Source organism: Molothrus aeneus, chromosome 13 (assembly GCF_037042795.1).
Source record: "Molothrus aeneus isolate 106 chromosome 13, BPBGC_Maene_1.0, whole genome shotgun sequence".
Classification (NCBI taxonomy): domain Eukaryota; kingdom Metazoa; phylum Chordata; class Aves; order Passeriformes; family Icteridae; genus Molothrus; species Molothrus aeneus.
In genome coordinates, this window is record NC_089658.1 from 10,373,688 (window position 1) to 10,587,844 (window position 214,157).

Genomic DNA, 214,157 nt, shown 5'->3' on the forward strand with positions numbered 1-214,157 from the left:
TTAATTTACATTGTAGGCTGTGAAGACCTTACATCAAGACAATCAAGAAACACTGCAGGTCTGACATGATGCCATTTTATGGTTTCTTTTTTTAGTCAGAAGTAAAATAACTTGCAAGCAGAGCAGGATCAACTGGTTTTTATGTAGTCTGGCAGAGTCTTAGCACTGTTTGCTTCCTTGAGAAAAAAAATTTGGGATGGGGAGGTATTTTCAATTCTTGCTCTCTTATCCCTTGATGTTCCTGCTAGGCTTTACTGACTGTTCTGTAATACTGCATACACCTGTGGTCAGTATATAGAAAAGGTATTTGTCTTTTTCACAGCCTAATATGTCTTTTTTATCTCCTGCAGAGCAACTTTATACAATTACAGGGTGTCAATGCTATGCTCCAAGTTGCCTGTGATATGATAACTTGCAACCCACACATGTGGCACTATTCCTTTGTATGCTCTTGCCATATTGGACTACCTGGTGCTGTTATAGCTTCCACTCTGTGTAGACAAAACATGTTGAGAGATTAATAAATACCCTTAATCTTACTATGCCAGTAAGAATAAGCACAATTTAACAGTGTTAAAATCCATGTTCATGAAATTCATTACATGCTACTAAATATAGTATCACTGGAAAAAGAAACTCCAATCTGTCAGTGAAAGATGATTAAATGGCTGCTCCTGACCATGTTTGGATTTACTTTGCCGTCAGCACTGTGACACTGCCTTGAAAAGCCAACAGCTGAAGATAAGAAACAATCTTGTCTGCCTTTCATAATTGCTGTGGAACTACAGAAAGAAAACAGTGCTATTTTACAGTGATGCTAAAATATTCTCTGGTGGATGGGTTCCTGTAAGACTTCCAGATACGTTGTGGTTAATGCTTAAAATTCAAAATTTTAGCTGCTTACCTCTAAAGGTGGAGTCCTGAGTGCCTAAAGAGATGCTGTAAGTGGTTGGTGCCTGGACTTCTACAGATAAACTGTCTTTCCTTCATACACAGTGATTTGTCTAACACAGAAGACACAAGGTACTTAGACCAGTAGTTTTCCTGTTAATATTTATGTGCTTACACTGTATATGTAAAAGGTTTCTCATCCTGTACAAAATAGGTCCTCTCTAACAATTGCTCTGTTGGACAGTTGTTTCCTCAACAGTGCATTAAGCTGTGGAATTAAACCTTTCATCACACACAGCTCTAAGCCAGTTTTTCTTTGCTATGGGAAAGCATAAAATCCCCTTGTTATTGCTTAACTCTTCCTACTGCAGGGAAGGTGTTGAAGAGCTAACAGGCTGATCAGGAATTACAGAAAAAATGAGGTATGGAAGTGAGGGAGATTTAGCCACAGAGAGGCAATGTGGTGCACATTAATGAGGAAGGAGCAGAACATGCTCATGTTGACGTTTCTTATCTGCAATGCACAAGACAGCTTTGATATCAGTTGGAAAATACCCATAATATGTGCATAATTGGTATATGGAGGAAATTAGGCACTTAAATGCATGACTAAGCTGGGACTTTGAGACACAGATTGCCAATATAACTTTAATGAATGGTAGTATCCTCTTCCTGCAGTGGCTTACAAAGCTGTTTTCAGAAAGTACAGAGCCACCCACAAAGGTAACTCTGGTTTCAACAGTTGCAGACTGATGTCCTGTTTATGTTTGAAAGACAAGAGGGATTTTTCTCTTTTTTTTTCTGCTATTTGTGAGGTTGTAGATGCTCTAAATTCCAAGGCTTGCTGCACCCACTGGAACACTAGCCAAATAAAAACTAACATTAATACAAAACAGCAGTAGTAAAACGGTATCTGCCTTTGGTCCACTGCAGTGCCAAAACTTCAGGGAAATGAACTAGATCCAGCTGATACTCAGATTCCAGGTATTGGGAGGATATGGTCAGATTGGAGTGAAAGGTCATGAAGAATTCCTTGTGCCTGAGGAAGTTTGGGTGACAGTTTGATGGACTCTGCAGGCTGAGATGCCTACTAAGACTATACCAGATTTCCATCAATACTTTTTCTCCTGCTGTTGTGTAGAGAATGGGAAGATGAAACAAAATAGTGAAAGCACTTTGAGTAGACAGGGATGTTACTGGTTTGTGTTCTTGTGCCAAAAAAGCTCCCAGCTTGAGGTGCTTGATACTGCAGCACAGCTCCTGTCTGCACCTGGGAGCTCAGAGAGGGACAAGCTCACAACTAAAAGCTGTGTCCCTTCAGGGAGGATGAGGTACAGGGCACCCCTGGCATGGTCTGCTTTGGCCTCTGCACTGCCTGAACCCAGCTTATCATGTGGCTGTCACTGGTTCCTTACATCCTGTTTACGTGCATCCCATTAGCATGACCAACATCCTAAAATGATACCCAAAACCTTAGTTTAAGTGGAAGTTCTCTTAACCCAGTTTTAATGTGAGAGAGTAGTAATGGCTGGACAAGAACCACAGCTTTGAGGTGTCTGTTGAGACCTCTGCAATGAATTACTCATGAAATCAAGGCCATGAAACTGTGTTGAAACTACTTTATTCAGTAAACCTTTTAAGATTTTATTGTTATTAAAACAATATAAAGGGGAAGAATATTCTAACAAATGTTAAGTTTCCTCTAATATTTGCATATGAATCCAAACTGAACAAAACCAAGGTTATTATTACTAAGGGCCCATCCTAATTCAGAGGCAAAAAAAAAGTTGAATCATGTATTTTACTGTTTTAATATATTTGTTTTAATATATATGTATATATTTAGACCATCTTAAGTAATGTGTAAGGAAATAAGCCATTCTTTTAAACTGAAATTAGTATGATTGCTCTGGCTTACTGAAAATTTAAAAAATTGACTTAAAATCTACATTTAAATCACTGGAAAAGAATTAAATGTGCTTTTAAAGCTGACATTGGCCTGTACAAGTGGATGACTAATTAATTTCGTATTTCTTCATCAAAGAGCTAGAAAAAGTGGTTACAGGATTCTTTTTATTTTATATATAATAGTGTATTTACATGCATCTGATCTTGCTGGTGCTTAAAAATAGGTGTACATTTTACATAACTTACATGAGTCTAAATGTGAATGAAGACTGCCCTAATAACCAGTAATTAGTGAGCTGTGTGTTATTAAGGATTCACAGATCTGACAAAACAATGGTATTTATTCTAGTCAGAAATCTGTTTTTAAAAAATTGATCAAATATATGCAAGTTTGAAAGTCTGGACTCAACATGAGCTGAAGCTGCAGATGAATGGTGACAGAAATACCCTTTTAAATGCAGTTACCCACATTTACCCTTGCAGTCTCTACCACCAGGGAATATTAAAACCTGACTCAATGCCTTTGAGGGTGTGACACAAGCTTAACAATGCAATTCAAAAGTAAGGTTCACAGTGCTTCATTAATGCATGCTAATGGTGCCACATAATGGTATATGAGTCAGGCTTTCACTCATTTCTTTCATCTTCTCTCTGCTTCATAATATTCAGTGAACTAGGGTATCTCTTCCTTGCAGAAATTAATATTTACTGGTGTTCAGATAAGGCTGTTGGTACGTGGGGAAAAGTTGCTGAACATGTATTTGTATTAATAAATAGTTCTTAAATGCTGTTATTTGTATGTTTTGGATCAGTCTCTTGCCAGGAGGTGCAGGTCCCATGGGGCTGTTGCACATGTCCCTATTGCTGCCATGTGTGCCTGTCTCACAGAGACAGCAGGCTTCAGCAACAATGTTTCCTGTACCCATTTAATCAAGAGGTTTCACTGTGTTATTTTGCTGTTTTGTTCCAGACTCCAGCCAAAAAGCTGTGAAAATATGAGGCACTGAAAGAATTAATAGGATGGAGTAAAATGTTTTTTGGTTAAGCTATTTCCTTTTCCACATCACATGCTTTTTTCTGTCCTACTATTCTGCTGCCTACTAAATTTCTTAGAAATATGTGCAGCATTTGGATCAGTGTTCTTTCTTAGTTCTTAAAAATTAATACATGTTAAAAATTCCTTCATCCCTTTGAAGCTTGTGTATTGATCAATGAACCCCAAATCCCCTCTGTCCTGATACTTGTGTGACATAACTGATAATCAGAGTCTAGTTGCTTTTGCAATCTTAGTCCTCTAAAAATTATGCAATGTTTCTCTAAAACACCTAATACTGATAGCCACCCTTCCACATCTGCCTACCTAGCAAGGAACTATCTTCTGCTTATGGCATTTTATGCAAAATTAACAGAATTAGACAATAATTCAAAGTTAAGCTATTGGAAGAGCGAATTAAATTGCAGAAGGAAATACAGGGAAAGGAATAGAAAAAAGCAGGTTGGTTGGGAGAAGTTTACTGAAAAGCCAAGAGGCTGATCATTATGAAAAAAACATAAATTAGCACTTAATGTAATGTTAGAATTAGGAGAACAGCCCTGGAAATGATGGTATTTTAGATTTCTTTCCTTGTGAATGAAATTATTGGTGTTTAGAAGTGTGTGTAAGTGGTGGAAAATTGCAGAGGGAAGGAAAGGATAATTTCATTATTCCCATGAAGAAGATTTCAATATATGCATAGTATTGTTTATTTTCTGTGCTAATTGTTATTTAGATTTGGTTTCCACTTTCTAACTAATATCCTCAATGCCTACATTAAGCATCTCCATTTCTTAACACTTTCAGGAATGCCTTAATTGAGTTAAAGATTTTATTCTGTGCTGATGTTTTGGTTGGGAAAGGGATTTTTCTGAGAGTGGTGTTGCTCTTCTCTCTGATGGGAAGAATTACGGTACAGAAAGGATACAATTCTTGGTACAGATCTTTAGTATCTCTTCATGCATAGGGTTATATTGTTCATTGCAAGCAAGGAACTTGAGGTTTAAAACTGGAGAAAAAGAAAGGATCCTTTAGGCTTTGAAGTCATTATTCAAGCTCTGAATGTTTTTACAGCCTAGATTCCTTCTGCCTGGCATTGGAAATCACATATATGAACAAAATCTAGTTTTCTCAGTGTTGAAATTTGAAAATAGATCATGTTTTTAGTTTTGGCTACATATTACAGCTAATGGTAAAGCCTGGAGACTACTGAAGTTGCCTTTCCAGTGCAGGTATTTCTAACCCACGCAGTCCCACTGGACTGCATAATACATGTTTAGTGTAAAAAATGTTTTCACAGTATCTTTAAACAACCATCAAGGCAGGGGACATCAAACCAAACATACATTTTTGAGAGAGCAATTTCCTTTTATTCAGAAGAAATTGTATTCCTTTCTCCTTGGCCCATTTTTATTTCCATCTGTAGACAGAGTAAAAATTGCTGTGTTTTCCTGGGGAACACAAGGAGAAGGATTAGCATGTGGCAGGACAGGACATGCTGCCATGGAATCTGATCCTGGGAGGAGCTACACACTTGTAATTCAAATTAAACACTTCTTCCACACCCAAAATACAGTGTAATGTACATACCCATAGCCCATAGCTCATTACAGATCACAGAATTGGCAGATTTATTGAAGTAAATCAGTATTCATTTGTCATCCAGATCTTGTTAGACTCAGAAGAAGAGATAGTAGTTGGCGTAAAGTGTCACGGTTACTCTGACAACAGCACCAGAATAGAAACACGCAGATGGACAACGTACTAGCCTGTTTTTTTAAATACCAGTTCTGCATAGAATATTAATTATTAGCTGTGTCCTAGTGTGACATTATCTGTTTAACTGTTTAAGCACATGAAATTGTTAGACACACTTTTGCAAGTCAGCAATTCTACAAGATGCACAAGCCTGTTCTGTTGCTGATACAATGATGAATTGCAGATTGCCACTAAGCGAAATAAAAAGCCTGTCTGTTACCATCAAAATATCAGTACTGATCATAACACTACTTATGTACAGCTATGTAAACATTACTCAGTTTTTACAGCAACAGAACGGCTTCTTGACAATTTGCCATAATGCAGTGGGGGAATGTTCTCTGGAGATGTTCCATATGCCTTTGTTCTTAAATGCACAGAGAGGGGAAAAACCATGCGTGCAGGAATCTCCTTCCTCAGTCGTAATAACTAATAAACACTTAGTTTGTGAGCAACTCAAAACTGTTACCCACTCAAGGCTTTGATTTACTGATGCTGAAGTTGAGCTCAACTCTCCTACTCTTGCATCTCCCTTTCCCTCACAACTCCGCCGTTTCAGCCACATTCCCTTCTTCCTACAACAATCTTTCTTATCTTCACCCCTTCCTCTTCCCTGTGCTGGCTCTTCAGCAGGCCCCGGGAAGGGGCAAGGGGCGGACCGCGGAACCAGGACTGGAAAACCTCCAGTGAAAAAAGGGATGTTGAACAACTTCCTCTGCTGGTAAATCACGGAGCTGTTTCAGCCCATCTCCTTCCTGGAAATCCCTGCTGGTTCTTGTATCTGATGCATCACAGCCCTTTTAATACTTTAGAAACCTGGAAGACATCTCTGAAATGCGCTTGTTGAGTTGTTGTTTTTTTTGGTTTTTTTTTTGTTGTTGTTGTTTGTTTGTTTATGTGTTGGGTTTGGTTTTTTAAGAGGAAACAACGCAACTTCCTCAATCTTGTGTTATAGGTCACACTACTCTGTTTCTCTTACTCGTTGCTCTCACGTACGACACCCTGCTATCCTCACCACACCTCTCCCCCACGGCTCTGCGAGGCGAAGCACTCGGATTGCTTTGTGTGGGGAGACGTGAGGCAAACGCGGCCGTTTCCTCTTACTTGTGAGGGTTTTAAGGAGTTTCAGCGAGCCCCTCAGTGCCTACAACACTGGGAGCTGCTGGCTGGATACCGCTGACAGCCACGGAGCCCTGCGAACCGCAGTGAAAGAACGCACTGTGGGCACAGAGGCACACACGGACACCGGGGGCGGGGACGCGCAGCCCCGCGCCCGCCCGGCTCCCGCAGCACCGCCCCGCCGGCAGCGCCGCCCCCGCCCGCCGTGCCCGCGGTGTCCCGGGACCGGCCGCCAGCGGCGGCCGCCGAGGACGGAAGAGGAAGTGGCGCCGCGCCGGGAGCCGGTGAAAGGCTCCGCGGGGGCGTGCGGAGCCCGAGCCCAGGGAGGCCCCTCCCCGAGCAGCCGGCGGTGGACGATGGGGGCCGCCGGGCTGCTGTGGGCCGCGCTGTGGGCCCTGCTGCTCCCGCTGGTAAGGACGGACGCGGGGCCGCGCCGGCCGCGCCCGAGCGGCGCCACTTGGGCCGGCGCTGGCGGATGGCGCTGCTGTCGCTGCTGTTCGCTGCCGGCCCAGGGGCTCCCTCTGCCCGCCTTCTACCCCGGGCCCGTTCCCGGGAGCTCGCCGGCCGCGGCGGGCAGGGCCTGCGCAGCTCCCTTCTCCCGCGGCTGGGCTGGGCTGGGCTGCGCTCCCCCTGCCCCCGAGCGCCTCGGGGTCGGGCCGGAGTGTGGCCCGGGGGGTTTGGGCCTCCTGGGCGCGCCTAGGGCGAGGCCTCTCGGCTCCCCTCACCGGGCCCGGGGAGCTCAGGCCGGGCCAGCTCCGGTCACGCCTTGGGAGTTGAGATAACAAATCTCACGAGGGCCTTCGTGGATAAACATGGTGTTTAAATTCGGGTGCCGGGAAGGGGGAAGCTCCTAGAGTGTGTGTGTGTGTATCCTGACTTTTGTCTCGTTCATCTTCAGTTTTGGTTTTGGTGTGGCGCACATTCTCAGCTTCTCCACAGGTGTACATTGCCGTGGAAATCTGGCAGACCACCTTCTGCCAAATGGGGTAGTGAAATGGGGAGGCCATCTGCTTAGGCAGTATAAAGGACATGTATGCATTAAATGCTGTTCCACAAAATTGTTTTGTTGTTTGGTTTTGGGTTTTTTTACTTAATTTTAACAGAATTTATCTTGTTTTGGTAAGACAGGATGCAGAATACTTCTTTCCTGTGTAGGAAGTCACCATTGGATATGCTCAGCAACAGGTGCACAACACAGTCTCTTAGTACCTTGGGAATGCCTGTGGGGGTAGTAACTTGTCTCCCTGGCTTTTCCTGAGTCCCATGTAGCTGTCACTGGCGTGTTGGGGTTTTCTGAAGAGTGGCTTTGCCCTTTACTCCAATGGTTGGCTGCTGCTGACAAGGGAAGGGGCTTCTGCCCTCTTATAAGACTCCAGGCCTTGTCCTGCCTCCTTCTTTGCTCTACAGATGCAGGTGTAGCGGTGGTGAGCATTGGACCAGGTCATTCTGCCTCAGGAGTAGTGTCTTGACATTTACAGCATGGGGAGCTGGGTTTGGGGAAGGGTCACTGCTGCTCTCTGGGCATGGGCTCCTGTTCTCCTGGGTCACAGTGCCTGCAGAGAGGGAGAAGGGCTGATTTGTGTGTGTCACATGGCCACTGGCAGAACAACAAAATGATGGTTGTTCTGTTCTGTTCATCTTTTCCCCCCTGCCTTTTTATGTTTCTGTGGGTTTTATGTTGTCACTTGCTACATACAGACTGCCTTCTCCCTAGTCTGTACCTTTGCGTTTCTGTATGTCTTATCTAGGTACTAATTGTGATGGATGTTGTAAGCATAGGCTTGGTTTGGTCTCTGTGTCTCCTGGTTCATCTGATTTCCTGTATTCTGTGTGGTGCAGTTACTGGGACACTCAGCAGTCAGCCCAGGCTTATATCCCTGCAGTGGCTGGGACACCTTTGGAAAATTAGGGATTAAGAGACAGAATGAGACTTCTTCTCTATCAAAGATAAGGAATTATACAACAAAAATTTAAAGGGGATAAGGGAAGGAAATATAATGAGAGAACTACCTGTTGGAAGTAGAAAGGAATTTGTTTGGAAGTTATTAGGAATTGTCTGAACCTTAAGGCAAAGGAGATGGTGATGCCCTTAAAGTAAGGACAGCTGTCATGCCTCTTCTCCATGGGAATGCTTTTATGCCAGAACAAATCAGCCTAGGGAAGCAGGTTAATCTTTTCAAGAGATGTTTTTGTGATCACACATTCAGTCTTTTCCTTAAGTAACAAAATTGAAAATGTGTTCGGTGAGAAATGTATGTGTACTGAGAGCAGGATTTGTTCAGTGACACAGCTGACTGCAAGGCCACCTACCCAAACCTAGCCCTTGTCTGTTGTGAAAGGACACTGAAGCCATTAGAAAGTAACAGGACTTTAGCTGGATGCAAGAGGATTTCCCTGGAGATGTTCCAAGTGAGCCATATCATGTAGTGTTTCTTTTAATTTTTAACTTCTCAATGCTGTCTGGAGCTCAGCATGAATAGGTGTGGCTACACGTCATGCTCAGGTCCTGCCTCTCTCCACCTGATGAGGATGAATTGTGTGCCCTGATTAATCCCCAGAGGAGGGAAGCTTGCCAAACAAAACATGCATATCATGTAAGCAAGTAATCACTCCTTCTAGGTGGATTTATCTTGTGTAGTGTTAACACTTGATTTCCTGGAACCCAGAAAACACTATCATTATATTTGGTGAAGCAGAAAGGGCTTTTAATGGATGTAAACCTCTGGGGCTTGCACCTGTTAGAAGTCTTTACTGCTTTTAATTCACCATTAGCTTGTACTTCTAGGTGAATGCATTTAAGAGGGGCAGCTTGATCATTTTTGTGCTGATCATAAATCATGGACCAATTGATTTCAGCTGACAGCTGAAGAGCTGTTCTGTATTCAAGAGTTAATGTGCTCAGGCCCTTTGACACAGTTCTCCCAGCAGATGTTCATGCGCTGGGGCCAGTAGAATGGATTCCTCTGAAGAAGGGGTTTTGCTATTCAAACCAGGCAGACATAAACCTCTGAAACAATATCGTCACATGCCTTTATTTTCTCTCCAGTTCTCCCTTGCTGCAGAATACAGATCTTCTAGCTGGAGGAGAAATGCCTCTCTAGCACTGTTACTGCTTAGCATTGTGTATCTGACTGTTTGGGCTTCTCCCCCATACACATGCCTACTTTTAGCTTTATATGCTAGTGGTTTTTCTGTACACATCTGAAATTTACAGCAGAATTTTAAAAAATGATTTTTTTTTACTCTGATAATGCTTCGTGCTATTGAGGTCAGTTTCAAGACAAACAGTTGAAGTAAGAACATCTTCCAGTTTTTTACGGGGATACTTCTTTGAGATGCAAATAATGTTTATTTCTTTTCACTGCTTTATAGATGTAGCTGCATCTAATCTTTTGTCTGTTCATTTATCCACTTAGATACCTGACCTTTATTTATGCTTGGGGAGAAGAATATATTCCTAACATTATCACAAGTTTTAAAACTCAGCTGTATTTGTAAATAAAAGGAATCATATTATGTGAGGGGCTCTAATCTTAAGAAACACCAGTATTTCCTCGACTACACAAATTCTTCTTAAGGTACACTAGTTGGTCTCTTTGTGTTGACAGTTATTTGTAAGTAACTAAAGTTACTTGACAAAAATATTTGGGGAATTGTCATATGATGCATATACATATATATATATATGTATTACATATAATCCCCACTTTTGCTAGTAGGGAAAATTCTAGAGTCTTTGAGGAAGGAAGACTCTAGAACTCCATCTCTTTTTCCATGTACTCTTCTAATTGCTTTCCATATAAAATTTTACACTTTTTGGAAGGCATAAGATAGAGAATCTGAAGTGATTTGCTTTGGTTTCTTGCTGGTATTCTGCTTGGTGACATGAACTGTATGTGTCATAAACACACTGTATTTGCAAAGAAGATAAGCAGCATTATGCAGTAACTAGGTTCTTACTAGATTTCCACTCTGCTCTCAAGCTCCCCATCTCTCATGGCATCACTTTTTATGTAAAATAATGAGTTTAGTAAATTTCTTTTCTGCTAACAAGTCTTTCTCTTCATACGCTTTTTAGAAGAATGTTTGCATAGCTGATATTCTGAACTTGGTGGAGCTCAGAACTCTGGGATCTCTTGCAGGTGGCTGCTGATGAGGGGATCCTGCACGCCTCTGGAAGTGGAGAGCCTCCAGTAACTAAGGATTACTGCATCATTTACAACTCCAATTGGCTATCTCTTCCAAAAACCTTGGACAATGCTGTAAGTAGCTTGTAGTCATGCTCTCTAAGAAAACTAGAATGCAGTATGAATTTAAGTCAACTATAAATGGTCTTCAAAATTTTGAGTTAAATATGTGCTACACTGAATATTTGCTGTTTTGCTTCATGTTGTCCCCTTCCCCCCAAACCACCCAAAAAAAAAAGGCTGTAGTGAACATTTCTATCCTTGAAAGAGTTGGCTTCTAGAGTTTACAAAGGGAATAATCTCTCTGTGCTTAGAACCAGCTTTTGTATTTATGTGTTTATTTATTTGTGTGTTTATGTATTCATTTTATCCTGTTAATTTTTTTTCTCTTTGGATGTTATCCTTATGTCTGAGGTCTGTATTTGGGAGTTAAATTTCTGTTTATTTGTGTACAAAAATTGGTAAACTTCTGGAGCTTTTTTATATTGGCTTGTCAGTTTCATGTACTGTTTAATTGTCTTGAAACCAGGTGATTTTTCTGTGTAATCAGTTTCTTATATTTAAATTACAGTACCAACTACTGTGAAATTGCACTTAGAAATACCCAGATTATTTCAGCTCTATGCTGCTTCAAGTGTTCCTCACTATTGCAGGCTGCAGAAACTGCTGCTGTGATTTTATATTCCTGAGTTATTCTTTTCTGTTACACCTCTTCCTGGCAAATCTCCAGTTAAAGAGCATAATGTAGTCCTCTGGATTAATTTGTTTGTAATATCAAATTTCCTACTTTAATCACATTCCTTTTCTCCCTCTTTCACTGCAGACTTTCAGGACTCTGGAAAACCTGACTTCTACAGTCCTCTGCAGTTCAGCTGAAGTTCCTTCTGGCTTAATGAAAGACAAAGCAGTTGTAGTGATGAGAGGAAACTGCACTTTCTTGGAGAAAGCAAGAATTGCACAAAGTTTGGGTGCTAAAATGCTTCTGATTGCCAGTAAATCTAGGCTGGTAAGTAACAACAAGCAGTTTTCTTCTATACTGAAGTAGTGTGCTGTCTGTCTGGTGCCATGCAGTGTTGTGCAGGGTCAGCTGAGAGAAGCCCCAAAAGCAGAGGAAGCTGACCATGTGTGGGATTGCAGCATGAGTCATTTACTCTCCTCACAGAGCTGTGCTGCCTGGGCTGTGCAGTGCTGGCTTGAATCAGCTCAGAGGAGCTGCAGAGCTGGATGTTTAAATGTTCCTTGTATCTTCAGACATGTTTCTGAATGCAAATACTTGTCTTTATCATTCCCTAATTTTAGTGCATTCTGAACTCCATGTAAACCTAGGTGATACTGTTTTTTATCAGTAAAATAAGCTAGGGAAGTGTAATCCAAAACTGGAAATCACAAAAGGTCTTGTGAGATCTCATTGTTTTTTGTTCTCCATTGCAGCTGCAAACTGTATGTACAAATATGTACAGTTCATGAATTTGTGTGATTATCACTGAAAGTTCATCTTGTTTTAGAAGTGTAGAAATTGAAACCAGTTTTGATTATCCCTTGTAATACTATAAAAACACAACAGCATTAGGAATCCAGACATGTTGGTATTATCACCTGGTTTGATTTAAGTATATCTATCTTTTTTAATCTTTTGCAAAGGGTGATGAATGAGCTTTTTGATTTTTACCTTCCTACAAATACACTGAAATGGAAAGAATAATCTGCTTTTAGGGATCTAACCTACTTTGTAAATAGGCTCAACATACATACCATTTTCACTTTCTTTTTTAGTCTGCTATTTCAGATAACAAGACTGGTTTTGAAGATGTGACTCTTCCAATTGCTCTTATAAGATATAATGACATAGTAGATATGCAGCTGGTAAGTAACAGAACTTCAGCATGTTATGGTTGTATAAACTTAGGTATTTGAACAAATAGATTAATTTCAGGTCAGGTCTGGATGTCTGCCTGATTTGAATGTGCTTAGATACTGCTTTCATTCCTAAGAGAGGATGGACATTTAGTTGTGGAAGTACTGGCCTTCCTAATTAGGTGAACAAGAGAGATGGATTGATTAGAACACTGAGAATGGGAAACACTATACCTGACTGGAGAGGGGGAACCTGAAAAGTTTCCTGCTGTACAAGATAAGCTGTATCTTCCAGTAGACTTGGATACAGCTGCAGGTGCCTGACACACATGAAGAGCTGTAGCCTGAGAGTGCAGAAGTTCCTGAGTGCAGAAGCTACAGCAGCTGAGCTTGTAGCTGCTGGCACCAGAGCTTTCAGGCAAGCAGCACCTGGGCAGGTTGGATCTTGAGGAAAGACTGAGAGTTTTTTGCCTTTGCCAGATGCTGAGCTCCCTCTGTATAATGTGACAGCATTAGCTGAAGAATGGTTAGGCAGTGTAGTTTGAGTTTCTGCTGGTGAGATGCCAAATGCATGTTATTAAAATACAGCAGTTGTGCTATCTCCTACACTTTATAGGCAGGAGAGTTTGTTTTGGGAGTATTTGGAGTTTGTTTTCCTTGGCATGTAATATTAGGATAACAAAACATTGCACAGTATTTTAAGGAAAACAGTATATTTTCATCAGTGTGGCTTTTTCTGATTTTTTTATTTAGTGTTGAATAGTTTTGCTAAGCATGAGTTGTGTTGCACATGTTTTTCTGGGGATAGCAGAGGCTAGCACTGTGTAGTCTTAGCTTCTTGAGTTGAATTTGCAAGCTCACTTCACCATTTCTGCTCTCAATCTTCAGAGCTGCCATGGGAGGTTGTCTTAGGTAAGTATGCAAGCTGAAACTGCCTGATTGGTAGGACTTTGGCTGTTTGCTGTTGTCACTGCAGATAGGCACTGGCATGACTGAAGGTCTGTGCTGTCTTCAGACTGCCACAGCCTTGATAAGTACTTGATAAGTACTTGATAAGTACTCCAGCTGGGTTCAGGCTGTCCTCTGTCTTCAGATTTGTTTCTTCAGTCAGATGAGTGTTGTTTGCTTGCTTGAGTGGTTTTAGGATGCCCTCCTAACATGAAAGGGAACCAGGGCAGGTTAGGTCTGGATCTTCTCTGCACTTCTTTATTGCCCAGTTATGCTTGGAGTAACTCACCAAAGCACCTCTGCTGCAGATTGGTGTGCCAGGTGATGTCACATACTGCTGCTGAATAAAAGAATTCATTTTTGTCCTAGAATGAGACTGCCTTCATAAAAGTAGTGAGGAACACTGCCTAGACTACAAGTGATCTTTCCTGGTTTTGCTCTGCTTTTTTGCCAAAGCCTTCTGTCCTGTCACTGGCAGCTGTTATTTTGAATTATATGCACTGCTTGGAATCCAGCAGCCATTGTACACTTCCAACTACAGTTGCATTTCTTGTTTAACTGTCTTTAAAGCTTCCAGCTTCCTCCTTTTTTTTAGAAGAGAGAGACAATACCAGTCTGAGGGAAGTAGTTTATATAAGCATTCTTTTTACTTGACAAGTAAATCATCTCTGTTAGCCCTCACCATTAGAGCCAAGTCTGTTAAGAGTTTTGATAGCAGTAGCAGAGTGGTACAAACCTTTTAGTCAGTGGACAGCTCTCTTGCAGGTTTGTTACCTGATGCAGTCTGTTTCATTCCAGTGCTCCCTGTGGTGGAAGTTGAGACTTAGGGAGTTTTTAGTGAAGAGGGGAACGATAGGAGCAAAAGGAAACAGTTGCTCTGGATTCTAATGTGAATTACACTTCGTAAGATTTATGAAACTTCAAGGAAAAACTGGATTAAGATATGTTGAAACTGAATACTAAAAATGTATAAACCTCTTAGGATTTTTTCTTTTTTTTTTTGTTCTTGGTGGTATGTGTTTGGGTTTTTGTGTATATGTGGTTTGTTTTTTTGTTTGGCTTTTCTTACATAGAGGATGCTGTAATTCGAATAGGGTTTTTTTCCCTTTAATGTTATGTTCCACTTCATACAACTACAGTGTTTCACTAGAATTTAATTTTATTCCTTGTTTTCTGAACTTCCATAACTTCAGGCAAAAGGAATGATTCTGACTTCTTTAGCCTGCAGAAAGGTTATTATCTGTAATTAGAAAATTTAGATGTTGAAATGATTCAGCTGTCTTCATCTGTGGCCAATGTATTCCATTCTACCACTGGCCTTCCCATTCAGTCTTTTTAGTGCCAGTTTGATCTTTCTGAAGCCAAACCTGTCTGGCATGTTCTTCTCTCTCTTGCTTTTATCTCACATGCAGACTGTAAACAAATCTGGGTTTTTTTCTGCATCTCTGAAGTCTGTTCTCACTGCACAATTACTTTAGATGTCTGGACTTAGTTTGACTGCAACAGCAAACTTGTCTTCCCTACTATTTTCCATTTCCTACCAAATTATAGTCCTTTCTTTGTTTTTTTAAATCTTACCTTTCAGTCAAATGGAAGCACCTTGGTTTTGCTTTCAGGATTTTTGTACTATTCAGTACCAGTTACATCTCAGTGTTCTCTCCCATTTTCTTTTGTGTACTTCAGCTGATTGTTTTCTTTTCCTTAGGTCTTAAATTTTTAAAATAGTGTGAAATTGTTTTCTTTTCTTTTGAATCCATCTCAGCGCATGTTTGTGTTAAGCTGTTGGGAAATAACTTCCTGCCACCTCGAGCTGTCACTGGTGTTCTGTCTGAAGCCTCTTGTCAGGCTCTGAGCTGAGTTCTGTGGGTTTGAGAGCCAGAGGTAGATCTGCTGGGACCTCAGTGGAGCTGTGAGTTGTGTTTCAAGGTGATTGAGTTAGGTGTGCTTTCCTGCAGAGCAGATGTCTTTGATAGCACTTGGTGTATTTTGGGGAGGTATTTGGGCTGGAGGCACAACCTCTCAGAAGTGTGGGAAGAATGCAAAGAGGTTCCATTTTCTCTTGTGGTATCTCTGTATTTGCACAGGAGCAGTAATAGATTTGTTTCCAAACCTGACCACCCTGAAAGGTAGCATGGGAAGCATTACTTCTTGGTAAACATATTGACATGTCTTGTGCAGTGAGCTGACAACTTCCTCTCAGCATTATGTAGATTAAGAGTAGGAAATCATGATGTACATCTTGTTGGAAAATAAGCAATATAATTTCTTTGTTCCCTTTATGAACCAACATGTGTGTTATATTTCAGGTGCTTGGAAATGAAGTTAATGTGACTCTGTATTCACCACCTTTGCCAGAGTTTGACTACAGTATGGTTGTCATCTTCCTAATTGCTGTGTTTACAGTGGCACTGGGAGGCTACTGGAGTGGAGTAGCAGAGCTGTAAGTTGGTTAAATGGAACTGCTTAAATTACATGGACTGCAAAGCTTGTGAAAGCTGTCACTATGATTAGTGAGAAATTATTTTCTTTTAGGTTGGTAGTTAAAAAATTAGAAGACCTAAGTGCAATTAGCTGCTTTGTCATTAAATGTTTGAGCACTGTAACCTCTGAAAAATCACCAGAGGTCTTTGAGGAACCTCAAGAACAGAGTGTAAAAGTTCTTGAGGGATAATGCAGCTCTTGTGAGGAGGCATGAGTTAACATTTTGACAAATTACCAAACACTCTGTAACTAGCATTATAATTCTCCAATATCCACAATAGAAATTAGATATTTTAGTTACACTTTCAAGTGCAGTGATTCAGGAGGTAAATACATCTTGTATGTAGTGTCTGCATTGGTAGGGATCTGTACAGCTGCTCCATCCCAGCTGGCTGTGCAGCACTCCTGTCACTGGGAGCAATGGGATGCACAGTTTGGTTGTCTGGCTGGCTCCAGATAAAGTCCAGCCTGGCTTATCTGCTTCAGCTTTTTGTTTTATCTGGTGGAGCAGCAGAGCTGGGGCAGCAGCAGCTCTAGGCCTGGGCAAGGACAAGGAGGCAGCAGCAGTCCCTGAGCAGGGAGGAGGGATTGGCAGTGCACAATGTGGAAAAGGCAGAGGAAACTGGAGTGCTGGGGGTTTCTGCTCTGTCCTTGAGGGGTGTGCAGCTCTAAGTGATGCACAGAATTGTTATTAGTCTGGGGTTAAACTGGCTATAGCTGGCCTTTGAGAGCATGCTGTTACTCTGCAGTATTTCTTGGGTGGCTGTGTATGCTAAATGTGTTGCTACCTTCAGGGTCTCAGTGGTGTTCTGGTGCTTTGCTCCCCAGCACAACAAGGAGAGGATTGTATGTGATAACAACAGCTTCCTTTTTCCCACAGTTATGCAAATTAGCTATTTTAAAGAGATTAAAGAAGTAGAAGGAGGGGAGGTGTGTATGTTTCTTTTTTTAAAGGTTGGATCTGATTATGCTTCTTTTTCACCTGCAGTGCTGCAGGGTGTGGCTGTACTGAATGCTAAAATAACAAAATGTGGTGCTGTCTCCCATATTAAAAATACCTAGATGTAATTTATTAAACTAGTTAAAGTGCTCTTTCATAAATCTAGGGCAAGCTTTTTTTTTTAAAAAGCTGCTTATTCAAAGCATGTCTTCTGAGTAGGTGATTCATCTTACAAGGTGCCTTGCTCCTGTGGGTTACTCTCTTTTGAAGGTAGCTGTTTCAGTGCTGAATTCAGCTTTTGGCAGGTGGGTTCTGGGATTCCTCAGGAACATGCTATCTGATGGGCAATTTGCACCAGGTCTGTACTAAAGAGGAGAAGGGCTCTCTGCTCAAAGAACAAACACAGCAATTTAAGCCTCCTTATTTTGCATGGTGAGGTATAAATATGGAGTATGTATGCACAGGAATCTTACTCCCAGGTGAAAAACCCCCAATTATACCACCTCTCTTTCACTTACTCTGTAATTATGAGGTGTAAGAGTAAAGGAACTGGTACTTAGCTAGCTTCATTCTCTAACATGAATGGGTTTTGCAGACACTTAATGTCTAGATGAAGTTTTAAGAGTGTCCAATACCTCTGGTTTTGACTTATTGTAGACATATTTATCAGATTCTCCACATTTAGCCCAATAAATTTTCTAATCAGAGGGGATGCACTAATAGAGCTCAGTGTGTGCATCCTGAAAAGCAGTTTGAGTGTAGTACTACTTTTCTTCACATGGGCCAGGGTTTTGGTTGAGGATGCTCCCTTAAAGTTGGGAATTACCACACCATTTGAAAGGAGTATAGTTAAGAATCTTTTCCTTGTGATCTGTGCTAGGTTGGAAGTGCTTATCTTCATTAAAAAATGGGGAGAAATTCAAACAATAACCATACAGTTTTCTCTGGGTTTAAGTCTAATGATAATATGAAGGACTAAACTGAAACCTTGTCAGTCTAAATGTTTTATAACCATCAATTCTGATCATAGCATAACATTTTCATAATCTGTCATCTGAGGTAAATGTGTTTGTTGTTTTCTTAAAACAGTGAGAATCTGAAAGCAGTAGCAAGTCCAGGGGAGAGAGAAACGCGATGGAAAAAGGAAGAAAATGTTACTTTCACCCCTGTAACAGTTATCTTGTTTGTTGTCATCTGTTGTGTCATGCTGGTCTTACTTTATTTCTTCTACAAATGGTTAGGTAAGAAACAATGAATAATCTCATTTGACTCACTTGTCTATGTGATATTATGAAGTGTTTTAAGTCTAAAAAGCTAGATTTCTAAACTCAAATGAATATAACTTTTAAATTATCCTCTCCATGCATGAGTTGAGGGTTGAAAGGATGCAGTTGCTACTTAAAGGAAAGGTTTCTTCAGCTGTCTTTCAAAATCTGCCGTGACAGTGCTTGTTCTGAATGAAGTCATGTGCAAGAGAGGTGACTAATGATGAGTAAAACAAAATATGATTTATGTCAACATTCTTGGGAGGATGGCAGCGACAACCTAGTAGTGTTTGGAGTTTGCTTGATGGGAGCATTTATTTGTTAGTTGGGGCTTGGTGTTTGGTTTTAGTTTTTTGGTGAGGATCTGGCTAGAAAGCAATTCTGACACCTCTGAGTCAAGTTTTTGCTTGATGAGAACTTTGTCATAGCAGAGACACTCAGAATTCAGCATTTTCTATACTCAGCTTACTATGGTCTCCAGTACTGTTGAACACTGGTATAACTGTCAACAGTTTATATCATGGAATTATAGAATCCTCAAGGTTGAGAGAGACATTCAAGATCATCCAGTCCAACTGTCTACTCAGTACTGGCACTGTAACCCTTAAACCACATCACCCAGTGCCAGTCAGACACCTCCTGAACACAAAATATCACATCTGTGTTATTGTGTTTATTTGCTGTTTTCTGGTTTTTTGGCACTGATTCCTGTCTTCATTGTTTTGATTTAGTTTATGTTATAATATCAGTCTTCTGCCTGGCATCTGCAATGAGCCTGTACAACTGTCTTGCAGCATTAATAGGAGAAATCCCATTTGGGCAGTGCAGGTATTGTGCACCTTTCACTTACTAAAAATGGCAGGTTTCCTCTGGGTATTTTCTGGTTGCTACTCAAGACAGCATGAAAATACAAGAACAGTTTGATGAATTGTTTCCTGTATGGTTTTAGTGTGTGGGATAGTAACAAAAGAAAATTACAAGCTGCTTTAATAAATATTAAAGGCATCTGTAGCATAATCAACAGTTAAAATAGCTGTAGATTTGCTGCATTACCTATATTTGGAAGCATTCTGTAATAAAATTTGAAAAGCTCTGGTTGGCTGTCTGAGCTTGGTTTTACAAAATGCTGGTTGTCTGTCATGTGTGCTTATTGTGTTCATCAAGGAACTCTGTAAGGGGAGGATCCTGCACATTTGATCCTGTTTGGAGCAAGTACTGTGCTACAGGCAGCAGGGAGATGGGTTGAGAACACCTTGTCAGCTTAAGGATGTGTGATAGCACAGGCATGTGTCTTGGCTGTTGCAGGCCTTCTCTTTTAATTTAATTATTTTCTTTTAGGATTACATGTTCCAACAAAACCATTGAAGTGAGGCTTATTTTCCTTGCTATATTCTGCATAGCAGCAGCTGTTGTCTGGGCAGTATTTCGAAATGAAGACAAGTAAGTGGTGCATTCTGATTGAGAGTAAGGTGAATAACTGGTGTTAATGAACTTCCCAGCATACAACTAATCCTGGAGTGGAGCATCCTTCTAAACTCCAGTGCCAATTTCAAAAAGAGTCATGAAAGTATTTTGAAGCTTAACAAGCATGGGAGTAATAGAGAACAAAGCAATGCAAATGAGCTGTGTGGTAATTTGAAGTTACAAAAACTATGAAGATGAGGAAGAACTAGCTCGATTGCTAATGATTGCCACAGAAGAAAAGAGGTGCAGAATAGCACAGGGACTAGCTCTGCTCAGCAGTAGCTACAACATCCCTGTGTTATCAACACTGTTCCCAGCACAAATCCAAAACAAAGCCCTTACCAGCTATTGTGAAGGAAATGAACTCTATCCCAGCCATTACCAGCACAGTTACCTGTTTATGATCAGAGGCTGGTATAAACTGACCATCTTGAAACTAGGACTTTGGTGGTTTTGCTAGCAGTAATTCTGAAAAACAAATTTCTTGCTTTCTGAGAAATTGTCCTTGCTATTTCCAGAAAAATCTAGATTCCAGCAGCAGTTTGAACTACCTGTAAAAATGTTTTGGGTTTTTTTTTCAGGTGGGCTTGGATTTTGCAAGATATTTTGGGAGTTGCTTTCTGCCTAAACTTCATTAAAACACTGAAAATGCCCAACTTTAAGGTACTGTAAGTTGCTTACCTTAAGATAATATTCTACTGCCACAAATCTGCAAGTTTACTGTCAGGAAGTAGATTTTCAATATGCAAGAAATATATATTAAAAACATAATCTTTACCATTTTTAATAATTATTAAAAGAAACTAATCCTGTTCTAAATGTTATGCCAGATTAAAACACATGGTACTGCAGTGGTTCCAGAATTCAGCTGTGTGATACTTCAAAACCCACAGTAATATTTTCTTCTCTTTTTTTTGCCAGTCATGTGTAATACTTCTAGGCCTCCTCCTTCTATATGATGTGTTTTTTGTCTTCATAACACCATTTATCACAAAGGTATGTCTGTGAATTTACAGTAAGAACAAAAATGTCTGGTCATTGGGAGAATATTTTTGTTTAACAGGTCAGTGTGTACAGTGTTCTCAAGGTGGAGAAGCTGATTTCCATTTTTTCCCATGTAACATAACAGTGGCCTAAATTTTTATGGCAATCACACGGTCAAAAGTATAAACCATCCCCACTTAGTGTGAGGGATAGTGTGATCATGAGAAATTACTGCCCTCCAGTTTTTCTCCTTCTTTTGCTTTATACACCCATTTATTGGAATATACTCTAGTGCTTTCTGTAGTGATCACTTGCAGTGTGCTATGAGCTGTGTGCAAGTGTTAACCTGCTTTTATTTTGAAGTAAAAAGCTCTTGGCAGAAAAAGCTGACATGTTTTTATCTAAAATTCTAGCTACATCTAGTGAACTTGTTGTTTGGGGTTTTTTAACATTATTTTAGGCTGGACTGCATGTTTTTATTGTCAAACAATGCAGTATAATACTGTACAATACCAGGGCATTCCCTTTGATATTCAGGATTTTTCCAATCCTGAACTGTAAGTGGAGGTACAAGCAGTTTTTGTCAATGTGGTATGAAAGTTTTGGTTCATCAAACCACTGACTTTTGAAAAATAACTTTAATTTCAGAATGGGGCAAGTATAATGGTTGAAGTTGCAGCTGGTCCCTTTGGAAACAGTGAAAAGGTATGAACAGTCATTGTAATATGTGCAGCATTAAAGTACTGACTCTGTGTAGCTAATTCATAGTGTGCTTTTCAGCATAACTTTCTCACAAAATATAGCCAGCTTCTGCTATTTCCTTATAAGTATTAAATGCCTGTTGACTTGGGTTTGATCCTAGAGTGATGGAAACTTGGTGGAAGTCCCTACTGAACGCTCAGCTCCCCATGAGAAAGTAAGGATTGTATTTCAGATACTGGATTTTTAAATTATTTCCTCTGAAAAGACTGTTCTTTTGGGGAAAACCTTACTGTCCAAATTTCTCTTTAGGGCCTGGATATCATTGATCAGTATTCTATAGTTAGGTTAATAATCAAGATTTGTTACTCCTGTTACATGGTTAAATACTGTTTTAACTTTTTTTTTTGTATGTGTGCATATTATTTGTAAATCTGAAATTCCAGCTTACCAGTTGCCTTAAGCTTTATCTACTTTCTGTGTTGGTTTCTGGTTTTTACTTCAGGTTCTACCTATTTTGAAGTCTGCATTAACGATAAACTAATTATATTTAAACTGTTTATTAATTCAAGCAACCAAAAATATCCAGAACACCAGAACGCTTTAGATGAGATTTATGTGGCTTCTGCACTAATGTTTTCCAGTTACCCGTGGTTATTAGAGTGCCTAGACTTGAACACTCTGCATCAACACTCTGTGATTTGCCCTTTTCATTGTTGGGTTTTGGAGACATCATTGTCCCAGGTGAGCAAATGGTTTTGGTAACTAACTTAGGAATAAATACTTTGGGTTTTATTCTTAGCTGGCTTGCAGAGTTTATTCACAGGGTAATTGCTGAATCAAGTGCAGCAGTTTGCCTTGATCAGTCAGTGCAGAATACAACAAAAGCCATAGTAGAAGAAAGCTCACTATGTTATAGAATAATTAAATAGTGAAAGGGTTGTTTTCTGTTTTACTGGATTGAATAAATGCAAGTCCTGTAGGTAAATCCAGTTGTCAGTATTAACTAAGTATAATTAAAATCTCATAAAGCAAATATTCTATGACTTTGTAGGATTTTCATATCCTAGACTATGTAATTAGGGGTGAAGTAATGTAAAATATTTTGCCAAGTTTTTCCATCTTTCTCAGAAGAACTGAATTTGGCCATAATTGGAGTCTTGAGCAAATTACTTTATTCAAGAATGTGCAGACAAAATTGCTGAATGTTAAGAGTGAGCATTAGAAACCTATTGAAGAAATTAAAAATAGGTTGTTACACTTCTGTATTAGAAAGCTGAAAATAGCACAATGTAATTAGGTTGCTTGAAAACCCCAAACCGCTAATTCCAAGCTTGCTTGGCTCATGTTTCCTTTATGTTTTTTTCTACATTTACTGTAGGATTTCTTAGACTGGTTCTTGCCTTTACAGAAAAAAATATTGGAAGAAGATAAAATACCAGAATGTGAAGTCTTACTATAAATTCTTTTATGCTGCTTTCATTTGGAAAATTGGGGAGAAAAAAAGTCATGACTAAACATTTCGTTAATCCTCTTCCTTTTTAATTTTTTTTTTCTCTTCAAGGGCTTCTGGTTGCCTATTGTCGAAGATTTGATGTTCAAACAAGATCATCTTCTATATACTACATTTCCTGCACAATAGGTAAATTGTGATATTTCAGCATGGTTGATCTTCATGGTAGCTTTTTTTAAATGGCAGATCTAGATGGTTTTCTTCAGGTAAGGTTCAATGTTGTCAAGAATCTCTGTAAAACTCTTTTTAGTGTGCCTAAGGTGACTTCTTTATGGCAGGGAGTTGCTTTGAGAAATCTTGGAAATATAGAGCAATTTATTGTGTCTCTTCAGTTATATTAACAAGGAAGATATTTCCTTGTTATATTAACAAGGAAAATAAAAGGGAATTGTCTTACTAAATGATTGACCTAATCTGAAAATTCTCCTGTTCCTGATTGTGTATGTATGAATGTCTCTTTATAGCTTATGCTGTTGGCATGGTGCTGACTTTCATTGTTTTGGCACTGATGAAGATGGGGCAGCCTGCCCTCCTCTATCTTGTACCATGTACACTCATCACGAGCTCCCTCGTTGCCTGGAGGCGCAAAGAGATGAAGAAGTTTTGGAAAGGAAGCAATTACCAGGTAGGCTCAGGCCTGGACTATTCTATTTATTCTGTTGTTAATTCCTTTGAGTATATGCTTCTCTGAGAACTTGGTGATAGATCACTTGCAACCCAGTTTTTGCAAGTTTTCCTGTGACCCTCTGGAACTAATAAGGAAAAGTAGTCTTTACTCTTAGAAAATCTTAGTCTAGTGGTTGACATGGCAGAACAAAGCTCAAGGGAGATGAAATAGCTGCTTCAGTACTCAGGGAGGAAAAGTAATTTGTTCTATTTACTTTGAAATGTTTTCTTGTATTTTAACATTCCCCATCTATCATCTTGATGTGGTATAACATGAGTCACTGGACTAAGCATGCAGACTCCAAACTGCACTAGTTCTGTGTGAGAGACAGTTCCAAAAAATTGGTGATGGTCTAGAACTTTAGAAACTTTCCATGCATCACAGATGGCCTGCATTATCAGGATTGTATGGAGCATTCAGGAACAAAATAGCTGGGTTCTGTAACTGTTTCCTATCACAGCACACACTGTGGGCACACTGCCTTGGATATTCTGTATTGCTCCCTTGGTTATGTCTAGCACTGCCCAGGAATTGCAGTTCTTAAACTCTCACCTGTTGACATGTGCACGTTTTCCCTGATGTGACTTGCTGTAGTAACTGGGTGTGCCAGGAACCCTTGTGAGCTGGCATTTATCATCAGACAGAGCAGTCTCAAGATTATTCTGTGTTTTCTTGAGACCTAAGTTCAGTATTGTTTGAATTTACCATCACCTATATCTAGGGCATGTTGAACTTGGAGCTTGGATAGTCTGTTCTGGGAAAAGGTGGGTGTCAAGTTCATGGTGGATAGAAGCAGCTCCTGCTTTCTCAAGATTGGAAAGTTTAAGTGGATCAGTGGAAGTCAAGAGTAATTCTTGTAAAACTACAGGCACCAGCTCCTATAGTATTACCAGTAAAATGCTACCTTTTGTTGATCTAATACACTACACCTGCTTCAGCTGGAGGTTGGCCTAGGTGTGAAATTACTCAGTTTTTCAACTTTAACTAAATACCCTGTCTTTTTGTTTACAAAATCAACTCCTCCTTTCATAGGTCCAGTGAATAGAAATGTTCCTCTGTAGGTCAGAATGAATTTGGTTTACTGTGCATTTATATATAAATTGGTGACTGTTTGCTCTTCTAAAATAAAGAAAGTCACATTTATGAAGCCCAGTAACTTTGGATTTGTTGTGGGGAAAACACTTTGCAATTTATTTTCCTCACTTGAGTTCTGAGTAAGATTGGCCTAAGTAAATTTGGCAGGTCTCCTTAGCAACAAAAATTTCTTGTACTTCTTGTAGCAAAACTCATACTTGAAAGAATTATGTTGCCATAGTAGTTATTTCATGTCCTTTCAACTGGTTTCTTGAAGGATTAAAACTACTCTGAACTTCAGCTTGTTTTGAGTTAGATTACTTCATTTCTAGCAGAATTTAAAATGTTGATTTCAATCCCCCATTCCACCATCTCTGAGTTAGACTTTTCTGTAACTGAGCCTGCAGTTGAGCTCTGTGTAACTTTACTAACTTCTATTTTTCTATAACTTTTTGAAGAATATTTTATATTAATTTTTTGTTCCCAGAGAGTGTTATTCAAGTGTCACTCTTGAAAAGCTGAAGGGTTGATCTTTCTCAGATGTTGTCCTTCTTATCTAAAACTGTATTTTGAACTATCCTTACTGAACTTACAAACATGCAAAAAAATCCAAGCAAACAAACAAAACCCCAAACAGCCCCAACCCACACAGCTCCAGGGTTGAAATCTCCAGCTTTCAGTGCTCACTTTGAGGAGGAAAGATACGGAAAGGTGTCAGAAGAGAATTTTTTTGCTCCATCAGTGATTGAGGCTCAGGCAGAGCTGCTCTGTTGACAAGGATGGCCAGACTTGTGTAGAGGTTTGCTTGGCCCTCATGGGAACAGAAAAACCTTGCAGAGTTGTTAGAACAAAGTGTCCTAAGAATAGGGGTAGAAGAGCATGTAGAGTGCATCAGGTGACTAAACTTCATAATAGTAGTCCATTAGTTACCTTTTTGGATTTTGGGGTTTTTCTGATTTTTTTGTTGGTTTTGTTGTATATGATTTTAATAATGGAATGAATTTTATTTAGGTATCGGACTCCTCCAGGACGCCTTTGCTACAAGGTGTGATTATGGCCTTCTTTTAATGCAGCTTTATTAATTGTCTTACAGTTCCTTTTTTCTTCTTTTTCCCCTTCTGCTTCCTCTTTTCAGTCTTTTTTTGCATCTACCTCTTAATTTTGTATAAATTACTTGGTAGAAGAGGGTAGAACTGAAGACAAGATACAAATCTGTATTCACTCTTAGATGTGAATAGAGGTCACACTTAGGTCTTCTGGGGTTTTTCTTTTTTAAAGGAGTGCAGGAAAACATGGTATTGAGTAGCAATGAAGCTGTGATTCCTAAGCCTGAAAACAGGCTTTGTTTGCTTCTCTACTCTCCAGCTTCCCAAACCCTAGGACTGTCTTCAAATATTTGCAGTTGGTGTAGTTCCTCTTCTGTTACCTGTATTGCAGCCCTTCACTTGATTTTTCTGTGTCACGGCATAGATGTGAAAGCCTGCTTAGTGCTAAACAATTTTGTTGTCTTGTGTTACAATGCTGAGCATTATGGATTTGCCTTTAGTAATCATGTCTGCAGCTCTTGTGTCACCCTCCTGGTCCACAGTGTCCTTCTTGCTGTCCTATCTGTCCCTGGGCTGGGGAGCAGGGGCTGGGGCCGGCTCTCTGCCGCAGCACGTCTGGGCTGTGGCGAGCTTTGACCTTTCTTGGCAGCAGCTCCTGACTGCTAACACTGATGGCATTTATTTTTGCTGTCCACACAGCTTGCAGAGAGCAGTGCAAGCTTTCAAATTTCAGCTTCTCTTGGAATTTAAGCATTTAAATATAATTTTGAATTATAGTTGCTGGAGTTACACATCTATTTATAAAGCGTAGGGTGTCTGCTCTGAAGACAATTTGAGATGGTGAATTCTGCCTGACTGTGTCTTAAACTCTCAAATAAAAATGCTTTTCTCATTAGCTCCTTTCTTCTAAGAAAGAGTACTTTAACAATTTAAGTCTCGTTAAAAAGCCTTAATAATAAAGGAATTAGATATAAACCAAAGATGATATTAGGAAGTGGGAGGGGTTGAGTGCAAATTAAAAGCAGATGGCCAGACTATTTTTATAACTTAGAATTCTTCTATCCTGCTGTGCACGCTCCAGTTCTTGGATAGGTTGGTAAAATCACTTTTTTAGTTTCTGCTTTATACCTATGACAAATACTTGACTCCCCAAGATAGCTCTGAGGTCCCATAACTCATAGCTGAGGTAATTTCTGTTTCTGCATAATGATGCAGTCTTAAATTCTAGTTATGCTCAGTGTGGCTCTTTTATGGTCTAGTCTTGAGCTGTAGAGTTGCTGCACAGAAAACATTTTAACTATTCACTGAAGCGCAGGGATTTCTTGGAAGAGTAATGTACTTACTTTCCTGCCATCTAACTGGCAGTATTGCTGCTGTGAAGTGTAAAATAAAGGTTTATCTAGGTTTCTGGATTGCTTATACTCCTCATGGATGCTTTCATGATAAATTAATTTCATACTTATTTTCCAGTTATTGATTTTTAGAATACTCATTTTTGTATCAGTGCAATCGATGAAATAATTTTAGGAAAATCTAGTGTCCTAAGGCCACTTTGAAGTCTTCTACATGGAGTAGTCTTGAAACTTTTTGGAGTTTGTCAGTTTGAAGTGTTTAGCGCTTCTTATCTCTCTTTGAAGTAATAAATCAAGTATTTGTCACTGGCATGTTATAGAGCATGCACCTGTTATTTACTAAGTTTTATAATCACATTTTTAGATTCTTGCAAATTCATCATAACTGGGAGTTGTTAAGAATTCCATGAATGCAACATTATTGCCATGAATCTTGCAAGCAACTGTGTGCATGGGTACTACGTGCTCTTACAGGGAGAGATTTGTACTGCCATTTCTAGTTTGGCTCTGTGGAAGTGGTTTTTTTGGGGGGTGAGTTTGCTGGTTTTAGTTTTTAATGATTCACCATGTTAGTAGATAGGTTAAACAAAAATGGTTTTGTTACAAAGCTGTCTTAACACCTCCCCCTTAAAAACTGTCAGAAATTCAGATGTGAGAGCAAAGCTTCTAAGTCTCCTCCACTTCAGAGATGTTCATGAGCTCTCCACAATGTACAATCAGATTGCTTTGCCTCATTCTTAGCTTAAAACAGCACCTTTGTCCAGGAGTGTAGCCAGGTGCCTCCATCCTGCAGCTGGGTATTGTAAAGATTCCTGAAGCTTCTGCTGAGGCTTTGAGGAAGGGGCTGGCCTGAGAGAATCCACAGTGGAGACACCTGAGTGGACAAAGCTGCTTAAATGTCACCTTGTACTTTTAGAGAGGCACCTGTTGTCCCCAGCTTGAAGCAGTGGGCTGTCCTTCTGTGTGGAGGAAAGATTAAAAGTGGGGTGGGGTGGCTTTTTTAGCCTTGAAACATTTATAGAAAAGACACCCCCTCCCCCCCAACACCTTTAGAGTTTTACAAGGCATTCGGTTTTAAATTTAACTTCAAAATCTGATTATTAAGTGGAGATTTAGATACAGGTGCTATCTCCAGCATTTGTACAAAAAAGAACATTTTTACTGCTTAGTGTTGTAGGATTATCAGAAGAATCTTTGACTTTGGAATACACTGAGTTATTGCAAGTACTTTTAACTCTTATTTCTAGAAGCATCTTGTCAATTGCATAGGAAAAGACTGTACAAAAATGCTTAGCAAAATTACTTTCTCTATGCTGGCCATTAGATGATCCTCCCTAAGCACAAGGGAGATAGATGGCATGACTGGATGTAATATGGTACTGTGGGGAGAGGTTGTTCTTGTTTTATCCTGGAAATGAATACTTTAATCCTCATTCAAAGGGATGGTTTGAGTTCTGTAATTGTAGGGAATGCTTTGATTTTGGTGACTTTTGATGTGGATTTTGGGTCAGTGTAGAGGAGAATTCTGGATATACTGAAATAAATGCAAGATTGTCATTAGCACAAGAGCTGGGCATTCACTGCTGGACTGAGTGTGTGCTGCTGCTCTACTCAGTCCTTAAGCCTATTGGCAAGACTGGTGCCTGCCTTAGTTCTTACTGTCATTATTCTGGAACTTGAAGGGAGGGTTGTGAAAGGCCTTTTCTGGTCTTAGATGAATATTGTGGCCACTGGGCTCTCCTAAACATTCCCCAATCCCACTGACTTCTTTTTTGGAACTGTCATCTTGGTTTACTGCACAGCATGCTGGTGTGGCTGGACTGTGAAACAGCTTATTTAACCAAAAGTGCTTTTGATAAGGTATGTTTGTGTACTTTGAATGAAACAATTCTGGTGGCATAAAAGAAGGAATGGCACAGAGCTGGGTCAGAACTAGAGGAGAAGAGAAATGTTAATGGAACAAGTCTTTTTACCCTGTGCACAGAATTATACCACACTAAGTGTGTACAACACAGCAGTCTCAGAGCCTGGTTTTGTCCTGGCAAGGATTCTGAGCAGGTGCTAGTAAGACAAGAAAATAATTGTGTGGAAATATGTCTACCTTAGATCAGAACCCACACAGTGAGCAGCTGTTGCACAGAAAGACAGGCAGGATATGCCACTATGGAAGAACATAAGTAGGGTTTTCTGCCTTTTGATGCTTAAAGCATTATCTCTTGTCCTAGTAATCCTGCCACTCTGGGTGTGAGCTCCTTGGCACATTTTGTTTTGTCAGCCTTGGTTGTACTATTCTGTGTCTTCTGTCTCTGGCTATCAGCTACCCAAACCGTCCAGTTCTTGGCCCCTTGTAAATTATGCTCAATTCTGAAGCCCTCAAACTGATAGGCTCAATTTGTCACACTAACAAATGTGTGTATTACCTCTGTCATTCATTCAATGCCTTGTCCCAGGAGAAAAACCAGAACCTTCATTGCCTCCAGCAGTACAACAGTGGATAGGGAAACAGGCTGCCTTTTAAGTCAGAACAGCTACAAATTTGTTTTGAGTTCTTCAGGCAATCCAATCAGTTACATCAATGCCAAGTAGAATCAGTCTATTTAATAATCTAGTTTGGATTCTCTCCTGATGCAGGACTTTAGTTCCATTTCCTTTATCCTTTCTGAAATAAAAGGAAAATTTACAAAGAAATGTGACCACTACAGTTAGTTTTGACTAAGTGTAATATAGGTAGCCTTTACAGCCATGACAAGAGAAAGTCTTTTCTGATCAAGCTATTGCTTGAATTAAATTCTGTAAATGTCAGGTAAGATCCTAGAGTCTACTTACGGTTTTGCAAGCCATATCTTTGAAAAATTTGCGTAACCCCAATTGGTTTTTGTTCTCTGTATTTAATAATTGAGATACTTCTGACTCACAAGTTCATTTTCTTGTAGAGGACCCGGGTCCTTGGTTGGAGACTCCTTTTGTAGTGGAAAGCATTAGCTAATACAGCTTTGATTATTTGGCTTAAACACTTTTCTGATCTATAGAGGACCTCCTAAATGTATGCTGCTAAAATGCACTCTAACACGTGTTTAATTATATTTCTCTTAGCTAACAAATACTTTAGATCAATGGGGTAAAGCTGTATTTCTTGATAAAGAGCCATCTCTTTTCCCTTTTTTTTTTCCTTTTTTAGATGATGGAACACCTGGATTACACAGGAAATGAAGAAAGCACAGCATCAGCCACTGAACAGCCTGGAGGACAATAATATGTGGGATATCCTGATTTAAAATAGCATTTGAATTTTTGACAGCTGAATTACAGTAAATTTGGTGAAATTTTACAATAGAGTGTTTCCCACTCTGTGTAAAAGGGTTTTTTATTCCTGCACCTATATTTTTATGGAAAATACTGTTAATAACATAAAAGTAATCAAAATAGAGTTGCATTTTTACAGCCAAACCATAGCTAGTAAAACCGTGCCTTATTTCAATTTAAATAAAAGGATATTTTCTATGCAATTTTCCAACTGTGTTTCTATACAGTATATTTTTATAAAAGTTGCTTGCCCATATCATCATGAGTGAAATGTTCTTTTAAAGTTTTGATTAAAACTAGTTAGGTTTCTTTAAAAAAAATAAAGTACCCTTCATATGTTTTCTTTCCAGATTTTGAATGCAAAGTTGGATAGTAATGTAACTATAGCAACTGAAGAATGAAACTATAGTTCCATTACTACAAGTAATTCAATAAACAGTGTCTAATGTGAGCCATAAAATAAATAACAGAGCAAATTAAGTGTGGGGTTGTGAACTCTTCCTCCCCACTCCCCTCATTGTATCACTGGCTTATGCCTTAATTGTGGAAATTGTTAAGCTTTGATGCAAGACTTTGGATTATATACATGTCCAAGCATTTAAAAATAAATAAAAGAGGGGAGGTACTTACACATAATCCTGAATACTTCTGTGCAGCTCCTGGAATAGTTGACAGACAAGATGGTGTGGAAGGCAAGAGGTTTTTTGCTCAGAAGGTGCTATTTTAAGGGATGGGATAAAATGTTAACACTGGCCTGGTTCTCTCACCTGTTGAGAGTAGGTGTACATTCGTGGTCTTAATTTGGCTGTGGATCAGTTCAGAGGGATAGGGAAAAACAGGACAGGTTTTTTTGTTGGTTTTTTTACCTTTTGCATCTGCACCATACTTTAAAAAAAGTATTTTTGAAAATTCTTTGCAATTGATAGACAAAACAGGTTTGAATAGTGCTAATAGTACTTGTGTTAGCTAAGGCAAATGCATGTGTTTAACTTGTTTAATCTTAATTTGTTTTTGCTTTTGAAGACTTGGAAAAAGGATAAGTAGTTTAAATCATTAGTTTGCATTTAGAAGAGTTTGAGTTTGTTTGACACCTGGTCTTTTTTCAGGAAACTGCAAATTGAGGGGATTAGGCATAGAAAATTTGTATAGCTGTAATGCTAACACTTGACACCAAAGAAAACTGGAGAAGGCAACAAGGGGAGACCACTGAGTTCACTTAGTGCTCATGTCAGGTAGTTGTTAAAACATTTTTCCTATTCTTTAAATGAATGTCATTCCTATAGCAAGTACAAGTTCAAGAACCCTGGAGAAAACAACTGAGTAAGCACATGCTGGGCAGTGGCAATGGAGGCTTTCCTGCAGTGCCTCCTTTGTTTGAAGGTCACCTCTGGACATTTCTAGTCAGTTTGGGGCATGTCAGCTCAGGAAAATGTACCCTGATTAAATCTAGTTTAGCTAGATTTACTTTGGAAGTATGCTAATTAAGCCAATTGAAAATCTGTATTGGCAGTTAACAAAGGCTAACTGCAAATTTACCTAATTTATATCAAGTTTAAAGTTCTGTTTGCAAGAGTCAGGAGCAGACAAAGGACAGCCTGGATGATATCAGTTGTTGCCAGTCACAGAGATTGAGCGTGGTGCCAGTTGATACGGGTAAGATAACTCACCTTGTTTGCAGCTTCCCTAAGAAAATAGAAATTAAAAGCAGTTTTTGTATGTCAGTAGTTCCCCCCCTTGACTCGAGCTTGAACTGACAGCCTCAGAATACAGTGGTCATCTTCTGTTTTATTTAACTGGCATTTCATAATAAATTAAAGCATACCTCAGTGTTTTAATAGCAGACTGAAAATGTGTCTTCTGATGTGTTATGCTTTTTGACAAGCCCAGTATCTGCCAAAGTTCAGTGGTTTTGAAGAAGTTTCTGGAAATTCCTGAAGCAGATAAAGAAGTCATAACTCATTCAAAATCATGTACAATTGAAAGCCCTCAGAAGCTTCACAAACCTATGTAAGATGACTTCTTTGTCTCTTTGAAATCTTCCACATGGAGGATTTATTAAATTTTCAGCTGTAAGTGATAATGGAATTAGTATAAATAAAAAAGACCTTTGGCAACATAAGTGTATTCAGCAGCTGGCTGTGGAAGCTCTGTCTTGTTCTGTGCCTAATAATACTCCCATGCCTGACCATGCCTGAGGTTTCACACATGTGTTGCCATTTAGTGGGATGTAAACTAACTTTTTTTTTTCTTTCAAATGCTTAGGTGCTTTGTTTACAAAAATTATGAATGGAGTTTAAAATTTTATATAAATAGTAGGTTAGTATTGACTACTGAAATGAGGTTTTTATAAGTTCAATAGAACTGATTGCAACACTTCTAGCAATTTTGAATGTTTTTAATATTAAATTTGGTTGAGCTAAACACTGTTAAAAGCCTTGTTAGTCATACTTTAATAGAAAAATCTTACTACCTTTTCATTGTATGTTTACTGACAACTGCCCCCTTCCTTATGACTCTTAAGTTATCACCTTAAAAATGTTATTAATAAATGTTACTTGGAAAAAAATAGTTGAGTAATTGCTTTGTTCTAACTCATCCTTTTCCTACTATGAATGTTCATGGCAAAACAATTAACCCTTCATAATACCAAGTTAAAAATCCATAATGCACCCCATGGATATGTAGTTGCAGTTTTTCCTCGATGTATCAAAGTTATGATTCCACTTGTAAGTACCTGTATGATGGGTTTGGTACATTGCTTTTCTCTGTTTTCTCCCCTGGGATGGAGAGGGAGGAACTGAAGTGAATTGAGCTACATCAGTTTTTCCTGGTGTGACTCAGGAAATGCTTGTTGTACATCTGTTAGTGCTGAGGCTCCCTGAAAGTACACCTGAGAAACAGAGAGCTGGAAACTTCACAGCTGCAAAGTTCTTGATGGAAACAAGTTCCCTGCAGTCATGCAGGAACTGGTTCTGCAGAGGCATTGTTCAGCTGAAGGTGCTTAGCCATGAGGGCAGGAAACAGCCAAACCTCAAATTTTGAAACCCAGGCTGGGTTGGAAGTGTTGGCAAGGAAAAAGAAAAAATCACTGAACCTGAGTGCACTTGATATGTGATCCTTGAGCCATCCCTGGGATACAGTGTTCTGGATGTAACACGTTCTTTGGTATTTGAAGTCGCTTTTGCTTGTACACTGGAGGTAGCTTTGAGTCACAGTAAGGGAGTGCTTAATGGGGAGAGAACCCTCCAAAATGCTCTTTGAATTTACTTATTTTAAAAAGTAGAAGTTAAGAAGAACAGACATAGCTGCAATCAGCAAACTTGTTTTTTCACTGTCTGTTCCCCATGCAGTCCGTTATTAAGGCTGCTCCATCTGACACACTGGCTAAACTGTAAATCTCAAAATTACAAGTAGAATAGACAGTTTCTTCTAAACTTGACGGTTTAGATCAGTCCAATCTTTACAATACAATTCCATTTAGACACAAAAATAAACTTTGCCCTGTGAGTTTGGTTGGCACAGGTTGCACACAGAGGTGGTAGAGTCTCCATTCTTGGAGACAGACAAAATACAAGTGGCCACAGGCCTGGCAGCCTGCTAGAACTAGGCAACCCACAGAGGCACATTCCACCTCTACTGGTCTGGTTATGGAAGTGGGGTTTTTTTGCTTGTTTTCCAGCTCCAATGATCTGCAATTTTTTTTAATTTGTGGGAAAACTCAAATTTTATCACCCCAACATGAGTTTCAGGTTTTTGTTTTTTTTTTTTTTTTCATTTGGAATAATTTATACTAAACTGTCAAATTGAAATATATTTAAAAGTTGTCTTTGGATTTCTAATGCTTTCAGAAGCTAAACCACTGTTTTGTTTTCAAGTAGCCCGTACAGCACATTTTCTGAGTGAATGCTTTATCTCTACAGTTTTTGAGGAAAGAAGAAGGGCAACTCAGACTGTTATCCTTTTTGTCAGTGGTGAGCAATCAAAGTTCAAGGTTTTGTGTTCTTGAGAGAGGTTGATGGTGGAAGCTCAGGTATCTCTGGAATTCCTCTTACTGATAAAGAATGTGCAAGATCCTGTTTCTCTGAATACTGAGGACATCAAATAGCTGAGAATAGGTTTTTGCTTGCAGCTCAAAGACCTTTTAGCCAAGAAGGTGCTTAGATCAAAGAGCTTTCAGCTTTTTTTTAGGGGTGTGCTCATGGGTATTCTGCTGTCTGGTTTCTGTGCTCTCTCCTTGCCCATGAACATAGGACCTCCTTTATTTCCTCTTTTCTATTTGGAGCAGTACCAGCATGATTTGAAGTGACTTTGCACATAATCTTGGACAATAATATGTTCCTCTGTTCCAGTGTGGAGACCATTAATGAGGAGGTTTGATCTTATTGACTCTGTGGAAACAAACACGGCCACCGTGCCCACCAGCTCAAGCCACCAGTAACAGGAACTTAAAACAAGCTCATCTTTTGCATGTGATGGTCCCACTGATTTTCTGGGGTTCCATTAATGGTGGCGTAACTGCCAGGCTTAGATTTGGAAACAAAAAAAGTAAGGGGTTTTGCAGTTTCATCAGGCTGAAATGTGTTCATGCTGGTTCTCCCCATATTTTGTGAAAAGGCTGTCGGAATTTGTGAACTTGGGTAAAGTAAATTTAAGTAAATTTACATTATAGTAACAATGGCACCAAGAGCAAATGCATGCCCACTGGTACTTCTTCCTCTAAGAAATGGAGGAGCAAGCTTCTGCAGGACAAAGTGACATTTTTGTCATGGTCACTATCTCGTAAGAATTTCAAATTGTACAATTAAGACCTGTCCCATATAGAGTCACCTAAAATTTTATGTTTTGACTATGGGTTACCTATCCTTGGATTTTAAAAAAACCCAAAACATCAAGAAGCAGAGCTCTGTAAACCTTCTCTTTTTGCATTGGTAAAATTCAGGTACCTTCAGCTGCTGTTGCTTTCCCTGCTGGTTCAAGCAGCACAGTCCTGAAAGGAGATGCTGCACCTCTGTGTCTTGCACCTAGATCATCTCTGTGCAAAGGCCACCTCACTGCTGACCATCTGCTCAGCTGCCAACAAATGAAAACACCAGAATTTACAGGCTCAAAGATTGCAGCAGAAACAATTTTCACAGGGAAGCTTTTCTAAAAAGCTAAAGGGAGGAGAAGGTTCAGAAGGAATGAAACTGAGATAAAGTCATTTTAGTTATATTTTTAAAGGCAGGCAGTGATAAAATCTTGCAAAGGGTCACCATTATGTTGTAAATGCACCCATACAGTTCCTGGCAGCTACTGATTTTACACATCTAAATAGAGATGTGTGGAGGCACACCCTTGGCAGTTTTGTGCAAGGCTGTGGCCTATGTTGGTTAAGCTCTCACTGTTTTCTGAGCAGGAAGTAACATATCATATTCCCAAATACAGGATATGCTTACATTCTACTTTAGATGATGGGTTGGGTAATGTATCTCTTTTTGTGCACTCATGGAGCATGGAAAAGAACATTCTGAATTGCCTGTGCTCAATAACCTCATTAACTTGATATCCCTTGCTATTACTATGGAATATCTTTAATGCAGATTTTTAAACTGAAAACCCACACTCCCTGTTGCCTAATTTGGATGTGAGGAGTCCTGGCACAAAGTCGAACTGGAGTTACTGGTTTTGCACTCTGAGCTCGATGTGTTTGGTCATCGAGCCCTTTGTGCTGCCATCAGAAAGCAGAAATCAAAAAGTGACCCTGATTTCTGGGGATTTGCCATTTCCAGCAAAGCACCCAACAACTGAGAAGCCTCAGGTGCCATTCCCTGCATCTGTGTTCCCAAGTCAGTGGGTGACTTTGCCTTATGCTCTGGCCCTTAGTTAACACTTAAATGCAGTTGTTAGAGAGGAGCTGAACTGCACTGGTGGCCTTCAGGTGATAGCAGATCAGCTCTCTTATCTCCAAAGTCATGCCCCCCTGTCTGGGGCTGTGTGGTGCAGAGATGCCAATGTTTAAAGATTTTAACACCTGAGTAGTTTTGTTATTTGAATTTAAAGACATCCATTGTCTGTGAGATTGGAGTCTGAATCAGTCACAGGGGAGAATTTGTTTAATGACTGTTAAATATGCGAAATTAACTTTTTGTACATTATTCTCCTGGTGTATCTTGAATTTACCTTGGATTTTATGACCTATTTCTATATGCTTGTTTCTTTTGAGGGAGCACATCTCAGCTGTTGAAGCTAACACATTGCTTAGCCTAACTACTTTTTGCCTTTAAGGAACCTTAATATAATGCAAAAAGATTACTAAAACTTTGGGACCTCTTCAGAAGATGCATGACTCTGAGGTGTACCACAACCAAAGTAACCAAAATTACTAAGCATTTAAAAACTGTGAAGTTACGGATTTTCTAAGTTTTACTTTCCCTAGTTTCAATGGCAAGAAGCCTCCTCCTAGCTGTTTTTACTTCATCCCATTCTGAAACATTATATTTTGAATTGTTGCCAAGTTATGTGATTGTAATGTTATTTGGTATATTGTATACAAGGTATTGGACAAATGTTGTCAAAAAAAATCAGCAATATCAGCACTAGAAAATCTTCCACAAATAATGGAGAGGACTTACAGATCCCATTAATCCGTGTCATTGTATGTTTTTTGCTTTACCTGACAAATTCTAAACTTTGATGTGGGGAAAAAAAAGCTATCTTCAGTTTTTAGGAGTAGCAGTCTGAATGTAAACTGCTGAGTTACCACTACAGCTGTAGCTGGAGAAATTATTTACCTGGGTAAATCAGAAAAGGACAAACCTGTGGCCAAAGAAAAAAATAAGGCATTTGGGAGACTTCATCACTCTTCCAAAAACATGAAAAATGAATAAAAAAACCCTCTTTTCTGTCACAGATTACTTCACTGTGGGACAAAAATGTTTTCTACAGAGAATCTGTTTGGCTTTGAGTGGGACATTAACTAGATCTCCTTATCAGTGAGCATTTGAAACTTATTTAACTGCTTGAACTCTAGCACTTATTTTGAACAACTGCAGAGCACCAGCACATCTGGTAAAACTTTTTATAGTGTCAAACAAACAAAATCAAAACCAGGTCACTTTCATTTAATGGTAATTAATTTAGTTTCCCATCAATTGGAATGCTGTGGTTTTTTTTCCCTAAGCATGAGTCAGTGTTTAATCCATGTGAGGATGAGCAATCAAAGAGCAGCATCCTGGCTACTGGGCATTGCAATATTGAGATAAGAGCTTCCTAAGAAAGGTTTCTTATCCTTTAGCACTTACATTGAAATCGAGTTACAGTTGGTTTGATGGGATGTAAAACCTATTGGGGTTGACATCACAAATTTTACTAGGTCTAGTGATGATTACCCCATAAATGTGTCAAGGACAGACTGATAGCTTGATTTGAGATATAAAAATAAGATATGGGAACCACATAACAAAAGTTTTTTTAAAAACCAGTTATATTCAATCTGAGATAGCAGAAGCTTGCTTCAGGTTAATGGTCCTTAAATGCCATAAGGTATAAAATAATACTTCATTATTTCCTTGTTGTTCACAGCTGACAGGTGTTGATTTGGAAGGAGACAGGAATTTTGAGTTGACTTTTGGTGTGAATGAAAGGTAACACTTAGAATGACAAGTAGCAAATACAAGATTTAACATCTGAATGCACAAGAATTCCCCTTTTGGATGACTGACTGCTAGTTTAGGGTCAAATCATGCCATGTTCTGCACAGGCTGATGGAGGTAGTAAGAGGATATGAGGTGACTGTGCCTCAGTGCCAGGTCACAGGGATGTGTGTCACTGCTGCTGTGTCCTTGCCTCCACAGCACTGAAGGCTCATGCTCCCCCAGACAGCACGAGGCAGAGAGGATGTGGATGACTCATTTTCCTTTCATTTTCATCCCAAGCTGTTCCTGAAACAATGTGCTCTTTCCAGCTAAATTTATCACAGCTGAACTCTGAAACAGTTTGATGTTGATCTCAGTTTTGCAGGATCAACAGGAAAACAAGGCATGGAAATTCCTCACCTTACACACATTCTCCTAAACTAATAGCTTGTACCAGAGAAGACTCATGCCTAGGTTGGCCTTCACCTACTTTTTCCTAATTTCCTTGCTTCTTCTAGCTCTTGGATTTACAAATATGAAACTTAGAGGCCAACATGATAACCATGAGAATCAAGTCAGTGTAGCCCAAGTATTGCTGTGAGATGAGGTGAAGAGTCTAGTCATAAAAGAACTGACTCATTCATCTAATGTGGGATGTGAGCTTCAGATCAATTAATTAGAAGGGGAAAAAGAGGGAGAGAGGAAGAAGGAATGAGGTGATTTCTCATAAATGCTTTATGGTATCAACAGAAAAATTCAAAAATCCCCCATTTTCTCTACTTTGGAAGATTCTTGAACCATTTCCAAAAAAATTCTACTGGGCTTCCACTGCTCCTTCTGTTCCTGCTCTCTAAGCCAAAAACTAGCACATGGGAATCTGGGCAGGAGCAAGTAGCAGCAGGCTTGGGAATTCTACACAGTAAGAGTGAATTGACCCTCTTTGTTGTGTGATCTTGTACTAAGAACAGTTTTTCCTGGAAAAGCCTAATTTTCCATTTCTATGGAAATTGAGAGTCCTAAGAGCCTAATTTTCATATCTATGTAAGATAGCAGGAATTCTTCTGAAGTTAACTTAAAACAAGCATTAGGAGCTCCCCTGCAGCTGAGGAACTCCCTGCAACACCCTAATTATTCGAGCTGGGTGCCTCAGCTGCTGGGTCTTCCCAAATTTGCACCTATTGTCCGCAGGGAAGGTGTTCTGTCACCAGAATTTACAACTGGACTTGCCCTGCTAAATGGCTGTAAAAGCAAGAATGTTTTGTTTCTTGTTAGCTAGAGTTGTGTTAAAAAAAAAAAAGGCAAGGAAAAAAAGGCAAGGGAAAAAAGGCAAAAGTGGCTGCTGCAAATTAATGTTGGGTTGGGTTTGATTTTTGATCGTGCCTGTCTGGTCATTAGAGTGGAGTCTGTTACCCTGTGATGCACAAGCCCAGGGTCCCGGTGTGAGCACACGTCAGCTCAGCCCAACGCTAATGCTGGCATTTTGCAGCAAGGGGAGAGAGATAACTCACAACAGCTGACAAATGATCAAACCTGACTATGAAAAACCAAAGGCTTTAAATTACTTTGAATGCTTGCATTCAGTTTATATACAATTCCTGCTCTTGTATGGTCATGGTATTTCAGAAAGAGATGAGAGATTTTTGTAGGATCTCTTAATTTTTTTAATTTATGGGACACAAATAATTTAAGACAAACCCAATTTCTCACTCTTCCCTTACAAATGCTTTTAGAGGTTGTTGCAAAAGCTGTATAATGACATATATAGTAGAAATTATTGTATGAGGTTTTTCATTTGTGGTACTGATTCTCCAAGTTTGCAGATTGCATACAGGGACAAAGAAGACAAGGTTCCTCCCCTGAGCACTTCCTAATCTAAACTGGAAACTGAATTGACTGAAGTGGAAGAAATGCATCCTCCTTTTTCCTTCCAAAACGGAATTTCCTCCAGTTTGGCTCAAGCCTGTTAGAAGATGCCTCCGACGCGGAGCTAATGGCGGCAGTGCCATGTGCGAGCAGGGCTGGCAAGAAAAGCGTGAACTAACGTGAGCTGAGGCTGCTCGCTGCCCTGCGGCTCTGACAGGAGCAAGGCCGGGTCCCCTCAGGGGGCAGAGCCCACGGGATGGAGCCGGGCCGAGGTGTCCGGTCCTGCCGGCTCCGCGCCCTCAGGGACGCGCATGGCAGCCCCACGCGAGAGGAGCCGCTGCCTCAGCGGAGCTGCGGGGGCCCTCTCCGAGCCGCGCCTCCCCAGCCAGCCGGGTTTCTCTCTCGGAAGCTCCATTTTTAACATCTCCGCCTTCACCTCACCGGCAGCACGGCCGCCTGCCAGCCCGCAGCCGCTGACGCCTTCTCTGGATATCCCGGGACCCCGCTCGGGGCTCAGCGGTGCCGTGGAGAGGCCGAGACACCCCCGAGCGGGCAGCACCGCCCCGCCAGCCCCCTCCTCCTGCCGGGGGCGGTGCGCGCTGACGCGGCAGCGCCGCGGCTCCTCCGCCGGCCGAGTCGCACAATTATGAGAAAGAGGCGCCGGGCCGAGACCGCCGCCAGCCCCGAGTCCCGGTGCGGAGCCGAACCAGCGCTGTCCTCCGCGTCCCGCGCCTCCCTTCGTCCCCGGAGCGTCGTCCTTGCCCGGCCGCTCCCCACCCAGCCCTCCGCTGCCGCCGAGCCCAGCCCCGATAGATGGAGACAGGCCCCGCCACCGCCGACGCCGAACCACGAGCAGGAGCTGCCCGGCGGGAGGAGAACCAGAGTCGGCGCCGAGACCCAGCCCGGCCCTGAGGAGAATGGTGAGAGCCGCGGGGGTGCCGGGGCGGCGGGGCCGGGCGCGCCCGGCGGGGAGGGGGCAGGGACGGGGCCGCCGGATCAGACCTGTCCCTGCCGGCTGCTGCGGGTCCCGGCCGCCCCGAGCCGCCGGGGCCGCCTCCCGCCGCCGCCGCACTGCCCGGGCCGGAGGGGACGCTCGGGCTCCGCGCTGCCGGGCCCCGCTGCTCTCCCGCCCGCGGGCCCGGAGCTGCCGGCCGGGAATGCCCCGCGCCGCCGGGCGAGGCTCCCGCCGCCGCCGCCCTCCTCGCGCGGTGCCCGGGGCAGCCGCGCTCCCGCCGCCGCTCCCGCGCACCCTCCGCGCCCCGAGCGACGCCGGGACCGCGGCGGAGGCACCGCACGGCTTAGAAACGAGAGCTCCCCGTTAGTGCTGCCTCGTTCGCTGCGGTGCTCTGGTCTGAAACCGGAATTCGCCCGGTGTATTCTCGGGGCTGCAGCAGTCCTTCCCTTCTGATCTTTACACCTATTTCATTTTTGCAGTTTCAACATGTTATGCATAAGGGAGCACAGATATACTTAGAGATGTATGAGTGTCTGCAAAGAAAACAATTTCAAATCCAGCTCTGTATTCTGGCTGTTAAACGGTTGTTCATCCCTATAAGTTTATTCCTTAATATTTAAAGAATTTAGGGTGGCTTATCGCATCAAGTGCTTTCAAGTAATTTTGAAAATATAAGCGTAAAGTCAAAATATATAGATTTCTACAGTTGGCTTGAACTTCTAGTAAGATGCTTTGTTTCATTTTAAATAAAGGTATTTTATTTCATAGTGTTTTCTTAGAAACCATGGGAATTCGTGCCCATGAATCTTCCATTTCTGAGTATATCTGTGAACTGTGTGGAAATGTGGGTTGTGTTCTTCTAGAAACTGCAAATCCAGCACTCCTCTAGGAAGAAGCTGCAAATGCAACCCTCCATTCTGACTTAAAAGAGTGCTTGGCATCTGCCACTTGCGTGGTACTTGCTCTTCTCACCTAAAGTGGTTTGGTGTTGGGTTTAGTTTTGAGGAGTGGAGGATTTGCGTTCTTTTATTTCATTTTTTAAATTTAGCTCTGGTGGGTGTTTTTTTTGGTGCTGACATAGCCTAGAAATGTACAGATTGATTTTGACCATCATGGTTCTGTAAATTTGAGGCTCAGCAGCCTTTCTGGCAATGTAGTGTGTTTGCAGGGTTTAATATTTGCTGTGTGTTTACCAAATGTTTTGAAACCTCTGTTAAACAGGTGTTTTGGTTGAGATGAATATAGGACATTTTATGCAAGCTCATTTTGCTAAAAATTTCCCTGCTGCTCCATGACTATTTAGCAACTTTGAATAATTGCTGGATGGCGTCCAACATTAAATCAGGAATTATTATAAGGAATGAGTCGTTCAATGTGGCAATTCCAGCTGTTCAGTCTTTAAAAAATGTGTCTGTGTGGATGAGATAAATGTCTGCTAGATCATCCTTCATACCTTCTGGTAGGAGGCCATTCTTGACTTTGCTATTTCAAGGCAGGAGGGGGGAACCTTTGTGCATGTGGAGCTATTTAGGCTGAGTTTGGACTGTTTGTACCTTAGTTTCCTGATGTTGTACTTTGATACTTTTTTGCTTGCTTGAGCTCAGCGGTGGAAGGGTAATGTTCACTTGTCATACAAAGGCACCTTGAAACATCACCTTGCATTTGACAGTTATCTCACACTATCTGTATCAGATCATCTGTCTCCCCACGTGGATTATCTTGGAGAGAGTTGCTCCATTGTGTTTTAAACTTTCATTTATTTTCTTGTCCCTTGAGGCTCTGCCTAACTAGTCTTGCTGCATTACCATTTTGTCTTACCACATCAGCCCAGCTTTCTCTGCTCTGCTGGTGATAGACAGCAGCATCTAAAGTCCTCTCTTTTTCTCATCCTTATCTTTGCCACTTGCTGTGCTTCCCTTTCCTGGAAACTTTGGACCAACACCCAAATTTTTCATGCCTCTCTTTCATGGCCCATTCATGAGGTGCATTTCTGTTAACCATTCAATCCTTGTGGACAGTCATGACAGATGAACTTTTTCTAAATAGAAAAATATTGTTCTGAACTTCAGTAACTGACTCTGGCACAATAGAGTTTGGCTCTACTGGTTTGCTCTTTGACACCAGAAATGTTGCAAATAAATCTCTAAGAGGACTTGTCAAAAATTGTGTGTGAAGAGAGATGCTTGATAGAATCTTGCAGTCTTGAAAGGCTTCACAGTGGATTTCTATATTGTAAGGCTTTGAAATACCAAGACAATATGAAATGATACTTCTCATGCCAAAATATTTAACCTGAAAAACGTCTTTGTCTTTTTTTTTTTTAGCTGATATTTATTTCTTTTGGAATTTCAAGTCTCATTCGGCAACGTCTCTGTTGGCTGTGATATTTACATGCCCTGTTTATTTCATGAAACTGTGATATTTACATGTCCTGTTTATTTCCTGAAACAAGCAACATTAGTTCTGTTTCTTTTCCTCACTCTTTTTAAGGGCAGACTGACAGTAAAATCAGTGTGTGTGTTTTTCAGAATAGAGATTTTGGTTTTGGGGTGATGTTTCTTGTGTCTGTGAGTAATTCTGTCTTGGTGCATTTTACCTTCAATGGTTGAAATTTCAGCAGCTGACTTTTCATCAGGTAAATTACTGATTAATCTCATTGTTGTATTTGGATAAGATACTTGCATAATTATTAAAGCTATGTCACTTTTTACCTCCAATACTGACAAATAGCTGTGGCCCCTGACAAGTGAGTCTGTGCTTCATTGGTTCTACAAAAGATAGTCTACTTGACCTGTGGTAAACTTGAACTTTTGTTGCACACTTTCTTTGTATTCTCTGGCCTGAAGCCCTCTTTCCTCTATTGTAGTTTCTGCAGTCTTATTATTGTCTTTTTTTTTAAATTTAATCCCTTTGTTTTCCTCACATAATGAGAACATAGAGGTGATGGTGTCATATATCGTGATACAGCCAGTACTGAAAGTGGTCTGTCTAACCTTTGGTTTCTGTTATTTTTATTATGGGAAGCTTGGCTTTTCTTATGCTTAAATTGTAGGTGTTTTTGTGTTTTAAGTAATAGAAAACTAATCTAACAAAAGAACAGAAAAAGTAAACTCCCAAAACCTTAGTGTTGGCCAGCTTTGCTCCCCATCCTGGCTCAGCACAGGATTAGCTGGGCATCCCTGCTGCTGTGCAGGAGGGCAGGGAGGATGTGCAGGTGGTTATTTGTCTTTTGGTAGCAGCCAGTCATTAAGCAGCTGCACCTTAACTGGGTGGGACCACAGCCCTGAGCAGCAGTGGGGGTTGAGGAGCAGTCTCCATCACAGCTGTTCCACTGATGAAGGAGTGCTGGCTTTCTTGAGCGCTGGTGAGTTTCTTTCAGTCTTTACACCTATATTTTGCTTAGCATGTAGAATGTGAGCCTTTCTTTAACTGAGCCACTTTCTTTAACTGCCAGGTGTGCTGGACCCACAGAACAACCTGAGTTTGTTTCTTTCCCCAGCTGTTATAATTTTTGCACAGAAGAAGGGGCCACACAGGTTGTCTAATTGCTGCTAGGTGAGCAGAGGACAGTTTTTACTCCTGTGTTCTTTCCAAGGAGGAGAAGCCAGTGAATTTCTGATGTGATAATGAAATGCAAAAAAAATCCAAGAGGGAAACTGTATATGTCTTCTTTTTCCCTTCCCAAAATTGGGTGAAAAGTGTCCTGAACATATGGGGGGGAATACAGGGAGTAAAATAACTGTATTGCTAATAGTGGTGCTGGTAGTTCTGAAAACTGCTTTATGAAAGGGCAGAATATTTAGCTGTGGCAGGTGGTTTGACAGCATATGGTATAAGGATATTGCAGGATTAGTCTGTAAGATAGATGTGGTTAATTGCCAAGGAGAACTTAAAGTATGGTACCAAACCAACAGCACCTTAAAACTTGGTTTATAAGTTGTGCAGTTTTGCCCTTTAACTAAATCAAAGTTTAAATTCTACTGAAATTGTAGGTTTGGATTGAATCTAATTTATGGGGATTTCTGTGTTTCTTAAAAAAAATCCCAAGAGTTTCATCACAGTTAGTTTATTTAATCTTTATATTATTAAGAGCAGTATACGTTTTTTTTTTTCCTGAAGATTTATACAAACTCATTCTAGCTTGAGCATTTTGTCACATTTTCTGAAATGTTTGAACACTGTGTGTATTGCAAATGTGCAATTGCTGAGTTAATGTATGTCAACCCATCTTTGTTTCATTTGTTCTCAGCTCAAAGAGGATGGAGTAAGATTTCTCTGATGGCATGTCTGTTGATTTTTCTACGGCTGCAAAATCAGAATTGTAGAGGCTGATTCAGTAATCAAGTTAGTACTCTGCTGCATGTAGTTGGACAACTGATGTTTTTAGGTCATCCAACTTCAGAAACAGCTATGGTAAACCCTCTGTGAAGCTTTAATGGGACTTCAGCCTGTCTGTGGAGAGCCCTAATTTACATCAAATACAGTCCAACACCGAGTGCTTATTTTGTTTAAATGGAAATCACGTGTTTTGCAAAGGGCATGCACCAGGCCAGTACACAGTTTCTATGAGTGTAGTTGTGTGCTTATAGTTTTTGAAAGCTATGCACATGTGAGTCTTCCCAGTGTCTACACTTACTGATAGGAATTTACTAGCAATTTACTAGCTCCTCTTTGACTCCCAGTGCTATTGGACTCTGCCTTTAATTGTTTACTGCTAAACTGAGCAGATGTAAAAAAAAAAAAAAAAAAAAAAAAAAAAAAAAAAAGAAAGAAGTTGTAGTTTTGAGAATTGGCATATTGGGATGAAGTTCTGGTTTGCTGATTTTAATTTTTTGGTTTGATTTTTTACTGACAACCTTTTGGGTGATTAATGAAGTATATTTTTGTTGTGTTACACTAAATCATTCTTGCTTGAGAATACTTTCTCAGTTACAACTGTAAATGAGTTTAATCTAGGTGTTCAGCCTTTCACCATAACTCTGTAATCCTCAAAGCCTGGGAAAGTGTCTGTTACAGCTCAGTCAGTGGTAGCACAATGGTTTTTGTAATTGAATCCCAGCTTTTGTTCCCTGCTTTGTTCCCACTTACCTCTACTCATTTTCTTTACCTTATCTACTTGATTCTTGTCACCTCTGCTCAGAATTTTCACTTTGTAGTCCTAGTCCCCTGACTTATGATGTGTTGAATTTTGCAAGGTATCCCTGGCTGATGGTCTTACCCAAATGTCTGCTAATTTTTTCTCTAATGCTGCAATTTTTGTGAGATGTGAACTTGAAAAACTTGGCTCTAAAAGTTTAAGTATAATAAATCTACATTTATGCCTTCTGCAAATGGTTTTCCAGATGCTTTGTTAAGAAAACTTAATTTCACAAGACTTATTGCTTAAAAATTTCTAGAGTTGGGCTCTCCTAGAGCTAGTGTTATTTAGCAGCCCAGTCCTTCCCACTCTTACTCATTTTATTGACAATATATTTTCTGGCTGACCTGGAGTGCTTGAGATGTGTTGGAGGGTAATTACCTCAGGGTAAGGGTTGCTGTTCAAGCCCTTTGCTAGCTGTTCCTATATATGCCAAAGCTCTTCTTAAAGGTGTGTTGTAATCCAGTCAAAACTCCTCTAACACCTGGCTGTGTCCCTTTCACCTGTCCCTTTGTGCTTCCTTGTGCTCAGTCACTGGGGATCTGAATTGAATAAACTTCCCATCACCTCCTTTCCTTTTTTTTTTTTTTTTTTTTTTTTTTTTTTTTTTTTTTTTTTTGTGGATTATTTTGTTGGTCATTTCCCTGAACCAGCTTCCATGTGACTGCATAAATGCTGGTGCTGGTATGAGATAGGTTGGGATCATGTGCAGAGGCTTAGGAAAATGGGATTGTGGCACCCCAGGCTTGACAGGAGCTGTGAAGCTGGATTGAAGCTTGCTCCAAGGTGCCTGAGATTTGGTTTGTGCTACTGCATTAGGGAGTGTTCAGTTACTCTGTGCATCACCCACGGCACATGGATGTTTTCTGGGTCTGTGTCTTGTGCACAGGCATGGATGGAGCTGTACCAACACAAGTCAGGTTCCATGGCCTCTTCAAAGTATGAACCAAATTGCTTTGTAGCCTTGTCTAGTTGTACTGCAAGCACTTGGTGGCTATTCTTGAGTACTCCTGTATCTAAATCATTGTTCACAGAGGATGTTTTTCTTGACCTGCTTTTCTGAATGTGTGCTAACAGATTCAAGATCACTTGTTTTTACCAGATGTGCTGTGTTTCAGTCTGTCTCTGAACTGAGCTGCACCAAGATGAGTTTGATCCCTCCCATCAGGTTTTTTCTGTTGGCGAATGATTTACTGCTGGTAACTTGTCTCGTGTAACAGAATATTGCTGGATTTTTTTTCAATGTTCTTAGCATGCAGCATATTTGCTTTTTAGTGCTATTCCCATTCTTGTTTGACTTTCTTAGGAAGCTGAACCTGTTTCTTTCAGTTAGGAGAAACCAAAGCTGCGTTTTACTGATGTATGTGCCAGAGCTCAGCACAGCAGCCATGTGGACAGGTTCAAAGACAGTCATGGTGCTGTACAACATTATTAAAATTGCATGTAGATTGGCTTTGTGTGTGAGTGTAATGCAGTATTCTAGATTGTGGCTAGAGCCACTCTGAAAAAGCTGTTTCCTTTCAAAGCCTGTCCCTGGTATTGCTGCAGGCCATACAAGTCTTTAGGCATAACTTCAGTCACCTGGATAGGTTAAATTATGCATGTGCTTAAGTGACACATGATTAGAGCCTAAAAATACCAGTTGTGTAATTACAGAACTGTTAATCAACTTTCTCTTCAATTATAAAAATCAGTTAATCTACACGAGTAGGTGCAGTTAATGATGTTTTAAATGTCAAACTCTTACCAGTTTCTCCTGTGTTCCCTGGCTGCATTATTGTCTGTAGTTTGCAGAATCCTGTTAAACAGAAAGTTTTATTAACTTCAGCTGTAGTTTATGAAGAAGATTAGAAGAGTGTATATGGCTGAAGGTGATCTTCTGGATGAAGAGTTTGAGAGATTGATCTTGGAGGAACTCCTGCTTGTGGTAGTAACCTTGCACTAGGGAAAGAGCAATAAATGACTGATACCTTAGCTGACAAATATCCCAGAGAGCTGTCTAGGAACGTGGCAGCATCTGGTGAGGAATGGCTCTGGCTGCAGAGCTGGTTGGAAGAGGCTCAGTCCCCCTGATTTCACAGGCTCCTCTTTGCTGACCCTGTTACTGCTGAAGGTCTTCCTGGTTTGCTGCCCTGGGGACAGCCCTGTGAGCCCTCACCTGGCCTCAGCCAGGGCCATGCACAGATGTGGAGGTTGGGATGGACTTTTACCTCTTAAACTGGCATCAACTGGCTTTGCAGCCAGAGGCACTGAAAAACAGAAATAGCCACTTAAATAACCTTCGCCCTTCTCATTTGTGCAACTTCAGAAATGCTCTTGATGAGGATTTATGCCCATGCCTCATTAAGCAATTGGTCTGTCTTAGTCTTGGTTTCTTTTATAAAAGTCCTATTTAGAAAAATGATTGTTTAATTTTCAGCTGTAGAAAACCCATGGTTTGTGTGCATGCAGTTTTCTGTATAAATTTTACTGCTCCGTGTGCAACTCCATGACTCTTCCCCATTAAATTCCCTGTAATTGTTTCAAATGCTTTAGTGAAACAATGTGGCCTTTTATGTTGCTTATGTAGGGAAAGAGGGCAGAAACCTCTCATCACCCTTGTCCTGGTTTGGGCTGCCAGCTTGAGTTACAGGTGAACCTTCTGTGGTGCTAAAGGCTGCTAACAAACAAATCATTGTGTGGATGTATCCTCTGGTTTGCCCCGTGTTTCCTGGCCCTCCAGAGAAATATTTGGTGCTGGTAACATCACAGCACTCTGCTGGACAGCACAATACAGTCAGCTTCAGGCAACTGTGCTTTCTTTCTGGTGGAGAAAAGGTGCAAGACCAAAGCTTTTCTGCCTTCAGAGAAATCCTGTTCTCAGGCTGTAGAAGGAGGTTTTCTGGTCACAGGCAATCTGCAGAATCCAGGTAGACTGTGCAGAGAGGGGGAGGATTATTCACAAGAGCTAATTAGGCAGTGAGTCCCCAGGCTTGCTCAGTGGAGACCAAGGGGGTTTCAGAGCAGCTCTTTTCTCTCTGCAAAGAGGATGTAGAAAAATTAGCACAACTGAGATAAGGTTAGTCATTTTGACTATCCTCTTGAGTGTCATTACTGGGTTTTTGGGGGTTTTCTGACAAATATAAAGATCTTGCATGTAGGACAGGAAAAATCTTTAGTAATTAATGTATTAGGAGTTGAATGTTAATTATACCATGAATTAGAACAAATCTTCAATGCCAGATGAGAATGGTGTTCTTAAAAACCGGGTATCTGCCCCTCCAAAATGTGACCTTAGGCAATATGTTCTTGCTTCATTGGCACCTCTCTGAGAAATAAAGAAATACAGTCTTAACTTCCTTTCCTTCCTGAATATCAGGATGTGTGTGCATTAAAAAAATAAATCTTTTTGTGTGATAGATCTGTAGTCTTTCCCTGTGTGCCTAGAGCCTGTGTGCTTTTGGGGATTATTTTGATGTACTTTGGCAATATGCTTAGATCAGCTCAGTTCATCTGCCACCCCAGTATCTTTCTGCTACCAAATGGGATGTCCTACTTCCCTTCTTCCCACCCTGATCATGGCTATGTGATTCTTTCTTGTTCTTTAGTTTTCTGTCCAGTTTACATCTAAATCTGTTAATTCTGATATTAAAGCTACCTACTTTTTTTTTTTTTTTCCCTGAGGGTAATTTGCTGGTTTAGGGAGCCCAATCAATTTCCCAGAGGGAGAGTGTACAACTGCAGGTGGGGAGAAGTAGCAGGAGAATGGATGGGAGGGCAGAGTAGGAATTTCCTCAGCTTGTCTTCTCTGACTGCACCCTCGCTTTATAATTTGAAGAATTGCATCTGTGAAAGCCAATATTTCTCCTGTGTTTCTTGGCTTTGCCAGGACCTCCACCTCCCTGCTGGTGTCTTTTGTTTCTCTAGAATGATTGTCTTCACTCTTCTCCCAGCAGGCCAGGGAGGAGCCTGTCCCAGGTATTAGTCCAGTACAGCTTGGACAGGCCTTTGTGCCACATACCACACAGCACTGGTGAGCTTTACTGGCATTTAGTATGCTGGAAGAAATTGCCATAAATAGAAAACATTTTCCATCTTAAATCGTGTTGTGGTCTGTCAATATTATTTAATTAGTTGTTTCCCCTACCCTGGGGAAAAAAAAAGACACAAAATTAAAAAAAAAACCCAACAAACCAACCAAAAAAAAAGAGGGTACTTTATTTCTAAAAATAATATATTTAGTTTCTGAGTAATTATTTAGACTTGTGGTATTTAACATAGAAGAGCCTCTGAAAGCATCAAAAGCTCAAACAACCCTCAAAAACAGGGTGGAATTTTTTAAAAGTGCTTAAATACACATTGTATATTATTTCAAACAGTAATTAGCTGCTTTCACGTTTCTCTAACAAATCCAGTTAAATTTCTTCTTTGCACTTCTCTAGTGTAGAAAACAGAAACTACTTGAATAGTTTCAGTGGGGAACTTTATCTGCTGACAAGTGTTTAGGTACATGGATGTCTCTCGAATGCTGTCAGGGTTCTTGTGCCCCGAGGTGGGGCTGCAGTCAGCACTGAGCAGCTGCAGGCTGAGCTGGCTGAGAGAGGGGAGCTGCTGCTTTGTCTTGACAGGAGTGCAAGTGTAATAACCGAATCCAATGGCTCTTTGTTATGAGCTGCATTTAAAAATGCTTAAGTCTTTGTAACTCAGCAGTAGGTGAGCTATAGCAAATTCTTGTTTTGGCTTGCTTTGATGCCAGCTCATCCTACCTTCTCCAGTCTGTTCTAATTGTTCAAGAAGTCTGATCACTCTAGAGCTGACCAAAACGTTTGCTTCCCCTACTGTGCCGAACAAATTCTGGCACAATGGTGTGCATGTGTGTACAGGCAGGGAGGATCCAAACTTCCAGATCGGTTTCAGCTGGGTCTTCGGTTGTGTGTTTGCAGATGGGTCTCTTTCCTAGTTTCAGTAGTTTTGATTATAACAATAAAGTTTGTTTTCACAGATATTGTGTCTAAACATAGGTTCTGTGAAATTTCATCATCCTTAGCAGTGGTCTGGTGCTGTCTCCTATGTCATGTGCCCTTCTCACTCATGCTGTTCAGAGAAATATTATTGATCTGCCATAATTAGTGTGGGCATAGACTTCCTTTTTTTTTTTTTAAATAGATGTTCGAAGAGTTGTCTGAGGCCAGCTATGTCAAAAATTCCTTAGTGATAACAAGTTTCCATTTCTCTAGTGAGTTAATAATAGCCTACTTAAGTCAGGAGGCACCAGAACCTTTGCTGTGATGATAGAGAAGTGTCTTTCTTTGTACAACATGAAAAATAAGTCAGATCTGTAAATTGAACAGCTAAGAAAGTGGTAGAGCAGGACAAACAGCATCCACCCTTCCAGTTTGCTTTTGTAGTTGTAATGTGCTTCAGCACATACTGAATTAATCAGATGTTCATGCACTTCATGAACTAGAAGGGGAGGACTTTCCTTAAATCTGCAGCTCAGATATGGCTGGAGTACATCCTTTGCACGAGGTGAGGGGTTTGCAGCCTCTAAAGCTGTCTAGGAACAGCGGCTGCCAGAGCTGAGGTTTCTCATCAGGGAACAAAGCAGAAGCAAATTGAGGGCAGGATTAATTATTTGGCTGGTCACAGGAGCCCTTTCCCAATGCTCTATTTCCCGAGGTTGCCACCACTGCCTCCTTTCTTGTACCTGTGACTTGTATTCCCTGTGTGAATGGGGAAGGCACTGGAGGTTGCTTGAGGAGGACAGCAGCTGCATCCAGACTATGTGAGTGGCTTTACTGCTGAAACCATGCCCCAAGCCTCATTCCTTGCCAAAATAAATCCAGAGTTGATAGGATTGTCTGTTCCTACACCCTCTGTGGCACGTGCAAGGTAAGCCCAGCACTTGCCAGAAATGTGAGGTTTGAGCCAAACGAGTACTTTGATGTAGGTGTGGTGAGCCAGGAAGCGCAGGGGTTTCAGCAGCCAGCACAGAGTGTCCATCTGTCCCTGCAGAAAGGACCAGGGACAGGCACCAGCCCTCAAACCCACAGAGATGCTTTGAGCGACTTAAAAAGACTTGGCACCATTCTGTGTGTGTGGTGAGTAGGAATGCTGACTCTGCCTTCCTGCTGCTCCTATTTAAGAGAGTGTGTAGGCTTGCAATCTGCATCTGGTAGGGTCAGAATGATCACAGACTGCAGCAAAATCTCTGGTGCTGCGAGAGGTGAGGAGCATGCAGACTGTCAATTGGATCACTGTGGATAAGGAAGGGAAAGGAGGTTGGATGTTTGAAAATGCAAGAGATTTGAGGTTGGTTTATATGGGTCATTCAAGATTATTAAAAGTGGATTTTAAGTTAGGAACCCTATCAGAAAGAAGCAGGGACTGTATGACAGGCTTGCAGACATTCCTATGTACTTTGCCATTATTTTTTTGTTTGGCTTTTATTTTGTTTTGAACAAAATGAATATTAAGAGTGAAAAAGTTGGCTGAAAAGCTGTAGCTATATTTCTTGTAGTTACAACCACACACTCTATCCTTTTCTTTCATCCATGGAGTTAAATTTTAGGGAGTAAAGAATTATTTTCATCCCCTTTGAAAACTCACTGTTTTGTTGCTTCTAGGTCATAACTTCAGTATATGCTTTGAAATATTTTATGGAATGCATCAAAATGTGATTGGTCTGTGAACTCAGAGGAAGTAATTTATAGTTTCTTTAGCAGGAGTGAAATTTTTTAGCTTGGTATTTCATTAGCTGGGAAGACTGCGAATGTAAACTATTTAGAAATCAATTTACTTCAGCTCACAGCAATGAAACTGGTTTACCTTCTGCTGTATTTTCTTTTTCCTACCAAAATTCCAAATTCTGTCAATGAAAGCTGTTGGAAAATAAAAATTAAAATGCATTTCTCTCCTTGCTTCCCCTCGGCTTTTCTGCAGGCATGTTCGGGAACAGTTTGCCATCTGCTGCGCTGACACAGTCTCAGGGAGTCTCTGGTTTTGGCAAGTTTAATTACTGTATCTGGTATAGTTGGGCACTTATCCTGAAGGTGTTTATTTTTACATCAGCTGAGAAAAAGCCAGTTTGAAATGACACCAGTGCGTGATTGTCTTCTGAAATCAATTGCTGATTCATTCCATAGTGACCTGAGCTATCTCATACTGTAGAATCAGTGGTGAAATATTTTCTAGGTGCATATTAATATTTATTTTATGCCTTGAGTGGATGGTGTATGCATTTTCAAATCTAATACTTTCTGAAAAATAGGAGTAATTTTATGGCTGGTCTAACTGCAGAACAGCACAGACCTTAACCTATTAAGTAAATAAATTTATTTATTTTAAAATATGCTGCATTTACTCTGAGTTTTCCACTGAAAGACCTGTATTGCAGTTAGAAGACAACTTTCCCAACAAGATGGGTAAAGTTGGTTGAGTTTGAATGTAGTAAAAATATACCAAAAATATTAGGTCTGTGGATTCTATTCTGTGCATCAGGGTTAAAAGGCACCAACTCATAATGCTAAATTTTGTTCATGAATTTAGGGTATTCTTAATTAAATGAATCTGCAGAAAAATATTATCCCTAAACAACTGAATTATGTGCTTTGTAATTGTACAGTGAAATAATTCTCTCAAAACCAGCCTGTTCTCCAAATAGCAGATTGGAATAATTTTCCTCAAGTTTGAGAGAGCTGTAAAAATCCCTTTTGACAAATCCTGATTACCCTTTGCATCCAGAATTGCACGTGGACTCAGGGGGTTCTGTGGTGGCTTCATTACATCAGAGAAGAACTTGATGAAACAATAGCTGCTCTGTTACAGACCTGGATTGCTGTGAAATCTGTTCAGAGCAAATCTCCTGAACTGTTTAAGAAAAAATAGGATTGTTGAAGGTTTGTTTTCAGCACTAAGGGAGCCATTGAGAGGAAGATTCTTATCTTTGCTCTCTGGCTCACTTGAGATCTGCTTCCCATGCGCAGAATTGACAGAAGGCTTTCTCTGACTGCCCTCTTTCCTTGCTTGCTTCAACAGTTTTTATTTAACGTAAACCCAGTAATTTTTTTTTGCTGTCCATCTATTTTCAGGACTCTAGCAGTATTTTCACTAGAAAAGTTTTTCAATCCAGAAAATGGGAGCTGTTAGCTTTCTTAGGAGTCCAGTGAAGCCTGGTGAGCTGTTCTGTTCAGAGCAGGACCCCTTTTGTGCATGATGTGTCTGTCTGTCTGTCTGTCTGAGCTGAGCACATTCTGGGACTAGAGATGCCCCAATGCATTTGGGGAAAAAAGAAAAGAACCAACTTCTTTTTGTAAATGAAGCTGGTTTTAGACTAATAAATAGACTAATAAGTAATCCTGATGCAGCAGGTAAAATATCCTTGCAAAAATTTTCATCTGTAGTGGGTTAAACAACAATTAAGATTAAAGCACAGTCCTTGTCATTAGGGTGACATTCTTCACAGGGACACATTAAAGCACTGCAGAAGTATCTTCTGGCATTGGGCTAATATCTGAGCCTCTGTCTTTTGAGTATTGTACATATCCATACTTTCTATGGAAGTTAGTACAAAAAATTGAGGTTGACTGATACTGTAGATACAGATTCAGGAACAAGTTTTGTAGATGCTCTGTTGTGTGTTGTGCCTTGTCTGGAGAGACAGCACTGTTATTCTGTGTCAAAGAGTCTTTTAAATATAGTTCATAATACTAGCTGGCTAAATGCTTTGTTTTCTCCCCCCTCTTTTAAAAAAGAAAACAAGAACCCCCAAACTAAAATTATAGAAATATATAACTTTAAATTGAAGGGAGAGCCAGTAAATTAAATGCCTGGGGTTTGAAGGAGCCAAGAGTTTAAAACAACTGGTCGTAAATATAAGGCATTAAAGTATATAACTTTTTTTTTTCCTTCCATCTGCTTATTTGCTTAGTTAGCTGAAGTTTTGAAGAGTTTACTCAAGTGATAAATATTTCCTTGAGGAACTGAGATGTGCTCTGCTGGCATTTTTAATATAAAATTTAAAGTATTTTCTTTGGTAGATAGATATAACTGTCCTTCAGCTAGCTCTGCACCCCATACACAATGGCTTAGTTACTCAGCTCATCCTGGGGTGCACATTTTCAGTGTAATTCAGATAATTTGTGCTAAAAACAAGTCCAGGTGCTTTACATGGAGTGTGGTCCTTACTGCCTTAAGGATTTGAAGCACTTACTAGAAATCTTTTCAGTGAGCTATTGATGTAGAGGAGGCTCTGTAACATTATTAAAACGTACTTGCAACTTTTCATTTGATGCATTTTATTTATGGCTTCTCTTCCCACAAGAAGCTTTCTGAATTCTAAACGACTTGATACGCATTAACCTAATTGAATGTGGTATTTATCAGGGCTGTTTGGCTTTATTCAATGTATCTAGCATAAAAGCAATAAGATAGAGGTTTGTCTGGAGTTTCTGCCTTTCAGCTATAGCTGCAGGAGCCCAGTGCCTGGCTGGGGCTGGTTGTCTGGGCAGGGATCACAGGTCAGTCCCATGGTGTAGCACGTGCTTGGATAATGGAGTGGGTTTCTCAGATAAGAGATCCTCTGGTAAGTCACGAAGAGTGCTGTGGTATGTATAGTTACATAAGAAGCAGTAACTTCAAGTTGGAACAATGTCAGTGGACAATTCCTTGAATAGACAAGATAAAGGACATTGTTAGTACAGTATGTCTCTTAGAAATGTTTTGACATTTATCTGGTTGGCTCTAAGTGACCTAGGCAGATAGGACTGCTCTGCGGCGGTGCTAGCACGACTGTTCCTGCTGCACATAGTTTCCACTGTGCCTTCTTGTTTTCAGGCTTGAAACTGAAAACTTTCCTGTATTTTCTTCTGTCCAGATGGAAAATAAACGTTTTGGAAAATCTGAGGCAGTGGAGAAACAATATAGAGTCTATATTAGTTTTTAAATAAAGGATAAATAAAATTGGTGGATCTTTTCCTTGAGGAAGTATTGCATGTATTGAACTGCCATATGGTGTAAGCAGAGATTTGAAAGATGAAATATGAGACTGTGTGGAAAGTGATATGATTTCTAAATTTGAAGCTCAGTCTATGCTATCAGTAACTAAAATCCCCTTTACCAGCCCTCCAAAAAGGTCACGATTTAGCAAATTATTTATTAATTCAGGTCACTTTGCTGATTCAGTGGGGAGCTTTATTGAAAAACTGTCAGGAGAACTGCTGGGTTGGTATGCACTGTGGCAGGCTCCAGGGCAATATAGTTGGGAAAAGTGAAATTTTAGTTTTGTAACAAACATCGTTACAACATTGTAACTTATTATCTTACAACAGTATACAGTATCACAAAAGAGTAGGAAAAAATAAACTGGGACCCCTTTGTGTATGAAGTAGTTCAGGATTGCCAGCTACAAATATTATTTATACCTGCCATATTTATGTTATTTCAAAATCATGAAAGTCATTTTGAGATCTCGACAAGCAGGCGGGCTTACTTTCTATAGAGAAAATAATTCAGACCAAACCTGTTGAATAAACTTTGAGAATTTCACAATGGCTTGATAAGGCTTTGCCCTATTGCTGTGCATCAATTCCTAGAACTTAATTGTCCTTTTATTTTAATATATTAAATGAGAGGCTCTTAAAAACACATGAGCTGAAGGGAGGAGAGTGGTTGGGGGTTGTTTTTTATTTCTGAGACCTGATCTCATACTGTACTTCAGGGATGGTTTCTCTTATTTTAAATTTTCTTTTTTCACCTGCTATATACAAAACATGAAATTATAATTTGTGGTAAAAATTCCATTCTCTAAAGAGACTTGCTAAAGTTATCCAGTATGAATTTATCTTTACTGAAAAGATAACATATAAATCTCGAGCAGGTACATTTAAATAATCTCTGTTATTGGAGCTTTGGAGTGCTAATGCTACTGCTATGTCAAATATAGTTAATAATGAAATGGCTATGGTAAAACTTCCACCTGTTACAAAAGGCCATGGGATTATCTTGGCATTTAGACACTTCCAGAAGTTGGAAATAATTGGGCATGTTCTCTTGAGTTTGTAGTTCAGTAATTACTTGTGTAAGTTTTGTTTCAAATAGCAATTAGAATTATTTCAGTATTGGTGAAAGTGTTGGGAGAGGACGCATTTATTTAAAATAGTGTTTTATTTAGCTTAAGAGATTGAGAATGCGCAAGAAAGAATATGGGAAGCTAAGCTTTTTTCTTCCACAATTTTGAAAAGCAAAAAAGTAAATAGTTGAAAAGTAAATCTCTGTGTTGATGTTACTTGTGCCTTTTGCTAAAAGGCTCCTGACCCATGTTACCCATAACCATGGTGTAAAGTGCATCTTCTAAAAATACACTGGGAAAACAGAGCACTTGGAGCAGCAGGAGCTGCCTCTTACTGGAAACAGTTTGGGGGTGGGGTTGTGTATCCTGTTCAGATGATGAAAAAGCTTTAATAAGAGTAGGCAATTTTTCTTAAACAGTCTGATAACTTGCATATTGATTTTTGACTTCAGATTGGATGTCCTATTTTAACTTAATATTTAGCTGATGAGGAGTATTTCTTAGAGGTAACTGCTACAACTAATTTATACTCAACAGTGTCCTCATAGCATCTTCCTTTTTCTGGTCATCACAGGAAGATTATGTAATAATTGTTCTTATTTACATGAAAGGCAATACTTCCTGCATTTTTAATGTGATTTTTATCCATTTATGGGAATTGTCTTTCACTCAGTTCTCTTCTCTTCTTGGTTTGTATTTAATTTTTTTTTCTCCTCTCTCAAAAGAAAGCAAGACTCTGGAATTTGCAAATTCTGTATAAAGTCTTCTGCAATAAATATTAATTAGCATACAGGCATGCTTCTGGAGGGAGTCTAATTTTATGAACAAGTTTCTCGTTTGTTTTAATAACTTTACAGAGCTTCTTCTACATAAATAACTGACTTGGGGTGACTTTGGGGTGGCTGATAAAATAGTAGCGATGTGACAATAGTTGCACTGTTGGAAAATTGAGAGAAATCCTTGATAAAGGCTTAAAACTACGTTCTTTAAGAGAAAAATTGATGAGTGGTTAGTTGTTTTATTTTGGGGGCCTTTATTTTTTTTCTTTTCTGTTTTGGGAAGTGTTTATTATGTTTATTATTATGATGAAAAGTGGTGTTGCACATTGTGAGCCAGAGTTCCTTGTCCCCAGCTTTGATAACCACTCAATAATAAAACAATATTGCGTGGAGCAATTGACGCAATTGCTTGTGGTTTATATTCTTTGGATTTTAACATCTAGCGTGTTATGCCTCTGATCTCTTGCTTCAAGGTGTGGTTTTAGCCAGCTGGCTGAAACATCTAAGTATTAAATTACTCTTCTGTATCTTTTTATATTCTGCAGGATCTGCAGAGTTAAGCTTAAACTACTGCAGTTTTAAAGTAATGCTCTGTTATTATCTTAAACTGATGTTGAAGTTGCAGTGAGTGAAAAATGCATCCATCTTTGCTTAAACTTCTCTTATAATCTAAAAAAAAAAAAATCTTAATTTCTTGATCACTGCTGCAGACCTCTGATTAGATACCTGTGAATAATATCCATCAGTCTTTTTCCCCTTCTTTTAAAATAAAACTGTGAAATTTATAAAATTTTTCTAAAGGTAAATGTAGCACATTGCTGTTAGGCAGTGAAGTAATTTTAATGTTATCTCAGTAAGGATTTAAAGTGATGTTGCATAAGATGCAAATTAGCATTCGAAGATTTTTTTTCATGTTTTTAATTTCTTAAAGTCCTGTCTGAATGTCTTTCCCAATGTATTGCTGAAACATGGCATAGATGTTACACATTATGATGTTGTTTAGCAGCTAACTTAAGATTATTATGTGAGATAATGCTCATGTGGTTGTTTAAAGCAACTGAAAGAAATTATGTCCAGTGATTAGAATAGTAAGCATTTGAAGCAGTGAACATCCTTAATTTCATGTTTCAGAACATGTTTCATGTTTAACCTTAGAACACAGTTCAGAGATCCCAATTAATTTTATTTACTGGAATGAAAAGTGTCTTGATGAAGACCAAAGGTTATGACCTATTTATTGCTAGTTGAAAAGATTGCCTGTGTTGTTAGAAAGCTTCCTCACCCACAATTTCAAGATGAAAATTTTACTTCATTAAAGAGAGATCAAATTAGTATTATCTCAGTTTAGTGCAGGTAATTTTTTAAAATTTTACCTGATTTTTTTTTTCTTAGCAAGATAGGGTAACAGTGTGTCTTAAAATTGTTTATGGGGTGTTTTTTTGGGTACATATTTATTTATGTATTAAAATTTTGCTATTTATGTTAGATTTGAAAAATATTACTTCTAATTTTAAGTGATTTATGTATAAATTACATAATGATTCTGTTTGTCTCAGCTATTGGAGAGGTGGGTGAGATGCTTTCATAAGGTCTTACATGGTTTTGTTAGTTTTTGCGAGAGCAAACCCCTCATATTCTAGCTCCTGTTTCCCTAAAAAGCTTTTTTCATTGCAAAGGTATGTGATTTGTATTTTATAATACTGTTAAATTCTTTGTTTTTCAGTCCCAGAAATCCTGGATAGAAAATACTTTCACCAAGAGGGAGTGTGTGTATATTATACCGAGTTCAAAAGACCCCCACAGGTAAATGAGAAATGGTGCAAGAACTCATTGCTGCTCTTTAATATTAAAAAAGTCAGTATTCTCTTGAGTGCTGGACTGGTTTTTTGTCTGAAATACTGTCTTGGGTTTGTGCTTTTGTGACTGGAGATTGTTGCTCTGTAAGTTGGATTTTCTTTTTTCTTTTTCTGAAAGTACTTTGGCGTTGCAGAAATCTCAAAAAAATGTTCTCCTGTTTCCTTTGCTGCTCCTTACCACTCCTCCTACTGATGTCTGTGATCTGTTTCTAGTGAGGGGGGTGTGAAAAAGACATTTCTGAAGTCAGAGAGTCTCATAGAGATGTCCTCCACTGGAATTTAAAGAACATCATTGTAAGTGTAGGGTGAAGTGTGAAAATCAACCTGACAGTGTAGAAAAAAGGAGTGAAGAATTCAAAGAATAAAGAAAATCAAGAACTGGGGTGGGGAAAAAAATTACACAAAAAAAAATGCTGAAGAAATACTTGCTTCTAGGGAAAACAGATAAATGGGAACTGTTCAGATTTCATGTGATGTGTAATAATATTTCATCCTTAAGTTCTTAAAGGAGAAAAAAACTAGGCTGAAAAATGGGGAAGTATATTTCTAGAGGGGAGGCTGAGGCTAAGAATATTTAGCTTATCTCATATGCTGTTTTTACCTTATCTTAACTTAGAGGTGTGAAATCAAGCAAGTTAGTGATAACTCTAGTGTATATCTAGCTGACTTTCACTAAGTGTTACAGGTATAATTTAAGAGTTCCTACAATGATTGAGTTTGACATGCATAGTCATGACATTTGTGTCACAGATAAAACAAAGACAGAATGGAAATAGATATAAAATTGGTATTTTTAAGGCAGTTTTGTCCCCCTGTAATATTTACTATTGTAATTATGGATTTCAGATCACCATTTTTTTCTTAAGCTTCCTATATGTGACAGCATATAGGAGAACCCTGAGAACCTTTTTCTTCTGAGGTTGAGAAATTCTATTTCACTCTTTTCCTTAAAAAACACTTATAAATCTCCTTTGTTGTGCTAGGTCAGGTTACTATTTTTTATTTAAGTGCTTTGTTTATAAACAGAAAAAGAATGAAATGCTGTAGAATTTTCAAATTATTGTAAATAATTCACCACATTCCTTGAAATCATGTGACATGAGAAGCCTTTAGAATTTATAGCCACAATTGCAGCACATGGAAAATTTGCAAATGCAAACAAAGTAATTAGGAAGCTGTTAAAATTTCCAGAGCATTTAACAAGGAACAGAATGGTCTTCAACACTTGCCCTTTCAGTTTAAGCTATTTGTAGCTTACAATGGACTTTACAACTTTCCCACCACAGTTTGTCCTTCAGTTTGTAAGAATGGCCTATGGTTGTTGGTGAATTGCTCACTGTGTGAATTATGTGAGAAGTTTAGTCATATCTTTAAATATTTCTTACAGATGCCTTCCAGGATGTCAGATTTGTCAGCAACTTGTCAGGTAAAAAGGTCTTTGTAATTACAATATTTATGAATATTTTCTCTTTAAGTGCTTTCCTAATAGGGTTTTCAAAGTTTTGATCAATATTATGAGTGACAAGTTGGTGAAAGGTTAGATGTAAAATAAATATAACTAATGTTTAAAGAACTGTCTGCAATAAGTAGGTCACAGATTTATAAATGTTATATAAATTACTCAGCTTCAAAGAAGTAATTTCTCCTGGCCTCCAGCTTGCTGCCTTAGTGAGCTTCAGTATTTTGCATAATAATATGTATTGTAATTGACTATTGCTGTAAATATTTATGACAACAAGGCTCACTCTGGAAGAGAGGTTTATGTACTGTCTAGAATCTTTGCTTTCCAAATCTGTTCTGTTCCTGTTATCAATAAAGGCAGTTCTTTTCTCCTGCAATGGCAGTACTTACAAAGCATTGTCCCTGGCGCGGGTGCAGGTGCTGCTGTGGCCGCCTGGTCAGACAACACGCTTGTTTCACTGCCAGCCTGGCTATGAAATACTCCGATGTGAAGCTGGGTGAAAACTACAACCAGGACACAGAAGAATGGTCCGTGGAAAAACACACAGAACAGACCTCTACTGATGCTTATGGTGTCATCAACTTTCAAGGTGGCTCTCATTCTTACAGGGCTAAGGCATGTATGATGTTTTGTTGTTTCTTTTTTTCTTACTATCACCATGCTTAATTCAACTTCTGAAATTGAAGGCTGAAAATATTAATACTTCTATTGTAGCCAACCAGTCAACTGCCCTCTTCTACTCTAGCATTTTTGTTGTGATTTGAATTCTTTCTAATTTCTATTTGTAAAAGATTTTTAGTTGTGGTAGGAATTGTTTAAAGCTTATGCAGTTACAGGCTACAGGGAGTGCTTGTACACTGTGACTTCTGTGGTCAAACCAAAGTGCTTGAGTGAGGGAGCTGTGTTCTGCAGCTGGCAGAAACCCCAAGGACAGTCCAGTGCTCCAGGTCAGATCATCTCTTGTGAGAGAAGGGCCCTTGGCACAGTTCTTTCATGTTCTTAATAGCAGTGTATGGGTTCCTTTGTACTTAGTGTAGCTTAGAATTGCTGTGAACCCTTTTCTAGGAGCACAGAAACACCAGGCTGCCCACTCTCATTTCTGCTTCCTTCTGCAGAGTGCAAGTGGGGTTGCTCAAACCAGTTTAATGGAGTAGTGTTGTTTTGTTATTTAGAACTTTATTCAGAAAGGGTTCAATTTCTGCCTGTTGTCCCCATCCCTATTCAGTAGCTCATACTGAAGATGTGGCAGCATTGTAGCTGATCAACCATCTACTTAATCTTATGCTGTTAAACATAGTGTTAAAAAGTTGCCAGTTTTGAAGTTTTCTGTTGAAAAAAATGTAGGTTTCCTTCCCACCAGGAACAGGGAAGGAAAACCAAGCAATTGTAAAACTCTTTGCTCAGGATAATATGCTGAAATGCATCCTGAAATGCATCCTGAAATGCATCCTGGTTCCTCTTTTTACACATTTGAACCTTTTAACTCTGTTCTTGTGCCTGCAGTATGTGCGATTGTCATATGACACTAAGCCTGAAGCTATTCTGCAACTTATGCTCAAAGAATGGCAGATGGAGTTGCCAAAGCTGGTTATATCTGTCCATGGGGGCATGCAGAAATTTGAACTTCACCCACGCATCAAACAGTTGCTTGGCAAAGGTCTTATCAAAGCTGCAGTGACCACAGGGGCCTGGATTATAACTGGAGGAGTGAATACAGGTAAGGAACTAGCAAAGATTGTGCACAATTAACTGGATTGCAGTTTTATAAGAGCCTAAAGATTTAATGGAGGATGCATTGCTACGTCCTAAACCAAAGAAATTTGAATGAGTTTGGTCAAATGAAATTAATATAATACATTTTGAACATATGTATTTGAAAGTGGGCTACTGTTTTGTATTGAAAAGAGAAGTAAGATATAGAGGGGCTGGGTTTTGGGCTTTGGGTTTTTTTTTGTTTGGTTGTTTTCTGGGCTTTGCTTTTGAAACAAGGAAGAGTGTAATGTGATTAAAAAGTACAGTAATGTGCTGGAAACTCTTTTAGTTCCTGCTGGGCTAATATTTGTTTTGTTGAATGACTTGGTTTCCTCCTAGTAGATGTAGCATGGTGCCTTTTCTTTGGTAGTGTGTAAGTTTCCAGGTCCTTAAAGGCCTGATTATCTAAATAAAACAGTTAAACACCTAAATAAATATTTGTATTCTTAGTAAGATGCACTGGAATCTTTTTTATGCACGAACAGGTGTTGCAAAACATGTTGGTGATGCTCTAAGAGAACACGCTTCCAGATCATCTCGAAAGATTTGCACTATTGGGATTGCTCCGTGGGGAGTGATTGAAAACAGAAACGACCTTGTTGGAAGAGATGTAAGGAGGAATTACCTAACTGAAATAATGATTTACCTCATTTACTTCTGACACATCTGCTCGAGCATGTTTTTCCCTTGCTTTGCATCGTTGGAATACTTGCTTTGCTATGAAGATACACTGACATCTGTGACTTGTGCAAGATGGTTACTGTAAACAAGTTGCAAAATGCAAATGTGCTACAGGAGGAGCTTGTTCTTAAGTACAATCCTTTTTCCTCCCCCACTGATACTATTGAATCAAGTAACAAATATGCTAAAGTATTACAGAGAATTCACATTTAGAGAAGATAATAAGTTGAAAAATTTTGGAGTCTTCAGAAGTCACAAATTTTCCCCAAAGACACCTTTTCAAAGGATCTCTGTTACCCTTCAGAACAGCATCCTTTAGTGATACAATTATCTGCTTCCCTGCACAAAGTTCAGAGCTGCAGCTGTTGGTGTATCCTGATCCAAGGCATGCTTATGTGTGTCAGTGCTTCCTTATATGTGTCAGTGCTTCTTGTTGAGCCACCAGTTCTTGTGTCTAGTTAAGTTTCACAGAAACGAGTGTGGATCTTTGCAAGTAAAAGACATTATTGTGTGCTTGCACTTAGGTGGTTGCTCCATATCAGACCTTGTTAAATCCATTAAGTAAACTAAACGTCCTAAATAACCTCCATTCCCATTTCATTCTGGTGGATGATGGAACAGTTGGAAAGTATGGAGCAGAAGTTAAACTGCGAAGAGAACTGGAAAAAACTATTAATTTGCAACGGATCCATGCAAGTAAGTAATTCTGGTGCCTGAGGGCTCTTACTATGGCTTAACGAAAAAGGTGTTTGCACCAAACATCTGAATGACAAAATAAAATAATTTAAAACTTTTGCTTATACTTCAAGTCTAAAATTGCGAATTTCAGCAGCTGCTCTGTACCCTAGTTATTGCTGGTAGATTTCTGATTTCTCTGGGACCACAGAGGAATCCTTTATGAATGAAGTTGTCTATTTACTTTGTAAAAACAAATGTAAGTCGCTTCAGGTCTTGTCACCAAGTGCTGATTGGTCTGATTAATTAATGGTGTTGTCACCAAGTCCTGATTGGTCTGATTAATGAATGGTTTTGACACTGGCAGTTTCACAGTTTGCAGTATGGTGTTTTCCCAGTTGTGGAGCAACACATGTACTTTGACCCTTACAGAAATGCTCTTGCAATATATCCCATTAGTAGAGGGTTCCCATGTACCTATGTTCAAACTGTGTATGTGGTGTCACCTTTGGAAATTAGTGGGGGAAGTTAGAAGAGGAAATTAAAAAAAAAAATTCTCAGTTTTCTGCATTAGTTCATGAATGTTTCTGTGAGGAATCTCTTCTGTTTTGTAGACTGTATCCTGTTGTATTGACCACCTTGGCAGTGCTTGTGTCCCAGCCCAGAACATAAAGTGCTTGAAACTGTGCGTTACCACCAGTTAATGTCTGGCAGACAATATTTTAATGTTGATTCAATAGAAAGGACAAATCTGATTTATTAAATATGTAAAAGTGGCCTTAGTGTTCACTGTACACTTACAGCATTGTCTGGGTTTTATCTTTGCCATTTTCCAGGAATTGGCCAAGGCGTGCCTGTGGTGGCCCTCGTGTTTGAAGGTGGTCCCAATGTCATCCTGACAGTTCTAGACTTCCTTCAGGAGAGCCCTCCAGTGCCTGTGGTGGTGTGTGAAGGAACTGGCAGAGCTGCAGACATCCTGGCCTATGTTCACAAGCAGACAGAGGAGGGGGGGTAAGTGCCAGCAGTGCCAGACTGGACAGAAGCACTGAACGGGTCAGGTTTGAAGGGACTACAGTGGGTCTACCCCAGAACAGGATTGTGTCCAGACAGTTCTTGTTATACACAGATAAATGACAAGATGTACAGATCCATGGCACCTATCTATGTCATCCACAGATAAGTTTTGAGACCATTTCTTCCTGAATGTTTAGTGCATAAAACTGTTTTTTCTCTTTAGTGCATAAAACACTTGCCTGTTTTGAGTGTAGCTTCAAATAATAAAAGGGATGTGCTTGGGCTCACAGTACTTGGTGATTTGGTGATTTCTAGTTAGTTGTCAGGCTTGCATAAATCCTTAAATACACTGGGTCCTTGTTGCAGGGGCTGCCTCTGAGCCTTGGGAGGCAGGGATCTAACTTAGCTGTAAACCAAACAGCTTTGTCCAGGCTAAGATCACAAATGTGTCTTACTCAGATGAGTGACTGCTTATTATTTTGTGTCAAAATCTTCTGGTTGAGAATATCTCAGAACTGAATGTGGGGAAAAAAAGTGAGAGAGAGTTGAGTTACTTTTAGGAGGCAGTAGTATAGAATTGTAAGTTAAGTAACTTGTAGTTCTTTCTAAAGGTTACCCAAGGTTTTGCCACAGCAACAGTAATAAGCTTATAGATAGCAGGACTTTGAATGGACATGTTGAAACTAATTAAATGCATTGTTGTTATTACTGTTCATCTAAAACAATTGTTTTCCTGTTTGTTTGTTTCAATCTCAGGAATGTTCCTGAGGGTGCTGAGCCTGAAATCATTTCAACCATCAAAAAGACATTTAACTTTGGTCAAAGTGAAGCAGTTCATTTGTTTCAGACACTGCTAGAATGCATGAAAAAAAAAGAACTTGTGAGTAGATCTTGCCATAAACTTTTCTAGGCAATGTGCATGCATTTGTGGATATATGATATGATTTTTTTTCTTTTATTGAATCTTTTAGTCAGGACTACTAATAAAGGTGTAGTATCTCTGCATGCTTAAAGCAAAACCAGTTTATAGAGGTAATGTGTAGCCTGAGTTCAGGGACTGGTGTCTCATTTGAACATCACATTGTGCTGTTCTGAGATAAAAAAATGCCTTGTTCAGCTAACCATGTCTGCTGGCAGGTTAATCTCATGATCTGTAATGGACTGGAGAGGTAAACAGGATACTGTGTTACAGGGAGCAGTGAATTGTAATCATAGGAGCAAAAGAAGTTCAAATTAGTTGAAGATTCCCACTTAGGAAAACAAAACAGAATGCACACTAAAAGTTTAAGTTGAACATAGACAGGCTTCAAGTTGCATTGAAGACGAGGCGTCTTTTATGTCAGGAATTGAAAAAGATTTAAAAGACTGAAGCCAATTACCTTTTCCTGAAAATAACTTTTAAATATTTTTTCCCATTTTGCCTTTTTGGACAGATTACAGTATTTCATATTGGGTCAGATGAGCATCAGGACATTGATGTTGCAATACTTACAGCATTGTTAAAAGGTGAGACTTAATTTTTTAAGATCATTTGGAACATCCAGCTATTATTGATTACTGTTTATGTGATGGATGATTTATAAAATACCAATGGGAATTGTAAGTTTTTAAACAAATATGTGTTCTCATTTTGTAATGCTATAACATGACATAAATTATGATATATACAGCATAATTTTGTGGTATATTGCTTGATTTTGGACTTTTTAGGAAGCAAGAACATTTATTATCTTGTATTATAATTAATTTTATATTTTTTTCGTTGTGTTTACTTCTTAAGGCACGAATGCATCTGCGTTTGACCAGCTTGTTCTTACACTTGCGTGGGACAGAGTTGACATAGCCAAAAATCACGTTTTTGTTTATGGGCAACAATGGCTGGTATGTAGTGGTCTGGATTAAGCAGAATGATAATTCCTAATAGAGGGAAGCACACTTTACTGTAAAGGATGAATCTTGACTTTTGTAGACAGAGACTTTGGAATATTGACATGTTTATTTTGAGACAGTAATTTGGGTGTACTGCATAGCCTTAAAGCTGTTTTGTTGTATTTGAAAATGGTCCAAAAATTGTGGAAATGTGCTAGCTGTTCTGAATATCTAGCAGAGAGAACACATTATGAAAGGTGGAAGCTGAATTTATGTTAGTCAGATGCTCCTTCATTACAGTTGCATGGCCCTAGAAAGTTCTTAAGAAGCATCTGGTAATATGCACTATTGGCAGCACTGCAGTGTCTTTTGAGGGAGGGACAAAATGTCTGGGTTTTGTAGTTTGAAAATGAGTTTAAAAACTACCTGGTGGCTCTTGCCTTTTCTCCCTAGTAGTGTAAAAATAAAACATGAGCTTATTGATTGTGCATTCAGAAGTACGTACTGTGTAAGGCTTGTTGGTTGCTGTGATGGTTCTGACATCTTAGAAGAAAATTGTGCTTTAGAAATTTTATGTCTTTTTTTGTTTTATCCAACATCAGCCTTTGAGAACACCTCAATTATATTAAACCAAATGTTTCCTTAGTCCCACTGTCTCAGTAGGCAGTACCTACAGAACAGTTCAAGTCTTCAGGGTATTCTCCCATCCTGTAATTGTGTGAAGTTCGGGGGATACTCTGAACAGAGGGTGACATCTTTACAGACATGTAAGGTTTTTCCAGCCCTCTAAATGAAGAAGGTTGATATAGTATCTTAGTTTGCTTTTTTACTGGCTCTGTCTAGGCTCCACCTTTTTGCTTTGTTGTAGGTTGGTTCCCTGGAACAGGCTATGCTGGATGCCCTTGTGATGGACAGAGTTGCATTTGTGAAGCTTCTGATTGAAAATGGAGTAAGCATGCACAAATTTCTTACAATTCCCAGGCTGGAAGAACTTTATAACACAGTAAGTAAATGATTGCTTTTTAAGCTACTTTTAGAGCAGTATTTTAATTGCTCAGCCTGTTGTGTCCTGGCTCGTGTGTGGCAGTCTGGAGGTGTGGAGTGTTGGTAGGGAAGGCTCCTGGGCACAAGGTTGGAGTTGGGAGGTGGATGCTGTGCACAGGACCAGCAGCCCCAGAATTGTCTGTCAGCAGGGTGTTCATCTGTGTATGATGGTGGGGATAGACACTAAAGGGAAAATTGCAGCTCTGTGGACACACAAAGTGTGCAAAACACAGTGGGGAAGAGAACAAGAGAAAGTGACATGGGTGAAACTTGTTCCCAGAATCTGAGATCTATAGGGCTTCAATGGATGGATTCTGTCTGTAGCCATTAACATCATAATAGTTCTAGGAAGAGTATAATTTGTCAACCTGCATAGTAAAAATTATTACTTAGAAAAATTTTGTTACTGTCGATGTTGATCTAAGAATTCCAAGGTAATTTTGATAACAGTATCCAAAGACAGAACTAAGAACCTTCCACCAAAAACTAGCTGATGTGAATAGTACACAAATATGGCTTAGATTTGTGTTAACAGTCTCAGTATCTGCTTTGACAAAAAAAGAAAAAAATAATGAATTCTTTAGCTAATAATGCTCTGTAGAGAAGCCTCCTTGAGAAGTTTATTTATTTATTTATTTATATTTTATATTCTAAATTAGTTTTTAAAATTAACCTCTTATGGTGCTGCTCTTGCATGCTAATGTCTCATTCCAAATTTTCCCTCTCTTTTGTTATAAAGAAACAAGGCCCAACCAACCCAACACTATTTCATCTTGTTCGGGACGTCAAGCAGGTATGCTCTCCATGTAAAAATCTGTCAAACTAGCAGTTATTTTTTGTTAATTTCTTGTGTTTGACTATCAATTTCAGCTGCAGTTTATTAATTGAATTTTATTTTGAGTATTAACCTACCTCTGCAGACATTTTGGTAGTTTTTAATATTTCTGTTGTATGCTTGGTGCCCTGCTGCCTAAAAGATGTTAAATCCAGAGTGTTGTCTTTCATTTTTCTTTTGATTGTTTTCCTTCTTGGGGGGATTGAAAGCTGATGCTTCCAGCATGGAGAAATTTTGGCTGTTAAAACAATAGACAAAAAACCCCCAGTGCGTCCCCCACCAATGGAATGAGTATCTGTTCTGTTAGGGGAGTTAATGTAGAAAAGGTATAACCTGGTCTTTCTTTAAAAATAATAACTGTTGAGTCGTGTAGATGCTTTTTGGGTTTTATGTTGGAGGGGTTTTTTATCATGAAAGGCTTATTTTTTAAAAAATTATTATTTAGAGCTGTGATAAAACATGTAGAAACACTCTAAGCAAGTTTAATATTATACATTGAAAAAGTAAAAATACCTTTTGTATCCCTAGGGAAATCTTCCTCCAGGATATAAAATCAACCTGATTGATGTGGGACTGGTTATTGAGTATCTGATGGGAGGAACCTACAGATGCACGTACACAAGGAAGCGCTTTAGAGCGATATACAACAGCCTCAGTGGGAACAACCGCGTACGTGCACTTGGGAACAGCCATCTGCTCCCAACTGAAAATCCCAAATCTTTGTGTTTTGTACAATGATTAAATCCATGTTGGTTTGTTCTTCTTGTCAATGGACTGGTAATTTTAAATGCAGTAGTAAGGTCTGTGAGGGCAACTGAGATCTGTCTTGGGATTGAGGGCAAACAACAGGTTTTATTCTCCTCAACCTTGTTCTAGTATATCCTAATTCCTTCTCTGTGATTTCCTCTTTTCCTGCTTGTAGGGGAAGAAAGGACAGTACACATGCAGATTCACAAGGGCTTGAGATGCAGATATTTTAGCTTCTTGTGCAAGCTACACTAACCAACAAGTGTAACTGCCCATTTAGTGACTTCTTAAAAGCAGTGAAAACAAACAACAAACCATGTTAAATATCCAGTGAGAATTCTTGTTGTTCTGTTTATGTTCATCCATGTTTCAATAACCAAACCCCTTCTCCTCGTTGCAGAGATCTGGGCGAAATCCTTCAAGTACCACTCCTCAGATGTGTAAAAGCCATGAGTCTTTTGGTAACAGGGCAGACAAGAAAGAAAAAATGCGCCACAATCATTTCATCAAAACAGCGCAGCCGTACAAACCAAAGGTGAGTGCTGTGAGGGGAGCACAGTGGGGTTTATTTCAAGGAGCTGAGAGTGGGGAGCCTGCTGGAAACCCAAGTGCCACTGGAGTGAGTAGCAGCAATTGCATTGACTTTGGTAAAGCTGGAATTTCAACCTTGCTTTTGTACTTGTTTCTAAACTGCAGCTTTTTTACAGGATTCTGTAAAGGGTGTTTATCTTTCTGTATGGGAGTCTTGTGGATAAGCTTTGATATGTTAGGGACCAGAAAGTTTATCTTTGACAGAGTAGTAATGAAGTAATGGGACTCACATGGCTTGGTAGATAGGGCAAGATTTGGCCATGTGTTACTACTACAAGCAGTTTCCATGAATTTTTTTATTTGTATGTAGGTATATTAGTTACGGCTTTTCTTTGATCTAGAATTCAAATTAATTCAGTCTCACAGTTATTAAAATGAATTTTACTCAACTGAAGTTTTCAAACAAAAGTTCCAGCTGCTTTTCAAGTTCTCAAAAATTTTCTGTTTTCTTTTTATAATTATTTATAATCTGGTATTGGATCACTCAGCATTTTATTTCAATTTACATAATGACCAAATATAGCGATTTAAAATGTGACTTTGTGATTTTATTTTAAAGATTGACACTGGTGCAGAAGAGGGAAAAAAGAAAAGAACCAAAGATGAAATAGTTGACATAGATGATCCTGAAACGAGACGTTTTGCTTATCCTCTGAACGAGCTGTTGCTGTGGGCAGTGCTGATGAAGAGGCAGAAGATGGCTCTTTTCTTCTGGCAGCACGGCGAGGAGTCCATGGCCAAAGCCTTGGTGGCCTGCAAGGTCTATCGGTCCATGGCATACGAGGCAAAACAAAGTGACCTTGTTGATGATACTTCTGAAGAACTGAAGCAGTATTCCAAGTAAGTTACAGTCCTATTGTTCAAAATATTTTCTGGACCTCTGCAATAAAAGTAGTGGGCTACTTATGAACAAAATACAAATTGTTCTGTTAGCACACTTGAAGACAATCATGCTTTGCAAAAAGGTTTAAATGGAACTCTAGTAGAAGCTTTATATCAGATATTGCTCTTTCTTGAAGGCTGTTAAAAGACTTGATTTATAGTCAAGTTAGGAGGAAACTCAGTGTGCCATTTTCTTCTGTGTAGTTTCTGTGCACGTTTTAATAGCTGTTTTAGCTTGCATATGTTTTTAACAGAAGTCATAGATTGATGTATTGTGGTTACAAATTACAGCATATCTGTACAGAAGGGACAAATAATAGTCCCTTCAAGTTATGCAAGTTGGGAATTTGTGCAAGAAAACTCACTCATGGTAATTTCTATAGATACTATCTTTTGTTTTGTTGTTTTTTTCTTCATTTTAGCGAGTTTGGTCAGCTGGCAGTTGAGCTGTTAGAGCAGTCCTTCCGACAAGATGAAACTATGGCCATGAAATTACTGACGTACGAACTTAAGAACTGGAGCAACTCCACTTGCCTGAAGCTGGCCGTGTCCTCGAGGCTCCGTCCGTTTGTAGCACACACTTGCACACAGATGTTGCTGTCGGATATGTGGATGGGGAGGCTGAACATGAGGAAGAATTCGTGGTACAAAGTAAGCACTGTTGCAGTTTATTCATGTAAAAATGGTCAGTGGAGTTTATGTTTAAAGGGAAGAAAAGTGTGTGTTTCAATGCTGTTAGTGTAAAGCTTTCACAACTATAGCTTTTATTAATAAATCCTGTAAACCAGTCTCCTATAACATGATCAAAACTGGAATATTTGTTGTAAACTTGCTTCTTTTGACACTCTATTATCTTTTCAAATAAGGTACAGAAATATAGAAGGCAAAAACCAGGCAAGTAGCCTTTAATCAGAGGCTTAAAGAGATCATGTGAATACTAATCCACTACTAAAAACATAGTAGTAACAATCCTTAACAGATGGAAAACCTGTTGTAAGACTGTAGTTTCATGCATTTTGGCTTTTTACAGGGAGCACATAAGACTTGATCTAAAAAAGCTTTGTGAATATCCTATTTTGGAGGAACTGAGCAAAAGCAGGGCAAAGAACAGCAAATCGGGGACAGGTTTTCCAGTGGTGCCCTTTGTGTGATATAGATCAATTATGATCTAGACAGAGATAATTGATATAGCTCAATTGAACCAAAATGGGAGTTGCATATTTCTTTGAGAAATTAGGTACCAAAACCTAATTGTTGCTAGAAATAAAATGAAAGAAAACTTTCCTACAAAATACCTACAAGCATCATTTAACTTGTGACCTACTAAAATCCTCTTTTATAACTGATTAACTATTTTCTTGCTTGCTTTGTAAGAGGCTAATGACAGTAAATAGCTTTCACTTACTCTCTTCATCTATACCTTAGCTCATTTTTTACCATAAATTGAAAAAAAAACCGAACAAAACATACACCACTCCCCTCTCCCCCACAAACTACAATCTGGTACAGGCTTTTAAAATACACTAACAATACACTGTTCCAAAGCTTCTGGGAATGGATTAAATAACAGAGTGTGAACAGAACATCTCTATCTTCAGGCTTGGAGCACATTCTTTCTAATAGCTTTGAATTTTGGAATTTGTTGGTTTTTCCCATTTCCTATGTCAAGAAACACTCTGTATATGTGATCCTAAGCTCTTAGGTGTATATACAAATAATAACAACTAATTATTTTCTACATTTTTCCCCTCAATAGCAAGCAAGTGAAATTTAGATAATACATTTCCAAAGGCTATTCTGTGTGTTGGTGTGTTCTCATGCTTTAGTGGAGTTGTGAACTATTTACACTTAGTCTTCATCTTTTCCAGGTGATACTGAGTATTCTACTCCCTCCTGCTATACTGCTGTTGGAATATAAGACCAAGGCTGAAATGTCACATATTCCTCAGTCTCAAGATGCACATCAAATGGCAATGGATGACAGTGAGAACAACTTCCAGACTGCAGCAGATGAAATACCTATGGTAATGTGGGGCAGAGGGAGATATTAAAAACAATATTCCTTGCTTAAATAATTAAATTTTTAAGTCAAAGAAGTGAAATTTAGTGCCAGAAAGAATGCATTTTTTGTGTGGGAAGTTAACAGTTTTTTTGTTTTAGGAGGTTTTTAAAGAAGTGAGGATCTTGGACAGCACTTATGAAAAGCATGACATGGAGACTCCAGCAAAACCTAAAAGACTCCCAATTACGCAGAAGTTTTATGCATTTTATCATGCTCCAATTGTGAAGTTTTGGTTTAACACGGTGAGATTTTTTCTGTATAGTGTGTATTTTATTTGGAAATGTAGCACAGATTTTTGGGTTATTTTCCTAACATGTATCTCTGATTGAGTCAATGTTAAGCACTATCCAAAAAGCAGACAGAAAACCCCTTACCTTGCTGAGCTGGAAATGAGAAATACTTCATTTTATGAAACTGCATAAGCACATGCTGTGCCCTGTGGTTTGAGGTTTTTTAATTCTGTTTTGAGTAATTCATCAGTTGCTAGCAGGAGTTCTAGAACCATGTATTAGTCTCAAGTGCATGCACAGCTTCGTTTCAATCACTGTAATAGAAATGTTAGAATTTGTTCTAAAGGAAAATAGCTGTAATAAGAGCAAAGCTTTGCTAACAATAAATAGCTTATTACAGCTATTTTTGCTTTTCTAGGATGAAAATGTTTGTATACCCTTATAAATAATAACTTGTCTGTTAAAAAGGGTAAATATAGTCTTGTAATTGAACTTGAAGCTTTTCTTGTATACCACATCAAAAGATTCCATGTACATCTTTAAAGGATCCTTCAGTAATTATATGTATATGTTTTATTTGGTTTTTTAGTTGGCATACTTAGGATTCCTCATGCTCTACACATTTGTGGTTCTTGTAAAAATGGAAGAATTACCATCTGTTCAGGAGTGGATTGTTATTGCTTACATTTTCACATCAGCAATTGAGAAAATTCGTGAGGTATGCCTGTAACAATCTGGGATTTTAGCCTTTTTTTGTCAGTTAAACAGTATGCTTTAAACTATTATTCTGTGAACAAGAAAACTGAAGAAACTTAAGCATCAGAGTATATGGTTTAATGCCTTTATCTTAAAGCTTGGTATAGGTTGCTAGATGGAGGCTTTGTAAAATGTGTATTAATTTATCAGGCAGGCTCTGCCACTGTGCTATGACCAAGATATCAAAACAAAAAAAAAAATCTTTAGTGACACAGGAGAGCCATCATAACTGCAATGTTCCTGGTCAGCAAGAGACTTTATGGAAGTTCTGTAATGGGAGAACTTCCATAAATGGGAGAGATCAAGTTAGTCCCTTAACCTGGTACCTCAGGCTCAACTGAAGGCAGATAGGGTTCATTTTTGTCAAAGTAACTGCCTCAAAAGTAATAAAAACCCAACTAAATCCAAAATTCCTTAATAAATTGTTTAGACAGAGCAAAACCCTCCTTTCCTTGTTGTAAGCTGACACAGTTAAACACTGGTTTTGATTGCTCAGCATTTAAGAGTTCTCCATTTGAATAGCTATTATATTTTTGCAAGTATAAAAATGCTGGTGATACACATATTTTACTGTTGACCCCTGTGCAATAAATATGAGCTGTCTTGACCTTCATATCTTTTACAGATTTTTATGTCAGAGGCAGGGAAGATTAATCAGAAGATCAAAGTGTGGTTCAGTGATTACTTCAATATCAGTGACACAGTTGCCATTGTCACTTTCTTCATTGGGTTTGCGTTAAGATTTGGAGCCAAGGGGAATTTTGGAGAAAACACTTACAGAGAAAATTACATCTTTGTTGCTGGAAGAATAACATACTGTCTCAATATCATTTTTTGGTATGTGCGATTACTGGATTTTCTAGCTGTAAATCAACAGGCTGGCCCTTATGTTATGATGATTGGGAAAATGGTAAGTACTATGTTTGTTACTGATTTTTTCCCCCCAACTGAATCCATTTACAACTTCTTTCAATGGTTTTATTTAGTTAGAAGTTGCTTTTCCTGCTCTAATAGGATAACAACTTGGTGTGCAGAATTAGCCAGCTGGAATATAACTTAAAGGATTTCAAAAGAAGCACGGATTAGAAGGCTTCCTTTATGAAGCTATCCCTGTTACATAAATGTAAAAAATGGCAAATCTTCCTTCTCTGGCCTGTTTTGTTCTCAGATGTCAGAGACTTAAATGAATATGATGAGGCCTTTGTCTTGATTTAGCTTCCCATTTAGGTCTGAAATTTATAGTCTTTGTGTTCTTTAGGTCAAAACTTTTAACTTGTTTAGTGTCCTGAAGCACCTTTAAGGTTTTGTGCTATGGAAAACTGGGAATATATTGTGCTTCTTGTCATCTCACACAAAAAATACTAAAATTGTTTAAACTTAAAATTAAATAACCTATCTCTACTGTCACTAGCTATTCTAAATGTTAAAAACCATTATAAGGCTTGAGAGCTGTATATATGACTGTGGAAGGAGCTTTTGTGTTTCTTCCCTCTATAAAATGGTTCTTAGAAAATTGAACCCTGTCATTCCTTAAATCAAGGCCATCAAGTTGCTCATTTCTCACTTTGATTTCTTGCAAGAGGCTAGTTCTGTGTTCCTGTCCTTGGAAAACTACCTCTGGTTTTTGTGCAGCTGATGAGTACCTTCAGGAAGGAATATTTCTTTGTCAGCTGCTCCTTGTGTACCTAATAGTATTCAAGTTAAAAGGGAAATATGCTCAGTTGCCTTTGGCCAAGGGTACTAAATACATTATAAAAAAGGACAGGAAAAATTTGGGGTTTTTTAACAGGGCTCATTATTTAACAAAATTTTCTGAGTGAAATATTTGTGTCCTGGACTCTTTTCTTTATATAATACATAGAATTTCTCAAGTGTACCCTGTCACTGTAAAAGTTTTTAGAGTTGTGTGATCATATTTATGACCTTGTGGATTAACTGGGTTTTTTTCTGTTAACAGGTGGCCAACATGTTTTACATTGTGGTGATTATGGCACTTGTACTACTTAGTTTTGGTGTTCCCAGGAAGGCAATACTCTATCCTGATGAGGCACCCTCCTGGACTCTTGCTAGAGATATTGTGTTTCATCCATACTGGATGATTTTTGGTGAAGTCTATGCCTATGAAATTGATGGTAAGATATTGCAATTATGAAGCAAGTAAAGAGAGAACTTACTCTGATTAGGTCTTCTCAGAATCTTATGAAATTCCAATTTTATGGAAGTTCCAGTACTGTTGGTATTGATTCCATTCAATGGAATATCTCCCTTTTGTGGGTTGCAGCTGTATAACTATGTGACCTGATTCTTCATTTTCTTTTCAAAAACTTGTTTGGCTTAGAATAAAAATTACATAATTACAATTTCTCTCAAGGCTGTTCCTAGCAAGATTTTTGGAATTCTGCCCCACAGCTATCATTACAAAATTCTGGCTGTGGTGATGTACTATGCTTTTTAAAAAAGCCAATAATATGATTACAGCATAGTATCAGCCAGAAATGTTGTCTCTGGTATTTTTCTACCATGTTCCTAAATGCCTGGAGACGTTTCAAACTGCAGAACCAGTGCATCATAGTTGATTGTTGCAAACTGTAAGTGACTTTTTTTTTGTTTTTTGGTTTTTTTTTGTGTCTGTACCTGCTGGGAGTTCTAAAAGATGTACATGTTGTCTCTATGTCTTTTTTTCCCAACACAGTGTGTGCAAATAATTCTGATGAAAAAGTTGCTCATCTCTGTGGCCCAGGAACATGGTTGACCCCGTTTCTTCAAGCCGTCTACCTCTTTGTACAGTACATAATCATGGTTAATCTCCTGATTGCATTTTTCAAGTAAGTATGTGGATAATAGTTAATTTTTGCTAATAATTGGACAAGTGTCTATCTCACTGCAATAAGCAATCCCATTTCCTGGAAGTTTTTTCAGGTTCTAAGGCTGGTCTTTGTCTCTTCCTCACTGCAAGCTCATGACTGAGTTAGGGAAGTGTGTGATGTGTCTGGTTCATGTCACATCTGTGAGGTCAGGGGAATCAGAAGTTCAAGGAAATCTGTCAGAAAACAAACAAAACAAAATTGTTTGTTTGTCCTAATTGACTGTTGTTCCTAAATTCATTTAATGTTCTCCAGTTGGTTCAGTTGTCGTAAGTTGTCTTTTATACTTCTCTGCAAGTGTTTGATTTATGGGCATAAGCAGCTCACAAACACTGAAGAAGGCAGACTGCAGAATTAACATGGTGTGATATAAAATTCTGGGTTTAGTTAGAAATAATTAATTTTTTTGTTCGGCAAACTTGAAATTTGATCTCAGTGTAATTTATTTCTAAGTAAAGATACTGAGATGTTACCTGATGGGAGAATTTCTTTAGCCCTCTCCTTGCTCTGAATCATGGTGTTCTCTTGAATGTGTTTTCACTTCCACAAAAATAATTTTGCAGCAAAAAACAAGTTAATGCTTTTGTCTCTTACTTAACTGGAATTAGAATTCAAGATTGTTATCAAAGTGTTAAAAAAACAAACAGTCCAACAACCACTAAACAAACATCAACAACTCCCCACCACCCCAAAAAACACTGATGTGTTAATATTGTTGTGTTTGTTCCCTTTCAGCAACGTGTATTTACAAGTCAAGGCAATTTCAAACATCGTGTGGAAGTATCAGCGCTATCATTTCATTATGGCCTACCATGAAAAACCTGTTCTGCCTCCACCACTGATCATTCTCAGCCACATGGCTTCCCTCTTCTGCTGTATATGTAAAAGAAGAAAGACAGACAAGGCTTCAGATGGGCCAAGTATGAACAGTTATCCAAAAAATTGCAGTAATGTTTTTGACATGGTTAAAGCAAACTGTCAGAAAAGCACCATGTTCTTGACTAGAATGTGTATTGTGAAGAAAGTCAAAGTGGGTCTTAATTTTATGTGTTTTCAATATTGATAATTCTTTTGAAAATCACTGTGCTTTTCTCAGGAGTTTAGAAATCTCCAGTAAAACTAACCTATCACACAAACAAATAGATTAGATTTCTTGTTATTGCTAATTGAGAAATATTTTTTTTTCTGTAAAACTTCTTTGAAACTTTAAAAATAAAATCCAGCTAAGGAATCTAGCTTCTGCCTCAAAGGGATTAAAGGGTAGGAATGTAAGGAATGATAATATTGTGCACATATCCTCTCAGAATTACTATTTTCATTTTATTTTATTGTCAATCTTTTACCTTGAACTTATTTTTTCAATGAGAGAGGAAGGGTCTTAGGTGGCCCTCTGGTAGGATTTTTTTTGTTTTGTTTTGGTTTTTTTGGTTTTTTTTTTTGTTTGTTTGTTTGTTTTTTCTTTTTTTGTTGTTGTTGTTTTTTGTTTTAATTTTAGAGTTTTATTGTTAACATCTTTTGTAGAGTTATGACTATTAGTTTTCAGCACCTGTACAACTTCACTACATATGTCATCTTAAATGTTGATCTCTCTTTAGAACTCTTCCTGACAGAAGAAGATCAGAAGAAACTTCATGATTTTGAGGAGCTGTGTGTTGAGATGTATTTTAATGAAAAGGATGATAAATTTCATTCTGGAAGTGAGGAGAGGATTCGAGTCACATTCGAACGGTAGAATATTTACAATTAAAATTTCTGAATAGAGAATTAGGACTTTTACAGGTTTTTTCAAATATACTTTAAAGGGGGAGAAATGCAGCTCAAGAACATAAAGTGTTTATGCAAATTTTATATGGTAGCTTTCCATTGCTATGCAGAAACTGATAATGTGATTGATTCTTCTTGACCTATAGAAGCACTCAGTAAACAGTTGTATTATTTGGTTTCTCATGATGTTTTAAGAGACTGATAGATTTCCTAAAGTGCTGTGGGCCTCTGTTGATAGCTGTTTCAATTCTGTGATTCAGAAGTATGTACAAATGTTGTATTACAAGACAGTCCAATGCTGTCATTTTATTGTGACATTTCAAAGTTGTTTTCCCCCCTGATTAAATGGACAGAAGGGGTTATAATCATGGGGGGGTTTGCATATTGAGAAAAATACCTTTCATATCTACTTCATAATTTGATTTTTCTTAGGGTGGAACAAATGTGCATTCAGATAAAGGAAGTTGGTGATCGTGTCAACTACATTAAAAGGTCATTGCAGTCTTTAGATTCACAGATTGGCCACCTCCAGGATCTGTCTGCTCTAACTGTGGATACTCTGAAAACACTGACTGCCCAGAAAGCTTCAGAAGCCAGCAAGGTTCATAATGAAATCACCCGGGAATTGAGCATTTCAAAACATTTGGCACAAAATCTCATTGAGGATGGCTCTCTCAGATCATCGGTGTGGAAGAAGCACAGCATTGGAAACGTCTTTGGTTCTTTTCCACAAGGAGGCCTTGAGAGTAACAATGCTTTACTCTGTAACATTTCCATCCGTGATGACAAAGAAGTCCAGCATAAGACAATTGGTCAGGAGTTGGCTCTGGCTCCCCGAAGAGAAGAAAAAAACTTCCAAGAGGCAGGTTCCTCAGGCAGTGCCTTATTTTCAAATGCTGTTTCCCCTCCGGAACTTCGCCAACGAATACAGGCTGCAGAGATCTCAAAATCCACTAGTAAAAGTAAAAAATTAGGCAACTCATCCAACAGCATGCCACATGTAACATCCCCAACTACAAAGTTTTTTGTTAGCACTCCATCTCGACCCAGTTGCAAAAGTCAGCTGGATTCTTCAGCAAAGCATGAAGAGACTGTTTTCTCTAAGGCTACAGAAGGAGATAATAATGTAGAATTTGGTGCATTTGTGGGTAAGTATAACAAAGTAGATTCTGAATGTCCTGAAGTCATTATTAGCTGCTCTTATCCTCTTGCTTCTGGCTCTGCTTGCCTTGCTTTCACCCAACCTTGTGTTGAAAATGGAGGATACGTTAATTGTGGTTTTATTCATGATGAGAGTGACACTAATGATAACTACAGCTGCAGAGTTGACAAAAGTGCTCACCAGTCCCCTGCCAAGTTAGAGAAGAACAAGCCCCAAACGAAGTTCTCTTTGTCAACGGGCGACTTGATGTCAACAGTCAACCGTGGCGGCTCACATGGAAAATTGAATATTAAAGATGAACTTTCCAAAAGTCAGCATGTCCATGCAATGGAACTGCAAACCCGAGATTTATGTTCTAACATCCTTATGGGACTGCTTCATAAACTGTGGACCAAATCTAAGCCACAAGGTTTGACTTATCAAGAATTGTATGGTATTTTGGGTGTATTCCGGTTGCAGGTGACTTTATTCTACCATTTTGCTCTGCTTTTTTTGCATTTAACATCTCTAATTTCCCTATGTTGCTTGAACTTTTTTTTTAACTGAAATTATAATTTCTCCATAATTCTGTCACATAGACAATATTTTTCTGAAAAACATTATCCAGTTGTTGAGTAGAGCAGTTTTGGGCAATTAGCAGCTGTACAACTTGGTACGGGCACTGTAGACAAACCTTTTGTGGCTCATTATAAAGCTCCTACCTTCTGATTGCATAAATCAAAAATATTGTCTATTCCTTGACGTAATTACAGAACACTACTCAGGCTGATGGAGTCCTGGATAAATATCTGTGGTATCTGTGTCAAGCTGAGGGTTTCTCCTATACTTTATTTCTAAACACTGTTACAGCTGGGATCTTCCACTGTTGCCTAGGCTAACCTGGGTTGGGGCTGTCATTTTGGAAGCTTCCAAAGTCCTTTAATTCAATACAAATTTTGCCTCCCCTCAAGTTCTGTTTAACAGTAAAAAAGTGGATGGTTTTGGTTAGTTACTTATCTATTTGAATGGTAAAACAGTGGCAGATTCATTGCAAAACACAGGTGTGGGTTTACTAACTGATTCCTGTAAAGTAGATAATGCTTTAAGTATGCTTAGTGTTTAGCAGAAGATTGTAATCTGGAATTGTCAGGTTGTCTGCAGAGGTGTTGTCTTGCTAAAGTTGTTTAGGGATGTCTCAGTGTTTTCCAGAGATTTGCTGAGGTTGTATAAATTTAAATCTCTAGACAAGAGCTTATTCTACTGCTGTGAAACTTGGATTTCTAAGAAGTTACCTACATTAGCTATTTGTGTATAAATGCCTCATGGTTGAAAAAAGAAAGCAAGGCTAAACAGAAATTATGGACAGTGATTGTACAACTCTTATCTAATCTTTAAATGTACTTCACCACTAATAACTTTGAATACTAACTATACTTATTTACTGGAGCCAGATTTTTTTTGTATATGGTCCTCTGACATCTCTAGCATTTAGAACATACCCTTCATTCTTGCTGTCCACAATTTACACCACTTGTGATACCATGCAGGTTTCAATGGTGAAGCCGGTTAGATTTTCATTCATTATAAAGCCACACGATTTGGAAAATTCTGAAAAGTGTTTCTTGCAGCTGGGAGGATGAAGGGTATATTGTAAAAGCTACCTCCAGGAAACTGTCTACTTTCCCTTCATTTGTCAAGCATACATAAAAGTGCTGTAATCCAGGCCTTGTTCCTTTCCTGCGAGGAGCATACGCTTGAGTAAAGATTTCAAATATTAGCTTTACTTTCTGAATGGTGGTGCTCCACACCTCAGTGCAGGAAAGGCAATAGTTTGATATTGTTACACTGATCTTCACTTGAGCATGTTTGTAATGTCTTTCCTAGTGCAAACAGGCACACAGACCTTAGGTGGTTTGTAACCCTTTGCTATGGTGATGCAGACTATTGGCATGGTCAGAACATTGGAGGTTGCCTTTGATTTTGAATACTCTTTTTGAATTCACTGTGTCAAAGGTCACAGAGACAGCATGGACCTACAGCGGTTCAAAGAGGCAGCCAGCAAAATGAGGGAAAGAAGTGCTGATATTGAGGTGAGCATGAAAAGCTTTGTCAAATATGTTAATGGGGATAATTTCCTTTTAAACTGTCATGTCACAGTATGTTTGGAAAAAGTCTAAGGCCAAATAGAATCAAAAAACTTACACAATCAGTGCAGACTGCACTTTGCATCTGTTTCATGATTAAAAAAAAATCCAGGGAAACCTCATGTAACCTTAACTGCCATCAAGTACTGTTGCTTCATAATAGGATACTAGTGAAATAATAAACTCTGAGGTTATGAAAGCTAAGATGACTACAACTGTGAATTGAGATAAAATTAGGTATCCCATAATTAGTGTCTAGCTAAATATTTTACACGTGGAAATTTCAAGATCAGCCTTTAGGAAGACTAGAGTAATTTATGTTATAATTTATAGAGCAAGGTGACAGTGAATATAATTTTCAAAAGTGACAAAGATTGTTCATTATGCTTCCAAGAAGAAAAAGCTTTTTAACAAACCTGTCATAAACTAAAATGAATAATTTCCATTTCCTTAAAGAAATTTCCTTAGATAATAATAAAAATTACTCAAATGTAAAAGTAATTAATCATAAACCTGCCTTCCAAGTATTCTAGTGTGTGTGTGTATGTATGTATATATATGTGTGTGTGTGTGTGTATATATATGTGTGTATGTATATGTATGTATATATATATGTATATGAATACAGTTTTTGCCATGTAGCTGTACTTGAATTAGTACATACAAATTTGCAGTTATGCATTCAGGAGAGAATACACCTGAGAATTGCATTATGACCATTTGAAATATTTGTCTTCTGCTAAGTTGCTGCTTCTAAACCTTTTGAGGAGTATAATGTGTGACCAAAAAGCTTTTTGTGTGTATTTTTGGCACAGTTTTTTTTGTTGATATTGTTAATTATTTGCTATGTTTCTTTGATAGGAGCAGCAGGAAGACTTCAAAAAAGCTATATTGGAGGGTATAGAGACAACCAGACTTCAAGTAAGTAAAGAAAGTTTCTGTTTATTAGGAATCTTATTTTGAACAGGCACTAAAATTATTCTTTCCAGTAAAGATATGGGTCTCTGTTCTTATCTCATTATCTGTAAACTGGATGTCTCCTTGACAGAGGTCTAAAATGTTCTACTGTTTAGGGATGTAAAGAAATAGTTTTTATGCACACAACCACACATCAGAAAGACATTTTGGACACACACACACAGAGACCTGTGTGTGTTTATGTGTGTGGGGTGTATTCTGTAAGAGGGAAGGGTGAAAAAGGGTGGTAACAACTTCCTAACTGTTATGATTTCAGGAATCATAAGCAGGGCACAATGAATTTTTACAGTTTATTCAGGTAACCAGCGGAGTTAATAGATGAGTAAGCCCTGTGCCACTCTACACACAGTCCTAGTTTGTCATGAAACCACCTTTCTCCTTTTTTTGCAAAAGAAATATTTTGTTGTCAAAAGTTGACCACCTCAGTACATATTCTAGCAATGTGTAATTGCTATGAAGGAATATGTCCATAAGGAAGTTGCATTCATAACCCACAGGTTTTTACATGGCAGGAGTTTACTACATTTTGTTGCTCTTTTAAGTGGGTGCAAATTGAAATTTAGTTTCTGCCAGAGCCATATTCTTATATAAGAATTGATAGCCAACAAAGGCACAAAAGAGATGAGCTGAACATGGTACTTGTAGGGATCCAGTGTAATTGACATTTCTGTAGTTCTATGCTATTGTAACGTTCCCTTGCAAAGAACTCTTTTGGTGTGGGTCAGGGGTCTTAATGTGTGTCTGAAAATGTTACAGCTGGTGGCTACTGTGAGAAGAGCATTTAAACTGAATTAATGCACTCAACTTGTGCATTTCTGTGCAGTGAGGTATTTGAAGTACATCCAGAAATTTTGAAGAATCCTGGCCAGTCCTAAAAAGAGAAACTGGGCAGATTGTGTTCCAAAATGATGACTGATGGTAAATGTAATTTTTTTTTTTTTGTAGGGTCTTCAAACTGACAGTGATCTACAACAATCCAGTTCTTGTGGTGGGTTCACTGACCCTCTGACAGCCCACTCAGAGCAGCGTAAGTCTGGGCTCTGCTCAGGTCCCCTAATGTTGTCTCTAACTTGCCTTGCTAATGGGTACCCTAAGAAGATGCAAAGGGAACACAAATGGTTAAATAATCTTGAAATATTCTCATGTTTGGTAGTACTTGAATCTTCTGCTTCTTGTGGTTCTTCTAGCCATGCCAGCTCGGTTCTTTTACCTTGGGTTTGCCAGAGCTGTAAAACACAAAGTGATCTAGTTAGGACTGCAAACTTCAGCTAGAGCTGTGGGTCTGGCTTGTTTCATGAGAGCTTTGTTAAGCTGTCTGTTTGTTCACTATCAGGAAATGGGTGACAGTGACAGCTGCCATTCTATGTCCAGTTACAAATCTCCTTCATTTGCAGTGTACAGCAAGAGCAGGAGAGCATCCAGTGAAGACACGCAGCAGGTTGACTCCAAAGCAGCCTTACTGACGGTTTGTACCAACCTTTTGTGACATTCTAGAGCAGAACTAGAAGCTGAACAAATAAAGGATAGAGTACAGATAGAGTAATACTGATTTGTGGACTTGTTCTAGGAGGCAACAGGAGACCTGTTTTCACTAAGGGAAGAAGTTGTGTATGTTCTCACGATGAAAATCTGTGCTGTTTTCTGTTTGTAGAAATAAAATTAAAATTCTTTTCTTTTAAGGAAAAGAATTACTTATATAATCCATAAACAGTAGTGAATATAGAGCCTTATTTGTTCTTTTAATTGTAGTTACCATTTCTTGGTTGTATTTGGATCTCTCCATTCAACTGCAGTTCAGTACAGCGTGGTTTATTTCCAATAAACGGGCTGTACTTCAAGAGTTTAAAACACATTCCACTCATTACCACCCCACCTCCAGCTGAATAAACTGTGCTTTCCTTACAAGACTGAAGCCCTCTTTATTTTTCCTCTCCTTTGTTTTAAAGGATTGGCTACAAGGCAGACCTTCAAATAGCAGTCAAATGTAAGTAAGCTTTCTACTAATGGAGCAATTTTATCACTCTGTATGTTGATCTGCTTTTTTTTTTGGTGTGGGGGTTTTTTTTTTTTTTTTTTGGGGGGGTTTTTTTTTTTTTTTTTTTGGTTGTCTTTGGCTGTAGTGGTATTTAGTTGCATTTAATGAGGAAAAAAAACCCCACATAGTTTGGGTTTGTTTTTTTTTCTTTTAATAAATAACCAAATGTATTTACTGGAATCATAGGATAGTCATCGAATTGTTTGGGTTGAAAGGCTCTCCCAGCCTGTGTTTGGAGCAGAGGGGCTCCAGCCCTCCCAGGATCTTTGTGGCCCCCTCTGGGCTCTCTCCAACAGGTCCTTCTTACCCTGGGGCCCCAGGGATGGCCACAGTGCTCCACCTGGGGTCTTTGCAGAATCACCCCCTCAGCCTGCTGGCCACTCTCCTCGGGATGCAGCCCAGGCCTGGGTTGTCTCCCTGGGCTGCAGGTGCTCATGGGGGGGTCAGGCTGAGCTCTCACCATGCTTTAACAGGTTCTGTTTAGATTAATGGTGTCACACATTGGAGGGCAAACATGAAAATGTGTTGACACATAGTGAGCAGCTCGTTTCCTGGTAAAGGTCTTTACCCAGCCTTTCCCACTGTAACCACCTCTGAAATTATGCATTGTTAACAATTACCCCCTGAGTTAACTGTTAAAGGCATTAGCTTATTTATCTGATAACAGAAGGGTAAACTGTTGTGAACAAGTTTTAATTAAAGCACCTCTGTGGGAACGAGCTCTTGTGATGCAAACTTACCATAATGTTATGCATGACTTGGAGGTATTTAAAGTGTAGCTGTAAAAACATGAGATTACTTAACAGCTTTCCATTACTATTTTGTAATTAAGAAACCTGTACTGCCCTTGAAAAATAGGATAACAGGATAAAAGTGGTACTGTGAGGTTAACAAGGTGACCTAGGATGAGGTGTGAAAATCAGGGAGTACAGAGTAAGTTTGAAGGTGACTGTTGTTTTTGGCATTTGACAGGCCATCAGAAGAAGATGCATTGAATGGTAAGTTTTCTTTCTGCTCTAAAGGTGAGAGATTTTTATGTATAAGCAACTGGTTGGGTCTTGTATGGGAATGTATTTAATTGATCAGAATTTGGAATTTATTTGACACACAATACTGTGATTTTTAAATATTTTAAAATTTTTAAATAAAGAGCCAAACATTAAGCACTACATTTTTTTCCCCCTGAGGTACCATAGACTTAAGTGCAATATTTAGTTATCTTCACAGCAGATCCTTTTCAAACTGTAGTGTGGTATTTTAGTACATAAATTAGTAGCCAGAGTTATCTCTCTTTTTTTTTTCTTTTTTCTCCTTAATCTCTTTTCAGGCATTGCTTCTCCTTTCAAGCCTATCATGGATATCAATTACTATTACTCAGGTCAGTCCCTCTTACAAACTAATGCCTGTAATTTTATTGACATTTATAAGATCCTTAAACTTCAACAAATGCTGTAATTTTCCTCTAGCTGTAGAAAGAAATAACCTGATGAGATTATCACAGAGCATTCCATTCACTCCTGTGCCTCCAAGAGGTAAGAACTGTATTTCTTCTTGCTGGTTCACTGTGGTCTTTTGGGGAAGAAAAGCAAACCTTACATGGATTCTAATTTGGTTTGATCCTTCTAATATAGAAGGATCAAGGATATATATTATAAAATCTAATATAGAAGGATCAAGAAGGATCTGATATAGAAGGATCAAGGCAAAGTTCACAGTTTCTCACAGCAAGTGTGAAACTGAAGTCTTAATGAACTAAAAGAAGTCTGTCTTAGAACACTCAGAAATATATGTGAGTATGACACCTTTTCTAGGGCAACTCACTTGATTATGAAATGTAGATTTAATTATAGTTGTCCTCAGAAATGGTGTTACAGTGATGGGAGTATTGTACTAACAGTTTTATAACAAATATTCTGGAAGGATTCCTTTAAGTTGTCTTCACTCATTTGAACTTTAAACATTTATTCAGTGTTCTTAGTGCTGTTTGAACAGTGTCATTAATAGGTCTAAATAGGAGGACAAATTTTGCAGCTCTGTGAAAAAAGCTGCAGAGGGGTCACCCCACTGGGCAGTTTAAATTTTTTGTTAATTCAAGATGTTTGTAATGACTTAACACTGCAGCTTATTGTAAGAAGTGGTGTGTTTTCAGTGCTTTTCATTTCAAACTTGGAAAATTCAGCTCAGCGATGGCTTTTGTGCTGTGCTGCAGGTGAACCAGTCACTGTGTATCGCCTTGAAGAGAGTTCTCCCAGCATCCTGAACAACAGCATGTCCTCCTGGTCACAGCTGGGGCTCTGTGCTAAAATTGAATTTTTAAGTAAAGAGGAGATGGGAGGAGGTTTACGTCGAGCTCTCAAAGTTGTGTGCACGTGGTCAGAATATGATATCCTGAAATCAGGACATCTTTACATCATCAAGTCTTTTCTTCCTGAAGTTGTGAATACTTGGTCAAGCATTTATAAGGAGGACACTGTGTTGCACTTGTGCTTGAGGGTAAGTTCTTTGACAATTATTAAACACAGACAGGCATTATATGTTAAACAGGAATTATTTTGCTACCTGTAAACTAGTATATACTTATTAGAATAAGAAAAAAGTTAGCCTAGGGTTCTGTATGAGCAAAAGGGTTAAAAACTCTGCTCCAGGATGGCTTATTTAATCAAAGAGCTCAAATTCTTAAAATACAGGTATAATTTAAAAAGCAAGTAATCTGTTACCCTGCCTTGGGGGAATAGACACTGTTCCCGCTGCCTGCTTGGCTCTCTGCTGGTCCCTGTTCTGTTAAGCAGCTAATGAGGCGTGGGTTTGACTCACAGGAAATTCAGCAGCAGAGAGCAGCACAGAAGCTCACCTTTGCATTCAACCAGATGAAGCCCAAATCCATCCCATACTCTCCAAGGTGAGTGTATTTAAACTGCCATTATATTGCATGCTTTTGGCTCAGGGCAATGCCTACAGGATGTTAACAGATGCATCACATATGTTAAGATACTCATATGTTGATATGTCTTGGAATATTGCTGTGAATGAGGCAAGCAGAATTGTCCTTGGCAGTATTTTCCCCTCATATTTTCTGCACTGATTCTAATCTAGTGGGCTAATCTAAATGGCTTTGTGTAATAGTTTAAGAGTAATTAAATTGTTAGTAAATAAAATAAAAATCTAACAGTAATGATAGATTCCTATTTTGGAGCTATATTAATTAAGTGTACTTTTTACTAGGTTCTTGGAAGTTTTCCTGTTATATTGCCACTCTGCTGGCCAGTGGTTTGCAGTTGAAGAGTGCATGACTGGAGAGTTTAGAAAATACAATAACAATAATGGGGATGAAATAATCCCAACTAACATGCTGGAGGAGGTTATGCTGGCCTTCAGCCACTGGACATATGAGTATACAAGAGGAGAACTGTTGGTATTAGATCTGCAAGGTAATGCCCTGACTTTGAAACTTGCATTGGGACCAAGGTCTATTTTATTATCTATGTTTTAATATTATCTATTTTTAGGGTTTTTCTTTTGCTAGCATTTTGTTGTATATTTGTAATAAACAACGAGGATTATTTAGTGCTGCTTCTTCTAGTTAGTTAGGATCTATGATTTTCTTATTTAATCATATTATGATAAATATTGGAAAGGACCTCTAAGAGCATTGTGTCCAACTTTACTCAGCACTGCCAAATCCAGCACACTCCATGTGCCCAGGGGCCACCCCTAAACAGCTTTTAAATTCCTGCAGGGATGGTGACTGCACCACTTCCCTGGGCAGCTGTTCCAGTGCTGGGCAACCTTTTCAGTGAATATTATTTTACCTCATTTCCAACCTAAACCTCCCCTATTGCACTTCAGGCCATTTTCTTGTCTTCCTGATGGGGACTGACCCCTACCTGGCTGCAGTGTCCTTTCAGGTAGTTCTAGACAGTGATGAGGTCTCCCCTGAGCCTCTTCCCCAGGATAAACACCCCCAGTTCTGTCAGCTGCTCCTCACAGGACCTGTGCTCCACACCCTTCACCAGCTTTTTAGTTCTAATATAGTATTAAATCTTACAGCAATGCAGAAACTATAAATAGATACATTTTCCTAATGAAATGTGCCATAAAAAATGCTATTTTTTGGCACACTTGTGTAGTGCCAGTGTGGTAAGTGGGTTTTATCCTGAACTCTGTGCCAGATATTCTGGCAGTGAGAACTGTATATGAGATTTTTCTCATGGGTGAAAACTCAAGCTAGGAAATGCAAAAAATAAATGGAAGATATCTGAGAAGTACAAAGTGTTTGCTTAGGAGCAATTTTCTAAGGGTAGAAAAATCATGTGTAGTTTGGGTTGTGTTTGTTGTGGGTTTTTTCTGGTTTTATTCTTGGAAAAGCTGAGAAGTCACAGCTAAGGGTTCCAAGGCTTTTTAATATTAATATATTTATGTAATCAGAAGTGTATCAGATTTAACTTTTTCTTCATGTGCTGTCTGTGAAGGTGTTGGTGAAAATTTGACAGATCCCTCTGTGATAAAAGCTGGGGAAAAAAGGTAAGGGTTAAGAAAGACTTAAAGCATTATATAAAATTTTCCCTGGAAAGAGAACACATGCAAGGGATGTTTATGTGTACTTTGTCTCTAAGGTCATACGATATGGTGTTCGGGCCAGCCAATCTGGGAGAGGATGCAATAAAAAACTTCAGAGCAAAGCACCACTGTAATTCCTGCTGCAGGAAACTGAAACTTCCTGGTAAGAGCTACAGGACCCTCCTTCTGAGACACTGATGTCATGAGATGATGTATGATACATAATGAAATAGTCAAGGCATGCTGTGAAAGTGGAACAACTAATAAACAGCAGTTATGTCATTTGACTTTAGGCTTCTGATTGCACCTATGATAAAAACATCCCTTTTTTGATAGTGCATATCCTGGAATTCATCTTCATAAGTGCATTTGCATATCCAATTCTTTGCTAGACATTTATGCCCCATTGATTCTACTAGCTCAAGAAATAGTAATCATTACGACTTTGTTCTGTTTGTACAGATCTGAAGAGGAATGACTACACACCTGACAAGATGATATTTCCTCAGGACGATGCCCCTGAATTGACAATTCAGCCTGGAAGCTGCACCAAAGATTCTGATCCGGCCAATTCCATTCGTCTGATGCTCTGATGATGTGATCAACTCAGTGGCTTCGCTCAAGCTTTGTGGAACCTCACCAAGTTGTCACTTACCTTTCCCTCACTATAACGAAAAGAAAGACTTGTCAAAACAAGGATTACTGTCTTATAAGTGGAATTTTGGCTGGTCCATAATCTAAGGATTTTACCTTGTGATAACCATCTACAGAGCAGCGTGGCAGCTGATCCTTCTAAAGGTGGAATAATGACAAGTATTTAAGATGTGTTTTTAAAGGGGCTTTTAAAGCAGAAAGTTTTATTTTTTATTTTATTTTGGTTTAGTGGAGGATTTTCTTCCTGTAGTCCTGTGGTGGGAAATATGCCTTCCACCAAAAGGATTTTGGTAGTTGATGTTTTAAGGTAAAGCATTTGTCTTTTTGGCATTTGTCTTACTGTCAATGAGCAAAACCAGGAGAAAGCACCTACCTCTGTAATGCCAGAGTATTCTTAGAGTGTTTTCAGAAGTGTTCCACTAATATTTTCTCACCAGGTGTCTTTTAATCTGGCCTTTGGAAGAGGACAGAGCCAAATGAGGTGTATATAGGATGCCAATAGACTGAAGTTGAAGGTAGGAACTTGATCTGTTCCAAAAGAGAGAGTCTCTTGAATCAGGATTCTTTCAGCTTCATGACTGTAAAACTGAGCTTGGTTGCTTTTGTTTTGTGAAATAGAGCCTGAATTGTGCATAATGAAATTTCTTGTTTTACACATTTCAATTTTATCAAGTCACTGTCAAATAGTAACAAAGCCATGATAGACTGGTATAATCATATTTAATAGAAGAATTAGTTTGTGCTGGTCCAAATAAGTTGCCTTGTAAGAACACAAGTTGGAAGTGCTTTCCCTTGTACCTACGTAGTGACTGCTTCAAAAGTTCTGCCTTCCAAAGATCTCCTAAAACCAGTGTATCGAAACCGAATGTACACATAACTTGTAAATGTATTTAAAATTGTGTAGAAAACATCTTTAATGTTATGTTATTTGTGGTACTTACTTAAGAGAGACTAGGGTTGGATTAGCATTGTGTAAAGTATGGGAGATTGCAATGCACCTTCATGCCAATAAAATGTAATTTAACTGTCCCAAATATTGTTGAGCATTCAGCAAGAAAAGAACCTGTTGTCCAACTGAAGTTTCATGCTGCGATTTTTTTTGTTTTGTTACATAGGTACTAATTTGTAATTTTTAATTAAAAGGGCAGTATATAGCTCTATAAATTTTTTATTCAGTAGTGTATCTTATAGATACAGACCTAAGGCACGAACACAATAGTTGTTTAAATGGTGTTTTATGTTTGATGGGGAAAGGTAAAATGTTATAAGGATATAATACTGTATACATTTTGTATATCATTAAATCTTTAAAGAATCTAAAATAAATTTATTCTTGTTTACAGACTTCTGCTCTCCGTCTCAGTCTGAAGGGTTATTATGGTGAATTTAAGTAACTCTTTATGCAGAAAAGTAGGATTTGCCACGCTGGATCAAAGCAGCTGTTAGCCTTTGAGGTATCACAACTTGGGCCAACACCAAAAACTAGGGAGGTAAAAAAGTGAAAACGGTCATAGCTGCCAAACACATGTGAGGGGATTAATGAGTAAATGAGTCAAAAATAGCTCTTTACAATGTTTAATTATGAGCTGCTTCTTCTGACTGCATCACCTCCTGTTGCTGGGAGGGAATGGGCAGATACTCCAAATGTACTTGCACCTTTCTAATGCCAAGTAACAGCAGCACCGAGTCTGTAAGTGTGAGTGGCTCTGCAAATTGAGAGATTTCCAGAGGAGTCTCTGGTGTTTTGAAAATGTGACCAAATTTCAGTGTATAAAAGAAGAAAAACATTTTGAGAAAATTGCAAGTAAAAGCTGGCAAACTTTGTTTCTTGACAAATACTTAACTACACAGTTATTTTTTAGCTGTGTTACTGCTCTTTGGTAGTTCTGTTTGTGACTCATTTCTTAGCAAAATAAACAGATGTGACCACCTTGTGATGGGTGTGAGTGATCATGGGGAGTACTCCTTCTGCTCAGTCTTGCAGTGACTCAGGCTTGAAGCTTTTTCAAGACCAAAAGGGACAAATATGGTTGGGAAATGCCTGTAAGATTTGGAGTGGTAACCACTGTTCATATTTCTGTACATCTGCCTGGCATGAGCAGTAGCTTTCTCTGTGTGACTTACAGCTTGAATTACATGAGAAGTGTATGTCTAAACTGAGGAGGGAGAAATGTGTAACTTTCAGAAGTGATCTGCCTCATACTTGCAGGGAAAAAAATCAGAAATGTCAAGTACCCTTTAGGGAAGGAATTGGAAAAGTGTGGTGGCAAAGGACAAAAACAAGTTGGTTTGAAAAAAAAAGCCTGACTCTGTTTGGACAGTGCCACCCACATCCTGCTCCTGTTGGGCAGTAGGAACATGAAAACTATTCCATGGAATTCAATTTATTTGAGAACATCAAGTGTGGCTCCTTTGCTGAAACCTCATCAGTCTTGAAATGCTCTATAAATAGGGGGAGTTGTGATCTTTTAGCTTTTAAATTTCCTTTACCAAAAAGGAGAAAAGTGATGGAACTGGAACTTCTGATAACTATTCAAGAACTAAAGTATTGGCATGTCTTCTTAGAACCTAGCTTTTAAATAGAGGGATATAATTCAAACCCTCTCTAATTATTTTTTAGTCAAAATCTGAAATGCTTTAGTGAGTTTCCGACTAGGAGGGTATTTAAAAGGGTATTTATCCTATAGGGAAGCAATTAAGCTACATAATTTAGACTTTGGTGGATTAATTAAAAGTCATTGTTGACTGTTTTCTTGCAGTATTTAGGTGGTGAAACATTTCAGAGAAAGCCAATCCCAAATGCATTGTGGCAAAATATATACAACCAGCTCCTGGGGAACTGGTTTTTTAGCTGCTGCTCAGCAGCCTTGTGGTTTGGAAAAGGAGGAGTTTGGTTTTTATGCCTGACAGTGATTTCCTACATGTTAAATCTTTGTGATTGCATCTCACTTAATGCCATAACTCTTAACACTGCAGGAATTTTGAGAGGGAAAAAGACTACAGCTGGAGACTTAGTAGTAACAGTTCATATTAAATGTTCCTAAAAAACCAGTTGGGAAAAAATAGGACTTTTTAATATGTAACAAGACCTCTGAAAAAGTTCTGATGGTTTAATATTTCTTTTCTCGATTAACACTTTTCCTTGCAATAAGGCACTTTGTGGTGAGAGTAATGGGAAGTTAATTCTCAGCCCCAGAGCTTGCAGTTGGTGGCACCCATGTGGATTTGTGTATCTTGTTACATTAAAATAGTAAGTCAAAGTCTTGATTCAGATTCCACAAAAAGTGGGAATAAACATATCCAGTTCCATTTACAAAACTGAACCAGATTTTTAGGGGTCAATAGCAGTAACAGCTGTCCCAGGAGTGCTGGAGACATCCTTTGCTTGAAGTTTAACAAGATGATTAGGAGGTTTTTTACATCACTTCATGGGCCTCTTCTGTGGGTACTTGTTACATTCCAAGTTGTTAAATAGGGAAAAACTGCTGCTCTTCAGTGGCATATGGAATTTAGAGATGATCTGCATTAACATAGCTAATTAAAAGCCATTTGCCATACCTTTTTTTCTTCCCTCAGGGAAATCCTCATAACACCCAGAAGCTAATTCATTATGATGTTTTGAGGTAGCTCCATCTCTTTATGGTCAACACCCTCGGTCATCACTGCCCTTCCAGCAGAGCATGGCAATAATAAATCCTAATCCAAGCGAGCAAACACGGATAAAGGTGTTGGGCCAAAGCTCCCTGCTCAGTGGAATGGGTGGGTGCCCCTCTCTTCCCAAAGTTTTCTGTTCTGGCTGCTCAGGGAAGGAGATGGAGGCAGGTGTGGCCAGGTGTGTTCCCTGGCCAGTGTTACCAGGTGACATCACAAGGGGCTGGGGCAGGAGAAGCTGGGGTGACAGGATGGAACACGGGACTGAACACACGGGGCACTGCTCGTCTTTGCTCTACGGAGATTGCTGCGGGTTTGGAGTTCTCTGCCCTGCCTCAGAATAGAACATCAGCCTCCAAAAAAGAACAGCAACATTGGTGAGCAGATGGGGGTGGTGTAGAGTCTGTGTTCAGCATCTCAACTGTCTCATTGGGGATGGGGACACTTAGGTCCAGGACAGACTTTTGCAGCCAGAAAACAAACATACTAAAATTTTCCTAACATGAATTAAGTAACATTTTAGAGCAAAACTCTGAAGAACAACCTGCTTCTAGTAGCATCTGGACTGCAACCAATGGTTTTAGAAAATAGGTGAGTACTGTACCTGAGGAAATTGAATATAATGTAATATGCACTATTAAGCATTTTGCCCTAGAGATGGCTATTCACAAGTGGTGGTAGTTTTTGAGTAACTGAATGGAGTAAAAGACTGAATGGAATTTTAGGAATAAGTCTTAAAACCTCATGTATTTAAATAACACCTCATAATGATGTATCTTACCATATTGGAAAGAGCTTAGTGGGGAAGATGAAGAGTCTTCACCACTATAAACCTGGTGAAAATAAATGTGAAGAAGAAGAATAAATGTGAGGAGTAAATGTGAAGAAGAAACAGCAGCATTTTAGATTTCCACTGTTGTGGATTTTTCTCATAGTAGGTGGAAGGATGGCATGGAAATGGAAGTACTCCCCCAAGGAACAGCTGGAGGATATGAGCAGCCTGCACCCAGGGCTCACAGGGCTGCAGAACCTGGAGAACACGTGCTACATGAACGCAGTGCTGCAGTGCCTCTGCAGCCTGACCCCGCTCGTGCAGTATTTCCTCTCAGGGAAGTGGAACACAGCCCTGCACGAGTGAGTTGGTTTGTTCACAGTACTGAGGGCTTTCTGCTTGGCACTATTTTCCTGCCAAAGGATATGTTGCCATGAGAATGTCCAAGGCACCTGCCAGCTTCCCCCAGGCAGTTCCAGTCAGATTGGCCACCAGCTGGTTTCCTTCTCCTTTGAGAGCCCAGCCCTATTCCTTGCTGGTCCTTCAGCCACGATACTTTTCTTCCCATATTGATGGTAATACCTCTTAATGTTGTCTTGATGATGATTCCTACCACTTTCTGGGATCTGCAGAGTCCCTCAAGCCAAGTGACAGCTGCCAAAGTTGTACTCTACCAGCATCTGTTTTCTGAGTTTCTGTCTTGTGCTCCCACTTGAAGGCAGACACTATTTTTTCATCCATCACCTGAAACTCTCCCCTTTTTTCCAAGGGAGATTGGAGAGTCTGCGACTGCCTTTGGCTGTTTGGTGTCTGACATGTGGCTTGGAGAGTTTGACTTTGTTTCCCCTGAGGCTTTTCACTCTGTCTTTGGGAAGCGGTACCCAGCTTTTAGCAGGAGGACTCAGCATGATGCACAGGAGTTCCTCATCTGTGTCCTGGATGACCTCCACGAGGCTTTCAAGCAGGTGAGAGCCCAGCTGTGGTGCTTTGGGAACTACAGCTGTTTCCTCTGCATTTTATGACTTAGCATTTCATGTAATAATTGCCTATCATCCTCTTCTGAACTCTATGATGGGGCCACTAATAACTTCCCTTTTCTACCTTTATTTCAGACCCATGTAAACACAATTATTAATTTGCTTCTTATCTAATACTCCATCAAACTGCAGCCCCATCTAAATGACAATGCTGGTGTAGTTTCACTGTCCTAACCTCTTCATCTCCTTTCTCCTTCCACAGTTAATGTTCTTCCACTTTCTCATCTGCCTGAAAACTTCACGTCTGCCATGCCCCCATGACTTTATCCCCTCCAGAGCCACCGATAAAGAGCTTTTCAAGCAATTAATGCTATCAAATGTCTGAATTGTTGTATTTTTGTTACTTTTCTCTCAGAAAATGAATCAATCTTACTCTACATGTATGAACCCTCAAGTAAAGTAACAGCATTTTAGAGCCATGTTCTGTGGCAAGACTAACAACTGATCAACCCAGGGAGTGGGCAGTACCTATTCAAACCCAGTGAGGGCACTTCTCAAAACAATTGCTTATCTACATTTTGTCAATTTTTTTTTCCTTCTATATAGCCAAGCCAGGAAAGACAGAGCTCTGCTGCAGGAGCAAGCACAAGGAGTAGCAGTGGCACATCTGTTATAACACACTTATTTGAGGGACAGCTCAGTTATGCCATCAGGTGTCTGACATGCAAAGCCCTCAGTGACAAACCCGAGAGCTTCACTGTCCTCTCCCTGCCCATCCCTTCCACCAGAGTGTGCTCTCTGCAGGTACAACAGCCAGCATCTTCCTGCTGGTTTCTGCTTCATCTGGGAGTAGAGGCTTAGACTAATAGGTTTTATTGAAAAAAGGCAGGGCTTTAGTTACTTTGGTCTCCTGGGCACTAATGGAATGTCTTGGATCTGTCCCTAGATGTGGGGTGTCTTTACTGGTCTCAGAACCATGTCAGTTGGTAAGGTTACAGGAGCAGTGCTCACGAGGTGCCAGGGGATGAAGGCTATTGAGATCATTCAATAGAAGCCATGAAGGTTTCTTCCAGTCATCCAAGTATTTCTGCCTTGGTGGGGAAAATGGAAACCAATATTGGCTGCTTTGTCTTACAAGTTTGTAATGTCAGCCTTGCTGCATCACACTTCAGTTAGGGGGAGCAAATTCATCTCTTAGCACCTTCATGGGTGGAGGGAGATGTGTTCAATCAAGTGATGTTTGGCTTTTTTCCTTTGACAGGACTGCCTGGAATGCTTTTTTCAGCCAGACACACTGACTCAGAACAACCAAATCCACTGCTACTGGTGTGGAAGCAACCAAGATGCAACAGTAAAGGCCTCCATAACCAAGGCACCACAGATCATCATCTTTCATCTAAAGAGGTACAGTCTAAGTGAGGTAGGACATAGCCAGCTCCTGGGTAATGTGAGTCATGATGGACAGTCATTTGTGTTTGCCTGAAAGGAAACTGATCTCTGCAAATAAGTGGGTTTAGTACTTTAGATACCTGAAAGCTAAAAGGGCATTTATACAAATACAGCTGTCAAACATGCAAGTTGCATTCCTGAATTTCATGTACAGTCTTCTGCCTGTGTCCTGCAGGCCATCAAATTTCTCCCTATACTTGGGATCTGCTCTCCAGAGGGAAGAGAACTCCAGCAAGCAGTGACTGACTACAGCCCAGTGCAGTGGCTCATCCAGTCCCTGAATGATCCCTGTGAATCAGTTCCTGTGGCAGCTCAGAGAGCCTGTGGCTTGGGTTCCAAAAGCAGGACTGACACAGTGCTTTGCTTGCTGCTACTGCAGTTGAGACACTCTGGTTTTGTTTATCCCTTTACCAAATCAGAGTGGTGCATCAGCAAAGGAGCATCTGGGTTAACAGATTTCACTAGCCACACATAGCCAGATGCTGAATTTATTCTAAAGAATTTTTTTTCTTAACAACTTTCCACCTATAAAGAAAACTACTCTGGGATGATTTGACTTCCCAGAACTATGTTATTTGAAGTTCTTATTTAATTTTCCATTCAGCATCTGCTTTTCTCAACATTCTCAAAGGACATGTGGTCCCCAGCTGCAGCTCTTGGCCACACTGCAAATGATTAAAAAGTGCAGTGATGTACTCAAAGTTACAGAGGGAAGAGGGATGAAGTCTGGCATGAGAGAAGAGCTGACACTGGCACTGCAGTCCCGTCCAAAATGTTTAGGACACAGAGAGTGACGCACAGATATGCCTTCAGGCTTTGGCAGAAGGATCAGGAAGCAAGAGCTTTGCTTTTCTTGCTGGACACCTGCAATACACAACATTACCAGAGATCTTTCTTTCAAATGCTGGGTAGTCAGTTGATGGTTTTCCCTCCTCCTAGGAAAGTCAGTTAAGCAATCACCACAACACAAATAGAAGCTGAGGCTCATTTAAAATAGTCCAAAAATTCATTTCAGGTTTGCCTGGCAGGACAAGCACCGAAGGAAACTCTCGACCACTGTCTGCTATCCATTCAGCGATCTGGATCTCTCTCCCTACATCTCCACATCGTGTCACAACAATACAGAGTACAGCTTGTGTGCTGTAGTGGTAAGCTTTGCCCTTCCTGCTTTTATTGGGAGTGCCCTGCCTCATGGAGCAGATGAAGCCTGTGTTGGTTTGGACTTGATGTATAAAGATTTATAATTTAATATCTGTTTTGTTGTACGCTTTTTTCTACCAGCCATGGACATAATCCAGTAACAGTACGTAACTGAAGGACAGAGACATTATTTCTCCTTCTTCCCCAACATCCCAGTTTTAAAAGAATGCTCTCCTGGCACATAATGCCTCTTCAGAGTAAACTCACAGACTGATCCAGCATGAATCCTGGTTTTAAATAAGGACATGGCTCACAACAATGGGGTCCTCTTATAGTGACTTGTACCAGGGCTAATAGTTGGGTTGCAAATGTAATTGCAAAATAAATAAGCATGATCATCATCCATTTACTCTGTTTGAAAGAATTTATTTGAATTAACATTCCCTGCCCTAGGCCAAAAGGGGCTAAAACCCTCTGTGCCATCTTTTCCAAGTGCATTCATAAAACCATTGCCAGTTCCTAGCTTTGCCTGTAAGGAGACAGAACAGGAGTTTGGTTTTAACAGACTGTGTTGTTTGTTACAGAACCATGCTGGAGATCTGGATTATGGCCACTACACGGCCTTCTGCAAGCACTCAATCACCCAACACTGGTACAGCTTTGATGATGCCCAGGTCACCAAGATCCCAGACTCTGCAGTGCAGGCTGACACAGCTTACCTCCTCTTCTACATCTCCCAAGGCTACTGACACCCTGTTAGTCTTGAAAATGAACACTGGGTAGGGCAGCACCTAGAATTCACCAGCAGCATTAGCCAACTCCAGTTTCATCAATAAACTAGAGCATGTGCACCACTGATCAGCTGTCGTGGTCTTTCAGGAAGTGACTCCTAGAAAGGACAGTGACAGCCCTAAGCCATGAAGGAATGTGCATCTGCTCCATGTGCACAAGGGCCAGGGTTGTTTTCCATGACAACCTTCTTGCACCCCTCAAAGCAACACAGATGTTGAGCACACAGATGCACTTACCTGGAAATTCTTGTTTTTCTGCTGGTTAAGTATAGTAGGTTGTTCTAAGCTGCCTTTCAGGAACTAACAGAAGGATACCAAAGTGAAAGCACACAACCAGACCAGACTGTGCTACAGAAGAGAGGATGGAGTGACCATTAATACAGAAAAAAGAAAAAGGCATTGCTCTACTGATGTCATTTTTGTCTCTCCAGCACTTCAAACTTGTTTGCAGCTTGCAAGCTTCTGGAAAACAATCAATATTGGTCTTAATTCCATCAGCAAGACAAACAGACAGACAGGTAAAAGCTCAGAATTTAAGACTTTTGAATGCCAGCCTTATCAGAAAAGGAAAACTAACCCTAATCCATAGCAGAGAAATATGTAAGATGCAACTAAAAGTTTTTAAACTAATCACCTCTATGCAAAACAGTATTTTTATGTGGAGAACCTTTAAACTGTGTAAGTATGAGTCAGACTGTTATTATGTACAATCTTGATCATTACATAACAGCTGAGAATGAAAAACCAAACCCAAACGTACATTTAACAGGATATATTTTTAAATAATTTCTTCATTAAGGTTTTTAATGCATGTGTACATGAAAATTTATATTAAAAAATTAAAAAGGAAAATCTTGTTTAGAATAACTCTGAAGTGCACAAATATTGACAAAAGCTAACAGAAAAAATAATACAGCTCTGCTTTTTTATTAAGTAGTGTTGCTATTACTTAGAGCTGGCAAATAAATGCAATCCTCTGAGTTTTAGAGATTCTCACAAAAAGGACAACATTTTATTATATACATAATTCTGATGTGCAAGTATGCAATCAATATGTACACTTACATTCCTAACTGTTTACATCGTTCTAGAGTATTCACAGTAGAGTCAAGCTTAAGGTTAGAAATGTGAAAAGGCCATTAACAGTGAAAGAAAAAAATAAACCAAGATATGCCTTGGGATTTTAAGACATTTTAAACTACTTGTTAATAGATTTCAGATGACTAAGCTAGAATTTAATTTTGGAGCAGACTAAAAATATAGTTCTTTTTTAAATAAACAGTAATGCAAGTATGCTCGTAAATGGTTCCACAGATGGCAGTATGACCACAAGCATTGCCCATTGGTCTCTGATTGTGAAGCACTGCTACGGCCCCAGCGAGCCCTGCTGGCAGACACCCTGCTCCTCCCACCCAGTGACTGGGTCTGCTGCACTTCTGCATATTTATATGCATTCCCAGGCCTACTTTGCTCTTGAAGAAAGAGAACCACTTTCCTTAAGCCACATTCCTTTACGTGGCCATGTCTACTGCTCGCTGTTCATAGGAAGTATAAAAGAGAATGTAAGCAGCTGAGGACTTCACCGAGGACGCCGAGATCTCGGACACTTCGTGGTCATCAAACTTAAACCAGCGCTGTTTTGAAGCATTTTTGCAGTAGGCTGTGTAGTGCCCCCCGTCCAGCCCACCGTAATGATTCTGTGAATGTAAGGCAAGGGTTAGTGGTCTTCAAAGCTGCCATTTCTTCCCTGGTTAGGGAAATAATCTAGAACATGAAATTTTTACTAAATCCCAATTGTTCTTTTTCAGGATGCAACTTAATCTGTAACTACAATGCAGCCTGGCTGAATCACACAGGCCACCCTGAGTCCTGGCATAAAGTGCAGCTGGAGTTTGAAATGTGACTGGTTACTCACCGATACTGAGAACAGATTGTATCTCTTCAAGGAAGTCTTTGGACCAATAACATACTGAGAGAGGTCAAGAGTTTCCAGTGGAAAATCAACTGAAGTTTGAAGCTTTTGTTTCCATCTTCCATCGTAGGAAAATCTAGAGAATTAAAAAGCACCATGAAAGGCTGTTCACAAGCTACTCCATTGTATTAAGCATATTCGTTTTCCCTGTTTTTAAGCAGGATGTGATCTCAACTAAAGCCCCCAGTTCTGTTAACTTTTGCTTATGTGTTTCTTAGCAAAAATAACAAGAGATCACTTGTGAAAGTGCCTTGGGAGTTACAGCCTCATAAAAGAAGCATCAGATGAAAATCAATTTCTTGCAACATTACAACTGGTAATGTATCTGTGACCTTCTCTAAGTTAAAATGCTCAGCCACTGCCATGGAACAATCCAGTTCCACCAAAGCCTGGTCATTTCATCCTAATTAATATCCACCAATCACCATTTCCTTACCGTTTCAAGTGCACAAGAAGAACAGGTGGTAATTTCCAAATTTCTATTTTTTTCAAAGAATCCCTTCGAGTTTTGCAATGGCTACAGTAAAATCTATTGTTATCAGTGAGCTTTTCTTCTTTGGAGAACAATCTAAGGCATTCCTAAAACAAAATACAGAGATTGTGAATAGTAGGTGTTTTTGCAAGTATAATCAAAATGCTTGTTTCCCATTTGGTTGTTAACCTGCATTGGTTATCTGCATCCTCCATTTCACTGAGGAAAAGTGACTTAAATCTATGTGTGGAAGCAAATTTTACTGCAGATATTAATTAGTGTCCTTCAAAATGTACAGACAATATTTTGTTTAAAACCACAGAATACTTACATTGTGACCTACCAAGCAAGTAATATACCAAAGCAAGTAATATACAGGCTGCTATTGCAGCTTCAGTATTTCCATCCTGCTGCTAACTTAAAACTTTTAAGGAATGACCTATTTCTTTAAACTTTAGAAGAATTGAAAAAAAAATGCAGATTCAGATCTGTTCATGTTTCAGGTCAATGCAAATTAAGCAGAATGCTGACCAACCCCTTCAAGCAGAGGGTGAGCAGCAGCAGCATCACAACCAAGTGCCAGCTGGCACTGCAGGAGCAGTTTCTCTCCAGTTGCCCATACCTGCAGAGTGCATTTGCTGGAGGATGCAAGTGGTAATGAGAGATACATGAAAGCCTCGAAGGTTCGGGACCTCTTGTGACACGTCAGACACTGCACGGTGGATTTGAACTGCCCTTGGAACAGTGCCACAATGATGGACTCGTTGAGCTGTTTGTGCTTATGCCAGGCTATTTCTGCTGCACTTGAGTCATCCAGGTGATCGTTATTTTCTTCCTTGTATCTTTTCCTGTTGTCAGCCTGGATAGCAGAAGTTTAAATACCACAGCAATATATTAGCATATATGTAAGTAAGAAATCTCATATAGGCAAGCATATGATTGATTATTCACAAGAATATTTAAACATGTCAGTGTAGCCATCCAGTTCTTGTCTAGTGAGGCTTCTTCTGTGACTCCCTCCACCACCTTATACCTACTACTTCAGAATTCCTACTTTAATTCTGAATAATCACATTTCTCTATATATAAGGTTAAAGTAACATAATCTTATGGAATAAGAAAGTTTTTTAAAATTTTCTCTTGCTCTTCTGACAGATATATAATTTCTTTTAAGTGTATTGCTTACTTTATTTAGGTCCTCATGCAAGCCATCCATTAGAAAGAGAAGCAATTCTTGGGAGTCCTGTTGGCTATATCCTGCAAACTGGTCATTAATTTTCCCAATTGTAATTTTGAAGTCTTTTGGACTGATATATTTATACTGTCCTGCCCATAAAGCTTTCATTATTACACCAAACTCTTCAGCCACTTCACCTTTATGTCCCAGAAAATTTGACCTATAAAATAAGAAACAAAAAAAAAAATCTGAGCCATTCAAATAACTAGGTTTTAATATTAATGTTTTAAATTCAAAACATGGTCCCAATTTTAAAATAATTTCTTTAGACTAAGGAAAACTGGCTATTAGACTGAGTTAAATTTTCATCTATGTCAACCCTGTAATTTGGTACCATATTCCAGATGGAAGGTACAGCTGTTTTCAGCATAGTTTTGTGAACTATTTAAATATTCAGTTTGGTTTTAAGAGACTAGCACACATGTATTTTATGAATGTGGTGACCATAATATAATTATCACAGTCCAGTAAAACCTATTTAGTGACACAAATGAATTTTGAAAATGTCAAGGTGGCCAAAAGTTACCATTTGGCTCCTACTTAAAAAAAAAACCAGCCCCACCAAGTGATCTTCTTGAATTGGCCAATATAAAGGCAGATGAGAGATTGTTACCTGTTAATATCAGCTTGATACAAGTTTCTGTTGAAATACTCAGCCAGGTGAGGTGCATTGCACAGACACTGTAATATGGAATTCATGTAGCAAGTGTTCCCTAGATTACGAAGTCCTGTCAGAGCTGGTCCCGATCCCCCAAACACAGGATTGAGATTGCGAATCTGCGATGCAGAGAGCCTGGAAATTTCTGCTTTAGTGTAACAGGCAGGTCTATAAGCAAAAAATTATTTTTTAGGAGTCTCAGACTTGACAAAGTTGTGCACATACACCAACAGACACCACACCTCACCCCACCACCCACAGGGACTGGACCATCCTGGCACCAAATACCATCATTTAGGGTACTCAAAACCAGCCAATGCAACAGTGAGAAATCCATATACACTGGCCTATAATGAGGCTCAGTTTTAGGCACTATCAGTTGTGAGATTTATATATTTTTTTCCCTTTATTTCTTTAATTCACAGATGAAGAATTAGCTGTTTAATACAGTTTAAAATCTGCAAACTTGCATTTCACAAACTGTCAGAAGATAGACTTTTAGTATGTTAACACAAATAACAGAACTTCAAATGCAACTGTCATCCAATTAATAGACTGTGGCCTCTGAAATTCCTGCTAATACATAACTATGATACTGATTTCCCAATGAGAACTGCTCAATACATTGAACTTCTAGCAACAAAATTTCAGTCTATTACTCATGCATCCTTTCAAACCCACTTAGAAAACAGTAAGGAATTTCAGTTGCTTAAACACAAAGAAAGTCCTTTGTGCTGTCATACTGCCTGAGCTGTGATCTAACTTATCAAACAAACATACTTATTGTCACGATTGACTGCAGGAGTGACAGGAATTCTTTTCTTGTCTTCCTCCTGGATGGCTTGGGTGATATCTGGGGACGAGTAGGAGCGCTTGAGCTTGGAGTGTTCCCTCTCCCGCTCAGCTGCCACCTTTGCCTTGGCTTTCCGGGTGGGAGGGGTTGATGGAGGAGTGGCTGCAGGAGCCATTTCTGGTGGGTACATCTGAACAGTGTTGGTTGGTGAGTGATAGTAGCGATAGGTTCCAGTGATGTCATCCAGGAACTTGGGGGAAAAAACCAAAATAGTTTCAAACTCAAGTGAAAATCCATCATTAACTTACCTATTAACAACAGCACGAGTTTTTCAGACATTGGGATATTAAGTTGTGACTGGCCTCAACACTCAATGGATTAAATTTAGTAGAAGGGAAATTTTCATCAAAATGCCTATTAAACAGCAAAAACCAGGAACAGCAGATGAACTGTCCTAGTTTCATTACAAATAATATTAAAATTCAGAAAGTAACTGTGTGGAAGTTAAAGGGGAGTAAAAAAAATGATACAAGGTTTAACTTTAGAAGTAAGACACAACTGAAATACAGGACAAAACGACACAGAACAGTTTGATTTTCATTTCAGAAGAGGAGTTACCTTTACCCAACCTGCAGGCAGCCCTGGGACTATCCTTCCCATCTCCTCACTTCGTGCTCTCATTAATGGCTCCCGCTGGGACTAATAAACAAAGAGAAAAGTAAGGTATGTACAGTTCCTAAGCTGCCTGTGACTTCTCTATGGAGTTACATGATTCAGTGCAAACAGTACAATAAATCCTTGATTATAGATAGAAATAAAATGTATTGTAATGGTAATTTAGTATTTTATATTGCTCAATCTAAACAAAAAACACTGGAATCTAAACAAAACGTTTGCTGACGCATTCCAAAAAAACAAGAAACAAACCAACCATTTAGTCTCATGAAAGTCACAAAACTCAATTTTTCCCCTGAAGAATCAGGAAATAGTAGGAGTATGTGCTTCTGTTAAACACATTAGGCTGAGCTTTTTTCCCTCTTAAAGTAGCACTTGAAGGTGTGTGCATGAGATGATGAATGCATGGAGAATGTTTGTTAGTGCCACTAGAAATACATCAAGACTTATAATGGAGGTTTCAAGTATTTTTCATATGAATATGACCAATGAAAAAAAGCAAACAAACACTGTCAATATGGCATAGTCTTTTCTTAAGATGATGACTTTCAAAATTGAAATGAAATGGAGTTTAACATAATATAATAATCATAAAGCATCTGTGCTTGATTATTTTGACTACATACAATACATTTGTATTTACTTTAAGTCTTTCAGTATCTTGTTCAGAATCCTCTCTAAGGGGTCCTGGCTTTTGAGCTTCACTGTCTGGTTGTCCTTTAACCCCCATTTGCTGCAAAAGATTTTGAAAGAAGGCTTCAATTTTCATCTGGCATGTCAGTAAACAATGCTGATAGAGTTATAATTTCTTTTTTGGTTGTTAAATGCATGTACCACAACAAAGTGGTTAAAGCAGGTATTTTTATTCCATCTACATACTATAGGCAATTCACTGGAATAGTTTTTGAAACTGAATGTTGTATTACAGTTTGTTCTGTAGTTTCAACAGCTCAGAAATAAAGTGCAGAACTTCCACCTACGCTACTTTACACCCTAAAAGTTGTGGGGTTTACAATTTGTTGTTAAACGTCAGGCTTTTTTCCCTTTCACTCTTCACTTGCCTTTTCCATGGAGAGGTCAAACCTCTCCATGGAAAAGGCAAACTGTGAAGCCAACATGAATTTGGTTGATCATAGGCCGTCATTTTGGGATAATGTGACATTTCTCTGTCAGTCAAAAGCTCATGAATGACTGTGCTAAATTTGCACAGGAAGATTTATTTTTGCTTTCTTGTTCATTTGGATTAAACAAACATCAGAATATGATCAAATCACAACTGCAATTACAAAAGCAGAGAAAAATATTTTAATTCAACTTCTTGAGAAGTGGTTGTAAAGACATCTGTTCCATTGTTGGCTTGCAAGTGGTTCCTGTTCTATGATCACATGATTTGCACATTGAGAAATTTTGCAATTTTTTTCAAGAATGAGGAAAGAAAGAACTGTGACACTCCTCCCTTCCCCCCAAGGTTTGGAACTGGACTGTTTTCAGCAAAAATCCTAGATGAGGATGTTGCTTTGCTTCCTGTGCCAGGTAACAAAATCCTGTTCTGTCAGTGTTTCTACAGCTGGGGGCACTAAAGGGTTCCTTATGACACCATTGTGTCCTTAACACCTCATACAGGACCAAGCTGGCACAAGAGATTAAACACCACCAGGCTTGTATTTTTGAAACGGAGGGTTGCAGTCTATGAACCATCATCCCTTCTAGCTCCATGTGAGTGGGAAATTTTGTTATCCCGTGGGGATTACATGCTGTCCACCTACAAGAAAGAAACAAGTTTGCCTTGGGAAAAAAAAAATCTATTTGTGTCTTGGTTTTAACTCTCTCCTCTACTTTTATGTAAAATGTGGTCTAAATACATATCCAATTATGTATTTCAAATTGCTAGATTAAAACTGGACTATTCAGAATGATTTAAGTGCATTACTACCTCACACTTGATGATGATTTTCTTTTTCACTGACCTTGCCTGGAACAGTCACAAAGGTCTGAGATGCATCACCCAGTGCCCGTTTCTGTGTTTCTGGTGTTCGAGTTCCTTTTTCTCTTTCTTCCATGGATATTTTGTCAATCTCAATTCTTTTCGCACCAATGTTTTCTGGTTCATTTTTATTTTGCTTTTTTGCTTCTACTGCTTCTCTGTGTGCTCTTTCTTGTTCCTTTTCCTCCTGTTCTCTTTTTATTTGTTCATCTCTCTCCTTCTGCTCTCTGTCCTCTTTTGATTGCTGTAGCTTTTCTTTGTGTTCCTTTTCCTTCTGTTCCTCTTTTGCCTTTTGTTCTTGTTCTTTTTGCTCTTGTTCTTCTTTTTCTCTCTTGAGCCTCTCTCTCTGTTCCTGCTGTTGCCTCTCCCGCAGTTCCTTTTCCCGTCTGTTTTTCTCTAACAGAGCAGCAGTTTCTGCATGGACCCGACTTTTTTCTTCTTCTGTCAGAGTGTTCCTTCCATCATGCACAGGCTTTGTGGAGCGGTCTGGAACTATTCTTCCACTCTCACCAGACTGGCTGTCACTGATTGTACTTGCAGGTTTTGCTCTGTTATCACCATGGATTTTTAGTGAAGGCTTTTTAGAACGATCCACCTGTAACACAGGTGCAGAACAATTCACTACAGCTACCACTACTCTCTTTGCTAAGCTCTTCCTAAGTGAGATTTGTAAGAGAATAAAGATTATATCAAGTTGACTTCTGCCAGAGAAAGAGATCTTTCAATTTCATTGAATCTTCTCATTCAAACTGCTTGTTAGTAAAATTAGGTATTCATTCCAGGTGTGAACTAATAAACAAGCCCTAAAGAATCATAAGGACAGCATTATGCACTGATTACCACAACCCTCTATTTTTGTGTTTTCAAAGGTGGATATTTTAGGGCAATCAGGCAGCCTAATTTGGGCTTGACCCTCTCAATCATGTGACAAAGCACACGTTCAAGGCAGATCTGCTTGATGGGAAGGGGTATTTAAGAATGGCTTATGCTCAACTGTTGCCAGTAGGTTGTTTTTGAGGCTGGAGTGAGTGTTCTGAAGAAATAAAAGCTCATCTGGTTCAGGGACAAGCAGAAATAAGGTCTCTAAATTTTACAGTATAGGGTCTCTTGAATGAGATCTATATTAAAGGCTGCATATAGAAACTGAAGAGCTTTTAGCCATGTCTACTAAGGTAAGTATTATTTTAGTGTAAGAACTCTACATAGGTGTTTTTATAAAGTCTTATTCACATGAAAGGAAGAAACAAATTCCTATACTTTCACTACTGGGCCCAGAGTGACAAACCACCTAAATGTTTTATTATTTGAATGAAGATACAGTGGCTGGAAATCAGACCTGTGGAACAGCTAAGGTAAACCATGGCTTAATTGTCCTCTCTGTATTTCATCCTATGTTGCTTTAAGTAGAAAGATTATATAAACTTTCTGAATTAGTGATCAATTGCTGACCTTGAATTTCTCACATGCTCACATGAAAACATTTATGAAAACTTCTGCAATTCTGTTGAGTGTATTTAGTTTCATATAGTTCTGTAGATCAGTTACCACAGCTTCACAGACCACCAAGAGTCTCTGTACCAATATACTCATGTACAAGGCTTAAACAAATGTATTGAGTATGTTTACTTGTGGATTTCGAGTTCTGGGTGTGGTGGGTCTCTAACACATTAACCATATACTAACTGAAAGAAAGGAACAGGTCAAAAAGCTTACCTCAGGGATACTTCTTGTAACTGACATGGGATTAACTACAAAGGAGCTGTCAGATTTTGGAACAGCAGCATCTTGTATGTTTGGTCTGTTAAGTGATTTTAGTCTCTCTTCCAAATTATCTCCCATTTCTTCATTTTCAGCAACAACAGGTAGCACAGGAGCTGGCTCTTCCAGAGAAGGATATGTAAAATCCACTGCAGGAGGGGGTACAGGAGGGAACCATAAGAGAATTCTCAAAACAAAACCACAAAAGCAAGATAAACCCCCCATTCCAACCCAAAATTTAGCTTTTAGCCATAATAAAGACTTTCCTAAAAACACCTGAATGGAAGACTCATCCAGTAAGTACAAATGCTTGGTGGGGTGTTATCCTTTATACTTACAAGAAACAGTCACTGCTTCAGTCCTGCCATGCTGGGGTGGAGTTACTCTAGCATTTGTTGTATACTGTGGAAAACAAAGGAGCCAGTTTTCATAACCTCCCTCTAGAATTAAAGGCTCATTCTGCAGGATGGTTTTGCTTTCCCACTGTACGGAAAAAAAAAAAAGTTTAAAGTTAATTGATTTAAAATAGAAAGTAAACTTTTAATAGTGTTGTTTAAATTCCTGTGCCTAGTCGTTAAATTGAGAGATTGTTTTTTGAGATTTTTAAACAAGACTTGGAGGTTGCAAAAATAGGGATCCTCTCTGTGTTTGGAGAATGCCCAGCACAGTTGGTTCCTGGCTCTGCCTCCAACAGGGTGTGAATATTTCTAGCAGAGAAAGAACCACTTACTGCTACTTCACATAACAATCCTCCATGCAGAAAAGTATTTTTATTACAGTATTTGCTTCAGTTTCTTATCTTGTATGTTTGCTGAGGGATTAGTGATTTAGAAAGCATAACACTGACTTTCTGAAACCCCTTGAGAGTTCAGGGTTCAGACTGCCCTCCTCCTGCTGTCCTCAGTACTAGTACATGAACAAGGCAGTCTAGAGAACAGAGTCTCTAAAGCAATTAAGATGGAGAACTGCTGAACTATCTCTGAAGCCCAGCCCTGAATGTCAAGGTAACAAAGATTTGCAGTCTTTCACAAGAGCCACCACTGTACAGAGGAGAGACAACACAGCTACAGAGAATTTGACTCGAAAATGCTGGGCATCTGCTCACTGTGGAGTCTATAAGCTTCCTGCACTATTGAAACTCAAATTTAATTTAATGCTTACCTAAAAGTTATATTCAAAAATGCAGAAAAGTTAACTGTGCTGAAAATATTTCTGGAGCCTCCTTCATTGCAGCCCCTCCACTGTAGGAAGTACCTGGCTGATAGGACTGCAAAGTAGGTGGCCAATCACTTTCCAGGGATTAGGAATTACTGCTGCTAATATAGGAGAGAAGGTGACTGTTCCTGGGAGACAGGACTAAAAGTACTTTCCCAAATAACTCTGTCAGCAGAGAACTGTAAGTTGATGAGCTGCTTATTGAGGAAGTGAGTTGAGTCATTCTGCTGTTCACCTGTTTGATAAATTATACTGTCATCTACTAGAGTACAGTATGAAACTTCAAACTACACTTCTGCTATCAAAACAAGCAGGTTTTGAAAACTCAACCAAGTGTCATTAAGGCCTCCATATACACACAAATATAAGTGCTTCAAGGCCTTATTTACTAAGATGAATTAATTAATGAATGAAAAGACGAAATTTGCCAACCTTAAAAAGTGCATCTTTCAGGCTCTGTAGAGTTGTTCCCAGCTTTAAGTCTTCAGCAGAACTAAACCAGTCTAGCAGTATAACATAATGGAACTGTCCTCTCCTCTTCCATGAATCCCTAGACTCCTCTGGGAGTCTAGCTTCAATCAGGTAAGCAGTATCTCTGAAATGAATTAACATGCATTTAAAGATTCATGTACAAGTACCATTCTGTCCAACAATATATAATCTATAGATGTTTATGTGCTGGGATAAAATAAATATGCATTGTGTTGAAGTCAGTACATGCAAGAACAGAGCTGTGCAGATACATCTCACCCACTGGTATACAGCAGGGATTCTGACACTAGGTGTACAAGCTTTAAAAGCATGTACTTTTTTAGAAAATTAAATATTTCACTCTCATTTAACATCATGTCTTACCCAGGATGGATAGCTTCTTCTGGGACACTGATGGATTTTGGAATACAGGATTCCTGATAGTCCTTTGATTTTCGAGCATCCATTATAAGCAATTCAATATTTTTGTCTGACATCATTGCAAACAGTCTCTCAGGTGTGACTGCTCCTTGAAAGAGAGAAGCAATTACACGTAAGAAGCCACATTATAAATGAAGATAGCTATGAATGGCTATGGTATCTGACTGGTGCAATCAAGACTGCAAACAGATGACAGAACTAAGAAATCCCACAAAGTCATGGAGGTGAGATGTTACAGTGTGGGCCTTTTGCTCCCACTGCTGTAGTGATCAGCCCCTGATCTGTTAGATTAGACAAATACTGAATATTTCAGTGATAAACAAGTTTAATGTATTGTGGTCTCATTTAAATCAAGCTATATAGGCAAGCATTTGTGAACTACATGCTGCAGATATTCCTCTTGAGAACTCTAGAGAACATTTTCACATACTCATTACAAGAACAAAAAGCAGAAGGTTGTAAGGAGAATGGAAAAATTTTGTATTTAACTGAGTAAGATGTCATATTTCATCCTTGCCTATCAGCAGTAGAGCTGTTTTTCTTTCTAACCTGACCACTTCAGGACTAGTTCATCTTCCATTACTGAACAGTTGAAAAACTAACTACAGATCTCTAAGTTTATGAGAAGTAACGAAGGCTTTAATACAGAGTTTAATGAATTACTGATTTGTTATAACTGAAATGCAGGATACTAGAATTTCATCAAAATATTTTAACTGTGAAATAACTGCTGAGAAAGACTGCAGCTGTGAGGTGATTAGTGCACAGTCATACAGAAACATTTTTCACATTTGTGTGAGCACTGCATCTCTTACCACTCAGGCTATCAGACTGATCTTTTCTTTCCAGTGAATGCTTTGTCTCACCATTAATCTGTATAAGGGGAAAAAAAAAGTTTAGCATGTAATACTGAGAACTAAGGTGGCTAACAAACGAAACTTATCAGACAGTTAAGCCACAGGAACAAACATAGCACAAGGGAGCTGCTTCTGAAGATGTGCTGAGAAATGTACTCAAAAGATACTGAGGTTGCTGCCCTGCCTAGACAGAAAACAGTTAGAGAGGTAATATAACCTAGGATACCATCATCTAACAGAAGAAATTCTTTAAGTATTTGTGGAGAATTAAGTGTTAATTGTTTCCACATTACTGCTAAAAAGTCAACCTTCCCCTAAAATGGAGATATGTTATCCTTAATATCAGTTTGTCACCATTACCTTGGGTTTCTTGCACTAATTCTGGCATAAAACAGAATTTGACTTAATCATAAAGCTCAGTCTATCTTACACAAGACTTGGAGGCTACTAGGACTTCACATATTCCAAAGAAATGTCAAAGAAGGGTTATGGAGAGTGTACATTACTTCAAAAAACCCCTGCCTTGATTCTGAACTGGAAATAGCTACTAGTAGAGACTAAATTGAAACTATCCATTCAGATTGAATTAGAGTTTGTAAACATCTTCACTTACCCTTTGGCTTTTTCCTTTGGAATCCACAGCACTTTCTGAGGAGTTTTTGGCTGAGCTCTTTCCATCATCTTTTGGTTCTTGCTTTTTCTGTAGCTCCTGTCTGTCCCTCTCTTCAAGTTTTTTCCGAACTTCGGCTTCCTCATATCTATTGGGGGAAAAAAGTGCCTTTTTTTTCAATACTGTGGTTTTGGGTAACCTTGGATTATTAATATCAAAATCACTAAGTCTTCAGTCAAAAACTTTAAAAGAAGGATTTAGAATTTTAAAAAGTTAAAGTATTGCCAGTTTTTGTATTCCAACAAACTCCATTTTGCTTCCTAACTATGTGGTCTTATTTCTCCCACTTTTGGGTTGGTTTTCTTATTGTTAAATCTTGGTTTGAGTCCTATTACATAGCCACTGATTGTAAAGCTATTTTTTTCTTAAAATCTGGGGTCATGCTTAGCTATGGTATCTCTGAATGTTTTTCACTTTCCATAGACAACTATAGGTACTGGTGACTTACAAGTAAAGTCCAATATATTACAACAGTCATCCCAGGTATTTTATTTCATTTTGCAATCGAGCCAGTGAAGAGTAAGTTAGCTCAGATATCTAAATTTGCTTTTTCTGGGAAGTCGGATCAGAACTGCTTTTACAGTAATCACCTTCAGAATGTAAGTTGACTCCATGATGTGCTCACCTGTGTGCCTGGTGCTTGTTTCAAACACTGGGCCTACAGGGAAGCCAATGCAAGAACTGCAAGGAGTTTTGGGGGGTGAGGTCTTGCATACACCTGTCCTTTTCATAAAGCCTCAGATTTGAAAATTACCCTCCCAGCCTTTCACCACTGGAAGGACAATCATGGTATTGTAAGCCATGATTGATCTCCAAACTACAGTTTTCAGATCACCACTGCAGGTTTGTACAGTCACATCACTGTTCAATAGTATTCACTTACATTTAATACAACTGAGTAGTTTAAGGGTTACTAGTATCATAAAACAAAAATAGAATGTTTGACCTAACAATTTGGATGACTGAAGCAAGAAGTAAAACATGAACTCAGAACTGTGTTAGTAAGGGCTCATTTTAACCAGATGTTGCGTTATGAGGGTTAAAATAACAGTGACAATACAGCTGTATGTTAATAACCTAGATCATTCAAATTCCACCTCCAAGTCTACTGCACTAATTGCCCACTAAGAGGAAGGAGGCAGCAAGTCTGTAATTTTATTTTCAAACAGGCTTCTTGATTTGGCACAGCCATTGTAAGTTAGAACTGAGTATTTTGTTCCCACTTGGAGTTAATGACACTAAAGCATATTTCAGATTTTAGTTTAATTTGGTCAGTATGAAATATTTACCCATCAATTTCCTATTTATACTTCTGAAGCACGTAGTAGGTCATTCATGTAAGCATTCCTGCCCCTATACAAGTTTCATCAGCTCTCCTTTTAGTTAACAATTAACATTCAAACTATTTGCTGGCCTACTGCCTGGGGAAGAAATTATACAAATAATTTCCTTGAAACTACTTCTGTAGTTACACAGGAGTCATGTTTCATTTCTGTTACCTTTAAATATTTACACATTTTGCCAGAGTAGTTAAAAGTTACTGCATCAACTCCAAAACTCCGTTCCTTTCATAAAAAGACATAAGTTACTTAAACAACAAGTCTCTACATTTTGGGTTTCTCTGATTCTATCAATCTTTACTCTTAAGAATGAATTTGTAGCTGTGTTTAATTTTAAGACTCACCTAAACAAAGAAAATCTAAAGATTGTTTCATACACAGTGTCATGAGCTCTTTGTGAAGTCACTTTTCACATACATGTAACTACACTCACAGTTCACCAAAACTAACTTTATAGATTTAGCACTTTGGAGGTATAAAATACACTTTCACAAGAATACTTCGAAGGAGGGGGGTGGGACATGACACTTGTGAAGGGAAATGTGCCCAGCTGCAGAGAGAGAGAGTTGAAAGAGTGAGACAGTTGCTAAGGATGCAAGAAGCAGAGAAGGCTGGAAATAAGAACTACTGTGCTAAATATCACCTAAAGATAGACCCTACCTTGCAACTTACTAACACAATTTCGTGGCTTATGGCACAAAGATTAACTTGTCAGCTGATAATCAGGTACCCAAAAGCCCATTAGCATCTGCTCATCTACATACTGGCAGAACTGTGCATTCCACACACACATCTGCAAGCGGCTAAAGAATCAAAACCTGGCATTTCTTAGTGGAAACTACATCCAGACTAGGGGGATTTTGTAGGCTATCTGATTATTAGGAACATTCATTAATATATTTGGGCTCAGATGACCTTGTGATAAAAAGGCTGAGGAGGAAATTGCTCTTGATCATCTCTCCTGTATATGTACTTCAGACCTTGTGGTGTCTTTTTATGTCAATTAACTAAACTAGGAGACACTGTCAACAAACCAAGGAATTAGCAGAAAGTGTACAAAATGACAAGTTATTGGAGTGTGTGGTAGTGAAAATTATCTCTAGTAAAAGACTTCTGGGAATAAATTTAAGCTCTCAAGAGTTTCAGGTACCTATGGTTTACTCAAGTGCAATTGCTTATGACTAAATAGCATGAAAATCTGCACTTGGCACACATACAGGCTCAAGGTAAAAGGAACAATGTTTTAGCCATCAACTATATTACATACCTGAGTTTAAGGCTGTCTGACAGTATTTCAGCTTCATCAAGAGCTTTTTTTAAATTTGTAGGTCCCAGAATTGAATGAAAATAATCCTAAAATGACAAGCATCACATAATATAAATATGCAGTTTAACAATGCTTACTTCTATGCATGTCACTATGCTTACTTCTATGCATGTCAAGAGTCACTAATTGTATGGAGAATTGATATTATAATGATATTAATGCTAAAAAAAAGAACTAGTTTGAGTCAAAACATTTTTCATTCAAATATGAGTTTGTAAGAAAGACTAAAGTCTAAGTCTAAGACTTACTAAAGACTTACTTGTCTAGTCTAAAGACTAGACAAGGCAACTTCACCAAAGAAGTCTGACTGGTAAAAATTACGGGAATGCTTTTCCATGAAAAAATATTCACAGATCTGACAATTTGTATAGTTCAAACATAAAAAGAAAACAAAAAGAAATTAACACCAGACTTCTCAAAAATCAAGAAAGAAAAAAAATAGCACCATAAGTGAGACAGTTTACTTAATATCAGTGTGATCCTTTGAATGTGCATTAGTGTAATTCTCTGTACTTCTCATACTTTGACCAATGCAGAAGAGATTAGCCAGAAAGCTTTTATACCTGCTGCTGCTTAAAATCAGGTCTCTTTCTAATAAGGTTATAAACAGCCACATATTTCATGTATAGGATGTAAGCTTTTTCTTCATCTCCATCCAGTCTGCTTTCTTCTGCTGCTTTGAAAATCTTAAGGGCACTCTGCACATAACTGAAACCAAAGAAGAGGAGTAAAGTACATAATTGTTGACTTGTCCTCAAACACCTTTTCATTACAAGATGTCATCTTAAGTGTTTACAGACTTCACCCATATATTAAGTATTTGATTTTACCACCTTAATATAAGGCTTTCATTAAATATGAATTGCAATCATGTTCCTCCAAATAATGTTTATCTTTGCTAGTTTGTTTACCAGCCTTATTTAAAATCTTCCATAATTAAATATCATAGTGAGATATGGAAAAAGGTACTCTTCCCTTCTAAGAATAACTTTCTTTCTAGGAAAAATTAAGTTATAGTAAGACAAAATTAAATCATTGATTGTCTAAAAATGCTAGAGGGAGGCAAAGCATTCAGACATTTGCTAAAGGTTTTGTTATTTTTACAGATTTGCATTTATGTAGCCTTTCCTCTAAGTATGTGGATTTTCGTGGGCATTGTGCTCTGTCCAAGTCATGCTTTGTCAGTATGCCAAGTGACTTCTGAAGGGAGTAAGCATATCCAATGTGACAGTTGAGAGCCATACATAAGACTATTGAAGATTTTGTATCTAGCAGAAATAATGAAGGAAATTTAGATCCACAACAAATTTGTTCTGGAACCACTAATATTTTAAGTATTAATTCAAAATCAATTATAACATATATACCTTTTTGTACTGGTCTTTTCAGGTTTTACTTCTGTCTTCTTGTTGAGATCTTTCAATGAAGTAGAGAGGTAGAGCTCCTTAGGTACAGATGCCACAGCAGGCATGTTAATATTGTTACTTATGTCCCTTCTAGGATGTTACAGCTTCTTAGAAGTCTCTACCAATATTTTTCTGGAGGAGGAAAAACGGTAGGAAGAGCCAAATTATATTCCAATTACTTTTAGTACTGTAGTTATAGTTACCTGTGTAGGTTTATTACCTAATTTATCTCACCTTATGTGAGCTAGCAAATAGAGTGTCTGAACAATTAATAGTATAAATTAATCTTTCAAAGTGACAGAATTATTTGAAATCACTTCATGTATTGATCAAGAATGTCTAGCAATATCTGTGCTAACGGAAAAATTAAAAAAAAATGCTGACTCATGAATGTTCAAAATCATCACATCCAGCACATTTATTCTACTGAAATGCCAGCAAGTATACTATCAAAAAATAGCTGACTCCTCTGTACTCTGCAAATACACATTACCCCCTCTGAAAAATGACTTCTAATGTCTTGCTAAGAGATAAGCTGAGAACAGAGAGGCTGCTACCATTAAAGTCTACTGAAACATCTCGGACACCCTGCAGGTCTTCAACTCCTGGGTGCCATTGACTTTGTGCTTTCATTTGGAAGCGCTCTCCAGGCAGCCATGAAATAGTTAAGCAGAATTTGGTCACAAGGGACTGTTACATCATGTTATCTGAGAAAGGGAAGTCCAGGAAGTCTCCTGCAGACAGTCTAACTAAAACTCTCTGCATCTAGTACACAGTGAGCTATTTTATTTTAGCCTTGGGGGTGGCAGGGGAGGAACTGAGCTCCCTCACAAGCAAGAGGGGAGACATTCAGATGTGAGCAATACTGAAGGAATGAAGGGGACTCATTAGAAGACAGACACTCAAATGATATCAGCAAGGAAGTTATTTCCTAGTAGAGAAAAGCCACATGGCTTTTGAGAAGATGAAGGTAGAGCATTTCTCCTTCACTCTCAATGTGATCAGCATCAAGTGTGACCAAAAAAAACCTGTCAGTGACCTCAGAGGGAAGTTTCACCTGACTAAATTGATCAGTAGCCACTCAATGAGGTAGTCCCAATCTCCCTCCCTCTTTCTCATGCTGGTCTGGTACTTCTCCAACCTCTTCTTGAGCCAATTCATCCTGCTGAAGAAGCAGAAAGGCTACACAGCTTGTGCAAGGGCAGCAGTTGGCATGGGCAGTCAAGAATGAGAGGCTAAGGTGGGAATGGGATCCTTCCAAGGCTCAGAGCTGTTGTACTCCCTGAAGTATTACTGCACAGAGCATTGCCAGGCTGACTCTTGTTGGGCAAGGAATTGGTTATCAAACAAAGACACTGAGTTAACACAAACATTTGGTCTAAGGTATGCCAAGGTCAGACTAACCAATATCTAGCAAAATAACTTACTGCTTGAACACAGATGCTGTATTTGCAAATTTCCTTGATAACTAGGTATCAGCTTTTTAAAACTGAAAAATTTGTTTAAAATCCTCTCTTAGTGGACTCATTTCCAGATAATTCTATAAAGTAAGTACTGAAGTCCTCAAATACTATCTTTAATACATAGAATTAAAAACATATCCCATACCTAACTCATCTTAAAACCTTGTCTTTTGTATATGATGTGTCATTCATTCAATTGTAACTTTCAGGGGGATACTTATGAGCTGAAAACAAGGCAGATAATTCATTAGAACTGCATGCAGTAGAAACAAAACACAGACATTCCCTGCCCCAAAGAAGACCTTTCCAGTACAAAAGCCTTTTAGCCTAAAACAAAGACATACTTTTTGCAACCTCATAAAGAGAGGCTTCACTCTTATTAAGATTTTAGTATTGCTTGTCTCAGTCTACCTTCAGAGCATATCTTTACCTGGCTTTTTTTTTTTCACCATGGAACTGTAAATAGACTTTTCCTTTGAAGCTTTTAAGTCCTTTCCAAATATATCTTCAATGTTTGCTCTGTTATGTAACCAGTATTTTCTTAATCTTAAGTGGCAGCATTTGGTTGTGTTCTGACAGAATATTGTAACTAAATACGCAGTCTGAATAAGATATGCACATAGCATTACTGTGCTGTGTGCATATGAGCAAAAAAAGCTCAAGATTATGTGGAAGATGAACCATTTAATGATGTCAGTAAATTCTCAAGTGTTGCTGACATACCTTGAAAAGGACATATCTTCTGGAACATCATCTGTACAAATCTAGAACTAGTAAGTAAAAGCCACCTCTGAGCTTTGGCCTGAAACAAAAATTGTCTTTCCACATTTTCCTATGGTCACTAAGTTATAACTGCAGGTCTTTAAACTGCCATGCAAGTTCACTGCTGAACTTTTATTTTCTGATTAAAAGAAATTTCTATGCCTTTTTTAAAACATGAGCTTCTAACCACAGTAGCTGATGAATGAGATATTAATTACCCTTTGACCTCCCACAGCATCACAATTCATAAAATATGCTGCATGGAGATGAGAAAGAATGGATAAGGAGTAACATTTTCTGAACTTTTTAAAAAATCAAATTCTCAACCACATACTTAATCAAAATACAGCATATGTGTTAAGTTGTTATGAGATTTCAGTGGCAGTTTTTAAGACATTTTTCTATACAGAATCTTAATTTTGGATCTGTAACTAACATTTTCAGGTTTATCCATCACAAATGCCCCAAGTTGATTTTAGTTACTACAGACTGACCATTGTTGACTGCTCAGTCTTAGCTTGTAAGAACCCTTTAAAATTCTTAAGCTTCTACTAAATTTTAAGATGCGCATTACCTTAATTTTCCTCATACTCAAATGAACATGGTTTATTTCCTTAATTTTTGAGCATGCTTTGGGAAGACTATAATTTCAGAGTCCAAATCAGGTCCTTTATTGATAAATATTGCCATCTGATTTTGAAAAAAATTTTTTGCAGATATCAGATTCTTAACTGGCCTAGTGTCAGTGGAGAAATCCAGTAAAATCCAGTTCCACAAATGCAGTTTGGAACTAGTCAGCATCAAAGAAAACTGGATCATAAAACCATGAATAGAAGAGACTGAAGAAGTTGTAATAGCTAAATCTACTATTAGTCGACCCTATGAGGAAGAAGCAACAACCTATTTCAGGTTTGTCAACTTTTATAATAAAAATTAAGATCAAACTCAAAACCTGACACCTTTTCTACTCCCAGCTGAAGTATTATCTCTGAGTCCTTTTTCATACCTATGAGTGCTGAAAACAAGGCCAATATCCCAAAATATAAGTAAAGTCATGCTTGTATGACTATAGGCAATTGACATGCTTAGAATGGATAGTTTTACCCTGACAGAGAAACATACCTGTTGGTGACAGGTTTTTCAACATGTAATTATCATGCCAGTTTTACTAAGGATATGAGTAAGCTTTAAGTGGAATGACTACAGAAAGAACAATGCACTGAAGCAGTTACACTGCAAGCAATGCACACACTAACACATTGTGAAATACTGACACAAGTAATGTGCATCACCAATTCAGGTATATAATCAAGTATTATTCACTTATTTTTCTCTCTAGCACTTGGGCAAATGAGAAATGGATTTCTCGTGAGCATTAAGTTACTCAGTTTTCTCAGAATTAAGTTGTACTGTCTGCACTTAGTACACAAGAGTTGGTTTTCTTTAAGATTATCAATTTGAGTGTAGAGACCAAGAATTTTTCAATGATTGAACTACACAATCAATCAGCATATTTAGTTCTGTTAGTCCTCTAGCTCTCTTCCAGGCTCTGGTATTGTTAATACTACAGACCTTGGTCCTGTAACCTAACGTGCATAGGATGATTATAACTATTGGGGCTTCTTATGGCAAGTTCATTATGCTCACAGAGAGTACCCAAACTTGCACTGTTCTTCTGGTTCCAGAGCAGTAACACATCACGGGTCTCTCTCTGGCCACGTACCCTGCTGAAACCTGCAGCAGCCTGCACTGCCAAGCCTCACAAGGACTCTCTCCACGCAGTGAGAAAACCCTTTGACAGACAACCATCCCACACTATAAAGTTTCTTAAATACACTGGATTTTCTGCAGGAAGTTTGAAAGTTATTCTAGGTAAAACCACAAATAGTTCCACTTGTTATTTAGATAAATGAACATTTGCAAGGCGTAGGCAAACAGCAGAGGTGATAAGAAGCCGGGGAGGTGACAGGGAGGCAGAAAACTCCTTCAAGTTTCTAAGCGGGCGGTCAATAGCGCTGCGGCGGCCCGGCCGGGCTGTGGCAATCTCCATGACACCGCAGCTCGCCGGCCGCAGGAGTGCGGCACTCTGGGAAGCGCTGCTTCCCTGCCATCTTCCTCCGGCCGCTCTTGGGCTCGGCGGCGGCTCCGCCGGCCCCGCTCGCTCCTCACTCGGCCGGGCTAAGGCTGGGAGACTGCGGGCTGCCCAAGGTCACAGCGCCGGCTCCCCGCCGGGCCAGGCCCGATTCTCCTCGCGCGGCCCGGACCGGCTCCCTGCCCTCCGCAGCCCCTCGAGGGCCGCTCCCCCCGCACGGCGGGGCTGGGCCCGGGGTTTCCTCCAAGGGCGCCCGCCCCTCCCGTCACTGCCGGAGCCCCCTCCCCGCAGGCCTCGCTCCCCGCCGGCCCAGAGCCGCCCCGGCCGCGCACTCACCGCCGCGGGGACTCGCTGCCTCCGCCCGCCGGCCCGGGGCAGGCCCATGTCCGAGCGCGGCTGCCGAGGAGACGCTACGCGGCCATGGCTGCTGGGGCGGAACTCGGCGGCGTCCCTCCCTCCCCGCTTCCCTCCCTCCTGCCGGGCCTCCGATCCCCGCGGGGGCGGGGACTGTCACGGCCCTATCCGTGCCGCGGGGCCGGCTCGGGCCGCGCGGGTGCGGTGCGGCCCCGCCGCTGTCCTGCGGGCCCTGCGGGGCGAGGCAGCGCTGGGGCGGCCGGGGGACGCAGACCCACACGCCGTGGAGCTGCCTCGGAGCTGGGGTGGCTCCGGGGGCGGTGTGAGAGGAGAGAGACGCGGTGATCTCGCCCAGCAGCAGCCGGCGGCCCCGGAGAGCGCTCCGGGTTACCTGCCGTTACCTGCCGTGCCCTGCCGGCCTCCACGGGCTGCTGGCCCGCCGGAGCTGGCTCCTCGCCTCGGGAGCGGAGATTTGTTACTGTGGCCAGGGCACTAAGAGCGGGCTCTGGGGGCTGTCACAGTCTGTAGGACATGCCAGGGTTTCTATGGGGTGTTATACTGGCTCACTGCACTGTGCAATCTGGTGTGGGAACCCCAGACACCTCTCTTTATAAAAATATCGTTTTTACTTTAGAGAAAAGTGGATTGCTAGGGGACACTCCAAGTTTTCTGTCGATGACAGTGTTTTCTGTGCACCTTGTGTTACTACAAGCATCGTATCTGAGGGATGGCAGGGATGTGTGGATGTGCTGGTACAGTCATGCTAGGAAAAGGGGAGAGGCTGGTCCTGCCGTGGAGATCTTACACAAATGGAGGAGATGCTCTGTGCTGCCACAATCCTGACCTGTCCCCCAACTGTGTTGGAGGGTGAGGGGATTCAACAACTACATTTCAACCTGGTACTCAGTTTTGCCAATGGAAATGTCTTGTGAGCTGGAGCAGTTTCCATCAGTGACTCTAGAAAACAAGGAGATCTTGGAGCCTAAACAGGGAAGTTTAGAAAACATGGAGATGCCTGTCTCCATGTTCCAAAATACTTCTGATTCCTTGCCCAGGAAGCTGAATTATATCATAGCACCTAGCACGGTAACATTGGTTGGTACTGGCCACATGAAAGGCTCAGACAATTTCTCTATCTTTGCAGGGTGTGTGAGTGATAGGCATGTGAAAGGTTCTGGGAGAAATGAGAACAGTGATATGTTTCCTTTATTGTGCAGAAAGGTGAATACCAAAGTAAATCAATAGATTCCAACAACTCTAAGCTGAACTGAATATTAATAACATCACAGTCTTTTAAGTGCCTTTTTCACACCTGCTCTATGTGTTTTAGCCAGGGTGGGTGATGCCAAAAAGTTATGACAAGATGGAAGGGGTAAGTCCACTGATGTCAGAGCTTGGGATTACAAATTAATGTTGACTCTCACACTCACTGCTGTCCAAACTGGACTCAGAGAACCCCTTTATTGTTTCTCTTATATGAAAAAAATTGTGTGATACAATCTTTGGTTTTACTTGTATGGGCACACCCCAGCCATATATAGAAAAATGTTTGGGGAGGAGTTGCCTATGCAATTAGCTTTACCCCACTCCAGAGCTTGTTAAAACATGCTAATAATGTTGATTAAGTTATCACATGGTGTGGTTGCCTCAGGTTAGAACACATTTCCCTATCAGCATGTATGTTCTTGTGTAGCAGTATTAAATAAATAAAGAAAAGAATTTTAGTAGAAATTGGTGTGCTTTTTAGTAGAATGTATTAGATTATTTAGCTAAAAAAAAATTACATCTACTAAAGCAGGGTAAAGTAGAAACCATACTTGACAGATATGAAAGGTGTTCCGACTTGCCTACATCAGACATCTAATGTCTCTCTCTTACAATACAGTTTTGCTGAATCCCATAAAAAAACTAGACATGATTATTTTGTGATCATAATAATGAACTGATATACAGTGCTAGTGGATTAAATGCAGACTGCATTGTTCACCTCTATGAAAGATTGTCATTAATATGGAAAGCTTGGCTTTTCTGTAGCACTGCTGCTAACACCACAGTCCTCCTGTTTTATTGGCACACGTCTGTGAGGACATTGTAACATTTTCTATGTCTACCATTACTGCGTAAATGAAAAGCCATAACATGACATCCTAAATCCTCGTTAAGAGATACAGACGCTTGTCAACAATGAAAGAGAGGTGTGCTGAAGGTTGGATTTAAGGTTTCCATGCCCTGGGTGACCAGCGGCAGCCCCGAGGTGCTTGGATTTGTTCTCTAGTGCCGCCTTCTGGCTGAGCACGCCCAGAAAAACCAGTCCACAGGTGACGGGAAGAAATGGTTACTGCTTGGAATAATGTCATTTGTATTTTGTACAAAGCTGCATTAGGTAGGTCAAAGGCAAATAATAATGGCTCTGTAATCAGCGTTATAACAGGTATTCCTCTAATTATCTAGTGGGTATTATAATCTCCAAAATAACAGACTGGAATTTTGTCGTTGGTATGTTTTCCTGAAGGATGACGATTATGAGATCCATGCTTCACAGTAGCAGATGTATGACTTGGAACAGCTTTAGGGAGAATGTGAGCACAACCATTTTGCATTGTTGAAGCAAAACTGGGAGAGAAATGTTTCAGGGCCTGGGCTGTCAGGTTCAGTACCAGCCAGTACCTGGGACTGAAGGCCGGAGCCCTCTGAAAGAGCAGCAACAACTGAAGACTATTTTGGAGCTGTCATCCTATCAAGTCCTATTTCTATGATCCCAAAGTGGAGCTTCCTCTGTATTTGCAACTGGTGAGGCCACACCTTGGATACTGAAATCCAGTTCTTAGACCCTTAATTTAAGGACATTTTGGGGCTGGAGCTGGTCCAGAGAAAGGCAATGAAGCTGGTAAGGGACCTGGAACACAAGTCCTGTGAGGAGCAGCTGAAGGAGCTGGGGGTTCAGCCTGGAGGAGGCTCAGGGTGACCTTATCACTCTCTACAACTCCCAGATCCGAGGTTGTGGCCATGTGGAAGGGAGTTGGTCTCTCCCAGGTAACCTCCAAGAACGGGAGGACATAGTTTGGAGTTCCACCAGGGAAGATTTAGGTTGGACATTAAGAATTTCTTCACAGATAGGGTTATTAGACATCGGAACAGGCTGCCCAGGGAGGCAGTGGAGTTACCGTCCCTGGGGGTGTTGAAGGAAAGACTGGACCTGGCACTCAGTGCCGTTGCTCTAAGGTGACATGGCGGCGTTGGGTCACACATTGGACTTATGATCTCTGAGGCCTTCTCCAATCGATTTGATTCCGTGATTATCTCCACAGCTCTGCCTCAGACAGGCAAGGCAGCCAAGTCCATGCTCAGAGATCGTACCCTCGCCTGGGAGCACAAGCAGAGCTCCAGCAGCCACGCTCCACCACCCTGTGCCACAGAGTAACTAGGGACAGCGACCCCTGTCCTTATTCCATAAGCTGCCTCTAGGGAGGCCACCCGGGCCCGCCGAGAGCGCGGGGCCGGCCCTGCCCCCGCCGGGCGGGCAGCGGAACGGAACATGGCGGGGCCCCTCCAGCCCGCGCTTCCCCGCCTTTCCCCGCGGCGGCGCGCATGCGCGCTGTGCGGCGGTGAGGCCGTATCCCTCCGCGCGCCCCTTTTCCCTCGATGTCTGTGTTAATAAGGTAATTCCCGCGCCCATGGTAAGTGCCGGGCGCCCCTCCGGGCCCGCCCGGGGCGCCCCGCGCCGCCTCGCGCCCGCCCGCGCGCCCGCGGCGGGGCAGAGCCGCGCGGAGCCGCGCCACTCCCCTCCGCCCGCCGTGTCCCTCCGCCGGGCGCGGCGCGGACTCTCGTGTGGGGCTCTCGGCCTGCGGAGCCCCGGGTCGGTGCGGCGGCGGCGGCGGCGGCCGGGCCGGCAGCACGGTAAGGGCCCGTCCCCGCGCCCCGTCTCTCCCTCACCCCCCCCGGGCCGGCCAAGCTTTTCCAGGTCAGTCTGCGCCTTTGTATAGGGCCCTGTTACCGGATGTGGAAGTTGATCTCTTCGCTGGTAAAAAATAATTCCACTTCCCCCGGAACCCGGCGCCGCGGCTCCCTCCGCAGCGCCCAGCCCAGCCAGGATTTCCTGTCGGGGAGAGCGGGCGGCCGGCCGGCCTTCCGGGGACCCCGCCGCGCGGGGGGCGCGGGCGGCGCGCTGGGCCCCGGCGGCGGCCTGGGCGGCCCGCGGGGCGCGGGCGAGCGCGACGCGCCCGGCGAGGGACCCGGGAGCTGAGGGGCAGAGCGGGGCTGGGCTCGTCCCGCGGGTTTCTCCGCCGGGCAGCGCGGTGCGGGCCGCGTGGACATGGTCCCGAGCCCCGCGTGGGCCGGGGGGGCCGGCGGGGCCGCGGCCCGGGCTCGTGAGGCGGCGGGGCTGCGTGCGCGAGCTTGGCGCCAAAGGTGCCCTGGGGAGAGGCGGCTCGGGCGGGAAGGGAGCGGTTTCCCCTCACCCGGAGTCTGTAACTCTTGCTTTGGACTCTTAATAAAGCGTACGATGGGAGCATAAAAGTGGGATACGATGTGTTAGTGCGGATTGTCGTTTTTTTGTTCTGATTTCCCCAAATAGTCGAAGTAGTTTCCGTTGGTTGGACACTGGTGGCACGTCGGTGAAATCCCCTGTAGGAAGTCGTCTGTGGTAGTTCTTAAGGCATTTGTGTATTTTCCTTTAACCTGCTTGCTAAGGTGGCTTTGATTTAACGGCGAATGCTTCATAGTAGAGTTAAATGTGCTCAGAGTTGTGAATGCATACTCTGTAGTTTTTCAGCCTATTTTAAGTTATTCGCTGCTTCTGAATTATTAGTAAGACTGTGCAGTTAGCTGAGTTTTCTGTGCATACGAGTATTTGTAAGGGAACATAACTGTGCCGTGTAAGTAAGGTTAAGAGTATATGTAGCAGATCAACATACTCTAAATAGAGACTCTTGTTCATGACCTACTTTCTTTGCTGAAAACACTTTGTTTTCCAATTGAATTTTTTTTTTAGGCCTGTGTGCCAGACAGAAACTGTCGAGGAAGATTCCTCATGATAAAATGGATGTTGTTGGTAGGAGGTGGATGATTTTGATTTGATGGTATTTTCAAGCTTAATCAACCTGATATAGTCTCCTAAGACTGTGGTATGGTTCAAAGGCTACATCACAAGCCCTTGGATGCTTCATATCAATCACAGCTGCTGCAAATTAACCTTTTTGGTATCTAGTGCCAAATTTATTTGTGAAAACTAGATTGTTGGCAGTGCCAGTCGAAATCTTGGTGCCAATGGTTCACCCTTATTGCATAACACTCTTCAGATGTTACAGATTATGGCCAAATCTGTGCTCTCCTTTGTAAAAAAAGATGTAGAAAAGTCTTTTTATTTGAGTTATTTGAGTTCATTGTTGATTGGTGCTTAAGTTAATGTGTGAGGCTAAGAGGAGGACAGACCTGCATTACTAACAGGCCTGGCTGTCTTTGCCACTAAGCTCTTCAACAATGTTTGCTTTTCTCAGATCAGGTATTTTTCATCTGATGCATGTCTGACATGAAGGTCATGTTGCTGTTCAAGCAAACTAGAGAGAATTTAATTACAAATACAACAGTCAGAGGAAAGCGGAAAGCACTGGAATTAAAGCTGACTGCAATTAGCACATTAGTGTAATTTTCACTATCATGATAGAAATGTGGATAGTCTAAGCCTATGATATTTATATTAATATTTGAAGCATTGCTTGTGAAATAATTGTCAAAAGATGTTTGATTCATGTAGGAAACCAGACAGGAACTTTTTGAGTTTATCCATGTAAGTTGCTATAATCACTGGTAATTGATATGTATGTTAAAATTATTCCAAACTGTTCATGAGAGCTAACTACTCTATGCTGAACTTCAAAATATTACTGACCTTGGTATGGACATAAAATTAGATGGAAATGGCTATTCTGAATTTCTAGCAATACTGTGAGATGTTAAAATCAGTAGGGTGGTAGCATTTTTGAAGGTCAGGTCTGAGGAAGCAGGTTAAATTGTTTTTTTAAGTAGTGGAAAGAAAAAGACATTCTCAAAGGGTGTTATTTTTCCAGATACAATGGATGTAAGAGATGATGGGTCTCCAGCCATCTTCTAAGTGCAATTCTGCCATCTGTCATGAGCAGGGAAAAGTGTTTAATGAGCCTTTAATGGAACTTTGTGATTTCAAATCCTTATCAGAGATACAGCATGTATTGATTCAGGTACCTTTGATAAGTTGCACTGCTGCAGTCCATGCTCCTCCAGAGGAAGGATGTCCCTTTTCAGGGACAGCCTTGGGACAAACACTGGGTTGGGAGATCTCCATGCTGCCAGATGTTCTGCAGCAGCTGCTTTGGGCCTGTTGATCTTGACCAGCTGATGCTCAACACTGCAGTGGTAGAAGAGGAGCAGGTGTGGGCTCTTGGGGGCAGGACACCACTCTGAGAGATGCTGCAACATTTTGAGCCAAACTTGATTTTAATTTGGACTGCAGTCTCTGCTGCTCTGTTGTCTGTAGACTGGTGTGGTAGCCAGGCATCCCAAGTTGCCAGGTTTTTAGCTCCACTCGCTTCCCACAGAGCCTATTTCACACATAGTTCCACCTAAACTCCTGTTGAGTGCTATTCTACACCCTTCTGGTAACAGTGTGATCTTCAGAGTTCTATAGAGGGTATAAAAACCTAAATCTAAGATGGATGCATAGAAGTAGCATAATTTTCCTCTGAACATAAGTAAAATAGCAATAATAATTTGATGTTATTTTTAATTACCAGCTAATTGTGGCATCTGGCTAATGAGACTGTGCAGAATACATTGCAGTAATGTGGAAGTTCGGGAGTTGATTAAATCAGAGAAATCTAAACCCAGCAGAAGCTCTTCCCTATTTACTCAGTTGTAGACAAAACCCTCTTCACACATTTGTGTAGGAGCTCATAGAAGTCTGAAAACATTATCACATTGCCATAAGAGTAACTCCCAACAGTCTCAAGTCTTTATTTCAGAGCCAGTGATGTTTTTATTCTCCAAAATGTCCTCATGCAAAGTGTTACACAGCTGTCATGCTAGCAGAGCTTGATGGAAATGACACAGTGAAGAGAACCCTCAAACAGTGTTCAGCAGAGTTGATTTTAGCACTGTGGAGTAGCAGCAGACTGCTCTTTGAAATAGCAATCTCATTTCAATTTTAAATGTATTATTGTATCTTGCTTGTGATAGTATCACTGCACTACTGTGGTGTTGCTGAGTGATCTTGAGAGAGCAGCTGGGAAGGTTTTGTGGGATGGGAGGCTGGGACTCTGCAGACCCTTCTCGCTCTGGCCAGGACTCTGGATGAGTGTAGGGGAGGTTGGGTGTGTTGTCACTGGGGGGTTTCTTGCAGTACCATTCCTTGGAATGGGCTGCCAAGTAGAAATCAGCTTTGGGTTGACTTCAGAAATTTTGTGAGTGCTAGTATTCGTTGGTTAAAAGTGACTAAATGTGCATGAGTTTTGTTGGAAATGCCTCTTTGTTTGCTGCTGTTAGTGCATCAGTGATGTGTAATGGGATTTTTATTATTTTAGTTGAACAGTGGAATTTTGTGAGTTTTTTTCTTTTTTCCACTAGATGGCTCAAGCATGCTTCCAAGTACCCCATGAGAACTGAAACTTGATTCATTTCTCTTGTAACTGAAGTAAAAACTCGACATTGTGAGGCATATACCAACCTGTGTGATGTTTTGTGTTTGTTTAAAATACAACACCTTCTATCAACCAAGAGAGTGTTGGTTAATGTTAGGAATACGCAGTAATGAAAGGTTATTTTTTCCTTGATTAGAACATGTTTTATCAAGTGTAGTATAAAGCTGTTTAGTTTTGCATTGAGAAGAGAACTGGTGTGCTTTGATTGACTGTGCTCCACAGTAATTCAGGGAGTTCAGGGAGGCTCTGAAAAGATCTTGATCTGAAGTTTGTCCCTAACATCTCCTGGGACAGAGACTGATATTTTGCAGGCCACCATAATTGATATTTTTTTTGGGGGGTGGCTTAAGTTTTGCTGCATAGGGTTTTCGTAACAGCTTTGCAGTTGATTTCAGGAGTGTATAGATGTGGGCAGTGGGCTCTGAACAGGCTGTTAAATGTACAGACTAATTTAATTCAGTTTAACAGACATTAAGTGTAACTTGTTATCGTAAGTGTCTTTTTGGTTAGTGGAGGAAGATGGATATATACTGAAGGCAGCTCCTCCATGGGGATGGTTGGACACTGGAATGAGGCTGAAGAAGTGGTAGGATGTTCATCCACAGGGAGACATTCAAGACTCAACAGGACTGAGCCCTGGGCCAGCTCTGACTGGGATATTGAACTACGTGATCTTGAGAGGTCTCCTTCAGCCTTAATTATTCAGCAATTCCAAAATGAGATTTTATTGGTTCCTTTGCTCTACTGCTGTTTAAATCAAAAATAAATGGAAAATGGATAGTTGTCTTTCTGAGCTAGTTGTAACCTCCCTATTTTGAATTAACTTCCAGCTTCCCTTTACTTCTGAGGGCCTTGATGTGGTGGTATTAGACCCCCAGAAAAAGGATGTCTGTCTGTGAGCGTACTTTTCCTCCTTGACTTGCAATCCCCACTGGGGAAAAAAAAAGCCATTTAAAGGGAGTGCTCTATTCCTTCATTTCACTGCTGCACTTGCCAAGTGCCATCTCTTGCCTTATGTTTGGTATTATTACTTCTGGTGTCTCTTTTTAACAGGTATGACCAATTCTTTCTTATTCCATTTCTTAGGATATTTCCTAGGTTTTCTCTTTTTCTTTTTTCCTTTATGGAAAAGAGACAGCTGTTGTCCCTTCCTCTTCATCTGACTGTATTCCTTTTTTCCTTCCTTTCCCCATTGTTAGTATTTGTCCTGTCCTGCCACCTTCCTGCTTCTCTTCCCTTTTCTGACTGGAGACAAATCAGTGTGTTCACATGTACCAGAAGGATGGACATAAATGGAGTATTTTGGTGACAGGAATATTGCTGCCTGCAGTCAGTTCTGCAGTCAGTGGTAATCTGCCCTAGTTCACAGCCCTACTGATCTGTGTTCAGTACTGCTTTTGCAGTATTTTGGTCTCCTTTCTAGTTTCTTCCAAAGTCAACAGCTTTCAGTTCATTGAGCAATGTGCCAGTTGAGCCAGGTACAGGGAAATTTCTAAAGATACTGGTTTTGTGATAGATTTGTATGTTCAATGGGATTTATTTCCTAGACTGATACACTCTTCACTTTGTGTAGGACATTGGCTGCATGGCCTCACAACTGCTGTTATTAGTAATACAGGCTTAACTTTGTGACTGGAAACTAAACTGATGAAAGCAATTCCATTTTTAGCATCCTGGTAGTGGAAAACATAGCTATAGGTATACTAAAATGTTAGGAGTAGTATTTCCTGCTTAGTAGCATAAATTATGGTTTAGTTCTAATTTTTTTTACCAAACAAATTTAAAAGCAAGTATGAAATGGGGCAAGTTTAAAAAGTTGTGTTTCTAGCAAATCTTTGATGCAACAGAAACAGGTGTAATTTGTCTACATATATTATTGCAAGTATTATATGGAACCTTGGTGTAAAAGGGACGTTATCCAATCATGATGTGAAGGTTTTTCAGCTAGTGTCTCAGTCAGGTCTCAAAACTTTGCACTTCACATGGTTTTAGTAACTGTAGACAGTTAAAGCAGGCAGTAATACTTGTTTTCAGGCAAAGGTTTTATTTCATGTATCTGTTGTATGTAGGACAATAATATGCTTATTGTGTAGTTTTGCACATAGGGATACAGAAATTATCTTTTAGGGTGAACAGAAATAGTGATGGGCAAGGTGTCAGAATGGTGTTGTGTTTCATACCTGTCTCAGTGTATTTACATAGTGGTACCCCCTAAATACATTTAAGGCATTTTGGATAAGTGGATATAGTGCCTTTGGGTGCATGACACAGCAGCCATGATGTAGAACTGTTTGAAAGCTGGACCAAGCTGCAGAAGGTTGCAGTATCAGGTGAGAGCTTTGAAACCACCTTCTGCTATAAAAATGTTCATCCAGTTCAGTTTAAATTTCGTTTAACTTTACAGCTGCAGTGGTTACAGCATTGTCATACTGGAATCTTTGCACCAGTATGAGTTCTGGTTGGCTGGCAAAAGTAATTCTAAAACCAAACTGCTTATTGCAATCAATAAAATAAAGCTTGTTCTCATGGCTAAAATATCAACTCCAGTTTCTGAACTTTTCAGAGTAGTTCAGAAATAATAATTAAAAAAAAAAAGGAAAGGCAACATGTATGTATTTAAAATAGTGTTAATGTTATTTTGTCTTTATATTCCTTTATGTTCTTCACTAGATGTCACTAGTAGATTTGGGAAAGAAACTTTTAGAAGCTGCACGAGCAGGTCAAGATGATGAAGTTCGCATTTTGATGGCAAATGGAGCACCTTTTACCACAGACTGGGTAATGAACACTTTTACAGTGGAGAAAGTCAATCTTACTTTTCTCACCTGAAGAAAGAAATACTATTCTTACAATTCAGTATTTATATTACAGTTCTTCTTGGAATTCTGCATTCACATTATCTAATGTCTAATTCAAAATTAAATGTGTCTGTTTCTTCATATGACCTCCTACTGATTTTAGTAACAGACTGTGAATGAGCTCATTCTGGTGACTTTCAAAATGAACTTTGGAATGGTTAATGGGAAAAAGCAGCAATCATCCTCCTAGTTACTGTGTTCATGCAGTTAGTATAGTAAGAGGTCTGAATTATGAAAACAGTCCTAACTACCTAGTATGTGCAGCTGAGAGTTCCCTGATATAGGGGTACTGAATTGTCTTTTGGATATGCTGATTTTTGAATAGGTTATAGAGAGAGGTCAGGTCCCCAAAATTCCTAGGGCATTTACAAACTCTTAAGGGCCTTCATCTGCTTAGTGACCTAACTTCCAAATTAACTCCGTTTTGAGCAGGAGGTAAATTGGACTTAATTGACTTCCAAAGATGCCTGTTGACCAACACTAAAAATGGGGTTAGACCCCTTGAAATGTTACATGTCAAAAAGACAAAAAAAACAGAGTAAAAAGAAAGCAACGACAAACTTCCCTCCCTCATTCATATTGTGTAAAAGCCTCAACAGCTTCTCTCCTTGAGATACAAGGGAGAAGGGTTTTGAAATGGCATCTTGACACCTGGGTTTGGTATCTTCAGAGTAAGAAGAAATGCTTTACCCTGCCATCTGTTAGATCTGCATGTTTTGTGTTCATTACAGCTGGGAACATCTCCACTTCATCTAGCAGCACAGTATGGACATTACTCCACCACAGAAGTGTTGCTGCGAGCAGGTGTGAGTCGGGATGCCAGAACCAAAGTGGACAGAACTCCATTACATATGGCAGCATCAGAAGGCCATGCCAGCATAGTAGAAGTCTTACTTAAGGTACAAACTGCTGAAACAAGTCTGAAGTGGGGTTATTGCAATGGTTTATGATCAGATATTTGCAATTTGCTTTTAGTCATGAAACCAGCATTGAAATTACATGAATAGTTAAACTGTGTGCATTGGGAACTTTGTTTTCCAATTGAACAGTAATTTATTTTACATTAAAATCATCATGATTTCAGGTGAATTATTTACTGCTGTTTCAAAATAAGAATACTCCCTAATTTGATACTGTGTTTAGTAATAGATTTTAGAAGTAATATGTACTTTAGGGAATCTGTAATCCTTTTGAGGTAAATAATGTATTTGGTAGATGGATTGGATTACTTTTAAAAATACATAAATGTAAGGTAACAGGGCATTCCTCATGGAGAAAAACAATTTAGGGCTTCATTCTGTGACCAGTGTTATTTAATTGAGATGTAATGACATAATTTATGAAATGATCTTGTTTGTAGCATGGTGCTGATGTCAATGCCAAGGACATGCTCAAAATGACTGCACTTCACTGGGCTACTGAACATCACCACCAAGAAGTTGTAGAACTCTTGATAAAGTATGGAGCAGATGTTCATGCTCAGAGTAAATTTTGCAAAACGGCATTAGATATTGCAGTAGACAATGGAAATGAAGACATTGCAGAAATATTACAGGTAACTTTTAATTCCTCATGTTAAGGGAACTTGCAGCAAAGTACTTGATTACCCATGTCCTAAACTCAGCTTTTACTGTAGCAGCTGTGACACCATACTTGATAATGCCAAACTCCAGTCTAGTTCATTTCATGAAATGAGATTAATGTTAGTAAACGTTACTTGGTCAAAGAACATTTTCACTACCTACAAAGTCAAGGATAAGTATTCTTTATTTTCTTAAGTATGAGTGATATAATACACAGAGGTAGGTGGACTCCTTAAAATTGAGGTGTAAAAAAAACCTCCCTTCTCTGACAGTATATTCTGACTATCCCCTAGTATTCAGTTAGCTTCATATATGGATATTAATTTCCTAGTTGGACTTCAGACAGGACAGAAGAGATGCCAATTTTTCCAGAATTAGAAAAGCTAAGATTGAATTGTTAGAGAATTGATTTTAATGGATAATTCCATGGAAATGTGTGCTCCTTGTTCAATAGTGTTGTTAAAAGCAAAGTAAGTGATAAATCTTACTGAGAAAAGAATGCAAAGCAAATGAAAAATATCATATGCCACTGTATAAATCTGTAGCCTCCCTATGTCCTTAAATGTCTGAACTTCTGGTGTGTTCCTGTAGCCTCCTTCTGATTGCAGAAAGGGTGGAGTAAACAGAAGTTAGTAATAATTCATAGAAAGACACAAAGGCTGCCACGTCCATTTCGTGGCAATCGCAGAGCCGTCAGAGTAGCTTTTCATGATATGTATCTGCCCCAGCAGTCTTGGTTCTTCAGACTTCTCTTTTAGATAAGTGAGCTTGCATATCTGCAAAAGAGCCTTGTCCTCATTGTTTACATAACTGGTAGGGAGAAGTAGTGCTGTTGTTAAACTCTTTCACTCCAATAGATTTTCTGTCTTTAGATTTCAACCAAAAAAAAAAAAAGTTTCTTATGTACTTGGAGGTAGGACACGATGTATGTGTATTGCATGAGTGCAATGAGGGAGCTCCTCCTTGTTTGTGTGAAGCATGCAAGAATTGTAGCTCTTACACAAGTCAGCAACTCCTTTGTAGCTGCAGTGGGAATGATGTTGTTCCCTTTGTGTCCAGATTGCAATGCAGAACCAAATCAATACGAACCCCGAGAGTCCGGACACTGTGACGATACACGCAGCCACGCCGCAGTTCATCATCGGGCCTGGAGGGGTGGTCAACCTAACAGGTCTGGTATCTTCTGCAAATACATCCAATAGAACAGGTATTTAGATGCCTAAAGGATAGCATGGGATTTTATACTTTCACTGATTTTCACCATTTAGTGGAAAGGTGTGAGGAAAAGCAGTGGTAAGAAGAGTTACCATATTCCTCGTCAGTGGTTTTTGTGTGTTGTAAATATGTACGTACCTAAAACAACGATCTTCACGGTCGTAAATTATCAGAAATTCTATTTGCTTAACAAACCTCACTTCAGAATAGCACTTTGGTTCAGCAGAATGCTGTTGAAAATGGAGTGTGTGCTAGAAGTTTCAGTGCAATAAAAATAGAAAAAGGGGCTTTGCTGGTTTTAAATTTATCAGCTAATTTTTTTTTCATCCTTCTAGATGAAACAGGAGTGTCTGCTGTACAGTTTGGAAATTCATCAACATCAGTATTAGCTACGTTGGCAGCTTTGGCAGAAGCATCAGCTCCACTGTCTAATTCTTCAGAAACACCAGGTTAGAAAGCTAAGTCATTTAAACTAATTTAATAAATTTAAAGTACATAACTTCAAGTTTCTGTCAGCTCGTGAAGTAGTGTGGTAAATAATGACTCTATGGATTTAGATAAGGATGGAGAGCAAGGAAGGAATAATGACAATTTTTTTTTTCTTTTTATATAGAATAGCTTCTTTTTAGACAAAATCTTCCATTTTCTTTCAAGATTTGAAGAAGTTCTAGCCATGTTTCCCTCCAGAACTAAAACCCAACACTGAGTTTGACACTGAAAGATCAGAGCTGTTTGCCACAGCACCTGGTATTGGCACTTCCAATTGAGACTTTTTTGTGACAGTGGCCTTTCTTACTGCTGAGCCTGTACTTGGAAGCCAAATCAAGTTCAATACAACACCATTTATTCATGTGGGAGTTGCTTTTTTGGTTTCCTGAATAAACACTCTGTGAATATTTAGGCAGTGTTATAGTAATCTCTAAACATAAAGATCTTCAGAAGACAGTGTCTGCAATCATTATTTCAATTACAGAGTGATTTTTCTGTGTATGTTACATTGTAATTAACTTAAAAGATGAAAGCTTCAGAGTTTTAGCTACCTTCTATCATCTTGAACATCACAACACAGTCTATAGGGTTTTAATTTTATCTCTGCAGATAGAGAACATTTCTAATGTCTGTTATTTAAATCAAAGGCTTTGCTTTTACCATGACAAATTGAAAATAAAATACAGAGCTAGTGTTCTTGAGTTTCCCTGATTGTGGTACCAGTGATCTTGCTCTTTGTCTCAGCATCTTGTTGGATGGTAGCACAGCACCCCATTTGCAGCATAGAGTGCAAGCTGGGCTATGTGCTGTAGCTCTGAATGCAGGCTTTCTTGTCCTGCCTTGATTTGTAGAAGTGATACAGAACTGTGGGAGTTCACTGCTTTATACTCACTATTGAATCATGAATTTGAAATAGTTGAGCTGGAATTTTTCACTTTTACCTATAAAATTATATACATACAAGGTTTATTTTACTTCTTAAGCTTTATCTTTCTTTTCGAAGGTGTAAAAATGTCAGCTCTGCTGAACTTTTCCTTTAGTCTTGTTTCATACTTTGTATAAGAAATAAAGTTGTTTGAAGTACTCATGGAGTATACAGACAAAACTTAAGATTCTCTAGGGGTCCTTTAGTCTTGAAGACCATTATATTAAGTAGAGAAATCTAAGCTGGGTCCTGACATACAGTGGCAAGGTAGTATTACAAGTTAATTTTTTTTCATTCTGCTATTAGTGTAACTTAGTACAGCTTGTGTACAATGCAGAAGTTCATTGTGTTGTTAAAAGCAGCTGCTGTTCTTGATGACCTGTTAACACTGACCCCAAAGCATCAATTTTGAGTGAGGTATATCAATATTATTGTATTGAGCAAGGATGGTATTGCATGTAAATGTCAAAATGTGAGTGCTTTATGTTGGCCTGATAAAAGACTCTATTTGAAATATAATACATAGTAAAGTATTCATCGGGGGGGTCAAGTTATGAAAGTCATGGAATGAATGTTTCTTTAGCTGTACCAAAATGCATTTGAAGTTATAAAATTTCATTTATAAATTGACTTAATTCCTTTACTAATCTGTTGCTAGTTGTGGCCACAGAAGAAGTAGTGACTGCAGAATCTGTGGATGGGGCCATTCAGCAAGTGGTCAGTTCTGGAGGGCAGCAGGTTATTACCATAGTTACAGATGGCATTCAGCTGGGCAACCTGCATTCCATTCCAACCAGTGGCATAGGGCAGCCCATCATTGTGACCATGCCAGATGGACAGCAAGGTGAGTGCACACTTGTATGATTCCAGCTTGAGGAACTGTTTTAGCTGTAATAATAACAGTAATAGTAATGACTTTTTAGGTGCAAATAGCTTGGACCATTTTGTGTACATTTATGAATTCTTATATTAGAGAAGGCTCAGACATAAGCCTCTGCAGTTCAGTGGGTTAACATGTCAGCTGAGCCTCTGCTTTAGGACACAGAGTAGAAGAGTTACTAAACTGTGGAGGAAACATGGGACATTTAAGATTGCTTTGCCTTCAGTAAGTTTGATTTTTGCAAACTTGTTACAGAAACTAAATGATGGAGTAAAACAAAAACCTTCTTCTAATTCTTACACTATTGCATTGCTGGAAGTACTGTGGGGAGGTGAGGCTTGGATTTAGAAATCTGATACATGAAGCAATCTCTGCAAGTTCCATGGAGTGTCAGTACACTGACACACTGACCTGACAAGTGTCAGCTCTTACATGCCTGAAGTTTAGAGCAGCACTGGCAGAACCAGTGAAGCCAGAGTGACACAACTTTTTTTTTTTTGGGCTATATGTACTTTGTAGAAGCTGCTAGTGTGATAAGTCCTTTTTTGTGATGTGTATGCTTTGGGTGGTTTCTTTAAAGATCCCCTGGCATTATTTAGATAAAAATTGTCCCTTCTCTGCTTTCTTCATGAGGACTCCCAGTGTGAAGCTTGAAGAGTTGTACACAGGAGGCAAATTATTTGGTTCCCAGGTTGCCTGAGCTAGTACACCTTGTTATCATTATAAGTGAGTGGCTGTAGATGGCAACTGAGGTGACAGTTACATTTATTTGTCAGATGGCTGTGTGAGGAATTAGAGTATGACTTTACTGAGAACCCTGATTTTCTTATTCATGGCTAATTACTGGATTTTTAGGTTACTTAATGTGTATTAAAACAAAAGCAAGATTTGTATTTAGCTTTTATTCAAGAAATATTATATAAATGGTCTGCTACAGAAGTTAGAGTTGACAGGCTGGTGACTCTGCTGCAGTTATCTGCCATGTCTGTTTACTCAGAAAAATGGCAGTGATATTCCACAGCTAATTACTGTAGGCTTCAATAATGAGGAATTTTAAAGTTCTTAAGTAGCATACAAGCAACTAAAGTTTTTAGTAGATTTTCACTGAGCTTATAGTGCGGTTTATTATATAGGTGTGTTTTCACAAGCGTTTTTTGCTGTTAATAAAATTACTTAAATAATACAAGTTTTATGTAGTGTAAATATTGTTGGAAATAAGTGTATTTACATGTACAAATACATTTTCAGTTTTAACAGTTCCAGCAACAGACATTGCTGAAGAAACTGTAATAAGTGAAGAGCCGCCAATGAAGAGACAGTGCATTGAGATTGTTGAAAATCGTGTGGAGTCTGCAGAAATAGAAGTAAGGAGTATGTTACGTGATCTGTGTTGAACAGTGTTCAGGACTGAGATCTGGTTATGGTTTTTGTATTGTTCAGGAGGTTAATTTCTGTGTTACCACAGAATGAAGTGTGTGAAATGTTCAACTTGTTCAGTCTCTCCTGTAACTGAAATTCATCTTTTACAAAGTTGTTGTAAAAAGAAAATAGGAGGACTGTTTGCTTGATCCTCTGGTCATGCACGTAAAAGTGACACTTGTTTAGGTATATGAGAACATTTTTTTGTTTTTCTTGAAGATCACTAGCTGGGTTTTCAAATTGGGTGCTGATACATTATCGAGTGACTTGACTCTTTCCACTAGGAGTGAATGAGAGCCCTGTGTACCCTCATCTTTCTGTTACAGCCACATGCTTCTGATTGTGAGATCATTTTTAGCAATGTTTCCTTTCCATTCATGGTATCTAGATAACTGTTGATGGAAGTGTGAAACAGTAAGATTCTGTGTTTGTTAATTTTTATCTGTGTGGTGTCCCCCACCTTTTTTTTAAATTCTGAAGCAGTTTGTTACTACACAACTTTGCACCATCTGTTTTTTTTAAAACTATACTGCAAAAGACCTAAGAATGTTGAGAGCTCTTTCCTTTTTATATGACAAATGGTTCAGTTTAAAATTGTAGCTTTTTTTATATTAGCCACAAAAGGTCAACCATCTCATTCCTTTTCCTGTTACTTCTAACTGTGCTGACCAGTTTTGGTCAAAAGTTTATGAAAATTGCTGTCTGCTTTGACTAGACTGTAAGTTCTCATTTTGTCAACTCCATGATACTTCATTTATCCAAGGTTGTATTCTCCAACTTCTGTTCATATTATCAAATTGTGCCTAATTGAATACTTTTTGTTGTACAGTATGTGCTATATGTTATCCATGTCTAATAACAATAATTACCACCTCTCATCATTTGCTTTCCATGTCCCTAAGTTGTTGCATCAAATACTTTTGGCCTTTGCAGCTTTGTGGTCATTACAGATTATCCTGACAGTTGAAATTTTCTTGCTGCATTTTTTAAAATGTATGACTGTTAAAATAAAAGCATTTCTTTTGTTCACACTTCTAAAAATCTGCCTGAATTATTCATAAAGGAAATTACATTTCCTTAAGCATTTTAGTAATTCTGTTAAATTAATTTTTAAAAAATCCAGATTGGTTAAGGGATAAATTGATGCGTTCTTAATTACAGATAATTGGTATAAAAATACCAAGAATTCTTTTTAAGGGAATTACCATTTTTATTTATATATGTTAAACATATTTCTCAAATACTGAAAGAAGTAGATTTAGATGAGTTACTTGGTCTTTTACTTTTAAGTGGAAGTTTTGATGACTTTCTTGTCTCTACCTGTTCAACTGGAAATGCACATACAGACCTCTGCCTCTGTGTGAAGGCCTTGTGGTGGTTCACAGGGGTATGGTGCCACCTTACTTTAGTAGCAGTGGATACTGCTGCTAAAGAAGTGCACACAAAATTGGTTCACTTCAAATTTCTTCTTCACAGACAGTAGTAAATATTTAAATTTGGAGTGGGACCCTTCCCCTCATTAAAATATTTTAAAAAATATTTTAGAATGTGGAAATACAGAAAATGTTTGGTTTTTTGCCTCGCTCTAATTCGTTCCTTTATTTTATTATGAAGGTTGATTCAAGGCTGAATGCTTTTTTCAGCTGTTTTAAGTTCATTGTGTGTGAACAGTTCACTGTAGTTGTAAAGCTTTTGTAGTTGAAAATCCTCTCATCCATGTGGGGTGACAAACTTTCCTGTGAAAGTATTGTGAAACAACTAAAGCTGTAGTGGTGTTTTTAAATTTTCTATTCTGGGTCTGTTAAGTTAAAACATTTCAGCTCATTTTGTAGATTGACAGCAGTTTTCCTAAGCAGTTTGATATTTTAAACATGGGATGGCAGCAAAAAAACCCTGTCACACAGATACTCTGTTTTTCATTTTCATGCATAATTCATTAACATATATTGATCTTTATTTTCATTCTTTAATTTGACTGTTTCTCCCATGTTCCGTGTTTGAAATGTGACATGCATTAGAACCAGGACAATCATTTGATTAGACTAAAAAATAATCATAATTGTGAACTAATTATATTAATGGATTCATACCCTGTGTCCTTGTGTTGTTTAAAAGAGTGGTTGGTTATTTTAGTTATAGGTATTCCTATTGTCAATGAAAAGTTACATGTATGAAGAAAATTCCCTGGTAAAATGGAAGATTTCTTTAGAGCACTGAGCATCCTCTTATTTAATTTTTGTCTGGGTAGGTGATACACAAGGACTCCAGATCTCTAGAACACTTCTGGTTGTGTTCTGAAGAATGTCCCAAGAACACTTTCTGGGTTTGATTGAATTGGTAGATGAGATACAGTCCTCCTCCCTATTCTGGATGTCAAAGTTAGAGAGCCAGTTTTGACCATTGAGTCCACAGTAGATGTGTTGCTCCCCCAGAAGCATTGGGCTCTTGCCACTGCCAAGCCACACAGACCAGTTGGCTTCATCTCCTTAACTCATTCTCCTTAACTCATTCTCCTTAACACTGCCAAGCCACACAGACCAGTTGGCTTCATCTCCTTAACTCAATCCCAGCTTAGTTTGTTGGGACTGTGACAGTCTAAAAACTCCACCTGTTAGCTTCTGGACTAATCCCTGTGCTTTGAACTGCTAGTGTGTCTGGTAGATACTGGTTTTATCTTCTGGCCATGCCTTGGAGGCTTGGGTTTTTTCTTCCATTTTTTCTTATCCTTTCCTTTACATGCTGTACTGCTTTTGGGTATGCAGCTCTAGTTCTCTCTTCTGTGGGAAATACTCTGAAAATATTGTTCAAGAACCTCCCCACCCCCAAATGTTTGCAGTGTGCACACTCCACAGCAGTGATTCCATCCCCAAATGTTTGCAGTGTGCACACTCCACAGCAGTGATTCCATCCCCAAATGTTTGCAGTGTGCACACTCCACAGCAGTGGTTCCATCCCCAAATATTTGCACACATTCCATAGCAGGGATAGCCCCTTGCTGTTTGTAATGTACCACAGGACTTCTTGCCAGTGAACTGCCAATGGTTCTTGTTTCTGTGCAGGCCAGCAGATAGAGCAGCTTTGCTTCTTGACAGTATTAGGTTTTTGATGGTTTTTATGAGACCGATTCATGGGATAGATAATGCCCAGCTCAGATCCTCTCAGCCTTCAAAAAGGAAAGGCTGCTTTCCACATGTGGAAGGTTCTACTGTTTTGACTAATTCACTGGGAATTGTCTTGTAGCTCTGTTCACCAAGGCTCTAATTCATGAGGCTGTTTTACATAAGCTGTTGGTCCCCTCATACTACAGACAGAACTTTTGGCTGGGCTGATGCTGGAGGATCATTGGTGTGTTTCAGATCCTCTGAGGTGTAGGCTCTGCTGTTCATTTGGCATCTGCCATGTTAGTTGCTACATGAGCAGACCATCTTTAAAGTTGCCTTAAAAGCAGAATCCAAATTTTCAGAGGTGGAAGCTGAACTTCTTTTCAAATAAGTAGACAAAATCAGATGAGCTCTCATTTTGTCAGCATATGCTCCAAATGAAGCAAACCCTAGCCTGCTGCCTTCAGCTCTTAAAACCCGTTTGAAAATCAAGTTGTACTTACTGGAGTTTGTTCTGTGTTCTAGCTAATCTCTTTATAACCTGTAAATATTATCTCCTTCACCTGCTGGTTTTGCTGTTAGCAGTGATCTGACCACCTCTGTCATTGTATTTAAGCACATTCAGCTGACATGTGACTGCTCAATGTGACTGTGACAAGTACTGAGAACAGGAGCAAGCAGAAGGGAGGCAGAGTATTTTTCTATTTTTCTTACCATGAGAATATGTGAGTGAAGAAGAATAGGGATGCTCTTAGGAGAGTGTGGGGCCTGAAACTTCTGACAACTGTTAGAGGTATTAAATGGGAATGTGATATGGAACTGCTGGGATGGGAATATGGTGAAAAGATGACTTGCTTTCACTGGACCCTCAGTGTTTTGATAAGTTGTTTCTCTGGGAGATGGCTTGTTTCTCTGGCAACGTTCCTTACTGTTCCTACTTAACTACAGTGGAAAGAATGATTTTTAAAATCCAATACTACCTTACTCATAAAAGTATGATGCACTTCAATGAAATGGTATTTGATTGAATATTTGATCAAAACAAAACTATTTCCTAAGCAAATTGCTTTTTCAATTGGGCTCAGAGCAACATCAGACAAAATGACAGTACTTGCATCACTGGAGATGGAAATGCGTTCTCCTCAGTTCCTAAGGCAGCTTCAGAGGATGTGGCATTTCTTCTGTCATTTTGCTTGGAAACCATTTTATATCCACCCGCAGCAAACTTGTATGCAGGATTTTTGCAGCTGCTTAAGGATTTCTTTACTAGCTACTTTTAAAAGGAAAAAAAGCTTATCTGGCTAATTGCCTGTTAATTGATAAAGATACAGTGTCCTTGGGGATGTGGTTCGACCTCTGGATTGCAGAGTATCAGTCCCTGTTTGGAAACAGTTAAGTTTATGCTTTGGTCAGTGGGCAGCTGACATGACACTCTCCAGTGCAGATGGCTGATAGGTAACAGCTTGTCATTTTACTGTTTGATTAGATATACAACAGCAAGGGACAAGCCTGTTAGATGGAATGATTGGGGAAATGTTCATATATTCTGTTAGTTTTTAATCACCACACTTCTGCTTTTTTCATTTAGCTCTTTTTTGGTGAAGATTTGCATGGTACCTTTGCAGCTCAGTAGACTGGGGTTTAGTGTCTCCACACTTGCAGCCCTGTGTGGGGAGTTGGCTGCTTGATAATTGGGGTCGAATTTGCACAGCAGCATTCATACAGGTTTGCCCGAGTGAGAACTGAACAGCTTCTCCATGATACCCTAACACTTGAACTGCATGTAAAGGAAAAGTATTTGCCATTTTAGCTTGTATTTGATACTTATTTGACAAAATATTGCTGGTTCTGTTTCTAATAGGAAAGAGAAACTCTTCAGAAACAGCTGGATGAGGCAAACAGAGAAGCACAAAAATATCGTCAGCAGCTTCTAAAGAAGGAACAAGAAGCAGAGGCCTATCGGCAGAAGTTAGAGGCAATGAACCGCCTCCAGACTAATAAAGAAGCTGTTTAATAAAAAATGAACACACTGCAAAGCCTGTTACTTTCAAAAACCTGCAGTACAATCTTGAACTGTACACTATATAGGTACAGCCATGGGATTTCATGATAGAGAAGATGCTACAAGTTGATAACTGGACTTAAGCCGTGAGCTCTGATTGATTTCTTGTAACATAAAAACTCTGAATTTAGAAATTGTGAAAAGTATTTAAAATTAAATACTGTAAATAGTTGGTTTTTTTACAGTTTCAAAATGAGTTGATAAATCTTTTTGAAGGGATCCAGAAACATGAAAAGCCAATGTTTTTGTGAAATTTTTGATTTTAGTATGAATCTAACTTCTGAAAAACAGAACAGTTTTAAGGGTGATGTTGATTTAAGCTGACAATTTGAAATTTGATTATGTGACAAAATTAATTAACAGTTATTTCTACACGATAACAGCTCAACTTCTCTGAATAAGACATTTCCAGATGGAAATCTTTGTACAGCTTTAAGTAGTTGTCTCAGATTCTCTGAAAACCATTTTTGGTTTTTTTTTTATTTTAGGTGGTGAAATTTTTATATTTAATTTCAGATATATCCAAGTAGATTTACATGTATATGAAGCTAATATTTTTTAAACTTTTCAGTTTGTACATATGCTGCATGTTTTTATAATTTCTACACATACACCTTGCATAGGTATTTTTCAGCAAAGATGAGAAAAATTATGAGAAAAATGTTTAGCCTATAGGTCATTTGAAGTAAGCTAGCAGCCAGTTTTATTGTGGATGGTATATTTCTTGGAAGAATGTAATTTGTAATTAAGGAGAACAAAAAAGTATCTTAAATTACATATTAAGAGGCAAAATTTGGTAGTGGAGGCGTCGAAACTTCACTTTGTGTGTCTTACGATTTTCCTGTACAAACATTTTAAAGTTCAGTAATGAATAGAAAGGAATGTCTCCACTGGAACACAAATAGTAGCTATTTTAGACTATCCCTATTGGTCTCTCTTCCCCAATAGCCTTGAAATGACTTCAGTGATACATTTTTTTTAACGGACTTTTGCATTTTAATTACGCAATTGGACGAGTAATTTTTTTTATGTTGTAGTGATGCTCTTCCTAGCCAGCATCATTGTTCCTCACTGTGATACTGTGTTTGTGTGTGTCTGTGCAGTGATCTATTATGCTTAAAATTTATATGGCATGTTACATCTTCAGAGCATTGTAAAATCTTTTAAAGAACCCTTACTGCTCTGCCTGAGGCAGGTAAGTGAGTGTTATTGTCTCAATTTTATAACTGGTTTAAGTGCAACATGAGGGAGTGAAATGACTGGCTTACCACCACGTGAACCTGTGGTCACCTGGGAATGGATCTCAGGAGTTCCTGGCTTCTAGTCCTGTGCTTAGACTGAGCTGCCTTAAGATTGTTCAGTGCTGTGTTACATTAAATTTTGAACAACTGTGCAGATCCGTTTTTTGTAAGATAAAACTCTTTGTGCTTTGCTTTGTTGTTCCATGTTCACTGCTTTTATGGAATTGTTTATATAAACTTAAGCAAAAAGTCTGGTTTATCTATACTGTACACGGAAGAATTACCCTTAAAACTGTACTCTGGCCTACTTTTTCTATTTTACAATTAAATATCTTTTCCACATATATAAAGTGTAGAATCAGTTCAATTGGTTTGTGTGTGAATGAGAAGGTCAAAGCTGTTCTGTGTTAGACATCTGGAAAAACATGAAAAAATAGTTTTGGGTATAAAATGGCTTTAAATGGTAGGGGGGACGAATGGGAAAAGAATTGCATTGTACCGTACAAAACTTTGTCAAACCGGTCAAAATCTGACTTGGGTTTATAGATTTGGCAGTTAGGAAAAATTCTTAGTATATTTGTATTGTTATATGTTTGGTAAATTTGATTTTGATTGGCAAATTCAAACTAAAAATAATCAAAAGAAATGGGAAATCTATGGTGATGAGTTTTAGAAGAATTGTTTTCAAGGACATCATCATGTTAGTACTAGGACTTGAAGCAAATCTTGTGCAGTGGTTAACTGGAAATTGCTCTATTTTAGGGATTATTTCAGGAACTATCCATTATGTCATTAGCAGATTGAGGAACCAGTTAACCAAGGGAAATGTGCTGCTTAGGCATTGCTGCAGTGAATTATGTTGTGATGAAAATAATGTTTGTGTCCTCACATCCCACAAATTTAACAACAGTGTAATCTCAGTGATTTCTTAATAATGATAAGAGTGGCACTGTTTGAGTGGTGATAGTGGCAACATCCAAGTGGAGAGTTTCCCACGGTTGTGACAGCAGATGTTGGCAGCAAACAATGAAATGAACCTTTTCTATTAATTCTGTTTCCTGTGAGCAAATATTCTATTCCTCATTGTCCATAAGAAAACCCTTCTGAGTGCAGTGTAGCTATAACAAAACCTTATTTATCACCAGCAATATTTACCTTGCCTGTAATCCATTATCAGCTATTTTATTTTAGTTCTGAACAGGACCTGCTGTTTGTTCTCTTCTGCACAGAACAAGAGATGAACCCAATGAAGCCGTCACCTGTGAGCTCAAGTGTAGGGTATATGTTACATGAAATATTTCTTATATAGTTTAGCTCTGAAAACATTGTTAAAAATATTGTTCCTTATTTGCTGTTCCAAATTAAAAATATAAATGTAATTAGCTACCATCTGTTTCTTTGAAACATATTTCAAAGAAATTAATCACTTGTAATGAGCTAAAATCGGGGGTTTTGAGGACTTTGGGCTCATTTTGACTTGGTCCTGTGCTTGATGCCTGTCCCTTCTTAGCTTGTTCTCTTTTGTGGGATCATTTACAGTGCAGCCAAGATGTTCATAAATTCCCATTAAGCTCGTTGACAGCTTGTTACTTTTTTCCTAATGTTTCCAGAGCAATATGAGATAAAACAAATATGCATATAGTAGTTTTTTGCACTTTTCTCAATGCCTTTTTATCAATTTGGGGTTTTTTATTTCAGTCAGTGCATTAATCTGATGTGTGTGTATCAGAGCATCTTTCTCATATCTATAAAACAGTTCCTTCTCAAGTATCTATTTGCAGCAGAAGCTAGAAAAGGTTCCACACTGTTCTGTAGACAGTGTGTGTGAGAACAATGTAAAAACTTTCTAGAACTGTGTAAGTGGTTGTGCTGCATTACAGTACCTGGGGCAGAGAATCAAAGCTGCTCTGGCAGGCAGTTCTCTCCTGTGACAGAACAGCAAAACTGCTGGGAGGTACCAGACACAGGGTCTGACTAGCCTGGCATCCTGTCTCCAGCAGTGCCAGCCCCGGGCAGGAGCCTAAGGTATAGCAAAAATAGGCAAGAATTTATTGTATGGGAAATAATTTCCCTTTCTGGTGCTTCATGGACAAGTCCTACCTCTTGTCTTTTCCCAGGGCTGCCTGGTGCAGTGTGGAGCAAGTGAAGATGGATAAGGATTCAACATTGAGCAGTGTCAAAGACTGTGCTGCCACAGAGAGGTCAGGATGTGTTTTCAGGTCCTAAAACTGGAACAAGAGGCAATCTGTAAGGCTGTTCTTTCAACCTGAGAATGATCCAAGTGGAGGACTTGGAGGAATTCTGGAGAGACAAGACTAAATCCCAGTGCTTATGCATATCATACAGGAGAAAAGAAAGCAGTGAGGGAAGAGGTGTCTTTTCCCAGCTCAGTGGTCTAGGGTGATATCCCTGGAGGAACATCACCCTGCTTAGCATAACCTGCTCTGCTCTGCTCTGATCTGAAGGGCAGGACATCCACAGAGGATCGCTGCTGCTTCACATTGTAGTTCTGAAACTGGCAAGAGCTGTGAAGCCTTTCCTTTTAGCAGCATGGACTGACAGGATAAGGACTGAACACTTGTGGGAATGTAGGTATACTCTCTTTTTGGGAAAAAAAAAAGAGTTCTCAAAACAATTCTTAGGAAAAGTTCCTGTCTCCCACATCAAATCTGTTCTGTGCTGGTACCTTGTTTTCATGGCTACTGCTAGCACAGTAGCCGGCTATGCTGGTCTAATATCTGCTAGCTTTTATTTGGTTTTGAAAGCTCTTGAACTTTTTCTCTCCCATAAGTCTCATGTTAATATGCCTTATATTCATGGCATGGATTACTGTGAGGCTTCTGAAAAATTGATTGAAAATGGGAAAGTGCAGAGGCAGCTCCTCTTAGTGATACACTATCTTACACATCAAAAGAGCACAGATGAGAACATGAGAGATTGTAAAAACCCTCAGCTGGGAGGAGTTAGATAAACACCAATGACCTGCCTGTTAAACCTTTTCCAGAATGTGTGAGTCTGAGAGATAAAGGGAGCTATAAAGGGGGAAGCAGCTAGCAGGGCACCACCAAACTGACCACAGCTCCCAAAAGGTTGTGGCCCAGGTTTGAAGAGGTGCATTCCTAAGGAATCACTATGGAGCCTGAGGAGTACAGACAGAGAGGTGAGTGATCTGTGCCTCTTGCAAATAGGTAACATCTGCTCATGGAGATCAGCTGTTGTGGGGCTGGGAGTGATACCCAAAATTAGGATGGGCTATATCCTCTTTAAGTGTGCACTTGGCCTTGAGACTTGGATCTGCTGAGGCAAAAATGTGTTCCAGGGTTGAGTTTAAACTAATGGATTTATTGTCTGTGGGTAACTTAGCCTTATTGGTCTTACATCTAAGATGCTGTGGGAAAGCTGCAAAACTGTAATTCTGAGTAAACTTGTGCAAAGTGGTTGTGCACAATAGCTTTTCACTGGCTTCACACCCTGAGACTGCAGTCGTACTTGGGACAGATTGCCTTAAAAAGTGGAGAATAGGTGTGGAGCAATGCAGCTGATTTCAGAGGATGCAAAAGCAGGTTTCCTATAATGACAAGGAAGTGTAGGACATGAAAATTTAATACCTGTGAAATGCAGTTTCAGTTAATTTGTAGGCAAGAAAATCTAACCTTTCAGTAACCAAACAAACTGTACTTGTACCATGATTGTGTTTTAAAGGTACATTTGAACTACTCAATGATGGCACTGAAAAAGCCCTGTGAGGCTGTTTTAGAACATTATTAGATGGGACAAGTAGGGTGTGGGAGGGAGGAGCTGGGAGCAGTATTCCAATGCTATTAGAATCTCTGTCCAGTGCTAAGGACAGATTGTGTGGAGTGCCTGTACTGCTAGTTAGTGTTTCCATAATTGAAACTGAAACCACTGGTTTGCCTCTTGCAGGGAAAGAGATGGTGGATTACATTTGCCAGTACCTGAGCAATGTGAGAGAGAGGCGGGTGACTCCTGATGTACAGCCAGGTTACATGAGAGCCCAGCTGCCAGACTCTGCCCCAATGGACCCAGACAGCTGGGACAACATCTTTGGAGATATAGAGAAGATTATTATGCCAGGGGTAAGAAATAAAATATAATCATGGCAGGAAAAAGCCATTACTACTTGGGGTGAACACCAAATCCTTGGAATGCACAGCTTCTGCAGAACATTGTTCTAAATAAGTAAAGTACCCAAAAATGTAGCATTAATCTTGTAGATGTTATCTTCACAGTTGTGTTCCTAACTATAATTTTAGGGGTTAGATTGTGAGTGTATTTTTAACTACTTTGTATATAACTCATTTGCTATAGGGAAACCAATTCAGCAGTATGAGAAAATCATTAGCTTCACAATGTCTCTACCTGCTGAACCCTATAATCTTAATTTCAGAGATGTGGAAACTGGGCAGAGCAAGGTGAAACAACTCTTGCCCAGCTTCACGCACATGCAAGGCTTGTTTCCTGTGCTTTGAATGTAAAAGTCTACTTCCTCTTGTACATAAATACTGCAGATTCTGCTAAGAGAATTCATATTACCAAATTGCATGTTTTATGTAAGAAACTTTTTCAAAGCCCATTCTCAAATTTTTTTGTAGATGCTAGCAGAAACTTGATCTGATGTAGGAGAGGCAATCAGATTACATGTAGTTATGCTGGTGTCCCACACACCAGCTCATTCAGGTGTATAGAAGGGTTTATATAGTTGTAAATTGCTGTGCATAGCTAAAGGCAACTTGTTGTTTGACAAAATGAGCAACTTTGTTGCAAGGATTCTCTTTATAAAGATAACTATTTTGATAAATCTTTCTGACTCTGGTCTTTCAAACACGGCACAACATTCTTTCCTGTTCAGAATCTTTGTCTGCCTGTTTAATTCAGATAAATGCTTTTTCTTTTATTTGCAATTTATCTGTTAATAATTCAGTGTTATAATCTGCTAGTGCTGCTCCTCTGTTGGTATTATCTCTGCAGCTCTCTGCTGCAGATATATTGTTGCACATAATGTGTTGCTGTAATCCTTTTCTCTCATTTTAAACAGATAGGAACCACTACAACTCATGCAAAGTTTTGTGACATTTTCAGACTGAACTTCTACATAATTCTGTTCTAGGTAGTCCATTGGCAAAGTCCACACATGCATGCCTACTTTCCAGCTCTAACTTCCTGGCCTTCACTCCTTGGAGATATGTTGGCTGATGCAATTAACTGCTTGGGATTCACATGGGTAAATTTTTTGGGGCTATTTTAGACATTCTTCTCCTGTGTGTAATATGCAAGAGCAGGTCTTAGTCATTCTTTCTTGTTCTCTGAGTCAGTATAATTATTTGTTTTAAACAACTGTATGTTGTTGCATAAATGAAAATTGTCACTTAAAAAAAAAAACCAAGCCCAAAAGAACACATAAGAGTAAGCATACTACCTAGTTATAAGAGGTGAATGAAGAAAATATACTAGAAATGTCTATTTTCAAATTCTTTGCATATCCCACTGAGCATTGTTCCTTGTCATCTGGTCTCAGTGCCAAAAATCTTACACAAGCAGTGTAAGCAATAGAGCAGCCATCATCCATGAATGCAGGCTAGATTGGGCTCCATTCCAGTTCTCCTGCTCCTTTGAGAGAACACACTTCCTATTTTTCCTCTTGTGAAAATAATTGTTTGGTATCCTGGGCCAGAATATCTGCGTATTTTGTATCCTCCTGCAGCAGCTACAGAGCACTACTTGCTTATGACTCTGCACACCACAGTAGTTTCTGAAGCCAGTGTTTTCCACAGTGCCAAAGTTGCCCAGATTTTTAGATATGTGTCTCTGTGTAAGAAAGTAGAAGCTCATAAACCTGTAAGAAATTGGTGGTGTGGTCTCCATGTAGCTGTATCAGATTAGCTCATTGCCTCTCTTAGCTCTCAGCTGGACGAGGGATCAGTGCCCAGGGTGAATTACAGCCTGATTCTCCTTTTTCAATTTTTTCTAGGCCTCCAGCCCAGCCTGTACAGAACTGGAAATGAATGTGATGGATTGGTTGGCTAAAATGCTGGGCCTTCCAGATAAATTCCTGCACCACCATCCCGACAGTGTGGGTGGAGGAGTATTACAGGTAGGGGAGATTAGAGACGGCCTTATCAAAGTTTGTTTTCAAGTGAATTTCTCTCAGGGTGATAGTTTTCCTAGAGACAAAACCAACAAAATTTTCTGTATGGCTCTGAATCCAAATTTGGCCATATTTTCCCAAATTTTAGTATTAAATGCGGTAGATTATAGAATAGAAACTGCTGTTGCTTTTAGTGCTGTGTTATAGACAAACAGCAGGTATTCTTGTGGTCTTTTTAAGGATAAATGAGTCAGATTTCATTTCTTTAATCTGTTTCTGATCTTTCACATCACCAAATTTTGCACTAAAATGATTCTTACATAATTAGAGAAGGAATCCTTGTCACTATCCTTCTGCCACAGTCCTTAGCCACACAAGAAGTTTCTTTTCCTTTTTCTCATGTCTACTTTTTGTCTCTGAGAGGTGCAGAGTCAAGGCCTGAACTGTTACCTCCTTCCAGAAAGTGTAAGCAAGAGTTCCCTGGAATCAATGCTGCGTCTTTGTTATTATAAGGGCTTTGATCATGTTTGTAATTTTATGGGAAATACTATGTTTATTTGTAGAACAAAAGGAAAATGGGGTTTATTTACTCCCCAGAACTCAGTGCTGCACATTAAAATATACAGCAGTTAAAGGGCTTTGTTTTGTGTTGCTGGCCCAGAGAGCTGCTCATCAGCTAATGACTCTCCACTGCGTCAGAGAAAAGCAGGAGTAGCAATAAAAGAGGGGGTGGGCACTGGGCACTTCACTGATTTCAGCAGATCCCTGGCAAAATGGCAATTGCAGTAAATGAGCAATGTCTTTGCAGAGCACTGTGAGTGAATCAACCTTGGTTGCACTGCTGGCAGCAAGGAAGAACAAAATTCTGGAGCTGAAGGTTTCTGAGCCAGACACTGATGAGTCCTCACTCAATTCTCGCCTCGTCGCTTACGCCTCTGATCAAGTAGGTTCTTATGGTTCCAAGGAAGACAAATTGTTTCTGTTGTCTCACTCAGCCTTTGCCATGTGAGGTCACATTTCTGTACAACAGCACAGGAATGCCTCACAAGCATGGACCCGTTCCCCTGCTGCTGCTTTCTGCAGATGGGGAAACGGAATCAGTGTGAGGCGAGGTTTTTAGGGTCTTGGCAGTCCTCAAGAGATTGTTTCACATGACTGAGTTCTGCATTTCCTTCCTGTTTTTCACAAAGCCTTGATCCAGGAACTATGTGCTGAGCTCATGCTGCTTCTTCTCGTGTTTCTTCCCAGCCTCCTTCCCCTCAGAGACAGGCATGCTCAAGGCACTGTTACCTAAATGCTGCTCCTGGCTGTGGGCTCCACTGTTGGCTTTTGCCAACAAACTTGTTCTGTCCTCAGCCTCCTGAACTGAGCATTACATTCCCCTGGGAAAAATACCACAGGAGAGGCAGTCATGCTCATTCTCTCTTAGTCTAACTAAAAGGACTGTATCTTGTAAGGTGTGTTTTGCTCTATCCAGAAGTAAACACACTTCGGGGGATTTATCTTCTTATGGCAGGGAGGAGGGAATAAACGGAGGTTGATTCATTCCTAGAGGCTCCTTTAAGAACTGAGTTTTGATAAATGTCCCTCCAAACACAAGATGAGGATGCCTGTTATTATATTTTAGAAACCAGTACCCAAGTAAATGAAGCATTCTTTGGAATTGCAGGGTACAGTTTCCTACAGTTACAAAGAAGATGCTTTCAGACTTGTATTAATAGGGATTACAATAAGGTTGTTATCTCTGTATTTCTTTCCACCACTGTCTTTAATAAAGCCATAATTTATCACAGCTGTTCAGCCTCAGAGCTTGAATTCTTACTGTTTTTCTTATTTTAAAGGCACATTCCTCTGTAGAAAAGGCTGGCTTGATTTCTCTTGTGAAGATAAAATTTCTGCCTGTGGATGAGAACTTTTCCCTCAGAGGTGAAACTTTGAAGAAAGCCATTGCAGAAGACAGAAAGAAAGGCCTAGTGCCAGTCTTTGTATGTTCAACTTTCTGGTTGGGGGTATTGACATAGTGTTATATTCTTAATGTCAACATGAAATTACATATAAAAAATTTCTTATTTTGTTGAAATACATTAGCTGAAGATTCAAATGTATACAAGAATTTCTACTTTATTAAATAAAAAGTTTTTTTGTTTTGACTGCCTGCAATGAACTGCCCACTTTTAAAGTGCTGCATCCAAAAGAAACCAAATCCATTATAACAGATTTTTTTTCCCTAGGTTTGTGCAACTTTGGGAACAACTGGTGTCTGTGCTTTTGACAATCTCTCAGAACTGGGTCCAGTTTGTAAGTGTCCTTTTTTTTCCCTGATTTTATTCTATGAAAGTATCTAGAGGATACTCTAGTATCTAGAAGATACTCTTCGATTTTTTATGCCAAAATGAAGGAGAGCTGAGTGTTTCAGACATGTCTTAGGGATGGCTGAAGTCAGTACAAGACTACAGCAATTTCTGTAAGATTTAGATTAGGATGCTAAAATGCATTCTACTCGAGATGGATGAAATTTGCCAACTGATAAATCTTTAATGTGATTATTCAGGAAATACAGACTGTGTGGTACTGTTGTAGGATGGACACATTAATATTTAATCTAGCAAAGGAGTTTTGAAGGTAGATTCTGGTAGGACATCCTCTGGATCAATCAGTATCACAGGTAAATTTGACATGGTTGCAAAGTCTATTCCAGCATAAATTCTGACCAGTAGCTGCTGAAGACCAGAGGAGCTTTCTCTTATGGGTCAGAATGTGGCTTCTATTTCTGGGTCCTTTTTTGCTTGCCACTATATCTTTATTTTGGCTTAGTACAACTGAGGGGTACTGGGGAATTTCACTTAGTGAAAGGGCAAGTGAGAGAAATCAAATGTTAAAAAGACTCACATGAAATATAGAATAGTGAATTTTGTTACAGAGTCCACATGGTTTCAGCATTATCCTATATTTTAGCATTATGGATTCACACCTTTAGAATAAAACTAGATTGTCAATTTTTCGTCTGCCTCCTCCAAAACACTGCACCTGGTTTGCAGAGGGGAGAGATTAGCATGCACTTTGATTCCCTATATCCCTTACATAACAACAATCTCAATTCCAACAGGTGATGCTGAGGGACTCTGGCTTCATATTGATGCTGCATATGCAGGAACAGCATTTGTATGTCCTGAATTTAGGTTGTTTTTGGATGGAATTGAATATGCAGATTCCTTTACTTTTAATCCTTCCAAGTGGATGATGGTCCATTTTGACTGCACTGGATTTTGGTGAGTATAGTCAAAATACAAACATCACCAAAAGGGTAACATGAAAATTGCAAAGTTTTTCTCTGCACTTTGCTAAATCTACTTCCTTCTACAATCATAGGGTTAAAGATAAATACAAGTTGCATCAAACCTTCAGTGTTAACCCTGTGTACCTCAGACATGCCAATGCAGGAGCTGCAATTGACTTCATGGTAAGTTATTATTTAAGCTGATATTTTGTAGTGCCTATAAATTTTTCAATCAGACTCTGAAATTTCTCTCATATTCTGGAGTATGCTTATCTTATAGCTGGTCTTACTATGTAAACCAAATTATACTGAGATCCTAATGCAGACAAAATAGCAAAACTTTGCAGTAATTAATCCTAGTTATGAGGATTAATTATAAAATTGTTTTCAGATTGAAGTAATTAGGATTTTTACACAGGTGCAGATCCAGCCTTGCCTTTCTAATGCAAAGGGTCATTTCTGTTTATTGTGTTGCTGAAGTAATTCCTACTGATGCCATTTTGGCTGGATTTCTTGTGTCTCTGATATGTAATAAAAGAGAGAAAGGAGTAAGCAATGGAAAAGCCATGCTCTGAAACAGCAAGAGAATGAATTACATTTTTTCTTCAGATTAAGGTATTCATAGGAGAGCTAAGAGGCATTTCACTGCAGACACATCTTACAGCAGATTTCAGTACAGTAATACAAAGGAATATTCACTGCCAATTATTTCTGCTATGATCTCACCCTAGTCCTGAAAAGATAATTGTTTTCTTGAAATCAATAGTGCTTTTCACTAGAGTGGAGAGAGGGAGGGATGGAAAAAAGGATATTGAGTCCCTCTTGTGGTGAAATTGGATTCTGCACGTGATTGTGCAGCTTCCCTGAAATATTCCTTTACACGTTTTCTCACTCTTTTCCTTGGAGTAGGTGTTACTTTATCTGGAACTGCCTACCCCAGTATCAAATCTTGCTGTTTATAATTGATTTGGGAAAATGTTCAGGAAATTACAGGAGCTGAAGTGAGCACTAGTCAGTCCTAAAGTGTAAATGGCCATATCTTAAATTGATTATGCTCTTAAATGCAAAAAGTTGTTGTTATAAGCTGGTAATTAATTTAAAATTCTAAGCATATCTAAGCCATAAATTAAGGGGAACAGCCAAAATCTTATTTTTGCAAATAATTGAAAAATATGGGGACACAGTGTTTCTTTGATGGCTGTTTCCTAGGCTTAGCAGATTTTCAGTAATATGACACTATTCATCTCAAGAGAGGTCTCTGACCTGAGTCTGAAGCAGGAGATGTAGCAGTGGAAGGAGAACTCTCCTTTCTGGTGTTTCTGCACTCACTGTTGCACTGTTCTATTTTCACAGCACTGGCAAATTCCGCTGAGTCGTCGATTTCGTTCTCTGAAGCTGTGGTTTGTGCTTCGCTCCTTTGGGGTGAAAAAGCTTCAAGCTCATGTCAGACAGGTGTGTGAGTTACCAGAGTGTTATGTTCAGTTCCTGGTGGGTGACATTTGTACACTCAGAGATGCAGAGATGAGTAACAGAAATCCTCTCACACTCAAAGCTTGTGTGAATTCTAAATGCCTGCTGGTTTTACTCTAAAATTATCTGTAAAGATTGACTGTGTAGACAAAACATTTCCTGTCCCCTTCTTGACAGCACTGGACAATGGAAAGGGACTTGCTCACTGCCTTCTGCACTTTACTGAGCCATAATCTGGAGAAGCTTTCTTTGAGGTCAAGTGGCAGCTGTTTGGGGCAGGCTGTGCTGAATAACTGAACCCACCACTATGAAAATGTACAGGCTTAAGTCTCTGATGGAGTGTAAATAGGAGGGGTCACATTGTGGATCAATGGTTGCTGCAAAAGAACTTTCATCTGAGAAGCCACATTCTGTTTTCAAACCTCCTATAGAAAATCCCTATGTATAGGCCAGTTACTCATGTTCATTGTCAAGGCTTTGGGCAAATAGAGACAGACTTTAAAATTCTTAGCTTTGATGTCATTTTTCTGTTTGCTCTTATTCATGCATTGGAGTGATGTGTTTTAGTAAGGAAAGGAATTCCTTTTAACCACCCAGTTTAGCATCTTACAAGTGGATTTGTGACAAACAGATAACTTTTTTCCCCCTTAATTGTAGGGTACTGAAACAGCCAAATTCTTTGAATCCTTGGTTAAAAGTGACCCACTCTTTGAAATTCCTGCCAAGAGACATCTTGGGCTGGTTGTATTTCGCCTAAAGGTAAAGACTGGCCCCTTTGCACATCCCTTTGGAATGAACTGACCACAGCTGACCTCTCCCCAGACAGTTAATAACTGTGAATATATTTCCATTTAAGAATTTGTGATTGCAATTCTGAGATATGTTTGGATGTCACTGGAAATTCTAACTATACTATTTTTTTTATTATTCATATTTAAAACAGGGTCCCAATTGGCTGACAGAAAAACTCCTGAAAGAACTGAGCAGTTCTGGCAGGCTCTTCCTCATTCCAGCAACCATCCATGACAAGTTCATCATTCGCTTTACTGTGACATCTCAGTTCACAACCAGGGAAGATATTCTGCAGGACTGGAGCATCATTCAACACACTGCAGCCCAAATCATCAGCCAGAATTATGGGTTGCACTGCATCAATTCCGGTGATGGGGCAGGAATCCCCACTACAATAGTTCAGCCTACTTCTGATGTCATTAGCAATGTTCCTCAGCTTTACTTAGATGGAGGGAAATATAAAACACCTTCCAGAAAAACAGTAGTACAGCCTAAGAACTTATCAGTAAGTCCCAGTAAGTGTGTGATTAGTCAGCAGGTGAAAGGTCAAGAGGATCCTCTGGATGACTGTTTTCCAGAAGATGTCCAAAATGTTACCAAACATAAATTAACCTCTTTTTTATTCAGTTATTTATCTGTTCAAGGCAGGAAAAAGACAGCACGTTCCCTTAGCTGCACCAGTGTGCCAGTGACTGGTAATCTGGAGCAGTGTAACCCCAAAACAGCAGCCACTGACAAGAAGGAGCCTCGTGCAAATGCCAGAGTTCTTTCCAGGCTGCCTGAAGACATGATGATGTTCAAAAAAGGTGCCTTCAAAAAACTAATTAAATTCTACAGTGTCCCAAGTTTTCCAGAGTGTAGCTTTCAGTGTGGCCTTCAGCTGCCTTGTTGTCCTCTGCAGGCCATTGTTTAACAAGTAAGAGAGCTTGGTCCTTAGAAAGAGAACCAAAGTTTGCTTATTCACACGCAATACTACATGTTCTTTTGCTCAAAATGTAAGCTGTGGCAATGACCACTGAGAAAATGCCTGTGCTTTTACTGGTGAAAACCTCCTGTATTTATAGATTAAAATATCAAATAAATCTTATAGGCCTATAACATGAAACCTTCCGTTTTGTAGACTATGGTAAAGAAAATGCCAATTTCTACTTACCAGTGCTGGTAATGGACAGTTTCCAGCTGGTAGGCTGGAACCACTTTGACAGAGTATGCTGGCCCCAGGAGGTGATAAACAATCCAGGTCTCTATTTGCACCACTGGTTTTTGGTTTTGTGGTGGTCTTTTTTTTTTTTTTTTGGAGGAGGGGGGGCTTGATATCGTGACTTTAACTCTCTAGAGTGATGTGAGGATCTGTGTGTGCAGTCAATGCCAACATCAGTTTTGAACAGTGCAAAAAGAAGGATATAACCTAAGAGATTTTGCTGCAGCAGGGCAATTTTCCCAGACTTAAACACAGCAGCCCTTCCAGTCCACCTGTTCTAATCAGCTAAGGAAGGCTTTGTGCAACCATGTTACAAAACAGTTGCCCTTGCAAAGCACCTGTGGCCTTTCTCAGCATTACCTAAGGTCTGTAAATCACCAGTTCATGAGGAAAGAGAGGAGGAATGATATTTCCCTCTCTCTCATAACAGAGAATTAAAGGGGCATTATAGAATAAAGGGTCTTTATACAGCAAACAAATGTTTTGCTACAAGAGACCAGTGATTTATTTATATAAAAACTTGGGGGGAGGGAATCTATTAAGGACAAATTTAAATTAAGGAATAGTACAGTTGAGCCAGGAAACATGGTGGTTGATGGACTTTATTCTGGGAAAACGCTGCTAGATGCTCAATGCTTTTCTTGTAGCTGTTTCCAGACACCTATAGTCACCTTCAGGCAGTGCACTCAGACAGATGGATCTTCCCTCTGATCCAGAACAACTATTCCCAGGTTATATAAAAAATGAGCCTAGTTAATGTCTAGGCCCTTATACAAAATCAGCTAAGATGCAGGTTCTGCTTCATTAAGACAATCTCTTATTCACACTTTATTTCTGCTAAAAAATCAATAACCATGTTTCATATCACTTTTAATAGTGCTATTAAATCTTTCTGTTTACACAATAAAGCAATAAACACACAGTGAGGATGGCAGTCCCTTTGTGCCTAGTCTTAGATGTTTAAATTTATGTTCAGCAATAGGAAGTACTGTCCTGAGTCAGACACTTGTAATTTATAAACATATCTAATGTGCTCGTGAGTAACAAAAGTGTGATAGAATTTTAGAAAATTATGGAAAGGCTTTTCCCCCACTTCCTGTCCTTTCCTCCACCTGTTTCTTTTATTATGTAATTTAATATTATTTTATTAGACACTAAGAATCTTTAAAAATATATATTGGCTTTTTAACTTGGAATACTTCCTTGAAAGGATTAGACTTTTCTGTCAGCAACAGACTAGAATGTGTATTTATGCAGAATAAGTATGTTGGCTCTATGTCTTTCAGGAAATACAGGGCAGAGGGCAATGCAGTCGATGGTAGAAGCCAAAGATGAGCATGGAATGCTGGAATTGCAAAACACTATTTCAAGGAGTGGTTAAAGAAAGAAATCTGAACCATTGAGCAAAGATTTATAATGTGCATAAATTGCAAGGAGACTGGACCTGGTTCTCTGTCCTGGCTTATGATTATCATAAGGTGCTGCAAAGACTGATTGATCCCTCTTTCTTTACTAAATTCTAACTGCAGTTCTACTACTGTGACATTAATTTTATGCAAAAATATTTTTGAAATGAAGGAGGAACTGACATAATTGCAGTGATCCAAACCATCTATGAAGCACCTATGAGTAGTTACCCCATGCAAACAATAGCTTAAGTGCACCACTCTTTAAACACTCACATTAACACTTTCACCTGGGGATCACCTGGCTTGGGTTAGGATATTTTGGCTACAAAACCCCCAAAACTCACACTACCCAAAACACAGGTCCATAGGTTTCTGGAGAGCTGCTCCTTTTTGGTGTGCAGCTGAAGTGCTCACATAAGGTAAGTGTTTTCTCTATCCATTGTAACAGAATGTCAGTTAATGGATTGCCCTATTTTGCCCTATGCAAAAGAATGATTAATTCAAGCCAAAAGCTCCTTTGTTTTCCTTGAAAAAAGTTAATGTTAGTATGCAATGTGACATTACAGACCTCATTAGGAAAGGTTTTTGTTGGGCTTCCCCCTTTCCCTTTAGGGGTAGATTTTCAGCAAAATGTAACAAATGTTCCCTGTTATTTAGTTAGCAAACAACAAGAAAAGTTGTTTAATGATGGCTGTAGCACACTGTGTAGCTTATGCAAATATCTAATGACCTGGCACCCTAGAGGTAAATAACCCCCAATAAACTTTCACTGAGATAAATAAACCTTCAATAAACTTTGAAATCCATATTTTATCATAGAGATAAGTTACTTTAATGACTTAAAAAACTCTATTATTGAGTTCAGCATAGTTATTTCCTTAGTTACTCAGACAATCTTGAAGCAAACTCCAGGAATTTCACCCTTCTGACTGGACCGAGTGACCAGGGCTCAGTACTTCTTGGTTCTAAACAGCCATTACTGTGAATAAGGATGGCTTTCCTTTCTTACTTTTTAAAAAAATAATTATTTTTCATTTTATATTTTGCTATGTGCCACTAAGGGGACAAATTCCTTCTCTCTTGTTCAGCCTTCTACTGCCTTTTTATGTCAAATCTGATACCTTCCAGCACAAGGTGAGCAGATTCAGGTCATTGATCTGCCAGGAAACTTTTTCACTGCAGCCTTTCTTTCCCCTGCAGGATAAATTCCCTTTGCTGCCAGGTGAGCTGTGGCCAGCTCTGGTGCAGCACCAGCCCGGGATGTGTGAGCAGGGCGGGTGGGAGCAGATCCCTGCACTTCAGAGCTGCTCAGAGCTCCCTGCAGCTGGAACCCAGGGATTCAGGTGGCCCCAGCCAGGGCTGCCTCCCCTGCTCCCACACTGCTCCCAGGAGCCAGCCTGAGAAAATTAACTGCTTTGTGTCTAGGATAAATTTGGACTATCACTAGGCGTTAGCATTTGGATAAATTAGAGGGGTTTTACATTTCTTCTCTAACAGAGATATGGTTTCAAACTGGTGCCACAGGAATTTTTTAGAAATTGCTGCTCAGCTGTAAACACTACAGAACATTTTTGGGAGCTTTGTATGTGATGGCAACTGCCTGGTAAAAGTGGGAGAAATGAGTAGACCCTGTTAGCTAGGATCACAGTATTTCCAAAGCATTGCTGAACTTCCATAACTAATTCCAGCTTCCTGCTCAGAGTGTGTAGCAGTTTTGTGCTATGCTCCTTCAATGGGCTTTCTGAAGAGGTTTTTCTGCATAACCTTTCCTTCTTCAGTTACATCTCTGACTTTCTAACGTGGGATGTGGCATTAGTTCTGTGACTTCAGTAGGGAGTTGTAATCAGCAGCCTGGAGAGCTGAAACCCTCAGGTTTATTGATTGTGAATGTGACATTTTGAAGGACCATTATCTGCCATTATTCAGGGCTAATTTGTTTTAAATCTTGTAAATCTTCACACATAAATACTTGGTTTGCTTACCAGCTTTTGCACCATATGTGCAATGTTTTTCCAAGCTATTCCTTGACATAAACATTTTCCACTGTTCTCCAGCTACATGTTTCTCACAAAGGTTTTCAGCTCAGGGCTTTGCCAAAAGGCAAAGACATCTTGCTGTGATCCACGAGATGCCACCAGAGGGCAACAAGTAACTGGAAGTTTGTGTTAAATTTGGATTCAGGCTCAATGAACAGTTAATTAAGAGAAAGGTACTTAGAGAGTATGGGAAAGCCCAGCACTCCTCATGCTGGCTGGCATAGGATGCTCCAGGCTGCAGCATTTTCTGTGCAGACAGCCTCTTCTCTTCTTTCTGTTTTGTTATGGTGTAACAGGAGCCTTCACTGTTCAAATCAGAATGCACCATTCCAGCCACCTCAAGGGACAATAATCACAGCACAAAGCAACACTTGCCTAATTGCTGATGAATGGCAGAGAGATGGGACTCAAACTGGTGGCTTCAGTGAACCAGTGTAACAGGTCAGCTGGGTTTGTTCTTTCTTTGTTTGTTTCACCTGACCATTCCCATGGAAAATCCCAGCTGGGTATTTTTCAGGATTGCTAAATTGAAGCCTTCAAGGTTCATTTTTCAGTTTCAAATGTCCTTCTGTCACCTTTTAAATTATATTAAAGGTTTATTTGCAGATTTACCACAGTTTTTCTCTAACATTTCAATCAGATGAGACAGGTTGACCTGATCGAATTAATTGGTGCTGCCAAAAGGGGTTTCTGTTTCCCTGTCCTCCTTGTGTGACTTTCTAGTTCCACTGCCTCCCTTGCTCCAGCTCTGATGCCCTTCTGACAGTTTAGTGATGGATTCAGCTCACTAAGCCAGCAAAAACCTCTGTTTTTGGGGTGAGTTCTCTGTTGAATCACTGAGTAGAACTGGCTTATTGAGGAGTCATATTAGTACTAATACTAGAATTAATATAAAGGAAGGAATAAGGAAACAATAAACTTAATCTCCCTTTCCTACATACCTACGTCTCAAATTCTTCTTCTGTTTCCTTCCCACTTGGGAAGGATTGTAAAGTATCTATTAACCAAAATAATTTTTGTAAATGTAAGAACCAGGTTCGCAGTCTGTGCAGAGATAAACCAACGAATGTACTCACAGCAGAGTTCAAGCCATTCCATTTTCCCCCTTGGTGCCTGGCAGAGGTTCAGGAGATGAAGGTCAGTACATACATGCTCTGGCACTACTGAAACTGTGCTTACATCAGCAGTTTATTGGTATTTTTCCATATCTTTCCCCACTTCTGAGGATGATGCTCACAAATCTGTAATGCATCAGGATTTCTAGCAGGTCAGCCAGGGGAGTTGACTTGCTGGTCCAGTTGCAGCTGATTTGACATTACTGGAATACTTTGCAATCACCAACCTCAAAAAAAGTCTCCTTCTAAAGGAGTGATCCACTCCTGTGACTAGAATTTCCAAGGAAGTCTTGTCTAGTGGATTACCCAGGTCTTTCCTAAAATCTAGAAATTTAGATGGTGCAGGGTGCCTTTGCTGCATTCTGTTACAAGCTCTTTTATGTTCCTTTATGTTAATGACATAAAATGGTGTAACATGGCTTGGAATAAACACGTCATGGCTCATTAGACAAAGTCATATAGACAGTCCAGATTTGTGTGTTAAAAGTGGAGACAGGCAATCTGCTACACTTCACAGAAGATGAGAGGTGTGTGACTAGGGTAGCACAAAATGACAATGCTATTACTGTGTATGCATTTACTAACTATGGATCTCAGCTACTCCATATCATGATCTGTCATTCAGCCCACTGCTCAGAGGATGGAATCTTTGATACTATGGTGATTTCTAGGCTACTGAAGCTAAAATTCTTCAACTATTTTAGATTGAGTGGCGAGCTTAGATTTAGATCTCTGCTCTTTTATGACTGGCTAAAGAAATTCTAGGTGAAGCTGAGTCACAGTGAGACTTTCTGTTGCAGAGGTGTTAGAAGGAACTGCTATGAAATTCTAGGAATAAAATTTTACTATTCTGCAGTGACATGTGAGAGATTCCTGGTGCTGGATGGTAACTAAATTCTTGGCACTGAGCCCATCTTCATCTTTCTTGGATAGACATGGTTGGGATTCATCAGAACAGATGTGCTCTCCAGGATCAGAGGAGGGAGCTGTCAAAGCTCAGGAATGATCTCCTCTCCTGATAGAGAACCTACTAAAGGAGCCTTTCTCAATTCTCTTTCATGAAGTTCAGAAAATGCTTGCATCCCATTAATAGATTTTGAATTCTGTTGGTTCATCCCAGACACACAGTGAAGCTCATTCCAGAGCCACACCAGCAGAGTTAGCTCAGAGTTCAGTCAGCTGGGTTAGTACAGGTACCCCAGTCACAGCAAGCTCTTTGCTGTCTTGGCTGCTGAGAAATTACCTGTCAAGCACTGGAGTAACCATGGGGACAAGAAAGGGTAGGGATTAAGCAGAAAGCTTAGCTGAGAATTTTAAAGTATTAATTTCCACCAAATGTTGACTTTGCTATTTTTTCTTCATTTGTGATGGAAGAGTAATTGACATCCATGTGTCCAAGTCCAGTGGTTTTTTTAACCACTCACTTAAGCTTGACTCAGATTCAGCATGAAACTCTCCATGAATTTATTAAATCCTATGAAGGAGACACTCAAATTAAATATATATGTATAATTTTGTTGTTAACCTACCATCAAGCAAGATTATACTCAGCAAACTTTTCCAAGGCACTACAGTATGAGCCATGTTCCCATCTGCTGCCAACAGCAGCATCAAATGACAGGGTGTGCTTATCAAAGAACAGTGATTTCCTAGAAAGAGGGGTGGAGGAAGAGGCTTTGCTCTCACAGCCTTATTGCCTGGCAGCAGCAAAGTGAATAGACAAGCTCTGCCATCAGGTTTAGTGCAAGGGTACTTCAGCCTCTTTCACATGAACAAACCCCTTCAAATTATGAGAGCACTAGCTTGCTTACAGTTGCCACTCACACAACAGTTAAAGGAGCCAGAATTTGTATTATGTGATATGGCTGCAATTCTAAGTAGTGTGAGTGAGCAGAAAACTAAATGCAGTTGTTATTTCAGGGGCACAGCAAAGCTATATTAACAATTTCTATAAATATCCTTTAAGAAAGATGTGAAGCAGTTTTCAAATTTTAAATGCTTATGTAAAACAGGCTGCATTGCACTGCCATAAATTTGAGATTAAAGAAATTTTAAATGTCCTAGAACCATGAAGTTCACTTGGCAGCCTTGAGAGAAAGTATTGTCACAGTACTGACCCTAGAAAATGTTGGCAGATCGTGTTACTGTATGCATGGAAATACTGGGCTGAAGGAAATCTATCTCACCAAGTGATGTGCTTCTTGCTGCATGAACCTCCAGCATTTTTCAGTAGTCAGCACTGCCCTGCCTCTGGAAATCACAGAGTGTAAAATGTCACGGCTTATGGCCACCAAATTCTTTGCCTTCATAGAACTTCTTTCAGCTCTGTCACCTTTCTATAATAGAAACGTGACATCTAAAATTAAAACAGGTATTTATATGTATGCTGAAACTCATCTTTATATGCACATACAGCGCAGCTAATCAGAATGTAGATTTCTGTAAACTCAGGGAGGAAAAGAAATTAATTATTAAGTCAGTCATTTCTTTGATGTAACATAGTTTATGATTGGCCAGAAGGACAGTGGAAACTCTTATCTTCCTGAAATCAGGTGGATTCAGTCAACAAGGACTATTTTATTTGCTCAAAGTCCCAAACTGTTTTTTTACTACTTTTAAGCCAAAAATTTAGTCTAACAATTATCTCACCATGGCTCTGTCATTGTGTTTTCTATTTCATTGCAACTTCTATCTCCTCACTGGCTGATGTCCTGCCCCTCAAAGCCTTACTTTGAGTGGGGCTACATAACTGCATGTCTCTATATCCTTTCAGTATTCCAGCTACTTGGCTCCCAAAAAAGGAGTTAAATTATTTCCTAAGTTATCAGACATGCTTGAAATTCAGTGCAATGCATATTCACACTGATATTATTGTGAATGATATATGTTGAAATGTGTTATATATGTTTTTAAGTGCATTTTGCAGTTAATTTCTAAAGAAATTTTAACAGATATGAAGAGCAATGTTTGCTTATATAAAATAGAAAAATGCACTAAGAATTGCCTCATACCAACAGACTTACAAAAATTTGATCTATTGCTACCTAAGTTTTCTGTAGAAAACATCTACAGAAGTCATCTACATTCACCAAAGGATGTTTGATTTCTCAGAGACAAGGAAGGTTTTGGCCTTGCTTCCAAGAACAGGGGGTTACATGGCCATGGCTTGTGTATGTGCATCTATATGTGTCCGTTCTCTCCTTCCCTCCCTGCAACTTGAACCTGCTGGATGCTTTCAGGCATGTTTGGGAAAGGGTCATAGGTCTCAATGGTATTAAGTTTCTATGAATTTCATGATAATAGCTAGCTGGACAGGAATAAAGAGATCCCTTAAATGCCCTAGCAAAAAGGGGCAGAGCTATTAGATACCAGTGTATCCATATAATGGAGATTTCTTATAAATTCTCATCTGTGATTGCAGTAAATGTGAATGTAGGAAATAGAAGTTTATGTTTCTGATTTAGTATTTACCATATGAATTGTATGAAAATATAGGAGCTCAGTTTCATCTTAGCTCTTGTGCTCACAGGGGTGTTTCATTCTGCAGTCAAAACTGCATTGTAGCAGATTGTGTCCAGTCTGATGGACAATCTGGCATTATCATGTCACACAGGAAGGATGTCCTGACAAGGAAGAGCAGAAAGTCTTCCAAGAGGTATCCAGAACTGGCATCTGGGGAAAACTACAGGACCCTTCAATAACTATAAAATATTAATAGGCAGAAGCTATGTTGAGTTTATTATGAAGTTTAAACATTAAATAGGGTTTGGTGAAGCTGGGATTAGGGAGAAAGAATTTCCTGCCATTTTATATATGTAGCTTGTTTAGTTGGATACATTTAATTTTATCTTTTGAGTATGAAGAATGATAAAGCAAGATTTGTATTATTAAATTAAAATAGAAATATCTTTTAAAGTACTTGACAATAGTACAGTGGTTTAGCTCTATAAAAAGTCACAACTTAAATATATTTCAAATTAGAGAAAATGTTTTAATTGTGTGTAACAATATTTTTACTGTTTTAGAGCTCATAGTTAACCACAAAATTATAAGTTTAAAGGAGGAGGGGGGAAAGTAATTTTAATGTTTTGAGTAATTTTAATGTTTTGAGGTGCATTTATTCTTTCCATTTGGAACAGTTCAGACTTTTGAACTTCAGGAAGTTTGAAGCTTGCTTTCTAAGAAGCATACTGGATTCTTCTGTGTTGTTTCTGATAGCTAACAGATAAGATTTGCTGGGCCAAATTCTCTTCCTGGGGGTGATAGTCTGTTGGAATTTAGCAAGCAGTATCCTTGACAAGGCAGTAGAAAGAAGAAACTGAAGTCTCTTATGTTTGTATTTTTGAGCAGACTGTAAATGTTAAACCAGCTGACACTAGATTTACCAATTTTTTCAAAATCAGTAATATAGCAGAAATCCTGGTAAGAAAGGGTAAGCTGTTCCTCAGCCTTTAATATCATATCTCCCAAGTCACACATGTGGCTGTACCAACACTACAAATCAAAACAAAAATTGAGGACCTCAGTGGAAATTCATGTCTAAGGAGCAGCAAAATCCATTGAGACTTCTGTTTCTCTAAGCGAGATGTGTTTGAGATAAGATGGGTGAAGGTAAGACAAGATACTGTCCTAAAACATGGATGAGTTTATACTTTGAACTGCAGTAACTCTGGTTTTGTTGCCAAGGGTGACTTCTCTCTGCTATGCTTCCTGGTGCCTTTTCTAGTTCTGTAGTTTTAAACTTGAGTTTTACTACTTTGTACCTTATTCTCTCGTGCTGTTGGGCTAGAATGTTGCTCTTCAGTAGCTGGACCTACTCGGTTTTAAATGCATTACCTAGTTGTGAGAATGAGGTGGTTTTACATAAGCCATTCAAGGCACCCTTGTGTCATTTAAAAATGATGGATAGACTATTAAAAAACATGCATAGAGCCCCTTAAAAAACCACAACTTTCTATTTAATATTCATAGGCCAAATCTCAGCAATAGAAATGTGAAGCTCTTTCTCTTGTTTCAAGTTAAAATTCTATACTAAGGTGAGGTATGCAGAGGAAGAAAGTCTCTTTACTAGATCAGCACATAATTTAAAAATAATTGGCAAGCTTTTGGTTAGTGAGGTGAGCTTTCAAGGTGTTACAATCATTCTAGCAATTTTGTGTAATAAAACTAACCATGTCATCTTTATAAAAAGATTTTTGACCAGAAAAGTTCTGTGCCTGCTTAGACAACCACATGTTCAGATAAACATCTTGTATTTGAATTAATGAACTTGGCTTGCTCTAAATTTGAATAATCATTGCTGGTGTTGTGCTCCTTGATTTATGTCTCTATTTAAATATACACTGCTAGATCAAGTCCTTGTTGTAGAAGTAGAGGAATAAAGAGCTGCCCACCATACAAAAAGCAAGAGGACTCTGGTTTTAATGCCAGAGGGAACTGTAAGGAATGACACTTTTGCACACCACAAATGCAAACTGATGATGCCTGTATTTGATGTTAAGGAATAAAAAGATGTAAGCAAACAAACAATAAGTAACTGCTTAAGGAGACAAATGAGGGGTTTTTTTCCCAGTGATCCAGAAGATGGTCAAGTGAGGACAGAAGTGTAGTGATAGCTCTAGAGTGCACTGTGGATGGTTAGGGCAGTCTGGGGGTCAGAAAGGGAGGGAAATGCTATTTACCATGAGTCAAGGCTTCATGGCCAGACTGCAAATGTGCCAGCTAGGAAAAGGAAAAAAAAAATCTGCTTTGATTTTACTTAGGTGAAGATTGGCTTGTGCCCGTGAGGAGCTACCCCTAAAAAAGGAAGAGAGACCTATGAGATAGGGGAAAGAATGTTTCCACCAAAAATAATTCTGAGCAGAACAAATGCAACCCAGAAAAAAATTTAAAAATGTTAGAGCATTCAGCAAAAACTTGTTACACTGATGGTGAGGACTCTATAAAGCATCAGACCTATGTAGTAAGTGGGGAAAGAAGTGCTGTGCAGAGTCAGAAAAACTATGTAAACTGAGTTGATAAAGAGTGATTCAAAGGTCCAAAACTAGCTGATAAGTTGAAAAGGACAGAAAAGGAAGCAAGACCTTTGGATTTAGCCACAAGCCAATCATTAATTTTTTTTAGGTCAATGTGAGTAGAGTGACCTTAGCAAAATCAACTGAATCAAAAAGCAAGAATTTGAGCAGAACTAGCATAAACTTCATGGGAGTTTTTGTATTGTTTTTTAATTTTTTTAAAAATTAGATGACAAAAAATGGTAACTAGGAATTAAAAAATATCAAGAAAATTTCTTTTTGAAAGTTGAAAAAATAATCCTGGTGTACTTTTTGGTACGAGAATAGTGTTTGATGTAATTATGTTACAAATGAGTCCTAACAAGCTGAATGAGTTATGGGAAAATTCTGCAATTGTATGAAACAGGGTAATGCATACTTGGTATTATGCCAATTAAAATAATTAACTTTTCTCTGAGAACTGTGTAAGTTCATGGAGAACTCGTATTGTGTTATTTGTCCTGGGAAGCTGTAGTGTTTACCTGTGCCAAAAAGACAAACTGCTGAATGAATAATTACCTAGCAGAATAAAACACAGTTACTTGTGTATCTAAGGCATGTTAAAACTGTGGCTGATTTGCTGTATTCTAAGACCACAGCTTATGTTTTAATGCATGTAACCAGTAGTGATGTTTACCTTTTCCTGCTATAGAAATGTGTGCTGAGTTCACCAGCACTACCTGCAATTGTGCATGTAGAAATAATGTTAAATATTGTGTCTGTTCAAGCCCCAGGGTAGGAGCCCTGGAGAGCAGAGCATAGGCTGGAAGAGTATTGAGCAAGGCACTGCATGGATGATAAAGGCAGAACCAAAAATCATGTTGGAAGAAAGATACGGATTTTTTACAACTTTAAACAGAATAATTTGGATAAGATTGATTTTTGCTATGTCTGCTTTTTACATGGCAAAGTGAAATTATTTAAAGTGAACTTATGTGCAAAGTAGAGAAAATGCAGAATAGGCTAAGTGGAATATACTGAATATGAGTAGAGCTGGTTGCAAACATATTTCTTGCTGTAGACTGTTTCTGTTGAGATAGAGGTATTTTTGAAGATAAGTTTGTTGACTTTACCATGGAGAGCTTTTTCAGGGAAACCTATTCATGGTCTACTAGGAGCTAAGCAGTCTAGGTTTTAATTTTAGGATGGCTTTTCATCATATCACAATATGGATTTTGAGAAGCCAGAATTTGAAATTGTTTGGGATAATCTTGAAACACCCCTTCAGTAATTAAAGAATTCAAATATTTTTTAGGTGAATCACAAACTCTTCAGGTTGTAGTCTAAGGATCTGAATTCTTAACGTATGAAATATTGGAATTTTTGGTAAAATTGAATTTGTCCACTACAGGCTTAATGAAGAATATGCGTGCTTGATGACTCAAAGTAACCATACGATGCACTTCAGTACGCATTTTAGAGAAACATTTTAAAACGTGACTTTCGCCAAGCCAGGCTGCTGCTGAAGAGCCCTGCGTGGAAAAGAAATCCAGGTGTGTTGGAAGAAGCCGTCGGTCAGCTCCGGGTCGGGAGCGGGGGAGTCCTGCCGGGCAGAGCCGGGGCAGCCGTGCCGGGAGCGGGGGAGCCGGGGGAGCCGAGCCGGGAGCGGGGGAGCCGGGGGAGCCGAGCCGGGAGCGGCGCAGCCGAGCCGGGAGTGGCGCAGCCGAGCCGGCCCCGCCCGGCCCCGGGCGGGCGCTGCCCCCGGGCGGGGCGGGCCGGGCCGGGCAGTGCCGGGCAGGGCGCGCATAAAGCGGGGCCGGCCGGTCCCGTCCCGTCGTGTCGGGCTGGCGGCGATGCTGCGAGTGCGGTGCCTGCGCGGGGGCAGCCGGGGGGCCGAGGCAGCGCATTACATCGGCTCCAGGGTTGGTGCCGCGCGGATCCGGGGCCGGGGATGCTCCCGGGGCCGGGGATGCTCCCGGGGCCGGGGATGCTCCCGGGGCCGGGGATGCTCCCGGGGCCGGGGATGCTCCCGGGGCCGGGGATGCTCCCGGGGCGGGTCCCGCCGCTCCCTTCGCCGGGCGCTCGGAGCCGGGACGGGACGGGAGGCTGAGGCTCACCCAGCATCCTCCCGCTCCAGTCTGCCAATGCCGTGTTCCGATCTCCTTACCCTTCTAAACTGAGTGTACCTAAAGGCAGAATTTCCTTTAAGCATCTGCGAGGCTGTAAATAAATTAGAATTGCTGTAACAAGACGTGTTTCTGTTAACACTTCAAATGATGTACATTGCTTTGGGATTATAGCGTTAAGGCTTTTGTGGGTTGAGCCATAGCTTTTAGTCTTTTGTAAGGGAAGCATAATTTTCGTTCTTATTTTTATTTTAAGCTTCGAGGAGCCTTTACAGGATGGGTGCAGCGAACTTTCCAGAGCACCCAGGCAGCAGCGGCCTCGCAGAACACCTGTGCTGCCGATGACAAGGCTGCCAGCCCTGTGCCCAAGGACTGTCTTGTTTGCTCATACAATGAATGGGACCCACTGGAAGAGGTCATCGTGGGAAGGGCTGAAAATGCTTGTGTCCCACCTTTTTCTGTGGAGGTTAAGGTAAACAACAAAAACTAACCTTAACTAGAAAATGTAGAATTCATATCTAAAATTTACTTAAGCTTTACAATGCATAAGGTGCGGTGCTTACTCTTGGGAATTCTTCTTTCAAGGTACATTTGTGAAACGTTACAGCATAGCCATATTAGTGAGGGATGTGCTTTTTTCTTCAGACTTTCAACTGAATTAGCTGTTTTAACAGAAGTCACAAGCAGAGACAACCTCTAATATATGTAATATAGCCCTGATTTTACCAAAGTACACACACAAACTTTTGAGATGATTGGACTGATGAAACTTTAATTTGGCTTGAAGCTAAGTAGGGTTACAATTTGAAAAAAAAGTGTTGTTTTCTACTTAATAGTCTGAGCAAGACTGAGCTCTGTAGCCGTAGACCAACAGGACTCTTGTGTCAGACAGCTCTTAAGTGGTTTACTGAAACTCCTGTGTGCTACAGTAAATAATTTGTGGAAATAGGTAGTCCACTGTTCTTTCACAGTTTTTCTGTGCCAAAAACTGCATCAGCAACTGACATAAATCCATGATTCTTTGTTCTCTGGAATCTTGTATTTAAAAGAGTAATACTCAAATAATGGGCTTGCTCCAGATTTTTGTGTTCTTCACCTGGACTTTAAAATTGCTGAGTGCGTGTATTACCTGCATTTGTGAGCATGTTCTTGAATCTCTCATTGTTACAGTACAGCACTACCTGCAGGGCAGCATGTAATCCATGGCTATCACAGCAAAATGAGCTGGCACATGGTTTCTACCCAAGAGACCTTAGTAAAAATTTAAAGGATAGCCTGACAAAGTTGACTCAGTTAAAAAAAAAAAAAAAGAATTTTTATCTGACATTGAAAGAATGGCAAACAAAGATACTGAAAATAAGTTTAAAGTGCTGCAAATGGTTGTTTACGGAAAGTTTGAGATCTACTTGTATAGAAGATTTCTCTTCCCTTAGCCCTATATCTAATATAAATATATATTTCAGAATCTGTGTTATGTTTTTCAGAGATTCCAAAGATATCCTAACAGCTTCAGAGAAGGACATGAATGAGGGTTAGCATTTCTAATATACAAGTGTGTGTATGTGCATTTATGTAGGACTGACAAAATGAATGTACAGAAAGAGTAAGGAAAAAAATATCTAACATTTTACATTGTGATATTAAATGAGGCAAAATTCAGTTTCTAAGCAGTGGTCAGGGGCTTGCTTTAGCACCAGAAAAAATATTTCAAGTGTGTCTAAATTGCTGAAGTGCCACATGCTATACAGGTTTTACTGCTATTAAGCCATAACTACTCACAATAGGTCAGAACTTCATTTTCTTGTGATATCAAAAGCCATGAGGAATGTCAAAGGATAGGATTACCTCTGCAATTCAAATACCTAGACTTAGAGTTAAAGCATGATTTAAATTTGCTTTATGTCAATTGCCAAGTCCGCAACACATAATGGGAACAGAGCCAGTTTGAGATGTAGTTCCCTCGAATTTTCTCTGCTTTTGTCTTAAATATTGCTATAGAAACTGCAACAGTAACACTGGGAGGGTGTTGCTGAATAATCCAAGCAGTATTCCAGTCCTACCTCAACATTATTACTATTATTATTAATTAATAGATACATGATTGTTTAACTCTCCATGTGGCCAAGAGGTGAGGTGTGTCCTGTTCCTGCCCCTGTGAGCAGCAAAACCAGAGCTGATGGGTATCATGTGCTGTCTGCCCAGTGCATGAGGGGCACTATTTATGAAAAATGCAGTTTAAAACTGATGAATTCTACACTTATAAGGAAAATTCAAAGCTTTGGACCTGAGACACTCCAAAAAATGTGTCTCAAATTATAGCAGTTTGGTAAATACTTGTGTTGAGATTGTGTTTTAAGATTGTATGTGTGTTTATTTGCTAAATATTTAAATGCAGGAAGTATGGCTGCATTCAGCACTCTTTTCTACTTTGAGACAAGGGTTTGGTATACTCAAGTGTTTTTGCTGTGATGTGTTTGGCATAAGAAGGAGGAAGGAAGGAATTGAATAAGGAGCCCTGCATCTCTGATGAATATTAATGAGCTGACACTTTATTGTATATCCTTTTCAGAGCTTGAAACAGGCTATGTAGAGGTAAATACAATATTTGAAAACTTGAAAAACCTTAACATTAATTAGGAAGATGTCCTGTTTGAATCAGCACTACAATGAAAAATCCCAAAATTGAGATGTATTCTGAAGCAGTTGAGTTAAGCAGTTGAAGTTTATAGCTTTGTATTCTGCAATGCTTTTCAGTACATTTTGTGAATAATAATGCATTTTGGGTGGGGAATATTATTAACACAGATCCTTATATCTTGAATAAGAAGATGAGATTATGTACATGTGTTAACTACTGAAAAAGGCAAAAAGAATTTTGATCTGAATTTAAGTTTTAGTAGCCTAAATTTATTAACTGTCTTTACCAGGTTAATGGTACATCTTTACAATGTTAATTATTTTCCATGACAAATGTTTAAAGTAAACATACTTTAAACAGTAAACATATAGGGAGCAATAATGCTGTTTCTTAAGAACAATCTTTCCTGAAATATTGTTTCTGAAAAGAAATAGTTTATTTTAAGTGTTGTCTTTTCTGTGTCCCATCCATGGTCCTTTTTGAACATTCTGAACTGACTTGTATGTCTGTGACCAAAGGGGCCTGAAATGTCAACCCTAATTTGCTATGAAATACATGTCCCAGCCATTTACCCTTTTCCCAGTTATTTGGAAGGCAGGGAATATGAGTAGTGTTACAGTGCTAACCTTTACTCTGTTGTAACTTTAAGATTACACCATCCCATTAGTGCAACACAAGTGTGGTTCCTCAGGTCTGAAAAAAAGCAGAGAGGAGCTGCACTTCTTAGGGATTGATGATATTCACATACACCATGGCTGGCTCTGAAAATAACCAGCTTCAATCCACAGGAAGAATTTATCTCATTAGCAGAACATGTCTCCATAGGAATGCTGAGCACTTCATGTGATCTGCATGTGACTTCTGACCAGCTGGCAAGCTTGAGGTGCTCAAATTACCCAAGACCTCACTCACAGAAAAAGAACAAATTCCCTCAGGAAGGATGGGAAGAAGCTTCAGTACTGGAGGAGCAGGATGGCCATGCTGAGGCTCTCTGTGTAAATGTTAAGGCTGAATTTTCTTTCTTCTCCCTTACCTCTGTAGCATGAGGCAAATCTCCAGAAACAGCAGAGGGAACAGCCTGGATTGTTAAAGGGGGTCAGGGATGCCTTCAGATGGATGGCCTTGCCTGCTCAGGGGCAGTGCTAGCACAAAGGAACATCATCACTCTGATTTTGGGGGAATGTTGTATTCTAGGAGGTGGTCAGGACTGCAGTGTTAGGAGACAACCTCTTATTTGGAAGGGCAGGTTCTTCTGTGTCCCCTTGCTGTCCCTCCAGCTTGCTGTCATTCCAGAAGGGCCCCATATGCACTTGCATCTCAGCTAACTCTGACATGACAGAGGAACATCAGACACATCAAACTGAAGCAGCATCATTTGTTTAGATTATATGTCTGGTTTTACTTACCCATGAGAACTGGGACATTATTTTGAATTTGTTTTTTATTTAAGAAGGCTATTACAGCATTTCAGCAGAGGATTTAGGTCTGTAAATGTTGAACGTGCTTTAATCCAATCCTGGCAGGTGAATTTAGGATATTTTGCCTTTTCTGGACTGCTGCTGCACGTGGAGTATGGCTCCTTCTGCCAAACAAGTCATGTTACCTGTACTTGGGATGGCTTTAGAATTTCTGATGTCACCATTGTGACATTACTGAAGTGAGGTTGTAAGAAGGTGACTACAGATGTGTGCATTTTGCAGATGAGCTCAAGGTTGTTTTAATTTAAAAACATGTCTGATAGCCTTATTAAATAGAGAGTGTTTGCCATATTTGGTGTGTTTGCAAAAGTGTTCTGTAATAGGGACCAAATGGTCACTTGGCAACACTAGCCACTCAATACTTACTGAAGTGTAATGTAGTCAAAATATTGCAGGAACAGATAAAATGCACACTCCAACATATTAGGATCAAGAATAAGAATAAGAAACTTTAAACTTTAAGAATTGCATCTTATGCATCTGTTTTACTCCAAAATAACTGGTGCTTATTCTTTGTCACTTCATGTCCTTTTGTTCTAGGCAAACACATATGAAAAATATTGGGGATTTTACCAGAAATTTGGAGGCCAGGGTTTCCCCAAAGACCATTTAAAAAAAGCTATTGCTGAAATTGAAGAGATGTGCAATATTTTGAAGGGAGAAGGTGTTATTGTCAAGAGGCCTGATCCAATTGACTGGTCTGTGAAGTATAAAACACCTGATTTTGAGTCTACAGGTAAATGTTTTTCCATTATTGAAGGTTTTTTCTGTTTAGCTCTCATCTGAGACATTTTGGATGTTATCTAGTCTGCCTTCCAGCTAGGAGCAGGATTATCACCAGCATTAAGTGAGGTCAGTGACTGTTTTCTGTAGCTAAGACTTGGAAGATCTCCAGGGATGGAGGTTCTGCCACCTGATTTGGTGATTGGTTTCAGTGCTGGGTGAATTTCCTGATGGAAGACCTTTGCCTGACACCCAGTCTGAACTTTCCACACCAGCACCTCTTGCCAGGTTCCCTCTCTATGTTGTCACTGCCACTGCCAAGAAGTGCTAATCTGTCATGGCCCTCAAAGTGGCTGTAGAATGTTTCTGCTTTGTCCCCTCCATGAAAGTCCAGTGCTCAAAGCCCCTCTGACCCTCTTGATAGCTCTTTGTTGGATCCATCTTAAACTATGGAAGACAAAACAGTTGGAGGCAACACTTTACCTGGAAGATCCTCACTAGTGTCAAGGAAATGTGAATGTCCCTTTACCTGCAGACATTACCCCATGTATGGTTATCTGCAGTGAGAGCACACTGGCTCACCAAGCTTTGCATCAAGTCTAGTCCTCAGGCTTCTTTCATGTAAAATATATTTTCAATTTTTTCTAATAGAATTCAAATTAATTGAGGAACAGATAATGTTAAGAAAAAAATCGAATGGGACTGCTTTCTGCACTAGTGCTGTATTCCATCAAATTCCTCTTCTGTGCTATTACTTTTTAAAAGGATAGTATATGAAGAAATGCTGTTCACTTGGAAAATTTGCTGCCCATCATCACTTTTTAAAGTCATCTGGGTAATGCATAAGCCTTGGTCCAGTTAATTTTCATTAGCCAAATTATGAAGTGGAGGCTTGATGGTGGATGGCTTTAATCTAGCTGTGAATCTGTTATGAGTGGGGCTTTATAGCAAAAGTTCCATGTATTTTGAATGAAAAATATTACTTTGAAAAATTACTGAAGAATGTAAGGACCTGGCATTATGTGCTGGATTCCTCACATTGCTTAGAATTATTTTTGCCATTATTTTGGATAGAAATAATGGTAAAAAGAAAGAGAAAACTGCCCGAGCAGAAAGAGCTGAGAATTGTCTCATTAATGGCCACTTTCCTTTCAGGTATGTATGGTGCCATGCCAAGAGACATCCTGTTAGTGGTGGGAAATGAAATTATTGAAGCACCTATGGCTTGGCGTGCTCGGTTCTTTGAGTACAGGGCCTACAGACGACTAATCAAAGATTATTTCAACAGTGGTGCTAAGTGGACAACTGCCCCAAAACCCACCATGGCAGATGAACTCTATGATCAGGTACTGGCCTAAATTTCCTTCAGAACTTCAGATCTCGTTATACAGAATTTTGTTGGTAGTTTCAACCTGATATTTAGGATTCACAAAATTGTGAGGGGGAATGGCACAAAACAACTCTGGAGGCTTTTTTCCTAGTGTATGCAAACATGCTGCAGCCTTTCCAGCTGAAACTCAGGGAGTGCAGTTAGAGAACAAGGAACAGGAAGTTGTGTCTATTAAATTCCTCAGCTTTGAATTGTTTTGGTTACTGGCTGTAACTGAGCATTACTAAAGAGGAAGGAATGCTAGAAAAACATCACAGAGATTACTTTTAAGAATAAAGATTCCCTGAGAATGTCCATATGTCTTGGCTGCATTGGGAAAGTGGAAAGTAGTATATATTTTGTTACAGTAAAAAACCCAACTGATAATCCTTATTTTGCATGATGATTGGTATTTTGAAAGTTACATAAAATAAATAGTGAAGGATCTAAACTGTATTTACCTTCCAAATATTTTAGTGAATGGTTTCTTAATTTTTTTCCTAATAATTTTGACTTGGACAATTTTGGTAGTTTCCTATACGCTCCCAAATGCATCAGGACCTTGGTGACAGCATTTACAATAAATGCAGTGAACTAGCTGTGAAATGATTGCAACTTTCTAGGAACAGTGTCATCAGTGATACAAAGGAGACTTTGTTAAATAAAATTACCTTAGAGTCACCTTCAGTATTAGAAAACTTCTAGAGCCTGTAATTATTTATGTGGTATTTTTAATTTGTGCTGGATTTTTAGATCTCACTTGTTCTAAATTGCCTTGTTTAATTTTAAAATTATTTGTAATAATAAAGATCCATCTTCTAGCTTAAAGTTCTTCTCCATTCCAAAATGTGGAAAAGTAAGGAGTCCACATCTATTAGGAAATAGATTCCAGTCCAGTATTTTTGTCAGTGTGCAGTGATTTGTGGGACTGGTATTAAACTCCAATGGTAATGAGTACTTTTGATCTGGTTCTGAAGAGCAATTAATTTCTTGATATAACTCTTGTCTCTTATCTCATGACCTATTCTTGAATGTGCTTAAAGCCTTTCACTTTTATGTCCACATTTAGATTTTCTTTTCTATTCTAATAAGAAGTAACCAAAACCACCTCCAAGGAACACACTAGCTATCAATATTAACACATTTTCCTAATTTCAAATTATTCCCCACTAGCAAATTATTTGAGAACTTTCTTTTAACATCTCCAACCTAAAGTTATTGTTCTTTTCTCGACAACTAGAATTATCCAATCCACTCTGTTGAAGACAGGCATAAACTGGCTGCTCAGGGAAAATTTGTAACTACTGAATTTGAGCCATGCTTTGATGCTGCTGACTTCATTAGAGCTGGAAGAGATATCTTTGTACAAAGGAGCCAGGTAAACAAAGCTTTCTTTCAACAGTTTTGGTATCTGTCTTAGAGACTGGTGCTTTGTCTTTTAAAATTCCTGAGCAGCATTAAAATAAGAGAGTTGGCAAAAGAAATTGCTCTTCATAGAATGTTTGACATACAGGATAGGACTGCCTTCCAGGTAAGGGGTTAGCTGAAGGCACAAAATTCTCTATTAAATTTGCTTTAGATATTTAAAGAAATAAAACCTTGGATAAAGTAAACTTGGATGCAGTTTATATTATAGCCTAGTAAAGCTTAATTTGTCCTGCTTTTCAGGTTACAAACTACATGGGTATTGAATGGATGAGGAGACACCTTGCACCAGACTACAGAGTGCATATTATATCCTTTAAGGATCCCAACCCTATGCACATTGATGCCACTTTTAATATCATTGGGCCTGGTCTTGTGCTCTCTAACCCAGACCGTCCCTGCCATCAGGTGAGTGTACAAAGGGGGTAAGTGCTTTGTGTCTAAAAACCACTCAGCTGAGTTCATTCCCTGCTGGGTAATTACTGTTCCACACATTCCACTGTGTGCTGCTTCCCAGGTCCATGGTGAAATATGATGGAAGTAATCTAATTTTTAATGATGTATCAAAGCAAGCACTTGGGATATACTACTTCTCGGAACCCTTCCACTGCTTAAATATTTTTATTGTATCCTAAGAGAAATTGAAGGGCTTCTGCTGCTCAGATGAGAAATCTCCCTTTTTAGTCCTATTTTGGAAGCCTCTCTTTGGTGTTAATCGAACCAATGGCAGAAAGCTGGTAATTGCTCAGGCATTCATCTCTGAATACCTTCTGAAAAAGGTAAAACCTGCTACTACACTGAGAAAAAGCTAATATTGCTGAGCAGCACAATGAGATCAGAAATTAACTCTGTTACAGTTGTGTCACTGCCCTGCAGTGCTTGAGAGTTTTTGTGAGGATCCCCATGGTTCAGAAGCTGTACAAGCACCGGGGAATGGCTGAGCTGACCCTGAGTCAGGCACAGAGCTGGGTGCTGCCCACTCTGGAGCCATGCGCAGAGCTCCTGAAAGCAGCATTGGCCTCTTCCAGCAAGTGCTTTCAATGCCAACGGGCTGATTGCATTACTGCCTCCTTCAGCATCCATTCTGAGAATATCATTTTTAAAACAATCTTATTTTTTCCTCCCCTTTTCCCTTCCACAGTTTTTCATAGTGTTACTTGGAACAGGATGTTCTTCTTGGTCTCCTTGTCTTAAACCCATGTTCTGGGACTTTTTTCAGGGAAAACTGCTGTCTGTGTCCATAGAAAAGATAAATGCAGCTTGCTTTCACAAAAACTGGTTTGGCCGTTCTGGGTGACGGGGAGTGGTGGGGGTGTGTGTGTGAATGGTGCCGATGAAAGGAGTTTTTTCTTGAATGGTGCTGATGAAAGGGAGATTTTCTTTAAAATCCTGGCAGGCCGGGCTGGTTATTGAGGGTTCGGGATTGGGGCTCCACCTCGTGGTAACGCTGGAGCACTCGCCAATACTCTTCCAGCTATTCTGACAGTGAAGATGAAAAGTGTTTTCCTTCGCCAAATTATCCTCCTCTTAATTTTAACTTAATTGTGTAAAGCTTAGAGACACAAATTATTCCTTGGGATGCCCTTACACTCTTTTCTTTATTAAATGAACTGCATAATTATTTTCTTATAAAGTGTGAAGGAAAGGTAATTTTGTGTTATTTCTGATGGGCTTGTTTTTAGAAACATCAGTGTAACTCATGGCTTTTATAATGGCTTTTATAATCATATGGGAAGAAATACACAAAACCAAGATAGTTGAATATGTTTCAGTTGTTACCAATACATTTACTTTACAAGCTCCAAACTATAAATGCTACCTTTTGTCTTTAACATATCTAGCATATAAAAAACCAATAGAAATAAATGCTATTGGCATGCAAAATCTAAAAAGACTTTTGAAAAATGCTTGTATGAAAGCTGGGTTTGTAGATGAAGCCTGAAGGAGGGCCAGAATAGTGAACTGAGGGCAGGGGATGTCCTGCATATTGGATTATTCTGGGAAAATCTGGCATAGCTTGGAGGACATAATGTGATACTCTAAGAACTCTCTTGAGAATATATTTAAATTGCTCTTCCAGATTGAGCTCTTCAAGAAAGCTGGCTGGACTGTGATTCAACCCCCAGTGCCACTCATCCCAGATGGTACAGTCACCCTTCCTTTCCCAAGGATTCCAAGAGTACTCTTAAGGGTATTAATAAGGAGTAACACTGGTACAGTACAAGGTTTATTCTCCTGTTTTAGATCACCCTCTGTGGATGTCTTCTAAGTGGCTCTCCATGAATGTCCTAATGCTGGATGAGAAACGTGTGATGGTGGATGCCAATGAGACATCGATTCAGAAGATGTTTGAAAAGCTGGGTATGTCCTAACACACTTCTACATACACTTACAAGAAAATTATTGTGCTACCAGCCAGGGCAAATGGAGGTTTCACTCAAAGCAGACAGCACTGGAAAAAGTATTCAAACAGCTGGATTAGCAAGTAAGAATAATTCAGTGATTTTTCTCCTGAATACTCCAGTCGTAGAAATGTGGTCTTCTTTTGCCCCCTATGGCTTGCAGCACATAAAGGTATGAGTAGCAATTAAGTTATTGCTAGGATTTTCTTTGAATGAGCTTTTTAAATGTAAACTGTCCAGTTTGAGGTCAACATCTGTCTTGCAGAGGTTGAGTGCATTGCTGAATGATATAGAGCTGGGAATCCATCATTGCCAAAATTCTTTCAGATTTTTCTAGTTGCAAAGCCATTGTACTTTAAAACGTCAAATTAAGATTACTTAACCCAAGTATTTCTGCTCATTTATGGAGAATCTCAGTCCTGTGAGATGTAACTTCATGATACCATGGAATTCCTTCAGATATGCTGTGACAGGAGAAGTGTATTTGAACATAAATATGGAAGTCTTATTATGCACAGCTGCTCAGTCTTAGGTTGTTTTATCGCATGAGCAAAGAGTTGAGGATTTAAAAATACTTGAAAGTACTTAAAGAATGAGGCTATTAATGCTAAATCATGACTTATCTTTCACCCTTGAACTTCACAGTCTATGTAAGTTCTAAATATTCTGACAGTTCAAAGTTCTGACTGCTCTGGTAGTCAGAAAGTTTGAAGGACTGAGATGGGTCTACTGGGAGCAAAAGTATTGCTGACCCAGGAGGTAGATTCTACTGAGCTGCTCCTGAGCTCCTGAAAGTGCTGAGAAGCAAAAAAGGCAAACTCTGTAGCAGAGAAGTTGTCTGATCCTTCTGTTGGGACTTTGAATTAGCTGAGCCACAGCTGAAACATCCATCAGAGCTGAAAAGAACAGGTAGGAAGCTTCACCTGGGTAGTGAGAGCCTCTTTTCCCTTTCAGAGAAAAGGGAGTCAGAGCTATCTACCTTGAATACTTCTTTTCTTGAGAGGGACTTAAAGGAGCACATTCAGTGTCTGAATCACAAATGCTTACACATGTTTATGAAAATGTGTTCTGATCATATATTATAGCAGAATTTCAGCTAATTCTTCACATACTGCAAAACCTAAATTTATCTTTTTAGTACTGGCACATTATAACATCTCAGACACTGGCTGTGCTCCAGGCCCTGTGTAATCCTGAGGGTATCACCAGAACAGACAAGCCAGATGTGTTCCTAGTTTGTTCTCTGCCTAGAATCTGGGAAAACAAATTCCTAACAAACTAGTAGCAAATACCTTCCACATCTACATCTAGCCATGTGATCTGACAGAGTATCATCTAATGTTCTGATCAGAGCTTGCCATGTGAAGTTGGGAATCCAATTTTAAAGCGTGCCTTGTATGTTTCTTCCAGGCATTTCTACAATCAAAGTGAACATTCGCCACGCCAATTCTCTGGGAGGCGGCTTCCACTGCTGGACGTGCGACATCCGCCGCCGTGGCACCCTGCAGTCCTACTTTGACTAGGAAAGAGCCCATAGCTAGCAATGGTTCAGCTTCTAAAATAGGCATAGGAAATGAGCAAATCACTGTCACTCTTGTTAAAATGACTGCATGAGCTCTAGTGCTTGGTAAGTGGTGTCCTCATCATGGTCTGCGTAATGTTTTATTCTTAAATACCCTTCACTTTCAGTAGGATGATTGAAACTACTTCCATCAGCAATACAGGTTTTCTGGCTGCCTTTTTGAAAGACATCCTTCATCTGTGAAGCCTTTTCTTGTTGGCTTTGAATGTAAAAGCTTGACAGGATAGCTAAAAGGTCTTTTTAGAATAGCTTGGCCACTAATACTGGATATCTACCTCTGTCTAGTTACCTTATCAAATAGGCAGCTTGAAATGTGAAACTTGAGTAAACTTTTCTTATTCCTTTTAACCATTTCAACTTTCTAATATATTCATGTCTAGTGAAGTTGAAATAGATGCAACTGTATACATCTCTTAGGGAACCAAGTAATTTTATCATGTTTTTCATATCTAGCCATACAGATATTTACTGAGAATTTTCAGTATGATCTAACTTTTAAGACAGGTTCACTTACTTGCCATGTTCTTCTATATTTTCTTCTGATGCATGTCATGCACTTGAGTACTTTTTTATATTGCTTTTTGTATTGCTGAAATTGGGTTTTATTTAACTTTTAGGTGTACAAATGATAGCTAATATTCTGCTTGTACAGGTTTCACTCTGAGTTGTTTACATAACTTAAAAAGAGGCACAAAATAAAAACCCAACAATAACTCCCCCCCAACCTTAAGCTTCTGACATGTTACAACCCAGACTTCCTTCAGCTGTAGCAGATACAGAAATATGTATCAAACATGCCTGATGCTGTGGAGGAATTTCAGTTTTGATTCCTGAATATGTACTTTTTATGCTAATAAAGTTTTTTGCATTCTCAGTGTGTTGCCCTTCTGTTAATCTGTAAGTATGAAATGTCTGGACAAATACAAAATACACATGGAATTTTTTTCCTCTGTAAAACTGGTAACATCTTAAACTCTTGTACAATGCAAAAAAACTTTGTAGTGTTTTTCATATACCATGTTCCTACTTCTGTTTTTCACAGAGGTATGACTGGTGGGGGAAAGTACCACTGATATTTCTTGCTACACTGTGGAGGAATCTGCTCTTACAACACAGTGTACCCTGACAGAAAAGATGTCAGGCAGAACATGCTCACATACAAGCTGTATGGCCATAATTTAGAGTTGGGTAGGGCTAAACAGGTCAAATATCAACAGTCTGGAATGCTTTGACATATGGAAAGAGGTAATTAGGCAGCTGCCAGCACTTAATGAGCACTTATCCATGGATCTCTTGACTGGTTTGGGAACAGATTTGTCTCTCTTAACATTCCAGTACTCACCTTTAAGGAGTTTTGAATGTTCACCTCATCTTTTTGGGGCATTGGATGCTGCAGTGACAAACCCAGTGTGATTAAAATTATGGCCTTGTCCCACGTGAGGCACTTGGAGAAAAGCATATTCTGGAAATGGCATGGAATGGGATGAGGGCTGGGTTGTTAGCAGCTTTGGGTGGGAGTGTCTCTGTGTAGCACTTAAGGCAACCCAGTTCTACCTGGGCTTTCCCTACAGCTGCAGGGAATGAGCTGGGAAAGGGTGGTGGTCACTGTGCCTTGGCTGCCTTGCAGCTGATTTTTAGGAGAGCATGAGCTGTTTTTGTAAAGTCATGCTTAACCTTCTTCTCCTCAAGTTCGGTGTCTCACCCACCCTGTTTCACATGCTCAATCTTGCCTTCATCTTTTTATGTTCACCACAGTGGCAGGTGAGTATCTAGCTCATTTATGTACCTATTTTGTTGTGACTGTGTGCTGGTTTTGGCTGAGACATTGCTAATTTCTTCACAGTAGCTGGTCTTGGGATTTGTTTTGGATTTGTGCTGGAAACACTGTTGATAACACAGGGATGTTGCAGTTATTGCTGAGCAGAGCTTTCACAGGGCCAAGGCCTTTTCTGCTTCTCACAAGGAGCTGGGAGGGGACAGAGCTGTGGCAGCTCATCCCAACTGGCCCAAGGAATATCCCAGACTATGTGGGTTATCTATCTCAGCATAGAAAGCATGGGGGGAGAAGGAGGAAGAGGGTGATGTTTGGAGTGATGGTGTTTGTCTTCTCAAGTCACTGCTAGGTTTGATGGAGCCTTGCTCTCCTCAACAGCCTGCTCATGGAAAGTGGTGAATAAATCCCTTGTTTTGCCTTCCTTGTGTGCAGAGCTTTTGCTTTACCATTGAGCTGTTTATTTCAACCCATGTGCTTTGTCACTTTTACCTTTCCAGTTCCCCATCCCACCAGGGAAAGTGAGCAAGAGGCTCTGGGGGCTTTGTTACTGCCTGGGGGTAAAACACAGCAGTCTGACAGTTGTTATTTTGGGCTGTCTCTGCATTACTTGGAGTCTGTGGGAGCAGGCTCATTTATTTTCCACTGAACAACCAAAAAATAATCTCTGCCTTTGCACTTCCATAATTTGGGAGTTACGGGGTGTAGGTGCTGTTAACACAGCTAATTGCAAGCTCTCTCTTAAAATATTTGTAGTTAATGGTGGATTTTTCTCCACAGCCATTTATGTCTCATTTTTTCCATAAGATGATGTTGGTATTCTGACCTTGTTGTGAGCTGTGTCTAGGACAAGAGAATTTTAATCCTGACCCTAAATGACAAATTTTATTCAGGAAGCGCTGGCAAAACCCAGTGACAGCAGCACTAGAGGGTGCTGCTGGGACGCCAGTAGCGCCCCTCCAGCCTATCCTAAGGGATGTTTTAGAACCATCCTTTGTTTACTCATCTTGTTTCTGATGACGTTTTGATCAAAGTCCTTGAAAACACCTCAAGGTTTTTCCCATCTGTAGATATAATTTGTGTGATGATACATAAAGTATTATTTCTCAGCATCAAAAAAGTACATATCTATACACATGCAAACAATGGCTCTGAGTGTAGGGACTCAGATGTTTCCTTAAGGGCTGGCTGGATTGTTCAGGCTTACATAGGATGTCAGAAATCAAATCGGGGCCAAATGAGGCTAGTTGTTGCCTTTTTAATCCTCCCTCACATGGGCTGAGCATCAAATGTTCTGACATACCTATTAACTTTAAAATTATGGCCCAAAAGTCACATTTATAGGGTCATTCCCTGTTCTTTTAGATAACTTCTTGGGGTTCAGTTATGCCTCCTTCTTTACAGGAAATTAAAACAAAATACTGGTATTTTATTGAGACCCAAAACAGGTGAGATTTCTGTAGATGGTGTAGTCTGCAGTTCATATTCTGTCAGATTAATTCAGTTAATAAAAAAATACCACTTGCTCTTAAAATATAAAATGTATTTGAAAGAACTAGAATTTAAGATTAACTAGAATCTATTCCCATTACCCTTAAGGAATTCCAACTCATTAGGACAAAATGCAATTTAAGTTTCTACAGAAGCAGGAATTGCTTGCAAATTGCACATTATTTCTTTTTCAAGTTGAAATATCTTCTTGGTAGAACCTCATTTATGCTGCACTTTTGAACAGCAAATTTGAATCCAGACACAATTTCTCCTGTTTCCTCTTTTGTTCATATTACTTCTGAGTCAGCAAGGCACTGAAATAATTGCTGGGTTTATAGGGGTGATGTTTATAGGGCTGTTGGGTAGAGTTTGGGCCTATCTAGCTGTAATTCTGAGCTGTGTTCAGGGGGGCTACAGCTCAGTGACCCAGGTTTTGTCACTCAGCTCATGCAGAGCTGGTGAGGTTTTGTCCTGCAGCTGTCTAGTGAGCAATACGGCTGCATGGGGCATCTGTGTGGAATAGGAAGTGATAACACATTTGGGGTTTTTGAAATATCATTGAAAGTACCATTACTTAACACTTCATCAGTATTTATCTAATACTTAATACATAAAAGTATTTGGTTTACCACAGGCTTTTCTCTCGTGGGAGAAAATAGTCATTGCATCCTTCAGTGTGGTGGTGGCAACAGAGGGTGTGGGCTTGCTAGTCTCAAGAGTCAGAAATTTTGGAGATTGAGAAATTGCATACATCCCTCTTCATTTCAGGGTGAGAATGTGTGAAACCAAATCTCTTTGGTCTTGTGGTGGACTGGAGTTTTCTGGGGATTGCTGACATCAAGAGCTGGCAACTCATGCTGCAAGGTGTTATGGTGCCCTAGGGAGCCCTTGAAAAGAAGGGTGAAATGGGACTGATGGTCTTGGTTTGAAACAAGGCATGAAGAAACCTCATTCCTCTGCAAAGCAAAGGCCTCCTAAAGGAGTCTCCTGCAGCACCTTGTACAAGGTACCTGACATGGCTTTCTTTGAAGGGACAGGTTTCTCCCCTATTCACAAAGCCCCATTTCTTGGGAGAACTCAAGGGCTGTCAGAAAAATGGTAAATAATGTCATGAAAGGAGGCAAAAGAATTATTGCAAAGACTGAATTACTTGGCCAAAGGTGAAAAAGGAAACCAGACTAGACATGGACATAAATTCTCTTTTATGTGTGTGGCTTGTACTTTAACCACACTGCCATTCTTTTTTCTATATATCCAGTAATGTGGTAATTGGGATGCTGGCCAAGGGGAGGCAGGGAGAGGATTGCAGCAGTTGTCCTTATCAATTGTTAGGCAATGATTTCACAATTGTAGCTCATTTTCTTCACTGAGAAGCTGAGAGACAGGCTGTAGTGCACCACTGCTGTCTGCAAACACCAGCATAATCATATCCTGCTCCTGCTTCTGCTAAAAGATAAGCACAATATCATGAAAAATGAGATTTCTTTCCTAAACAAGGAAAGATTTATAATGGTCAAGCACTCAAGGTATGCCTAGCAAATACCAAAACCTAAATCCTTTGCAATGGTCTTCAAGCTGCTGTCATTTCCCTGATAACTTGGGCCCCAGAGTTCAGCTCACAGCCTTTTGTAACTGGAACAAACAGGTTTATTTCACTATACCAAGAGTCCATGTTTTCTCACAGCAGCCCTGATCCCTGCCTTGCAGCTTATCTTGGGAAGGAAAAAAAATTAAACCGTTGTTTAATGTTGGCTAATAGCATTAAAGTGGCAGCAGGATGTCTATGAACTGTTCTGACACATCTGCTTGAGGCAGCAGCTTGGAAGTGCCAGGCCAGGGCAGCTTCCATGAAGGGGAGCCTTTCCAGGGCTTGGGTCACGGGCCTGTCAGATGTGAGGTCCCAGGTTTATGTTTGCACCCACCATGAGCAGCTGAAGATGCAGTTTGGTGAGGTCAGAACAGTGCTGGGGTGTCACTGATGGCCAGCACTGCCAGGCTCAAGGCAGCTTGGAATAAACCTGCCCCAGACTGATGTCAAATGCCCCCTGTCTGTGACACTGGTGCCTTCCCTTGATGGCCTGAGCTCAGCCTGGAGCCTTCCACTCTGGGGATATTGCAGGACCTCTCTGGTCTGCTGGACCACCTACTTTTGTGAGCCTGATGTTTCCTCTCTATTGAGTTTACTTGAATCTGGCCCAATTTCAAGGAACTCAGGCAGAGCCCACAAGCAATACAGTGCAACTTCCTTAAGAAGCAAAACAAGGAACAGTTTTTAGCTTTCCTGGCTGGTCCAGAAGTAGTAAAAGTAATTTCAGATATGTTCAAGGTACTTTCTGTTTGCCTCTGCATTAGAAACGCAAAGAGCTGTTTTGTCTCTGTGGCTCTTCAGTTACCAGCAGCTCCTGTTCTCCTGCAGAGGTGAGTGTTGCTCCTGCTGCTTTCTGAGGCACAAACTCCAGCAGGCTGTGGGCGATCCCAAAATAAAAAAGGAAACTGATACCCAGCTGCAATTACAGCTCTCACTTCCTGATCTCCGCTCCTGGGCTGTACTTCAAAGCCATCTTCAGACCCATTCTGCACTTTCCCTTTTCTTTTTCATCCTTTATTTCCTTTCCTGGTGGACTTTGACATCAGGACTGCAGATGCACACATGGGCTTGGTATTGGGGCTACATCCTCCAGCTGCAAGTCACCTCCAGATGGGGGAAAGAGCCCTCGCCCCTGTTACAGGGAAACCAGCAAGCTGCAGAGACAAATGTGTCTGGGCTGTCATTGCCCAAGAAGCTCGTGACTCATCCATGGGGAGAGTTCTGATTTCCTAAATTAGTTTGGAGTAAACCAAGCTGTGGGCTATCCTTCCTGTGATCTGACACAACTCGAAACAGATGTCTGCTTTACACTAAAGGTTGAAGCTGAAAATCTTGTGAGTTTGCTTCTCTACAGCAACCATAGGAAAGTTTATCTTATGTCATGCTGCGTATGTGGAAAGTGTTTCCTTTGATTGCTGTTTTAAATTAGAAAATGGCCAATTCAAAACCAAAAAAACCTGTGAAAATTGCTGCCACAGAATGTCATCAAAGCAAAAGACATAACATGGACACCTACGTGGATAATGAGTTACAGAATTTTGCCTGGTATTTAATGCAAGCAACCTTCAGAAGGCTGGGTCTGCCTACTCTGGAACATAGCTAATGTGTCACTAAATGGGTGACCTGTAAAGGGAAACCAGAGAAAAAACAAAATGCAAAGCAATTCGATATTTCAGGCAGGCCCTTGCCTGCTCTCTTAAAATTCAAATGGCAATTAGTGATCAGAGATATTTTGCCCAAGAGAATTAAAGGAGTGGGGGGGGAAAGGGTCCCCGAAGCTGCTGCAATAAACAGCCCTTGTGAATGATTGGGGCAAGGAGTGCTACAGTCCCCTCCCTGCTCCTGTCCCACAGCCTGTGGCTGAGCTGACTCCAGCTGGGCAGGGAGGGCTGGCCAGAGGTGCCCTGGGAGCCAGGACTGAGAACCCTGGGCTGGGAAAGCTCTTTGGCTCTCAGAAAATGACCTGGGCACAAAAAATCACAGAAAGGGACATTTAAACTTTGTGACTATTTGTAGCAGAATCTTCTAGCTGGGAAGGGAGTTCCTCACCTGCTTATCTGCTGGTTTGGATAGTGAGTTTGTGTGAATGATTTCAAAAGAGACAAAACTTGCTCAGCTGTGCTGCTGCAGTGTGCTGAAGTGTGTTGCTGCACTTGTGCAAGCCAGCTTTGCTTTTCCTTGAGTTTCTGTGGCCAAATCATAAAGTAGCCTGCCTGTCAGTAGAGAGAGGTGCAAGTTTGTGAAGCCATTGAACATCTCCAGTGCATCATTTGCTGGTTTGCTGAACCAGCTGTGGTTAAGATACTAATGCTGAGTATTGCTGGTCTCAGAGCATAGGAGGGGAAACTGAGGCACAGGGCTTTTAATTTACCCTTTGAAATCACAAAATCAGTGGTAGAGACAAGCTAAGTTGCTGGTTTCCCAATCTGCACTCATCTTTTGCCTTGCTCTCTCCCTAAAGACACAACTATGCCCTCATGATTCTTGCCTTTTTTGTCACATTTGTCTTCACTTCCCTGACAGAAATACATAATCAAGCAATGTGTGCACTGGGCTCAGTGGGATATACCCTAATGTTTGAGGTCCTGTAGCTATTATGTCCCAACAAGACAGACACTTCCAGTTACTGACAGTTTTGATAAAATGTAATCTCAAACTACTTAAAAACTGTTGAGAAATATCTCATGAAATCCTATGTGACTGATAATGAGTATAATTGAGCATGTGATCTCAACCAAATCACTTATGCACTTTGTGTGTTGGTGGCAGAAAGAGGTCTAAAAATCAAATTCCTGTATGGCTAATTTTTAATGATGCTGCCAATATGAGCATTGGATTAGAATATTTTATATTTGAACAGAATTAACTTCAATCTTCCTGCACAGTTGCCACTCTCCCCCTCAAAAAAAAAAAAAAAAAAAAAAAAACAAACCCAAAAAAACCCCTTTCCTGCCATATAGAAAGAAAAGTTGTATATCAGAGAGGGGGAAAAGTGGCCTTAATTTTCCAGAGTAGCCAGTGACCCTGGATTTCTCTCTTTGTCTTTAAAGAGAGGCCTTTCCTGAGACAGACCAATTGGCTGCCCTGAAAATGAAGCCATGTTTGTCTTTGAATAGATGTCAGAGATCACAGTTGGTTTCGAAATTTTAGGGCACCAGCTATCTGCAGTGGCACTGCCTGATACACAGTGCAAACAGAACACAGAGGGTCGATCATTTGTTATCTGCTTTTATTTATATTTATTGTAGCCCTTCTAACGTGTGCGTCTGTTTGGAGAGAGACGTCACTTCCTAAACTGAGTGTGCTCCTCCAGGCACGTGGTTTCTCCTGAGGAAAACACTCCATTTGATTGAGAAAGCTCCTCTATGCAGTCTTATGGTATGACCTGATTTTTACTGACTCTGGCAGGGAATGGAGGCTATTTTGTAAATTCATCCCTATTTTATGTAGACTTTTGAGCGTGAGTGGAACTCTTTTAAGCTGAGCATTTGGCAGATTAAAGTCTTGTGGGCACCTGGATGGGAACTTGTGGTCTCTGCTGAAAAATATCCTGTGGGCATTACCCACCCAGCCTGTTGGGGTACAGGGTCTGTGCATCCTTAGGGGTTTGACCCCACTGGCATTCACAAACAGAGCCTTGTGGGTTTGTATGTGGCCTGTGAATGTCTGCTGAAAGCTTTGCATCGATCAGAATTTATCTATCTCAGCTCAGAGCAGTCAGCCCCCTGCCATCTTCTCTGGGCTTTCTTTTATTAAAAATATTTATCTAGCCAAGCAAGAAGTTGAATGTAAGTTGGCTTTATTACTGCAGTGACGTTGGATGGTTGGTTGCTGGGTGACCTTGCTTCTGATTTTATGGTCTAGGCCAGCTCTGGCAGCAGAGAGGTGTGGCCACGTACTTCACTCTGCTGTCAGCTTCTCCTGAAATGATCAGAGCTTCAGTCAGCTCTCCTGGGAAGCTGTTTGCCATTTGTTATGTGAAAACCTGCATCCACCAGGAAGGGCTGAAGGAGATAAATGCCTGACAAGAGGAACTATTGAGGCTTAAAAGAAAGGCCAAGCTCTATGAAATCCAGCACGGAACCAGGATCTGCAACCTTGGATTAGACCAGTGACCATAAAAGCAACATGTGACTTGTTGCAGGGCTTTCACAAACTGGGATACTGGAGCCTGCATGGTTTGCTTTGCTTTTGCTTGGAAGATGATTTAATGTTTTTCATTGGAGAACGAAGTTTTGCAACTATTCAGACATGGAAGAATATGAAGGAGCAGATATTTTGGAAACCAGCTCTGTCTCTAATGGTCCTTGGTGCAAGGTGAGAACTTTTATTCCCCCTCCTCCCTCAGTGACAGAAAATATTATCTTTCTGCTGTTTACAAGTGACTTCAGTAAACCATTGCCCTTGGACCAGACTGAATGCAACCTCTGCATCAGCTTTGTAAACAACTTCACAAATTCCTTAGAGCAAGGCTGTGCTAAACATTAGGCACAGAAATGAAATGGTGATGTGTGTGGTTAAGCGTCTGTCATCCACCTCACTGGAAGTTTCAAATATCTGAGTAACTGTAGGTTTCTGTGCTGTGGAAATGACCAAAATAGTTTTTTTTTTCAGTGCTTGGAGAATCCAGAAACTCCATATAATTTTAGCAAAGCCACTGCTTTAAGATTTGCAGGTCAAATATGTTGAGTAAAACCACAGCAAGCACAGGGTAAGATAAGCATTAACTTGTGCAAACAAATTGACAATTTAACTGTGTGGAACTCCATGTCCAGCAGCAATTCCTCCTATTCCCCCAGAGCTCACTGGAGAGCAGTCAGCCTCCCGAATGGGTCAGCTGTGCTTCTTGTCAAACCCCAGCAGTGACGTTCAGAGATTGTTTTCTGTTTGCTTGTGTTTGTAATCTGATCTCATGTAATAACATTGTCCTCGGCTCACATATAACCACGGGGGTAACTCTGACATCCTGCCTGAAAAAAACACCTTGTTGATTCCTGTGCTTGATGTTTGAAAGATTTCCAGTTTGGGCAGGTTAGCCTGTTTATATTAATCTCATCCTGTTACTTGAAATTAAACCATTAGCATTTTGGAAGTTGGACCTTCCACGTCCATTTTGGTTCCCCCCAAAATACTGGGGTTTGTTTCTTCCGAAGTTTTGGAGGGCACTGGTGGAAGATTTTCTGTTGCCTGTGCTGAGGCCAGGATTTCAGTCCAGCCATTTGTGCTATGGAGAAAGAGTCTGGGAGGTCATGTCAGAAATGTGCCAGTTTAGATTCAAGCTCAGTATTGTCTTTTCTTCATAGGAGTTACTGGAAACTAAGAGAACTAAGGAAACTGGAAATCTGAAAATATCTCAGTGCTTGTGACCTATTGAAAAATATTCTTAGTGAATACAGACATGTGTATCTAATGAAAAGAAGTCTGAAGAGCTGGTCAAGCAGAAGAAACACAACCACCTTGTCCTGTTGGAACATCTCAGCATTGATTGCTTGGTGCATGTCCCATGGCACTGCCCAGACAGCCATTCTCATCAGTGCTGAGGGTCCTTCACTTCAGCCTGTCCAACAAAAACTAAAAAAACTTCTGCTGCATTTGCTGGTTGCCATGCTTATTTTTTGTTTACAAAGTTGGATATCCAGTGAAAAGGCAGAAGCAACACTCAAAAAAAAAAAAAAAAAGAAGAAAAAAGGCACAAAAGAATGAGAGTAGTTTGTAAGCATGAAGGCTGAAAATTATTCACCTCAAATATTTGGCAACAATAACAAAATATGTTCACAGAACTCTAGAGCACTTTGCAATCAAAAAGTCTGTGTTTTTCTAGTATATATTATTAATCTCAGATCCTGATTTCTGTGGAGGTGGAGGGCTAGAAGCTGATTTCTGGGAGTAGTGTGCTCAGTCAGTTTTTGCTACATCTGCAAGTGTGCCTATTGGTGCTTTTTTAGACACAGGTTGTAATTCATGGGAGCCTGGGCAGGCTGCATGGTTGTGGCAGGAGAGAATATTTTGAATAACAGTATGCACTCTATCATGGCCTAAAAGTTCACAGAGTAGGTGGAGGTTTACATGCTATTGTTTTGTGGCTCATAGAATATGGTTTTCTTTCTGTGGCCCTGATATTTTCTAGTTTTTCCTTTAAAAAATGGGAAAAACTTCCCCCTGCCCTGGGAAAAATCTAGAGGATTTTTTCAACCATATTTTAGTTATATTGGTTGCAGTCTTAAAATTTTTACTTCACTATGATAGCACATTTATTTCTCAATAAATATTGAGAAATAATATTGAGAATAGCTCATAATTCAGCTGTTCAGCAACTGCCTTCGCTTCTTTGAAGTGCAAATTTGTGTTTGCAAATAACTTTGTCTGCCTCTCATTGTGGGTACAAGTGTTACTCATTAGAGCTTTTTGTCAGCATCCCAAAATGTGGTAATTGAAGAGCCAGCTACAAATATTTCAGTTTGTGTTTCCTCTCTTAGTGTTTAGTTTAAGAGGGTTGAATCTTAAGCAAAAGTGTGTTGATGTTCTTTTGTTTGTGTTTATTATAAAATCATAAAATCCTATCATTTTCTGTGGTTAGCCCGGGCTGTGCCTGTGCTGTGGCTGAGCACAGAGACCTGCATGTGGGCTAGCTTGCACCAGGGCCAGCAGGGCCCTGCTGTCATACAATTCTAAATGCACTCAGGGGTTTTTAAATGAAAAAGAACGGGTTAGTTATTAACTTAAAGAAATATCTGATTTTAGAGAACAGAAGATTACAAAACAATTGGATTTTCACCAGCTCCTGAAGGGCAAACAGTGCACTACTCTCCACATTTCCCTGCAGTGTGTGTTTGTGTTGAAGCTTTTTCACTCCCATAGTACTTGATGTAAATGTTAATTAGCACTCCAGGGGAAATGTGTTAACAAATGTACCTTTGACACAGGTCCACAGCTATGCTTTGCTCTGTAGCTGCAGGCTGGAAAGATTAGCTGGCAAAGTGGCTGGTGCAGCTTTTGAGGAAACTCTTCAAGCAGGAGTTCAGGGGAGCTTGCTGAGCTCTTGGACTTTGCTGCTCTGCTGCAGCTCAGGCAGCTCTTGCTGCTCTGCAGAAGAGGTGCTGGATAAAATATGAGCACTTCTAAGAAAGAAGAGCAAACTCCTCGAAAAAGGATATTTCTAACCATTCAAAGGCTTCAAATGAGACTGCCTGGGCTATGGTTTTCATGTGATGAAGAAAAAATGACTTAGCACAAACTTTGTGGCAGAATTTATTCCTTCTCCTCCCCCAGTGCTGAGCTTGATTAGCAATAAATAAGGGTGGTAAAGTAATTCCTGTGAGTTGTTAAAGTAGAAAGGTAACAGTAGTGCATTCATAAACACATTTACCTCATCACTGTACTTCTTTGCCTTTCCATAAACAGCAGGGCAGAGATTCAGAAATGGAAATCATTCACAGGCTGGGATTTTTCAGCAGTATTCAAACCTGCCTCAGCTCAGGTTAGCATGTAGATATATTGGTGGTTTCTGGCCTGATTAATTCCAGAGCCTGCCATGACTTCTGTGAAAACATATGCAGAGCCACTTCTCAAGACTTGGGTAGTTCAGCTATTCATTTCTGTGCAGCATCAAGTCCTGATTTCTCCCTGCTGAGGAACAGCTCATATTTAAGAAACACTGAGAAGAGTCCAAGGTTTTTAACCACTCTCTGGAAATGAGGTTGGTGATTTCAGCCCAGCCCTCCTGAAACTGGTCTGGGGTTTGCAATAGTGATGAAAACCCTGCTGCAGGAGCCTGCCTGTGCCTCCAAGAGCAAAGGGAAAAACTGCTGTCCTTCCCTGGAGCAGGATGTTGCATGATGGATGCTGGTGTTATCACATGGCTCTTGATCAGCTGGGCTAACCCTGGCACCCTTCTGGTGCTGCCCTCAGTGGGGATTTACAAGAAGGGTCTCTCCTACTTTTTTCCTTCCTGTAAAATGGCTTATTTCTGGATTTTATGGCCCTATGGGGAGTTTCAAACCAGTGAGCTGTTGCTGGTGAGGGGCCATCAGCCTTTGTTTCAGAGCTGACTCTGAGCTTTTCAGGGACTTCAGCAAGAAGTAGGAGGGTGAGCAGAATGTGAACCAGTGCATATCTGAGTGGTGAGCAGCCCACAGGACATGGTTCAGAGCCCCTGGGCAAGCCTGACCCCTAAGTAGGTCAGCCATGGAGAAGATTGCTGCTTTCTGCAGGCCACAAGTGTGAACCAGGCTGTGCAGAGTGAACTTGGGCTCTTTGTCCCAGCCATGCCTTCAGCTTGGCTTGGCCTGTGGGCTGGGACAGCCCTGAGATGGTTTCCTGGCAGAGGGAGTTCATGGGACCACTCTTATTTTGAAGCGCATGTGAAAGAAACACCAACCTTTTTCACAGTGGGAGATCTCCTCACTTTGAGTTGCTGCTAAATAAATGTGGCCTTGACTTGGTTAAATATGTCCAAAACTGGATGGGAGCCCTCTGGCAGGGTGCTGCCTGAAGATGCTGCTGCTGCTGCTTGGGATAAAGAGAGTTTCACTGTGTGAAAGTGCTCCCTCCTTGCCCCATGGGGCAGGGAGCCCCCCAAACCCACGGAGTGAGGCACTGAGCAGGGATGGGAAGCCTGGGGAGGCACCACCACCCCACAGCTCCTGAGCCTGCCCTGGACACTGACTCCAGCAGCCCCCCTGTCTGCATGGCTGGATTTTGGCATCATCCAGCTGCCCATGAAGCGGTGACAGAGGTCAGACCTGAGCTGTGCTGGTTGGTGCTATGGATGTGTTAAATCACTTTATTAAGAATATTGGGCTGGATTAGCATCTGGCCCTGCTTCTGCTGCAAAATTCTGTGTGGGAGATGCTGGGCCTTGGGTTTAGCTGCCCAAAGAGGAAACAGCACATTGGCAGCTCCAGAGCCGGCTAGTGATAGGTCATAACCAAGTAGACTGTCTGCTTCTGTGTCCTCTGGCAGTGACAAAATAATTAACTTTTATTGTTAAAAACCTCTTGTTTCAATAGCCCCCCTTTCCACCTGATTGCAATTAGTTTTCTCAGCTGCTATACTTTTGCTCTTTGTTTCTATATTCATAAATCTTGTCTTCCAAATTTTAGCAACAATAGATATACCGGTCAGCAATTGTTTAAGATCATGTAAAAATTGAGACTTGAGAGACAGCAGTTCCACTCAGAGAGTTGCTGTCTATCTGGCTGCTTTGGTTTTGGCTCTTGCTGTAGGTAATCTGACTCCACAGTATCCAGCCAGGGGTTAAAATTCAGTTCAAGACAAGTGCAAAACTCTCTCAGGGTTTGATAACTTGTTTGCTGTCTAACTCAGCAATAATCTGGTTCTCGCATTCGAGTAAACTGATCACCCAGCAGGACCTGGACTTCTGCCTTGCTGAAGGATGAATGTTGCTTTAGTTGCTCAGAAGGAAAACATACAAGAAATGCAGAATCCTTGTTGACCCAACAACTGAAAGAAACACCACAACATTTCCTAAATCAACACATGGCAATTCTCAAAACAAAGTCTGAACAGCAGCCAGAAGCTTACAAGGCAGGGGATGATGCTGTGACCAAAATGAGACCTTGAATCTTCCCTGCCTAAGCCATGGGGGTGAGCTGGGAACTCTGTCTGGTGATGTTCACTCGTGTCTCAGAAGAGCTGCTTGTGCATGAACCTACTTGCTTTGCAGTCAGGAAATTTAATTATTGCTTCCACAGTAGCCCTCAAAGAGTACCCTGTGCAGGAAGTATGCATTCATACCTGATATGTCCCACAATTTCTTCTGTTTCCGCATATGGAGGTAAGGTTAATGTTCCATACACTCTGGACAAATAGTAGTTGTCATGGCTACCATAGCCTTGAATTTCCTGTCTCCTGGGTGATTAAATTCCCCACAGTAATTTTACTTTATTGGTTTGTTTCTGTAACTCCTTATTTCTTTGGTTTGCTCTCCTTGAGGACATTTCTCAGGCTGCTTGGATCTCCTCAGGCTTTTGCATTTTGTACACCAGTTTTGGGAAGAATTAAGTGTTTTTCACAAGGCGTGTGAAGAAGCAGAGTGGAGTGAAGGCCCCCAGGGGCTCAGTGAGCCCCAGGCTCTGCAGTGCACACCCAGCTTGTTGAAATCTGTGCTGCTGGAAATCCCAGCCTCACTGAGCAGCCCTGTCCAACACCTGTGCAGCTCCAGCATTGCATTCCTGCTGTCTCTGTGCTGTGCAGTGCACCTCCTCATGTGCTGTCTGCAGGAGAGATGCAGAACAACTTCATCTGTTCTCCCCAGGAGCTGCTGCTGGTACCAGCCAGAGTGAGCGGTCAGCCTGCCTGCTGGAATTCACCCAGAGAGTCAGCAGGAATCTGGTGGGCTTTGGGAGTTCCTGTCTCTGGTCCTACAATAACAAAAGGGCTACATTTGGCTGATGGGATCTGGGGACCTTTGCAACACTGCTAGCTGCTCTGCCAGTGCTTTACAAACTGTTTAGATGTTTAGGTTTATTCCATAATCCTGGCCCTCCAGAAAATGGCATAAAATAATATTGACATGGAAACAACAACCTGTGAAAATGTAGTCTTAGCTGGTAAGTAAAATGAGTAAGTAGCTGTTAAATGCTAAATTTTATGCAACAGGCATAAAAAGACAGTGGGAGCTTTTGCTGTTTAATATGAAATGTTCTATAAATAAAGCTAGGTGGCTACATATTGACAAAACTGGTCACCCCTAATTTAAGGCATGTCATAGGCAGTGGAAAAAGTGTTCCCATAGACCTGACTAATGTGGATAGAAATAGAGAGCAATTTGGAAAACTGAAGCTAGAATGGCATCACTGTGAGCGCAGACCCTGCAGGCTGGATGTCAGTGCTGCCAGCTGAGCAGCCTTTCCTTCCACAGCCTCCTTATGTGGTACTGGGACTGATTCACTGGCACTGCTTACCCTGAAGTCCTGATCATTAAAGCTGGAGTGTCATCTGCATTGTAATTAATATGCTCCTCTGCACCTAATTCATTCTGACAGTATAGATTAATGATGGTAAATGACCAACAAGGATTTATCATGAGATGATTCTTGGTTCTACAGGCTGCCTCAGACAATTGCAGGAAGCGATTGTTAACTCCAGTCTATTGTCCTGGTGTAATCGTGCATGTGCATTCTCAGCCTTGTTTTGCAGTAAAACCCATCCAAGGGCTTCATAAAGATCCAGTTATGGCCCCTTAGAGGCTGAGCCACTCTTGTCAAAGTGGGAGAGGGGAAGCACAGGCTGGTGATACCGCGCTGATTTTTCAGTATCCCAGAGCGTGTGGTCTCTGCCGACACCGGCAGGAGCTGAGACTACAAATCGGATACTTTTGTAAATATAATTGTGTTGGGAGGTTGGGCAACAGTGTCAGCTGAGCAGTGGGGTGCAGAGCTGGGGCTGGGCAGCCTCATTTGTTACCAGTGCTCTTCCTCTGTGGCAGTGCTGGTGTCCCCATCAGTGCCATGGGGGGGAAGGACATTTTTCTACCCAGTAGGACCCCAGTAACTCAGCAGTCCTGTCTGCCAAGCACTGCTGTGCACCTGAGCAAGAATAGCCTCAAGAGTGGCCATTATTCTGAGCTACCAAAACACACTATATAGAAGAGATTCCCCCTCAAAAGGAAGGTACTGAGCTCAGAGCCTCAGGAGATTTCACTAGTCAGGCTTGCAAAATCTTGACTTTCAAGCCAAACTGGGCACAGCTGGGGGACAACACCAGGTCATGCTGAGCAAAAGGTCATGAAAAATGATGTAAATGAAGGGAAATTTTCCTAAGCATATAAGGTGCTTTTTGCTTCTTGCAAAAATTGGTTTCATCATTACATTTTCTTGTAATAGCTTCCTTGTGTACACAAGGAACTTAACCTGGCTTATTTAAACTGCATCACGCTTTGCTGCAAGAATACCTGATTAACAAGATGATCAATGTGTGCTGTTCCACTTGTCAGTCAATAGGAATTAATATGCAGCAGACTAGTTCAGAAATGAGAGATTATAATGGACGTTTGCTTTTCTTTGTGCTAAAGTGTTGCTGCATGAGCGAACAAGGGCTGATATGATGAGCTGAGCTCCGCTGCCTCCCCTCCCTAAGGCTGGCATTTTCCTACTCCTTGACTCTTCCCCCATTTGTTCCAATCCCAAACTCCCTCCTAGGAGTGCTGAAGCTCCTTTGTGCTTGTAGTAGAGGCCTAGGATTCTTTTTTCCTCTGCCCTGAGGATGTTCCTGGGATGCCCCTCCTGTCAGTCCCATCCAGCCTCTGCAGCACCTTTTGCAGTGCTTGCCACGAGCATGTCATTGGCTGAAGCTGTCATTGACCCCAAATGGACCCGAGTCAGTCTCTGGTGTGGTTGATCTGCCAGTGTCATGTACTCCCATGCCAGACTAAGCACAAGGTTTAACTGCAAGTGGTTTTAGTGTTTATCGGAAAATATTGCTCCGTTTTGCCCGTGCTGCCCTGGGGACAGGAGCGTGATCCTGGTCGCTGCTGGTTGTGCAACAGAGCTCCCTGTGCTGCCTCTGCACTTGAATGACATCCTATCTTCCACAGTGACCACGTGGGGCAGATACCAGACCCAAGCAAATAAGAAAGGAGGGAAAAGAATGAAAAAAAGAAACACTTTTTTTTTTTTTTTTTCTTCCCACCTTCTTCTTCTTCCCCCTAGTAACAAAATCTATTGGTAAGTGGGTGTAGCTGAGCTGTCCCTCCTTCCCCAACCTCAGCGAGATGGTGATGAGGTAGCTTTGGAGGGGAGGAGTGTGTGGAGGAAAGAGGAGGTCTCTGGGGCACCATGGCCATGGAAACATGCAAAGTTGGTGTTAGTGTTTGTTATTGTTGGCTGCAGAGATGCCTGCTCTGCACCTCCAGCCCTGAAGGAACCGGGGTACATCTGAGAGGGTTTATCTGTGAATAAGAAAATAGGGGTTTGAGAGCAGAGCTGGAGCAATGGTGAGTTTTTATTGTTTGCCCTCTGACCCTTCCCCCTCAGCTTTGAAATACAAATATAGGTCTAATGAAACTAAAAGCAGAGGTTGCTTTGGAGAAAATTGAGGAGGCTTAGCAGGAAAATTCTTAAATTTTGCAAAATGTTTTTATTCAGTCCCAAACAAAATGCCTGCAGTTGTTTTATAAGTGGTTTCTGTTTGTCCCCTTTCATTTTGGAAAAGAAAAATCAAACCCAACCCGTTTCATTTAGAAAATACCAAAGCAAAACATTTCACAGAACCATAGAATAGTTGAGGTTGGAAGGGAACGCTGGAGATCATCTAGTTCAACCCCTCAGCTCAAAGCATATTTGAATATGCTATACATTTCTGGTTTGAATTTTTATCTGTGTTCACAGTAATTTCCCAAATTTGGCTTGGATTTGTAAACAGATTTGTGTTCCCTCCCCAACTATTTTGGGATCAACTTTGTATTTACTACTTTTTATTTTCTTAGTCTTCTATTTGGGAAGTCTATGTCCTCTGTGCTGGGCTGGCAATGTATGCTGTCTTCAGAGTCCCTGCAGAAATCCAGGTATCATGGATTCCACATAGCTTCTCTTTTCTTCTTCCAATTAGCTTTATATAACCACAAGTGTTTGACTTTATATTTGCTTATTACAGCACACTTGTGGCTTAAAAAGATGTGGACTTTAATGGGAGGAAAACATTAGCATTTATTATAAAAGGTAGTAATGTACTGTCTGGTTAGCTTCCTACCTGTGTCCATACATAGAATCAGAGGCATTTAGGTTGGAAAAGACCTTTAAGATAATCAAGTTCAGCCATAAAACCAACAAGTCCACCACTAAGCAGTGTTCCTCTCATCTCAAAAGGCTGACCCATGTCTGCCAATGATTTACTAAAGGGACAAGGTAGTGTCTGTCATTTATCCAGTAACTTTTTTTTGCCAAGTTAAAATAAAAAGCAGCCCAAAAACTGAAAGAAATGCAAAACGTTCATAGCTCATAAAGAACAGCTGAGGATGCAGAAACATGAATGACTAGTATGCCTCAGACTTGGATGTTCCTAAAAGCTTACACAAAGCCTAGGAAAAAGGTTGCTTTGTGAAGTCCATTTATTGGTGCCTATGACAGTGTCCCCCATGGTGCCCTGTGGGGTTTGACACCTGAATTCCTGCTGCCTGGGGGGGAGTGCACTGTCTGAGCTGCCATTTTGGCAGAGATGTTCAGTGGTAATTGGTGTGATTTGGACACTGTCTGGAGCAAAACAATTGGATTTGTCCCATTTGTAGTCACAAAGTGCTGTGGTTTGGGACTGTGGAACTGTCACCTCTGTATGAGAACTGCCCTAATGTCAACCTCACGGAAGGAAACCCCTCACTTCCAGTACAGCATGAAACTTATCCAATCTTTGTGGAATGGAAACACAGTAATCAATAACAGAAAATGTAACTCAGCCCTTCTATAATTTTTTTTTCTTTCATCAAGGATTTTAATTTCCTTTTCTGCACTTTCTTATTGCAAATTAAAAAACAACCAAAACCTTAAACTTCAGGGTTCCTTAGCAAAACTATTCCCTCATGCTTTCAGCTGGAGCAGTTTTCCAACAGTGACATGAGCTCACAATATGTTAGTCTGACTCTAAATAAGATTTTCCAGAGTTGGCTGAAGGTTTTGGCTTAGTTCTAGAATAAACTGCTTCAGAAACCATTCTGGAGTGGATTGGATAACCTGGCACCATTGAAAGGATTAAAAACTCATCCATAATTTGCCCTTTCAAAATACTCAAGGCTTCTAAATTTCTCACCCCAGAAAATATCTTTCTTTTCATCAAACATCAGCTGTTTCCAATTGCTTAGTTCTATTTTGGTCACTTATTCTCTCTTTTCCTTCCCATGCATGACTAAATATCTCCTTTAAATCAACTCGCAGCCATTCGTTTTTCCATTCATCCATTCGGCCGTGCTGGTTTCTTTCACCCTAGGAATGCCCCATGAATGTCACACACTGAAGGAGCAATATCATCTGTGCACTCCTGGGTGCAGGGTCCTTGGCTCCAGTTCTGCAGCTTGGTACATGGAAACCAGGGCAGCTGCTGGTTCCTGCATGCTTTAACTGGTTCATTCTCTGCAGCCCTGAGCAGAAATGGCCAGGGCAGCCCCACACAATGATGTGGTGGTTGTGGTGTCATGGTCAGCATTCCAGCTCAGGGCAGTGGGACTCATCCTGCCTCAGCTTGGCACTAAGCTCAAGCAGAGTGGTGCTCCTGAGGGTCAGCAGGCTGAGCCTGAGCCAGGACAGGCTGCTCTGGCCGTGCTCTTGGGAGGGCTCCTGAGCCATGGCTGCGGCTCCCAGCTCCTGGTGTGGCTGTGCTGGCCGGACAGAGGGACAGGCTCTGTGCTGAGCACAATTCCTGCTGTGGGTGTGGTCTAGGAACAGCTGACCCAACACACGGGGGACTGGATCCCTTGTTAAAAGTGCACTGAGGTGCAGGTGTCAGCCCTCCTGACAAGACGGTCCATGCAAGACCTGCATCAAATTCCAGTGACCAAAAAGCATCTGCAGCTCAGTCCTGCCAGCACTGAGGCACCCAAATGCAGTCTTGCATTTGCTGGATCTGTACAGCTGATGAGCAGGCACACTGCTCTTCAGCAACCTTCTTTTGTTGTCCTCAGGTTAGAATGAAACCTCTCCAATCTTTGATCTCCTGTGTAATATACAAACACCCACCAGATTTCTGACCCATGTGTGCGTGACATGCATTTTTCTTTCAGTTGACAAACACAGAAGCTGAAATTATCCAGAAAAAATAAATACCAAGGCCAAGCATAGGGATAGGGTTTGTTTTGGTTTGGTTTTATTTCTTTTGGTGAAGAGTATGCTGGAGACAGATTTGACAAAGTGAGTGACCCAGATTTTTGTGGCAGTTGCATCCCAGCTCTAGCTGTCATAGCCACAGCTGATCCAAGCTCTGCTGTGTTCTGTGAGGGAAGGAGTCAGGTTCAGACCTGCCAGAAGGGCTTGAGCACTAAACCCTTCTGTCCAGAGTGGGATATGTAAAGCTGCATTTCCTCAAGACTGCTGCCAAATGATTAATCTTGGACACTTCTAGGCATTCCAGCATGTCTGGTTAGTGGTTACTCCAGCCATCCTATGTGTTTTTGGGAACCAAATGTCTTGCCCGCTGAAGCAAGGTGCATTTTATACAAGGGGTTCCTATATTAGATGTAAGCAGAGTTAGTGGCCAGTGCACAGTGGCTTTACAGCAAAGATAACCTTGGGAACTGGGAACATTATGTGCATGCTCAAAGTCAGACATGCAGGGGAATCAGATCCCTTTCTTTATGGTTTACTTAGGAGTCATGGGCAGGGAGGGATTTTTAAGCACAGGTTGAATGAATTAGTCCATTAACTTCTGTTTTCCTTTCCATGCAAGTGACGACTACCTGTTATGGCCAGAGGTGAGCTAACAAGGCACAGCACTCTGCAACCAGCCACTGGTCAGACCAGATCACACTATTTACAGTAAAAGAGAGGTCATGCTTTCTGCAAAGAGATCCCAGGCTCAAATATTCTTCTGCTACCTAACCTTGTTTGTTTGTATTCACTGAGGGACTCCCTAAAACTGGACTGTGGTGACTCTTTCATTGTGTCTTGAGAGTTGTCTCAAGGTATGCTCCAGGGAGTATTCAAGCTTCATCTTATGGAAATTTCCTTTTTGTTTAAGGTGCAACATTATTTGTTTTCAAAACATAATTACGTGTCCAGACCCTGACTATGTCCTGTATGTATTTGGATGCTTTCCTGCAGGCAGGACATCTCCCAGAGGCTACTTCTGGTTCATGTCCATGATCTTTGGGCTTTCACTGTACTTTTTACTTCAATGATAAATTATTGTGGTTTCCAAAGGTTAATCATTAGTGCTCTGCAGAAAAGATGTCCTGTCTAGATAGTGTGGTTTCCTTTTAATTGTCTTTTTAGATCTAGCTTTGTTCTTATACTGTGGGATAATGAGCCAAAGATGGCAGTGTGCAGGCTGTGTTGACGAGTTCAACTGTGCTACAAAATACTCCTTTTGATCCTGCTTCTTTTTTTTCCTGAACTCCACCAGCTCCTTTTTTTTTTCCTTATATAGAAGCCCTTTGCCTTGTATCTCCTGTTTGGATCAGGGCTTGATGGGTTGGATCAGGTCACAGTACTTTCTCATCTGACTGAGACAGGATGGATAGCCAAGAGGATGAGCTGACCTCCATCACAGCCAGTGAGGAGGGAGCCATGCACCAGTGAAATTGGCTTCCCAGCCCCAGCTAATACATTGCATTGTCTTCTCTTCATAGGTAACACTGAATTTTCTTATAAATCTCTTCAATTTTATGGCTACATGAATCTATTGTTTGAATCTTTGCTGAGAATTACAGTCAGCAACCAGTTGTACCAGTGCAAGGAGCTATTGTCATGTCCTAACCTGCTCCTTAAAATACCAGCTGTCTTCACTGAGGAGGCTTCAAAGCTCTTTGTCAGGGTCCATGCACTGTGGCTAGCTAAGCCCAACTTTAAACTCATCCAACTCTACACTGTGAAGCACCCTTCAAAAGAGGACTAAATGCCTGCTTTAGGTGGGAAGAAGTAGGGTCTGTGGGTGCCACCCAGCAGTTTCCTGCCTGGCTGGCTGGGCTGTGGAAGGGTTGGGGATTTTCCCCCTGAATGCCACGTGCCAGGCAGTGCAGGGACCCATCCCAGGGCTCTGGACAGCCCTGCTTGGCCTCCCTGACTCCCACCAGGAAAGGGAGGGAGTGCTCCAGCTGCATCCGGCCCGCCCGCCTGCCCACGGGAGGCCCTTGAAGTACAGAACAAAATAAATTCCTTCAATCCTAGCAACTTTCCCCAAAGCAGATCAGCAGGCAGCAGGCCTGTGTTCTGTGGCTTGCAGTGGGCATCTGTGAGTGTCCCAGGATGCCTGTGTTTGATGACTGTATCCCAAAGCCATGTCTCTGGTGTTTTTCTGTGCCCACAAACAGCATCTGAAAGACATCACGTGGAGAACCAAAATCAGCTCCAGTGGCTTCAGTGGAGTTGCTCCTGATCCAGGAGCTCCTTGCCTGGGTACCAGCACTCAGGCATTCCCGGTGGTTTGGCTGCAGGAGCACACAGCACACCTCTGGGCCTGCTCTCCATCCCACCAGGAACGCTGCTCTCCAGGCCCCCCTTGAACAGGAACTGAACTGATACACAGAAAATGCCAACAGTTCCATACTCAAACAAGAATTAGGAAGTCTTTTAAACAAGCAGAGTTAAGAAAATAGATGGAGATGAGAATTGTTTCCTTGTACAGCTGTGTAAAGGTTCTTTCCGGGTTTCTGAGCTTCCTCAAAAGTGTCAGGTTATTCCCCAAATACAAGTCATATATGAATAAGCTCACTGCATGTGCCTCCACAGCCACCAACTCCTTTTTCTGCAGTGGTTCCCCATTAGTAAAAAAGCTGGGAGACTTTCCTTTCTAGGAGCAAACCTGCTACACTAAATGTCATCTCAATTGACTGTTACTAGCATTTTCCTGATAAACTGACCTTCAGAGAAATGCACTCTTATCAGAAAGCTGTTTTGTTTAAAACCTTTTAGATGATCATTAGTCAGCTCAAGCTTTTCCACTGCTGCAGAGCAAGATGTGCTAACTCTAGGAGAGGCAAAGTATTACTGCAGAATCATATGTTATGTTATATGCACTTGAAAAATATGGAATTTTACTTGGCTATACTGTCTTAAATATATGATTTCCCAGAAACAACTGAAGCTTCAAAAGGTGGAGACTTTGATGAAAGAGGTCAGATTACAGCCCTGCTTCTTGGCAATGACAAATATTTCCCAGGTCATTAAGAGCAAATCACTCAATATTTTCCCATCTCTAAGGAATTAGGATCATAAATCAACTAGAATTTATGATGTGTTCCACTATGTCTGTGATAGGGCCATGTAACTTTAGATAAAAGAGAATTTACTTTTATTTGTTATTAAGAGAGAAAAGGAAGCACTACAGCATCTTTTCTAGAAGAAATCCATGGTTTCTATAACCTTTTCTGAAGTTTTTTTTTCTCACTGAAGTGGTTAACAAAGCTGGGATGTAATGTATTCTAACCCAACGTGCCTAATTTAGCTGAACACTTTAAATTCTTTCAGTTATATGGCTCCGGTCTGTCTGTTTTTGTTTTACCTTTTTTTCCACTGCTGAGCTCCATAATTGTTCCTTTTAGCCACAGTCACCTAAGGTCAGGCTGTACCTTGCTAAGGAGCCGAGCTGCAAACAAGGCTCACTCAATCACGTGTCCCCAGCCCATTCCTGTTATTAATCCTCCCAACTTCTGGACCTAGCACTTGGCAGAGCAACTAAAGTAAACTTTTTATCAGAAGTTCACATTCTCCTCAAGTGGAGGAAGAGCTGGGTAATTCCTGCCTTTATTTTTTTTTTCTTTTTAAGAATATTGTGATGTGGGAGCTGCCTCAGGTTTATTTCAATAATGCAGGGGGCACAAATGTATTGGAAAAAAGCATTGTTTGTGCAATGTGAATTTAGTCTGATAAAATTATGTTTCTCTTCCCAAAATGTCTTTCAGAGGGCTTTCATCAGTAAATATGCTGTCATTGTAACAAATATGATGCTGGCTTTAAACTGATGAGAAAATGGCCAAAGTACGTGCAGTTTATACTCTGACAGGAAGCTGGTCTGGGGATTTAGGTTTTGTCTGAAATCTACAGCACTGCAAAGAATTTTTATTTTTGTTTCAGTCTCTGTGTAGAAAAGTCCTGCTTAATTTACTTTCTCTTACTCATATAATTTTCGAAGTCTTCATCTCTGCATCAGATAAATGCCTCAGATGGGAAAATATAACTGTAATTATTAATGTGTTGATATTATCAAAAGGGTCCTATATTAAAATAATAAAAATGTCATGTGACAAAAGAGTGAGAAAATTTAAAAAAAGAAAGAAAAAGATAGAAGTAGAAATGAGGGCTGTCAGGAGAAGACACTGAGTATTTCTATATTCCTCATATAGCATGGAGGGCTGCAGTGAGGTGATGCCATTATGCTGCTGCCAGGATGAGCTCCTCACACACTGCAGCTGCCCAGCCTGCCCAGGATGCTGGGACAGCCCAGGCACTTTCACAGGGTCCTTTGTATCCCAGAGCCATCTTTGGGTGATAATTTAATTTCTCTTTTCCACATGTTAAGAAGCAGCCAACACAGCCAGCAAACAAGTAAGTGTGTAAAATGAATGTATTTTACAAAGCACTTACAGTCTTAATTAAACCTGTGTGTCAGTGATTTCCCTGTGAGTAATTCAGGTAATTCATACAGTGATGAAAATCCCTTAACTGTCATTGTAGGCTAATGCCCTTTTCCATTCTCAAATGTTCAGTCCTGAGCTGACAGTCAGGAGAGTTTGCATTTTTCTGGTTTGTTTTCTGAAGACAGCATCTACATGAAAGAAGTTGAAGCATGTACATGTACAGTTTGTCTCTGAGCAGAGTGCTTCCAAAACAGCCCTTGTATACAAACTGTTTTCTGTTATTTAGCTTATAATATTAACAAAAACTTGAACAGAAATGCTGTGAGGGATGGAATTTGCTATATTGCTCTTTACTTCTTTAATTTTTCTTTTTGTTCATCATTATACAATCAGTGAAATACCTCACAGCTGGACTCAGAGTTTCAGCTGTGAGCCTTGACACTAAATTAATTGCAGGTGTACAGGGCCTCTTATATCTCTCCTCTTTCAAATTCTCTGGGGGTTTGGTAGGGATTTGAAGGGTGCCTTGCTTAGTCAGGAGCAGGTCTAAGTCCAGGATAACTGTTGCTATTTTGGGGGAAAACCTGCAAAAGTAGGCAAGAATTTCCTGATGTCCCTCTCCCAGAACTTCCTAAAAATTCCCCCTGGGTGGCAGTGAGCAGCAAGGTTTGCTCACCTGTGTGTGATGCATGGGTGAGTCAGGGCACTGAGTGAAAACTGATCAAGTAAGATGGCAACTGTGGGTGCAGGATGTGGGGAATAGCCCTCATGCTGCCCAGAAGTGATCCTCTGGAGAGCCAGGCTCAGCTGAGTCACAGTGTTCCACACAGCTGCCATCACTGCCTGCCCTGTGCAGCACCAGTCTCTGCAGTCTGTGCTAGGTAAGCTGAATTTAAACTGTTCTCTCTTGTAATAGTTTTCTTGAATACTTGTATTTCTCAGAGAAAGTCTGATTTTTCTGAGATTTGCTGTTCCTCCTGAAAAGGAAATGTGGCTGTGTTTGGAAAAAACTTTTACAGTGAGATTATCTTACAATAGGCACTTTATGTACATACTTTTTTTTTCTCAATTTACCTCCCCTCCTAAAAGACCACATAGCTTTCCCCCTGTGAATCTGTGAAATGCAGTTACTTAGTTTCCTTTTAAAAGGATACTCAATTTAGATCAGATTTTTGAAGTCCTAAAGACTCGTCTTTATTTTAAAAAGTGGTTATTTTTTTTGGTGCCCAAGACTGTCAAAAGGAAAATGTGACTTTTAGGTGTTTATAGCAGCAGAGCAAGAGGGAAGCAGTCTGCTTGGGGTCTGAAGGGATGTTATGTGCATGGTATGATCCTGACCTTCTCAAAGGACTCTGACAGTTGCTCATTGAACTTCCAAGAGTGTAAGGAGATGGATATAACTTTAATTACTTTGTCCAGATTGGTATACTTGTTGTGGTAGTGAATTTCGGAGTGATTGTTTTGACTTGGTTACATTAATTCATTGTAAAGGTAATGTGTGGAATGGTTTGCTCTGAAACTCCCCAAAAGCAGAAGTATAAACCAGATCTGGGTTGTGGGGGAAGGTGTGTTTGGCACTGGGGCCATGTGAGAGATGAGGGTTGCTCCTGGTTTCCTGCAGCCACCAGAGTGAGGCCTTGGTGTGCAGGGATGGGCAGTGGGGAGCTGTGCCTGGAGATTTATCAGGGACACAGAGATGGCACTGCAGCTTCTTTCAAGTGAGCACAGATTAAAAAGCCTCTTGATGGAGCACTAGGCACCCACCCACTTGGGCACAGTAAGTGCAGACCCAGGAGATCTTGCCAAGGCAGATCTAAACCATGAGATCAGCCCCCTCAATTCATCACATCATTCCCCACCCCATCTGTTTGGAAGTCTCTCACGAATTTTAAAGGATGTGTTTTAAAAGTATTTTTCAACTCTGTTCCCAAAACATTTTGGAGATTTTTTTTTCTTTTTTTTTTAGTGCTTGCTATTGTGCTTGTGTTACAGAGCCTGTCAACCCCTGCAGCACCCAGCTGTGCTGGCCCTAACCATAATTCACACAAACTGCCAAGTGCTGTTCTGCTTAATATGACAGATCCTTCCGTGATAGCTGTGCTACAGGCAGCCCTGGTGAATGTGCTGGGAAGGATGGTGCCCATGTGAGAAAGATTTATGTTTGTTAGGGCTGTGGTGAGTGAGCCTGCAAGCGCTGCCTTCTCCTTTTCAAAAACTCCAAAGATTTATCTCCCCAACGCATCCTGAGTCTGTTTCTCTCTTTTTTTATGTTGCTATCCCCAGAAAACTTCCATGGCTTGGTTTTTTCCACCTGCCCTCTCCCTTGAGTGTAGTTTCTCCTTATCTCTCCCCTAAGTTGTCATCTCCTCTTGCACTTCTTGTGGTGTTGCTCTTCCTGCTGCTCAGCTGGATGTGCAGACAGCTATAAAATGGAGTTTACAAGAACCATGATCTATGGGTGCTGTGCCATGGCACCACAGAGATTCTTGTACATTCCTCCTTACAGCTGTCTGCATGCAGAACTGCATGTTGGCAAGAGACAAGGACTGCAACTTCCCTGGTGGGAGCTTACAGAAATGAGAATACAGTTGGAAAGAATAGTATTGAATAAATGCTCTGCCATTGCTGGAAAATCAGAGCCTGACTGCAATGAAAGAATGGATGTGGAGCATTCCTGGGAAAAGGGATATATTCAATTATACAATCATCTCAGGGTTACCTGTTGGTGGTAGGGTATGATCCTCTTTGTTAATTAAGGGGTCAGCTTCTTGCAAATATGCTCCACAGAAAGACTTAACATTGGGGAAGGACTGTAGAGCCAGGTATGACTGAGGGTATTTAAAGATATTGTTTTGACCCAAAGAAAGGAAATTTATTTGCGAACACAGCTAGGAGCTGTTAAGTATTCAAACGAAGTCCAGTTCCCTGTGTTATATTCAGACAACTTTGTAGGATAAATTCTTCAGTTGTTTCGGTGATCTAAGAACATAAATCTCACAGCCAGGACATGGGATTTTTTGCTATTGTGAATATATAATAAATCACTGCTCAGTATGACCACGGATGATGTATCTGTTCCTTAAATAATAAATTCAGCAACCATAAAAGCCATCTGTTTTGCAGGTGTACAGTCTAGTCTTAAAGATTAATTTTGAGAGTTTTTCAGCTTCTGCTGCTGCCATACACCAGAGATGAGTTGCTAGCTCCATATTTTGTCATTCTCTTTGCCATTCTTACTCTGTCTGTCTTTGGGAAGGGTTAAGGATGCTGGCACAGGAAGGCAGGCAGGCTGCTGGCCACCAGCACTGCTGGTTAACCAGGAGCAAACAAGAAAGTGGCTGCTGGGCAGGAGACAGTGGGATCCTGGGGGAGACTCAGGGGCAAGGAGTCTGTGGATTTGAGAGCCTTTCTTGACTTTCTTGAGTATTCCCTCATTAGCCTGAACTGATTTTCTAGTTGCTGGGGTAGACAATAAAGACTAAGAGCTTGTCATTCTAGCTCTGATGACCAAAGAAAACTGACTTGCTGATGGAGGACACAAGTTGCTTGGTTTTTTTACAGATTTTTTTTTCTCTTATTTGATCCAGGCAGGCCACAATGGAATATAGGGGATTGTGGCATTGGAAACCAATTCAGGAGTCTGAAGGGTCCTGAGGCTGTGGTCATTTTTTGGGCTGAGGCTGACTAGCTAAGGAAAGGATCCATACTCCTAGGAAGCAGAGGGACAACAGGCACTTGTAGGGTGCAAGAATTGGGTATACCACTCCACCTAAAGGGACCAATTGTCATCCTTGGTTTAGTAAATCACAAACTCAAAAGACTGCATGCTAAATAAATGCAAGTTGGCTTAAAAATACTTAGGAAGAGGGAAGGGAAAATTCTCCAAGAGGGGAACAGCTAATTCTCTATGGTCACAGCTGGCTGCATGGCCCTGTGTATGCAGACAGACAATACTGCTTGTGAAGCACTGGGTAATTATAGGGGAGTGGGTGGGGACGACAGTGCTTTGTTCCTCCCTTCCCCACAAAGTTTTGGTCAACTGAAGGCGAGGCCAAGCAGTAGGAGCTGCTGGAGGCTGCTTTGGCAGCAGGTCAGGAGCAGCTGGGTGATCCAGTGAAGCCTCCTGCATCCCAGAGGTGCTGCTCTCCCTGGGCTGTGCAGGGCTCCAGGCTCAAGCACTGGGAAGATGTGGGTCAGGGCTGAGCATTGGACACTGGGGAAGGGAGGAGTGGGAGGGAGAGCAGCAGCATCTGAAGGCCTGTGCCCAGCCATTAAAGCCGAGTGGCAGAGATCTGCTCACCCTCACTCTGCACCTGCTGTGGAAGCAGGTGCTGCTCCTGGCCAGTTTGGGGAGAGCCCACCAAAAAGAAAGTAGAGAAAGTAAAATGCTGAGGGAAACTTGAGAAGCATTGGACAGATGGACAGCAAAGAAGGCAATCAAAGTGGAAAGAAGGTACAGTGGAGAAGGGGTTACATTTTCTCCTAGAAATAGAGTGTCTATCTGCTGATGACTGAGCAGTGCGGAGTGTGATGTGTAAACTACAGCTGTAAAAGCTGTTCTGACACCAGTTATGATGATGAAGCTTGTACATACATGAAGTATCTGAGCTTTGGACTTGACTGTCTTTAGTGCTAGAGTTGAAAAAGTTGCTGACTTAGGCTGCCTTGAAGGCTCTGATTTCCAAGTGGTACAGACAGCTGTCTGTGTTCTGCAATTGCAATTACACAACAGCAGCAGCTGGACAGCCTGCCAGGACATTGGGACAGCCTGCTCTCAGCTGCTTTGGGGCTTTTCAGGACATCAGGAAAGTGGTGCACAAAACAAACTCACTGTACTTCTGTACATTCCAGGAGCTGGAGATGAGCTGTCTCAGGGCAAATTTTACTCTTGTGCCACCTGAAAACACCCTGTTCCAGGATACCTGATGCTCATACACAAACAAGCAGATGTACCTTGGTGGGGTGTAATGCTGATACTCACTTGGGGCTAAGGCAGCATATGGTCCTTGTTTCCTCTTCTAGAATATCTTGGGATGGGGAGAACAACTCTGTCACAGCTTGCACGTGTCAGTAGTTAGTGTTGTAGAGTCCATTCAGCTGTTGGTGTGCTGGCACATTTTCCACAATTCTCCTTCTCCCCACTGCCTCCTTCACTGGCCTAGAGACCAACAGGATTGCCTAACTTTTCACAAGGGCAAAAGACACAGTTGGAACATCCAGCTGGCTTGGGGGGAGAAGCAAATAAAACCACACAGAATAATCTCTTACCAAGATTGCTGCCTGTGCTCACAGGACTGCAGTCATGCTCACTCTGCCTTTACTGGACAGACACTTTTCCAAAGTACCCACTGATATTTGTTGTTCATGCAGATGTTAGCCCATCATTCCTTCTGCATAATTCTGCCTGCCCATGTCTCAGGTACTGAAGTGTTATCAGAATTGGATTTTGGCAACAAATTTTTGCTCTGGGCCTTTGCATGCATCTTAGTGTGACTGGACAGGAGTGAACTGTCCCAGTGCTCGTGCATGAACTCCTACAAAGTGCAGTGGGAGATGGATGGACGCTGCTGACACAGCAAGGGTTTTGCTTATGGAAATTTGGGAGGAGATAGCAGATATGGGGAATAGTAGGGAATATCTGGGGGGCAGTATGTTCAGTCTTTTGTAGGATCCAATGTAATTTCTCTGTGAGAAGGATGAGGATGTGGCTGACTAGTGTATTTTCAATCCTTTTAATTTTGACACGTTTTGTTCTCCAAATACTTTGATCTTCCCCAGCACCCACTTGTCTGCAGATGAAGCTGATAACAATCATTCCAAGCTCTTTCCTAGCATTCTTTCTTATTCTGCAGTCCTGAATGAAATTCAACCTTATTATCCATAAATAACCTTTCTCATTCCTCCAGCTGTCTCCTAGAGCTAGTTCACTTCTGACCTCTTCCTTACTGACTGTACTGACCTTGCACTTCCCCCACAGCCCTAATCTGCCAGTGTCTACCCTCCTAGGCTTCCTCTGCTATTTTGCATGATTTTTTTGTTTTTTTACAACAGGGCCCACCATTTCCTGAGCTGCCCTTCAGCAGTAAGTGTGAACAAGGCCCTTTACCCACACACTTCATACAGTTCAGTGACAAATTACAACCATTGCCAGCAATTTTGATGCTTTCACCCCTTCTCTCTGATTCTAGGCTCTGGGTAAATCTATACTTTCAACTGTATTTTTCTATTGGCAATAAAACCCAGCACCAGTGTTTCCAAATTGTAGAGAACCAAGACAATTCTAGTGCCAGTGTATTGTTCAAAGAGCAGTTTTTTGTCTTTAGCTGAATTTTTATCAATAACCCCAATGATTTTTCAATGGCTTTTATTAAACTACTAAGGGATTATTCCATCTCATCCTCCCATTCAAGGCAGTGTGAGTTCTCATCAGAAAATCTTGCAAATGGATTTGTTTTAGTTTGGCTTTTTAAATGAAGTTAGGCTGTAGAAATAATCAGTAATAACCTGCCAATGGATAGTTGTGAAACTACTTTTTAAAAGAGCAAAGTGGTCATGCACATCATATCTGCTTGTACATTTTCTTGTTTTGTCATGTTGTTATCAAACAAAGCATTCCCCTCTCCCCAGTATTTGCCTGTTGTTTACATAAATTTTTGTATTAGTTGAGTGGGAATTTGCTTGCATTCAAAATGGAAAGCAGAGATTTTTCCAATACTGATTTTTTTTAAATGACACCATGAATTGTACATTTTATCTCTATGTACCTGCAAACCAGACCCATTTATTTTACAAAGTAGAAAGCTTAACTCTAGGTGTCAGCACTGCAAACTGAATGAGCAGCTCTGAAAATGAAGTTTTGCTGTCTCTGACTCCTCCAGTGCCACCAGAAATAAAGTGCAATAGCAGTTTTGCTGACAGATCCATTAGGGCTGAGGAAGGGAGCTTGCACTTATGCTTAACAGCACAAGTAGGAATTGCAGCATTCTCTTCTTCCACAGTCTTTTTCTAGCTGCACGTAAATGTGCTCTTATTAATGGCATCTAGTAAATAATGTTTAATATAAAGGAAAGAATGAGGGTGAGGTCCATCTCCAAACAGTGCCCACTGTTTCAAGTGGGTATGGTAAGCCTTTCCCTTCACTTATTGTTAAATGCTTATATTGAGTGGGTCTCCAAAGTAATGAGAGGGCACAGGAAGCTGACTTCTTTTTCTGCTTATAACAGGCTTGATAGATCAGCTAAATTAATGGGGTGGGTGAAGTTTATGTGACTATTGCTTATACTTGA

The 214,157-nt window shown here is 40.1% G+C and overlaps 7 protein-coding genes across 14 annotated transcripts; 6 read left to right on the forward strand and 1 right to left on the reverse strand.

The window, feature by feature from the left end:
• Positions 1–6,924: 6,924 nt before the first annotated feature.
• On the forward strand, positions 6,925–33,054 carry SPPL2A (signal peptide peptidase like 2A). 4 transcript variants are annotated; one of them, XM_066558692.1, is made up of 17 exons: positions 6,925–7,119; positions 10,852–10,971; positions 11,720–11,902; positions 12,670–12,759; positions 16,005–16,138; positions 18,209–18,360; positions 19,116–19,212; positions 19,723–19,824; positions 20,430–20,511; positions 20,770–20,844; positions 21,481–21,537; positions 21,695–21,748; positions 22,176–22,275; positions 23,096–23,173; positions 23,509–23,669; positions 25,797–25,830; positions 30,362–33,054. In XM_066558692.1, exons 1-17 carry the CDS (start codon positions 7,066–7,068, stop codon positions 30,391–30,393), a joined length of 1,605 nt encoding a protein of 534 aa, XP_066414789.1. In that variant the 5' UTR covers positions 6,925–7,065; the 3' UTR covers positions 30,394–33,054. The 4 variants fall into 4 exon arrangements, with proteins under 4 accessions (XP_066414789.1, XP_066414788.1, XP_066414791.1 ...); XM_066558691.1 differs by lacking the exon at positions 25,797–25,830; XM_066558694.1 differs by lacking the exon at positions 21,695–21,748.
• Positions 33,055–40,802: 7,748 nt separating this feature from the next.
• Positions 40,803–91,817, forward strand: TRPM7 (transient receptor potential cation channel subfamily M member 7). Its single transcript, XM_066559179.1, has 40 exons — positions 40,803–40,882; positions 59,604–59,683; positions 61,124–61,162; positions 61,615–61,813; positions 62,702–62,915; positions 63,436–63,560; positions 64,156–64,327; positions 65,143–65,317; positions 66,077–66,200; positions 66,754–66,826; positions 67,101–67,201; positions 68,058–68,192; positions 68,973–69,026; positions 69,597–69,737; positions 70,216–70,350; positions 70,966–71,246; positions 71,711–71,939; positions 73,157–73,312; positions 73,449–73,592; positions 74,170–74,298; positions 74,962–75,246; positions 76,294–76,468; positions 77,029–77,161; positions 77,936–78,120; positions 78,796–78,928; positions 79,397–80,112; positions 82,119–82,195; positions 83,111–83,170; positions 84,173–84,254; positions 84,622–84,692; positions 85,174–85,211; positions 86,235–86,260; positions 86,590–86,640; positions 86,729–86,794; positions 87,472–87,755; positions 88,079–88,161; positions 88,485–88,690; positions 89,732–89,783; positions 89,876–89,982; positions 90,282–91,817. The coding sequence occupies exons 1-40, from the start codon at positions 40,880–40,882 to the stop codon at positions 90,410–90,412; spliced, it is 5,670 nt and encodes a 1,889-aa protein (XP_066415276.1). The 5' UTR covers positions 40,803–40,879; the 3' UTR covers positions 90,413–91,817.
• A 3,253-nt stretch (positions 91,818–95,070) lies between these two features.
• Positions 95,071–98,707, forward strand: USP50 (ubiquitin specific peptidase 50). The gene is given in 5 exon segments (XM_066558552.1): positions 95,071–95,258; positions 95,666–95,861; positions 96,480–96,677; positions 97,135–97,277; positions 98,338–98,707. Coding segments are annotated over 5 exon segments (1,095 nt in total).
• Positions 98,708–100,010: 1,303 nt separating this feature from the next.
• USP8 (ubiquitin specific peptidase 8) lies at positions 100,011–121,291 on the reverse strand. Of its 2 annotated transcripts, XM_066558549.1 has the most exons (20): positions 121,183–121,291; positions 116,491–116,661; positions 115,687–115,831; positions 115,064–115,149; positions 112,400–112,544; positions 111,745–111,802; positions 110,873–111,017; positions 110,450–110,612; positions 109,141–109,285; positions 108,758–108,951; positions 107,028–107,639; positions 105,704–105,793; positions 105,004–105,084; positions 104,373–104,635; positions 103,548–103,760; positions 102,884–103,094; positions 102,320–102,556; positions 101,662–101,804; positions 101,169–101,301; positions 100,011–100,950 (listed from the first exon to the last, which is right to left on the reverse strand). In XM_066558549.1, exons 2-20 carry the CDS (start codon positions 116,592–116,594, stop codon positions 100,765–100,767), a joined length of 3,354 nt encoding a protein of 1,117 aa, XP_066414646.1. In that variant the 5' UTR covers positions 116,595–116,661; positions 121,183–121,291; the 3' UTR covers positions 100,011–100,764. The 2 variants fall into 2 exon arrangements, with proteins under 2 accessions (XP_066414646.1, XP_066414648.1); XM_066558551.1 differs by lacking the exon at positions 105,704–105,793.
• A 3,525-nt stretch (positions 121,292–124,816) lies between these two features.
• On the forward strand, positions 124,817–145,139 carry GABPB1 (GA binding protein transcription factor subunit beta 1). Of its 3 annotated transcripts, none has more exons than XM_066558898.1 (9): positions 124,817–124,859; positions 131,541–131,648; positions 132,460–132,627; positions 133,089–133,283; positions 134,371–134,482; positions 134,862–134,975; positions 136,599–136,784; positions 138,069–138,184; positions 143,202–145,139. In XM_066558898.1, exons 2-9 carry the CDS (start codon positions 131,541–131,543, stop codon positions 143,352–143,354), a joined length of 1,152 nt encoding a protein of 383 aa, XP_066414995.1. In that variant the 5' UTR covers positions 124,817–124,859; the 3' UTR covers positions 143,355–145,139. The 3 variants fall into 3 exon arrangements, with proteins under 3 accessions (XP_066414995.1, XP_066414997.1, XP_066414996.1); XM_066558900.1 differs by lacking the exon at positions 124,817–124,859 and adding an exon at positions 125,002–125,097; XM_066558899.1 differs by lacking the exon at positions 124,817–124,859 and adding an exon at positions 129,737–131,200.
• A 2,636-nt stretch (positions 145,140–147,775) lies between these two features.
• HDC (histidine decarboxylase) lies at positions 147,776–157,386 on the forward strand. Of its 2 annotated transcripts, XM_066558785.1 has the most exons (12): positions 147,776–147,803; positions 148,568–148,740; positions 149,772–149,885; positions 150,633–150,755; positions 151,558–151,692; positions 152,591–152,734; positions 152,981–153,047; positions 153,856–154,018; positions 154,119–154,209; positions 155,380–155,478; positions 156,154–156,255; positions 156,440–157,386. In XM_066558785.1, exons 1-12 carry the CDS (start codon positions 147,776–147,778, stop codon positions 157,199–157,201), a joined length of 2,001 nt encoding a protein of 666 aa, XP_066414882.1. In that variant the 3' UTR covers positions 157,202–157,386. The 2 variants fall into 2 exon arrangements, with proteins under 2 accessions (XP_066414882.1, XP_066414883.1); XM_066558786.1 differs by lacking the exon at positions 155,380–155,478.
• A 12,480-nt stretch (positions 157,387–169,866) lies between these two features.
• GATM (glycine amidinotransferase) lies at positions 169,867–182,659 on the forward strand. Its single transcript, XM_066558675.1, has 9 exons — positions 169,867–169,964; positions 170,425–170,640; positions 174,825–175,020; positions 176,163–176,353; positions 177,617–177,754; positions 178,045–178,209; positions 179,882–179,945; positions 180,046–180,162; positions 181,614–182,659. The coding sequence occupies exons 1-9, from the start codon at positions 169,896–169,898 to the stop codon at positions 181,724–181,726; spliced, it is 1,269 nt and encodes a 422-aa protein (XP_066414772.1). The 5' UTR covers positions 169,867–169,895; the 3' UTR covers positions 181,727–182,659.
• Positions 182,660–214,157: the final 31,498 nt, after the last annotated feature.

Bases quoted from the DNA above. Each gene is read 5' to 3' on its own strand.
- SPPL2A (XM_066558691.1), top strand. From the start codon at position 7,066: ATGGGGGCCGCCGGGCTGCTGTGGGCCGCGCTGTGGGCCCTGCTGCTC. The intron at 19,213-19,722 runs GTATTGTGCACC...ATTTTCTTTTAG, and splicing joins ATCCCATTTGGGCAGTGCAG to GATTACATGTTCCAACAAAA. The intron at 23,670-30,361 runs GTAGGCTCAGGC...TTCCTTTTTTAG, and splicing joins GGAAAGGAAGCAATTACCAG to ATGATGGAACACCTGGATTA.
- TRPM7 (XM_066559179.1), top strand. The intron at 61,814-62,701 runs GCATGTATGATG...TTGTGCCTGCAG, and splicing joins CTCATTCTTACAGGGCTAAG to TATGTGCGATTGTCATATGA. The intron at 88,162-88,484 runs GTGAGTGTATTT...ACTTTTTACTAG, and splicing joins TCCATCCCATACTCTCCAAG to GTTCTTGGAAGTTTTCCTGT.
- USP8 (XM_066558549.1), bottom strand. From the start codon at position 116,594: ATGCCTGCTGTGGCATCTGTACCTAAGGAGCTCTACCTCTCTACTTCA. The intron at 109,286-110,449 runs GTTGGCAAATTT...TTTTCCGTACAG, and splicing joins TGAAAGATGCACTTTTTAAG to TGGGAAAGCAAAACCATCCT. The intron at 107,640-108,757 runs GTAAGCTTTTTG...CCTGTGTTACAG, and splicing joins TTACAAGAAGTATCCCTGAG to GTGGATCGTTCTAAAAAGCC.
- GABPB1 (XM_066558898.1), top strand. From the start codon at position 131,541: ATGTCACTAGTAGATTTGGGAAAGAAACTTTTAGAAGCTGCACGAGCA. The intron at 132,628-133,088 runs GTACAAACTGCT...TCTTGTTTGTAG, and splicing joins TAGTAGAAGTCTTACTTAAG to CATGGTGCTGATGTCAATGC. The intron at 138,185-143,201 runs GTAAGGAGTATG...TGTTTCTAATAG, and splicing joins TGGAGTCTGCAGAAATAGAA to GAAAGAGAAACTCTTCAGAA.
- HDC (XM_066558785.1), top strand. From the start codon at position 147,776: ATGGAGCCTGAGGAGTACAGACAGAGAG. The intron at 148,741-149,771 runs GTAAGAAATAAA...ATTCTGTTCTAG, and splicing joins AGAAGATTATTATGCCAGGG to GTAGTCCATTGGCAAAGTCC. The intron at 155,479-156,153 runs GTGTGTGAGTTA...CCTTAATTGTAG, and splicing joins TTCAAGCTCATGTCAGACAG to GGTACTGAAACAGCCAAATT.
- GATM (XM_066558675.1), top strand. From the start codon at position 169,896: ATGCTGCGAGTGCGGTGCCTGCGCGGGGGCAGCCGGGGGGCCGAGGCA. The intron at 169,965-170,424 runs GTTGGTGCCGCG...TTTTATTTTAAG, and splicing joins CGCATTACATCGGCTCCAGG to CTTCGAGGAGCCTTTACAGG. The intron at 178,210-179,881 runs GTGAGTGTACAA...TTGCTCTTCCAG, and splicing joins CAGACCGTCCCTGCCATCAG to ATTGAGCTCTTCAAGAAAGC.